Below are 241,932 nucleotides of genomic sequence, written 5' to 3'. Positions count from 1 at the left end.
CAGAAAAAGCTGATTCAGCTCCAGTTTCTATGGGATTATAACTTTATCTTTGACTATACTATACAGAAGTTGAGGTGGGGCCACAGCCAAGGCTTTCTCCCACTTGGAAAGAAGTTCCCTCCCTTGACTGTCTCCAAACCCTTTGAAAGTTTAGTGGAACCCAAGTGAGACCTGGAGGTGAGGAGGAGGGGGCCTCCAAGGGCTCCTAGTCCAGTGCTCCTTCTGGTCCCACGCAATCTGTCCACGTGGTGTACACTGAGGGTTGGGACTGAGACCTAAAAATAGTAAGAGTGTTCTTCTGCTTGATCTGTTTGATTTTAAGAAACACAGTGGAGTACACAGACTGTTGGAGACGGGACTCTTGTTCCCATGTCCCCTGGTCAGATAGCATTGCCATCATTCTTTCTCCAAAAAGACCAGGAGCAGGCTTTGTGCTAGATATGTGCACAGATATTTTTACTAACCATCGTAAGAACCTTGGATTGTAGTTAGTATTGGCTTTGCTTTAAAATGAGGAAACGGGGGCTCAGAGAGTTTAGGAGACCCAGCCATGTTTGGTTCCATGTTCACTGTTCCAGTATTGCCCTATGATGAGCAGCCAACAGAACTGGACTTTGGATGCTGGGTTATTTTGTCCATTGGAGCTGAAACAGGAAACTAGGGTTCATAGGTCAATGTAGATTTAGCAATGACTAATCCTCCGTAAGGCCCCAGGCACTATGACACTGATGTTCTCATTTAGCCGCATAACTTCCAAGTGGCTATGAGACCGTTGGAAAAAAAACAAATTTCAGATAACTTGCCCAACGTGTCAGTAACAAACGGACCTGTCAAAGATCTAAGCCCTTTTCCTCTTTTAATCAAATGAACTCGCCTCCCTACCCCCTACCCTGCTCCCTCAAAAAAGGAAAGACTTATGCTAAGAAATCTGAAAGGGGTGAGAAACATCCCGTGGGGGAAAACCGCCTCTTTTTAATACAAGTATTTGCTACTGCACAATGACAGATTTCCCAAATACCTCCATTGGAAGAGTCTCTAAAGTGGAATCAAATAATTTCTTCACTCTGTCTTTAATAAAATTAGGCAATGATGTGATCCACAATCTGCTTTATGAAACAAAAGCAAAACTGCACTATTTCACTAATCAATACATGTGAGCAAGATGAGAGGCTTCCATTAGCCAATTACCCAGTGACTATATATATATATATATATTTTAATGAAAACAGTATACTTTACAATCTTCACATTACTTAACACATTAACAAAAAGCAACACACCCACTTAACTTACACATCCTGCTTGAAGCGTCAGATTTCCTTAGCCAAAGTTTGTCTTTGGGACAGTTTCTTTAGGGCCAGCTGCAGGCCTCCCTTGAATGGGATAAAAAGATGTCATCCAACTGCCTGATGCTGATGTTAGAGGCTTTCAGGAGGTACCCTTGATTCTCAAATGGCCCAAATAACTAAGGAGAAGGAGGAGAGTGAAAATGGCCAGTTGGAAGCTAAGCATGGTGGCTCACACCAGTTCCAGTTACTGAGGAGGCTGAGGCATAAGGATCGCTTGAGCCCATTTCGAGGCTGCAGTGAGCCATGATTGCAACACTGACTTTAGCCTGGGCAACAGAGTGAGACCCCATTTCGAAATGAAAATGGCCTCCTTATAAAATCATAAACACTTCCCTGAATCTGAAGACTCTAACTCATCAATGTAGCTTTAAGAAAAAAAAAAAATCCTAAGCCTTTTATAATAAAGGGTAGGGAAACATATCATTTAATGAGATGAGTTCTCAAATGCATATGGCTTTAAATGATCAAGTAGTAAAAAGAATGGTTCGAAAATATATCATTTTAGCAAAACTTTTAGAAGTTGCAGTAGCTTACAGATGACTAGAAAAAAGCCAAGAATCACTGCATAAGATAATAGCACTTAGATCTTGACAGAGGAAGACACTTTATAGTATTTCTCAATGGGGATCTTAGAGCCAAAAGATTACCCAGATCTGTCAATTTAGTATTTAGGGCCCAAATTCTGTGCTGTTTTCAAGAAGCATGATTCTTATAAATCATATGAACACAGTGAAGCATTATTGCTTCTAAAAAACAAAGTACTAGAACACTTTTTTTTTCTTTTTTTTTTGAGATAGGGTTTCACTTTGTCACCCAGGCTGGAGTGCAGTGGCATAATTACAGCTCACTGCAGCCTTGACCTCCTGGGCTCAAGTGATTCTCCCACCTCAGCCTCCCAAGCAGCTGGGACTACAGGCACGCACCACCATGCCCAGCTAATTTGTTTTTATTTTTTGTAGAGCCTTGACTTCCCGGGCTCAAGCAATCCTCCTACCTCAGCCTCCCAAGTAGCTGAGACTATAGGCACGCAGCACTGTGCCTGGCTAATTTTTAAAATTTTTTTGTGGAATCAGGGTCAGGGTCTTACTCTGTCACCCAGGCTGGAGTACACGGCATGATCAGGGCTTACTGTTGCCTCTACCTCCTGGGCTTAGGCAATCCTCCTGCCTTGGCCTCCCAAAGTGCTGAGATTACAGGCTTGAGCCACAGCTCCTGGACAGAACACTTTCTTGGGGGTTAAAAATTGTAAGTTGTAAGCTCAGGACTAAACAGTGGTGCTAACTAATACAAGCCTGACTGCCCCTTTCCTCTCTCCAACTTGACCCACCACCAGCAGGGATTTTATGAAACACACTTTAAATACCAATTTCCTATTATTTCCTTTATGTGGTGGTTTTCCAACCTTGGTCTCGCATTGGAATAACATGGGAGGGACTTTAAAGAAATGTGGATGCCTGGATCTTACTCCCCACCCTTAGAAATTCTGATGTAATTGGTCTGGGAGTGGCCTCTCCCCAGGTGATATAAACATTCAACCATTTTAGAACCAGTTCCTATCCTTTTCATGTAAGTTATTAGATACCCCCTTTAACCTTTTTCTTTCTTTACCTGTCTAAATATCTGTGGGGAATGGGTAAAGAAACAGAACCTACGTACATTAAATGAATTGCTATCAGAAAATTGTCAGCCCAGATAGAAAAAAAAAAAAAAAAAGACAGAAGGGTGAAAAGAACCAAGTGGTTTGTAATTTTTCTTATTTCTGGGCAAAGATGACTCCAGGGCCCCACAGTGCAGGTTTAACCTAATAGGACCTGTAAGGAAACAAGCCAGAAAAATGCTAGGTGTGATGTGTCATGAAAGAGGCGTGGGTAAGGAAAAACTGCAAAGTTCAGTAATGATTTCATTAACATAAGGGCAATAACAAACTAAACACACAATAAACTTTAAAATACATTTCCATTTTTAATTTAAAAAATAAATAACAGCAAATCTGAACAAAATTTTCCTACTTCAATGCACATCTTCCTAACTGTCCGTGTTTGAAACCCAGATAGCAACAAAATCATGGCAAAGGCATTTTGACAAAGTTTAGATGAACAACTCACAAAATACGGCTAATAGTAGATGAGTTTGACCATCTGATACTGCAGACTAACCTTGGCTAGATCCTAGGTGTCAGAGTGAAATCATGAATTTCCTTTTGTAGATTAGAATTGATAGTCCAACTCTCAACCCACCCAAACAGAAACTTACCTTTTCCAATTTAATTGTAAAATCCAGACATATCATTGAATAAAGGTATCTAAGGAAGTGATATTTATCAACTTCCCAAATGATACAGAAAAGGAAAGCATAATTATTAAAATGAACCTAAAGTCTAGATACAGTGAGCCAGGCTGGTGAAACCTGAGACTACTATGGAAATGACATTGTTTATAAGATGTTGCACAAATTATGGTAATCTGTGTCAATATTTCAATGTGTGCTGGATTATTACTGGCATATTCATAATTTTAATGTCCACAAATCTTTTTATCTTAACAGCCAGGGTATGGCAGGGTCAAAGCACCACTTGGGATGATAAATGGGACAAGTATAGTCCATGGACCTCAAAGCCTTTGTACAGAAAACTAGTTTCCTTCAAATCCTCCCCCTCTTTTTGTTTACCGAGAATAAAACCAGCTAGGGCTGAAGGAATTCTAAACCTCAGGTAGCTTCCAAATTTAAAAAAAAAAAAAAAGAGAGAGAGGCCCAGGAGCTGACTACAAATTGACTCTTTAAAAAGTACACGATCTTTATAGCCTTGTTTTGTGGGTGAGGTTTTTCTCCCCTTTTTATTATACCTGAGAAGTATGAGAAAGGAAGCCACAAATTTGAAGGGCCTTCTAAATACCTTGCACAAAATGGCGCCATGGGCATGTGGGAACCTTCTGGGGTGCTGAAAACAGTGTATGTCTGTATCTTAGAGGCAGGGACATGGGCAGATCGCTATGTGAAAATTACCCATCTGCATGGCTAAGATTTGTACACTTAACTATATATGAGTTCCATCTAAATTTTAAAATAAGAAATTAGCCAGTGACCTAGGGGCAACTAGAGGAGAAGGACTCTTCCAGCTTGGAAAGAGTAAACAAAGGTAGATTGTTTTCCCAAAACCTGCTTTACATCTTGTTTTACATTATGAATTTGCAGTGTGGCTGCAGTTTTTAATGGGTTTCCCTGGCAGGAGGAAATGACTGCAATTCTGGAATCAGAGGATTAAGGTGGAGGAAGAGGAAGCAACCCATGGCCCAGCAGTCTTATTTAGGATTTCATTTTCATCTAGTACCACTCCCTTTCCAATGCTACAGCACACCACCGTGAACTGTCTTTGTATACTGGGGCTGTTTCCATCGAACACACGCAACCGCTACATCCCAAGGGACTAGTGCCATGACTGGCATTCCATAAGAACTTGATATATGTTGAATAAAACAATTCTTTTAAAAAAAAATCTTAGAGCAAGTCAAGTCACTAGAACAGAGAGAGAAAGAGAAGAAATAAAGATTTTAAAACACCTCCAACCATAAAGCAGTGTTCACAAAAGTTGTGACAGTTTTAGGGCTAATTTCAATGCCTTTCAATACTCCAGAATTCTTAGCAAGAAAAATAAGACCAATTCTTTCTCTTTTTTCCTCCTTGCTCCTTATCTCTTATATTTAATGTAATCATGAGGTGTTTCTTTACAGTCATCCTCTTTGACTTCAGGACAGACATCAACATTACTTATGAATTTTGTCAAATGTGACTCTTCCTACCCAACAGCTTCCCTAAAAAATGAACCTTCCATCATCTGCTGTAATCTCTTAGCCACAATACTACCTGGAATCCCTTTTGTTCAGGAAGGAGAGAGCTATTATTTCCATTAAGGTGGAAAGGAAATCATATGGAATATGTTCTATTAAAAAGAGAAGGTATCCAGACAGTGATGTATCCGATCTTCCCAGCCTCTGCTCAAAGACGAGGCTGTGGGACTCATTTCTACTGCTCTGGAAGGATAGCCTTGAGGTTTGGTTTTTTTGGTGATCCAGTTTATATCTTTCTATTTTAATGGCAGCCCAGAAAGTAGAGTGTGGCACACAAATCCCGTCTAGCCGGTCTGCTGGGTGACTTCTCAGAAGTCGTGCCAGGCTCTAGGTAAGCCCTACATATCTTTCTGTTGCCTCCTCCATTCTCTACAGCTTGAGTTCTTTCCATTTAAAATCCTCTTGAGTTCTTACTAAGTTTGTCTCTAGTCAAAAATACTCATGTAAAAGGCTTCAAAGGAAACCACCATTTGGAGAAGGGCTACATGTGCAGAACTAACTTGCACTCGCATTCCAAACTACTTTGGAAGAAAAAAAAAAGTACCAGTAATGCTCTTAGAGAGTTCCAGTTCCTACTCAGGCCTAGCAGAGAAAAGCAAGGACCATCACGTGAGTACCTCTTCCTTCCCATATTTCATCTCATTGAAACCTCACAACCACCCATGCAGGAGGCATTATCCCCGTTCTGGAAGGTGAGAAAATGAAAACTCAGATAATTTCAAATAATTTGTATGAGTTTGCAAAGTTAATAGATGTCATAACTGGGATTTGAAACCAAATGGATTTAATGCCACCAAATAGGTTTAATTCCAAAGCCCATGATTTTTCCATGCGAGCACACTGCAGGTTCTACTGGGTGGGGGTAAAGGCCTTTTCCACACCCGTTCTAGAATCTGCAATACGCATTTCTTAAGTAATGCCTTGGACACCTCTGAGAGCTTTTTGCTTCCTTGACCCTCATGATGAACTGGTAGTTCTCTCCTAAAAGGGTGGCGGTGAAACAGGAAACACAGACGATAGGCGGGCAGATGCCAGCTCTGGCAGCGGAAATGGAAATCTCTTTCTCTGTTCTCTTCTCCTCCTTAGTGGAAAGGACTCTGGGCAACGTTGTGGGAGAAACTGCTAGCAAGTTTCCCCCAGTATTGACCTTTGCATTCACAGTCAAAAAGCTTTCTGCTTTGCCACAAATATCTAAGTAGCATAGAAATACCTGGGACATTTCAAATATTGTTCCAATAGGGGGTAAATATTAAAGAGTTTGTCAGAGTTGTCTTCTAGAAGTTACCTGGGTATAGCCTAATTTAGCAAGCTGGGTTATTAGTAAGAATCTGTAGTACAATTTTCTATGTGTAGCCTCAATTTCCTCATTTACTAAATAAGGAGGCTGGTTGGTTGATCTTTGAGGCTTCCAGCTCCAAACGTCTAAAACTTCATGTGGCTATTTATGTATGCAATATTCGGTCACCTAAATCACTCCATTTTTTTCTTCTGAAAGGAGTACTATTAGTACCATTAGCAAGCAATCAAATTAATTCCACAATCAAGAGGAATAAATAATCAAAGAGAAATATTGCACTGTGTTCTCCAGGGTAAAATCAGGTAGCAGATGGGGCTGCTGAGTCATCCAAATGGGTTCTGGAAAAGAAGCTGCTGAATCCAGACTGGTAAGTCCCTTGTAGCCAGTGATTTGCGCTCAGAGGTGGTAATAGGACAAAAAAAAAAAAAAAAACGTATGTGCAAAAGGAAGAGCTTCAAAGAAGTCCGTAGGGAAGGAATGACTGCAGTGCCATGAGGGTCATTAGTCAGGAACGTGGTGAGATAGGGAGAGGGCAGCTTTCCTGTGCCACGAGAAGATGGGAGTTGGGTGGACACAAGAACTCAGGACTCACGTTTGAGTCCATGCTCTTTCAATGACAGCCACACATACCTGAAAGCAGCCAATCTCCATTAAAAATGTGTGTTCTTTTCCTCAAAGCAGACACGATAGACATCAGAAAGATACGATTATTTCAGCTACCAAAGTGTATTTGATATCCATCTCTTCCAGATGCGATATGGGATGGGATGGGTGTGTCCACGTGAGAAAAGTACCTAAGTCTCCAGCACAGCTTTTCATAAAGCAACAAATCCTTCCGAGGAGATTCCACCATCAATGTGGAAGAACTTGTCCAGGCTTGAGCAGACCACCATGGCTCTGTGGTACAGGCTGACATTTAACAATGCTGAATGTGATCTCTTCTTTGAGAAATTCAGAGGCTGTGACTGATTCTGGAATTTCATGTGGACTGGAAGGGAGGTGGCATGGCCTCAAACTTCTATCAAAGAGAAGCTTTTGGAAGAACATAACCGGTTTTGAGCTGGTAAACATCATCCCAGATCAGGAAACGCAGTCAGCAGGGAGCCCCGTGGAATGAGGACATCGGCTGGAGGCCAGTTCTCAGGCAGCAGCTGTCTAAGGCACTCGGTGTTGCAGAGAGGGCAAGATCCTTACTGGGATCCAGGCTCGGAAGTAGGGATGCCAGACTTCCGAGCCTTTGGAGGTGGAGGGGGTGGTGCTTTGGCTTCTCTTCGTGCAGGCAGTGGGGGAGCGAGCTGCAGAAGCAGAAACACAAAATTAGAAGCAGGTCTTAGCTTTCTTCCTAATTCTGCCTTCTCCGCCCATTTCTCATATTCTGCTTTAGCTTCTAATTGATCTGAGTTTATCTACACAGGCTTTGCAAAGTGAAATGGAAAACTACACTGATTTGTCCTCGTTTCCCGTGAGCTGATCAGAGACACACACACACACACACACACACACACACACACACACACACACACACACACACTCTCTCTCTCTCTCTCTCACTCTCTCTCTCTCTCTCTCTCTCTCTCTCTCTCTCTCTCTCCCTCTCTCTCTCGCTGCTGTATCCCCAACACTTGGGTTCCTGGCATATAGATAGGAGGCACTTAGAAGTCATTTGCTGAATGAATGAAGGAAACCCATCTAAAGTCATTTCAGAATGACTGTCCTTTACTCAGAAGTAAACTCTTCAAATGTGAAACAGAGGGCTGGGGGCAGGCAGTGGCTCACACCTGTAATCTCAGCACTTTGGAAGGCTGAGGTAGGGGGATCACTCGAGGCCAGGAGTTTGAGATCAGCCTGGGCAATACGGAGAGACTCCATTTCAACAAAAGATTAAAAAATTAGCTGGGCATGGTGGCACATGCCTGTAGTCCCAGCTAACTGAGGGGCCAAGGTGGGAGAATCACTTGAGCCCAGGAGTTCAAGGCTGCAATGAGCTATGATCGCATTATTGCACTCCAGCCTAGGTGACAGAGCCAGACCCTGCCCCTGCCCCCCTGAAGAGGTGAACTAGAACTCATGGCTTATTTCACAGGTACCCAGGACAAGGTACAGAGAACACCTGCTCTACCTTCATCATCTGCTTGAATGTCTGTCCTTCCCATTGAAAACTTCTCTATCTCCTGTGGTTTCAGGAACGAGCCAAGAATCGACTGCAGTGACAGGTCTATGAGCAAACCTGCCCACTAAAGAGCCTGGAAAACCTGATGCTGCCTTCCCAGAAGCGGCGCTCCCTGGCCACAGTTGCCAGCTGTGATTTCCATACCTCAGTGGAGTTCCTCTGGCTGCCCTCATAGGGCTTGCTTTTGGGGGGAGGTGGAGGTGGGACAGGAGTGGCCGCGATTCCATCTGTCTGCAACGATGGGGAGCCTAGAAATGACACAAAGTGCAGGCGGGCAGAGAGAGGCACTGAGCAAGAAAGCTCATGGAAATGTTGCTGGCACCGTAACACCTAAGCCAACCTGGTCAACCAACTTGTGGAAGCCACATTCTGTGGTTTCTGTGGATAGAATGAAGAAGACTTCCCACCCCACACCACACAGGTAATGCCCTCGCCAGAAGTTTCAAGAGCTCCACAAGATGTTCTGAAGCAAAAACTTTATTTTATTTTTATTTTTTTGAGACTCGCTCTGTCACCCAGGCTGGAGTGCAGTGGCACGATCTCCGCTCACTGCAAGCTCTGCCTGCCGGGTTCACACCATTCTCCTGCCTCAGCCTTCCGAGTAGCTGGGACTACAAGCACCCGCCACCACGCCCAGCTAATTTTTTGTATTTTTAGTAGAGACGGGGTTTCACTGTGTTAGCCAAGATGGTCTCGATCTCCTGACCTCGTGATCCGCCCACCTCAGCCTCCCAAAGTGCTGGGATTACAGGCGTGAGCCACCGTGCCCGACCAAAACTTTATTTTTTGTTCAGGGTTTTACTATTAAGCTGAAGATGAGAACATTTTCTGGAATGTATGGTATTATTCTGTTCTCTGATATAGCTCAAGTGCTTAGGAAAATATTCACTTCATCCCAACTGTAACTGATAATCTCTTAACTCTTGATTGACAACTGTCTCCCATCTGGCTCTGATAGATTTATCCCTCTCCCATGCCTCTGGACTATGGGTACCCGATTCTTCTCAAGTGTTGTGCACTGCTGGTTCCCCAAGCCAGACTATAAGCAGTAGATGGAATAGGTCTATTTCTTGTCCCTGTTCAGGTCTACCTAACCAATGGTTAGCTTGTAAGTTACTTGTTGCCTGTCTAGTCCTAGTGCAGATCTGCCTCATTTATACCTTCACAATTATAAAACAGACACTAATGCCCTTTGGATCACTATGCAGAAAGGTTTAATGAGTCCTAGTGGCCTCCTTGCCAAACTCCAGTCTAACTGTATAATACACGAATGCTGAATTGAACCAGTTTTACAATGGCTTTACATACATTGTGGCTGGTTTAGTTACAAAATGCCCAGACGCATAAACATGCTCCATTCCCTAGTATAAAGACTATAAGGAATACAGGAAAACTTACTTAGGGTCCTGGTGGCTTTGGGAGTGAGTGGAGGTGGGCTCAAGGGCGTTGACTGAGGAGGTGAAGAACCGTGAAATGGTGATAGCCGATTATCCATCAACTGGAGACTCTTTGGCCTTTGTGCTTTTCTGGTTGGGCTCTAGGACCAGAGAGAAAAAGCAAAACACTTTCACGGTGAGGAAGGCTGAGCTCAACAATGCTCTCAACAGCCTTGTCTTCTGAGAAGACACTTGGAAAAGGACTTAACTAAAGGAGCAATTTTTAAGCTTACTACATTGTCATATGATGGGCACCACCCAACAGGCACTGACTAGAACCACTGAACCATAGATTATTTTCTGACTGGCCACAGACTGGATTCTGATCACAGTTGGGCTGCGTCATTTATGTGGGACATAAGCCATCCTGATTCTCAGGAAAAGGTGCTCTTGCCACATTTAACAACTTGATGTGGTTTATAGAAAGGAAAGTACCTTTTAAAAAACTTAAAGAAGAGAAATGACAATGTTTGGATTGACTCAGGGGACAGAGTGGCGAGAACCACAGCTCTAAGCATCAACCCATATGTTTACATTGTAGGTACAAGATCTTCACCAATGTTGATTTATAGACTCGAACTTCTCAGTATGTGCTTTCCTTACCACAATCTGCCATCTGACACTAACCCAGGCTACTGAGTCCTAAGACAAGGCGCATGCCAGCTTCAATCTGGGAGGGGATGGTGATGTGCCTGGGTACAAGGGAGGTGGGGCAAGCCTCCAGAGATTTCTTTTTTTCTTTTTTGTTTTTTACCATCAAATCAGGTTCTGGTGCTTTCTCTGCAATGACCTGGGACTTGCTCAGACTCCAGTCTTTTCTCTTAAACTTGCTGATCCGGTTCTCGCTGTTCTCCTCTCTGAGGGACAGATCTTCAACTCTGGCACCTGACGAGGCCCTGCGCTCCAAAAGTGGCTCCAGAATTGAGCTACTGGCCAGGAACAAGGACAAACATCACAAACACTGATCACCTTGCAATCAAAATTCACTATGAAAGTACCAGCAGTTATAACTCTTTAGCCTACATTTTTTTTTTTTTTTTTTGAGATAGGGTCTTTCTCCCATCATTCAGGCTGGAGTGCAGTGGTGCAATCACAGCTCACTATAACCTTGACTTCTGAGTAGCTGGGGCTACAGGTGTGTACCACCATGCCTGGCTAAATTTTGTGGGTTTTTTTTTTAGTAGAGATGGGGTTTCACCATGTTGCCCAGGCTGATCTCAAACTCCTGGGCTCGAGTGATCCTTCTATCTCAGCCCTCCCAAAGTGCTAAGGCTAGAGGCATGAGCCACCATGCCTGGCCTCCTCAACCTACTCTTGACCTATGACTTCACACTCAGATTCTAAATCTAAATTTTCAATTACAACCGAACAAACATCTCAAGGTGTTAATGCACAGAAACGAGACCATCAGGTGACTGGACAAAAATATGAGTGAGTATGTTATCCCAGGAAGAGAAGGTATTAATTCAATGTATAGGCAAAGACAGAATGTTTAAGAGATTCAACAGGCAGTTTTATGTAGTGGGTAACAGCACAACTCTGGAGCCAGATGGCCAGTGTTCAAATCCTACCCATAAACTACATACTACTAGAATGTAGTAATCTAAATCCCAGCACTTCTAAGAATGCATGCTAATAGGAGAACTACATATACAAATATGTTTGCTACAGTTTTTAATAAAAATATATTTTATACTGATACAGTTACATATTTTTGTATTAAAATATACAATGAAGTTTTATGGTTAATTGTTTAGAAAGAAGGATGCAGCTTAAATATTCTATAGTAGGAGAAGAATTAATCATGGCACATTTGTATGATGCAATGTCTATTGCCATAAAAAATGATGGTAAAAGCTGACAATAAAGATGACACGGCCGGGCATGGTGGCTCACGCCTGTAATCCCACCACTTTGAGAGGCCAAGGTGGGCAGATCATGAGGTCAAGAGTTCGAGACCAGTCTGGCCAATATGGTGAAACTCCTTTTCTACCAAAAATACAAAAATTCACCAGGCATGGTGGTGGGTGCCTGTAGTCCCAGCTACTCGGGAGGCTGAGGCAGGAGAATTGCTTGAACCCAGGAGGCAGAGGTTGCAGTGAGCCGAGATTGCACCACTGCACTCCAGCGTGGGCAACAAAGGGAGACTCCGTCTCAAAAAAAATACATACATAAATAAAGATTACACAGCAACATGAAAAGTGCTTATAATAATAAGATGAGAAGGAACAGCAAAGTACCAAACTATATCTATGCTATAATTGGAGCTATGTAAAGATATCTATTTCAATGGAAAAGGATGTATAATTTAAGAAATACTACGTATTTGATTTCCAGGTAGGGTGGCATTCAGGAAGGTTATTTTTAAGATGTAATTATTGTAATATGGAATTAAACATTTGTGAAAAAATGGTGAGTCAACTGATAACTTACAGTCAACACTATTTTAAATACTTAATGATGTATAAATATTCATCACCTATATTAAATTAAGCAGTAGGCCACAAAATGACAGATGCAATGCTTTTCCACTTGTATGAAAAATAAACATACTTTTTTTAGTATTATATAACTGAACTTTAACAGTGGTTATCTTTGAGTGATAAAGTAATAAAGCATTGTTTTCTTTTAAAAGTTTCCAGTACTTGGCCAGGCGCTGTGGCTCACGCCTGTAATCCCAGCACTTTGGGAGGCCGAGATGGGTGGATCACAAGGTCAGGAGATTGAGACCATCCTGGCTAACTGGGTGAAACCCTGTCTTTACTAAAAATACAAAAAGTAGCCAGGTGTGGTGGCGGGCACTTGTAGTCCCAGCTACTTGGGAGCTGAGGCAGGAGTATGGCGTAAATAAACCTGGGAGGCGGAGCTTGCAGTGAGGGGAGATCGAGCCACTGCACTCCAGCCTGCGCGACAGAGCAAGACTCCGTCTCAAAATAAATAAATAAATAAATAAATAAAGTTTCCAGTACTTTAGCAATATATTATTTAACAATAGTAATCTTAGCAGAAAGAACATGACTATAAATTAACTCCTTTCAAATATTTTAAATTTGAACATACGGAAAGGCATTTTATGTTTTTGGCAAGGAAGCCTCAGCATCAAAAAGCCATCAGTCTTCCTAAAGTTAGTCCATACATGTAACATGATCCTAATAAAAATAGCAACAGGATTCTAGACAAGTTAATCCAACAGTGATCAATGAGCGACACTAGCCAGATTAAATTCTGAAAAGGAGTATTAGGAAATAAAAAATGTTTTATATCTATAATAATTAAGATTGCATAGTACTGATACATGAGTAGACAGGTAAATCCAAGAAATAGAAAAAAAGAAAGGACGTGTTCACTAAATGTTATAAGAACTGAGTAGCCATTTGGAAATAAAAATGTTGGCTCCATACCTAACATCTTATATTAGAATAAATTCTAAAGGATTACAGACAAAATTGTGAATAATGAAACCCTAAAAGTCAATGAAAAAAACAGTACCTTTTTTTGTTATCTTAGAGTGGGAAAGGCCTTTAACTGTGAAATAAAATCCAGAAGCCATAAAATAAAAGATTGATTATATGACTACATAAAAAAATCAGTGCAACTCAATAAAAAATTAGAAGCAACAAATTAGAAGTCAGAAGATAAAGGAGAAATTAGGAGAAAACATTTCAACTCATTTCACAGACAAAGGGCCAACAATTCAACAGAAAAAAGTATTTGACCACAGGTCACAGAAAATAAAACATAAACAAATAAAAAGATGTTCAACTTCAGGCAAAATGAGAAATAAACAAAAACCAAAAAACAAAACACTATACAAGAAAATATTTTTCACCTATCAGATTGGTAAAATTTAAAAAGACTAAGAGTACAGTTTGGTAGTTAGGGTATAAGTAACTAGGCATTCCTGTGTGTTGCTGGTGGGAGTGTAAACTGGTATAATCTTTATGGAAGTCAGTTTAGGAATAATTTTCAAAATTACAAATATACATCTTTGACAGAGCAATTTCACATATGGTATTTTTCCCATATTGATATAGTTGTATATGTACAAAATAACTTGTGTTTAGGGTTATTCATTGTCACACTGAAGGAAGAGTAGTAAGACTGAAAGCAACTGAATGACCACCAGTAAGCACTGGTAGAAATATACAGGTTGAATATCCCTAATCCCAAAATCCAAAATCCAAAATGCTCCAAAATGTGACACATTTGAATGCTGACATGACGCTCAAAGGAGATGCTTACTGGAAATTTTCAGATTTGGGGTTTTTGGATTAGGGATGCTGAGCTGGTATAACGCAAATATCCAAAAACACTAAAACCTTCCGAAATTCAAAACACTTCTGGCCCCAAGCATTCTGGATGAGGAATACGCAATCTGTATCATGCCACATACATACAATGAGATATATCTATAGCTACAGAAAGCATGAAGAGGGGACTTTTTATGTTCTGAAATGGAATGAGTTTCAAGATAAAATAGTAAATGAAAAAAGCAAAGTAAATTCTACCATTCATATAAAAAAAGTGTGGGGAAGAAGATATAATTAGGCAGTGTTTGTGAACCTATAAAGAGTGGCCATGGGGGTACCAAGAACCTGAATGTTAGTATCATTTGGCTCTGTGGGTGGGGGTACTGCAGGGATTCTACTGTAGTGGGAAGGCTGCGAATAAAGGGAGATTTTTTGTGATATATCGTTTGGTACTTTTGGAATTTCATGTCATGTGATTATAAAACCTATTCATGATATAAAAATTTATTTTTAAAAATGGAAATGAAAAAATAGGTAATGACTATAGGTATGTAATAGTGTGGTATTGTGGGTGATTTTTTTTGGTCATTTTTCATTTTTAGTAACTGTTGGTATTATTTTGCTAATCATGACATTCCTCATGAGGAAGACAATGAGAATGACCCAAAGGCTATTGTTCTCAAAGGAGTGATGCGTGGCTAAAGGCAAAATCATTAAGGCGTTACCCCACCCTTCCTGCAGATGAAAGATCAAACCCTTACCCATCAGATCCCGGTCTGGAAGGAGCATTGTCAGATGAGTTTGAAGAGGTGGAAACCACAGAGGACGTGACTGAGGTGATGGACAGCCTCCGCAGAGTGGAAGACATGATGTAGGGCAGCACAATAGACCCCGTGCGGCTTTGCTTCCTCTCCCTCAAGTTGGGTGGCTGAAAACATATGACTCCACATGGTTAGCGGGCCTGGAATCCAGCCCCTGTGAACTTGCCCAGCTGCCCTGTTTGCTTGTGGCTAACCAGTACCCATCCGTATTGGCTGGCACCCCATTCTGATTGGTTGGTGCCTGTGCTGCCTCTATTGTTAAATATTGCACATACTGATATTGTTAGCTATAGGTACAACTTAGATTAAACCTCCCTGATTCTAAGACTAGAGACAAAGTTGTCATAATTTTCTGCTACCTACATGAGAAAGGAAAAAATTAAGATGTGCCTCACACTCTCCAATAAATAGCAAAACCTTCCGTCTGCTTCCCCAGCTTAGCTTCTTTCAGTCTTTTAAAACATGGAATATTGGGGTAAGAGAAAATTTTTAGATTGACACTGTAGATGTACAGCTTAACCTGGTGAATCCTACATTCTCTAGAAACGTCACCAGTAGGATTACCCCCAGATGCCACCATATGAAACTGACTCACTAATGCTGGCCTAATTCTAACAATGACTAAGCTCATTAAATCCAAGACATAGTCTTTGCTGTCTAGGAATGTGTGTGCAAAAGACAAATGCTCCTAGAAAAACTCTTAAGTAGTAGCAGGTTAGGAGGCACAATCTTAGGAAGACGGCAGGACTGAACGCTTAATGGCTGAAAGACACGGTCAAAAAGATACCCTGGAGGAAACTGTACTGAGGGTGGGCAGACAGGAATGGGGGAGAAAAGAACATGAAAAGAAACTCAGAGCTTTGGTTTGAGGAAATAATGTGAAAATAAGGGGTTTAAGAATAAGACCATTAAAGGGCTGGGCATGCTGGCTCACACCTGTAATCCTGGCATGTTGGAAGGCTGAGGCAGGAGGATCGCTTGAGTCCAGGAGTTGGAGGCCAGCCTGGGCAACATAGCGAGACCTTATCTCTACAAAAAAGTTTTTAAAATTAGCTGGGTGTGGGCTGGGCACAGTGGCTCACACCTGTAATCCCAGCACTTTGGGAGGCCGAGGCATGCAGATCACGAGGTCAGGAGATCGAGACCATCCTGGCTAACACGGTGAAACCCCATCTCTACTAAAAATACAAAAAATTAGCCAGGCATGGGGACGGGCACCGGTAGTCTCAGCTACTCGGGAGGCTGAGGCAGGAGAATGGCGTGAACCTGGGAGGCGAAGCTTGCAGTGAGCTGAGATCGTGCCACTGCACTCCAGCCTAGGCGACAGAGCCAGACTCCGTCTCAAAATAAATAAATAAATAAATAAATAAATAAATAAATAAAAATAATTAGCTGGCTGTGGTGGAGCACACCTGTAGTTCCAGCTACTCAGGAGGCTGAGGTAGGAGGATGGCTTGAGCCTGGGAAGTCAAGGCTGCAGTGAGCTGTGATCATGCACTGCATTTCAGCCTGGGTGACAAAGAGAGATCCTGTCTCAAAAAGAAAAACAAAACAAAAAGAATAAGACCATTAAAGAGAACAGGATGAATTCAAAGAAAAAAATGCAGATAAGTACAGCTAGAATGTATTACACCATCACCTGCTGGAGAGAAAAGGTTAGTACATGCACTATCCACTGAACTGCTCTGGAGGAGAAAAGAAAATTGTAGCTGTGAGGAACTTGTCAAAAACAATTATGAAAGCAGCTACATACATATGAAATGTAATTCACAATTCTTTCTTCCCCTCAAAGGCGAGAAAACTGTACACTTTTCATCAAAATAGATACTATTTCTAAGATTAGGAAAAAATATAAGAATTTGGCCAGACAGGACAAGACTAACCAGTGTCTAGGATTCAGAAAACTTTGGGTTATTTTGGTTTTTTTTGTTTGTTTATTTTGAGATAGAGTCTCACTCTGTCGCCCAGGTTGGAGTGTACTACTGTGATCTCGGCTCACTGAAATCTCCACCTCCTGGGTACAAGCAATTATCTTGTGTCAGCCTCCTGAGTAGCTGGGACTACAGGCGCCCGCCATTACGCCCAGCTAATTTTTTTTTTTTTTTTTTTTTTTTTTTTTTTTTTAGTAGAGATGGGTTTTCACCATGTTGGCCAGGCTGGTCTCAAACTCCTGACCGCAAGTGATCAGCCCTCCTTGGCCTCCCAAAGTGCTGGGATTACAGCCGTGAGCCACTGCACCTGGCCTGATTTCTAGTACAGTGGTTCTCAAAGTGTTGTCCCCAGACCAGCGGCATCAATATCACCTGGGAACTTCTTAGAATTAGAAATACTTGGGCCCCACCCCCAGATCTATGGAATCAAAAACTCTGGGGTTATGATGGCTCAGCTATCTGCATTTTCACAATCCCTCTGGGTGGTTCTGATAGTTGTTCAAGTTGGAGAACCTCTGTCCAGCACAAGGACTGTTCAAGGTCACCAAGAGGGGAACACGCTCTCTCCCACCAGCCCCACTATTTCCATGTCATAGCTGAGGTATTACAACTCATTTGGCATCTGAAAAACAAATCAGTGTCATAAAAGGTCACGGAGCCTAGGAAAAGGCGTGAAGGACACTTAGATCCTGCTTACCAGTGTTATAACCCCATAGTGCTTTTCTACTTTCTCCTTGAGTTCCCGGAAGCAAGATGACAACCGCTCATGCAGCGGCTTCAGCTGCTCTGTCAGTTTCTCCCCATGGATGCGGATCCCTTCCGTTAGCAGAGGCATCTGGAGAAAAGGGCAAAAAAGGAGTGAAACGTGCCTCAGGAAGAGGGATCGTTTTGATTTGGTTGGGGAAGGCGGGGAAGGGAGGGATGGGGTGGAAAGGTAAACTGGTAGACATAGTACTGGACAACAGGAAGGCCACTTCTCAGTGTAGGCCTTGTGGACTGGATGGACTTTGGTCAATGATGTGAGAAAATGTGCACACCAAGAATACAGGTTAGCCCTAAACTGGGGAAGGGCTGTGGGATGAGGCAAATCTAACAGAGCCCTGGGGCACTTCCATGGATGAGCAACTGAGAGGTTTAAGTCTTAGACCGAATTTGGTAGTGATGTTTTCTACCGCTGCCCACTGAAGTCTTGAGAGAAAAAAAATGAGGGCTGCATCTCTTAGCTGGAAATGCATGCCAGGAAACCAACGGGTTTTTTTTTTTTTTTTTTTTTTTTTGAGATGGAGTCTCGCTCTGTTGCCCATGCTGGAGTGCTGTGGCGTGATCTCGGCTCACTGCCACCTCTGCCTCACAGGTTCAAATGATTCTCCTGCCTCAGCCTCCCGAGTAGCTGGGATTACAGGCATGTACCACCGTGCCTGGCTAATTTTGTATTTTTAGTAGAGATGGGGTTTCACCATGTTGGCCAGGTTGGTCTGAAATTCCTGACCTCAGGTGATCCACCCACTTCGGCCTCCCAAAGTGCTGAGATTACAGGCATGAGCCACTGTGCCCGACCCCAACTGATGAACTCTGATCTCAGCTTTAAGAGGGCTCCGTCAACCCTGGGCAGTTTAACTGCCGGCCAAGGAAACAAATACATAGATAGGTGGTGGTTCCATAAGGGTTAAAAAAGAAAGAAAAGTAACCCTGAGTGGGCTTGTAGACTTAAGCCCTGGAGAATAAAGGGTGTCCTACACTGTGCCCTCCCCAGGAGTGTAGAGGAAAGATGTCCTATACCTGTAATGCTATTAGTCGCTTTAGCAGCTCAACCTTCTCCTGGTCTTCAGGATGCTCCTGCAAGTACTTTTCTGTAAAGAAAGCCTAAAAGCAGAACATACACAAGTATTAATTAGAACACATTCCTGTCTGTGCAGGAAAGCCTGGAAGGGTGAAGCATGTGTCCTGTGCTGAAGAACCAGGTGTGTCTAACTAAAAATGCATCCCTTTCCTGGGATAGCGCTTACCCTATGTTGTGCAATGCAAAAAAGTATGTGCTATTGTGTGGTCTTTCCTTTATTAGCAAATTCTTAGCAAGACTACATTCTTGACAGTCACCAGCCCACCACACATACACACACACACACACACACCAAATAATCATCATCAACAAAGCAAAATGTCATTCATTAAAATAACTTTCCCAAAGAACAAAGCAAAGGAGAAATGGCAATATCTCAAGGCTAACCATTAAATTAAGTGCGCAGATAGTATAAGGGAAAGAGTAAAAAGTTTAAAAACAGGAGATGGAGGTGATAGGGTTTCTGCTCTTCCCGTGATATTGGCTGTATCACGCTTTTTTCCTATCTTAAGTGAAAGTTAGTATCTGCACTTTCTTACTAATCCCCTATCCTAAATGCTATTTTAAAAAGAAAGTGAGATATAGATGTGAAGATATTTCAAAAATATTAAATTCTGGTTGCCCTTATTATTACATACCAGCACCATGCTTATCAGTAAACACTCATGACCCCCCAGCTAAGTCCCTGTAACAGGTAAATAAGACCCAAACTTAAATTCCAAACACAGGCCTTATATAGGGTACTGTTTTAAAGATAGAATTCATCAGGAAAGAGAAACAGAAGTTCGCATCAAACGTTTCCGACAGGGTCGAAAATAGGAGTGACATCTTTTCTTCCCAGACCTTAACATTCATTTCTGAAAGTGCTTTCAAAGACCAGCCTTCAGATTCCCCTTCAGTCTTCCGCTTTAATGCCATGAAAGCCAAAGCCCCCATTACATAAAACCAAGAGCTCCTGGAACTACAGGACAGACTTACAAAAGTGAATGGCCCATTTTGGGCGCCAAACAAAGTATGTGCAAAGCCTACCTTGTGAGCAGACATCAAGGGTTGACTTATGTCCCCCCAAACTTCCTATGTTGAAGTCCTAATGCCTGGTACCTCAGAATGTGACCCTATTTGGAAGCAGGGCTGTTGCAGATTTAATGAGTTAAGAGGAGGTCATACATACTGGAGTAGGATGGGCCCTTAAGCCCGTATGACTGATGTCCTTATAAAAAGGGGAAATTCGGAGACAGAAGTGCAAACACTGGGAGAACACTATGTGAAGTGATGCAAGAAGATGGCCATCGACAAGCCACGGAGGAGCAGCCTCAAGTCACGGAGCACCAAGAAGACACCAGAAGCCAGGAAGAGAGACATGGAACGTTCTTTCACACATCCTTGCAAGGAACCAACACTGTGACACCTTGATTTCAGACTTCTTGCTCATGGAACAGTGAAACAAGAAGTTTTTGTTGTTTTAAGCCACCCAGTTGGGAGAACTTTGTTACAGCAGCCCTAGCAAACTAACACAACAGTGAATATGAATATATATGGAGCAATTACCACAAAAAGAAGCATGACAATATAATACATTAGCAAAACAGCTCGTTCTAGCCAGGATCGTATTTACAGGGACTGTCAGCATAAATGAAAAAGGAGTATTTTACTTAAGTTTTCACTGACTTTTACCTTTTAAATACAAGCACTTGAAATTTTTGAAAGTTATAACAATTTTTTTTTGGCTAAATGGTAGAACACATGGAAGTTCCCAAAGTATTGCTTAGATCGGGGAACACTGGAGCAGAGTGCCCTGAAATTCATTTTTCTAGCAGAGTTCTGCCTCAGAACAGAAAGGTGAGATAAATTACAGCACACAGCTCCTGTGCTCTTATCACTTTGGCAATGAATAAAGAGCTGGATTAGAATAGTTCACCTACATCAAACATGTAATGATGGGCTTCCCAACTGATTGCAATACATCATGGTGATTAACGAGTTTACTTTTTTCTTACTTTTAGAAATGTGCAGTCATACATATTAACTAAATGAATACATTAGTATTTTAAGCCAAAGGTCCTGAAATGTATGTACATATGTATGTATTTATCCTTGCTTTTTGTTCATTTTAATTAGAACACTGTTACACTGGAAAAACTTCATATGACATTACGTATCATTCACAGATATTGGCGTATATAAATCTGTGATTGGGGGTATTCTGTAAAAATTAATACTTGGAAAAAATACACGAAGATTAGTACCAATGAGTACATATGAAAAAGTACACACTGAAAGCATCAGAGTATTTAAAAAGTAGTGTATATTAGATCCTATTTTCATATGGACTGCCATTGTAACACTGGATATTATTACAGCTCCTAACATGGACAAACTAGAATTTGTCTCTGGTGTTGAGCCTTTCCCAGCTGCAGAATATAATAAGGCTAGAGAAGGCTGAGAGGCTGAGAAAAAGGACAAGAAAGATGATTATAGTGGCAGCCACAGAGCATAGACGTCACCATCCACGAAGAACATTCCAATTACACCGTCTGCTCCAAGTAGGCAGGAGGAGGCAGGAAGAAAACCAACACTGGTGAAGCCCCAACTCTATGCCAAGCACTGTCTGACGTTTCTTCTATACAGGAGGTCTCCCTTAATCTTCCCATCCATCCTGTGATCTATCTTGTAAGTCAGGTATTTTTCTTTTCTTTTCTTTTTTTTTTTTTTTTAAGATGGAGTGTTGTTCTGTCGCCCAGGCTTGGAGTTCAGCGGTGCAATCTTGGTTCACTGCAGCCTTTGCCTCCCGGGTTCAAGCAATTCTCATGCCTCAGCCTCTCCAGTACCTGAGATTACAGGCGCCCGCCATGATGCCCAGTTAATTTTTAAAAATATTTTTATTAGAGACAGGGTTTCGCCAAGTTTGCCAGGCTGGTCTTGATCTCCTGGCCTCAGGTGATTCTCCTGCCTCGGCTTCCCAAAGTGCTGGGATTACAGGCATGAGCCAATGTGCCTGGCCAAGTTAGGCATTCTTCTCACTTTGCAGATATACGGAGCTCAGAGAGGTGAAGCATGTTGCCAGGAGCACACAGTGGCCAATGGGAAGCCAGAATTGAGTCCTGGGAGCAACTAAGTGCAAAGTTCCTGCTCTTCCCAGGACACACACACACACACACGGACACACACACGGACACAAGAGTGCCACACAGTTAATGTCGCTCACCCTTCCCCTCTGGCTCCTTTAATTTCTACCCACTCTCCAGGCGGCTCCACAGGGGTGTCCTTGCCAAATGGTGATTTAGATCCAAATAGTTTATATTCAAAAAATATTTAGCCACTGAAAACATACCACAGCAATGAAAAATTCTGCCACCATTAATTATACTTAACATACACTGAATCCATGATGTGTATTTTAAATGCTGTTACATCCTAAACCTTTAATGCCATGGATTAAATTGTGCTGACTACTGCTTTCATGTCTCAACTAAGAATATTTAGTTGAACTAATTTAATTGTAGAGTCAGGGCCTTCAGTTGTCCATACAACCTCTGGCACACCAAGTCAGGCGGGGGTCCTAGAAGCTAATTCTGCCGCCCAGGCTGGAGTGCAATGGCCCAATCTCGGCTTACTGCAACCTTTGCCTCCAGGGTTAAAAGTGATTCTCGTGCCTCAGCCTCCTAAGTAGCTCGGACTACAGGCGTGCACCACCATGCCTGGCTAATTTTTGTATTTTTGGTAGAGACGGGGTTTCACCATGTTGGCCAAGATGGTCTTGAGCTCCTGACCTCAAGTGATCCACTCACCTCGGCCTCCCTAAGTCCTGGGATTACAGGTGTGAACCACTGGGTCCGGCCCCTAGAAGCTAATTCTAAAGAGAGTGTGGCTCTGCCATCCCCAGAGATGCTGCTCCATTTCCAGTGCATCCTGGGTTCCGGGGTCCACCCATTAGCGTGTAAACCCTCAGGGGAGACAGAATAACAGGTGCTTTGACCAGAGGCATGTTGGTTTTTTTTCTGTGACGCTTTACTAGGCAATGTACTATACCAGCTGGGTTGCAGACAGTCTCTAAGAAGTCAGGGACAATTGTTTCATTCACTTTACTTGCCAGAAGGGAAAGTGAACATTTCTTAGAGCAGCTGTAGGAAATGAATTTGTCGGTGGCAGATGGCACAGAGGAAGGCACACAGACACCCAGGTCTGTGAATCCCTAGGGGGTTCTGGGACCAAGCGAACCTTTTCATAGTTGGAGAAGCCCCCCATGACAGCCGGGTCCACGATGCCACTGAGCAGCATGGAGAGGGGGTGCACAGAGAGGGACCGGTCCCAGGCGTGCTGCTGAACGCAGTTGCCGATCCTCTCATTGGTCAGCTCCATGGTTTCGATGGCATTCTCCAGAGGACTGATCTCCTCCTGAGTGACAGAGCACATGGGAGAAAAAGGACACTTGTCAGCTCCAAGTAAAGAGTGAAAAAAGTTGAACTCTTCCCTTGAAGAGGTAAAAATGTCCACAAGCTACAGAAAAGGCAAGATTTGCTTGTCAAGGTTAGTCTTATAGCAGGGGTCCCAAAACCCCAGGCCAGTATCCGTCCGTGGCCTATTAGGAAACGGGCCACACAACCAGAGGTGAGCGGCAGGTAAGTGAGGGAAGCCTCATCTGTATTTACAGCCATTCCCCATCACTCGCATTACAACCTGAGCTCCGTCTGCTGTCAGATCAGTGGTGGTATTAGATTTTCATAGCAGTGCAAACTCTATCATGAACTGTACATGCGAGGGCTCTAACTAGGTTGCACCCATCTTATGAGAATCTAATGCCTGATGATCTGTCACTGTCTCCCATCACCTCTAGAAGGGACTCTCTAGTTGCGAGAAAACGAGTTCAGAGCTCCCACTGATTCTACATGATAATTATTTCATTATGTATTACAATATACTAGTAATACAAATACAGTGCACAATAAATGTAATGTGCTTGAATCATCCCCAAACCATCCCCTATCGCCCAATACCCCCGACCTTCCCACCCCAGGTCCACAGAAAAATTGTCTTCCAGGAAAGCAGTCCCTGTGTCAAAAAGATTGGGGACTGCTAGCTTATAAGGACACCACCATTTTTTGGAATAGTGGTAAGATACAAAATAAGCTTTTTAAAATCTCCTTACAAAGTAGAATGATGACTTAAACATGGGAGCCATGGTAATGATTATTCCATGGATGAAATGTCTACAGAAAATTTGAGAAGAAAAGAACTGGACCTGTAGTAAGAATCATTTCCTAGGCAACACTTCCTTGGAGACTTTTGAGAAGATCAATGACAAGAGAATAGCAGGATATCAGATCTGAGTCACTTCTGCACCACCAAGAATGTCCACTGGCAAAATGTTTGATGCTTCCTCCATGAAAGGAGGTAAGTGATCTTGAAGGCCATGCATTCAGACCATACATAGTATGAATTCTATGGTTATCAGACATCAGAAATAATCGGATGTATTAGAATATACAGGCTGAATTTTGAATGAAAAGAAAATGAGACACAGTACAGATTCAGAGAGCTCTTCCTATGGAAATGTCTACAAAATCAGGTTTCAAAAAAAAAATATCTCCTCTTCATTTTACCTATTATCAGTCAACATGACCTCCTATTCCAGACTTGATTCCAAAAGTCTCCATCCAGGAATCATAACCATAACTGAGGAATAATGTCTAAATTTTTTTTCTTTTAGAGACAGGGTGTCACTCAGTTGACCAGACTGGAGTGCAGCAGTGCAATTATTCATAGCTCACTGCAACCTCCAACTCCTGGGCTCAAGCCATCTTCTTGCCTCAGCCTCCCAAGTAGCTAGGATGACAGGCACATGACACCACACACAGCTATTCTTTTTGTAGAGGTGGGGGTCTTGCTATATTGCCCAGGGTGGTCTTGAACTCCTGAGTTCAAGTGATCCTCCCACCTTGGCCTCCCAAAGTTCAGGGATTACAGGCATGAGCCACTGTACCTAGCTATGACTTATAACACATTGAACTTCAGTTCAGATTTGTTCAAGGAACATTTCTTGAACACCTACTTTAGGTTAAGTGTCATGCTATGCACCACAGATACAAAAGTGATTAAGATGTATGTACTTCATGGCTCAGAGGAGCTGATGGTGTTAGTGGGGTCTCAGGACATGTAAACATGGTAGGTTAGAAACACGCCCAGGGTGCCACAGGGGACAGACAAAAGGCAGGTCACCCAATTTGGATGTTCCAGAGATGGATTCATTGAGAAGCTGGTGCCTAAACTGAACCTTGATGGGAGTTATTTAGGTGCAGAAATTGCAAGAGTGTGTTTCAGGCAGAGAAAACAATCCAATGTCACGGAGGACTGAAATTAGCACGGGATGAGCAGTACGGTTCCAATAGATTGCCTAGGAGATGAGGCAGAAGAGTTAGGCCATGTGTGTGTGTGCTAAGGAGGGCAGGCTTTATACTCCAGATACTTGGGGCCATGGAAGGGCTTTAAGCATGAGAATGGACAAAATGGTGAGATTTCCTTAATGGAATTCCCACTGAGGCAGTGAGGTAACTGGATCTGAGAAGGTCATGAATGGCAGGCAGGCCAATGAGGAGGTGGGAAATAAAACAGATTTAATCACTACTAAACAGGTAAAACAGCAGCTTTTGGGAGAGATGAAGAGGGAGGAGTCTAGAGTGATTGGGGATGTGATTAGCGGAGAATAAAAGAACAGGCTTTGGGAGGGAAGATGTAATTGACAGGAAACTCCAAGCGGCATTCCAAAAATGTTTCTGGGTGCTGGCAGGATCGCTGAGCAGACACCACTGCTCTGGACATAAAAGAGTCATTCACTGTGAGTGACCTTTAGGGCTGGTGTTGTCACATCAGTTTTACAAAGGAGCTCTATTATACAAGCATGCCTTTTATTTCTCTTTTGAAAAACAAAGTTGGCCAGAGGAGGCTGGCCAAGCTGGTGTGAACTGCAGAGGGAATTCAACAAAGCCTGTTATTATATTTGGAGACAGAAAGTTTTTTTCTAAGTGCCAATTTCAAATGACTCACTGTTGAAATCTGTTTGACTTCAAACCACTTGAGAATCCCAGGAAAGGTATATGCAGTCGTATACGTGGTCCGTTCAATCCACATCGTCTGGTGGCAAGAAGGAACACATGAAATGTTGGTCAATTCCCAGGAGGAAAACATGAAATGTTCTTCAATTCCCAGGGAAAATAGCAAAACTCCCTGGGGTTCAGTTAAGTGAGATTCTATTCTCAAATGCCTCATAGGGAATGAGCCAAATTTTCTCATAAAATTCAAGGATCCTGGATGTTTAAAGCTGAAAGGGATCATCTACTTGGGACTTCTCACCCTACAGAGGGAAATGTGAGGTCTAGAGAGGTACGACTAGCCCAAGGTTATTATGAGCAGCAGGCCCAGGAAGAGTCCAGATTCTGGACTCCTAGTCAAGCATTTTCCATGGAGATGACAGCTGGCTGTCTAGGTAATTAGCACTTCCTGTCTAGGTAATTAGCAGGTGAAGCCTCTATTCCCAGGGGTGCCATCGTTTCTCCTGTGGAAGCTGGTTAGGTAGGTGGAAGACCTCCACCTGGGATGCCAATTTTACCTTTTTTTTTTGAGACAGAGTTTCGCTGTCACCCATGCTGGAGTGCAGTGGTGCGATCTCGGCTCACTGCAACCTCCGCCTCCTGGGTTCAAGCAATTCCCCTGCCTCGGCCTCCTGAGTAGCTGGGACTACAGGTGTGTGCCACCATGCCTGGCTAATTTTTTGTATTTTTAGTAGAGATGGGGTTTCACTGTGTTAGCCAGAATGGTCTCGATCTCCTGACTTCGTGATCCGCTGGCCTCGGCCTCTCAAAATGCTGGGATTACAGGTGTGAGCCACTGTGCTCAGCCCATCAATTTTACCTCTTAAAGGACAAAAGGGGTGAACTCACAGCAAATTCGTTGTCTGGATCCTTTTCTCCTTTCCGGAACGGCCGGGAGTATCTGAACTGCTGCACTTCATTGGCTCTGTAGTAGCTGGAGAAGGACAAAGCAATGCTGTATTTTCTCTCTTAGAACAACCACTTCTCGACTTGACTTCAACAAAACCTATAACACATCTGCCTGGTCTGAGTTTTACCCACTAAGCTATCTCATAATCAATAATGCCTCCACATGAAGGCCTGAGAAAGTGCACAATTTGATTTTATTTCACACCTTACTTTTATATTACTTAGGAATTTATTTCACAGCACACAATTTATTTATTTTATCTATATTTATTTATTTATTTATTTATTTATTTACTTATTCATTTTGAGTCAGAGTCTCACTCTGTCACCCAGGCTGGAGTGCAGTGGCGCAATCTTGGCTCACTGCAGCCTGCACTTTCCAGGTTCAAGTGATTCTCCTACCTCAGCCTCCCGAGTAGCTGAGATTACAGGCATGCACCACCACGCCTGGCTAATTTTTTAGTATTTTTAGTACAGATGGGGTTTCACCATATTGGCCAGGCTAGTCTTAAACTCCTGACCTCAAGTGATCCACCCGCCTCAGCCTCCAAAAGTTACAGCACACAATTTTAAAAGTTACATGTGGCCAGGTGTGGTGGCTCACACTGTAATTCCACCAGTTTGGGAGGCAGAGGTGGGAAGATCACTTGAACTCAAGACCAGCCAACCTGGGCAGCACAGCAAGATCCCATCTACACACACACACACACACACACACACACACACACACACACACAGAGCCAGGTGTGGTGGTGTATGTCCCGGCTACTCAGGAGGCTGAGGTGGGAGGGAGGGTCTCTTGAGCCCAGGAGTTTAAAGTTGCAGTGAGCTATGATTGCGCCACTGCATGCCAGCCTAGTTGACAGCAAGACCCTGTCTCTTAGTGGGTGGACTGCCTGAGCTCAGGAATTTGAAACCAGCCTGGGAAACATGGTGAAACCCCATCTCTACTAAAATACAAAAAATTAGCCAGGTGTGGCGGCATGCGCCTGTAATCCCAGCTACTCAGGAGGCTGAGGCAGGAGAATTGCTTGAACAATCACGCCACTGTACTCCAGCCTGGGTGACAGAGCAAGACTCCGTCTCAAAAAAAAAGGTATATGCACTCACACATACGTTTGTGATCTCATTAGTCTAGTTTTATAACAGTTCTAGCAACACCATTAGCATTCGGCTCTTCAAGACAAGGAATGAGCCCCTCCATCACTGGGGACCAGCCACTCCTCTGTGATGCTTTTGGAAAAAGCTCAGGCATCTGAAACCCAGGCATGAAATTTCTGATTTTCCTCTGCCTAAAAAAAACAAAACCCCCACATCCCTTTGTATTAGTAAGCTTTTATCTTACACTCAAAGAAGAATAGACAGTAGGTCTTGCAAACTGTAATAAATGTAAGGCTTTGGTTTTAATGTACTCCAAACAAGTGTGAGGGAGAGACAACCTTCTCTTTTTTGTAGAGACAGAGTCCCACTTTGTTGCTCAGGCTGGTCTCAAATTCCTGGCTTCAAGCAATACTCCTCCCTTGGCCTCGGAAAATGTTGGGATTACAGATGTGAGCCACTGTGCCTAGACACAGATATTTTTTTTTAGATGAAAAACCACTTACTTTAGGATCTGCTCCGGAACTGGTTTATCCTTGTAGCTGGGCGGCAAGCTCATCACTGGCTTTACGGTGAAGCACTGCATGTCTGAGGAACTTGTTAAGGAAAAGAGAGGGGCTGGGGCTGCGAAGTTGTCAGACACCAAAGGCCTGTTCTTCCTGCTTCACAGCCGGAAATGCCACCAGCACCAATCACTCCCTTTGACCCAAATCCCAGGACCACATTGAAAATGAAGTTCCTTTGTGTATCACCGAAATGCCTTATTCAGTGATTACAATGAATCCTAGGGTCTTCTTTTTTTTTTTTTTTTTTTTTTTTTTGGTCAGACATCTGGCAAACAACCCTTGCCATAGGGAAATAGACGTCAATGCAATATCAGGAAACAGGTGCTTAGAAATGGATTCAAACAATTTCTTGGGACAAGCATCCCCTGAAATCACCAGACTCAGAGCCCAGGCAACAGGAATTGCTTGTATCTTTGGATCCCATCTGTTTATCCAGTGCCACAGTTGGGCACAGTGCTAGGTATTTTGAATATGTTATCTCTAACACACACAACAACTCTATGAGAGGGATATGATTATTCTCTTTTCACAGATGGAGAATCTGAGGATAAGAGAGGTTAAAATCCAACATCACACAGCTGGTAAGTGGTCAAGTTAGGCTTCAAAAGCAGCTCAAGGGTAAGTGCTCCTGCTCTGATTTAATGATCGTGTCTTAGAAAGTCTTAGCTCCCCAACCCACCAGGACAGAGATACCGTTTCAAAGTCTACAACAGAATCCAGAATTCAGAATAGGAAGTCTATGTTCCACTTAAGCACCCCATCTGGCTAGGAAGTATATTTCATATCCGTCACTTGTCTATTACCTCTCCTGTTTTGTTACATCATCACCACCAGCTAATGCTATGAGGGTCCCAAAGATTTTACGTGGAATGGGAAACTGTGTCAGAACGCTTCAGAGGATCGTCTGTCTGCAGAGAAGGGACTGTAGCTCCCATCTTCTCTGGCTTAGCAGGGGCTGTGCACAGCCATAAGAGCCTCGGGGCCATATTCCCCACGGGAAGGATACACTGCTTGGGGGAGGACTTGATGTCTTCCCCAGGAGGCGTGGTGCTGGTCATCTTCTCCGCATTGGGGAACTGGGTTAGCAACCTCAGGCTGAAGTCCTCTCGCCTCTCATACTCCTTTCCCCGGTAGATGAAGATTTTATTCTGCAGGTGAGAGACAGCAAGGGAAGTCATTACATAGGACGAGTGAAGAGGCAACTGGAGTTCCGGGTACTGAGGGAGCCATTGCGCTCCCCAGCCAAGGTTCAATCCACACCATCAAGTTCTCATTGAATATCTAGTCCGTGCCTGACAGCAACTGTCACATCTTATAAGAGCTGCGGTTTATTTGAGAAGTTAAATCACAGGCATAAAAAATACTTAGCCCGGTGCTGCTTCTGGTGTGGCCCAAGGACCATGGCCAGTCTGCAAACAGTCTGGACCCCCATCTGCAAGGAAATAAGGAACTTGTGCCCTCAAGTAAATCAATGACATCACCAAGCATGCTGATATTTTCATGGCAAGACATTCTTAAGGAAGGAAGGAAGTGCATTAATTTACATTGAGGTATAAACTCTGTCGATCTCATCATGATCCAGTAACAGTTTGTGGACCAGCATTTAAACAGCACAGCCTCAGAGAATGAGAAGGAACGTGCCTTCTGGCACAGAAACAGAGTCACAGAGAACAGAAGCAATGTACCGCAGTCCCCAGCCAATCCTGAAAGTCTGAGAGAAAATCACTGCATTAAATACTATTTTCTCCACTCTAGACTGCAAATATAATCTCTTTAATCAAATTTTTTTCCCCAAGAGATTTCCTAGGCCGCAGGCATGGGAGTAATTTGTCTCACAGGTGTGACTGCCTGGGCAAGTGCAAACATAGCCATGTTCGAAATGAGCAGTTTGCACAGGTAGCCCACACATGATTCATTTTTAACCAAGGCTTGGGCCCAGGTTGTCTTGTAAAATGTCTTTGAAACTCACTTGTCCATTCACATAACAAATATGTGTTGTGCAAACAGAAGATCAGTCAGACAACAGGAATACAATGGTGATCCTGCTCTCACAGAATTACCTTCTAGAGGAGAGAATAAAAAACAAGCAAGTAAATAAATAAGTAAACCTGATAGTGTAAGTACCGTGAAGGCAATTACACTTTTCAGGCAAATACTGAATGAAGGGAGTAAAAACTACTGGATCTTTTGGAATACATGATAAAACTTTTCCAAGCTAGGAAAAATCTATGGGACTCAAGCCTGTTGAAATTCCATCATTCAGGCGAAACAACGGTGGGCAAAGGATCAGAGTGTAATACAACGCTAGTTGTATGATGCAGACGATAACTATAAAAGGAATCAAAGCAGGTCAGGAAGAATTAGCTTGGCTGGAAACAGAAGGCTTCAAAGAAGACACGGGCCTTAGACAGGCATAGACAGATGAATGGGAAAAGGAAGTGTAAAGAGAAGGAGTGAGAAGGGCCAGGCGGGTACGTGGAAAGGGTCAGGCCCAGGGGTGGAAAGCACAGAGTCCTGGGAGAAGACATGAGCCTGGCCTGGAAGAATGAGCCAGAATATGAATGATCTTGCATGGCAGGTAGAGGTTTCAAAGACTCGGAATGTTCACTGGAGGTTCTGGAAGGCAGGAGCCGCATGATGAAAGAAGAAGTGTAGACAATGTAAGCCAACGGTGGCATCTATGTCCAACTGAAGGCTCATAGGCTGGACTGCGCAGGAGAAGGAAAAGGAACAGCAGGAGAAGGAGAAGGAAAAGGAACAGCAGGAGAGGGAGAAGTAAAAGCATTCAGTGTTTGTCTCTTTGGTGTTGGGAGAAGGGCGAGGAAGATAGGGGAGTTGATGCTGATTCAAAGATCACTGGTTTTGAGCCTGGGCAATACAGTGAGACCCCATATCTAAGAAAAAATAAAAACATTAGCTAGGCGTGGTGGTACACAGCTGTAACCCCACCTCCTCAGCAGGCTGAGGCAGGAGAACTGCCTGAGCCTGGGAGGTCAAGGCTGCAGGCAGCTGTGATTACGCCACTGCGTTTCAGCCTGGATGACAGAGCAAGACCCCATTTCTTAAAAAAAAAAAAAAAGTCAGTGGTCTTGGAGTAGGAAGAACAGTGGTACCCTTGACAGAAACAAGAGAGATAAAGAAATCTCACCGGGTTGGAAGGAGAGGATGATGTAATTTTATATATTCTGAGTTTGGGGAAATATCCCATAGAAAAGAATGGCACTGACGTTATATGCACTCACAAGGATTTTATATTCTACTGTAAGTACGCTCTGAGGTATGTTAACATCTATAAACTACCTTACAGTTTATAAAGCACTCCTATATGCTATTTACTTAATTCTCAAAACTTTCCTGTGATGTAGGCATTATTTTTCTAAATTACGGATCAGAAAACCAAGACTCGGTGATTACGTGATTTCACCAAAATCACACACTCGCTCAGCAGGTGATTTAGACTAGAATGCTTCTGACTTGAAGTCTGGTGTTCTTGATTTCACAGAATCACTGCTGTCTCTGTGGTCACATTTCTGATTTCATGCAACACACAGGCATATGTAACAGATGTGGCAGGGCTTGTTCTTTTATGTTGACCTGGATTAAAGCAGAGCTAACGCTAGACACTGATGCATTTTTACCCTACACTCTATTTTTTAATTTTTAATTTTTTCTTTTTTTGAGACAGGGTCTCACTCTGTCATCCAGGCTGGAGTGCAGTGGCTTGATCACAGCTCACTGCAGCTTCTAATTCCAATCCTCAAGCAATCCTCCTGCCTCAGCCTACTGAGCAGCCAGGACCACAGCACATGCTACCATGCCTGGCTAATTTTTAAAAAAATTTTTTGTAGAGACAGGGTCATGCTATGATGCCCAGGATGGCCTTGAATTGCTGGTCTCAAACTCCTGGGCTCAAGCAAGCCTCCTGCCTCGGCCTACCAGTGCTGGGATTATAGGCATGAGTCACCATGGTTGGTCCCAGACTTTCCACTCTTTATTCTCTTTCCTCTGCCTGGTCCATCTCATCCCCAACCACAGTTACTTTAACTCCATATAAGTAACTCACCAACTTTTATCTCTTGTCTGTAACTTCACTTGAGTTCCAGATCTATACAGCTAATGGTTGACTTGTGCCTTTTGGATGTTCCAAATCTACCTCCCCTTGAGTACGTGCAAAACCAAACTCCTGCAAACACTTTAGAAAACCCTGGGAGGTCCTCTGCTATCTGGTACCCACAGCCATCCGCCCCATTCTCCTATACACCCTCTTGTACACACTACTCCAGCCTCATAGCTTTTGGACCTGCTATTCTCAAGGTCTGGGACCCATGCTCATCCTCTTGATAGCTTCATGGCTTATTCTTTAACTTTTTTCTGGTTTTTGCAAAAATGTCATTTTCTTTATGAAGTCTTTCTTGTTTACTCTATTTAAAATTGCAACTCTATCCCCAACACGTGCCTCTCTAGTCCCCTTCCCTAAGTCCTTTTCTCCATGATACTTACTGAATAGCTACACTGTAGAAGGCAGTGTTCTAGGCCATCTGACATACTCAATAGTTTATTCATTTATCTCATTTTCTGATCTCTCCAAGCTGGAACATAAGCTTGATAAATTTCAAGATTCTGGTTTGTTTTGTCTCTGCTCCCATGCCTATATTAGAGCCAAGTACGTGGTAGGAGTTTAATAAATATTTACTCAAGGAATAAATTCATTCTCTCCTCCGTGACTCTGGCCTTTTCCGGTCCTGCTGTCCCAGTAAATAGTTCAACTACCCCCTCCAATGATGCAGGCCAGAAGCCCAGAAATCATTCTTGACAACTCTCGCTTCCTCACCCACACAGCCCATCAATCATCAGATGGCTGTGACCTCATCTCCACCACTCTAGTCTTTCCGCTTCCCTCTAAAGCCACCACCCCCACGTCCCGAGTCTAGCCTGTCATCTCTTTTCTGAACATCTGCAATGGTCTCTTAGTGGTTTATCTGCAGCACCTCCCGTCCATTCTCCATGGATGACCATGGAGACCAAAGCCAGATAACCTTCCCAACACGAAAAATCTGTAGCAGCTCCCACTGCTCTTAGGATGCAGAGAGAACACACCAGGAAACCCCAGGGCTGTGCAGGCTCTTCCAGGGCTCCCCTCCCCCCTGCCGGCACCCCAGCTCTCTCTGTGCCTGCCGCATCGGCCTTTCCTTCCCAGGCACTGCCCTGCTCTTGCCTGCCGCTTCCTCTGCCTGCAATGCTTATTCCTACTCCCTTCACCTGCTCCACTCCCAGCTTACCTTTCAGACTGCAGCTGAAATAGAGGTTCCCTGGAAAGACTTTATCTTATCTTGTCTTATTTGAGACAGTCTGGCTCTGTCGCCCAGGCTGGAGTGCAGGGGCACCATTTCAGCTCATTGCAACCTCTTGCCTCCTGGGCTCAAGTGATTTTCCTGCCTCAGCCTCCCAAGTAGCTGGGATTATAAGTGTGAACCACTGCACTAGACCCTGAATCTTTTTTTTTTTTTTTTTTTTTTTAATGAAGACATAAGCTGGGCATGGTGGCTCACGCCTATAATCCTAAAACTTTGGGAGGCCGAGGCGGGTGGAACATCTGAGGTCAGGAGTTCGAGATCAGCCTGGCCAACATGGTGAAACCCCATCTCTACCAAAATACAGAAATGAGCCGGGCCTGGTCATGCACGCCTGTAATCCCTGCTACTTGGGAGACTGAGGCACGAGAATGGCTCGAACCCCAGAAGGCGGAGGTTGCAGTGAGCCGAGATCGCACCACTGCATTTCAGCCTGGGTGACAGAGTGAGACTCTGTCTCAAAATAAGTAAATAAATAAATAAAAATAAAAAACAATATTAAGACATAATCTACATACAGTAAAATGGACCCCTTTTGGCGTAAAATTCTGTTACTTGCGACAAACATAACCAGGACCACAATCAAGATACAGAACAGTTTCACTGCCGCCAAACATTTCCCCAGGCCCTTCTGCAGCCAACCTCCCCCTGACCAGCAACCACTGATCTATTTTCTGTCCTGATAGGAAGTGTTGCCTTGGCAAGAATTTCATATAAATAAAACTACAAGGTATGTAGCCTTTTAAGTCTAACTTCTTTTACCTAGCAAGATGCATGTGGGAATTGTGCCCGCAGTTGTGTGTATCAGGAGCTCACTGCCTTTGGCTGCTGTAGTATTCTGTTGTGTGGAGACACTGAAGTTTGTTTATCACATCACCAGTTCAGGGACACTTGGATGGTGACTATGATTAAAGCTGCTATAAATATTCCTGTACATTTTTTGTAATAGGGTAAGTTTCTATTTCACTTGGGTAAATATTTCCTGGTTACAGATTCTTATAGCACAGGGTATCTTTCTTGGTTACAGTTTATTTATTTAGTTATTTATTTTTGAGATGGAGTCTCACTCTGCCACCCAGGCTGGAGTGCAGTGGTGTGATCTTGGCTCAATGCAACCTCCACCTCCTGAGTTCAAGCAATTCCCCTGCCTCAGCCTCCTGAGTAGCTGAGATTACAGGCATGCACCACCATGCCCAGCTAATTTTTGTACTTTTAGTAGGGACAGCTTTTCAGCATGTTGGTCACACTGGTCTCGAACCCCTGACCTCAAGTGATCCGCCTGCCTCAGCCTCCCAAAGCACTGGGATTACAGGCGTGAGCCACTGTGTCCGACATGCAGTTTAAATTTTACATTCGTGTGTGATTAAAATCTCCCCTCATGAATTTAGGTTGTAAAATCCATGAGGGTAGGGACTATGTTTGACTGTAATCAGCAAAATATTTCTAATGCCTTCTCTATACCTGGCACAGAGTAGATGCTCAATAAATATTTACTGACTGAATGAATAAACAGTGTCTCATCAGGCACTTTTAGGAATGTAAATTGCTTGCTTGATCACTTGTTTTAAAATTAGGAGAAAGTAGATGGAGAATAAATGTTTAAGCAAAGCTCAGCTCTAAAAGAAACTTTTCTTAAGAATTTTTGTTTATTAAACTATAAAATGAGTATCACATTATAGATGATTTTGAGATGGAAGAAAAATACCATCCTTGTCATTATTATTATAATAAAATGTTTTATTTTGGGAGACTCTTGCAGTCTAGTTTTTGGGATACTTACTTTCAAATTAGCTCTAGCTAGAAACACAACAAACAATGAAATACATCAGTCCATGCTCTTCCCCGGAGTGACCCACAGCAGCTGACCAGTGCGGGGCATGTTTTTCCCTTTTGCACTGCACCTGGGAAAAGTCATTTCACAAAAGACCTGCCAGAACACCAGGGGTGTCTGGGGGTGTGGGGTGAAGAGGCCAGCCGCTCAGGAAATGCTTTCCCTCCCCTACCTCCCACAGCGAGAGAACACGGGTCGGCAGCTGCTAACACACTGTTGCCCATCTGGAAAAGAAATGAGTTTCTTCCCTCCTCCTAATGGCCTGGGAGACCACCATCAGGTTTCTTACCCGTAGGAAAGAAGGGAAGCCCTGTCCATAGTATCCAACAGCAAAGTACTCAGGCTGAGGCCTCATTGCCTTAATGATGTTCTCATAAAACGAGGCCCTTTTTTTCTGGAAAACAAAACCAGACATTCCAAGGGGAGGTTATAAGGACACAGTTAGGGGGGAGAAAAAAGTCAGACCTTGTTTTGTTGTTTCCCATGTAACGCAGAGCAATGAAAGGTCTTTGAAAAACACCCTATTGGGCAGAAAAGGATTATCCTGTTCTCAGATCACAGGTTTTGGACCTGGGCTCCATGAATGGACACTGGAGGGCTGTGACTCCCTGAGGGTGTATGCAGAAGTGTGTGCACATTTGCATTTTTCTGCATAACGGGGCACTGTGCAACTTTTTCAGCAGTTTCTCAAAGTGGGCTCAGGACCTATAAAAGGTTAAAAAGTGCATTCTGAGATTCACAGAAGGTGGCTGCACTTAACCAGACACCCATGGGAGAAGATAAAGGACCTTCCAAGGCCAGGCGCAGAGGCTCATGCCTATAATCCTTGCACATTGGGAGGCGCAGGTGGGAGGATTGCCTGAGGCTAGGAGTTTGAGCCCAGCCTGGGCGAAGTAGTGAGACCCCATCTCTACAAAAAATTTAAAAATGAGCCAGCAGCTGAGGCAGGAAGATGTCTTGAGCCCAGGAGTTCGAGGCTGCAGTAAGCTATGACTGCACCATTGCACTCCAGCCTGGGTGACAGAGTGAGACCCTGTTGTGAAAAAATAATAAAAATAAAGAACATTTTTAAAAAGAAGGACTGTGCAGTTCATGCAGTGGTTTGGATGAAAGTGTCTGGTAAGTTATAAGTACCCAGAGGTGGTGGTGATGCTCTGTTTTTCAGTATCTGCTACCACCTCTATCTTTAATTCTTCACAAGATGAGAGGCTTCCCAGCTTTGGCTCACAAGGTCAGCCTTAAAGTAAGCAAAATAGCCAGCCAGATGTGGGCAGCTGTGAACAATGACCTGAACCCCCTTCCCCCACAATAGTTAGCGTGCCATTTATCTAGGTGACAGTCTCATCAAAATACTATTTTCTTAGACCAGTAGGTAACATGTTACATTACTAATATTTCAGCTCAGTTCAGTTGATGAAATTATTATTATTACTATTTTTTGAGACAGGGTCTCACTCTGTTGCTCAGGCTGGAGTGCAGTAGCATGATTACAGCTCACTGCAGCCTTGACCTCCCAGGCTCAGGTGATCCTCTCACTTCAGCCTCCCAAAAGTAGCTGAGACTAGAGGAACGTGCCACCACACCCAGCTAATTTTTTGTATTTTTTGTAGAGATGGTGTCTTACTATGTTGCTCAGACTGGTCTGGAAGTCCTGGGCTCAAACAATCCAACTACCTTGGCCTCCCAAAGTTCTGGGATTACAGGCATGAGCCACCGGGCTCAGTCCAGTTCATGAAATTAATACATGAGTTTTTTGCATGTGAAGCCAGGAGCTGGTATAGTACACCGGTAGACTTTTTACAAAGTGATCTTGACATCCAGCTCCTCAAATAATGATCATTTCATGACTATGGGTGACCTGATCTTTTCTAACTCCTCTACTAAAAATTATTAAATTTAATATTGTGGTTGCCTAGCATCGGGTATTCAGAATGGTGGCTGCCTACCATGGAGCATTCAGAATGGTGGCTGCCTTCTATCGGGCATTCAGAAGACTGGCTGTCTACCACTGGGCATTTGGAATGGTGGCTGCCTACTGCTGGGGCATTTAGAATGGTGGTTGCCTCCACTGGGCATTCGGAATGGTGGCTGCCTCCACTGGGCATTCGGAATGGTGGCTGCCTCCACTGGACATTCGGAATGGTGGCTGCCTAACACTGGGCATTTGGAATGGTGGCTGCCTCCACTGGACATTCGGAATGGTGGCTGCCTCCACTGGGCATTCGGAATGGTGGCTGCCTCCACTGGGCATTCGGAATGGTTGCTGCCTCCACTGGGCATTTGGAATGGTGCTGCCTCCCCTGGGCATTTGGAATGGTGCTGCCTCCCCTGGGCATTTAGAATGGTGGTTGCCTCCACTGGGCATTCGGAATGGTGGCTGCCTAACACTGGGCATTCGGAATGGTTGCTGCCTCCACTGGGCATTCGGAATGGTGGCTGCCTCCCCTGGGCATTTGGAATGGTGGCTGCCTCCACTGGGCATTCAGAATGGTGGTTGCCTCCACTGGGCATTCGGAATGGTGGCTGCCTAACACTGGGCATTTGGAATAGTGCTGCCTCCACTGGGCATTTGGAATGGTGGCTGCCTAACACTGGGCATTTGGAATGGTGGCTGCCTCCACTGGGCATTAGGAATGGGTGCTGCCTAACACTGGGCATTTAGAATGGTGCTGCCTCCACTGGGCATTTGGAATGGTGGCTGCCTAACACTGGGCATGTGGAATGGTGGCTGCCTCCACTGGGCATTAGGAATGGTGGCTGCCTAACACTGGGCATTTAGAATGGTGCTGCCTCCACTGGGCATTTGGAATGGTGGCTGCCTAACACTGGGCATTCATTTTTGTTTTGCTTTACTGATGTCTGGGAATATGGAGGGTCCACATAAAGAAAAATGGCTTCAGGAAGAATGAGAGAGCTGCACACAGAGATCTGGAGGGATGTGGAAGCCGAGTCACTATTATCTGAAACTCGATATTCCACCACACTGTCGAGGCAACCCCACTCCACTTCCAGAGGTGTCCTGAACCTTCTCTGAAGGATACTTTCTAGAAATATTGATGAGAACTTTTGGACTACATCTTTTTTCATTCTCATTTCAAGCAAAGCTGACTTTTCCATTGTAAAAAAAACACCATTCATCCTGACTTTCAACTTACAGAAACATTTTCATGAGCACTAATTTTAGCATCCCTGTCAGAGGCCTAACATATTTTGACCCAGACTCACCAGGAGGTTGCCAAGGCCCTCGTAGTCAAATACTTTGCTTTCGTAAGTCTCGGCCAACTCTTTGCTCAGTTTGATGGCCTTCTCCCACATCTTCAGAAAAAGGAAAGTAGGGTTAAAAGTGAAGAACAAGGCAGTCATTGATCTGGTGGCAAAAGCCACTGGCGAGTCACTGGGAATGAGCAGGTGGTCTGGGGCATTGAGTCTCGGTAGATATTCCTCACTCGCTTTATCCTTTGCATCAATGAAACCTTTATTTCCTGACATCATAGATAGTGTGTATTGGCAGCTTTGCCAGGGGCATCTACTGTAGTTCTGTTTGCAAGGACATTAAGAATAAGTACCATGTGTCCCCCAAAAAAGCAATAACGCGTTTAACAGGCAAAGCACCCACAGCACTTGAAAGTAGAGAGGAAGCAGTGCCAGCCTAGGTTTGGAGAGCATGCAAGTCTTGTTGAAAAGGGAAAGGAAGTTTCCATGGTACTTTGGTTCTGAAATGTGTTTGTGTGTGTGTGTGTGTGTGTGTGTGTAGGGGTATGTTTGTGTTTGCATGTGTGTATGGGTGTGTGTACGGGAGTGTGTGGGTGTAGTTATGTTGTTTGTGGAGATGGAAAAAGGCTAACAGTACTGTTGTGTGGAATTTGGCAAACTGTGTTTCCATGCAGGGCACTGATTTCCCTACTTAGTGGATGAGTTTTAGGAAATGCCTCCGAGCATGTATAAAGATGTAAGTTGCAGGCTAACGCATGTCCTCCGTGTCTGAGGCTAGCAGCCCAGATTGAGCCTCCTAATCCCTTTGGTATCTCATGAGCTGTCTCTTAGACGGATACTATTCAACTCGCAGCATCCGGTCGCCTCCTGCTTCATTCCTGTTCACAAGGTGCTACGTTCCATCGTTTCTGGCTGCTGAAGGAATGTGTGCAGAGCCCACAAGCCATTGTGAAACGCTTCAAAATTAAATCTTTTAAAATCACTGTTTGCAAAATGTGTCCCCCTCTGAAATCTCACAATTCATGCATACGCAGGGAAAGAATAAAGAGTAGCTGTGAGTTACTGTTGTATATTAAATCATGTACCTGGTCTTGGTCCTGAGTTCCAGCGAGGGAGCTCCTAAACCCTTAGAATTTCTCAAGTAATAAAAGTGTCTTTGTTGTTCCTGGTGTCCCCACCCCAGGATCACACCCAAATCTATGCTAATGAGGTGACTCAGGGCAGTCTCCTAGTCTCAGGATGGGGTCTGCCATGCCAGAAGTACTAACCATGTGACTAGAAGGTGAGGACCGTGAGCCACCTGATATCAGCCTGACCTCCAGGCAAAAAAAGGAGGCTAAAGGTCAAGTTCATCATGTAGTTAATGATTCATTCAATCCTGCCTGTATAATGAAACCCCACAGTGGCTCACGCCTGTAATCTCAGCACCTTGGGAGGCCAAGGCAGGAGGAACACTGGAGCCCAGGAGTTCTAGGTTCTAAACCAGGCTGGGCAACTGGTGAGACCCCATATCTACCAAGAAAAAAAAAAAAGAAAGAAACCCCAATAAAAACTCTGTACACCCATGGCTTGGGTGAGCTTCCTGATTGAGGAACACACTGATCTGCTGGGCAGGTGTCGCAGGTTCACAGGGGGAAGACACAGAAACCTCGTGCTTGGGACTCTCCCAGACTGTTCCCTATGGGTCCTCTCATTTGGCTGGCCTCAGTTTACATCCTTCCTGATGAAACTGGAATTGTTAAATACAGCACTTCACTGTGTTCTGTCGGTTGTTCTAGCAGACTATGAAACCCGAGGGGGCAGTGGAAGCCCCCCAGATGTAGAGCCAGTTGCCCAGAACTATGAATGGACTGGGGAACCCCAAACTTGCAGAAGGCATCTGAAGTGGGGGCAGTCTCGTTGGAGACGGTGCCCTGAACCTGGGTAGTCGGTGCTAACTCCAGGTGGTGAGCATCAGAATCGTACTGCGATACTGCGGTCATTTTCCTCATTCCCCTGGTAGAAAAACAATCCAATACTCACTTTGCCTTTGTCAAAATACGATATGATTTCTTGATACAGCTTCTCTTTAAGCTCTTGCTGGGTATAAACATAGTAACTGTCCCTCTGAAGTAAATGAGGCACACAGGGCTTGTCAGACCACTGAAAAGGAAGAAAAGCAACACACGGTTAATACAACAAATATTCAGCCCTCTAACATCAAGAAAATAGTGCATATATATTTGACTCATTGATTTTGTATTTTAGATTATGTATGAAACACAAAAGTTACATATACACACATGTACACATGCCAGCTCCAAAACAAGTATCATGCCAAATGGATGAGCACCCACAGCATTCCCCTAAAATGCCAGCGACAAAGCAAGGTCGCTAACCGACATGACTGTCGCAGTACTGGGGCACCATTAACTCAGTCAGATAGAAGGAACAAATTAGGAGTCTAAAAACGAATAGGAAGAGGTAAAACTATCACAATTTCCAAACATTATGGCTGTATTCCTCACAAGGCAAGGCAGTTGACTAAGAAACTGCGACACGCAGTAAGAGAATTAAGTTACGCAGCAGGAAAACCAATTAATATACTTGGAATAAAACAGATTTCAGATACATGGAGACTAAATATACAGAAGATAATAGAAGAATGGAACCAAACAAAAATAAGTCCAAAAAGAACATTTCTAAGAGTGAACATTACAAGGAATATGCAAGACTTATATGCAGAAAACTTTCACACACCATTGAAGGGCACAAACACAGACTCGAACAAACGGAAAGTCATACCATGCTTTTGGATAAGAAAATTCTATTTCATTAACATGTAAATTCTCACTAAATTAATTTTTAAATTTCATCTTTCCAAAGTCCATATGGAAAAATAAACAAAAAGGAATAGGTAGGAAAACTCTGAAAAAGAAGAGCAATCAAGAGTAACTACCAGGTCATAAAACATACTATCAAGAATTAATAATTAATACAGTATGGTATTGGTACATGAACAGACAGAGACCCACGTAAAAGCATATACAATCTAGAAAGAGATTCCCTGCCCCCAAAATAAGAATTTAGTAATAAAGATGGGGTCTTATATCAATAAGCAAAATGTGAACTATACTTAACAGCATCTCTATTGAATAGCAATCTGGGTGGAAAAAAGCTGCATTCATACCTCATACCTTATAGCAGGATAGGAGAGTTTAACTTACTGAGTTGCTCAAATGAAGAGACCTACAGTTACAGACACTCAGGATTTCTTTGTGATCATCCAATGGCAAAATCTACAGTCAACAAGCCTCACTTTCTCAGCTACATACAATAAGTTTTTTTTTTTTTTTTTTTTTTTTTTTTTGAGACAGAGTCTTGCTCTATCACCCAGGCTGGAATACAGTGGTGCCATCTCAGCATACTGGAAACCTCCGCCTTGCAGTTCAAGCAATTCTCCTGCCTCAGCCTCCTAAGTAGCTGGGACTACAGGCATACGCCACTACACCCTGCTAAGTTTTTGTATTTTTAGTAGAGACGGCGTTTCACCATGTTAGCCAGGCTGGTCTCGAACTCCTGACCTCAAGTGATCTGCTGCCCTCAGCTTCCCAAAGACCTGGGATTACAGGCGTGAGCCACCACACCTGGCCCATTATACAATAAGCTTTTTAATGCCCTAAACTTAAATATGAATTGTGAATTTCCTTTGGGAAGTGATGAAGCATAGGAATCCTGTTTTTAATTCATATCTTAGGACAATGCACTTATATTACTTTAGTATAAAATTAAAAGAATATTAATAACTGGGAACAAGACTGGAGACAGAGACACTATACTATGTCTCATAGAAGACAGAGTACTTCTATGGTACTATATTCACTTATAACTCATCTTTCTGTGGTTTTCTGCAGTTTTACAAATTCTTTTATGTATTCATCAATGTGTGTTTTATTGCTTTAATTAGAGTGTCAATTACCAAAGGTTCATAAGTCATGCTTTGCTTTCTAAAGATTTTTAAACAAAAGATAACTGACATTTTCCCATACTTGATGTCCAACAGGAGGCTGCTGTCGTGCTCAAGGTGTGACATGCTGATGGGATGGACCAAGGTGCTGGCCAGGGATATAAAGAAAAGTGGATTGGCCAGCATGGTGGCTCACACTTGTAATCCTAGTACTCTGGGAGGCTGAAGTGGGAGGATTGCTTGAGCCCAGGAGTTCAAGACCAGCCTGGGCAACATAGCAAGATCTCATCTCTTAAAAAAAAAAAAAAAAAAGAAAGAAAAAATAAAAAGAAAAGTGGATAGGTTAGGGGCATTTTCTGAACAGAGGGGCCACATCTCTTGCTTGTGGAGAACATGGGAGGTGGTGAGTAAAAGAGAAGAATCGAAGATGACTATGAGGTTGCCTGAGTAACTAAATGGATGGGAATGTTATTAGTAACATGGTAATAAAATGAGGTAGGATGGGTTGGGGAGGAGCAAAGAGTGAGAAATAAAGCTTCCTGTTACTGCCTTGTTCAGTTTGAGCTGCGTATTAGCCAATCAAAGTTTGTATGTAAATCCAAAGTTAGAGGAGCTGCTCAGGGCCAGAAATAATTACTTGGGACTCATAGCATATAGATGTATTTATATCTAAGCCACAACATACATTTATTTACGGAGAGAATAAAAATAGCAGAGTACTTCTATGGTACTATATTCACTTATAACTCATCTTTCTGTGGTTTTCTGCAGTTTTAAAAATTTTTTTAATGTATTCATCAATGTGTGTTTTATTGCTTTAATTAGAGTGTCAATTACCAAAGGTTCATAAGTCATGCTCTGCTTTCTAAAGACTTTTAAATAAAAGATAACTGACATTTTCCCATACTTGATGTACAAATTAGTTGTGCCTATTTAGAAAGAATTTTTAAAAACTTATATAAAAGGACATCCCTGGAATAAGGTTCTTTCCCATCAAAATCATAAAATGTATAGAATTTAGTCTGAAAGGACGGTATACTCCACCCTGTTGAAACAAGCTCTCTGAGCCATTCACCTGCAGAAGCTCAGCGTGCAAGAGAAGGGTGTAGGCAGCTTCTGTGTAGTTCTCACAGTCTCGGTGCAAATCTCGAAGCTTGTACAGATATCTGGCAAGAAGGGGAGAAAGGAAGCATCTTGTCACTCGAGAGTTTTGTAGGTTTTTTAAGTTTTGTTTTGAGACAGGGTCTTGCTGTGTTGGCCAGGCTGGAGTGTGCAGTGGTCCGATCATGGCTCACTGCAGCCTTGAGCTCCAGGGCTCAAGTGATCCACCCACCTCAGCCTCCTGAGTAGCTGGCATGTGCCACCAAGCCCGGCTAATTTTCATTGTGTTTTGTAGAGACAGGGTTTTTCTATGCTGCCCAGGCTCAAGTTGATATAGTGTTCAGATCATTCCATAACCAGACCCCAGCCTGCTTCCCTGCGTGACTCCCCCTTCCCCACTACTGTACAGAAGCTATTCCTTCCTCTTGAGCCAAGGAGTCGGTTCCTCCTCATTTCTTTAATACACTGCGCACCTCCTGCCTCCGTGTTTCTCCGACTCCATCTAGACTAGTTTCTCTTCCGTCTTTAAGGTAGTGCTGTTTAATGTTTTTAAATTTTAGGTCTTGGACCCCTCTGGGAAGCTAATGAAAGCTATAGAATCTCTCCCCAAGAACATGCATATTGGTTATGTACAAGTTTGTTTCATGTTCAGAGATTCGCTAAGACTCTTGCATGGGTTTTCCTGCCTCTCCCTATACAGCCTCTCTTGCCCACCCAGGATAGAAGTTGTCTATCCCTCCCCTGATCCCTGACATGACCTCACGTAGGCACTCCTTCCTGTCATACTTATTCATGTATCTGTCTAAAGAGTTTGTCAGTTCAGGGTGAATGGAGCATATCATGTACTTTTAGGGGTCTCTCAAAGCAGCAAACACGGTGTTGGGCATCGTATTTGTTTACTGAAGAAATCAATCACAAAGCCATGAAATAAATAGCAGAAGCAAGAAATTTCCTTCAGCTTACCTTATGTATATGTCCTCTCTCTTCTTTTCTTTATAAAAGTTCTGCCAGGAAAAAAAAAAAAAAAAAAGGATCACCGAATCCCAATATAAATCAAGAGCTATTGACAAGCTCACCACAAAAATAGCCAAACCACTGTTGCTGCTTTTCAACAGTTTCACTTTTCCACAGTGTTCACTGTTTCCCTTTAACAAATATCCCCATAAGAAAAGGCGATATTTATCCTCAGGACGCAAAGGCACAAGAATGATATAAAGGACTTTGGGAACTCAGCGGGGAAGGTTACAGGTGGGTGAGGGATAAAAGACTACATTTTGGGTACGGTGCTCGGGTGACGGGTGCTCTAAAATCTCAGAAATCACCACTAAAGAACTTCTCTGGCCGGGCACGGTGGCTCATGCCTGTAATCCTGACACTTTGGGAGGCTGAGGCGGGTGGATCACGAGGTCAGGAGATTGAGACCATCCCGGCCAACATGGTGAAAGTCCCGTCTCTACTAAAAATGCAAAAATTAGCTGGGCATGCTGGCACGTGCTTGTAATTCCAGCCTGTAATTCCTGACTCAGGTGGCTGAGTCAGGAGAATTGCTTGAACCCGGGAGGCGGAGGTTGCCAGTGAGCCGAGATCCTACCACTGCACTCCAGCCTGGCAACAGAGCGAGACTCCGTCTCAAAAACAAACAAACAAACAAACACACAAACAGAAACTTATCCATGTAACCAGAAACCCCCTGTACCCCCAAAACCTACTGAAACAAAAATTAAAACAATCAAAAGCACACCAAATTTATCCTCAGGGTCTGTGGCTGCTGGTACCTGGGAGCTGAGCCAGCCATTCCAATTAGACTCAGGAAGACACCAGCTCCACAAAGGTGCCCGGGGTGCCTCTGTGTGTGTGGGATCCACCTAGAGCTAAGCTGTAGGGTGCAGGGGCAGCCTGAGTCCCCTCCCATCACCCCAGGGGCATGTCACATACCAGCACATTCACAGTGCAGCTCATACGGTTCTCCTTGCTCTCATCGTGCATGATGATGGTTCTATAGTCCAGCAGGTTCTCTAAGAGGCTGCTGACCAGGAGGGCAAAGACCTCCCCAGAGCTGGAGAGGTATTTGTGTTTCCGGCAATGTTCTAGGAGCCTGGAGGGGCGGAGGGAGAGACAAAAGCCCAGGTTCCATGCTGTCATTCCAGCAGCACTGACCGGCACTGACCAGGGTCTCAGCAGTGGTTGGCATAGGATTTGACGACACAGAATGTCAGTGTTAGATATTAAGTGACAGAGTTAAGCCGACACACACACCTCATGCAACACCTTCCTATCCTGTGACCTTCATTTATGCTGCGCTTCTCTGTGGACTCAAGTTCCAGTTTTCTTTAGGACTCAGCTCAAGTCCTACCATCACTTAGAATCCCAGCCCGCAATGTCCTTCTTTCAATGTCTGTTTTTGTTTGTGTTTTATTCAGTCAACAAACCCTTGCTCAAAAGGTTTGTGCTGTGTGAGGACTGTAATCTAGTTGCATGAGACCATTTTTCCTATGTCTCTATTCTCCCTAAGGCCTGGCACTCAGGGCATCCTCTGAACATTCTGGAATGCCTCGTATGGATGCCCAGCCTAGAGGAACCTGGAAACCTAGTACACCTCCTGCAATGCGGCTCTTTAGATAAAAGTGCTAGCTTCAGATAAAAATGCAGAGTTGTAAAGAAGCAAACTGAGGCTAAACTTTCAGTCTAAATCCTGTCCCTTTGGACACACATAGAGCCAAGTTCTGGGGCTCATTAGATTAGAAAATTAAAAGAAAATCTGGGAAAAGAGAGAGAGGGAAAGAGAAAGAAATGGGTCCAAAACATTAGTCCAGATTTAGGGTTATTCTTGGGCACTGGAGACCTAGGTATCCATATTTTTTCTGAGTTAGTGAACTAGGAAGAATGAAGAAAACAAAGTAAGATCCTTATGTAAAAAAAATCAGCTGCAGGATTAAAAAAAAGTAGCATATCACGTGTAAATATTTTGTGTATATGTGCATAACTGGATTTAATTCCACAAAAGATCAGAATTGCAAAAGATATAAACTGGGAGGTTTGAAGTTCAAATGGAGAGACTTAATGGAAACAGGATAAAAATACCAACAAAAGGACCTATCGCCATTAAAAACAAAATAAGAAAGGCTTCTAGTCCTTTAAAATACAGACTATTTATCAACTCAATTCCATTTCTAAGTATTCAGAGTGCTGGTTCCTTAGGGAATCTTCAAAAAAGAAAACAGTTGGGAGCACTGTCCTCAAACACAGACTCTCATCCACAAAACTCCCACAAAACAGGTGAACAACAAAGTGACCCAGGCAAGCACTCAGCTGGAGACGCAGTTGGTCAATACTAGAAAAGTTCAGGGAACATGAGAAAGCAATGGTCTAGAGTAGTTACAACGTGAATGAAGGGCAGGTCTGCAAATAATAATAATAATAATAGGCCAGACGTGGTGACTCACGCCTGTAATCCCAGCCCATTAGGAAGCCAAGGCTGGAGGAATGCTTGAGGCCAAGAGTTCTAGACCAGCCTGGGCAACAAAGCAAGACCCCATCTCTACAAAAATAAAAATGAAAGCCAGCTGGGCATGGTGGTGCAAGCCTACAGTCCTAGCTACTAGGGAGGCTGAAGTGGGAGGATCACTTAAAGCAAAATTTTCAGACCAGCCTTGGCAACACGGCAAGACCCCATTTCTACACAAATAAAAATAAGAAACAGCTGGGCATGGCGACATATGCCTGTAGTCCTAGTACTTTGGAGTCTGAAGTGGGAGGACTGCTTGAGCCCAGGAGTTCCAGGCTTTAGTGAGCTATCATTGTACCACTGTACTCCAGCCTGGGCAACAGAGAGAGACCCTATCTCTTAAAAACAAACAAACACCAAAAACAAATTGTAATAACAACCACCACAAACACTAGAGCAGCCAATATTTATTAGGCTTGAACTCTGCAACAGATGCTATGTTAGCATATCATCTCCTGTAATCCTCATAATGATATCAAAAAATAGATGCTATTCTTGGAGAGGGAAAACAAATGAGGTGTTGGATAAGCAGAATTGCTGGAATAAAGCCAAACTCTTAATATGTGGTGAAAACAGGGTTTGACGCTCAATCTCTCACTGAGGCCAACACCTATGTGTTTTTTAAATAATCACTTTTCCATTCTCCATTACTCCACATGTGCCAAGGAGGATGACAAGGGCAAGAGGGTTATAGGTGAGTGTGGCGGTGGAGGAAGAAGGGACAGTGGTGATAATGGGAGCCCAGACAGAGGTACAGATGTGTTGAATGGGGTGGATGACAGGACAGGAAAAAGACCAACCTGGCTGGAGATAGAACTGCTTTGGTTTTATGTCCTTTATGGGGCATAAGGTATTTTTTACATACACAGCAGACCTTGAAATATTTTTTCCTTTAAATTGTTGCTTTGCAGTTATAATTAGAAGTGCTAACACTTTTGCTGAAGTTCAAAAATTCAAACACTGGGCAAAATGCCACTGCTCTGTGCACCTCCTCCTTGCCTCCATCTGCTGTGTTCTCTAGGGCCAGGCTGGCCAGGAAAATACCGGCATTTGACTCCCACCAGATAAACAATGTCAGCTGTGGACGGTATATACCCCATAACCACACTGAAGACCACAGTGGGGGTGGCCCTGGTGACTCTGAGACTACTCAATTGCTCTATCAGTGCAACAGGACCCCTGTTTTTCTCTATTACTAAATGACACCACTGACTTAAGGTTTTGCTCCTGAAATACTCACAGTTTTTCCAGAAGAACCTTGTATTGTTCGTCTCCTCTGCCGCCTTCTACCTCCTGGTCCAGCTTTGTGATCAGCTCGTTCTCAAACTGAAAGTAGACGTAGAATTTCACAGGAAAATGTTGCATCCTTAGAAGAAGACATGGCCAACCTTTCTAGACTTGGCCAACCCATTCATTGAGTTGTGAACTGTTTTCAGCACAGACAGGGAGGATCACAGAGGGTCACTCATAAACTGTGCACCAAGGCCCTATTAAAATGTTCTAACACAGTCTCATGTCACTTTGTCCTTTGCATTACATTTGATTAAAAAAATATTATCCCAAACATTGCTTTCTGTTACAACTATGCATATAAAAATAGAATAATAATTTTCGTTTTTCTATTTTACTTTAGTTTCATGTCCAAGTCTCCGCAGTGAGATTGCTTTTGCAGAGGTTCATAGCTGCAAAATCATCCTTTCAATATTAATACACTTTGTAGATAAGAAAACAGAGGCATAGAGAAGACACATCAGGAAAATGATGTTCTCAAAGCTATAGAGTAATGGATTAGAACTTAATCCATTACATTGCTTTCAGCTGTACTATAATAGATAGGTTTTAAAATTCAATTCACCACATTATTCTCTGGGCTATACTCAAACAGCCAGAATTAAAATGCATGAAGTTAACTTTCTTTAATTATCTACAGACAGGGTGTTGCCTTAGGAAAGACATGTAGCAAAAATATCTCTTTCAGGCTCTGGGTTGCAATGTCTGACTCTATCTCTAATTGCCTTATAAAATGAAATCTAAAGTGAACTTTCAGATCAACGTGGACTTGCATTATTTAGGTTACTGCTTCTCTACATAGAAAGAAATGACTAATGAGTTGACTATATGTCCATTTACTAATACTACATGGTCTACCACTTCTTACCATATGGAAATTGCCATTTCCACTGAAATTGAACTCACACTGCATCATATCAAAGAAAATGGGGATTGTGGCTTTCCGGAGCTCTACTTCGGGGGTCAGAGTGACCTCCAGAATGGGACCCACCATGGATGGGATGAATTTGATTTTATGGGGACCTGAAATGAAAGTGAATGAAGATATTAAAAAACTATTTCACTGAAAGTAAAGTGTTACAATCTTCCTCCACAAGGCCCATAAGAAAAGGTTTATGTGGGTAAATCAACTCAATTCAGAAGTGAGTGACTCAATATTATATTCTGATAACATGTGGATGCCAGAGTAAAAGACAGTTCATTGTCAATGAAACCCACAAATCAACTTTCACTTCCAGACACACAGACAAATACATCTCAGGGTTATGTGGATCAAAATAAAAAAAGAATTCATCACGGCATGCTTGTCACTCAGAAGTTGTGATCAGGCCTGTTCAAGGCTAGACACTCACCCAGGTTATACCACATGTCCCGGATTCTAAAGCCGATTTCCTTTCTCATGTCCCCATATCTAGGAAGAAGATCATAAACCAGAAGGAGGATTTGCAGTGGAAATGAATTGCATAAACACAATAAGAAGGAAAGTAAAAACAGTCTGTGCCCCTCTAGGTCACTCTTAAGGCCCAGCCTTAAGAGATGAGGTTCACACCTAAACGAGCCCCCAAAAGGAATGAGGCACACAGAGGCCAGGGGACCCTGACAGCATGAAAAGCCAAATGGAAACACTGAAAAATAACTAAGATGAGATTAACAAACTCACTTCAGGGAGAATAATGAGGCACAGACAAAGCCAAACAAAACACGGCAAACACTGATGAAAAGGAAGGTGAATGAAGTATGATTATACAGTACTGTGACTGATGTCTAACAGGCAGACTAAATACTTATATACTTTATAGACTGATATTTGGGTAATATACATCCATTCCAGTATGTTCTTCAAGTATTCACATTGGAAGGCTCTACACCATGTACTCTCAATGGGAGTGATATTGCCCACAAAGGGATAAAAATTGGTCCTTGGGAGCAAAAATTCCTTTGCTGTTTTTCTATATATAGAGGCAGTTTTTGAGGGAGGAACCAGAAGTAGAAGGACACTAAATAGTTTTCCTAGATATCACAGATATCCCAACAAAGGGAACAGAACTAAAATTTCGAAGTCTTCAAATAATACATTCCTCAAGTTATTTTTTAACAACACGGTCTTTGGATTTCTAGTCTCTCAATGAAATGCAATGCTTCCCTAAATCTCTTATCACTTCTGCACATAATTCCATTTTGAATTCCAGGCCAGGAATCTGGAGGGCATTTTAATGCAATGTTTGAGTCCTGGCTTTCTCTGCTGAAACGGCAGGGAAGGAGTGTGCTTTGTGAAGCACTATGAGTGACTCTTCATAGTGGTTCATGGTACTCATAGTACTTCACAAAGTACTATGCCTGCAATTTGGGGAAGCTGCCAGCAGAGGCGCAGCTGTTCTTGGGGATGGGCATGCTGATAGTCAAAGTCCGTCTCTAGGTACAGATTTGATAAAAAGCATGGGATGACTGATAGGGAGATGGTTGGGCCTTAAGAAAAGAGTGCTGAACCTGGGGGAATGCGAGGCCTATTAAGTAATTAGTTGAAGATCTACCTCACTAACAACATGGGCAGCCACTAAATAGTAATTTCTGTGATACCTAAAATACTGCTCTCAATATAAACAAATGGAAGAAGCCCCTTCCCGATCTTAACTTTAAAAGGACACTTACTTTTTAACAATTTTGTTGCGCTTGGCTTGTGAGAAGGTTTCAAGCTGAAGGAACTCATGGGTGAGAAATGCTACTGCCAAATGGAAGTAATTGTTCCAGAGCTGTTCAGAAGTAATTGTGTGGGTAAAAGGAAATGAAAAATAACATTAATAAGGGTCATAATAAAACAATGTCACATGGTAAAGTCATTAACCAGGGATTAATGAAAGAACAAAATACACTCTACAAGATTTCTTTTTCTTGGGTGTTGATTATTCAATTCTAAGTTTTGAGACCTAATGTTAAGCATTTTAAAAAAATTTAAACTATTATATTTTTCTTTACTCCTGGGATAAAGGAAAGCTGCTGCCAAGAAGTACATCTATTTATAGTACGTAGTTTGGCACTATGTTTCAAAAGCCCTACAAGTTTGCAAAACTTTTGAACTAGTAAACACTTTTAGGACTTTATCCTGATGAAATAACCACGAATTTCTTTTTCATTTTCTTTTTTTTTTTGTAGCTGGAGCCTCGCTCTGTCGCCCAGGCTGGAGTGCAGTGTGCAATCCCAGCTCACTGCAACCTCCACCTCCCAAGTGTTCTGCCTCAGCCTCCCGAGTATCTGGGATTACAGGTGTGCACCACCATGCCTGGCTAATTTTTGTATGGTTAGTAGAGATGAGGTTTTGCCATGTTGGCCAGACTGGTCTTCAACTCCTGACCTCAGGTGATCTGCCCGCCTTGGCCTCCCAAAGTGCTGGGACTATAGGCATGAGCCACTGTGCCTGACCAACCATGAATATTTTTAAAAATTTAAAGCAAGGAAGTCCATCACAGTGTTATTTAATATAATAGAAAATGGAAACAATCTAAATGTTCATAAGAAGAATTTGGTTAAATATATCATGGACCAGGCATAGAAAAGATGGTATTCAGTCATTAAAAATAAGAAAATATTCAACATTATTGAAAAAATCATAGATCATTGAAAAAGGAAAATAGATTAACAGGGTACCAAAGAACGGCACAGCTTAATTCCATTTTGGCAAATATACATATACATACATACAATATATATTCATCTATATGCATATGCATCTCTGTGTGTGTATGTGTGTATACTTTCCTCTACTTACGAGTTTCAACTTTTAAAGTTCTGAGGCAGGAAAATGGGGCCTGGAGGCAGGGCACTGAAGGCCAATTCACACTGATTTCCTAGAACTGAATCAAAAGGAAAACTCCACCTCTCCACACCCAAGTAACAAAAGGATCAGAGGCTACCCCTTTGCACTGTGTGGCAGAAGAAAAATTCAAAGTACCTCTGATTGGTCCCCTCCTGCAACTGGTGGGAGGGTCAAACTGGTCACAGGCTACTCCTTCATTTGCATAGGGTGTAACCAAGTAACCAATGGGAAACTTCTAGAGGGTATTTAAACGCCAGAAAATTCTGTAACCAGTGCTCTTGAGCCGCTTGCTTGAGCCCGCTCCCACTCTGTGGAGTGTACTTTCATTTCAATAAATCTGGCTTTTATTGCTTCATTCTTTCATTGCTTTGTTTGTGCATTTTGTTCAAAACACCAAGAACCCGGACAATTTGTAGTCAAGGACCTCCACTGATAACAGTTCCACAGATACACACAAAGACAAAGAACACAGAAAGCACATCACCCAAAAATGCAGAGTACCCTGGAAGGTGAGCTCCACGAGAGCAAGGAACTTATCTGCCTTCACCAGGGAAATATCCCTGTGCCCTGTACATATAAGAACTCTAACATTTGCTAAATGGATGAATGGACACATGAATGAATGAATGAATGAATGAATGAATGAAGATAGAATTAGTGATCATCCGTTTTGCAGTTCCTTTGGACTTTCAACAAACTGTGCATAAGAACCGTTCTTTAGAACCAAACTCATTTGTAGGTAGGAGAGTTACCTGTGTGCTTATTTGTAGCCATGTGTGTCTACGTGCATTTGTGTAAATATACAAAGGGTCAACTCCAAATGTTTACAGTGACAAGGAGGACTATTTGTATTTTTGATCTTCTACTATTACTCTTTAAGACTTTTTTTTTTTTTTTTTTTAACAGATGTTACCTTTATAGAAAAAAGAAACAACCCCTATTTTATTGTGTTTGGAGGACAGTGTGACAGGCATATGTGCTTTAGGAAATGAAAAAACACAGGAAAACCTTTTTCATGTGAAAATGGTGAAATCTGAGGAGACACTTTCCAAATTCATATAGTTCTCTTGCCATGGCCAAGAATTCCAGAAGCATGTAGGTGAGTCACATGCCTACCTGAAGTTCAAAGCTTGCCTGATCCATGAAGAATCTTGTGAGAACTTCAGCAAACTGATTTATAGCACGGAGAAAAACCCTGGGGAAGGAAAATACCAGGTAAAGAAGGCAACTGTATGTCCTTTGAAACTTTTCCCCAACTATGTTAAAAACTAAACCAAACCAAACCTGAACTTGGCATCTTAAGACCTCACAATCTAACAGTGTCCTTGTAGACCAACAGCACAATGCCATCCACAGACGGGGCACAGGAGCTCAGTTTACAGAACTAACAAGAAGAGCCACTCAAGGCCACATCCCAATTTAGGTAACTGAAGGTAGATCTGAGACTGCAAACCAGGACTCTTAAGCCTCAGAGCAGGGTAATATAGACTCTATTATGATGCTTCTGTTTAAGCTTAGGGTTTCTGGAGAAATTTTTTTAAATCTAATCTGTACATAGCAGGGAAGGCTTCTGCTAATCAGATATTAGGGTAGAATTACTCAGAATTGGATATCCTGTAGAGTTAACAATAATGCTTACAATAATGGGTTGCTTTATTTATCTCATTAAATTCTAACACTTTTAACATAATATATATTCAGTTCATTTCACTTTTGTTCAACAAGTATCTGTTGTGGGCCAGCAATTGCAAGGCACAGGCTCAGGTCTGTGTTGAAAGACACAGTGTCTGATCTTAAGAAATTTACAGCTTGGTAGGGGAAATTAACAACATGTACATCTATTATCTGATATAGAATCTGAAAACAATTCTATGAGGTTTGAATGGGGTATGGAAAATCAAGGAAGAAGAGAGGACATCCAGCTCAGAAAGGCTTTGTCTGGAGGTGACTCTTGAGAAGAACCTTACGGAACGGCTGGAACGCTGACAGCTGGAGGTTATGGGGAAGGCACTGCTGGTGGAAGACTGGTGTCAGGCAGAGCAGACCATGTATGCAGGGACTGGGCAGAGAGGCCAGTTTGGTTGGAGTACAGGTAGCATACACAGGGAAGTAGCAGAAGGGACTAGTTAGTTTGGCACTGTGTATCAAAAGTCCTGTAATTTCGCCAAACTTTTGAACTAGTAAATTATTTTAGGAGTGTATCCTGATAAAGCCGGGCGCGGTGGCTCAAGCCTGTAATCCCAGCACTTTAGGAGGCCGAGACGGGCGGATCACGAGGTCAGGAGATCGAGACCATACTGGCTAATATGGTGAAACCCCGTCTCTACTAAAAAATACAAAACACTAGCTGGGCGAGGTGGCGGGCACCTGTAGTCCCAGCTACTCAGGAGGCTGAGGCAGGAGAATGGCGTAAACCCGGGAGGCGGAGCTTGCAGTGAGCTGAGATCCGGCCACTTCACTCCAGCCTGGGCGACGGAGCGAGACTCCGTCAAAAAAAAAAAAAAAAAAAAAAAAAGGAGTGTATCCTGATAAAATAACCATGGATATCCGTAAATCTGTAAAGCAAGGAAGGCCATCACAGTGCTATTTCACATAATAGAAAATGGAAAGAATCTAAATGTTCATAAGAAGAATCTGGTTACACACGTCACGGACAGATCATAGAACAGACAGTATCAGGTGAACCCTGAATGTCAGGATGACACAGGCCATGTGGAGCCACGGAAAGGTGCAGCGGAGAGTTGAGGATGACAATTACCGTGACAGCACTGAAGACACGATGCTAGAGAAGGGAGCAGAGAGCCTGAGGTGGAGCAAAGGCAATTACCCTGGGAAAATCAACATCATGAGCACATAAATTAGGACCTCTGGAGCAGGAAGATTCTCACTTTACAGATGACGGATTTGAGGCAAAGGGATTGAAAGACACTTCCCAAAGTTCACACAGCAGCCTCAGGTATTCCGACAAATGCCTCAGGGCCAGCCATCGGCTGTCTCACCTGTTCTGAGTCATATTCATCACCATCCAATCTCTGGCATAGACATTTTTTCCAATCAGGTCCTTGAACATGATAAAAGTTTCCATGAGGAAGTCCTGCGGAGAACAGAGGAGTGGTTGGGGGAAAACTGGGTTACATTCATAGTCTTTATTCTGGCGTGTACACAAGCAGAACCACAACCTCAGAACAGGATGTTCCTAGTGCCACAGTAACAGCCCATCTTTCAATGGTTTTAGGAATAACAAAGCATTCTTGCAGCTAGCTATGATGTGATTTGATTTTTATATTGTAGGACCCTATAAGGAAGATGAGGACAAAAAGAATCATCCACATTTTACAAATGGTACAACTGAGACTGAGAAAAACTAAAGGACTCGCTTAAGCGCACTGAAAGTAGGAAGGAGGGTCGGGTGTGGTGGCTTACACCTGTAATCTCAGCACTTTGGGAGGCTGAGGTGGGCAGATCATGAGGTCAGGAGTTTGAGACCAGCCTGGCCAACTTGGCGAAATCCCATCTCTACTAAAAATACAAAAATTTGCCGGGCTTGGTGGCGTATGCCTGTAGTACCAGCTACTTGGGAGGCTGAGGCAGGAGTACTGCTTGAACCAGGGAGGCAGAGGTTGCAGTGAGCTGAGATTGTGCCATTGCACTCCAGCCTGCATAGGAGAGTGAGACTCCGTCTCAAAAAAAAAAAAAAAAAAGAAAAAGAAAAAAAGAAAATGGGAAGGAGAAGAGTTGGGTGAGAACTTGGGGCTTTGGACCCCAAGTTTGTAATCCTTATCTCTTTTGTCCTCCGCTACCACAGGTTGTCAGAATGTGTCTCATGCACTTAAACATAATTCACCAACAATTGTGGGGAAATGGATACTTTTAATAGAGTTCAGTTCAATTCTCCTTTATTATGGTCAGAACAGGACACAGTGATACACACGCAGAATCACGATTCTTCCTGTGCCAGGGACGTTATCATGTGCAGCCTGGAAGAAGGGTCCTAAACGGTCCTTGAAAAGGGACCATAGCAGTGGCTGGTGATGACTAATAACTAATCACTTAAGCATACAGAGCTCTTCTGCTCCAAAGGGGGCTGTGAGCAAAAACTAATTCAAAAATAGAACAATCAGAGTTGAAATCAAAGCTAAAATGTTTTGAAGGCATTTTTATTAGTTAGCTAAATTTAGACCTTTTCCACTGTGATTCCTGAAAGTCCTGTCCAGTTTCTCTGGCACTAACCTACACAGTCCCGCCTGGACACTTGTCTGTTGTGCAGTAGTAAGAACACAGTATGTGAGAGGCAGGAGGAGGTCCAGGTCCTATTGCTAACCATATTTTTCTGAGACGCTGGTCAAGCTGGGTAACTTCCTATACTTTGGATGCTGAACGGCATGGGGCATGACTCTCTCTGGCCAGCAAGTGTGTGTGTGCAACTGTGGATTTTCCCCTGGTTTTATGGCGAGTTAGACGTACCCACCCTCAATTCTGAAATCCTAGACGTAGTTAATGAATTCAAATTCGTTTCATCATATATTTATTTACTTATTTATTTTGAGATGGAGTCTTGCTTTGTCGCCTGGGCTGGAGTGCAGTGGCACAATCTCAACTCACTGCAACCTCCACCTCATGGTTTCAAGCGATTCTGCTGCCTCAGTCACCCCAATAGCTGAGATTACAGGTGTCTGCCACCACCCTTGGCTAATTTATTTTATTTTATTTTTAGTAGAGATGGGGTTTTACCACGTGGGCCAGGCTGGTCTCGAACTCCTGACTTCCAGCCAGTGATCCACCTGCCTCGGCCTCCCAAAGTGCTGAGACTACAGGCATGAGTCACCACATCCGGCCTCATAATATATTTTAAGCACTTCCACCAATTTATTAGCCATTCTGTTAACTTTTCTTTTAAATCCATAAGAATTCATGGTTTGTGAAGCAAGGATTCAATTTAGATACTTGTTATTTGCTTCAGATACAGACTTTCCATTTAACTCCTGGAAATCTAAATTAATGAGATAGCATGATAAAGGAACCTCACAAGGAATCCCAAAGCCTGGTTTTATCCACCACTTCCCAAGGGCCTTCATGCGGTTCACTCAGAAGGCAGCGTGAGGGACTGAAAGGCCACTGGGAAGCAAAGGCCTAGCTGTGCACCATAACTTGGCCCCTGGGGACTACATTCAGGCAAGTTCCCTCATTTCTCCAGGCCTTAGTTCCCTTGTGGGGATAATGATCCTCTTTTAATTACATAATATAGCTGGAGGAGCTCACCATCATGCTGGTAAACAGGAGGTATGCCCCTTTTTTTCTTACTTAACAAAGGAGCCAAATTGTCAGGGTTTGATTTTAAAACTTCCCTATTCCGCCTGCTTTCTAAAGGAAATTTGCAACAAAAATCCCTAAAATTTTTATTGTTAATTTAACTTTATATAGCAATAATAATACGATGATTGTCACAAACAGCTAGTCCTCATAGGCATTAGCTACATGCCAACCTGCACGAAGCTGGATATTTCCCACACATGGAGCCAAGCAACACTTAATTAACCCTCAAGGTGGGTACTATCTTGCAGATGAGGAAACTGAAGCTCAGTGAGGTTCAACAGCTTGCCCCAAATTGCATACAAGGAAGTGGAATGGTCAGAATTCAAACTCAGAGCTGGGTGTTCTAAAGCCAGTGCTAAAGCAGGTGCTATGCCACCTGCCTGTAGAGGACACATGTCTACCTTTGGCCTTCCCCCTCCCCTCCTCTCCTCTCATCCTGGTCCTCTTGTGCCTGGTCTCCACAGGCACATCTACGTATTGCTATGGTTCCTATGCCATGCTGCCTGCCACGATGTGGCCCAAGCAGAGGCTCATGGAGACCTTCAGCTCAAGCCATGTGGTCTAACATGGATTTGAGAGTCCACCATTGGGCCAACGAATAATAACAAACAGCACTTTCCCTCCAATTCCTTGTATGTTTGTCCATCATGTGGGCATGGCAGAAAGGTGGGTAGTGGGCATGGCAGAAGGGTGGGTAATGGGCAAGGAAGGAGCTGGGAATCCATGGGGGCAATGGCCTCCTACTCAGCATGACAGACGCAGAAAGTGGAAAATCTAGAACAAAGAGACTGGAATATGCACAGATGATGGGAAAGTATCCAAAGACTAGTGTCAACATGACACCAGTGTGCTAATCCAGCGGCACATCCTGTCCACTGCTCTGCAAAGTCTAACAACACCTTCATGGACATCTGAAAGGCCACTAACAATCCCCTGAAGGGAAGGTACAGTGAAGCCACAGGCAGAGGCCTAACTCAGCCTCTTAGGTGAGTGCTTCATAGCAACTATAAGAACAATTTTCCTGCTTAAAACAATAGAGAACAAAATATTTTCATCTGAAGATAACTTACAAATGCTGTAAAGCAGGAGTCCCCAACCTTTTTGGCACCAGGTTTCAGGAAAGACAATTTTCCCATGAATGGGGGCAGGAATGGTTTTGGGATGAAACTGTTCCACCTCAGATCATCAGGCACTGGTGAGATTCACATAAGGAGCGGGCAACCCAGATTCCTCACATGTGCAGTTCACAACAGGATTCAGCTCCTATGAGAATCTAATGCCTCTGCTGATCTGACAAGAGCTCAGGAGTTAAATGCTCACTGGCCCGCTGCTCACTTCCTGCTGTGCAGCCAGGTTCCTAAAAGGCCATGGACAGGTTGTAAAGGGCAGGGATTACCTCTTTTTGTTGCCCTCTCCAAAATGATGGTATCAACCACGTCTTAGGAGACTTTGCACACCCCTGCCTTCTAAAATCCTTGCCATGACATGAGTAGTTACTGTACCACGTATGAAATCCTGTTTTCAGAGCAAAAAACATCTCCCAAATATTGCTAAATAAGGACTCTCTCTAAATCCAAGAAAGATTAAGGTGTGCGATAACCTCTTGGTATATGTGTTGTACTCTTTTTCAAATCCTATCAAAGAGAGAAAGTAGGAATTAGCTCTCTCCTTTCTGTAACCACTGTGGACAGCCACACAGCACTGGAGGTGGGTGGGAAGAGAAGCCTGGACTCCTGATGTGCAGCTTCAGCCACTTTTTTAAACCAAATATAAGAAGTCTTCAGGTTACCAGGACCAGTAAAGGCAACTTACAATGATGTCTTGTCTGGTTTTGAAAGTGCTGATGTAGTGGCTATAGTGGCTGTCGTCCATTTGCTGCAGGATGGCAATCATGCAAGCCACAAAACTCCCCTGGAAGGAAAAGGAAAGCACAAATCCAAGACTCCTTAGACCACCAACTGACAAAAACACGATGTGAGCCCCATGAACTTGGCTTTTTCCACCCAACGAGCCATGCAGGTAACCCACCACACTGGAAATACGCTGCATTCTACAGGTCCAAAGGCCACGTGCTTTGCAGTTTCTGCTTCAAACCACCTCCTTCCAGGTATGAGTGAAGGACTCCCATTAATAGCTATGAAGTGTGGAATCCTATAGACGGGACACCTCAATGAGATTACCAGTGAAGATGTAATAACTTGTGGGGCTTTGGGTTTCTTGTTGAGACAGAGCTGTAGCATAGAATTCCATGGAGAAATGTCCGAAATACTTAGATTAGTTAAACAAATCTTAACGGGGAGGAAGGCTAGCAGGAAAAGCGGTGGCAACACCGAGCATGGAGGAAAGGAGGGCAAGGGATGATGATGAAAACTCCCTGCTAGAATACCTGTGATATGGTTTGGCTGTGTCCCCACCCAAATCTCATCTTGAATTGTAGTTCCCATTATCCCCATGTGTTGTGGGAGGTAATTTAATGGTGGGAACAGTTACACTCATGCTAGTCTCGTGATAGTGAGTTCTCACGAGATCTGATGGTTTTACAAGAGGGTTTTCCCCCTTTTGCTTGGTATTTCTGGCTGCTGCCTTGTGAAGAAGGATACGTTTGCTTCCTCTTCCGCCATGATTGTAAGTTTCCTGAGGTCTCCCCAGCCATGCTGAACTGTTAGTCAATTAAACCTCTTCCCTTGATAAACTACTCAGATTTATCAACTACCCAGTCTCAGGTATGTTTCTATTAGCAGCATGAGAACGGACTAATACCACCTGATACCACTTCTCCAACTCCAGAGCCCATCAGCCAGTTGTTCCAATATACTACCCACACGAATTGTGACCCTGACTTGAAGATAAAAAATTAGTAACTAGATGATTAATTAACATTGCTTCCATTTGTGAGTTCGGGAAGTACATATTCAAGGTGCTACCCCTAGACCAAAAAAATGTGAATTATAGACTTAGTTTTATAGACAGGGAGTAAAGATTGAGGGTGCTAACCTCCTGCATTCACGCAGTTAGGAAAATAACACAAAGGAATTTAGCACAGGAGAGATGAACATACAGCTGTTTCTAAAACAGAGAGAAAGTTTCCCCAAGCAGAACAACGAAAGACCGTCTGTCTCTCTCTCTTACTGAATGCATTCCTTAGACTGTTTCTTTTGTTTTAAAAAGTTTATATTTCAGGCCTGGTGGCATGGTTCACACCTGTAATCCCAGCACTTTGGGAGGCCAAGGCAGGCAGATCACTTAAGGTCAGGAGTTTGAGATCAGACTGGCCAACATGGTGAAACCCCACCTCTACTAAAAATACAAAAATCAGCCGGGCATGGCGGCAGGCACCTATAAGCCCAGCTACTTGGGAAGCAGAGGCAGGAAAATTGCTTGAACTTGGGAGGCAGAGATGCAGTGAGCCGAGATTGCACCACTGCACTCCAGCCTGGGTGACAGCCAGAGCCTGTCTCAAAAAAACAAAACAAAACAAAACAAAACAAAACAAAGGTTTATTTTTTTCAATTACAAAGCAGTGTAAATTTATTGTACTAAGGCCTTTGATATATATATTGCCAAATTATCATATAGCTTGTTTTCCCAACGGTGTCTAACACAATTTGTTTCTCCAAGACCTTGCCTATTCTGGGTATTAGAGGTTTACTTAATCTCACTTCGCATTTTCATTTCCTTTTCTCTAAATTAAACAGTCTGTCCATGAACTTTTTGGCCATTTAGCTTTCTCATGTTGTTGTTTGTACCCATTCTTTACTCATTTTTCTATTAAAACAATATCTTTGCTTCGTGGCTTATAATAGCTTTTGTATATTATTAGCCACCTGTCACCTATGTTACAAAAATTTTTAAAGTTTGGGGCTTAACTTTTAATTTGCATATACACACACACACACACACACACACACACACACACACACACATATCTTCATATATAGGGATTTAAAATTTTACCTAGTAAAATCGATTTTTTCTTGTATTTTAACTATAAAAATCCATGAATCCTGTTCCTCCTCAAATCAGTTACCTATTATTTTATTCTAGTGCTTTATAATGTAATTTTTTAAAATTGAATACTTCATTCTATCTGACATTTATTTTGTGGCTATAGTACGAAGTTGAACAAATTTTTCCCAAAATAACTAATTTTCTTTTTCTTTGTTTGAGACGGGGTTTCATTCTGTCACTCAGGCTACAGTGCAGTGGCGATCATGGCTGACTGTAGCCTCGACTTCCCTGGGGCTCAAGCAATCCTCACATCTCAGCCTCCTGAGTAGTTGGGATTACAGGCGCATGTCACCATGCCTGGCTAATTTTTGTGTATTTTTTTTTGAGACAGGCTCTTGCACTGTTTCTCAGGCTGGTCTCCAACTCCTGGACTCAAGTGATCTGCTAGCTTCAGCCTCCTGAAGTGCTGGGATCACAGGCATGAGCCACCACACCCAGCCCCAAATTGTTAACTAATGTTCTAAACAATGTTTACTAAAAACCTTCATTTTCTCTTTTGAAAGGTAACAAAATATTCATACGATCCAAAATCTCCTTTTCACTTATCATGGTTCTGTTCTGCTGATATGTATCCTCTAAGTCTGACAGGCGAGCTCTCCATTATTACGTTTATTTTTATTTTTTTTTTTACGAGACGGAGTGTTGCTCTGTCACCAGGCTGGAGCGCAGTGGCGCGATCTCAGCTCACTACAATCTCCGCCTCCCGGGTTCAAGTGATTCCCCCTGCCTCAGCCTCCCAAGTAGTTGGGACTACAGACATGCATCACCACAACTAGCTAATTTTTTTTTTTTTTTTTTTTTTTGTATTTTAGTAGAGATGGGGTTTCACCACATTGGCCAGGGTGGTCTTGATCTCCTGACCTCGTGATCTGCCCACCTCAGTCTCCCAAAGTGCTGGGATTAGAGGCATGAGCCACCATGCCAGGCCTCGTTATTATTTCTATTTGGCTATTTATTTGTAACTAGTACTTATTCTTACTCTGATATTTTTGTGACTAAATTAAACAGACTTTCTCATTTATAATCTCTAAATAGCTTCTGTTGTTAAAGAACAGGCATTAAATATCATTTATTTTAAAACAGGTTAGAGGCTGGGTGCAGTGGCTCATACCTGTAATCCCAGCACTTTAGGATGCTAAGGTGGGTGGATCATTTGAGGTCAGGTGTTCAAGACTAGTCCGGCCAACATGGCAAAACCTTGTCTCTACTAAAAATACAAAAATTAGCTGGGTGTCAGGGCACACACTTGTAACCCCAGCTACTTGGGAGGCTGAAGTAGGACAATCACTTGAACCTGGGAGGTGGAGGTTGCAGTGAACGACCTCTACAAAAAAACTAAAAGTTAGCCAGGCATGGCGGCATGTGCCTATAGTCCCAGCTGCTTAGGAGGATGAGGCAGGAGGCTTGCTTAGACTCAGGAGATTGAGGCTGCAGTGAGCTGTGAAGGTGCCACTATACTTCACCCTGGTGACAGAGTGAGAACCTGTCTCTATTTAGAAAAACAAAAGGTAATTAATTTCAACAAAAGGTATTCAATTCCTAATCATCTTATTTAAAGCTGTGACTCCCCCACCCTCACTTCCCTTAACCTGCTATTATTTTTTCCTCTATAGCACCTGTTGTCTCCTAACACTACATAGTTTATTTTGCTATAACTGCTGTCATTATTGTTGGTGTCAGCTCCTCAAAGGCAGTGATTTTTCTGTTGTGTTCATGGGTACATCTTCAGTGTCCAGAGCAGTGCCTGTTTTACGGCAGTTTTTCATACCTATTTGTGAAATAAATGAATTTTTTTAATCTGACAGGAATTTGGAATAATTCTTGTCCTATGTCCTCTAATTAAAATCTAACCGTAGCTTTTAATACATCAAGTAAAAGACGTTTCACTTTAATGACGACACCAATGAGTCTTTCCACAGCTACCCCTGGTCTCTATCATAGTTGTTACCTGGCGTCTATTTAGATAGAGTACACAGAAAGCAAGAGGCCAAAGCAACACTGGCCTTTCCACAAGCATGCTAACCACAGGTTCTTTAAAATGTCTGGTTTTGTTCCTTGAATCAAGGGGGCTGGGTGGTTCATACTGGATCATTTTCTTTCTTTCTTTCTTCCTTTTCAAGGCAGGCTATTGCTCTGTTGTCCAGGCTGGAGTGCAGTGACACAATCGTAGCTTACTGCAGCCTCGACATCCCACGTTCAAGTGATCCTCCCACCTTAGCCTCCTGAGATCAGGGTGCCAGTATGGTACCTGATCCACAGGCACAGGCACACACCACCACCACGCCCAGCTAATTTTTTAAATTTTTTGTAGAGATGGGGTCTCACTATATTGCCTAGGCTGGATTATTTTCTCTCAATAGAAAATCCATGTCAGAATAAAGATCTGCTCAAGGTTATAACCAATAACCCATGATGTGAGAGGCCCATGGGAAGAACAGCCTCAAGCCACTGGCCCCGAAGGCTTCCTGATAGGCCGTGGGGATAGAGAAGCAGCAGCAGCCGTGGGATCCACCAAAGAGATACTCACGATGTGGGGAGACTGCCGGCTCATCCCAATCACTGTCCGGTTGATCCTTCTCAGCAGCCGTTCCATTATAAGCTGAATGTGCATTGCAGTAGCGCCCTGTGGGAATACAGGATTTGATTCCATTCCTTCTGACTCAGTTTCGCTTTTCTTAAGGGAACTTCAGATAGATGAGTTTTGTCTTTAAATCTCTTTCTGGCTCTTCCCTACAAAGCAATCTCTTGTCCAAAAGTGGAAAATGGTCTCAGAATAGTACAAAACTTTATGACGAAAATAATTGAAAATGATCAGTCGTAACATTTAAAAGATGAATGTGGGTGTGCAGGGACGAGTGCCTTCCTACTAACTCAGATCGCTCAGGTTCACTGAGAGCTCACTGTGGCCACTGACTCAACAAATAGTTTTGGGGGACCCCCATTAGCATGATGTATTCTGTTCTGAGGTTGAGCAGATTAGAATTGCCCAGGTCAATTAGGCACATGTGTGGGACATTAAAGGCAAAAATACAAAGCACTTATCACCTTCTGTGTTGTAGGAAAAAAAAAATAAGAAATCCAAGTCAAGGGAATTGTGATGGAGTAAATGTTTGCGTCTCCTCCAAACTCATATGTGAAGCCCTAACCCCCATCGTGATGGTATCAGGAGATGGGGCTCTTGAGTTGTAATGAAGGTTAGATGAGGTCATGAGGGTGGGGCCCTGGACTGATGGGATGAACATGCTTTTAGTAAATGAGATATCACAGATATCAATCTCTCTCTTCACCGTGTAAGCACACAGCAAGAAGGAGGCTGTCTGCAAGCCGGGAAGAAAGACCTCACCAAAACTGAACCATGCTGGCACCCTGATCTCAGACACTCAGTATCCAGAACTGTGAGAAAATAAATGTCTGTTGTTTAAGCCACGCAGTCTGTGGTATTTCGTTATGGAAGGCTGACTGAGCAGACTAATGCAAGGATGATTTTGTATTCTGACTCTGTCATGTGTGACTTTGAGCAATTATTCAACTTTGCTGAACTTGCAGTTTTCATAGCTGCAAAAGGGAGATAGTAACAGTTTTCTTATAGGAATTAGTAGGGCTGATGTAGTCATCAAGTGTGCTGAATAAATGTGTATTCCTTCTTTTACCTTCTTTCCCTTTTTTGTAGCTAGATATTACACTCATTTGGCTCCGACTTACCCATATGCAACTTGACTTTTCATAGCCTCTATCTGTCCTTGCTTTATGATAGATATTTTGAAACTCCTGCTTAATGCTTCAAATAACTAAATCATTGCTCTCTCTCTCTCTCTCTCTCTCTCTCTATATATATATATATATATATATATATTTTGCTTAACATTTTTATTAATTTTTACAAATTTAACTGGCAAAAACAGTACTTATCCAGCATGTACAACATGAAGATTTGATACACGTAATCATGTAATGGTTTCCATGGTCAAATTAACACATCCATTGCCACCCCTGCCATACATTAGATTCCCAGAACTTGCTCATCCTATAACTGACACTTTCTACCCTTTGACCAACATCTCCCCATCCTGCCCCCTAATGCTCTGCAGCCCCTGGTAAAGAATGTTCTACTTTCTGCTTCTACGAGTCTAACTTTGTTAGATTTCACATAGAAGCCAGATCAGGATGGCTACAGGAATTTTTTTAATTTCAATAGTCTTTGGGGGTACAAGTGGTTTCTGGTTACATGGATGAGTTCTTTATTGGTGATTCCGAGATTTTCGTGCACCCATCACCCAAGCAGTGTACACTGTACCCAATGCGTAGTCTTTTATCCCTCACTCACCTCCTAGCTTTTCCCCAGAAAGTTCACCAAGTCCATTGTATCATTCTTTTTTTTTTTTTTTTTTTTTTGAGATGGAGTCTCGCTCTGTCACCCAGGCTGGAGTGCAGTGGCGCAATGTCAGCTCACTGCAAGCTCCGCCACCTGGGTTCATGCCATTCTCCTGCCTCAGCCTGGTGAGCAGCTGGGACTACAGGCTCCCACCACCACGCCTGGCTAATTTTTTGTATTTTTAGTAGAGACGGGGTTTCACCGTGTTAGTCAGGATAGTCTCTATCTCCTGACCTCGTGATCCGCCCGCCTCGGCCTCCCAAAGTGCTGGGATTACAGGCGTAAGCCTCTGCGCCCGGCTGCACTGTATCACTCTTAAGCCTTTGCAGTCTCATAGCTTAGCTCCCACTTGTAAGTGAGAACATGTAATATTTGATTTTCCATTGTTGAGTTACTTCACTTAGAATAATGGCCTCCATCTCCACCTAAGTTATTGCAAAAGACGTTGTTTTGTTCCTTTTTATGAGTGAGTAGTATTCCATGATGCATACATACCACACTTTATCCACTCATTGGTCAATGGGCACTTAGGTGGGTTTCATATCTTTGCTATTGCAAATTGTGCTGCTATAAACATGCACATGCATGTGTCTTTTTCATATAATGACTTACTTTCCTTTGGGTAGATGCCCAGGAGTGGGATTGCTGGATTGAATGGCAGTTCTACTCTTAGCTCTTTAAGGAATCTCTATACTGTTTTTCATAGTTGTTGTACTAATTTACAACTGTTACAGCAGTGTAACAGCGTTCCCTTTTCACCACACCCATGCCAACATCTATTGTTTTTTGATTTCTTAATTATGGTATGGCTATATGTATTTTCATTACAGTATCAAGTATTTCAGGTCCACCCTCCCTCTCTGCTTCCCTCTGTCCCTTCCTTCTTCTCTCCCTCCTTCACTTTTTATTAGTCATTTACTTGTTTCCCATTTCCCTGAATGAAAGTGATTCATAAAATCAGCCTCTCCAGGAGATGCTGCTTTCACTCCATTTACATAGCATTTCCTTAGTGTGGCCCTAAATAGTTGTGCAGGTCACATGCTGTGCCCTGTGGGGAGGTATGAAATGAATAAGGCTCCTCTGAGCCTTTAGAGATTTCTATTGTAGAGGTGGAGGTGAGTGGCACATAAATTTTTTTTTTTTTTTTGAGACTGAGTCTCACTCTGTCGCCCAGGCTGGAGGGCAGTGGCGCGATCTTGGCTCACTGCAACCTCTGTCTCCTGGGTTCAAGCAATTCTCCTGCCTCAGCCTCCTGAGTAGCTGGGGTTACAGGTGTGCACCACCAAGCCCAGCTAATTTTTGTATTTTTAGTAGAGATGGGGTTTTACCATGTTGGTCAGGCTGGTCTCGAACTCCTGATCTCGTGATCCACCCGTCTCGGCCTCCCAAAGTGCTGGGATTACAGGCGTGAGCCACTGCACCCGGCCAGGACATACATTTAAATAAGTATAACACAAGGATCCCCTAGAAGGTGGGCTCCTGGGGGTACGGTGCTTGCTTCTCTAGTTCACTGCCATAGTCCTAGCCGATCCCAGTGCCTGGAGCATAAGAGCAGCTTCCCAAGGATTTGTGAGCTGCATTCATAACTCAGTGTACAAAGTGATAAAATCCTCAAAAGAAACTCAAGGAGAGCATGGAAACAATGAGTAGAATTTGGCAGGACCACACCAGAGACAACTGCACAGAGGCGCTTCCTGCAGCTGGAGTTGAAAGAAAGAGGACAATTCCAAAACAGAGCTGTAGGGAGAGGAGGGAATCCTGCAATGTTTTAAAAAATAAAACAAAAGGCAGGAAGAACAAATGTCAGTAATTAGAGCTTTAAATTAACTAAGGAGATGAGAGGACAAGGGAAGAGATATTGAGCTAGTGCACATATTTCAAAATGTATATGGAGGAAAAAAAAGTACCACCATGATGGACAAAAATGATTGAACTTACTACTTTACCAGAGCTCCATGATCGATAATTTTGACTGTCTCTGCTCATTACAGGGAACATAATATTGGGAAGACCAAAATAAAAAGCTAATTTAAATATCCTTGCGCAGGATTTAAATACATTCAAGTCATTCCCAAAGAGTCTTTCTGGGTGGTGAGAAGGTTGGTAGAGATGTTACGTATTAAAAAATAGGGTCAGAAGTGGAAGAGACCTAAGAGGTCATCTAGAACAATTCCTACATACAACGGACTAGACTAGGAAACTGAGGCACTGAGATATTTGCCTGAGGACAAATAGCTACAGAGTGGTAATACTGGGACTAGAATCCAATGCTCCGATTCTTGTGTTTCACATTAACTGTGATCATAAACATATGATTTCCAGAACACTGGATCCCTGGCTAAACCAATGTGCCAGACACATTGTTGCCAAATTTATAGGGCGTGGAGCTTTACTGTATTATTTTAAGGAATTACTGAGTTATAAGAGTTCCTTTTTTAAAGTATTGTGTTTATGACATGATTGGTCACATTTATGATTTTGGTGCAAAGTCCTTGGTTAGGAACAAAATCTCCAGTTGCTTTGGGAAAACGTATTCCATTTTATAATGTGGTTTCTATAAACATACTTAATTTAAAAAGGGGGAATGATCATAATGAATACATATCAAGTGAGCAGTGCAAAGAGTAAGTGGGCTACAGGGGCTTAGGGAAGTGGAGGGACAGAGATTGGGGGAGTAGCTAGAGATGGCAATGGTACCCTCACATACTTCTGAGGCTGTAGCATGCACTCACAGAAATGTAGACTTCCCAGTGCAAACCATGAGCACGAGAAAAGGTGGGCTGTGTTCAAACGGTGGTAGACCCTGACAGGTGAACTAACAGTTTGGCTATGGGAAAAGGTGTAGTATTCTTATCCTTTGGTAGAACAGAATCCCAAGATACTGGAAAGATAAAGAGTTTAGGTGAAGACAAAGAGTGGTTTTCCTGTTCGGTGGGAACACCTGTGCCACGAAACCACCACAGACATGGTGAGTATAATTTGCGGCAAGATACCTTTTTTTTCTCAGCCCTCAACTGTTCGAGTGAACACATTCTGCAAAGTTCTCCAGCTTCCTGTGTGGGGGCTCTGCTAGGCCTATGGGCTGTACTATTTCTAAGACATGGTGAATCCAGACAGGTTCAGCCCTGTGTTTTCTTTTTCTTTTTTTTTTTTTTTTGAGATGGAGTCTCACTCTGTTGCCCAGGCTGGAGTGCAGTTGCACAATCTTGGCTCACTGCAACCTCTGCCTCCCAGGTTCAAGGGATTCTCCTGCCTTGGCCTCCCAAGTGGCAGGGATTACAGGTGCGGGTTACCATGCCCAGCTAATTTTGGTATCTTTAGTAGAGATGGGGTTTCATTTCATCGAAGCCAGGTTGGTTTCGATCTCCTGACCTTGTGATCCGCGCACCTTGGCCTCCCAAAGTGCTGGGATTACAGGCATGAGCCACTGCGCCTGGCCTTAGCCCTATGTTTTCAAGAGGGATGGGGGCCAGGTCACAGAGAAAACGCAAGATGAGAAAACATCATTTCCACTAGGTTCCAGAGAAAGCATCAATGTCCAAGAGGATATGGAAATGAGAACTTCTCAGCAGCTCAGAAATAACCGGTTGTTAGGCATCAGAGGATAAGAAGGAAGAGGTTTCCACATAAAAACAGAAAGGCCTTTGATTCTTTATTTATTATTATTATTATTATTATTATTTTTTTTTTTTTTTAGAGACAAAGTCTTACTAAGTTGCCCAGGCTGGTCGGTCTTGAACTCCTGGGCTCAAGTGATCCTCCTGACTTGGCCTCCCAAAGTGCTGGGATTACAGGCCTGAGCCACTATGCCCAGCCAGGTCTTTGATTCTTAAGAATAGTCACAGGGATCTCAATAGTGGGCACACTGGGCAAGCCAGGAAAATCAGCCCGCGGAAGGTCCCAGCAGTAATCTGACTTTGCACTGGAGGCTCTGGCCTCCCTAATTATCTCTAAAATGGGCACAGCCTGCCCTAATACCTGAGTTGGAAACTACCTGAGAATAGGAAGGCCATGGAGTCACTCCTGTCTGGTGCAAAGGGGCCGGTGTGAGCTCCGTGCAGCATCAGTGATGACTCAACTCACCACATCCTTCCTGTCCAGCACCTCCAGGATGTTGCTCAGAAGCTGCGAGCTTGCCTCGTGGTCAGGCTTGCTGGAGTTGTCATCTAACTGGCCACTGAGCTGGTCCGTCAGCAGCGGCAGCAGCACTTCTCTGCACTCTGAGAAGGAAAACACACACAGCTCACACGCAGCAGTGCCACCTCCTGAACTACCTGTCTCCTTCCTGCAACGCTCTCCAGTACCAGCAGCTCTAAGCTCTGCAATCAGTCCTGCAGGAAGGCAGCCCCTCCAGCTCACCCAGGAACACCTGGTTGTAGGTGTGGAACTCCACTCTTGTTCAGTCTGCAGATGAATGAATTAAAAAAAAAAAAAAAAAGAACTTCACCTTTGCAACTGGATTATACAAACTAAGAAAATGACCCTTCCCACAGGTAAAGGTGGGAACTTAGCAAAATGTTTAAATTATTTAACAATTTCTCTAGCTTTTAAAAATGCCAACCTAATACATGAAATTGAGGTCATATGAAACAAATAAAACCAAACAAGTTATAGATTTTTTTTTTCAAAATTTTTTTCACCTAATGGAGAAAATGTACTGAAAGAAGTTCCTATAAATACTAAGCTTCCCTAGTACATTTCAATGACATTCTGCTCATGTCTGTGCAGGTGTGTGGATTTCAGAAAGTAAGATATGACATATGTCTTCTGAGATCTTTGCTACTGTAACACATTTTATAATGAATTCAGGTACTCTGAATGCTACAGAAATGACTGTTAACAGTGATCACACTCTAATTAGAACTATCGAGTGCATGCTTGCTCTTCTGCTCAAACACCTTATCCTTACTATCTCAATTACCTTTTCTATATCCTTAAAAAGTTATCAAAGCATATTAAAATGTTTAGTAATAATTTACTTTGGTAATAAATGTTTTCTACTTAAGAGCATTCACTAGCTTTTGGCAGGCATTACCTCTACCTCCAATTGTGTCTTAGGAACATTTGCAATTTCTAAGTGCAAATTCATAGGGTCAGAAAATATCAGAGCCCAAGGAGGCTACTGATACGATCTAGCTCAAGTCCTTCCTTCCACAGAACTGGAAGCTGAGACTTGTAGAAGGCCACTCATTTGTCCAGTTACATAACTAGCCAGGGACAAGGCCAGGAAAGCTCTCCCCCCAATGATCCACTCAATTCCAACGTTGAGGAGTCCTGCTCGTCTTCGGATCTCCAGGCAATATACATACGTAACGTGAGGTCACCCTCTCTGAGCCCCTGACCACAGAGACCAAAAGAAGTCTCCGCAGCGACCTCACTCTAGCAAGTCTTGAGTTGATTGGGAAGGCCCAGGTGCTGGACCTCCTGTTTAATACCAGCGTTGGGACAGAACTACTTGGCTATTTCCTAGACTCTACTTACAAAGTGAAAAGTATTTTATCAGTGTAAGAGTTTTTTCCTTCCATGCCCCACTCCTCTCCCAGCAGAATACTAGTCATCTGGCTTCCACCAGCCTACCCCCTAAAGAAAAGGCTTGGCCAGGTGCGGTGGCTCACGCCTAAAATCCCAGCACTCTGGGAGGCCAAGGCAGGTGGATCGCCTGAGGTCAGGAGTTTGAGACCAGTTGGCCAACATGGTGAAACTCCAGCTGTACTAAAATTACAAAAAAAAATTAGCCGGGTATGGTGGCACACACCTGTAGTCCCAGCTACTTGGGAGGCTGAGGCAGGAGAATCGCTTGAACCAGGGAAGTAGAGGTTGCAGTGACTCAAGATTGTGCCACTGCACTCCAGCCAGGGCAACAGAGCGAGATTCCATCTCAAAAACAAAGGAAAGAAAACAAAAGAAAAGGCTTGCTTTATCATGTTTGCCAATTTCCCTGGTGTATCTGGTGTAAATCCTTCCACCATGGTCAATTTCCAGCTACTAATGTGATATCACTGAACGTGGGGTTGGGAAGGGATGCATGTAACCAGTTCTCCTGTGGGATCTAGCACATTGCTGCTTCCCTATCCCCTGGTTTTTAAGGTCATGCAATAAGTACAGGTTAAAGAAGAATTTCTTTTAAAAGGGTCATCTTTTTCCTACTTGCTTGTTACTTCCTGAGGTTCCTGTTTTAAAGACAAAATTCTCTAATTAATGAACCTCTTGCAGATTGCTCTAATTAAAGATTAAAGAACACATGATTTTGCTCTTTTAGGAACTGTTGGAAATGCTGAGCTTACTTTAGAATCTCCTTAAAACTGCTCTCTGAGGAGGTCCTTACATACCAGCAAACAACTGGCAAGGATACTAATGACATTTTTTTTTTTTCTTTTTTTTGAGTCGGAGTCTCGCTCTGTCGCCCAGGCTGGAGTGCAGTGGGCTGGATCTCAGTTCACTGCAAGCTCCGCCTCCCAGGTTTACGCCATTCTCCTACCTCAGCCTCCTGAGTAGCTGGGACTACAGGCGCCCGCCACCTCGCCCGGCTAGTTTTTTTTTTTGTATTTTTTAGTAGAGATGGGGTTTCACTGTGTTAGCCAGGATGGTCTCGATCTCCTGACCTTGTGATCCACCCGCCTCGGCCTCCCAAAGTGCTGGGATTACAGGCTTGAGCCACCGCGCCCTGCCAACATTTTTTAAAAAGACAAGTCAAGTGCTGACTGGCACGGTGGCTCACACCTGTCATCCCAGCACTCTGGGAGGCCGAGTTGGGCAGATCACTTGAGGTCAGGAGTTTGAGGCCAGCCTGGCCAACATGGTGAAACGCCATCTTTACCAAAAATATATATATAAAAAAAAAATTAGCTGGGTGTGGTGGTGTGCACCTGTAATCCCAGTTACTCAGGAGGCTGAGGCAGGAGAATCACTTGAACCTGGGAGGGGGAGGTTGCAGTGAGCCGAGATGGCGCCACTGCCCTCCAGTCTAGGCAAGAGAGCGAGACTCCATCTTAAAAGAAAAAAAAAAGCAAAGCTCAAGTGTTAGCTGCAGAAATGGGGCTGGCATTTCAGCACACAGCAGTTTGTTTAATCCTTTGAGATGGAGTCGTGCTCTGTCACCCAGGCTGGAGTGCAATGGTATGATCTCGGCTCACTGCGACCTTACGCAGGAATTTTTGAAAGAGACTTACCTGACTGTCGAAAAAGAGCACTCTCTACTATCTTGGTCATGCAGTTAAGTTTCTGCCGAACCAGCTGGTTGTCAGGAATGCTTTGAATGAATTTGCAGAAGAGCACACTGGAAGAGAAACCACAGGATTAGGAGTGTCTTCGTTCTGCCAAGCTGAAGGCATTGTTACAAACTTTTCTCCTCCACTCTGAGATACGGGCATGGAGACATTTACATGGAAACTACAACAAAATGACCTGAGAGTTTATGACATGGCAGCAAGGGAGACTTTATCCTCACTTACTGGAGGGCTCTGCCTTAGAGCTGAGGGTTTACATTGCCAAAGAACACCCTTGTCCATCATCGCTTTCCAGTCCCGCCTTTGTGAAAATGGCTTTCGTGGCTAACTCCACTCTCATGTTGACTGTAGTCTGACTTTGCACTGCTGGGATACTTAGGGGTAGGGCTGGAAGCACGTCATTATACACTATCTTTTGTAGTCGATTTCATGTCTGCATGTCTTGTTTTCCCAGAGAAAGTGCAAACCTCTCTCGGGGCAGGTTTTGGTTGTTCTTTTGCATCTTCCACAGAACTGAGCACCAAAAGGTATTCAGTTAATACTTCTTAGAAAAATAAAAGCCAGGTGTAGCAGCCCAGGCTCCAGCCAAGCAGGGGAGCTGTTTCTCTGTTAGAGCCAAGGAACAAAATTTTGTTTGGCTATTTACCTGAGCTCAACAGGATCAAATACAAGTTTGACGTCATTAATTATGCTAGGAAGGTACTTCAAAGCTGCCCCCTGTAAGAAAAACACCGAAGGCAAATTCAGTTGCCAGGCAAGACAAATACAGCATTTACTGCTTCATCCCAGGAAGAAAGGGCTGTGCTTGGAACTTAAATAGGGAACTGGATACAGATGCCCTTACAATAAAAAGGAAAGCTGGCATTGCTCTACACGATCTCCTAAAATGCTTTTCCTGAAGATGCAAGGGGATACAGCTTTCTGGTTTCTACTGCCAGTAGGCTCTGTCCACTTGGAGTTCATTTCTCTGCCTAAGGAGGTGGTTAAATTCTTTTTTTGTTTTTGAGACGGAGTCTCACTCTGTCCCCCAGGCTGGAGTACAGTGGTGCCATCTCGGCTCACTGCAAGCTCTGCCTCCCGGGTTCACGCCATTCTCCTGCCTCAACCTCCCGAGTAGCTGGGAATACAGACACCCGCCACCACGCCCAGCTAATTTTTTTGTATTTTTAGTAGAGCCGTGTTAGCCAGGATGATCTCGATCTCCTGACCTTGTGATCCGCCCGCCTCGGCCACCCAAAGTGCTGGGATTACAGGCGTGAGCAACCGCGCCTGGCCAGGAGGTGGTTAAATTCTTGAAGTCTCTCTCACAACATGGCCATAAAGAGCAAAGAATAAATATTAATAGTAAAGTTCACATTTGAGTCTTCAGGGATTATGTATTTCATATATTTTTTAAATTATGATAACAAAGATGGTGACTTTATACTTCCAGGTAAAATGAGGGACAAAAAATAAAAAAAATTGTCACCTATAGTAGCATTGGGATCAGTTTGCTGAAATCATGGGGTCAAACAGGGTTCACAATGGCCTTTCAAGGGATGTCTAATTGGGTAGCATATCCTTGGCAAACTGACATTTGAAAATACGAGCATCTGTAGAAGTTAAAATGGGCTGTTTCTTTCCCTTTATTTTCTGTAAATCATACTAAAATTCATAAGCTATCCAGGAACCATGATTCATTCTGTTTCTCCCCCATGATATGGCCAATTCGAAGTGGTCCCAAAACATCATCACCACAGCCTAAGAAGAGTTACCCATGATGACGCCAGGCTGACCTTGATCTTGACGGCTTCCTCCAGAGGCCTGTCCATCAGCATATTGAAAGCAAGAAATAACTGGCGGATTGAATCATTAAACTCATCTCCATCTTTGCTCTGGCCATAAAATCTTAACAGGAAAAAGAGAAAAGCAGTTGGACTTTCCATTGTTAAAAGAAATTTTAAAATAGATTTGTTGCCTCCCCGACTTCTCCTTCACTGTATCCCCCTAATCATTCTGACTCACCTAATCAAGCCCCAGTCATCTGAAGTTTCGGGCAATGGGTTAGAGAAGCTGCTCAACCCAGAAAGGCTCTGATCCCCAGCCCAGCCTACAAAACCATTTGTTCCAGTCTAGCCACTGAACTGCCCATGCTGATGCTGGCCTGCTCTACCACAAGGGCCTTCTAGGACAAGACCCCTTAGTCTTCACTGATACGTGCTTGCCTTCTTTGAAGTACTATACTTGTCTTCAAAAGATCTGTCTATCAACTCGAAAGTGGGTTCTTTCTCTTAAGTAGAAATCAAGAGATATTTGGGCACTTTCCAAGAAACACAAAAGTCCCAAATGAAAGTGCATATGCACATATAATAGGTGGCAATTTCACCATTAACTGGTCAAGAATAGGATGGTTTGAATTCAGAATTTCATGCACACACTCAGACACACACACGTATGTTTAAATTCGTCTCTTCCATTCACCTATACCCATAGTACCCAAAGAATATGAACTTCACTGCGATAGTTAATCAGACGGTTAATGGTAATTCTCAATTCATCCATTTTATAGAACTAGAAAAGAACTTTATTTGCAATTTAGTCCCCAAAGTATCTAAAAATTAACACACCTACAACAGAACTCACTTGATTTCCCTGCTCAACTCTAAGTATTCCAAATGTCAGCAAACAGCACCGCCTCGAACCTAGATCCACCCCAAACCTAGATGTTATCTATGCTTCTTCCCTTTCTCTCATTGCCCCATCAAACCCAACAGGAAATCCTACGAGCTCGAATCAGTCCATTCTCTCCCTCTGCCTCTGAGATGGGGCTGGAGTATCTCACACTTGAACCACAATGGCCTCTGAAAGTGGTCACTGGCTTCTACCTTTAGCCTTCAATAATCCATTGTCCATGTGGGAGATGAGATGATCATTTAAAATATAAGCCCGATTGTATTACTTCTCTAGTTGTCCCCCAGTGGCTTCCCACTACACCTGGAATAAAATCCAAGCTCCTCACTATGGCCTACAAGGCCCCACATCATTTATTATTTGCTGGCCACTCCCGCTCTCTCTCCTGACACTGGATTCTCGTTACTCCTCACGCATCCACACTTGGTGCCCCATAGGTCCCTGCCTGGGGCAGGTCCTGCTTCCACTAACCCTTTCCTGACATCTCTGGAGGCCGCTTCTTCATCTTTCCGTCTCAGCTCACATGATACCACCTCCTCCTCCACTCAGTTCAGCTCAGGCAGCCTTCCCTGTTGGCTCCACCACTCCAACATCGCCCTCATTTACAGGTTGATTTCTTTACTCCTTGCCTCCCTGAACTCCATGGAACCCACACACACCATCACAGTGGGAGCCTGGTCACATATGCCGCAAAAGCCCTGCACCAATGCAGAACACTTGGCACTCTATGTAGGTGACTTAATTTTTTTTTTTTTTAAGTACTAATAATAGGGAGCTGAGGGATTAAGATCAAGCTTCTCAACATCCTTTTTGGGGCAATTTACAATTTCTTCTTGGTGTTTTGCTGATTGAGGTGAACTCCAGCCAGGTAATGAGCTCATAAGAGAGATTTAAGCTCTGATGAAGGCAACAGGGGGACCAGGGACCAGGTGACATTCCACTGCAGCCTCCAGACATGGCCAGTGCACTGAAGTGATCATTAAATCTAAGCAACCAGAGGACGCACATTGCCAGTCTCTTCCCCAGCTCAGGTTCTTCTTTAATAACATATAAGGGAAAAGTAACCACACACAGGCCATCACAGATGAGGTGCAATGAAGCAACTCTCCTAGTCAATTTCACGGGTCCTCTGTCGCCCTAACCTTTCATTTTCCACACTCACCATCCTTTACTGTCCTATCTGGTGTCTAGAATGAGGACTCTGATGTGCTTTGACAAATGAGGAGGAAATGAACTAGTGAACCATCCATAAGAAAATACATCTGAATTTCACACTCAGGTTTTCTTTCTGTAGTTTAAAGGTGATACTAATTTTTGGACATCAGGGTTTACTATACAAACAAACTTTTGGGTAAGAGGATGTTCCCTTGGTAGAACGCTGCATGCCCCAACCATTCTCAATATATGGAAATGTACCGTAACTGGAAAATATAATGAACCAACTTTAAAAGAAGACCTTCTTTTTTTTTTTTTTGAGATGGAGTCTTGCTGTGTCACCCAGGCTGGAGTGCAATGGTGCAATCTCGGCTCACTACAACCTCTGCCTCTCGGGTTCAAATGATTCTCCTGTCTCAGCCTCCCAAGTAGCTGGGACTACAGGTGCCCACCACCACGCCTGGCTAATTTTTGTATTTTTAGTAGAGATGGGGTTTCACCATATTGGCCAGGCTGTCTCGAACTCCTGACCTTGTGATCCACCCACCTCAGCCTCCCAAAGTGCTAGGATTACAGGCATCAGCCACCACGCCCTGCCAAAAGAAGACCTTCTGAAAAGAAAGCAAATACAGAGACTGTGCATAAATTATGTGGGGGGAAAATACTGCTCACTTCCACCTGGGAAGGAGGAATGGTCATTCAGCCAGATGGGTTTTAAAGTCATTAAACATTTTTTAAAAGCAATTAGAAAAGTATATATTCATTTAAAAATCAAAAAGAATATAAAAAATAGCAAATAAAAATATAATAATATAACTAAAATGCTAAAAGAATAAAAATATAAAGAATGAAAAAAAAATTACAAGCCTGTCACCCAAAGTTTTTGTACTATTGACATTTCAGACTGGGCATGGTGGCTCACGCCTGTAATTCCAGCACTTTGGGAGGCGGAGATGGGCAGGTCCCTTGAGCCCAGGAGTTTGAGACCAGACTGGGTGACATAGACAGACCCTGTCTGTACATAAAATATAAAAATTAGCTGGGCATGGTGGTGCACACCTTTGGTCCCAGCTATTTGGGGGACTGAGGTGGAAGGATTGCTTGAGCCTGGGAAGCAGAGTGCAGTGACCTGAGATCGTGCCACTGCACTCTCGCCTGGGCGACAGAGCCAAACCCTGTTTCAAAAACAAAAACAAAAAACCCTAAAAAACTCTAAAGAAATAACAACAACAAAAAAACCACTTTAGCATGTTATCTATCCAGTCTTCTTCACTATACATATTTCAAATCCGTATTATTTTAAAAGGAAGATCATACTGTACTCATGCTTTACACGTTTGTTTTATCATTTAAGAATCTATCGGGCCAGGAGCAGTGGCTCACGTCTGTAATCCCAGCACTTTGGGAGGCCGAGGTGGGGGGATCACGAGGTCAGGAGATGGAGACCATTCTGGCTAACATGTGAAACCCCATCTCGAAAAAATTAGCTGGGCATGGTGGTATGCGCCTGTAGTCCCAGCTACTCGGGAGGCTGCAGCAGGAGAATCGCTTGAACCTGTGAAGTGGAGGTGGAGGTTGCAGTGAGCCGAGATCACACCACTGCACTCCAGCTTGGACGACAGAGCAAGACCCCGTCTCAAAAAAAAAAAAAAAAAAAGAGAATCTATCATGGTCCTCTTTCCTCATTAACATACCCTACATTTGAAATGACTGAATGTACATACTTGCACGTTCATTTTTGTCATACCTGATAGATTTTTTTTTTTCCATTAGATAACATTTCTAGATGAGGTATTGCTGGACAAATGTGACACTTTTTCCTTTCCTTAAAATTTTTCTTTTTTGTTTTTATTCATACTGTCTATTTTTATCCTGAAGAATTTATATCTCCATTAGCATCAAAATTGAAATACAGGGCCAATTTTTGCCCAATATCATCAAAGGACAAAGATTTTTAATCTTTTTCAAATGTATAGGTAAAAGATGGTATGTGTGCATGTGTGTGTGTGCATGTGTGTGTATCAAAATTCTTTTGATAGTATGAAATTTTTTTTAATGTATTGACCATTTAAATTTTTCTTTTGTAAATTACCATTTTTGTTTTCTATTTTGGCTATTTATCATTCTTTTATTGATTTATAAAAGCTTTAACTGAGAAAGCTATTAACCTTTCATCTGTACTAAATGTAACCTTTTTGCCCGTTGTTTGCCTTTTTTTATTTTTTTCAATAAACAAAGTTTCTTTTAAAAATACATATGCTTAAATCTACAAACCTTTTATTTCTTCCTTAGAAACACATTTTAACAGTTGGGAAATACAGCTATTTCTGAAGGGTAGGAAAGTCACTGGGGTTGTGAGTGTTCCCTGCAAAGGTACGTGCTCTTTTGTGGTTTCTTCTATTTTTGATGGAACTGTTACGCTAGAAATCCAAACAGGGAATAATCTTATCTTTAGTGCTTAGCTGCCCAGGTAGCTAAGCACAGTGTCAACAAGGAAACACTCATCTCAGGAAACATCTCCCCCGAGATGACTGCTTCTTCTGCTAGTGACAGCAGATCATGATCCTAGATTTGCACACTCAATATTGTCATGAAGTCATCTGCTGTATTAGGTACAATCTTGCCATAGGAACCTGCTTCCCCAAGTCCTGAGGTCATTACTGCCCCAGAATTTTGCTGAACTTCTCATGAGTCTTCTCCAACAGAGACACAGCCCACCTCCATCTTCAGCCCTGCAGCTCTGAAATAAGGCAATTCTAAGAGCTAACTGCTCACAGAGCTGAACACCAGTGTGCAGAGTCAGGGAAAAACTACACAGAGTGACGGCTCATAATCTAAACATCTTCACTGCAGTTAACATTACCTCAAGTAGAGCACTCGAGATTGGATGATGAATCTAAACAAGTACTTCAAGGCTTTCAATGCAGCAAAAAGCAATTCAGTCTTGCTGGAGTCATCCGCATTAGCCACATAGAAGTTCAGTACCTTGGAGAGTTTCCTTAGAAGAATGACAAAGAAAAATTAAGCCGATGAGCAACAGGATACTCTGAGGCTTGGGTAAGTTATCTAAGAGGGGAACGTGGCATACTGGAAGTAGAAGTCATAACTAATTATATCTTCTAGAATATGCCCTGAACAGCAAAATTAACTCTTTTCCAATTAAGTTTCCTCATCTGCCGTCTAGGTTTGGAACTACCCTTCTGCTGAGAAATACTAGAAAAGGTTTCTTTCCCTTTGTGGGATTAAACAGGAGGGTTATGAAATGAAATGGTCGAAGTGACCCAAATTGCTAGGATATTTTAATCTCTGGTATGCAATTCTGACATCTTCAGATGCTCCCATAAAGGAGGGATTATGCCTGCCTACAGGAGTTGACTTAAAAGAAGCCTAATTCCTTTTATTCTGCCTCAATCCCTTGGGATCCATCAATACGGAGTCAGATAGAAACTTCATGGAGTGAAGAAAGAGGAGCTCAGTCAGACTCTCTGGAACATTCATGGTTCTAAGTATTCAATAGATAAAACTGTTCTGGGGTTTTAGGTTGCTCTTTGCGTCTTTCTAGAGTTTTTGGGCTAGGAATGGTCTTCATTTTGTGCTATCCCTTAGACTTTGGAGGGCACTGATATTTTCATCTTAAACCTTCCTTCTGGGAATCTTTGAGCTTTCCTATAATAAGAACTATTATTATAGCTATAGTTATCTATATCACATATATAACTATAACAATTATTATTATTATTATTTAGACGGAGTCTCTCTGTCGCCCAGGCTGGAATGCAGTGGCATGATCTCTGCCTCCCAGGTTCAAGCACCTGGCCGAATTATTATTTTTAAAACAGGAAACATATAGCATTGATCGAATCTTGCAAGTAAACCCAGATTACTACCACCTGGAGTGCTGTATTTGGCTCGGTTTGATCCCAGTGATGGGATTTCCTCATCTGTAGCTACCGCCCACCTGGATGTGAGGCTCCTGGGTGGAACGGCCACCGTCACTGGTGTACTTGCTGACAGGTCACTGGGCAGCAATCTACATGATGTGGTCTAAGCCACTGTCATAAGAAGATCATCGACAAATCCAGCGACATTCCTATCACTATTTATCACATTCTGCACAATAACTGGAAGGCAACGGGGTGTGTGTGCCAGGTACATACAATGCCATGGTGAGTGCTCTGGGGAGGAATACGGAGTGGACTTTAGTTGCTTTCCTTAGTCAGGGGCCCATAAACCAATGATAGAAGGCAGGCTGCACTACAGAAAAGGTAGAGACCACTGCCTATTATGCAAAAGATGGGAAAAAGAAAACTTCTCATATCCTGTAAGTAATACATTTTACAAAGCATTTGTGGTACAGGGTTGAGGGCACGACCTTTTCTTCTATCAAACTTGGTCTTGTTTAATTCATGGTTTGATCTCCTTGATTCCCCACGCCAATCCCACTGACATCCAACCTCTAAGATCCTGAGTTGGGTCATTTGTCATTAATTTTGCTCTTTTTTTTTTAAATTTTCATTTTTAGATACAGGATCTTGCTCTGTCGCTCAGGCTGGAATGCAGTGGCATGATCACAGCTCACCGCAGCCTTGACCTCCATGGGCTTAAGCAATTATCTTGCCTAAGCCTCTCAAGTAGCTAGGACAACAGGTGTGCGCCACCACACCCGGGTAACTTTTTAATTTTTTGTAAAGACAGGTTCTCGTTATGTTGCCTAGGCTGGTCTTGAATTCCTGGCCTCAAGTAATCCTCCTGCCTTAGCCACACAAAGTGCTAGGATTGCAGGTATGAGCAACAATGCCTGGCCTATTCTGGATTCTTAAGGAGATTTCACCTTATCCAGAAGGAAGGCCCTGATCTTAGCCCCCTTTCCACAGTTTGAATATTTAGATGGTTCCCTTTTTCCACCAAGAAGCTTAGAATAGAGTTCTGCCTTACTAGGCACATTTACTGAACACAGGTCCCTCTCGTTTCTCAACAATCCAGCCCTAAAAGTACAAATCCAAAGATCCAACAACACGCAGTTCCCTCAGATCATACTTACACGTATGCCAAAGTGGCACTGAAGTGCTTGTAAATGTAGGTTTCAAGTACAGGATTAAAATGCTGGAACTTGATGTCTCCTATCAGTGAAATAATAAATACCTGCCAAAAGTGAAAAACAGAAATAGCAGCACTGCACAATCCCAAGTATTCTGTCAACAAGCTGGATTTTAACATCTCGGTGCCTTCTTTTCTCTCCGGATCTTTTCTGCAGCATTCCCCCTCTACCATTCCAGAGCTGATGTCAAGTCTTGAGGATTGTATTTATTTAACGTAAATAGAGAGACTATTACATGTCAGGCACTGTGCTAAATGCTGTGAAGAAACCAATTCAAGCCAGAATCCCCGGCCTCAGGGAGCTGACTAGGTATCTCAAAGACAGGAGAGTCGGTGCCCAGATAACCTAAGGGGCAGGAGGAAGGAGGCTATGGAAAGGGGTTTTCTCTAATCCAAGGATGCAGCTAATGAAACATTCCACGACATTTTTCTCCTGGGTACACTATGAGTGCCCCCAATAACAACTTCACCAGAGTTTCATCTCCCAATTACCCCTTGTATATTCCCGTGCACTGCCATCAGGCACATGACCTAAAATTAGCCACACTGCCCTGCTTAAGACAGAGGAGTCAAAAGCAAAGGGCATTTGGGATTTCCATCTATGCCCACTGCCAGCTGCTCTGTCCCTCAGGAATCTATTTCCTTGTCCCACAGCATCCATAACCACTGTCTCTCTTTCCCATAAACCCGAGTCCAACCAGTTGGATCTCAACTAGGTGGCGTTTTCTTTATCTTAAACCGTAGCTTTAATATTCTGATTATTTCTTAAACTGACTAGTTTCTTCAAGCTGGTGAATCCCCTAAAGCTGCAACTGACCTTCCTCCTCAGCTGTGGCATTCAGGAAAAATCCTGTCCTGAACTTTCACCCCACCAAGGTGAAAATGATGCTTGCTTTGGGCCTTTCAGCTTCTTCCCCTCCACCCTCACCTCTGGCCTTCCCAGATTCTGATATCGCTTATCCCTATTCTGATTTCAATTCTTGCAATGGGTTGAAGGTTTAAGTGCTTTGTGTGACAAACTCAATTGTCTGCTGGGTTGAATATTTTGCCTAATGAGGCTCAGATTCACCTCTGACTTGTGAATTCAGTCTCCCTTGCATAAACACACCAGTGCACACACACACACACAACATGTAACAATCCTCCAGACAATGGTAATGTGAGTTAAAATGATTCCTGATTTCTAATAAAAATAAAACACCTTATTTTCTCTAATAAGAAAGAGCATATCAAAAAGTGAGATCTAACAGGAAACAAACAAATAAAGGCCTGAAATATAAGTCATTGTTTCTAATTATAATTCTAGGAATTCAGCCTAACACAATAACCAGAGAGATGGAAACAAATATTTATGTGAGAAGATATTCACACAATCACTTATAATAGTGTAATATTGAAAACTATAAAGTTACAGCAATAAACACCAGGTAATATGTTTAACTGCTTACCAGTGCGTCAAACACAAGGAAGTCATAGGTTTCACTGTCTGACATTTCCATCATTATGTTAAAAAGTGCATCTAGTGTATCTTGCAAAAACTGAAGATAAGAAAAACAGAGAGGTTATTTTGATGCTTTCATAGATACCATAGCAATCTGGGGACAACTAGGTTTAAATCAAAGAGGTTTAAAATAGCATTTTTTAAAAAACTGGCACACTTGTTTAACAACGTAGATAAGTTTTATATTTACAATGAATGGTTTAATTTTAAATGTTGAACCAATTAAGTATAATAGGTATAATAGGTATATGTATGTATGTACGTATGTTTCTAACTATGAATATATAAACATACCTTAACAATCTCTCCTCCATCCACTTCCATTAACTTCTTTAGGTTGTGTTTAATGTTCTGGGAGTTGGAACGCCAATTTAACAAACCTAACAGGTCAACTAGGAAGAACATTAGACACAAACATTAGACACAAGTGAGACAGAACAACCCAGACCATTTCAGGACATAGCTAAAGAATTCTCTAGAACAGGTAATTGCTCTTAATAGTGGCTAATTCAAGATGCCTTATGTATTCTTTTACTATCTCCCATCCAAGTCGGGGAAAACCTTGTGGTCCTCTTTCATTCTTCAAAGAGAAAAAAATTAACTATTAATGCATAAGAACTTAAAAGAATATCTGACTGAAACTAACATTTCTCAAATAATAACATGGTCATAAGAAGTAAAGCTAAGAAGCATGCTTATGTAACCTTCCTACTTCTAATTTGCTGCCTTACTTAACTTGTCCCTTATGACTACCTATGTCTGGGTGGATTCAGAGGGAAGGAAGAAACAGGTATGTGTGCATCTCTCTCTCTCTCCATATATATATGTGTGTGTGTGTGTGTATATATATATATATATGCATTAATTTATTTCAACATCATGACCACACAGATTTTATTTTTCCCATCTTTTAGATGAGGAAACCGAGGCTTTGTGAAGTTAAATTACATGTCTTAGGAGAGGCAGAAATGGAATTTTATTACATATTTATCTGATTTGTAAAACCAACTCCTTGCTATTCTATCATACTGTTTTCCCCAGAGCTCTTTGAAGAAATAGACAAGCAAATCAGACAGGTGGCTACTTCAAAGAAAAGGTGGAACAGATTCATAGCCCTTAGGATAAGTCTGGGATAAAAATATTAAGGCATTTTTTGACTTACAATGGAGAATTTTGAAACTTTAAGCCACTTACAGCTTTAATAAATGTTGAGCTATTAAAAATGCCAAAGAGGCTGGGCGCAGTGGCTAATGCCTGTAATCCCAACACTTTAGGAAGCTAAGACGGGAGGATTACTTGAGTTCAGGAGTTCAAGACCAGCCTGAGTAACATGGAGAGACCCTGTCTCTATTAAGAAATATAAAAGTGTCACAGAGAAACTGCAGTTATCTGGACTGTGACTGTATTATCACCTAGTTTAGTACATCAAGCTACTATTTCTATTCAGAGCATTATCTAGTAAATGTAGCAATACATTTTTTTTTTTTTTTTGAGAGACAAGGTCTCGCTCTGACACCCAGGCTGGGGTGCAGTGGTACAATCTCACACAGTGGTGCAATCTCGCAATCTCGCAATCTCGGCTTATTGCAACCTCCGCCTCCCGGAATCAAGTATTCCTCCCACCTCAGCCTCCAGAGTAGTTGGGACTACAAGTGCACCACCACACCTGGCTAATTTTGTATTTTTTGTAGAGAAGGGCTTTCACCATGTTGCCCAGGTTGGTCTTGAACTCCCGAGCTTCAAGCAAGCCTCCTGCTTCGGCCTCCCAAAGTGCCTCCCAAAGGAATTACAGGTGGGAGCCAGGGCACCCGGTTGATATTTTTCAACCAATGAATTTGTAGAAATATATAAGTCATTACACGTGTATTTTTCACAAATAGTCAAAGTGTTTCATGAGGGTGTTTATCAGTTTGCCTATTGTTTAGGCCCAGGGAAACTGCCAAAACCTAATGCCGAAGGATTCCTTGTGTCTACAGAATAAACTTCCAATGAAACACAGAGAATGTAATAAGGCCCCAACTATGTCACTCCAGCACACCCCAACCACCACTATTCTCTTTTACCCTTTAGCAGTCAGAGAAATCTAATCACCACAGCCCATCCATGGCAGGTTCTGAAATATCTGTGTGTCTTTGTGTGTATTTTTCTCTTTGCCTGAAATACCCAGAAATACTATGTATTTGGTAAGATGTATTTGGTGTCTCCTTGACTCTTCCCATAGTTTTGAGCCATTTGAAGGCAGGAACCATATAGTGTTCATTCTTTTATCTCGCCATAGTACTAGATATCTATTAGGTGTTCAATACATGTCTGATGAAGGAATAAATGAATGAATGGAAAGGGAACCAGCAACTCTAAGGAAGCTGGTAATATGCTTAACCCAGTCATTAATGTATTCATTCATTCAGCAGGTAATTAACATAGGTGCAACGCTAGGCCTTCCACTAGGCACTGTCCACTTCCATATTCTCCAGCTCTGACTTCTGCCACAGGCTAGTCAAAGGTATTGCTCGTTCCATCACTTGACTCATAGCCGCTGGAGGAAAACAATTCAGTCGCTTCACCAGGGGTGAATATTCACCCAGCAGCTTCAGCCCCGACAAAGTACCCAAATATCATCCCAGAGGTTTATTTCCTAGTGATGCCCGCACGCCAGATCACGGCTCACATAGGAAAATATTTTGGCATCTGGTGAACTGTTAGGTCTTAGGACCAGGAAAGCAGTGACACAGGGTTACCGAAAGAGCCCCAGGCTCGCTGTGTTTCTAAGATGTACACAGGTTTACCCACGTAGCTCTAATTGTTTTTCTTGCTGTGCAGTGTCTATTCAATTGTACGGGTGTACACAGTTTGTTTATCCGCTCTGCTGCTGATAAACACTTGGGCTGTTTCTAGTTTTTTTCTACCATAAGCAATTCTGCTATGAACATTCTCATATGTCTCCTGGTATACAGGTAGAGCAGCTTCTCTAGGGTAGAAAACTAAGGTGGGATTTCTGGGGCATCAGGAAGAATATCTTCAGCCATATTAAGTATCATCCAAAGTCACTGTCCCCATTTTACATTCTCGTCAGAAATGTGTAAGAATTTGGGATACTTCAAATCTTCAGTAACGCTGAGTAAAAGCGAAAGTTACACAAGAATTCACACAGGACACAAGACTTCAATTAGTTCAATTATTAACTACATTAATACTGTAGGCTGTACAATACTGTATACATGAAAATTGCTAAGAGAATAGATTCAAGTGTTCTCACCACTGAAAAATAAGGTGGTACGCAAAAGTCACCAGCTGCAGGAGATTACTGAACACTTGAAATGTGGCTAGGGCAACTAAGGGACTGACTCATAATTTAATTTATTTATATAAAATAAAAACTATGCAAAATGAAACAATATACTTTAAGGGCTACAGATGTGGCAAAACTATAAAGAGAAGTGAGGGCATGAGAATCCCCAAATTTAGGGTAGTAATTGCCTTCTACCCTAGGAAGAGAATTTAAGAACATGTACTTTTAAAAAGGAAAGTACAACAAAGCTATTCAGACTCAAAAGGTTAAAAGTCACTGGAGTTTGTAACAAACCGATCTTGGAAACTCCAACTGCAAAACGACAAACTGTAAACTGTTTGGAGCTACAAAGAGCTGTTTTCAAAATCCAAGTCCACCACTTAAGAGCTTAAGAAAGATTTTTTGCCACTTTAAAACTCAATTTTCTGGTCAATGAGCTGGAAATGATCATGGCAAAGTTGGTGCTGGAGGGTGAAATGACCGACGAGTATGAATCTCCTGGCCCAAGGCCACACACCTCTGGGGACCTGCACATTCCTCTCTTTTTCCTGGAAAAACAAATCTATTCTTACCTCCCACTGGGCCCAGAAACCAATGATCCCACACAAACTGGTCTGTTTTAGTATCGAAAAAACAAATCAAGTAAACAAAAAAGAGTCTCCAAGATCTGTCTGTTAAAACTCCAGTGACTTTTAACCTTTTGAGTCTGAATAGCTCTCCTCAGGCGAAGGAGGAATGCCTTTGCTCGCCCTCTCAGCGAGAACACAGCTACCCTCTCTACTCAGTCAACGCCCTCAGAGTTAGCCGATGACTTACTAATGCTCTTCAGCGTTTTATTAAATCAAATTCATTCTTTATAATTTCCATCAAGTCAGAGAAAAGCAGATGCATGAATAATCTACAATCATTTGTCCCTGGAATACCCCATTTTCCCCGATGCTCACGATGCCTTTGCCAGGTCTCCATCTTTCCCTTTCTTGTCCCCTGGTCCCTCTCCCTGCTCCCAGTCCATTTGGATAGCAGGTCACTCCTCTCTGATTCAGACGAGGCTTGCCTTTTTAAACCTTCTTTGTAATAAGATATTACTTCTGACTTTTTTTGTATGTGTTATGATGAGTTTGTCTTTTTTTAAATCAAAACATCAGGAATAAGGATGACAAAGTAAAGCATACAGTGTCATCCAAAGGAGCATTCTGTGATGATGAAATGTACATCCGTCTGCCCAGCACAAAAGTTAGCAGCTGCAGGAGACCAGAGTGCTCGAAATGTGACTAGGGCGACTAGCGGACTGATTTATACTTTGTTTTTATTAATAAAATTTAATTAACAAATAAAAATTGTATATATTTACAGTGTACAACATGATGATTTGATACACACACACATTGTAGAAGGGTAAATCAAGGTAATTAACATACACATTACTTATTTTTTGGTGGTGAGAACACTTAAAATCTACTCTCTTAGCAATTTTCAAGTATACACTATATTATTAACTATAGCCACGAGGATATATGACAGATCTCTTGAACTTACCCTCTTGTCTAGTGGAACTTTTGTACCTTTTGTCCAACTTCTCCTGAATCGCCCCACCCTCCAATTTTAATTAATTTAAATTTTACAAGCTACATGTGTCTGGGGGCTACCGTATCAAGACAGTACAGGCTAGTTAAGAACATTCAGAAGCTGGGGTGAAGTAGGCATACCAGCAAATGAAAGGTCTACACTGAGAACTGCAACTTGTCAGGAAACCCTGCATTTTTGACATGGAGATAAGAAACAATGTAACAACAAGGTTATCGCTAACAGAAATCCCTTTTGCTTTTCATTACTAGTAATTTCACAAACTTTTATTCTTGTTTTCTTTATTCCTCTTTGATCTGTAGTCCAGAAAGGATTATCTACTAGATGTTCAGTAAGTGTTATCCCTTTTAAATATCCCTTGACAGTTTTAAAATAATATTAATGCTTTATATAGTATACTACCATACTTAGTTCAAAGAATAACATTTTGACATTTCATAGTTAAAAATTTGGAAAATACCAAAAAGAGTAAAGAAAACAAGAATTATCAAACTTTGAGTTGATCCTATTCGTCTTTTTCTGTGTACAAATAATGATGATCGTGATAGCTGACATTATAGTGTTCACTATATAGATCGAATGCTATTTTGTTTTTATTTTAATTTACTGCATTCTTTGAAATAGATACTATTATCACTCCCATTTTAAAGACAAGGAAACCAGTTCACAGAGATATCAAGTCACTTGCCCAAGATGAAACAGCTAATAAGTAGCAGAGCTGGGATTTGAAGCCAGGCAATCTGGCTGCAGATTGCTCACATATACCCAAATAAAACTGGGATCATACTGTGTACAGTGTTAAAAAGTTCACTGTGTCCTTCACTATGTTTTGAAATACCATATTTAGCAGCTGCATATATGTCGTCACTTAATTATAAAATGTGGTTAAACTGATCCCAACTATCAGACATTTGGGTGGTTTCCAGTACTTCCCTGTTACAAATAAGAGGGAAATAACATCTTTGTACATAAATCTTCATGCACATCTCTCATCGTTTACTTTGTACTACTTTAAGTTCTGCTTCCAGGAGTCAAATCACAGGCTCAAAGGGTCAGAAGACATTTAAAATCCTTGATATGCCTTCTAAATTATCCTCCATAAATATTGCACCCATTAACCTACCAGCAGTTAATTGTTAATAGATTCACTTTGTCCATAACAAGGGTATGTTGCTGATGGTTCTGTCACATCTTCTATGTTTCTGGCTTCATTTTTAGTGAGCATGCTTTTATTTGCACATACGGATTAGCCCTAAACTTCACTCTGTTGAGTCTAGCCACTCGTCCAAGTTGAAATAAAATCCTTATTGTTTTTTGTCAACCATGATTTGTCAAAACAAACCTAATACTGAGCCCTTCTAAAGATCAGGGATCTGATACCTGGGTTTACCCTGTAACTACACTGTTTTGTCTATCTTTGCACCCCTTAAGGCAGAGCTCTTGCCTGTACCTCACTCTAACTGTCTACAAGGCCAAAGGCACCAGTCTCTACACAGCATACGGGAGACAGAATTTCTAGCTCAAGTCCCCTAGGTAGCTCCTTCTTGGTTTACTACATCCAGTAGGGCTCCTTACACATCACTTAAGTTAAATAAATAAGAAGTTGATATTGGCTATGAAATGCCATAATCTACACAAGAGAGTTTAAAATTGATATTAGAGATTTGAAGGAAAAACCAAATGAAGCCCTCTTTGAACTCTTCAGCTGAATTTATGAAAATCCCTGACTGCTTGGGAAAAAATGGGGAAGAGAAGAATATACAACAGAAAGCGAGAACTCAAACAGGAAGCCCTGCTATACTTTTTGGACAGGAGACTGATTATATTCTTTGCCAGGCTCCTCTTGTTATTACCAACATCTCTTCCTGCATATACTATACAGAATGCACTATCAAGGAACATATGGCTTTTGAATTTTACAGTTGCTGTTAATAAATACACTTATAGGTTTTATGATATTAAAATACTACAATGTTTTCCATCCTGCTTTAAAGTGGACAATGAAACTTCCGAAGAAGCTGTGCAATGTGATCAGTTCTACCCAGAATACCACTTGAAAAGCAGAGAGCAGAATCCAACTGGCCAACATCCTACCTTATAAGACTCAGCCCCATATGGTCCAGCCCTGTGAGCCTAACCAAGGAGCCCAGGAAGGCTGAGTGGGAAGCTTATTTGTGTCAATGTATTCACCATCCTACCGTTCTGGGTGAGCTTTGTGGAGCAGATGAGGGTGGCAATCTGAAAACTGTCTTTAGTGTTATCCTTGCTTGGGGTGAAGGTGACCAGGTTTTTGGATGCTTGAAGTTCTTTTTCTTCCATCTCCATCTTGGTCCCAGGCAGGGTCAGGTAGAATTTAGCATCTTCCATTTTTTTGTTGTCACCCTAAAAAGGAAGCATGTTAGGAACACCCAATGATGGCCAACATCTCTTATTTGCAAATAAAAACAATTTCTATCATGCATTTCCAGCGTGGGAAGCGTGGCTTTATCAAATTATCCTGAAGATCCCTTCCAACTCTGAGATACTATGATATGTCTCCGCAAACACTGAGCCCAGAAATAATTTCATGATTGAATGGAAACAGAGTAAGTTGTGAATTCGAAACCAGAATATCCTAGTCTCTGTTAGAGTAAATAAATATATTGCAGAATAAGGTTAAATTTCATTTTCTTCAGTCTCTAAATGGGGACAATTATACTTTATTGGGTTGATGGTTGATGGAAGAAGAAATAGCTTGCCATCCCTTCCAAAATGATTCATAAACTAACAGGTTAAGAAAAATATTCATCAGGTAGATGTATCTCAAAAGAGCAGCCAACTGTGGGGAAACCCCCAGATATTGTTGGACAAATGAGATCTTCCAGCATCTACTTTAGACTGTAAAATCTCAGTAGAAGTGGGAGCTCAGTACCAGTTGGAAGAGAAGAACAAAAACTCTCAGGGAAGGAAGTAAGGCCCCCAGAGCAGAGAAATGGTATGTGGCTCATGGTGACGGGAAAACCACATCCACCACATGCTACTGAAGCCCAACGGTGCACCTGTCCATGTGCCATGCAGGACGCAAAGAGCAGATGATGAGAGGCCGACCCCTTACCATTCCCTGCTAGGGAACACCATTTGCAGGAGAGGGTGACAGCCTCCTTAGAAGACTCAGTAATAATGCAACTCACTCTCTCCAGAAAGGAGGTGGGAAACCACAAAGCTGGAGGGCCCAGAGCCTTCCGAGTTTCTAGATTTTAATGGGCAAGTACAGATAGCTCTAGAAGGGTTTCCGATGTTTGTACAAATAAATGTGAAAGGAGCCTTAAACGCCATTTGAAAGGGAGTAAATATTTTTCTCAGCCATTTTCTGTTAGCACCACCTTATAAACCACCAGATCGTGCCTCCCATCCTGCAGAGTGGTGCCATCCGGGTTCATCAGCTTCACGAAGGCCAACCCAAACGCTCGCTCTGATTTATCTCTGGCTGAAAAAGCAGAAAGACATGTCTGAGCAGTGCAGAAAGACACCAGGAGGCGATGGCTATGACAGATGATTTCACATTTTGCTTGGGGGTGTGGCGTTCAACCATATTCTAATAAGCACAATTCAGCAAATTGCAGTAAGACACGTACCGTGTGCCAATGAAACTGCCTGGCACCCCCAAGTAGGCTTTCCTCTTCCTACATCCCCTAATAAATGAGACCGGCATCTACCCAGTCATCCAAATCGGAAATGTGGGTGTTGACACCAACTCCACCCCATGTCAGCTCCATGTCCTAAATAGCTCTGGAGCCTGTCTCTTCTCTCTCTTGCTGTCTTGCTGTCCCTTCCTGACTTCAGGCCAACCTCACCTCTTCTCTTTATTTCTACAGGACCTTCCCAATGCACCTCTCTGTCTCCAGGCTCTCCCAGCCAACACATTCTCTACATTGGAATGAGGTTTCCCAAGTCCAATCCAATCATGTCAACCATCCTGCTTCAAAACACTTGAATGAGAGATCTCAATTTATGTTGCTCTAAAACAGGCTCTGCAAGATATTTATTCTACTCTAGGGTTTAAGGTGCTGCCCAAGGTTTCTTCCCCCTTCCTCCCCAGAATACCAGCTCCAGTGCTAGGAAAGAAGATCTGTGTGCCCTGTGGCGGCTGGGAGGAGGGTGCGGCTTCATGAGGAGGCAGAGCACCTCTCTCTTGGTCTTCGGGGCCAGTCTCTGAACTCACTGGGTCCCCTGCTTCAGTGGCTCTGACTGGGTAACCTGTGGCCTGTTCTCATCATAGGCACGGCTCTGTGGTCTGCTGTGACTCTCGGGTCCCCACACTGGTGGAGCAGTCATCCATTGTATGATTTTACCTCAGTTTGTTTATCCATTCTCCTACTGATGGGGATTTAGGCTATTCTAGTGTTGGAGTACTACGGGTAAAGCTGTTATGAACATAGACCAACTCCTCCCAAAATCTCAAAACCAGAAACCACCCTTGAATTGCACCTCCTTAACATGGTTGAAAAGCATCTTCAGCCTTTGTGACCTGGCTCCAGCCTAGCTAGAATCAGACTGCCTGGGTGCTAACCCAGCCTGGTCATATGCTAGCCTTGTGACCGCGGGCAAGTACCTAACCTCTCCGTGCCTTAGTTTCTTTATGTATAAACATAGATAAAAGTAGAATGTACCTTATTATATTATTGTGGATACTAAACAGGACCATGCACAAATATAGCTTCACATAATATTTCTTTCTTTTTTTTTTTTTTTTTTTTTGAGACAGAGTCTCGCTCTGTCGCCCAGGTTGGAGTGCAGTGGTGCGATCTCGGCTCACTGCAAGCTCCGCCTCCTGGGTTCACACCATTCTCCTGCCTCAGCCTCCCAAGTAGCTGGGACTGCAGGTGCCCGCCACCACGCCCAGCTAATTTTTTGTATTTTTAGTAGAGACGGGGTTTCACCATGTTAGCCAGGATGGTTTTGATTTCCTGACCTCATGATCCGCCTGCCTCAGCCTCCCAAAGTGCTGGGATTACATGCGTGAGCCACCGCGCCCAGCCTCACACATTATTTCATACAAACTTCATCTTTGTTCATTGTTAATTGATAATTGTTAGTTATGCAGAACCATATGAAATGGCTGATATTTGGCCATTTAGACCTAAAAAATGGCAATTTCACATGATTCAACCTGATACTATTATTGCTCCACTGGTCCTGCTTTAGCCTTACTGAGCTCATTGGGGTTCTCCAAACATGTTTTTCCCCCCACCCTTCACTGGGCTAATTTCTACTCTCCTTCAAGTCTCAGCTAAGATGTAGGAAGTTATATGCATAAATCCCCTAGACTGGGTAAGGTACTGTGCTACGTATCCATTACAAGTCTTTGCCCCTTGTAATATACACATCACACTATTCCATACATAACCACCCACTTTTTTCATTTATCTTCCTAACCAGACCACAAAGAATCTACGTGGCAGTGTCCAGCTGGCTGTCATAGACCAGGGCCTCGCCTGCAGCCTGCTGTGTAGATGGTGTTCAACACATGCATTTTTGGAAGGAGAGGTTACATTTTTATGCAGTGCTAAATGAGAATAAGAAGCTTCCAGAAATTTTGTGATCGGTCTGAAAACAATCAGTTTTCTTCTCTGCTCACACTTTAGTGCAGCCATTTCAAGAACTGTGACCTAAGACTTGAAATAGTTTTTTCACGAGAAAAATGACAATTTGGGGGGACAAGTGACTAAACAGTTTTCTTGCTACTGCAACATAGCAACATACATTGTGAATGTCTAGGAGGGGGATACAAGGTATATACAGCCTTTCCTATACCTATTTGATTGTGAAACACAACACTTTTTGTTACAGAACATCTAGTAGCAGCTTAGAGCAGGGGACCTCAAAGCCCAGGCCATGAACCCATACCAGTCTGTGGCCTGTTAGGAACTGGGCTACACAGCAGGAGGTAAGTGGCGGACCAGCAAGCAAAGCTCCATCTGTCTTTACAGCTGCTCCCCACTGCTCACATTACCACCTGAGCTCTGCCTCCTGTTGGATCAGCAGCACCATTAGATTCTCACAGGAGCCGAACCCTATTGTGACCTGTGCATGCAAGGGATCTAGGTTGCACACTCCTTGTGCAAATCTAACGCCTGATGATCGAACTGTCTAGTTGCAGGAAAACAAGCTCAGGGCTCCCACTGATTCTACACTACAGTGAGTTGTATAATTATTTCATTATATAGTACAATGTAATAAGAATAAAGAAAACAACAAATGTAATGTGCTTGAGTTACCCTGAAACCATCCCCGCTCCTGGTCCTTGGAAAAATTGGCTTTCACGAAACCAGTCTCTGGGTGCCAAAGATTGAGGACTGCTGTCTTTGAGAATATTAATGTTCACAAAACACATTTTGAGGAAATCCTAATATAGAGTGATAACACAGACCTTGCAAGCCCAGCAAAATTCATTATGCTGATTTCCTTAGCACCAGTGAGTTACAAAAGAAAGTTGCCAAGTCTCTAGTTTCCAAATATCTTGTTCTCCAGATTCACAAGAGGGTTGTCAAGCCAGAGCAAATTTTTTTTAAGTGGAAATATGTCATAGACCTCTTAATACTTACATTCCTGAGATGACCTGTGTCGGAAGGTAAATCTTATATGGCAGCGTGTGACCTCTTCTATAGCAATGGATACCTGTGTCATAGTAAGAAATTAATAGTTTACAGACACAAAGTACTTTGCATGCATGGTTTATTTCATGGAATTAGGCTCAATTTTGTACTCTCCACAGCACAAATTACTAGAGAGTGAGACTTGGTATAGGTTTCATTCAAAGGAGACTGAGCTATTTTCAAATCAAAAGAATCTCAGATCATCTTGCTGTTTATCACAGATTCTGAGCATAGAGATAATGTGAATTTCTAGCATTTTCTGAAGTAAGAAACAGTAATACTTCAGAGGGGAAATACTGGTACTTTGAGGTCTATACAGGACCTTTCAGACTGCAAGATGTGTATAAATACAGTAATAATTGGATCTATAAGACCTAATTATTCCATAAAGAGGGGGAAAGATAATAATTAGGGCTCATAAAGCAGCTTTCTGCTGCTTACATATCCAGAGGGGAGAGAAGAAACAGGGCCTTGGGGCACTCAAATGAGCAGAGATTTGTGGTGTGCAGTTAAATTACAGCATGATTATACAATGGAACCTCATGCAAGCATCTAAAATACATATCTGAAGAATTTATATGCATTGAGATAAGCGGTTTTAAAAAGCACAATATAAATTTCTATCAACAGCATCATTCAAAACATATGAACTATATAAAACTGTTGAAAATGGTTAATTCTAAATTGAGATATATGAATGCAATTAAAACAATTTTTTTTTTTTTTCTATGAAGCACTCGTGTGACTTCGACAACCAGAAAGAGCTGATGGAGCCTGGGATTCAGAAGAAGTGGACTCTAGTTCAGGCCCTGATACCAGTCAGCTCTAGGATCTTAGGAAGTCACCGAACTTTGAACCTCAGTACCTAATCAGAAAGACGCATTACAACACCTGCTTGTTCTAGTTGCAGAGCCCTTGTGGGGCTCAAAGGAGATGACTGATCTGAAAAGCACTTTGGAATGTGTAATACACATACTGAAGTTGAAAAGAGGCCCAGAACACTTGGTGAGAGGCCAAGAAGAAAAAAATGTTAGGAAACTGTTTGCACAGTGTGAAAATTTCTGTTTGGTTTTGTACCGTCTTGGCAGTCTATTATATCCATCACGTCAACCACCAGCTTTGCTATTCAAATTCCCATACATTTATGAATGAGAACATTATTGAAGAATATTGAGTTTCTTAATGATAAATGCTCTTAATACAGAATTATAATTACCGATTTGTTTCTTATTGCACACCATAGGCAACTTACCTAAAATTTTCAAAATAAAGTAGGAATAATCTGGGGGTAAACAGAAGATAGGAATCTAACTGAGGTTTAACAGATAACAGGGGTTGCAAATGACTCATTCTCACCTTGACAGTCTCATACCAACAGGGCTGCTTGACTTGGTAATAGACTACTGATTTGTATTCTGAAATGCCTTCATATCCAGCACCGGGGTGAATTGCTTTCTTCGGATGGAAGGAAAAAATTAGAAGGGAATAATTTTGTTTAGAAAAGGAAGAGGACCCCATATACCATGCACAAGCCCCTTACCCCAAAACACATTCACACATGCCCTACACTGGCACTGATTGGCTGATTAAGTTTGGGGGATGAAGAACAGAGAATGAATTTCTACCACTTTATTCAAGGGTCTATAATATCAATTTGGTAGCAGTTAAGGAATCCAGCACTGCCTAAATATTATTCTTTCCTGTAACTTGTATTTTCTTTTCTCTCGCCAGGCATGCACTCTCCTCTGATTCTTCCCTCTTTTATCTCTCAGGAAACATGATGATGATGATAAGTTAGGTGACAAATGCAGATGCGCCACTATTTGCAGAAAGAATTTCTCTTTCCTGTCTACATTCTGTTTTAGGGACTTGGGGTATTGGCACAGCATATTCACTCAAACTCAGGGCTGCATCTTTTCCTGGTCATGAACCACTTAGCTCAGTAGAACCAGCCCTTGGTGGGGCACTATCAAACGAAATGACCAACAGGAGAAGGTGTCTACTCGAAATGAGCTCATCTGCTCTTACCAACAGCACAAACAAAGCACTCTCATACAGTGGCTCACAGCATTCAGTTTCTCCCTTTCATGCAGAATACGACTTGACTTAGTGAACTGCCTGGCTATCTGTTTCCTTAATAGATATTAACATCCATGGGAAGTGATGAAATTGTATTTCACTGTAGCCTCAAACAACTCTGCAACAGGACACTCTGTGAGTCAAGTCAATCAAGTGCTTGGTCCTTGGTTATCAAAGCAGGTAACTATGGCTCATACGAGAAGAGCTGGAGTTCAGTAGAGGTCATGCAGCCTCCTGTGACCACCTCCTGCCTATCCTCTTTGATGTCAGAATCAGGACTCACTTCTTTATGTGGGCAGAAAGCTGGCAGATACCTGCTTTAGATCTTGTCTTAATGTTAAAAAAAAAAAAAAAAGGAAAGAAAATGGAAAAGAAAGGAAAATAGAAGAAGGGGAGGCAGAGGGGGAGAGAGAGGGGGAGGGGAAGGGAGGAGAGGGGAAGGGAGGAGAGGGGAAGGGAGGGGAAAGGAGGGGAAGGGAGGGGAGGGGAGGGGAGTGAAGGGAAGGGAAGGGAGAGGAAAGAAAGAAAAAAAAAGAAAAGAAAGAGGAAAGCAAAGCAAAACAACGCAGGCTGCACATGGTGGCTCATGCCTGTAATTCCAGCACTTTGGGAGGCTGAGGTGAGCAGATCACGAGGTCAGGAGTTTGAACCCAGCCTGGCTAACATAGTGAAACCCCGTCTCTACTAAAAATACAAAAAAATTAGCCGAGTGTGGTGGCGGGTACCTGTAATCTCAGCTACTTGGGAGGCTGAGGCAGGAGAATTGGTTGAACCTGGGAGGCAAAGGTTGCAGCAAGCAGAGATTGTGCCACTGCACTCCAGCCTGGGCGACAGTGTGAGAGTCCATCAAAAAAAAAAAAAAAAAAAAAAGAAGAAGAAAGAAAAGCTGCCAGAGCTGGAGGAACTCTGGACTTGAATTCAGGATACTTGGATACCCTCCCAGCTCTGCCACTAACGCCTGTGTTTCTAGAGAAAATAACTCTTCCTTTTAAAGTTTCTTACAGTTTCCTGTTCATTAAAACTAAATAGCAGGCTGGGTGCGGTGGCTCACGCCTGTAATCTCAACACTTTGGGAGGCTGAGGTGGGCAGATCACGAGGTCAGGAGATTGAGACTATCCTGGCTAACACGGTGAAACCCTGTCTCTCCTAAAAATACAAAAAAAATTAGCCAGGCATGTTGGCGGGCGCCTGTAGTCCCAGCTACTCAGGAGGCTGAGGCAGGAGAATGGCGTGAACCCGGGAGGCAGAGTTTGCAGTGAGCGGAGATCGCGCCACTGCACTCCAGCCTGGGCAACAGAGCGGGACTCTGTCTCAAAAAAAAAAAAAACAAAACAAACCAACAAAAAAACCACTAAAGAGCAGTGGTAGCAGATGCCTACCCAAGGGATCTTCCAGTTTCAGTCTCTGATGAGCGCATGTTCTTTGGTTCGGCTCACCCAGGGAAGGAAACGTGCTTTCTGATGCTATTCGAGCAACCAGGCCACTTAGCTGAAGCCTCAGAGTAACTGATCAAGCTTGAATGTGGCAAAATAAGTTGAAAATGATAAATAACCTCTGCATTGGAAGCTTACACATAAAATCATTAGGGGCTGGAGCTATTTCTTAGCACAGGAGAAATATAAAAATAAGAATCTAGATAGCTTCCTTAGTGAAACTGCTCATTGCTAATCATAAATTTAACAGACTGTATATTTATTTTCTCAGGAAAAACCAAACCCATCCTGATGCGAAGAAGAATTAAAATATGGCTAAAAGTCTACGGTGATTGTAAAGATGGATGTGATGGCAGCAGGATTTCCGGGCCACACCGCGCACCTCCAAGAGCTTGCCTTCCTCATCGTGCACAGACATCGTCACCTCCACATTCTTTGGCGTCTTCTTCTTCCCTTTGTCAAACTCGCCATGGATCAGGGTGACATAGATGTCATTCCGAACATCTCCTGCAATACGACAAGCACGCTGTGAGTGTTGCTGAGAGAAGTCATTCTAAGTTTCACAATGTCGTATGACGCAAAAGATAAAGACGATATGAAATGTTCTGGTTTTATACTGAACTCCTCATCTGACAAGAGGCTTTCATATGCATTTGCTGGCTTCAGCTTATCTCATTTCACCTTTCCATGCATAGCAAGATGTCTTTGCACTGTGGTTTTATAGAAAATTAAGTAGTAATTCTTTCTCTATTAAAAATTTCTGTCTAATAATAAACACATATTATATATTATTAGGTTACAGTGGCAGATCGTTTTTCAATAGTGCCTTGCAGAGTGTGATATTTTGAATACATCTGATAATAATGAAGGCAACTGTCTATTGAGTGCTTATTATATGCTGTGCCAGGCACTGGTCAAAATGTCTTATATGTATTAATGTAATCAATTACAGACTGACTTGTTCATCTATAGAACAACCTGATGAGATAGACACTCCTTCTGAAAGCCTATAGAGTGTGTTTTTCTTTTCTTTTTTGATACATGATCTTGCTCTGTTGCCCAGGCTGGAGTGCGGTGGTGCCATCTTGGCTCACTGCAACATCGGCCTGTTGGGCGGGCTCAGGTGATCCTCTCACCTTAGCCTCCCAAGTAGCTGGGATTACAGGCACGCACCACCACGCCTGGCTAATGTTTTGTATTTTTTGTAGAGAAGGGGTCTCACTACGTTGCCCAGACTGGTCTCAAACTCCTGGACTCAAGCAATCTGCCCACCTCAGCCTCCCAAACTGCTGGGATTACAGGTGTGAGCTACCATGCCCAGCCTAGAGTACTTTACATTTCTTTAAATCAGTTTACTTGATTTTATCAATGAAAGAATGCTTTCTGCTGGTTTTTTCTTCATTACCCAACAAAAAAAATTTAATTAATAAATGTGTGGCCCACATATTAAAGAAAAATATTAAGTGTTACTGAAATACATAAAGGAAACTTGGAATAAATGTAAAGTATATTAAACTCCTAGATGAAAAAAGTATTGAAAAACAGATTCCAACACCTGCACTATATTAAACTGGCTCCCAATGTAAAAAACAATACCTTTTAACACTATAAAAAAACAGGAGTGCATATTTAGAGCAGTGATCATTTTGATCATTTCCCCAACTGGAAAAAAATAAGATACTGCTTACACTTGCTGAGGATGAAGAAAAAGGGGCTTATTCACACAGCACAGTTTGAAATCTTACTTGACACACTCTTTGTCCATGGAGAAACTGAAAATGTGTCAAAAGTCTCAATACGGCAATTCCACTGGTAATATTTGTCTCAAAGTATTAAAAACGTGGGCAATAATTTATCTGTAAGGATATTCACTGTGGTGTTTATAAAAGTGGAAACGTGGCAACAGTCTCAATTTCCAAGCACAGGGAACTAGTGGAATAAATTATGGTATAATCACATGATGGCGGTAATACTCATTTTAAAAAGTGCTTGAGCTCCTACTCTGCAGCAGGCATGTGCTAGGTGTCTGGGTGGCGATGGTGAGCCACTCATCGTCCTTGCCCCAACTCAGGTTACAGTCTAGTGCAGGAGAGAAGCACCAGTCAAATAATCTGCACAAGTAAACCCACCATTACCAGCGGAGGAACATGCCAGGCTCTGTGAATGCACAATACCTGGTCCTGACCTCGTCTGCGGGGTATGCGAATCTTTCCCTTCAGGTGTTAGCACGGTCAGGGAGAGTGGCCTGTGCAAAGGCCCAGAGGTAGGAGACAACCTGACTGACATTCTTACAGTGAGGGGGTGTTCTGGTGTGAGATGAGGTTGTAGAGACAGAAATAAGCCAGATCCCCCTGAGGCCGGTGGGCAAATTAAGAATTTTTATACTTACCCTCCACATAAACGAAAGTCAGTACGATGTTTTCCGTGAGAGAGGAGTTGGGTGAGATCAGATGTGCTTATGAAACAGAACATTTGGATGCAGTACGAAGAAGAGAAAATGAGCAAAGAGAGAGCAGAAACATGAAAACCAGGTAGGAAGTTATGGCAGTCATCTAGGGAAGAGGCCATCGTAGCTCCAACTCAGGCGGTGGCAATGGAGATGGAGAGAAGGCAAAGAGTGATTTGAGAGTCCTTTCAAAGATAACGCTGACAGGTCTTTAATTTATGTGAGTTGTAAAGGAAAGGGAGGTATCGAGGGTAACTTTCTGGCTTCTTGCTTGTGCAGTGGATGGATAGGTGGGTGGGTGGCTGGCTGGATGGATGGATGGGTGGCTGGGCGGTAGATGGATGGATGGGTGGGTGGGTGGCTGGATGGATGGGTAGGTGGGTGGGTGGGTGGCTGGCTGGCTGGATGGATGGGTGGGTGGGTGGATGGATGGATGGATGGATGATGGGTGGGTAGGTGGATGGATAGAGGTTAGATAGGTGGATGAGTGGATGGATAGGTGGACAGCTGAACGGGTAGGTGGATGGGTGGGTGGATGGATGATAGACAGGTGGGTGGGTGGGTGGATGGACGGATGGATGAATGGATGGAGGTGTTATTTTCTTAGATAAAACACAAGAGAGGTGCCTCAGGCCTAGATGCACAGAATTATGAGGTCCAAATGGGGATGCTGAATAAGAATTAGCCAATTAAAGCAAGGAGGGGCTGGGTGTTGTGGCTCATGCCTGTAATCTCAGCACTTTGGGAGGCAGAGACAAGAGGACTGCTTGAGCCCAGGAGTTCAAGATTAGCCTGGGCAACATAATGAAACTTGGTCTCTACTACAACAACAACAACAACAACAAAAATTAGCCAGATGTGGTGGCTCATGCCTGTAGTCCAGGCTACCCAGGAGACTGAGGTGGGAGGACTGCTTGAGCCCAGGAGATCGAAGCTTACAGTGAGCTATGATCATACAACTGTACTCCAGCCTGGATGACAGAGCAAGACCTTGTCTCAAAAAAAAAAAAAAAAAAAAAAAAAAAAGAGGGGACTCCTAAGGCAGGAAATAGCTGGCTATATGTTCCTAGAGTTCATTAAAGAGGTCTTGGTGCTGGGGCTACAGATTTGAGGGTGACAGGCAGATGAAAGCCAAGTGAGTGGATGACGCCCCTAGGGAGAAAATACAGGTGAAACAGAAAGAGGGCTGTTCTGGGCTGAACTGTGTCCTCCCCAAATTCATATGCTGAAGCCGTAACCCCTAGTAACACAGAATATGACTGTATTTGGAGATAGGGCCTTTAAAAGAGTAAGTAAGGTAAAATGAGGTCATATAGGTGGGCCCTAATCCCATATGACTGGTGCCCTCATACGAAGAGATTAAGACACAGACATGCACAGAGAGACAACCAAGTGAAGACGCAGGGAGAAGATGGCTGTCTGCAAGCCAAGGAGAAAGGCCTCCCAAGAAGCCATCCCTGCTGTCACCTTGATGTTGAACTTCCAGTCTCCCATCCTTTGTTGTGAGAAAACTAATGCTGACGCCACCCAGTCCGTGGTATTTTGCTATGGCAGCCCAAGCACACTAATACAGGGTCTCAGAACCAAAAAGCAAGGAACTTCGACATTTAGAGGCGAAGCAGCATATGAGAAGGTGGCAAACGGGTTCTAGCAGAGGCCCCAGGGAAATGGAGAAACAGAGAAAAGTGAGGGGTCACCAATGAGAAGGGAAGGAAATATTTCAACAATGTCAGATGCTGCTGAGAGGTCACAGAGCTGATCACTAGGCTAGAAAACACCAATCAGAGGTAGAGATACCATGATCATGGGTGACTCTCATGAGAGCTACTCTTGAGAGGCTGGAGTGGGGCCGGCAGAGGTGAGAACACAGGGAGAGTGGACAGAATCACTCCTGTGAGGCTGAAGACAGAGAGTCAAAGCTCCTCGCTGGAGGGCAAGGAGGTACAGGGGAGAGTTAAGGAGGCAACCGGAACCAGTTCACATGGTGATGGGACAACAGGAAGGAGTTCCAAGCTCAGGGAGTTGGGTCTAGACCTGAATTTCTCAGAACTGACTCACCACCGGATCACCCTGGGAGCTCTTAATCAGCCTCTAGAAATCTGGGAATCTGTATTTTCATGGAGATCTTCAAGGAGATCTTGATTAGCTGATCCACAGACTAGCACTGGAAACCCTTGTTCTAGATGATCTTTTAATTTTTAAATTATACTTTAAGTTCTAGGGTACATGTGCACAATGTGCAGGCTTGTTACATACGTATACATGTGCCATGTTGGTGTGCTGCACCCATTAACTCGTCATTTACATTAGGTATATCTCCTAATGCTATCCCTCCCCACTCCCCCTATCCTACAACAGGCCCAAGTGTGTGATGTTCCCCTTCCTGTGTCCAAGTGTTCTCGTTGTTCAATTCCCACTTACGAGTGAGAACACGCAGTGTTTGGTTTTTTGTCCTTGCAATAGTTTGCTGAGAATGATGGTTTCCAGCTTCATCCATGTCCCTACAAAGGACATGAACTCATCCTTTTTTATGGCTGCATAGTATTCCATGGTGTATACATGCCACATTTTCTTAATCCAGTCTATCACTATAGGACATCTGGGTTGGTTCCAAGTCTTTGCTATTGTGAATAGTGCCGCAATAAACATACGTGTGCATGTGTCTTTACAGCAGTGTGATTTATAATCCTTTGGGTATATACCCAATAATGGGATGGCTGGGTCAAATGGTATTTCTAGTTCTAGATTCCTGAGGAATCGCCACACTGTCTTCCACAATGGTTGAACTAGTTTACACTCCCACCAACAGTGTAAAAATGTTCCTATTTCTCCACATCCTCTCCAACACCTGTTGTTTCCTGACTTTTTAATGATCACCATTCTAACTGGTGTGAGATGGTATCTCATTGTGGTTTTGATTTGCATTTCTCTGATGGCCAGTGATGATGAGCATTTTTTCATGTGTCTGTTGGCTGCATAAATGTCTTCTTTTGAGAAGTGTCTGTTCATATCCTTCGCCCACATGTTGATGGGGTTGTTTTTTTCTTGTAAATTTGTTTGTGCTCCTTGTAGATTCTGGATATTAGCCCTTTGTCAGATGAGTAGATTGCAAAAATTTTCTCCCATTCTGCAGGTTGCCTGTTCACTCTGATAGCAGTTTCTTTTGCTGTGCAGAAGCTTTTTAGTTTAATTAGATCCCGTTTGTCAACTTTGGCTTTTGTTGCCATTGCTTTGGTGTTTTAGACATGAAGTCCTTGCCCATGCCTATGTCCTGAATGGTATTGCCTAGGTTTTCTTCTACGGTTTTTATGGTTTTAGGTCTAACATTTAAGTCTTTAATCTACCTTGAATTAATTTTTGTATAAAGTATAAGGAAGGGATCCAGTTTTAGCTTTCTACATATGGCTAGCCAGTTTTCTAAGCACCATTTATTAAATAGGGAATCCTTTCCCCACTTCTTGTTTTCGTCAGGTTTGTCCAAGATCAGATGATTGTAGATGTGTGGTGTTATTTCTGAGGCCTCTGTTCTGTTTCATTGGTCTATATCTCTGTTTTGGTATCAGTACCATGCTGTTTTGGTTACTATAGCCTTGCAGTATAGTTTGAAGTCAGGTAGCATGATGCCTCCAACTTTGTTCCTTTGCCTTAGGATTGACTTGGCAATGCGGGCTTTTTTCTGGTTCCATATGAACTTTAAAGTAGTTTTTTCCAATTATGTGAAGTCACTGGTAGCTTGATAGGGATGGCACTGAATCTATAAATTACCTTGGGCAGTATGGCCATTTTCACGATACTGATTCTTCCTATCCATGAGCATGGAATGTTCTTCCATTTGTTTGTATCCTCTTTTATTTCATTTTATCTTATCAGTGGTTTGTAACTCTCCTTGAAGAGGTCCTTCATATCCCTTGTAAGTTGGATTCCTAGGTATTTTATTCTCTTTGAAGCAATTGTGAATGGGAGTTCACTCATGATTTGTTTTTTTCTTTTTCTTTTTTTTTTTTTTTTTTGAGACGGAGTCTCGCTCTGTCGCCCAGGCTGGAGTGCAGTGGCGCGATCTCGGCTCACTGCAAGCTCCGCCTCCCGGGTTCACGCCATTCTCCTGCCTCAGCCTCCCGAGTAGCTGGGACTACAGGCGCCCACAACCGCGCCCAGCTAATTTTTTTTTTTTTTTTTTTTTTTTTGTATTTTTAGTAGAGACGGGGTTTCACCGTGGTCTCGATCTCCTGACCTTGTGATCCGCCCACCTCGGCCTCCCAAAGTGCTGGGATTACAGGCGTGAGCCACCGTGCCCGGCCGATTTGTTTTTTTCAAAGAACATCTTTATTTCTGCCTTCATTTCATTATTTACCCAGTAGTCATACAGAAGCAGGTTGTTCAGTTTCCATGTAGTTGAGCAGTTTTGAGTGAGTTTCTTAATCCTGAGTTCTGGTTTGATTGCACTGTGGTCGGAGAGACAGTTTGTTATAATTTCTGTTCTTTTACATTTGCCGAGGAATGCTTTACTTCCAACTATGTGGTCAATTTTGGAATAAGTGCGATGTGGTGCTGAGAAGAATGTATATTCCGTTGATTTGGAGTGGAGAGTTCTGTAGATGTCTATTAGGTCTGCTTGGTGCAGCGCTGAGTTCAATTCCTGGATATCCTTGTTAACTTTCTGTCTCGTTGATCTGTCTAATGTTGACAGTGGGATGTTAAAGTCTCCCATTATTATTGTATGGGAGTCTAAGTCCCTTTGTAGGTCTCTAAGGACTTGCTGTATGAATCTGGGTGCTCCTGTATTGGGTGCATGTATATTTAGGATAGCTAGCTCTTCTTGTTGAATTGATCCCTTTACCATTATGTAATGGCCTTCTTTGTCCCTTTTGATCTTTGTTGGTTTAAAGTCTGTTTTATCAGAGACTAGGATTGCAACCCCTGCCTTTTTTTGTTTCCCATTTGCTTGGTAGATCTTCCTCCATCCCTTTATTTTGAGCCTATGTGTGTCTCTGCACGTGAGATGGGTCTCCTGAATACAGCAAACTAATGGGTCTTGACTCTTTATCCAATTTGCCAGTCTGTGTCTTTTAATTGGAGCATTAATCCCATTTACATTTAAGGTTAATATTGTTATGTGTGAATTTGATCCTGTCATTATGATGTTAGCTGGTTATTTTGCTCGTTAGTTGATGCAGTTTCTTCCTAGCATCGATGGTCTCTACAACTTGGCGTGTTTTTTGCAGTTGCTGGTACCATTTGTTCCTTTCCATGTTTAGTGCTTCCTTCAGGAGCTCTTGTAGGGCAAGCCTGGTGGTGACAAAATCTCTCAGCATTTGCTTGTCTGTAAAAGATTTTATTTCTCCTTTACTTATGAAGCTTAGTTTGGCTGGATATGAAATTTCAGGTTGAAAATTCTTTTCCTTAAGAATGTTGAATACTGGTCCCCACTCTCTTCTGGCTTGTAGAGTTTCTGCTGAGTGATCTGCTGTTAGTCTGTTGGGCTTCCTTCTGTGGGTAATCCGACCTTTCTGTCTGACTGCCCTTAACATTTTTTCCTTCATTTCAACCTTGGTGAATCTGACAATTATGTGTCTTGGAGTTGCTCTTCTCAAGAAGTATCCTTGTGGCATTCTCTGTATTTCCTGAATTTGAATGTTGGCCTGCCTTGCTAGGTTGGGGAAGTTCTCCTGGATAATATCCTGAAGAGTGTTTTCCAATTTGGTTCCATTGTCCCCATCACTTTCAGGTACACCAATCAGATGTAGATTTGGTCTTTCACATAGTCTCATACTTCTTGAAGGCTTTGTTCATTTCTTTTTATTCTTCTTTCTCTAAACTTCTCTTCTTGCTTCATTTCATTCATTTGCTCTTCCATCTCTGATACCCTTTCTTCCAGTTGATCGAATTGGCTACTGAAGCTTGTGCATTCATCACGTAGTTCTCGTGCCATGGTTTTCAGCTCCATCAGATCCTTTAAGGACTTCTCTGCATTGGTTATTCTAGTTAGCCATTTGTCTAATCTTTTTTCAGGTTTTTAACTTAATTGCTATGGGTTTGAACTTCCTCCTTTAGCTCGGAGAAGTTTGTTCGTCTGAAGCCTTCTTCTCTCAACTTGTCAAAGTCATTCTCTGTCCAGCTTTGTTCCATTGCCGGCGAGGAGCTGCATTTTTTGGAGGAGGAGAGGCACTCTGATTTTTAGAATTTTCAGTTTTTCTGTTCTGTTTTTTCCCCATCTTTGTGGTTTTATCTACCTTTGGTCTTTGATGATGGTGATGTACAGTTGGAGTTTTGGTGTGGATGTCCTTTCTGTTTGTTAGTTTTCCTTCTGACAGTCAGGACCATCAGCTGCAGGTCTGTTGGAGTTTGCAGGAGGTCCACTCCAGACCCTGTTTGCCTGGGAATCAGCAGTGGAGGCTGCAGAACAGCGAATATTACTGAACAGAAAATGTTGCTGCCTGATCATTCCTCTGGAAGTTTCGTGTCAGAGGGGTACCTGGCTGTGTGATGTGTTACTCGGCCCCTACTGGGGGATGTCTCCCAGTTAGGCTATTTGGGGGTCAGGGACCCATTTGAGGAGGCAGTCTGTCCGTTCTCAGATCTCAAGCTCTGTGCTGGGAAAACCACTACTCTCTTCAAAGCTGTCAGACAGGGACATTTAAGTCTGCAGAGGTTTCTGCTGCCTTTTGTTTGGCTATGCCCTGCCCCTAGAGGTGGAGTCTACAGAGGAAGGCAGGCCTCCTTGAACTGAGGTGGGCTCCACCAAGTTCGAGCTTCCTGGCAGCTTTGTTTACCTACTCAAGCCTCAGCAATGGCGGGCGCCCCTCCCCCAGTCTCGCTGCCAGCTTGCAGTTCGATCTCAGACTGCTGTGCCAGCAATGAGCGAGGCTCCATGGGCGTGGAATCCTCTGAGCCAGGCGTGGGATATAATCTCCTGGTGTGCCGTTTGCTAAGACCATTGGAAAAGCGCAGTATTAGGGTGGGAGTGACCTGATTTTCCAGGTGCCGTCTGTCACTGCTTTGTTTGGCTAGGAAAGGGAATTCCCTGACCCCTTGAGCTTCCCGTGTGAGGCGATGCCTCACCCTGCTTCGGCTCACGCTTGGTGGGCTGCACCCACTGTCCGACACGCCCCAGTGAGATGAACCTGGTACCTCAGTTGGAAATGCGGAAATCACCCGTCTTCTGTGTCGCTCACAATGGGAGCTGTAGACTGGAGCTGTTCCTATTCGGCCATCTTGGAACCGTCCCCCTAGATGATTTTTTTTTTGTCTTTCTTTCTTGAGACAGAGTCTTCTCTATTTCCCAGGCTGGAGTGCAGTGGCACGATCTAACGTCACTACAAACTCTGCCTCCTGAGTTCAAGTGATCCTCCCACTTCAGCCTTCCCAGTAGCTGGGATTACAGGCACGCACCACCACTCCCGGCTTTTTTTTCTTTTTGAGATAGAGTCTTGCTGTGTCACCCTGGAGTGCAGTGGTACAATCTCAGCTCACTGCAACCACCACCTCCCGGGTTCAAGCAATTCTCCTGCCTCAGCCTCCCAAGTAACTGGGATTACAGGTGCACATCAACTTGCCCAGCTAATTTTTGTGTTTGGAATAGAGATGGGGTTTTACCATGTTGGCCAGGCTGGTCTTAAACTCCTGACCTCAAGTGATCCACCCACCTCAGCCTCTCAAAGTGCGGGATTACAGATGTAAGCCATCTCGCCTGGCCATATTCTAGATGAATTTTAAAACCGATGTAGCCCTTGGCATTCTATGAACCAATCCTATTGACTTAAAAACAAAAAACAAACAAAAAAAATGTTATTTTACAAGCCAGATTTCAAAGGTAAACTCACCTTATTCAAAGGCCTCAGGAGAAGCCAACCCTGCTGTCACCTTGATCAAAGAATAAACTCCTCTACTTTATGTTTTCAGATTTGTGTCTTGTTGTAGCAGTAAAATTTTTCTTTAACAAGAAGACAAAACATTTTCCCAGAATGTTGATGAATGTATATCAGGGTAAAATGGCCATGTAATGGACAAAATAAGCAAAAAACTATCTTCTTTTATGAGAAAAAGAAAAAAAGAGTGATCTCCATTTTATTACTTTTTTATTCATTCATTCCACAAATATTCATTTAAGACTCACTACATGTAGAGAGTGTAGGCAGCAACAAGTTATCACTGCCCCTTAATTTCTCAAAGGAGAAATAAGATCTTGTATTACTTTAAAATACCTAATTTTTTATTTTTATTTTTTTTTGAGACAGAGTCTTGCTCTGTCACCCAGGCTGGAGTGCAGTGGCGCAATCATAGCTCACTGCAAGCTCTGCCTCTCGGGCTCAAGCGATTCTCATGCCTCGGCCTCCTGAGTAGCTGGGACTACAGGCACCTGCCATCATGTCCAGCTAATTTTTGTATTTTTGATAGAGACAAGTTTTACCATGTTGGCCAGGCTGGACTCAAAGTCCTGACCTCAAGTGATCTGCCTGCCTCGGCCTCCCAAAGTGCTGGGATTACAGACATGAGCCACCATGCCTGGCCTAAAATAACCTGGATTTTTGTGCAACAGATAAGTTGGTTTTCTAGAATTTTTCTAACATGGCATGGTTGTTTTTCTAGAATTTCTATTAATATCAGTTAGTTTATAGCAACATGTATAAAATTTGAGGGACTGATTCCCTTTTCTTAGTACGGAGATTAAAATTAAATGGGTGAAGTCAGCGAATTGAGAGAACACACACATATGCAGATCACTAGAAAGAAGATGAAACAGGAAAATGCTGACATTCTCGTCACAACAAGAACAGGGAGAGCCAGAGCACTTTTGGAGCTGCAGAGAATGGAGAGAGCAAGGCGCCCACATGCTGGGGACGTCATAACGAGAAAGGGACACACAAATGAGGCCAATCAGTCTCCTGAACGGAGCACCCTGTGCTATCTGAGAGAGTCTGTGTAAAAGAGAGAGTAAGAAAATTTGAGTTATGTTTTTTTTTTTTTTTTTTTTTTTTTTGAGACGGAGTCTCGCTCTGCCGCCCAGGCTGGAGTGCAGTGGCCGGATCTCAGCTCACTGCAAGCTCCGCCTCCTGGGTTCACACCATTCTCCTGCCTCAGCCTCCCGAGTAGTTGGGACTACAGGCGCCCGCCACCGCGCCCGGCTAGTTTTTTGTATTTTTTAGTAGAGACGGGGTTTCACCGTGTTAGCCAGGGTGGTCTCGATCTCCTGACCTCGTGATCCGCCCGTCTCGGCCTCCCAAAGTGCTGGGATTACAGGCTTGAGCCACTGCGCCTGGCCTGAGTTATGTTTAAAAGCATTATCTTGGGCTTGCACACTGGGTAGCTTCTTAAGTACTGCAGGTGTCTCTGTTTGTGTCCCAGTTGCCTCAGGACCAATGAATGTAAACAACCAAGTCTTCTGGATCCAAGCTGCCTCCACTGTCCAATAAGAAACAATCGCTGCACAGGAGGAAGCAAACAGGTGAGCCATGCAAAGTGCTTACCCGGCAGTATGATTTCAGGAAAGCCCATCTTCCGGGCTATTGCTGTTGATCTATCAACCAAGTGTGAAAAATTCTTCTGAACCTGGGTGAGGTCACCTGGCAAGAGCTTCAAGGATACCCAAAGTCCTTTAAACAAATAAAAGATAAATTTTTAGTTCTTTGTATGATCTGTATAACACATGCATAACTGTTGAGAAGAAGAACATTTAAATTGTATAGTCACAATCTTACTATAAAGATGTAAATTCTCCCCCAGTTGACCTATAATTTTAATGACACTTCCATTAAAATCACAACATGACCTCTTTGAGAATTCGACAGAGATGTGAACAGATGCTAACTTTGGGGGAAGAAAAGGGTAAAGATAGGCCCTACCAGATACCAGAATATATGGTAAAGCTACAATGATCTGTGATACTAGTGGTAAAAAAAAAAGACATATACATGAAACAATGAAATACTATAGTATATAGCAATTTCATATATGGCAAAAGAGGCATAACAAATCATGAAAAAAATCCAATAATTACATGAATATGCTGGGATTATTTTCTTGCTACCTAAAAAAATTTAATTTCTCATCTTGTATTTTCATTAAAATAAATTCCCAATAATGAATTACATAGAAAAAGAAGGCAGAATGTTAAAAGGAAAAAGAAGTGTATAGTTATTAAACCTCTGAGAACAAACCATTTTTCTTTTTTTTCTTTCTTTGAGACAGAGTCTCACTTTGTTGCCCAGGCGGAATGCGGTGGCATCATCTCAGCTCACTGCAACTTCTTTTTTTTTTTTTTTTTTGAGACGGAGTCTCGCTGTGTGGCCCAGGCTGGAGTGCAGTGGCCTGATCTCGGCTCACTGCAAGCTCCACCTCCCGGGTTCACGCCATTCTCCCACCTCAGCCTCCGAGTATCTGGGACTACAGGTGCCCACCACCATGCCCGGCTAGTTTTTTGTATTTTTAATAGAGTAATTTTTTTTTTTTTTTTTTTGAGACGGAGTCTTGCTCTGTGCCCCAGGCTAGAGTGCAGTGGCGCGATCTCGGCTCACTGCAAGCTCCGCCCCCCGGGTTCACGCCATTCTCCTGCCTCAGCCTCCCGAGTAGCTGGGACTACAGGCGCCTGCCACCTCGCCCGGCTAATTTTCTTGTATTTTTAGTAGAGACGGGGTTTCACCGTGTTAGCCAGGATGGTCTCGATCTCCTGACCTCGTGATCCACCCACCTCGGCCTCCCAAAGTGCTGGGATTACAGGCTTGAGCCACCACGCCTGGCCTCACTGCAACTTCTGACTCCTGAGTTCAAGCAATTCTCATGCCTTAGCCTTCCCAGTAGCTGGGATTACAGGTGTGCACCAATACACTGGCTAATCATTGTATTTTTTTTTTTAGTAGAGATGGGGTTTCACCATGTTAGCCAGGCTGGTCTTGAACTCCTAACCTCAACTAATCCACCAGCCTCAGCCTCCCAAAGTGCTGGGATTACAGGCATGAGACATCATGCCCAGCCGTAATGATTTTTAAATATCAGTTTGCAACATAACCAAGAGTGCAGTAAGATAAACACTCACACATGGTAGAAATCTATGGCAAGCGATTTGGCAATATTTATATCTCCAGGTGTAGGCTTGTTCCCAGCATGTGATCTAGAAATCCAACTTCTGGGAATTTTCTTGGGGAGACAGTCTTAAACATGGAAAAGACTTCATGTATAAAGATAGTCAGAGTACGGGTTTTTATATTTGTAATAACAACAAATTAGAAAGCACTTAAGTGTTTATCTAGGGGATTCCCTCTTCTTAAGTCTAAATGCTAGAATATTATGCAGCCATAAAAAAGTATTTGTGAAGAGCATAAAAACATTTGGAAAGTGCTTGTTTGGCATGAAGTATGGTATTTGGGAAAAAAAGAAAGAAAAAAAGAAAAGTGCTTGTTTTGCTGTTAGGTAGCAAGAATGGAAATGACTTTTTTTCAGTTTTGTTTAAAAAATTACACGTACATGGTAATCTATTTAGTATAAGGGTTTTCCACTCCAGCTGAAATTATACTTAGTTAAGAGCTCTAAAAAAAAACAGAAATAGGGCCAGGCACAGTGGCTTACACCTGTAATCCCAGCACTTTGGGAGACCGAGGTGGGAGGATCACTTGAGTTCAGGAGTTCGAGACCAGCCTGGCTAACATAGTAAAAGCCCGTCTCTACTAAAAATAGAAAAATTAGCCAGGTGTGATGACAGGTGTCTGTAATCCCAGCTACTTGGGAGGCTGAATCTGGAGAATCACTGGAACCCAGGTGACAGAAGTTGCAGTGAGCCGGGATTGCACCATTGCACTCCAGCCTGGGCGACAGAGTGAGACTCCATCTCAAAAAAACAAAAACAAAAACAGAAATATATTTAGTTATTTGTTTTCAGATTCTTTACTGATTCCTTGCATGTCTTTCCTATGCAGAATAATTGCAAGTACATAAGAAACTAAATATTATGAAAATAACATGTTTTCTGATTGCTTCTATTTTGGAAGACGGTTACAGGGTAGTGAAAAAAAGTCATTCAGTCTCTGTATTTTTGATATGTACAGACTAATTCAGTCTCTCTCTCTCTCTATATATATATATATATATTTTTTTTGAGACGGAGTCTCGCTCTGTTGCCATACTGGAGAGTAGTGGCAAAATCTTGGCTCACTGCAATCTCTGACTTTGTGGTTCAAACGATTCTCCTGCCTCAGCCTCCTGAGTAGCTGGGATTACAGCCATGCCACCATGCCCAGCTAATTTTTGTATTTTTAGTAGAGACAAGGTTTCACCATGTTGTTCAGGAGGGTCTCCAATTCCTGATCTTGTGATCCACCCACCTTGGCCTCCCAAAGTGCTGGGACTACAGGCGTGAGCCACCCCCGGGCCAGTCTCTACATATTTTTGAAATAGGAGTTAAGAAATTATTTAGACAGATAGTGACAGTAAGGAAATCCTCAGCAAGGTTTTCCTCTTAATGAAAAGCAGCCCCCAAATCATTTTCTTTTCCAACAAAGATTAGCCTGTAAAATTGAGCTGCAGACATAGACAAGCAAGCTGGAAGCTCACATGGGTGAATGCCAGCAGTTGTGCCAATAGGAAAGGGCTACCTGGAGCTAGGCATGTCTAACATGGCGTCTCCATCATCCCTTCTCTTTGAGAGCCACGTGTACAGTAAGAAGTAGACAACATGGCACCAGCCAGGTGGAAAGCCCATTTGCATAAGATTAGAATGGAGTGACCAGTCTTCCCTGCATGCGATGTAAATGTTACACCTGGTCCAACCAATCTGTAGGCCCTACAGAAATCAGACACCACCTCCTCAAGCCTGCCTATAAAATCTGGGAGCCCCTATCTCTCATGAGAGACAGAGAACTATTCTCCTTTCTCTTTCTTTTGCCTATTAAACCTCCACTCCTAAACTCCATCTTTGTGTGTGTCCATGTCCTTAATTTTCTTGGCATGGGACAACAAACCCTTGGGTATTACCCCAGACAACAATGCTGCTTCGTTTTTTTAAACTAATTTCATAAGCTCTGCAAACACAAGGTCTTAAAAAGTTGATTAAAGCTCAGAGTGGTTCCTCTCCATGGAAATCTTTAGTAAAAGGTGAAAGATTTATAAAATATTAAGGAAAATCAAAGTATTCATGTTTGAAATTTTACAAATATGGTCATCACCTTGGTATTTGCGTCTTTAAACTGCTTTTCCTTATTTGATTCAAAATGCAGTTTCAATAAGCAGAACTTCTCTTAGTTAAAACTCTATCAACAGAGCATGATATGGAGATACTGAAAACTAAAATTTTTACATTATTTTATATTAATACATATTCATCTGTATTACTTTGGTTTCCTTCCTCTCAGTTTTAAAAAATGTGATGGGATAAACTTATTCAGAATAGAGCATAATTATTATCTAGGGTCGGCATTGGGAATGAAGGGTAGACAAAAATGTGGAGGCCAGGAGTGGTGGCTCATGCCTATAGTTCCAGGGATTTGGGAGGCCAAGGTGGGAGGATCACTTGAGGCCAGAAGTTGAGACCAGCCTGGGCAATATAGTAAGATCCCATCTCTACAAAAAATTTAAAAATTAGCTGAGCATGGTGGTGCATGCCTGTAGTCCCAGCTACTTGGGAGGCTGAGGTAGGAGGATTGCTTGAGCCCAGGAAGTGGAGACTGCAGTGAGCCAAGACCATGCAACTGCACTCCAGCCTGGGTGACAACATGAGACCGTCTCAAAATAAATAAATAAATAAATGAATAAAGAGTAAAGACTCATGGGATAAAAATTTGTTCCACAGAATTTACAAAACACAACTGTGATCAAATCACTGCTGGGTCCATTTCAATGCAATTTAGTCTTAAAAGCCTGTGGTAGGAAGCCTGAGGTCCCCAGCAGAGGCTGTTTTGTATCAGAGAAAGATAATAAAGGGCAGGAGTCCAAGGACCCAGCTGTGAATGTCCCCCACCCTCAGCAGAGTCCCTCCCAGCTCTGGCACTGGACTGTACCTTGCCCTTTGTGATTCACTTCCTTTGCTGCAATCACTTTATTCAAGACTGAAGTGAGTGGCTCATTCTCCCCAGTCACATGTGATGTTATCAAAGGTGACATGATAAGCTGCCGCTGGCGGATGTAGGTTTCCATCGCAATTCTTGGAAAAGAGAAATAAGAGGTAAGTTGGGAGGGGGAGGAAGGAAGTCTGCAGCACAACCTCAGGTAATGGTGAGTCGTATGGGAATAATTTGGAAATATCAACACTAAATACCCCTATTCTATCTTTCCTTAGTTTTCCATTTTGTGTCTATCTTAAATACTAAATTCACCTTGGAAATGACTTGAGGCAAAGAGAGAGGGAAAAACCCCAAGAGTACACAAAACTGGTGACAAAAGGTTAGCAGCTAAAATCAGAGGCAATGCTCCATGCTCTGTCAGAGGCAGAAGAGGCTGCTGCAATAGAATTGAAGACAGAGCACCCACAGGAGGGGCAGGAGCCCCCAGGTCTACTTCTACTTGATAGTGAGCTCTGCAAGAGGCTCCCTTTGGGCCTCAGTTTCTCCACCTGTAAGAGATGGGCTGGGATCCCATGCCTGTTAAGGCTTCTGTCTAGTGTCAACCCCCTATGTACGAGCACGGTGTATATACCTGGTGTCTGGCAGATGTTCTCAGATTTCTATGTGATGACAAGCTAGATCTTGGCATGGGTGCTGCCAAACAAGCTCCACTTGAGTGACCTTATCAGGCTGTGGCTCGTAAAGGGCGATCAAAGAACCAAACACAGCCCCCATTCTACTGAAGGCAGAAGCACGATCAGCAACTGCACCTCGGCGGGCAGTACAATAGTCTCCTGTCTCCTCTGTCCGCTGCACGTAGGCCAGTTTTCTCCACAGGGTTCCCTGCACCCTGACAATAAAACACGCTGCAATATGTGACCGGCAAATGGGATTGCTATAGTCTTGAGTTCCTGTTTTTTACAAATGACTCTCTCTAAATGGACTTGCAAAATACACATACCACACTCTCCTACTGGAAAACACTGTAAAGTTTTTGAAGTAGGTTATGGCAGTGCTTGCCGTAAATCTTAGGCATTCAATGCCAGAGGCTGCAGTCTACATCGTAAATACTTCACTGTGGCTGTTGGCGGCACAGTGAGCAGTAATCAAATTAAGGCAGGGTTCGTCAGGGACTCAAAGTGTGGATTATGCAGCGGGGACAATCTCAGGTCTAAGTATTGTGATATGGTTGCTGGAGGAAAGCTGGTTCAGAAATTAAGCAGGAGGCACATCGCCACCAGCAAATATACAGATGACTGTTTCAGACATCTTTCATATCCATGAAGGCCACTCCTATTATGTACATATAATCTTAAATACAAATATAACACATTCAGAGTACCATAACATATATGGTACAGCATTTATATCTAGTAAGTATTATATGTATATTTATATTTATTCAATATACAGTCATATGCCTAACAATGTTTCAGTTAATGACAGACTGCATAGATGACCATGGTCCCATAAGATTATAAGGGAGCTGGCCAGGCATGATGGCTCACACCTGTAATCCCAGCACTTTGGAAGGCCGAGGCGGGTGGATCACCTGAGGTCAGGAGTTCGACATGAGCCTGACCAACATGGTGAAACCCCGTCTCTACTAAACATGGAAAAATTAGCCAGCTGTAATGGCATGCCCCTGTAATCTCAGCTACTCAGGAGGCTGAGGCAGGAGAATTGCTTGAACCCAGGAGGTGAGGTTGTAGTGAGCGGAGATCACGCCACTACACTCCAGCCTGGCCAACAAGAGCGAATCTCTATCTCAAAAAAAAAGATTATTAATGGAGCTGAAACATTCCTATTGCCTAGTGATGTTATAGCTGTTTTAACATCTCAGCACAACTCATTACCTTTTCTATGTTTAAATATGTTTAAAGATACAAATAGCACTGTGTTACAATTGCCTGCAGTATTCAGTACAGTAGCATGCTGGACAGGTTTACAGTCTAAGAGCAAAAGGTTATACCATACAGCCTAGGTGTGTAGTAGTCCATACATTCCAGGTGTGTGTAAGTGCACTCTGTGGTGTCTACACAATGACAAGAGAGCCTAGCGACATGTTTCTCAGAATGTATCCTTGCCATGAAGTGATGCATGATTGTATTTAACATATCTATAATGTAATTAACAAATTAACATTATATTAAATTCAACATATTTATTAAATATACTTAAACATATTTATATATTATACAATACATATTGATATAGGTGTGTGCATACAGTGTTTTATATTATACACAAAACAAGAGCAGCATTCATGGAGATGAAAGTTATCACATAATTAACTTTAGCACTGTGCTACATAAAATATTTGTCTCGTCTTGGAAGGTCAATATATAGGTGGTAGCATACCAGGTAAGTGCATTTGATTTTTTAATTATTTTATCTATTTTTACTTTATATTTTATTTTATCTGAGACAGGGTATGACTCTGTCACCCAGGATGGAGTGCAATGGCCATATTTTTAAAATAATTCCTAGCAGTCTCTGGATAAAAGAGACAAGTACTACTTAGCACGAGCTATTTGCACTATTATGTTTAGAAACTGGTCCAAAGGTGTGGACTTAACATTGAAAGATTAAAATTTTTATATTTTATTTATTACATATAATACATATTTTTTATATTAAAAAAAGACAACAGGAAAACAAAAACAGAGGCAAAATCACCAAGAGTTATATCAACAGAAATAATCACTGTTAATCATGGAATACATTTTTCGAAACATCTAAATTTTAAGGCTTTTAATGCATTGTAACAATTTATATTCCTATAAGTAATGTATGTCTCTTTATATCTACCCAAACACTAAAATGTGGTCAAGATAAAAACTAAACCTTGATGTTTCAATTTACATTTCACTCATCCTCAATAAATGTACAACGCCATTTCTCTGTGTGTGTGTGTGTATTCCCTTCATGTCCTTATTAATTTCTATTAATTCTTTATATATTACAAATACTCATCTTTCTCAAACACACTGCAAAGATTGTATTGATTTTTTTATATGTATAAGTTCTCTACAATTTTTGGGTGGTTAAATCTATCAATTTTTCTTTTTTTGGCTGAATCTTTAAAATGGCCTCCTTCTCATTACTACCATATAAAACTTCTATTTTCCTGTTAATATTTTAAGATTCTAGCTCTTACAGTTGTATGTTTAATCATCTAAAATTTACAATGGCATAAGTTGTGAGACTGCAATCTAACTTAGGGATCTTAAATGGCCAACTTTCTCCAAAAAAAATTTTTTTTTGCATCATGTATCTTTCTCCACTAATTTGTGATATCATCTGTAAACAAATGATATATTAACTCAAATATATGATTCTGGCTGGTTTGTGGAATTCTCAGTTTGTTCTACTTGTCTGCAGTGGCAGCCGCAAGTGAACTGAGATGATACCCTCTGACTGGCACGATGGCCCCTGGTGGGAGTTGGTCCCGGCAATGCTCTCGGCCTCCGCTAGGCCTACACTGTCTGAGCCGGTGCTGGAGCAGGTCACGACGTTCACACTTGCACTTCTTCAGAGTGACATGGCTTGAATCTGCTCCCAACAGCTCCTCAATGGCCTACCCATGGCTCCAGCTCCTGCAGCTCAATATGGAGGGCCTTAGTGAAGCTCTGCAGGGATCCTTTCACACACTCCCAGGATGGCTTTCCCCCGACATGCAGGAATGCCAGCCCATGGGTGGGTCAGCCCTTCACTCTCTCATCTCCTAATCCCTTGCTTCAGACAGTGTGGCCCTCAGACCAGCTACACCAGCATCACCTGGGAGCTTGTCAGAGGCAGAACTCCCCTGCAGCCTAACAAGCTCCCCTGATTCATATGCATGATGTAGTCTGAGAAGCCCTATGCTAGCCCACGTGATTCTGTGTCTTCCATGATGCCTGTTTCATGCAATAGACTGCACATATACTTTGGCACTGGTGACACAAGGACGGTACCACTCTCTGCATTCCAGGGCAGACGGATACTTGCCCTATTCTATTCCTTTGGTCCTTTCTATAGAATCAGGGAAGTTCAGTTTACCCTCTTCAAAGGGAGTCCAACATCAAGGACTTTGAACAAAGTCCTTTTCTGTTCAGCTCCTATCTGACAATCTTGCAGCTTAGAATCCTTCCTTCTCTGAGAAAATGGTTTCTAGCACCTGTTTCTGTGTTAACACACAACTGAATGGCTAATCCAGGTCTCAAGTCACCTGGGACACATGCCAAAGTACTTACTGCTGAAAGGGAATAAAATGCTGCTTTTCTTCATCATCCACCTTCCCATGTATGATATCAGTAATATCCATCACTAGGAAAAAGACAAACTTCATTAAAGAAACTAATTGCTTCATGCCTCAGTAAGTTACTATGGAAAAGGACAGGATCAGCAAACATAAAACACTGGAGGAAGAAAGGTACCAGGCAGGGACTTTTTTTTAGATTTCTTTGCCAATGGTGATTCCCAGTATAACCAGCCCAGCAAAACAGTGACTCATGAGGTGCTGAGGAAGGGGTCTGGGTTTTACTGGATCAATTTTGCAGACTACCCACTTTAAAAACTCTACAAGATCGAGTTGCTAGATTCTCCTCCTTTTTTTTTTAAAGATAAAGTCTTGCTCTTTTGCTTAGGTTGGAGTGCAATGGCACAATCTTGGCTCATTACAACCTCCACCTCCCCTGTTCAAGCAATTCTCCTGCCTCAGCCTCCCAAGTAGCTGGGACTACTACAGCGCATGCCACCACGCCTGGCTAACTTTTGTTTTTTTTCAGTATAGACAGGGTTTTACCATGTTGGCCAGGCTGGTCTTGAACTCCCGACCTCAGGTGATCCGCCCGCCTCAGCCTCCCAAAGTGCTGGGATTACAGGGATTAGCCATCGTGCCCTGCCCGAGTTGCTAAATTCTTGAGAAATTTAACATCAGGTTACTTTTTGGTAAGTCTGGAACCAAAGGTCCAGGAGCAGAATTGTGACATTTCCTTGATCGTTTTCGATCTATGAGTAACCAAAATGTCAATGTAAGGCCCAAACTGTATTTCCTCAATTGAACAAACTACAGAGGAAGATGCCGGGCCTTTTGGCAGGTTCTGGGGTTTGATGTAAGCCAAGGAGCCTCTCTGAAAGCATTTAGAAACAAACACAACATTGTCTTCGAAGAGTTAATTTCCTAGACAGGCAAACCACTTCCCAGCGAGTATTTTATTCCACTAAAATCAATATGCAGACCCAGACAGGGAGGATTCCAATAGTCACAACTTAGGTTCTACTGTGTATAAGACACAGTGTTGGGCACTAAGGGGGAAAGAAAGGAGCGTGGGCTAGGTGAGGACACAGAACCCATGCAAAGAAAACGGGCAGTGCCAGGCAGTAAATCCGCGTGTCTGATACTGACAATGACAACGTGATCCATCTCTTACTATCTCTGGGCCTTCTTCCCACCTTTCTTCCTCCTTTCCTCCTTCCTTCCCTCTCTCTATTTTCAAAATTGTGGTAAAACACACATAACATAAAATGTACCATCTTGCCCATTTTAAAGTATACAGTTCAGTGATATTAAGTGTATTCACATTATTGTGCAACCATCATCACCTTCCATCTCTAGAACTTTTTCATCTTTCCAAATGGAAACTCAATACCCATTAAACACTAACTCCCCATTCTCCCCCTCCAGCCCCTGGCACTCACCATTCTATGCTGTCTCTACGAATCTGACTACTCTAGGTGCCTCACATAGGTGGGATCATACAATATTTGTCTTTTGTGTCTGGCTTATTTACTTAGTGTAAAGTCCTCAAGGTTCATTTACGCTGTATGTAGCATGTGTCAGAATTCCCTTCCTGTTTGAGTAATATTCCATTGTGCGTACACACCACAGTTTCTTTGTCCATTTATGCACTGGTGGACACCTAGGTTACTTCCACCTTTTGCATATTGTGAATAATACTGCTACAAACATGGATGTACAAATATCTCCTCCAGACCTTGCTTTTGATTGTTTTGAAGTAGGGCAGCTGGATCATTTGCTAGTTCCATGTTTAATTTTTTGAGAAATTGCCATGCTATTTTCCATAGCACTGCACTATTTCACATTTGTCTCTGGGTCTCTCTTGTACCTGCCACTCCAAAAGGTCTTCGGAGTCCACAGGTGTGCTTCTTGCCTTCCTTCAGCTCCATGTGGCCCACGCGGACAATCTGGCACACGAGGCTGACACGGGGCCGGATGAGGTCCATGCTGCTGAGGTCCTAAAGGGGCAGAGAAAGTGCAAGAGGAGGTAGGGCTGGACCACTCTGTCCCCCGTGTCTCTTTTCTCTTTACCCTCTACAACAAAATCCTGTTCAGACCTTATTTCTCAATGCTGAAATACCAGAATGACTCTCTTCTTCCCCATCTCCATCCAAGAGCTATTATGGCATCAGAGAACATGACTTTGTGCTTGTAAACAAGTGCTTTTTTGTTCCCCGGTTCCTACTTCAAATTTACAAATCAGATCATAGTCCGTCGGAAGTCTCCAGTTCATCAGCTTAAGCAGGGTATTGAAAAAGCAGGGCCCTCATCATTGCGACTGTATAGCCTTCTTGAATGTATCTCAGTACAGGATGCATTTCAGCATCAAATGAAGTAAAAACTTGTGTAACATTGACATTTACTGGGTATCCACACAAGTCTGTGACGTTTCATTTCCTCTTCAAAACAAGCCCGTGAGGCAACTATAAGACAGGCATTGCTTTATGGGATTATTCACCTGATTTATGAGAGGTCTCCATTGAGAGCTTATCAGTGTATACTGAATCATGACAGAAGTGTCAATGAAATATCTATTTCTCTTGTAGCTAGGGTTCTACACTTGTCTGTTTTTTTTTTTTTTTTTTTTTTGATAAGGTCTCCCTATGTTATCAAAGCTGGCTTTGAACGTCTGGGCTCAAGGCATCCAGCTGCCTCAGCCTCCCAAAGTACTGGGATTACAGACATGAGCCACCACGCCCAGCCATTATTTGTATTCTTAAGGATGGGTGAGTAAACCCAGGAATGAGCTGATATCTCTCATTCAATTCAACTTCAGAAAAAAAATTAATCACATCTCAAATTGGTTATATGAAACAGCTGCCCAAGCTCTCTTTACCAAAGCAAGAATCACTTTTAACATAATCATTCCAAATCCAGCCTCTGTAATTTAGTTAACTCAGGTCTCCAAGATATCCATCAATGATAACGTCCACCCTGCATTTCTATTCTAGGTCTGCAAGGCTTCTGTTAATGGAAAAATAAAGACTCCAGGTGACTAGTTACATGTACTGTGGCGCATTGACAGAGTAGTCCCCCCTTGTCTGTGATGAATATGCTCCGAGACCCCCAGTGGATACTTGAAACCAAAGACAGTACCGAACTCTATATGTGCTGCTTTTTCCTATACATACATACTTATAAAGTTTTACCTTTTCACTTAAAGGAAGCACGCTTCTCTTTGGCATATCCGAATTGGCAGCATCACTCCTCTTCTACTTTGAGGTCATTTTTCCTTTTTCAAATTCTTTAGTAGTGACAGGGTTTTACCATGTTGCACAGACTGGTCTCAAACTCCTGAGCTCACATGATCCTCCCACCTCAGCCTCCCAAAGTGCTGGAATTACAGGCCTGGGTCCCTGTGCCTGGATTGATTATCGTTTATTATCTGTCTTATCCATCAGGACAAAAACTGCTTTTTCCCCCTGATTTTTCATGGATATATCTCAAGTGTCTAAATCAGTGCCTGGCATTGAAGTACATGTTGAATAAATTTGTGGGTTATTCCTGCTGGGGGATTGATGATTTTTCCTTTAACCTTTTCATTTTGTATGTTTCCCACATATTCATTATGTGAATATGTTCATATCATAAACAAAGAGAATGATTAAACAGAAGGGAGGACTTACAGTAAACACTGCTTGGAGGTTATTGAGCTTCTCTATTTCCTTAGGCATCCCGTTACTGCCCCAACGAATTAGATAGTTCTCACTGGCAAAGGAAAACAAATTACTCTTAATGAGAGGCTAACAGACTTACAAGGGAAGGAGGAAGGGCCAGAAATGCTCAGTGAAATTCAACAGGCCAGTGTGAAAAGAGCTGAGTTGGGAACTGGGACCACACAGATGGCCACCACCGGGTGTCCTGGCATTAGAGAAGCGTCCCTGCTGTGGCTCTGCAAGGCATGCCCCGCACAGATACAGGACACCCACTGCTCCTGATGGGCACACACATGGTACAGCTTATGGGATGCTGTAGTCCGGGTTGTCCTTCCATCTCAAAATCTTTGAATAGAAGTTTCAGCTTTGCTGAATTAATAATTTAATTTTAGGTGGGGCACAGTGGCTCATGCCTGTATTCCCAGCACTTTGGGAGGCCAAAGCGGGTGGATCGCCTGAGGTCAGGAGTTCGAGACCAGGCTGGCCAATATGGTGAAACCCTGTCTCTACTAAAAATACAAAAATTCGCGGGGCATGGTGGCAGGTGCCTGTAATCCCAGCTACTTGGGAGGCTGAGGCTGGAGAATCACTTGGACCTGGGAGGTGGAGGTTGCAATGAGCTGAGATCGTGCCATTGCACTCCAGCCTGGAAGACAAGAGCTAAACTCTGTCTCAAAAAATAAAAAATAAAAAAAGAATTTAATTTTATAACAGTCATTCCAAATCTATCCCCTGTAATTCACATTATGACATTAAAATATATATATATATATTTTAAAGAAACAATTGTAAGCAATTACTTTTAACTATCTTCTCAAAAATAAATTCTCCATTTTCTTAGCTGATAAACAGTAGTGCCACTGTAGAGCTGAACAACGCCCACTGCACTTCTTAGAGTCTTAAAAAAAGGGTTTTTTTAATAGACATTATTTTCTTAAAGCAGTTTTGGCTTTGCAGCAAAGTTGAGCTGAAAACAGAGTCCCATAACATATTCTCTCCCCTCAGACACAACTTCCTTTGCTATCAACATTCTCCCGACCAGAGTAGTAACATTAGTTAAAACTGATGAAGCTACATTGACACATCATTTACCCGAAGTCCACAGTTTACATAAGGGTTCCCTCTTCGTATCGAACGTCCTGTGCATTTACACAAATTCATAATGGCATGCATCCACCACCATAGCATCACACAGAATAGTGTTGTTGTTCTAAAAATCCTCTGTGCTCTGCCTATTTATCCCTCCCTCACCTTCCCATGCAGCATCTTGAATTCTTTGTTCCCATCTCCAAGTCCTAATGAGTTTTATGTGATCTCTAAATCCCAGGGAGTATACAAACTGGCCACATTGTTCCAGTAGTGACATATGAAGGCTTCACAGCCCATATGATTTTACATTCTACTGCTTAGAAATCTTCCCTGCTTCCCTATTTTCTCTTCTCAAATCTGGCAAAGAGCTGCCCGGGTAGGGGTCGGGGAAGGCTGGGTATCTTTGCTAGGTCAGCAGCAGGGGATCTGGGTCTCTGCTACCTGATAAAAGTGGACTGGTCTGGGTCATAGAGGGCCATAAACAACTCTGCATCTTCCCCGATGTTGCAGACAAAGTTCTTGAAGTTCACATAGAGGCCATAGGTGTGGATGGTACTGAAGATGGACTGGCCCCGCGAGTCAAGATTCTGCAGGATTGACTGAACAAAGATGGAACAGAGAAAAACATTTTGATTTTGGCAAATGGGAAATGTTGGCAAAAAAAAAAAAAATATATATATATATATATATATATATATATATATATATATTAGCCTGCAAATGGCAGATAGCCTGGGCACAGTGGCTCATTCCTGTAATCCCAGTGCTACTAGAGGAGTTTGAGACCAGCCTGGGCAACACAGCAAGTCTCTGTCCCTAAAAAATTTTTTTTTAAAAATTAGCTGTGCCTGTAGTCCCGGCCACGTGGGAACAGAAGAGGCTGCAGTGAGTGAGCTAGGATGGAGTCACTGAACTCCAGCCTGGGCAACCAAGTGAGACCCTGTCTCAATCAATCAGTTGATTAATCAATAAATAAAAAACAAAACACAGTCAGATAACATCCAAGAGGAAATGCATTTGCTAAGAAAAAGTGTATGTAAGCAGACAAATGCAGTGAGCAAAATATAATCATTATAATTTCAGTGATCAAGACTATCCTGTTCAGGACCTTGAACCCAAGACATTTTAAAAAATTGCTGTCTAAAAGGGATAATTCCAGGGTTTTGGTAGCTCCAAGAAGTGCTTGTCTTACACAGTAGCTTCTGAATGAAGCTCAAAAACATGAACATCATGATCCATTATCCTGGATAGATAAATAACTCATTAAAAACAAAATATTCCACTGAAAAGGCTTTACCTTCAGACATGGCTTGCCACTGGATTCACAACACAAGTATTATCATGACCACGCTAAAGAAGTAAACACTACAAACCAACAAACCAAAGAAAACTGACACAAATCAGAACAGAAAGACTGGAAGAAAAATATATAGCAAAATTTCAATATGTTTGGGTCTGAGAAATCAAAATATGAATAACTTTTTTTTTTTTTCTGAGACGGAGTCTCACTCTGTCACCCAGGCTGGAGTGCAGTGGCGTGATCTTGGCTCACTGCAAGCTCCGCCTCCCGGGTTCACACCATTCTCCTGCCTCAGCCTCCCGAACTTGTTTTTCTTTTTCAAGAGGCAGGGTCTTGCTTTGTTGCCCAGGCTGGAGTGCAGTGGTATGATCATAGTTCATTATAGCCTCAAATTCCCAGCCTCAAGTGATCCTCCTGCCTCAGCTTCCTGGGTAGCTGGGACTACAGTCATGCACTACTATGCCCAGCTAATTTTTTAAAAAAAATTTTTTAGATATGGGGTCTCACTATGTTGCTCTGTTGCCCAGTTGGTCTTGACTCCTGGCCTCAAATGATCCACCCACCTTGACCTCCCAAAGGGCTAGGATTACAGGCATGAGCCACCATGCACTGATTCTAATTTTTCTTTAATGTCCAATTATTACTTTCAAAGCCTTTCAAACACTTTATTTTAAAATATTATTTATTTTAGCCTAGGTGCAGTGGATCATGCCTGTAATCCAAGCACTTTGGGAGGTCGAGGAGGATGGATCACCTGAGGTCAGGAGTTTGAGACTGGCCTGACCAACATGGTGAAACCCCGTCTCTACTAAAAATACAAAAATTGGCCGGGCTCGGTGGCTCACACCTGTAATCCCAGCACTTTGGGAGGCGGAGGCGGGTGGATCACAAGGTCAGGAGTTTGAGACTAGCCTAGCCAACATGGTGAAACCCTGTCTCTACTAAAAAATACAAAAATTAGCTGAGCGTGGGCGTGGTGGTGGGTGCCTGTAATCCCAGTTACTCGGAAGGCTGATGCAGGAGAATAGCTTGAACCCGGGAGGCAGAGGTTGCAGTGAGCCAAGATCTGGCCACTGCACTCCAGCCTGGGTGACAGAGCAAGACTCCATAAAAAAAAAAAAAAAATACAAAGATTAGCTGGGCATGGTGGTGGGCGCCTGTAGTCCCAGCTTCTCGGGAGGCTGAGGCAGGAGAATCATTTGAACCCAGGAGGCGGAGGTTGTGGTGAGCCGAGATCGTGCCACTGCACTCCAGCCTGGGCAACAAGAGTGAAATTCTACCTCAAAAATAAATAAATAAATAAATAAAAATAAATAAATAAATACTATTTATTTATAATTGCAATATATGCAATGAATGCAAGAGATTACACATTTAAAAAGTCTCCCTCCCACCCAGTTTTCCTTCCCAGAGGACATCCATTAATAATTATTTCTTGTCTATTATTTCAGAGTTAGTCTATGTATATGCAAGCATAGATTTACATACAGTTTTTTGAAACACAAATAATAGCATTTTTATATATACCGTTATGGATCCTGATCTTTTCACTTAATACGTATCTTTGTGATCTTTCCATATCAGAACATATATATATATATATGTACCTGCCTCATCCTTTCTGCTGTTTCACTTTTAAAATGGGGACCAAACTACAGAAGTAGTTTTGTTCTCAATGATTTCCCTTTCTTTCTTTAAAAATCAAGGCAAAAATGGAAACTCAGTGGGCAGAATTTCACATTTGAGGAATTGTACCTTCTCTTCTTGGATCTTCTCCTCAATCCTTTTGGAGGCCACCTCATGGGCCTTGAAGAGGGCAACGGTGCTGGTTTCGTCGGGGTCTAGGATGTTCCCGTTATCATCTCGCACCACCAGATCTAACCCCAGCATTCTGGAGAGAAAGGAGTAGTCAGCTGGTTCTCCTCACCAGGGGCAGACTGTTTACTGAGGAGTCCTCATCAAGGAGCCCAGAGGATCCATAGTTAGAAAGGGAGATGCTGGACAAGCCAACGGAAGCACAGTTCACTGACTTTTCTCATTTCAGCTTCTGCCACCTTTCAACACTGTTACAAAACTCACAAGATGACGTGAGCCAAAGTCATAGAAGGATATGCAAATATGGTCCATAGATCCTCAAGAGAAAAGTAAAATTGGCACTGATTCTGACTAAATTCCTCTGGCCAATGCTTCTTGCCTGTAATCTTCTGTTATTATGAAGAGGAACTATGAAATGAAGAAAATATAGCATACAAAATTAAGATTCAACCTGTGTTTAATAAACACCTCCTTTGGCCAGGCACCGTGGAGGCACCTGTAATCCTGTAATCCTAGAACTTTGGGAGGCCGAGGCAGGTGGATTACTTGAGACCAGGAGGTCAAGACCAGCCTGGGCAACATGTTGAAACCCTATCTCTGCTAAAAATACAAAAATTAACAAGGTGTAGTGGCACATGCCTGTAGTCCCAACTACTTGGGGGGCTGAGGTGTGAGGATTGCTTGAGCCCAGGAAGTTGAGGCTGCAATGAGCCAACATTGCACCACTGCACTCTAGCCTGTGTGAGAAAGCAAGACCCTGTCTGAAACAATAAATACATACATACATACATACATACCTCCTATATACACTTCGCATACATTGATCATAACGCCATGAGGTAGGGTGGAGGTAATTGTTATTATTTCCATGATATGAGTAAAGAAACAGACCAAGTGGGCGTGGTCTCACTGTCTATTACATTGCTATGAAGGACCAATGAACAATTATTGGAGGGCTTGTCTTGATTTCCTTAATTCAAGATGGTCATAAAGGAGATGAGTGAAGTAAGTCCTGGCTTGCTGCTATCTCATACTCAGAGCATGGGCTCTGGTGTCATTTACACCAGGATCTGAATCTTGGCTTGAATACTTGCTACCATTATGACCCTGGAGAATTTACTCAACTCTGCAAAACTTTGGTTTCTTCATCTGTATATATTCCTCACCCTTCGAGGTTGTTGTGAGAATTTATTTATTTATTTTTATTTTTTTTAGAGACAGCCTTAAACTCCTGGCCTCAAGCAATCCCTGTCTCAGCCTCCCAAGTAGCTGAAACTACAGGTTTACATCACCATGCTTAGCTAATTAAAAAAAAAAAAAATTGTAGACATGGGGTCTCGCTATGTTACCCAGGTTAGTCATGAACTCCTGGCTTCAAGTAAGCCTCCCACTTCAGCCTCCCAAAGTGCTGGGATTATAGGCATAAGCCATTGCACCTGGCCCTGTTGTGAGAATTTAATAAGATAATGCACGTACGGCACCTAATATAATATGTAGCATACAGTAAGCTCTCAGCTTAAGCATAAATGTTAGCTCTTGATATGGTTTGGATTTATGTTCCCACCCAAATCTCACATTCGCCCCAGTGTTGGAAGTGGGGCCTGGTGGGAGGTGACTGGATCATGGGGGTGGATCCTTCATAAACGGTTTCACACCATCCCTTTGGTGCTGTTCTTGTGACAGAGTTCTCATGAGATCTGGCTGATCTCTCTTGCTCCTGCTCTGGCCATGTAAGATGTGCCTGCTTCCCCTTCTGCTATGATTGTAAGTTTCCTGAGGCCTCCCCAAAGGCAGAAGCTGGTATGCTGCCTGTGCAGCCAGCAGAACTATGAGTCAATTAAACCTCTTTTCTTATAAATTACCCAGTCTCAGGTATTTCTTTATAGCAGTGTGAGAATGGACTAATACAGCTCTTACTGCAGCAACTGGTAGAAACAAATACCTGGCTGTGAGTGAAGTTGTAGCTCTGCGTGTTCTTGGGAATACCAAGGGCCACATCGTGGGTGCAATCCCTCCCCTCAAGGCTTTTGTGCCCAAAGTGCACACAGAAGTAGAAAAAAAATTTTCTTAGGCTCAAGAAGTTGAGGACTGTGGTGGAATAGGATACTGCTATCCGAATACCCAGCATGCATTCCCGGCACCAAAGAGCAAGACTACTCAGGGATAACACTGAAATGTGCCAAGTCTTTGGGAAGAAAGCAAAAATGCCTCCTCTCCCTCCTCCCTGTTTTACAGCATCTCCATCAACTGATTTGATCTGGCAGGTTCCTTTCCATGGCAGCCAGACCCACAGGCCACCCAGACTCATGAACGATGGCCATGCTGGCTGCTCAGAGACTGCATCAGGGAGGCACTGACACAGCAGCTCCATTTCCTGAGCTACTTCCAAGAGCTGGAATGGGAAAGAAGTCATGTTCTGCTGTTTGTGGGGTGTGAACATCCTGTGCCAGAGATCACAGGACCTCCAGGCCAATGTCGTGGCAACACACCAAATGACAGAAGTGTCCTCTGTGCAATGGAGAGCTGCCTTATCCCACCAAATTGGTCATTTATTTATTTATTTATTTGAGAAGGAGTCTCACTGTCACCCAGGCTGGAGTGCAGTGCCGTGATCTTGGCTCACTGCAACCTCCATCTCCTGAGGTCCAGCGATTCTTGTGCCTCAGCCTCCTAAGTAGGTGGGATTACAGACATACGCCACCATGCCCAGCTAATTTTTAGACTTTCAGTAGAGATGGGTTTTCGTCATGTTGGCCAGGTTGGTCTCGAACTCCTGACCTCTGGTAATCTGCCCACCTCAGCCTCCCAAAGTGATGGGATTACAGGCATGAGTAACCTCACCTGGCCTAATTGGCCTTTTAATAAGTCCTCTGACACTGCAAGCCTGGCAGTGCAGCCGCTGTGGGTATGGTCTTCTGGGTGTTCAAGTCGTAGGGGAGGGTACTATTAATTCCTAACCCTAAGAAGGCAGCATTAGATATGGTGAAAAAAGTCTTGGATTCAAATTGAACCTTTCCCATTTATTATCTATGTGACTGGGAAGTAAATCACTTAAGCTCACTTGGTCTGTTTCTTTATCCATAAGATGTAAATAGTAACAGCTACCTCAACCCTATGTTTTAAGATTATAATCAAGTAATGGATATGAAATGTACATAGAAGGTGTTTCCTAAATACTGGTTGAATCTGAATCTTGCATGGCATGTTCACTTCAGCTACTTCAGGATATAGTTGTCACAGTCTATGACATTAAGTAAGTGGGATAATGATCTGTATTTTAATAGGTCTCTGAGGGATATCCAAGAATTCTGAGATTGGAAAAGCAGGGTAGAGGAGGAGGAAAAAAATCACATATGCATAAGTTGAAGAAATTTAGAATGAAACTAGATTCCAAAAGAGTCACCAATAACAACTAACCAAGGAACCACTTCTGCCTTTTAAAAAAGAGTTGGTCAGGAGGCAAAAATCCCAGGCCACCATCGATTTGGATATATGACTGAATTTCTCATTTTCCTGAAGGCAGTGATATCTGCAGCCTGCATATGTGCCTGAGTTAATCAGAAGATTAATGAAGTGATTAACTCTGTAGAGGTGATTGTAGACATGATCAGCAGGCTACAAACATGTTTTACTACTCCTGCAAGTCTGCTTTTCATACTCTGTAGACAATGGTCCCGGTTAGGGGGAGATGAACAGAAAGAAAGAGAATCAGTCTGGTATTGATTTAGAATCCACTGTTAAGAATAAAAATAGATACAGTCCCAAGTATCTGAAAATGACAACTTCAGAGGCTTGGTCATTTTCAGGGTATTTTTAGTTTAGTTTAGTTTGTGAGACAGGGACTCACTCTGTTGCCCAGGCTGGAGTGTAGGCATGCAATCATGGCTCACTGCAGCCTTGAACCTCCAGGCTCAAGTGATCCTTCTACCTTAGCCTCCCGAGTAGGTGGGATGACAGGTGTGCGCCACCACACCCAGCCAATTTTCAAATATTTACTGTAGAGATGCGGCCTCGCTATGTTGCCTGGGCTGGTCTCAAACTACCGGGCTCAAGCGTTCCTCAAACCTCATCCTCGCAAAGTACTGGGATGATAGGTGTGAGTCACTGTGCCTAGCCAGGTTTTTTTGTTTTTGTTTTCTTCATTTGGAGTGGAGCAGCCTCAATCCAAGCCTCATCTTTCCTGGTCATCTGTCACCTCCATGGGATCAGAGATCCCGGAGTCTGGCCATGGAGGGAATTGTAGCATTTTTTTCAACAAAATTAAATGTCTTCAAAGACAAAATGAGAGCAGTAAGCATTATTCTTTGGCAACTCTAAGATCAAAAGTCTGCTGCAAACAGTGTCATTAGCTTGAACGTGCCCACTGTTTGCCAGGTTTTCAGTGAAAAGTCATCCCTGGTTTACCTACCTGTTCCCATGATCAATTTTGGCTGTGACTTTCTTCTTGAGCTCTGCCAGTTCGTCCTTGGGGAGCGTACCAGACAGGATCTGGGACCGCCACTCAATCAGGCTGTACGTCATCTGCTGCAGCTGGCGGAAGAGGGTGAGCTTGTTGTTCTAAGATGAGAAATAAGATGGAGAAAAGATTCTTAAAAAAAGGTGTGACAGAGGATGGGAACATCCTTAATTTACTCGTTTGTTTTTAACAGGAATGTCAGACAGATGAGAGGGAACATCTTTTGGCCGATTCTTTTTATTTTATTTTTTTGAGATGGAATCTCACTCTGTCACCCAGGCTGGAGTGCAGTGGCACAATCTTGGCTCACTGCTATCTCTGCCTCTCGGGTTCAAGCGATTCTCCTGCCTCAGCCTCCCCAGTAGCTCGGATTATAGGTGTGTGCCACCACACCTGGCTATTTTTTGTATTTTTAGTAGAGATGGGGTCTCACCATGTTGGCCAGGCTGGTCTCAAACTCATGGTCTCAAGTGATGGCCACCCACCTCAGCCTCCAAAAGGGCTGGGATTATAGGCTTGAGCCACCATGCTGGCCTGGCCTTTTTTTTTTTTTTTTTTTTTGAGATGGAGTCTTGCTCTGTTGCCCAGGCTGTAGTGCAGTGGCACGATCCCAGGTCACTGCAACCTCCACCTCCTAGGTTCAAGCAAGTCTCCTGCCTCAGCCTCCCAAGTTGCTGGAACTATAGGCGCATGCCACCACACCCAGCTAATTTTTGCATTTTTAGTAGAGACGGGGTTTCATCACGTGGGCCAGGCTGGTCTCAAACTCTGACCTCAAGTGATCTGCCCGCCTTGGCCTCCCAAAGTACTGGGATTACAGGGATGAACCACCGTCCCTGGCCTGATTCTTTATAAGGTGTTATTTAATCAATCAAGTCATACAGTAACCTGCATGCCTCCAGGGATTTTAAGAAAATATATTAATAGGAATGGCTTTGTCCTGAGCCATTTCTATACCCTCCCCTCTTGCAACTGTGGAAACTGGTGATTGTAGGGTGGACAGTGGGTCATACATCATAAACATATCAAATCTTCCATGTACCCTAAAACTCTAGCCATGTCCCTCCTGGGATTAAAGCCCTCCAGTGAGTTTCAATGTCCTCCAGACACAGTGGATGACACAAGAGATCCTTCTATATCTTGAATCTTCTGCACATTCCCAGCTGCATTTCATACCAGTCTCCACCCCAACAATCTACATTCCCTTCCATGCAAAGCCACGTCCCTTTCTCTCCAAGGCTCCACATCCTCTCAATATGTTACTTCCTCTTTTGTCCTCTTTCTCCAAATCTACCCCCCACCCCCATCTTTTCTGACTCACACTACACCCTCTGCCAACTGGTAATTCTGACTTCTTCAGTCTCAACTTAGATGTCTCTACCTTGAAACTTCAACTTCAGGTTAGCAGTCCCACCCACAGTGCCAAGAATTTGCTCCCATGATAGCACGGAGAACCCTGGATTACACTGGCTCATCTGCCTCCCTGTTTAGCTGGTAGGCCCTTATAGGACAGAGAGCCTGTTCATTTGTGTGTCCCTAGTATACAGGTGGTACAAGTAGGCACTCTAGCAAATGTACTGAGTGAATTATGAATGGAGAAATAATTATAATTTCAGAGATAATACTAAAAAATATAATTTTAAATATTAAAGTCCCCATTTCCCCAGACAATTGTTAGACCATTCACATATTAAACTGTTAATCTTGGTTTAACTAGTAACTCACTGTAACCAAACTAAATTACCTTACAACTAACTAATCATTTGTTTTTCAATCATTTTCAAATCAAATACTTGACATCTAAGCCATCACAACCTTCTAAATCAAGCTTGTCCAACCTGCGGCCCAATACAACTTCATAAACGCTCTTAAAACATCATCATATTTTTTTGCAATTTTTGTTTTTTAGCTCATCAGCGATCATTCGTGTTAGTGTATCTCATATGTGGCTCAAGACAATTCTTCTTCCAATGTGGCCTAGGGAAGCCAAAAGATTGGATACCCCTGATCTAAATGATTGACTGCTTCATTTTAATTTTTTTTAAGTCAATGAGCATCTACTATGTGCTGGAAATAAATTTTCTGCCCTCAAGGATCTAACATTCTAGAGAAGGAAAGACAGCAATAAGAAAGTAAATATATACGCTACATATTATATCATAACATATATACACACATGAGATCATTTCTGATGATGAAAAACGCAAGAAGAAGAATAAATAGGACAATATGATCTTGTGTATTTAGGGGAAGGATGTTACTTTAGGTACAGTGTTCAGAGAAAAGTCTTCTGCGTATCACTTTTGAGATGTTAGTTAAACAAAACCCCATAGAACTCCACTCAATCCATATATACTATGAATCTTTCTTTCTTTCTTTTTTTGAAACGGAGTTTTGCTCTTGTTGCCCAGGCTGGAGTGCAATGGCACGATCACAGTTCACTGCAACCTCTGCCTCCCGGGTTCAAGCAATTCTCCTGCCTCAGTCTCCCAAGTAGCTGGGATTACAGGCATGCGCCACCACGCCCAGCTAATTTTGTATTTTTGGTAGAGATGGGGTTTCTCATGTTGGTCAGGCTGGTCTCGAACTCCCGACCTCAGGTGATCCACCCTCCTCAGCCTCCCAAAGTGTTGGGATTACAGGCGTGAGTCACTGCACCCGGCCCCATTTCTTTCTTCTTTATAGTTGAAAGTCATTATATAGTAATATAACCATATACTTCCGAAATTATAGGAAAACATTATTCTTATCTGCTATAAAAACAACGCACACGGGCTGGGCGTGGTGGCTCACGTCTGTAATCCCAGCACTTTGAGAGGCCGAGGCAAGAGGATCACTTGAGCCTCAGAGTTTGAGACCAGCCTGGGCAACACAGTGAGACCTTATTTCTGTAAAATAAACAAAAAACCCCCAAAAAACAATGCACACACAGAGAGAGATGTTGACACCTCTACAACAATCTTCTCTAGTGATGTCCTTCTATGACGATCCTAGGAACACAGATTCCTGGACCAGGTGTTGACTAGAAACAGGGCTGAAAACATCCAAAATCCTCATTAACAAAGAATAAACGAGGAGGAAAGAGGCCTCGGTGTAAAGTAGGGGGCAATGAACAAAACGGAGATTAGCAGAGTGTGAAGAAACCCTAACAGAAGTTCAAAGTTCTGTGGCAACACAAAGGAAAGAGACGAAGAACCCATTTATCTGTGATTGCAATATGCTCTGTTAACACCGCTGACCTTAAAACACACAGAAGGCAAACCCTGTTTAAAATTTTGAAAGTACCTACATTTACTGCTTTTAGAAGTTTCTGAATTGCCTCTTCCTCATCCCCCAGTCCTTAGCAAAACATAAAAATGAAGCTTTTAAAGATACTATTTTTAATGAGCAAAGGTAAAACCCTGCTTTCTTCCTTCAATCCTATGTAAAATGTTTCCATTTCATTTTCTTCAAAAGTGGAAAAAGAAGTGAGAAATTAAGCCGATCAGTTTTTGCCTTTCAAAATTGCTAGGCAGAAAGAGACTCTTTTTTTCTTTCTTGCAACGCATTTGTCCACTCTTAGCTGTTCAAAATGTTTTCTAATGTTAACATACTGCTTCTCATAATATGGTAAAGAAAGGGTTCAAAGGCTCCGGGGATCCTCTGTGTGAGACAGTGCTTTGTTTGGGGCACATGTGCACAAGTTCTTAGTCTCAATTATATTAGATGCTATTCGTGGCAATTTAATTATTGCCCATCCATACCAGCCTTGTCTGCCAAGTTCGTCCCCCAAGGAAGGATGAAGACAGTCATTCTTCTCTGATTCACTGTGCCAAGTGAATTCTAAATAGACAAGCTATAACACACCAAAGGAAGCAATTTCCCCATTTACTTCAAGGAGATGGACTGTGTTGCTACATTCCTAAGAGCATTCTAAGCAAGATATTTCACATAATAGCTGGTCCCTGACACTTCATGGGTTTTGGGGGAAGCATATGAGGACAGGTGAAGTGAAAACCAAACACTCACCAAAAGAGCATAGGCTGGCCGGGCGCAGTGGCTCACGCCTGTAATCCTAGCACTTTGGGAGGCGGAGGCAGGTGGATCACCTGAGGTCAGGAGTTCGAGACCAGCCTGGCCAACACGGTGAAACCCTGTCTCTACTGAAAATACAGAAATTAACTGCGTGTGGTGGCAGGTACCTATAATCCCAGCTACTCGAGAGGCTGAGGCAGGAGAGGCTGAGGCAGGAGAATTGCTTGAACCCGGGAGGCAGAGGTTGCCGCGAGCTGAGATCATGCCATTGCACTCTAGTCTGGGTGACAAGAGAGAAACTCCATCTCAAAAAAAAAAAAAAAAAAAAAAAAAAAAGAGCATGGGCTAAGCTCCTCTGAGGCTCTATTTTCTCCCCAGTTGCTCTCCTTCCAGATCTTTCTCTCCTGAATCCCATACTGCCTAGGCCCACCTATTCTAGAAGCCTTCTCGGTTATCTCTCGTCATCACTCACTTCAGCCTTTTCTGCATTATCAGCTACTGTCACACCATCCAAGAATTTCTGTGACCATCTCCACAAAAGACATCACAATCCTGGAACACAATAGGGACTCAAAAACAAACTTCAACAGCTTAAATTTAAAATAACACTCTGTAATACTCTGCCTTCAATTTGAGTGAAGAATGGCTCCACAAAATAAAGCAATCTATATTTTTTTCAAGATAGCAAAGATATTCCTGCATTTGCTTAGAATTTCTCCCTCTTCTACTTGGAGATACCTGAGGCCTCACTTTTTGTAGTTTTAGTCCAAATATTTATAACATTTTTTTTTAATGGAGTCTCGCTCTGTCACCCAAGCTGGAGTGCAGTAGTGCAATCGTGGCTCATAGCAACATCCACCTCCAGGATTCAAACGATTCTCCTGTCTCAGCCTCCCAAGTAGCTGGGATCACAGGCATACACCAATACAAGGAGATAATTTTTGTATTTTTAGTAGTGACAGGGTTTCGCCATGTTGGCCAGGTTGGTCTCAAACTCCTGACCTCAGGTGATCCTCCCGTCTCAGCCTCCTGAGGTTTATAACTTTTTTTTTCTTTTTTTAGAATGTCTAGAGATAAATACGAAGTCACAAGAAAAAACAGCTTTGCCTTCAATACTCACAGGAAAGCAGGAGTCATTCATTGAGTATTATAGAAATTTGAGGGGCCATTTAGATGATGGCCCACTGCACTGGGTGTCAGAAAGCCTGGACTCTATTCTTCATTTTCTCAAGGAATGCAGACCACAGGGCTGGGTAGAATGGTTCGTGCCTACAATCTTAGCACTTTGGGAGGCTGGGGTAGGAGGATTGCTTGAGCCTAGGAGTTTGAGACCCGCCTGGGCTAAAGACTCTGTCTCTACAAAAAATAAAAAATTAGCCAGATGTGGTGGTGCACACCTGTGGTCCCAGCTACCGGGAAGGCTGAGGTGGGAGGATCGCTTGAGCCTGGGAGTTTGAGGCACCAGTGAACTGTGACTGCACCACTGCCCTCCTGCCTGGGTGGCAGAGCGAGAACCTATCTCTGAAAACAAAAAACACAACACAGAAAAACAATGCAGACCACAGTCAAAAACCCTTTCTCTGGTCTTCCACCATTTCATGTATGAAAGAATCGACATTCACTCTGTTCACCAACCTTTCCTCTTCCATGCAGATTTTATGACTTAGAGGGAAACAGGCTTGGCTGAAAGTATGGGTGCCTGAAAGTATGGGCTGAAAGTATGGGCTACTCAAATTCTATCATTAACTTGCTATGTGGCTTTGGGCATGTTCCCTGTAGGGTAAACGCGCGTGTAAAATAAAGAGACTGGCACTAAAATCCATTCCCAAGGATAAGCCTCTTTGAGTCTGTGACTGAGACATTAAACTCAATTACTCCTCCCAGGCAGCTTCCTGATTAACTGCGTCTGACTCTGATCATCTCATTCGCTTGCACGCTCAGCTGGCGCTGAATCAAATTTTCCCAGTGCTGAGCTCTTTGCAATCAATCTCATGCCTTTTCCACGAAGCTATAACACCTGGGTCCAGATGGGGTTATAGCTTCGTGGTCCTTCTGTGTTGTTGAGCTACACTGACTCCAGGGACCCTGGAAAGAAGAGAATTCCCACCGCCCCAAACACGCTTCCTATCCATTCTAGTGCCTTTTCTCTCTGTCAGATAAAAGCGCAGTCTGACCAGCAAAGGTCTGATCTTTAAAGAAACCATTCAAGTTAAAGACCATTTTTTGCCTCCTGAAGGAAAAGAAATCCTGACAGCCAGGCAACCAGGTCAGAGGAAATAAAAACTGGAAAAATACCCAAAGCACCTCCCATGTCTGGTGCCTGTCAGTCAGTCCCACGCCACATCTTGGCTCTCTTGTTAGAGCCACACTGAAGCAGGGCGTGCAACTCCCAGATAAGATGCCCTGACAAGAGGACAAAGTTTGCTATGGGAATTTTCTGTTCTTGGTAATAAGAAATAAGATGCTGGTTTCAAACCATGAGACCAGCTTAATTATGCTTCAGAGCTTACGTTCCAGCAGCCAGTAATAACCACCGGTTCAAAGAGATTAGAATCAAGCAGCTTTAAACTGCCTAGATATGCGATGATGGGAAGAAAGGGCCATTCAGTGTGTTCTGCAAGTTCCCCTGCCCTCCTCCCCATTATAGGCACTTTTTCTGCTCCTGATTTTTCCAGAACTATAGACAGCCACAGGGTTGTTTATTGCTGGCAAATTTTAAGTGATGGGAGATCAAACTACATTTTAGCAATTAAATTCGCTTGATTGGCTCGGCATGGTGGCTCACACCTGTATCCCAGCACTTTGGGAGGCCAAGGCGGGCAGGTCACCTGAGATCAGGAGTTCAAGGCCAGCCTGGCCAACGTGGTGAAACCCCCTTCTCTGCTGAAAATACAAAAATTAGCCAGGTGTGGTGTAATTCGAGCTACTCTGGAGACTGAGGCATGAGAATCGCTTGAATCCAGGAGGCAGAGGTTGCAGTGAGCCAAGATCGCGCTACTGCACTCCAGCCTGGGTAAGAAGAGTGAAACTTCGTCTCAAAAAAAAAAAAAAAATAATAATAATAATAATAAATTCACTTGATTCAACACTATGCCTTAACTACCTTCTATCACCAAAAATGATCTTCTATCTCTTTTCCATAAGGAGTAGGATTAGAGTCAGTCTTCCAAAGTTAGCCTGACTTACAAACAGCCTGACTGATCACAATTCACTGAACCCTTCCTCCCATGGGAATATGAGGACTAGCACGAAACTAAATCTTAGGGTGAGATGGTGCACAGCGTGTTTATGGCATCCAAATAGCTTGGAATTTCCAGGACAGTCCTGTATCTGAAACCTCTTGCCCTACTGTGTCCACGAATACACTGCAACTTTTCAGTTTCAAGATCAGATTTTTAGTTGAGAGAGTATGATCCTTTGACTTGAGATGTAGAATTGTTTATATTCAAAAAGTATAACTGAGTTGTTACTGAAAAGATAAAGTTAAACATTACACGAATCCGACCGTGTCTAAGTCACTGCATGGGCATCTGCCCTGATTCCACCTCAGCCATGTGGAAGCAGGGAGAGGTGTTGACAGAAAGGAAAACAGGCCAAAGATCAGCTCGCTGGATCTGCTTTCCAAGGCTGGGAAAAACAGTGGAGAACAGTGGATAGAAAATCTGAAGCCCACTGACCTGGTTAAGTCACTGCAGGGCTGGAGGGTGGCTAGACATTATCTACCCACCCCTTCTGCCCGAAGCTGGAAGACGAGGAATAACCACAGTAGGTGGGCAACTGCACCCTTACATGACGTCAAGGCAAATGTCACTAAATCTTCTAGTGTGATCCAGCTCTTCTCTTACACTTCTCATTATCAATCAGCTCTTTCTAGGAGCAGAGTTGTGAGGGGTTAGCCAGAGGCTGTGAGGTATTGACAGTGTGACAGGTACTACCCTGGAGTTTTATACAGATTATCCCGCTGAATTCTTACAGTAAATTTGCAAGGCACATAGCACAAAAAATCCCCACTTTAGAGAAGAAAAGAAAACTTAAGGAGATCAAGAGACTTGTCTTAGGCGGCAGGATCAGCTAGTAGCCTTCTGCATCCAAGTTCTTTCTGTTTTGGTTTGTTTATTTTCAGTAACTATCACTGGGTTTGTTATTTTTTCTGAATATAACAGTACATACCCAGTAAGGGAGAAGCCAGAACGTCAGAACTAGTCGGCCTGTCTGACTCCAATGTCCAAGGTCTTGGCACGTCACCGGGAGGCCTCCTTGATCACAATGTTCCCTCCTTTCCTGAACAACCACTGAAAACACACCCAGTGACCAGTTCCAACTGAGGCACAGCAGTATAGGGAAAGTCCACCAGAAACTGCTATATATTTGCAGTTTCTCTGTATTTTGGAATGACCCGGGCCTCCCGGACTTGAATTTAAACCAAGCAGGTTCTCTATGTATGGTGACAAATTTAGCTTGGCTGCTGAGTGCTCAAGGCCACTCGTCCTAAGACGATTGTTTCAAAGGAAGCGGCCTTGAATAAGGGGCCATACAGAAGGGAGCTTCAGAGTCTCAGGCAGGCAGTCGGGTAAGAGGGAAGCTATGCCAAGGCTTCTCAGGAGGAGGGTGTCCAGATGGCTACTGTTTCCAGCTAAGATAACATCAAAAGCACATGCTCCCATTGGCGGAGTCCTTGACAGTCTGTCAGCAACATAGATCACAGCCACTCTCTCTTTCCATACTCTCACAGTTCTATGCGGTCAACAAGGCAGCTTTTACATCAACTTTTGCAGAGGAACAACATCCAGCAGACTTGAAGTGTTCAAGTGACTTGCCCAAGGCCACAGAACTGGTTAGAACAGGACCCGCACAGGATCTCCAGCTTCCCAATTCCTGGGCCAGTGTCTGTCTCCTAAAACCCACTTCCTCTCCTGAGCATAAGGCCAACACCCACTAGGGAAGATAATACAAGAGAAAACAGTAATAATATACCTAAGGAACAGAGGGGCCGTGGGAGGAGTCATCTCTTCTCTCCATTTTGGATAAGTGGGTTCACCTCTGTTTGGTGTACACACTCCCCTCCCCTTTAAGACATATTTATGATTATTCTACATGGTTACCGTATAACTGCTAAAAATAAATCACAGTTAGGCAAATATTTTTCCTTTCTAGAATAATCACCAGTGTCTACATGGCTGGGCTTAATCTGGTTAGTGGATTGCATTTTCCCCTCATATGAGACTGTGGATCCACAACGTACATTTCTGGTGAACTGAAACTGAAAAGAACAAGGACATGTACTATAGAAATGTGGGATTTCTAAGACATCACAGGTATCTTTTTTTTTTTGGAGAAAGGGTCTTACTCTGTCACGCAGGCTGGAAAGCAGTGGTACAATCATGGCTCACTGCAGCTTCTAACACCTGAGCTCAAGCAATCCTCCCACCTCAGCCTTCTGAGTAGCCTATAGATTACAGGTGTGGGCCACCGTGCCCAGCTAATTTTTGAATTTTTGTAGAGATAAGGTCTTGCTATGTCACCCAGGCTGGCTTCAAACTGCTGGAATCAAACAGTCTCCCAGGCTTGACCTCCCAGAGGGATGGGATTACAGGCGTGAGCCACTATGCTGGCCACAAGTGTCTTTAAAGACATCAAACAGAGTGCCTGGTGTGGTAATCTACAGGGCGAAATGCAAGAGAGAAATAATACAAGTATTGCTACATACTAGTAAAATCTATATTTATCTTTATATGGACTAAAGGAACTTACAGAATCAGAAAGCGAAAACATCGATAAAAGCGTACAGTGGGTAAAAGGAGACGGGACATGAAAACCAGAGATTTGCGTTTTTCCTTGTTTCCTAGTGAAACATAATATTGAGGTTTGCTACTTTGATACAGAAATGTTTCAGTAAGAAGTTCAGAAATTCTGCCTGAAATGAACTGTCAATGCTTTAGGAAGGGACAGGGAAAAAAAAAAAAAAAAAGAGAAAGTCACAATTAATACTAGGATGGTGCAAAAATAACTGTGGGTTTTGCCATTTAAAGTAATGGTGAAAGTCGCAATTACTTTTGCACTAACTATAACAAATCTTAGTAGATTGTTCCTTACTGGATGAGCATGTATCAAAAGCAGAAGCAGGTTTCTCAGTCCTATCAACCGATTGAGAATTTGTACAATGAATGTCTTTTAGTCAATCGACAGTAGCAACAAGACATTTTAAATTATTCACAATACCAAAATAATTATGTTATTAGATATCTAAATTAAAATAAGAAATGTGCTGCCCTCGAAGAGGGGATGGCTTTTTTTTTTTTTTTTTTTTTTTTTTTTTTTAAACAGAGTCTCCCTCTGTCTCCCAGGCTGGAGTGCAGTGGCACAATCTTGGCTCACTGCAACCTCCGCCTCTCGGGTTCAAGCGATTCTCCTGCCTCAGCCTCCTGAGTAGCTGGGACTACAGGCGCCCGCCACCTCACCCAGCTAATTTTTGTATTTTTAGTAGAGATGGGGTTTCACCATATTGGCCAGGCTGATCTTGAATTCCTGGCCTTGTGATCCGCCCATCTTGGCCTCCCAAAGTGCTGAGATTACAGGTGTGAGTCACCGCGCCCGGGCTTTTTTCCTTTTTTTAACCAAATTCTGCTACTACAACATGAAACTCTCCCATCAAGGAAATGCTCAACAAGACCTTATCACCTTTAACTACTAAGAGATTCTGGCAGCCAAAATATTTGAGTCTTAATTCTTCATCCCCACTCACTTCTTTTTTTCTCTTTTTTTTTTTTTTTGAGATGGAGTTTCACTCTTGTCCCCCAGGCTGAAGTGCGATCGTATGATCTTGGCTCACTGCAACCTCTGCCTCTCCAGTTCAAGCGATTCTCCTGCCTCAGCCTCCCAAGTAGCTGGGGTTACAGGCACGAGCCACTATGCCCAGCTAATTTTTGTATTTTTAGTAGAGAAGGGGTTTCACCATGTTGGGACAGGCTGGTTTCGAACCCATGAACTCAAGTGATCCACCCTCCTCAGCCTCCCAAAGTGCTGGGATTACAGGTGTGAGCCACCGTGCCCATTCACCTCTTTCTTCATTCTATTCAATGGTAGACCTGGCACAATTACTTGTGGATGTGTAGAGGACAGAGGTAGTAAACTGGGCACACCAGTTGTGTTTCAGCACGGAAAAAAACTCAGCCTCACTCATACTCTCCATTCTCATACATCTTAAAAAGAAAAAAAAAAAAAAACTCCTTTCCCAATACTGATTATCTAATGCATTTCAACACTCATCAATTTCCAGAAAGAACATGTTAAGGAACCAACCCATGTACATGCAATTCCTCATCCATCAACCTTGTTACATCCACCCAACTAACCAATCAATAAACCAGAACCAGAAAGTACTCTCAATATAAGTGCAAGAAGATCGATGAAGGCCACGGGGCTGACGGTAGCATCTCCATCCTCCTTGTGATTTAGGAACTTAACGTGCATTCTCTCTTCAACTAAACATAAAGAGATCAAAAGATCACCTTCATTATGAAGCAGTGTGCCCCAAGGGCCAGACGATGAGTTCAGCAGTAAGTGCTTCTACTGTCCAGAGGGAAACATTATAGTTGGCTATGTTTAGAATATACAATAGAAAGAAGAAAGTATCTAAACAAGGTCTTGAAGGATGACCAAGTAGAGAAATACCACGTGCTTTTCCACCAAAGGGGTTGGTGATTTCTACTGCTGATTAACCAAGGGAAACAACAGCCCTGAATGAAAATGAATCACCTTCCATGAACTCTTAGAAGTTACGCCAAAATGAGCTTTTGATTATTGCCTTCAGTATTTAAGATCTAGAGTGAGGTATTCCCAGTAACTTATTAGGATTGGCTTTTGAGAGTTAAAATGAATCAACACATGACTGAACAAAAATTGAGATAAACAAAGCCACATAAAGAAAAGAGGTAAGTTGCCAGGCCATCAAGTCTGGTCTACAACCTCCCTGAGCCTGTACACACATCTAACGAGAGAATAAACATTTGCCATAGGAATCTCTGGTCAGCCACAGAAGGCTGGAACCCACTAACAGAGGCAAGACCCAGTGATGCTGAACTACAAGGGCTGCAAGCAAAGAAGCAACTTTAGAATAAACAGTCTTTGTGAGCGGGGCGCAGTGGCTCACGCCCGTAATCCCAACACTTTGGGAGGCCAAGACAGGTGGATCACTTGAGGTCAGGAGTTCAAGACCAGCCTGCCCAACATGGTAAAACCCCGTCTCTACTAAAAACAAACACAAAAAATTAGCCGGCCATGGTGGCTCACACCTGTAATCTCAACACTTTGGGAGGCCAAGACAGGTAGATCACTTGAGGTCAGGAGTTCAAGACCAGCCTGGCCAACATGGTAAAACCTCATCTCTACTAAAAATACAAAAGAAAAAAAAAATTAGCCAAGCGTGGTGGCACACACCTATAGTTCCAGCTACTTGGGAGGCTGAGGCAGAATTGCTTGAACTTGGGAGGCAGAGGTTACAGTGAGCCGATATCATGGCACTGCACTCCAACCTGGGCAACAGAGCGAGACTCAGTCTCAAAAAAGAAATAAATACAATAAAAAAATAAAAAGTATTTGTGGATTCCAAAGTTAACATTAAGGAAAGAGCTTTCTACACGGGAGATGAGGCAGGCTTGCTGCGGATAGACTTTGAGCATCCTTGGTAGCTGTTCTCAGTTTGATCATGTTAAACGCTAGATTGACTTGGTTCCGATTCCTGTTTATCATGGAGGATGCACTGGCTCCTTGTAATTTCCCTGTGAACTGACACACTGTATTAGCATTCTGAGGTCAAACCAGTGTTGGGAGAAAGAATACTGTGAGTCTGCCAAAAAGGTGACTCTCAGACCACAACTTAACACTATTCAAGTTTCTAAGTCTGTAAGGTATGTGGGCCAAGGTAAAGAATGTCATCCTCACGCGGCTAAGCCCTGGGATATTGACAAATTTCAGTTCACTGGTATACATGAAGAGGCTAAGAGCATGACTCAGGTTCCTTATTAACAAATTAATAATAATTGCCCCTACTTTATAGGAATGTTGTGAGGAGTCATAGTTTCTGGCACTTAGGAAAGACTGCAGAAGTGTTTGTGGTGATCATTATCATTAGTACTTTCACAATCAGCATGTTTATCATTTGAGAAAAGACAGCTAGAACGATTACGCCCACTTACTCCACTACCCGCTATCTGTGACCCAGCTCTGGGGAAATGAGAATCTGCTGCTTATCAGCCTTTGTGTGATCCAGGGAGGATGCATCCCACTCCATGAAGTCAGCCAGTAAGGAGCTGACACCCTGTAAAGGACCTACAGGCTGAGGACCCAGAGTGAACCTGGGGCTCCAAGCCACAAGGGGAAACTCACCACGTAGAGCTTTCGCCAGATGACAGCCCATTCTCGCAGAGTGGACGTGAGCTCCTGCACCAGGGGGAGCTCGCCAGGAATCACGGTTTCATGCTGCCTGCAAAGAACCAAATGAGGGTCACTTTATTCCAGGCTGATCGGCACCGCTTTACTTGATGGGGATCAGACTCCCCAACGTGCAAGGATGAGAATGAAGCTGGTTGGGCATGAGGGCAGGAGTTGTGCGGGGGACTTTATCACATCCAAGCATCTGGGAGAAGAGAAGGAGAATAAGACAGCACAGTCCTCAAAATGGGCTCAGTTTCTGCAATTGAATGAGCCTGCAGCCCAGCCTCGATCTCCCTAATTTGGATTTCTCCAGGAGGCTCAATTACTGAGCCAGGCTGGCTTCAGTGATTCCCAAAGATGGAAGCAAAATATGCAGCATTTTAGCTGGTACCACCAAGCAGCTGTTTCATTTGGGAGGCTGGATGGAAAGGTGTGTGTGGCATGAGTGTCCTGGGGCTATGACTCCACCCAGAACCTGGTTGGGGCAGGGGCCAGGGTCAGGGTGCAGGGCACGGAGGCAGAATCCCTTTCTGGATAGTCCAGTGTTTTCTTATCATCTGCAGTTTCACAACATAGAAAATGTACACTTAACAAAATCCTTGCTTACTCACAGAAGACTCTCATAAAGGTAGGTACTATGTACTATGTTTATTCACATAAATCCTCTCTGGCATTTTTATGATTAGCAAAAAGAAAAAAGGAGAAAGCAAGAGCAAGCAAACAAATGGGAATTGGTGGTAGGACTGCCAGGCTTAACGAGGAAAAATACAGGAGGCCTAGTTAAGTTTGAACTTCTGGTAGAGTAAGAAGATTTTTTAGAATAAGTGTGACCCATGAAATATCTGGGAAATGCTCACTATGAAAAACTACTTACTATTTGAATTGCCAATGTAACTGGGCATCCTGTACAACCCTAATTGGTGTGAATGTGCCTCCCCACCTACGTTTCCATCAACATGGTGGGCAGCAGTGGAGGGAGCCCATGGCCGACCGGAAAGAGGACTTCTCCAGCAGGGCAGGAGACCTGGCTTTTGGTCCTGGTTCTGCCACCAAAGAGCTGCATGGCTTTGAGGACATCTTGACCATTGTCTGTGAAATGATGGTGCTGTCATTTCTTGTTCCCTGTGCTGTGTCTGGGAGTCTGGAGTGATGAAGACTGTGCTCTTAGGCGGGTCCTTCTTCTTTTTTTTTTTTTTTTACTGTCTTGGAATTCTTTTGGACTCGACCCAGCAACAGTTTCAACGTGTTCTGATGATTGGTTGTTAGTCAGAATGAAAATAGGCCCTTTGACAACAACACGGAAATTAGAATTGGTGACACACACCTAGGAGATAACTGTCCTGTAACAAGACTGTTCTCATTTAACTATGAGTTTTCTTATCCTGTCACTTCTTGTGGAATCAAGAAGATGATGTTCCAAAGAAATGATGTTGCCCAATTATCAGAGGTCAGTGACAGACCAATGTTGCAACTACCTACAAATTTCCAGTGGTTTGCTATGTGAAGAGGCTTAAATTCCCATCTGTGACGCATTTGGAATGAGCGGGTTTGAGGCCAACGCCTTGAAAGATACCACTCAAAAAATGAAAGGACAGGAGTCATCAGCTCCCACACAAAGTAAAACATGTGAACCTAATTTTAGCAGTGTTAATAAGGAGCAATTATCCACGAGTCACTGCAACAAAAACGCCTATGTTCTAACATTCTCTCCTCCCTGAGGCACGGGAGCAAGTGGCACATACTTGTCTGGGAACCAGTTTCATCAGTTCTGCTGTTGCATGGGTCCAAAAATGCGGAGCAATATCTGTTACCAATCTCACTACCTTTTGGAGTTTTGGATACCATTATCTATACCGTGATATTTACACTTTTCAATGAGTTAATTTTAAGTGGAACTGCCATTCTAATTTTGTGAAATCAAGTTCATACAAAATAAAGCTTGCCAATAATAATAATAATAATAATAATAATAAAGAAATGATGGTGCTGAACTACAACTGGGAACGCTCTTTCTAGCTGTGAGGCTGCATGGCTCTGTGACCCAGCTGTCCATTCTCTCCTCGGCCCCACTCTCCTCTCCATCAGCCCCAGGATTCCAGTCCTACCCCAGCCTCTCCTTACTGCCTCCAGAACTCTCCTGTCCAGAAACTCACCACCAAAGTGACATCTCTCTCCCACTTGAGTAAGTAGCTCACTCTTCTTAGCTGTCACAGAGGCAGTACTTCCCAGGACAAATGAGGTGGGCAAGATGAGGTGGGCAAGAAATACAAATACCCAAAACATAGCCAACAGATCTTATCTGCAGGGCACATTTGCATACATTACCTCATTCAAATCTCATGACAAGCTCATGATCAAAGTAGGGCCAGATCGTTTTCCCCTAATACGCTGTGAAAAACCCAGGATCCCCTTGAGGCTAAATGACTCATCCAAGGCTCAGAGCTGGTACATGCAGGCTGTCACTTAATCATCTATCTCTCAAGGATCCTAAACTGGGGGCTTCTCAGATCTTATCAGTCAGCATCCCAAATGTTCATGTGTGCAAATACACACACACACACACACACACACACACACACAATCAGTGAACAGGTAATAAAAATAATGTAGAGGCAAAAGCCCTCAGTTTGCTACTTCTGTGTTTAGTATTCTGGAGAAGTAATGCAAAGGAGGAATTATATCAGTGAAAAGTTTTTCTTCATTTCTCTCTCATAGGAGAAGTAGAACTGACGAGATGACAGAATTTTTTTTTTTTTTTGGGACAGTCTCGCTCTGTCACCCAGGTTAGAGTGTTGTGGTATGATCTCAGCTCACTGTGAGCTCTGCCTCCTGGGCTGGAGTGATTCTCCTGCCTTAGCATCCCCAGTAGCTGGGATTACAGGCACCCATCACCAAGCCTGGCTCTTTTGTATTTTTAGTAGAGATAAGGTTTCACCATGTTGGCCAGGCTGGTTTCGAACTCCTGACCTCAAATGATCCACCCACCTCAGCCTCCCAAAGTGCTGGGATTACAGGCGTTAGCCACCACGCCCGGCCTGAGATGACAGAGCTATTAACATATATAAGGCATTAATGCCCTAAGATTATCATTAATGATAATGTTACATCTTCATCATTTTGGAATCTTCCTAGCTTGGAACTTACCCCAGGTCTTCCACAGTTGCCTCTTTCAAATGGATATACGTTTCAGGGAAAATGCCCTACAGAGAAAAGAATTTTGGTTATATGGCCATGAAAACAAAACAAAAACAAGCGCCAAACAAAAACTACCTCAGAATAAACATGAACACCCAGGCAATAGCTAAACTCCTAAGATCGGGTTTGCAGGACATTACTTATACTGGCTGGCTACCTCAACAAAAGCATGGTGGAAACATCAAAAAGGCAGAAATTAAAATTTGGGTTCAGAGAGCATAGGATATTTTGTGAATGAAGAGGCAAACATGCTGTGTCAGCTCAGAGATAACATAATGGGAAGGAGTGTAATTGTGAGCTCCTAAACCCCTCAGATGTTACTTGCCATGAGATGCTTCCCATAAAGGGTTTCACATAAGGGGTGACATGGAAACTATGCAGTACTCAGTAGCCCATAAAATAAGTCATCCCTCAGAATATGCAAGGGATTGGTTCCAGAAACTCCCTTTCCACAAAGCATATACCCAAATCCGCACATACTCAAGTATGGCACGCAGCCCTGCACAACCTGCATGTACTTTTACACAGGTTTCATGTCCAAAGAATATTGTAATTTTGATTTGCATTTGGCTAAAAAAAAAAAAATCCATGTGTAAGTGGTGCGGAGTTCAAACCCATGTTTTTCACGGGTCAACCACATGGTGATTTTTCTAAAGTCGTTCCTCTCAGCACTCCCACTTAAACCAAATGCACTCAAAATCAATGGGTGTTAGTTACCCGGTTATTTTCAGCACCTTACAGTCTCAAACTGCTCTCCATTCTATATCCCTAAGAGGCAATTCCACATCAGCATTGTAACACTGTCCCTGGGGAACACTTAGGCCTGGAAAGACCTAAGAGAAAGAGGAGAAACTGGTGGACAGAAATCAGAGAATGGAGGACCAGATCTAACCAACAGGAAGCAAGTCCCAGATGTGAGGGTTCTTATGTGTACCAAAGCTTCTGCTGTTTACTGTGTGATATGCTCATGCACAGACAGAGGAGATGCCATCTGGAGACAGCAATGCTGATCTGTTTCATGGTCTCTTATATGGAGCTTATAGCTGGCACTGTTGGCTAATTGCTCCTAGCCCTATTCCTGGAAGAGTCGGTGTGAACTCCATGAACATGACACATCAGGGGTGGCTGATCATAAAGGAGGGAGGGGATGTCCCAGTGCCTGGAGGCATATATACCCACTGATCCTTACTCCACTCAGACAGGAAACCGGTGAACATTGACAGGGTTGTTTTTGTGTCCAGTTGCATGTGCTATATTTGTCTGTACAATACTCTGCTTTCTCTCTTTTAATCCATTGCCAATAAAACAGGAAACAGCAAGAACATTTGAGATCAAGCTGCTCCTAGCACTGGTGATGACAGAGTGGATCCTGCACATGCTATCCCACCAAACACAGAGCCCCAAAATAAAAAGGCATCCCTTCTCCTCGTTGCTTTGAGAAGCGGGCAGACGTTGGGAACATGAGTGAGAAAGCATGACTCTAATCCCATTACTGATGAGACCAAGAACACACATAGATGCAAGGTGACAACGACCTCTTTCATTACGGAGGTGGGATTCAGAACTATTTTGGAAAACTGATCAAATAATTGAAAATAAAAATTAAATGTGTGTCTACTGTGGGGCACAGTAGACAGGACATTTTCTCAATGTGCCACCTCTCAGGTCAGGTGAGCTTGGCCAGGGAATTCTATAAGTATAAAAGATACATGTGTAGGCACACCATCTAAGTGAAAAAGAAGGAGATAAGCCTTCTGACTTTATTCATTCATGCATTCATTCATTTATTCATTCTTTGAGACAGTCTCGCTCTGTCGCCCAGACTGAAGTACAGTGGCACAATTTTGGCTCACTGCACCTCCGCCCCCCGGGCTCAAGCAATTCTCCTGCCTCAGCATCCCAAGTAGCTAGGATTACAGGCATGCACCACCATGCCCAGCTAATTTTTGTATTTTCAGTAGAGACAGGATTTCACCATATTAGCCAGGTTGGTCTTGAACTCTTGACCTCAAGTGATCCGCTCACCTCAGCCTCCCAAAGTGCTGGGATAACAGGCGTGAGCCCCCATGTCTGGTCTATTTAACTTTTTTAATGATCAAAACAGGGAACTGTCCTTCGCAGTGCCTGGCATGCAGCAGGCACTGAGTAAACATCTGACGAATATAGCAGTGAGGAAGGTGGGTGTTCAGTTCACAAACTGTGTGCGATTCCTCTGGGGCCTGATTTCTGCAGTTTGGAAGCTCTAGGCCTGTCCCTAGGATGCCTAAGGAACTGTGGGTGTTTCTTCTGCCTGCTGTGCCGCTGCACCATGGTAAATGATTTGTTGACTATCATCTCTGTGGGGAACCAAACTGGGATGTTGGGAATTAACCTTGAAGACATTACACTAAGTGAAATAGGCCAGTCACAAAAGGACAAATACTGTATGGCTCCACTTACACCTGGAGTAGTTAAATTCATAAAGACGGAAAGTACAATGGGGGTTCTAAGGAGTTTGCAGGGGATGGGGGACAATGGGGAGTTAGTGTCTAAAAGGGACAGAATTTTAGTTTGGAAAGATGAAAGACTTCTGGCGATGGATGGTGTTGATGGTTGTACAACAATGAGAATGTACTTAGTGCCACTGAAATGTACACTTACAAATGGTTAAGATGGTAAGTTTTATGTTATATATATTTTTACCACAATAAAAAAAGTGCAAAACTCATAAAAAACCAGGAGTGGGGCGGGGGAGGCGCTGAGCAGGGATAAACTGTTTAGTTATAAGGATCCAATTCTGGAAGTCAAAAGTGAAATGTTACATTGCTACTACAAAAGAACATCCTTGCTGAAGGTTTTTGAAATCAGAAAGTAAAGGACCAATTAAAAGTTTCATGTATTCACAATCTGGTGACTAGTCCCTCCTAATAAACGGAGAACATTCAAGTTAGAAGTATTCAGAAACATAAATGCACAGTGATGAATTTTGTGACATCTAAGCAGATCATAAGCAGACAATTCATACTGGGTGTTCAGACATGATTGTTTTCATATTAAAAGAATATTTAAGGCAGGGCACACTGGATCATGCCTGTAATCCCAGCACTTCAGGAAGCTAAGACAAGAGGATCGCTTGAGCCCAGGAGTTCAAGACCAGCCTGGGCAACAAACTGAGACCACCGTCTCTACAAAAAATTAAAAAATTAGCACAGAATGGTGGCACATGCCAATGGTCCCAGCTACACAGAAGGTTGAGGCAGAAGAATTGCTTGAGCCCAGGAGGTCAAGGCTGCAGCGAACCACGATTACGCCACTGTACTCCAGTCTGAGCAACAGTCTGAGATCCTGTCTCAAATATATGTATGTATGTATGTGTTATATTACCACTCTGTCATCTGTAGGCTTCACCTTTCCATGATGACACTTGGCAATTTACAGTCATAGAATTGCTCTGGTAACTTTGATGCTTATAAAATGTCTCCTATGCCACGACGGCACACAGAAAGTCAGAGTAAACCTAGGTCATGTGTTTCTGATTTACAGCCTATCTCTCAGTTCTGCTTTTCCTTGCTCCTTGTAAGCCACTCACTTGAGTAGAAAAATAAACGAATGATTTTCTAGATGTTGCCCTTATCCACACTCCCACAATTCCGCCAGGATCAATAATCAGTTTCGGAAAAGCACTTGGCTTCTTCGATTTGTAAAACCACTGGCTCCTTTTATCATCACTCTAAATGACTGAGTCAGCTTACAAATGACACCAAGAATTTCCATTAAAACATTAGGGCTTGCAAGTAGGTCTGTCCCCTAAAGATGGAGAAATGAGGGACACAGCACAGGAGAGCACTTCTAATGAGCTGATCTCTTAATGAAGGGGTGTCAGAAGCAGAGCAGAATTCCCGGCAACTGAATTTGAATTCCCTGTATTTTCCCTGGATCTCTCCACACGAAGGATATTTCGACTTAAAACAACCATCAAATAAATGCATGGCCCTTGTCTGTGTCATCGTTTCATTGAATTAGAAAGTTTTTCTTTACTATCAAGAGAACAAAGAGAAATTCTCACTGAAAGATTTCCTCTAAAGGGTGAGATTTTAAGCTTAAAGGTTTTAAGCACTCTTTAATGAACACAAAAAAATTAAAAACATATCCAGAATTTATCATTTAGATCCTGGTGGGGCACCCTATGTATCTACTGTTCAAAGCCAACAACAATGGCACTATTAGCTAGACTGATTTTTATATACACAAGGCCCTCCATATCATGGGTTCAACCAACCGATGATTAAAAATATAGAAAAAAAAGTAAGCAGAGGTTTATTTCCTTGTCATTATTCCCTAAACAATACGGTATTATAACTATTTACATAGCATTTACATTGTATTAGGTATTATAAATAATCTAGACATGATTTAAAGTACACAGGAGGAAACGCAGAGGTTATATGCAAATACGATGCCATTTTATATCAGGGACTTGAGCATCCATGGATTTCAGTATTGTGGGGATCCTGGAACCAATCCCCTGTGGAAATAAGGAATGACTGTATTAAAAAATCATAGGATACTTTGGAAAGCAAGGTCTTCCATGTTCAAAAGGATCCTTACATACCGTAGTCTGCGAAAAGGAAGACCTGATCTAGGACCTTGGTTGAATGTAATTGAATTTCCCAGTGAAAAATCACAAGAGTTTCATTTGTTCCTTAAGTTCATCACATAATTTTGAGGATGGCTTTTTGTTTATTGTTTTTAAATTAACATTTTTTTTTTAAAAAAAAGACTGGGAATTAAGTGACGTAAGTATTCTTACTGTTGAACAAATTCGGAACATCAAAACTGTTAGCTCCAATTGTGCTTTGAAATAACTACCACTTCCATAACCGTGAGTAAAATTAACACCAATAGGGCTAAAAAAGCAGGAGTGGCCATCGTCAAGTACTCTGTGCCACTGAGGATCCCAAACAAAATGTGTATGTGCACACATACATGTGCAAATACTGAGTGTGATTTAAGCATCAATAATGCAGAAGCAGTCCTGGTTTCTAATGAACTATACCTTGTAGAAAGGTGTTTTCCTGGGCCCTATACTCTTTGGAGAGTTGGGTGTGTAACATCAGCCTATTTGTGCAGGATTACGTCTTTGTCATGCTGTCCGTGAAGAGTAAGAACCGTGGGTCTGGTTTTGTTTTTTCACTCCTCTTTTGATAAATTCTAAAACGTTTCTCTCATCCCTTTCCTAATTTGCTATTTGGCATGTGAACTAATTGTGAAATAATACGGCCCTATCAACTCTGCTCTTTCAAAAGGAAGTGCTGACATGTCATGCTGCCCCAGCGAGCAGTATCAAAGGAAAAGTGCTGACAAGACCTAAAAGAAACTGAGGTGGGTATTAACATAATTAATAGATTTTCTTTAGCCTGACGATTAGTAGTTTTGGCACCGGCAAAAGGATCCATTTAGGTCAGTATTTTTCAAACTGTGCCTTTGTTGCACAGTAAGAGATACATTGTTATGGCAACCAGTGTTACCTATGACATACATAAAATATAATAAAAACAATAAATTATATACCGAAAATAAAAGTTTCACGAAACAGTACTTACCATTGTATCTCATGTTCTCTACTTTTCGGTTTCATTTTTTGGAAAAAATTGGTTATAATCCACCATAATGATTTCATAATGTATTACTGGGGTGTGAGGCTCACAATATGAAAACCACTCTTGTTTATCCAATTTACAATGAAGGAAAGGATCAAGCGGAAATGGGGAGATCCTTTAGTCTGGAATTGTAGCATTGGAAGTAAAGGATAAAGGAAGAAGCGTGGGTCCACCCCTCCCTGAAAGAGAGATCCCACTAGAGCAATGAATGTGTTACCAACCTGCTTAACTTGAGAGACAGGAAGTAAAAATTCTTCCAGGACTCTCTCCTTGAATTGGCTGGTGGGAAATACAGTCAATGGGATTTACACTATTACATTTAGGCAGTGAGGTCAGAGAATTTGCTTTCAAATTCAAGGAAGAGCCATCAAAGAGAAAGCAAACTAGGTCTAGAGATAGCAGAGAGCAGAGGAGAGGGTCACACAGCACAATACAAAACTAGCAGACAGATTCCAAATGAAATAAAAAGTAGATGAGAAGTCATACCTTTTTAGATTTATTTTGGAGGGTATATCCTCTGTACCAACCTGTCAGAGCAAAAGAGAACACAAAATATTTTATGTTTTCTGGGATATCAGAAAGGTATTAGCAATATATACTCTCGTGTTCTATTATAAATACTGGGAAGTAACAATTGACAGAGACGATTAACAGATAGTACGTTAGAAGATGAATGTTTTAGTTTATTACACAATAAAAGTCTAACTGAATTTTAGAGCTGTATTCTCTTAATAATAATCGGATTTAAAATTCACATAGAACCTAGCCTCATCTCTACTCTTTTGGAGGAAGAATAGAACAGCTAAAAAAAAAAAAACAAAAAAAAACCAAAAAAAAAAACAAGACAGCCCGTTTCTTATCACCCTAATACCTTACAGTCATTTAATAAATGTTTTTGCATGAATAAGTATGGACTTTCATTGTATACATGCTTTCTACATGTCACCTTATACTATTAAAATTTTTTTTAAATAACTTATATTTGCTGTAACTCTTCTGAGTTCTCAGGTTAAGAACCACCATTCTGGGAAAATTTTAAATTGAACTAGCACATCTTATGGAGACAAATATTTGCACCTTAAAAATAATCCAAATAATGAATAAGAAAACGAAATTGTGTGCAATTCTTGGTAATGCTAAAAGCAACACCCCCCCACCCGAACCCCCATAAAAAGATCTTATGTGTTTGCTTGCTGAGGCTTTAGGTAGAGGCTTTAACTTCTTTTTAAAAATTCCGGCCAGGCACGGTGGCTCACACCTGTAATCCCAGCACTCTGGGAGGCTGAGGCAGGCGGATCGTGAGGTCAGGAGTTCAAGACCAGCCTGGCCAACATGGCGAAACCCCATCTCCACTAAAAATATAAAAATTAGCCAGGCATGGTGGTGCACGCCTGTAATCCCAGCTACTCAGGAGGCTGAGGCAGGAGAATCCCTTGCACCTGGGAGGCGGAGGCTGCAGTAAGCCGAGATTACACCACTGCACAACCTAGGTGACAGAGCGAGACTCCGTTTCCAAAAAAAATTAAAAAAATTCCAATAAAGGCACACACCCCTACAGATATTTTCCAACCCTCAATCTTGTAGAGAGTACACAATTTAATCTGTCCCTAAACAGATTTTTTATATTAACTATTTGCTGAACACCTACTATAGGAAATTCACTGTGATAATTTCCCTCATTCCCCATGCCCATCAACTAAAGCATCAGTGTGGTCATCTTACCCAGGTAAACCCTGTGGTATTAGGTTGGTGCAAAAGTAATTGTGGTTTTTGCCACTAAAAGTAATGGCACACATGTAGCCATACACACACAGTGAGTAGATGCAAACTGTAATTAAAACTCCAGGCATCTGCCAATAGGATCCTAGAACTCTCTTGTAATTTGCTCTACATGGAATCAACCAGAAAATAGACACATACTCTATTTTGTACATATTACAAGTAGCAAACTGAATTTACCTTCTTTGGGCATATATTCAATAATATTTTCGCAAATATTATTGTAAAAGTAATATTTCACAAATATTTTAAACTGTGGCATTCAGACATTGAAAGGATTTGCTGCGTTTTACAGGGAGGCGTGGGATACTATGCTGTGGAATTGTGGCTTGCATCGAGGCACATGGCTGAGAAAAAGATATCTAAACAGGAAACACTTCCCCCGATTTAGGATCCCAAGTTTAAGAGATTCAGGAATAAGAAGGATACTGAGCTAAGCATTGCTCCCCAGGTCTCAAGGTCTGTACCCATGTGTATATACTTGCTTGGTTGTGTGAAAACGTGAAAATGGGCTTTTGCATGACTAAATGGCTTCGAATTTGCCCTGGGACAAGAGTGGAGTGCGAGGGGAGCAGGCTGAGAAACAAGATATTCATCTTTTCCAAGTAGTTTTCGTAGTTCTGTGCCCTATAAAGCCAAGCTGTCACAATACAAACGTCATTCCACTTTCAAAGTAGAATTTTCTGTACTTTTGTAAACAGTATTTTGCACAGCCATTCATCACGGAGCTATGCTTCCTAAGCCTGTCACTGTTGAAAAAACTTTTTTTTTTTTAATCTCCTATGTCTTCTCTAAAATTGTGGTGTGTGTATAAGCCCTATCTAAAGGCACAAAATTATCACGCTGAATATGTAAACATGAACGTTCATTTTCCTTGTATCACGCATAAGAGAACAGATCTACCTCTGGAGCTTTAAGCATATACTGTCAGAACTCCATAAATTCTATTTTAATAACTGCACGGAATATGGTAACAGTTCACGAGTATGTTCGCTCATTTCCACATTACATACCTGAGTTGTCATACAAGCAAGAACCCAGTTTTCCAATTAATCCCGCGTATTTACAGTAAGACGATCATAATTAAATATAGTTTGCTATTAGGCTTAAGAAGACATAATGCAAAGAGGCAGCTGCAATCGGTGGGCGGTGTGAACTCTTCAGCAGGATCTCAGATGCTTTCTTAAGTTATTCCACTATTAAAATAAAGGGAGTGGTGAGGGCATAATGAGTCCAGAGGGCTACTCTTGTCTACATTTAGGGGAAGTAACAGTTGCAAAAGGCAAGTTCATGGCAACCATAGCGAACATCAACTTATTCTAGGCTGAGGGTTGCTCTTTCAGGAGGCTCACAAGTCATTTCTGCTTTCTTGGGATTGCTCTAATCCAGAATAAAAATCTGTCCTCTCCAATTGAAAATAACAGAGAGTTGCTAATTCCACTGTCAAAATTATTTACTTTATATCTGGCTTCTCAAGTAATCTCCATGAGGCAGGACTCTCATCTGCTCCATTTCACTTCACCGATCCAAATGTCTCTCTGGCTGCTGCATACTTTCTGTCCAACAGATCCCTTACCTGATTCTTCTCCTCATTACATGCAGTCATTCTACAAATCTTCATTAAGCACTAATCAAGAACCAGGATGTAGTGGAAAGCAAGAGTTCACATGAAGATTATTACACTCTAATGTTAAAAATATACACAAGTAGGATGAGCTGAGATAACGACAGTGCGAAGAGGAAGAAATGCTCAAGGAAAGTAACATGGCAGAGAATGGTTGGTAACACGGCACATTTATTTTAAATATGGTGACTGAGGACAGATTACTCTAAGAAGCTAAAAGGAATGAGCCATTAACAGATCTGGGCAAAAAAACTTCCAGACAGAAACAAATCAAGCGAGGAAGCTGTGAGGCAAGAGTAAGCCCGAAGTTCAAAGACAGAAGAAAAATGGCATGGCCTGAGTTCAGCGCAAGAGACTGAGATGGGGAGAGGCAGTAAGAAGGTAGTTAGAGGAGGCCTAGTTCTCAACCCTGGACACCAATGAGATCCACCAGGAACTTTTACAAATACTGATGCCTGGGCCACACCACCAAATACTCTGATTTAACTGGACTGGGGTGAGGCCCAGACTTAATGCTTCTAAACAGGTCCCCCGGTGATGCTAATGTGTAGCCAAGATTAATTACCAGACATAGGTATTATATGCCATGGAGAAATTCAAGTTTTATTCTAAGTACAGCAGGAAGCATTGGAGGGTTTCAAATGTCATCATGCCTTTTTTTGAGACAGTCCTGCTCTGTCGCCCAGGCTGGAGTGCAGTGGTGCAATCTTGGCTCACTGCAACCTCCTCCTCCCAGCTTCAAGCAATTCTCACACTTCATCCTCCCCAGTAGCTGGGATTACAGAGCTGTGCCGCCATGCCCAGCTAATTTCTTGTATTTTAAGTAGAGACAGGGTTCCACCATGTTGGCCAGACTGGTCTTAAACTCCTGACCTCCATTGATCCACCTGCCTCGGCCTCCCAAAGTGCTGGGATTACAGGCATGAGCCACTGTGCCTGGCTGCCTTAGGCTTTTAAAAGAGCATCCTTGCTGCTTTCTATATGGGAATGGATTGTGGGATGTGAGGTGTAGTAGAAAGAGGAACACCAAAGGGGAGTGGTGGGTGCAGCGGAGAGGAGGAGAGATGAAAAAAAAAGCAGGATATATATATTTGTGAGGTTTTTTTTTGTTTGTTTTTTTCTTGTGGCAGGATCTCACTCTGTCACCCAGACTGGAGTGCAGTGGCGCAATCACGGCTCACTGCAACCTTCGCCACCCTGGCTCAATGGATTCCACCTCATCACCCACCCCCGACCCCTGGTAGCTGGGACTACAGGCGCATGCCACCACGCCCGGCTATTTTTTATAGAGAGGGCATCTCCCCATGTTGCCAGGCTGGTCTCGGACTCCTGGACTCAAGCGGTTCGCCTGCCTAGACCTCCCAAAGTGCTAGGATTATAAGGGTGAGCCACCACACCCAGGCACATGATATATATGAATCAACAGGTGTTGCTCATGACTTTGCTGCGGGTGGCCATGAATGGGGGAGTAAAGGCAAATTCTCAAAGGTATTTGTATCTTGGGCTTAAGCAAATAGGAGGACAGTAGTCTTTGGTATACGAAGATTGAAGAAAGGAAAAACTTGCGGAATGGGAATCAGGACAGAATCAGGAGATGGATCCTGGCCCTTCTGCTCTCCCTCCTGGGCAGCTGAGTCCTGAGCCATGGGGAGGAGCAGAGTGACTTGGGCATTTGCCATGGGGGAGGGCTGCACATCCGCAGAGGGGTCCAGACTGGCTTGGCATGTCAGAGCCCCGGGGGAACGAGCTGGGCATCCATGTAAGGGAGCAAACGGGGTGTCAGAGCCTAAGTGAGGCGAGGGGGTATCCGCACACAGGACTTGGGGGTGGTGCACTGGCCTTGGATATCAGAGCAAAAACGGGGTGAGGGGGGTGTTCCCATGGGAGACAGCATGCTAATGAGGATGAGTGATCAGTTACATACAAGGAAATTGATCAAATAGCTAAATCTATTAAAAATATGGGAAGCTAGGTTTCTTACTATTATAGAATGGAGCTATAAGCCCCAGAAGGGAAAAATCTCGAATGACCCCTGTACTGCCGGATTGGGATTGAAGGCATCCATGTGAATTCATGACTTTTTATACACGTGGATCAGTCAAAATGAACAGGTATTAATCTGCAATTACACAAATGCATACTACCCCTAGCTGAATTACCTAGTTAGTTCCTACTTTTCTGTCCCCAGGACAGATGATAAAGGGAGCTCTCAGAAAAAGAGCTATGTCACTAGGAAAGTGCAACCAGTCCCAAACTAGGGAGGAGGACAGACGGTCCCATGAGGAACGAATCCGAGAAAAAAAAGGAACTGAGGAATGATCTTATCTGCCTGAACATATTAAAAGGCAGGCAACAATTCTGTCAGCAACCTTGAGTATGAAATAGAGGTACATTCACAGAGAATGAAGAAAAAAAGGAATTAGCTCTAGAAAAACATATTATTCAAGAAAGGAAATGCAATCAAGGTAAATCCCACAGCCTCTGCTGCTTACACTACATAGCTATGATAACCCAAATCCTAAGTGTTTAAAGAAAAAAACTCAGGAGGCAGAGGCAGGAGAATCGCTTGAACCTGGAGGTAGGGGTTGCAGTGAGCTGAGATCATGCCGCTGCACTCCAGCCTGGGAGATAGAGTGAGACTCGGTCTCAAAAAAAAAAAAAAAATTATATCTATATCTGCTTTTCTAAGAGGGATTAGTAGGTATCTGTATGGTGGGGTATACAGAAGAGTGAAATCCTTGTCTTCCACAGTAAGAAATGAATTTAGAAATGAAGAGATTCATGCCACAAAATTGGCTGAAAGAGTTGAAAGACTTCTGAAAAAGCTGAAACTCCTCAGAATTCGAGAGGAGTTAAAAAGGGTCTCCTGTTTTTCATTATAAACCTTGTAGAAATAGTTATGATGTTTAAATTTATAAACATATATGACTGATAAAATTTAAAAAATACACAGCTGATAAATCCTGGTAGGCCAGAACTAGGCAAAGGCAAAATTATAGGGATAGAAAACGGATGAGTAGTTGCCAAGTACTCAGGGTGGCATGGAGATGACTGAAAAGGGACACGGGAGAACTTCGGGTCTGACAGAATGGCTTTGTAGCTTGACCATGGTTGTGTTGCATGATTGCATGCATTTGTCAAAACCTGCAGAATTTTACACTAAAAAGGGTGAATTTTACTCCATGCAAATTATAACTCTAAAGAAAAGACACAGTGAGATACTATCCACCCACTGGAATGGCTAAAGGTAAAAAGATTGACTACACCAATCACTGGTAAGGAGATGGAGCAATTGGAACTCGCTTCCATTGCTGGTGGTTTCTTACAAAGTTAAACTTACACTTATCCTATGACCTGGCCACATCCTCACTCTGATGCTTTATAAGAATGTTTATGAATGCTTTATTTTTAACAGTCAAAAGCTGGAACCCATCGAAATGTACATCAATGGGAGTATCAACAAACAGTGTTATATGTACATACTATATTATTTACTATCATATATAATATGTAATATATTTATATTTGGCAATACACAGGAATAAACTATGGATGTGCAACATCATGGATGAACCTAAAAACCATTACAATAAGTGAAAGAGACCAAACACAAAAGACACATCTAATTCCACTGATATGACATTGACTCACAGGTAAAACTAACTCGCAGTGATCTAAACCAGATTGGCGGCTGTTTACTGAGGATGGGAACCGTGTGGATAAAGACACCAGGGAATTTTCTGGGGTGAGGGAAATGTGTTTTATCTTGATCGGAATGTTTAGGTATACAAGCTGCATTCATTTCATAAAACACACTGAACTGTAAACCTAAGATGAGTGCACTGTGTTGCATATAAATTTTACTGCAATTTTTTTAAATGTAAAAATTGACACTGTCAAGTGAATATTAGTCTATAAAGTAACCACCTCAAAGTAACACAGAATTGCATTGCTGAAATATGATTGAATATTTTTGTTTGGAAATGTCTCTGAAACAAGTTTGAGTCATGTGTGAAAAAGCACAGAACTATTTCTCCATTACTTTACGTGGTATTATGTCTTCCCAAAGACATTATTCATCTTAATTACTACTGCATGCTCCAAAATTCATTCTGAACAAGTTTTGCTATTTCCAGAAGTTCAACTGCAGATTGGAGATTCATTTCTCCAGTGAACAATTAGTTACAGATGTTAGGAAAGCAGGGTACTCAATGTCTCCATGTCCTAAATCTTACTTAATAATGGAAAGAAAAAAATATATGTGTAAACACACAAGCATATAAACAAGAAAAGTAATTTCATATAGGGCTAAAAGTTACGAAGGAATAAAAGAGGCTAACCTGGGAAAGGCCAACTCCTGAGAATGAAGCTACTTTAGAAAACATGGTTAGAAAATTCTCTCTGGGCGTGGTGGCTCACATCTATAATTCCAGCACTTTGGGAGGCTGAGGTGGGAGACCAGCCTGGGCAACATAGCCAAAACCCTGACTCTACAAAAAACTAAAAATAAAATAACTAGCCAGGTGAGGTGGCGCACACTCATAGTCCTAGCTACTAGGGAAGCCAAGGTCAGAGGATCCCTTGAGCCCAGAAGTTGGAGGCTGCAGTCAGCTATGATTGCACCACTGCACTCTAGCCTGGGCAACAGAGTGAGATCCTGTCAAGAAAGACAGACAGAAGGACAAAAAGAGAGAGAGAGAAAGGAAGGAAGGAACGAAGGAAGGAAGGAACGAAGCAAGGAAGGAAGGGAGGGAGGGAGGGAGGGATGGACCGGGGGAGGGAGGGAGGGAGGGAGGGAGGGAGGCAGGCAAGAAAATTGTCTCTCTCTGAGGATGTGCATTTAGGCTGAGGACTTACATTACTAAAGTGGTCCATTCATTCATTATACATGAAAACACTTATTGAACACCATTGTGCCAGACATTGTCTTCAAAGAGGAAGGAAACATATCTGTAAACAAATAACTAAATACAAAAGGACTTTTAATGGTAATGCTTGTAGACTCTGGCACACAAAAGAGAAAGTCATAAATATGCTGAAAACTCAGAAGCAATTACTGAGAGGTACTCATGATTTCCCAACAAGGAAAGCATCATTTAGATGCTGGAATTATGGAGTGATTTATAAAATCTCTCCCTACTTTCTGATCACAAGATAAATTAGTTTTATCCCACGTACACACATAAAAGATGAACAAATTATTTTTAACCTCTTAGGAATTAAAGGTAATTATGAAGGAGACAAGGAGCTATGTTTCTATACACCTGCATTGTGTGTGTGTGTGTGTGTGTTTGCCGGGGGTGGGGGCAAGGGGGGCGGCGGTCCCAGAGAAGGAGCAGGTGCTAAATCCTGTTGTTTTTCCCTTAAGTGTCGCTGGTCTGGTAGGTTGCTGGATAAAACACAGTTAATGGGGCCAAGGTCAAAGGCTCCATCCCCTGTAGGCCAGGTAAACTTGTCAGGTTTCCATGGGCATAGCCTGTCCTCCCATCCCCAGTGAGTTGTCCTTCCAATAAAAGCTGGCTGTCTCTTGGGAAGCCAGTGAGCAGAAACAGCTGGGTGCAAACTCGTCACAGGACGGACAAAGGGCTGGATCTAAAATCCTTCCTTACAGACAGATAGTGGCTGCACCTCTGCCTGTGAGCAGCACACTCACCGCCTTCCCGAGCCTCAGGTCTCACAATGTCCACACCCCACATGCATCTCACTGGGGCTTTTGAAAATAAGTTCAAAGGCAGAAAGTCAAGGGATGCAAAGATGGTAAAAGATGATTCTATTCTTTTATACTTCTTGGTGAGACAAATGAGTTTTCCAGGTTAATTATCTGAGCTCAATTTTGTGGATTTGAGATCGTCAGATATTGGAGGGAACTCAGAAATCACTGAAAAATAACAACCTTACTTAAAGCAAAGGAGGGCAGGTGCGGGGCTCACACCTGTAATCCCAACACTTTGGGAGGCCAAGGCAGGAGGATCGCTTGAAGGCAGGAGGATCGCTTGAAGTCAGGAGTTCAAGACCAGCCTGGGCAACACAGTGAGACCTTTTCTCTTAAAAAAAAAAAAAAATTTTAAATCAGCCAGGCATGGTGGTGCATGCCTGTAGTCCCAACTACTCAGCAGGCTGAGGCAGGAGGATCACTTGAGCTCAAGAGGTTGAGGCTGCAATAAGCCATGATGGTGCCACTGTGTTCCAGCCTAGGCAATAGAGCAAGACTGCCTCTTAAAAAATAAAGTAAAAAGTAAATAATTAAATTAAATAAAGAAAACATAGTTAAGGAACTGAAAAGGCTTGTCCCATATCTCCCAGGCACTTACCACCTAAGCTGGGGATACAAACACAGGCCTCCTACCTGCCAGCTCATTGCTTTCCCTTATACCAAGCTGGCCCATGGCCCTGCTGGGGCACAGTAGACAGGACACTTTCTCAATGCACCGCCACTCAGGTCAGGTGGGCTTCGCCATGGAATTCTATCAGTATAAAACACACATGCATAGGTACACCATCTAAGTGAAAAAGCAGGAGATAAGGCTTCTGACTTTATTTATTCATTCATGCATTCATTCATTTATTCATTCTTTGAGGCAGAGTCTTGCTCTGCTGCCCACACTGGAGTACAGTGGCACAATTTCGGCTCACTGCAACCTCCGCTCCCCAGGCTCAAGCAATTCTCCTGCCTCAGCATCCCAAGTAGCTGGGATTACAGGCATGCACCACCATGCCCAGTTAGTTTTTGTATTTTTAGTAGAGACAGGATTTCACCATATTGGCCAGGCTGGTCTTGAACTCTTGACCTCAAGTGATCCACTCACCTCAGCCTCCCAAAGTGCTGGGATTACAGGCATGAGCCATCGTGCCTAGTCTATTTAACTTTTTAAATGATCAAAACAAAGAACTGTCCTTCGTAGCGCCTGGCATGCAGCAGGCACTGAGTAAACATCTGATGAATATAATAATGAGAAAGGCGGGTGTTCTTGAGCCACTGGCTAGGTATAGAATAGACTGCTGTAAGGAATCTGAAATGAAACCTGCACCCACAAGACACACTTGGGCAGCAGGGTCTGAGTGACCCTTCTTTGTTCTCCTGGGATCCCATGCCCGGTGGGTAGAGACAGGCAGGGTTAAAGCACCCTGCCCATGAGGCCAGAATGTCCAGAATAGAAGAGCCACTGCTTCTTTATAAAGAGAACTTGTCTGACACCAAAAGGCCTGGTTCTCCATCCTAACTCCACAACAACCAGCTCCGGGGAACTCCATTTTTTCCATTGTCAATTTTAAGTTCTTATGGTTTCAATCTCTTAAGTTTCCTTCCACAAAAACATTACAATATTTTTAATCTTGTTACCCCATAATATCTGTAGCAAAGAATACCAAGAAAGTTTCTTCTGGTTGCCTATAATAGAGGGTGATGGCAGAGATTTCTATTTGCAACCAACAAATACCTTCTGAGACAAGCAGAGAGACCTGGTCCAGGCAGCGAGGGGCGAGGAGGAGGACCAAATCAAGGTCAGCAAAATAGAGAGATGATATATCCAAATTTCCACTGCAAAACAAGGAAACCTCCCTCTGTGCTTTCACAGAGCCCTGGAAGCTCAGTGAAAGGAAGGAAATGACACTTCCTGTATCCTGGACATCATCCACTTGTTGGCCAATTCCCTTTATATTTTCTGGACGTGGCTTTTCTTTGTTTCCTTTTTAAAGCAAAGTAATCTCACCAGCGGTTAGTCCCTCTTGCTAAAAGTCTGACTTTCCTCTTCTGTGATGCATTTTTCTAACTTATCCAACCAGTTAAGAAAGCTGAGATGATAGGAGGTAGCATGTGGTTTGATCAGGAGGAACCATGAATTTGCTGCAACTCACTCTTACATTGCTCTTGTTATCATCAGCATGAGTTTGAAAGATGAACAAGAGAGAGATACAATTAACCAACCAAGATGAGGTCCACTTTTTATAAAGAGTGATGCTAGAGGCGATGGGACCTCGAGGAGTTTGACAGTATAACCCCAATCCCTGATCCCTCTCCAGGACAGTGAGGAGAGCGCTGGGTAAAAGTGGCAGGTTTGTGTGCTAAGAGCCGCGGAGGGGAGCTAAGTTCAGGAAGAGCTCACTGCAATACAGACACATTTGGGATGCGGCTGAACTTTTCAGGTGGCTGTTTCAAAAGCAAAACAACCGTATCCCCTTTGGAAAACTTTATGCCATGTCCAAAGTGTAAACGTCATTTGCGGAAGGGCTGCATGTTGTGGAAAGAACAATATACTAGGATTACACAGGACCCCGGTGGGAATCACAGCTCTGCCATTTAATAGCTGTGTGGATTTCTTCAAGTTTCTTAACCTAAATCTCCACATTGATTAAAAGAGCATCAATAACTCTGGTCTCCCAGGATTGTAAGAACTGAGAGGCAGTACATGGAAGGCCTTAGCTTGATGTCTGGCATAGACGGGGATGTAAAATGTCAGACACGGAAGGCACCCAATGGCACAGTTCAGAGATCATCTGCAGTGCTTAGGGCTGTCTTCTGGTTCCCGTGCTGCTGACTGTGGGGGGCTCTATTTGGAGTTCTTTTTTACTTACTTTTTGAAGAATGTGTTTGTGCTCCTCAAAAAGAGCAGAACCTCTCTCAACTACTAAAATTACCGCCAACAACCAAAGCTGAGATACACAAAACAGCTAGGATACCATGCTAGGGGTATCCAGACTGTAGTACCTGATATGAAGACATAATTTTATTTTCCAACATGACTTCCCTACTCCAAGAAAATGGTAGAAAAGATGACTTTCAAAGAAAGAGGACCCCCCCCCCTCAAAAAAAAGCCAAGAAGAAACAATTTGAGTGATAGGAAAACCCTAAGACTGTGGCTAGAATCATCGAGAAACATGGCACTGAGTAGCCAGGGCCTTGGCAGAGACCAAATGGGGCCGAACTCAAAAGTTACCGAAATTGGTTATCTAAGGCCTGATTAAACACTTAGTGTCAGCAATGAAAGTGACACTAAGAAAAAAAAATTTCACCCTTTGTATCTTTCCATTCTAATTATAACAGATTCTTTGTTTGTTTGTTTGTTTTTGAGATGGAGATTCGCTCTGTGGACCAGGCTGTGGAGCAGTGGTGCGATATTGGCTCACTGCAACCTCTGCCTCCCGGGTTCAAGTGATTCTCTTGCCTCAGTCTCCCGAGTAGCTAGGATTACAGGCACATGTCACCACGCCTAGCTAATTTTTGTATTTTTAGTAGAGAGGATTTTTCGCCATGTTGGTCAGACTGGTCTTGAACTCCTAACCTCAAGTGATCCACTCGCCTCAGCCTCCCAAAGTGTTGGGATTACAGGCTTGAGCCATTGCGCCCAGCCTGTAACAGATTCTTAAACTGGCACTGGTGAAAACTAAACAAGTATTCAAGGTTAGTAACGCAATACTCATTGTTCCTGCCATTTAGAAGATTAACCAAATTGCTAGATGCAGTTGTTTAAAATCCTATATTCCTACACCAAAATTAAACACACACATACATATTTAACATTCTTGGTTGCCTGACAAACATTAGGAATAGATACACAGAATATAATTGTAAGACTAAGAATCTTTCTGTAACAAGAAACCTTCCTGTGTTGCCTTGTCCATTCTTGCTTGTAGCCTGAATTATACACGGAGATGAGGCAAGGAAGAGAAGTGAAGTTTTCATGGGTTTCTAAGACCCCTCAATAAAATACAAGTTTTTCAGGCAGTCTGTTTCCTGCTATTATGACCATTTCTGTTGAATCATTCAGCTCCATGGGTGAAACAGAATGGGTGTACTGAAGCACAGAGTTAGTATTTATGACACAAAAGTCTCCTTATATGCTTAAAATTTTTTAATAGCCTTTAATTTTAGGTCCACAGGAAAACTGAGCAGAAGGTACAGAAAGTTATCATATACCTCTTGTATCCTGACAAGACATCCCTGCTATCAACATACCCCACCGAGTGGTACATTTGTTGCAATCGAACCTACACTGACACATTATTATCACCCAAAGTCCACAGGTTACATTATGTTGGTGTTGTACATTCTGTGGGTATGGACAAATGTATAATGACATGATTCCACCATTACAGTATCATACAGAGTAGATTTACTGCCCTAAAAATTCTCTGTGCTCTACCTGTTCATCCCTCCTTCCCTCTTAACCCCTGGAAACCACAAATCTTTTTACCATCTCCATAGTTTTTCCTTATCCAGAATGTCATATAGTTGGAGTCATATGGATTGACTCTTTTTACTTAGTAACATGTATATCTATGTCTTTTCATGGCTTGATAACTCATTTCTTTTTAGTGCTGAATAATATTCCATTGTCTGGATGCACCGCTTTGTTTATCCATTCACCTACTGAAGGAAATCTTGTTTACTCCCACATTTTGGCAATTATGAAAAAGCTGCTGCAAACATCTATGTGCATGCTTTTGCATGGGTATAAGTTTTCAACTCCTTTGGGTAAATACTAAGGACAGAAAACGCTGCATCGTGTGATAAGAGTGTGTTTAGCTTTCTAAGACGCTAACAAACTGTCTCCCAAAGTGGCTGTACCATTTTACATTCCCATCAGCAATGAATGAGAGTTCCTGTTGCTCCACATCCTTATCAGCATCTGGTGCTATCAGTGTTCTGGAGTTTGGCCGTTTTAATAGGTGCACAGTAGTATCTCATTGCTTTAATTTTCAATTCGCTAATGATATATGATGCTGAATATCTTTTCACACACTTACATGTCATGTGGATATATATCTTCCTTGGTGAGGTTTCTCTGAAGGTCGTTGCCCATGTTTTAAGTGGGTTGTATTGTTGGGTTTTAAAGCTCTTTACATGTTTTAGATAATAGTCCTTTATCAAATGTCTTTTTTTTTTTTTTGAGACGGAGTCTCGCTTTGTTGCCAGGCTGGAATGCAGTGGCGCGATCTCGGCTCACTGCAACCTTCGCCTCCTGGGTTCAAGCAATTCTCCTGCCTCAGCCTCCTGAGTAGCTGGGACTATAGGCGCCTGCCACCACGCCTGGATAAGTTTTGGTATTTTTAGTAGATATGGGGTTTCACCATGCTGGCCAGGATGGTCTCTATCTCTTGACCTCATGATCCACCCACCTCGGCCTCCCAAAGTGCTGGGATTACAGGCGTGAGCCACTGTGCCCGGCCTCAAATTTCTCTTTTACAAAGATTTTCTCCCAAACTGTGGCTTAACTTCTCATTCTCTTGACATTATCTTTTGCAGAGCAGAAGTTTTAAATTTTAATAAAGTCCAGTTTATCACTTATTTCTTTCATATAACTGTGTCTTCAGTGTTATATCTAAAAGTTACCTCCATATCCAAAGTCACTTATATTTCTCCATGTTATTATATTCTAAGAGTTTTATACCTTTATATTTTACATTTAGGTCTAGAATACATTTTCACTTATTTTTTGTCAAGGGTGAAAGGTCTGTGTCTCAATTCTTATTTCAGCGTGTGGTTGTCAGGTTGTTCCAGCACGATTTGTTAAAAAGACTATCTTTTCTCTATTGTATTGCCTTTGTTCCTTTGTCAAAGGTCAGCTGACTATATTTGTGTGGGTCTATTTGTGAGCTCTCTATTCTGTTCAGAGATCTGTTTGTCTAGTGTTCTGCCAAAACCACAGTCTTGATTACTACAGCTTTATAGTAAGTTGTGAAATCAGGTAGTGTCAGTCCTGTCAGTCCTCCAAATTTGTTCTTCAACTTCATGTTGGTTGTTCTGAGTCCTTTGCCTTTCCACATAACTTTAGACTCCATCTGTCAACACCAACAAAATAACTGTCTGAGATTTTAATTGGGATTGCATTGAATCTATAAATCAACTTCAGAAGAACTGACACTTTGACATTGAGTCTCCCTACCCATGAACATGGAACAGCTTCCATTTATTTAGTATTCTGAATTCTTTCATCAATATATGCTTTTAAAGATATGACTCTTATATTACTATGGACAAAGCAGAGGCATATATTTAACATTTTTTTCCAGATATAAGCAAGGGGAGAAATATCTTATGATCATTTGCCCTCAATCAATTTTAAACCTTCCTCTAAGGCTTTCTCCTTACAGTAATCCTTAACTGAGGCTTAGCCAGCCCAACAGTGATGTTATGTGGAGATAACCTAACACATTTTTTAAAAAATAAAGGTTATGCACCAAATAATGTGAATGGTCCAGCAATCGGGGTGTGAAGTCAGCTGTGAGCGGGTATGTGTGTGCATGGGATGGAAGGACTCTGCTCCCATTTCAACCCCTTGATCCAACCAAGATCTGTTGCAGTCCAAAATCTATGCAATGCTAAAAGCTCCTGGGAACATTCCTCCAGAGTACTCCCAAAAGCATCTTTGCTTTCACTGTGTTTGCCTCCTTAGGTGCATGGGAGCTGCCCAAATAGGTAATTCCAAGTACTTAGTCATGACAGAATAACTGAATGAAGATACCACTCAGGAAACAGTTCTGAACTCTACAGTAGAAAATTCCATATATGCCTATACCTGAATCATGCATATTTTTAAAGATGGAATTTTAGGGTTGGACATGGTGGTTCATGCCTGCAATCCCAGCACTCTGGGAGGCCAAGGTGGGCAGATCACATGAGGCCAGGAGTTTGAGGCCAGCCTAGCCAATATGACAAAACCACGTCTCTACTAAAAATTAGCTGGGTGTGGTGACGTGTGCCTGTAATCCCAGCTACTCAGGTGGCTGAGGCATGAAAATCGCTTGAACCCAGGAGGCAGAGGTTGTAGTGAGCAAGATTGCATCACTGCACTCCAGCCTGGGAGACAGAGTGACACTCTGTCTCAATAAAATAAATAAAGATGGAATTTTAGAAGCGTATTGAAACATACCTGAAAAGGAAAAATAGGAGAAGGCATTCCCTTTTTTTAAAGATTAAGTCTGGATAAGACTTTTCACTGACACTCCTTTTAATTAATTTCTCTGGTAAACACCCTCCTGCTGCCACACATATCTTTTGAAAAACACATCTCAGGAACATATGTCACCAGCAGTAGTAGCTAACAAGCTGTACTTAAGGTAAAGGTCAAACAGATGTGGGAAGTGACCAAGCACACTCAACAAAATGCCACATGGCCTTATCTGCTTTCCAGGCTAATGCCAAAATGTGTGCACGCAGTGTCATAAAATCTAAGCTGTTAGGCTCACTGCCATTTACGTATGTGAAAGGCAGTGTATCTGTACCTAGATCATGGCGACTGTATAGATTTTGAATTACAATAAACTTTCAATTATTTTAATTAGTGGGTAACAAAAGTAAATGAAAGTCACAAATACCTTGGATGCCCCTATTGAAGCTTATATCCAGTAAACTTTTACACGTTCTATTAAGAATTGATTTTTAACAGCAATTTTGAATCTTCTGTCTCTCTCTTCACTTCTAACCACTGTGCATGGATGACCAAGTAGAGAAAGACCAAGTAGAAAGGAGGAACAATAAAGAGATTTCAGTGTTACAAAATTAATTGTCATAGAGCATAGCAGAATATGACAATCAGACATTCTCAAAATGTTAGATACCATACTGTCTCATAATCCAATGCAGGGTTCCTACTACCACATCTCTAAAGGATGATTATTAAGCCTCTGCTTGAAAAAATCTTTTAAAAGCACTCTTTTTTTTTTTTTTTTTTTTTTTTGAGGTAAGAGTCTTGCTGTGTCGCCCAGGTTGGAGTGCAATGGCATGATCTCAGCTCACTGCAACCTCTGCCCTCCGGGTTCAAGAAATTCTTGTGCCTCAGTCTCCTAAGTAGCTGGGATTACAGGTGTACATCACCACGCCCGGCTAATTTTTTTATCTTTTTCTTTTTTTTGCTATCCCTCCCCACTTCCCCCACCCCATGACAGGCCCCGGTGTGCGATGTTCCCCACCCTGTGTCTAAGTGTTCTCATTGTTCAATTCCCACCTATGAGTGAGAACATGCGGTGTTTGGTTTTCTATCCTTGCGATAGTTTCCTCAAAATGATGGTTTCTAACTTCATCCATGTACCTACAAAAGACATGAACTCATCCTTTTTTATGGCTGCACAGTATTCCACGGTGTATATGTGCCACACTTTCTTAATCCAGTCTATCATTGATGGACATTTGGGTTGGTTGCAAGTCTTTGCTATTGTGAATAGTGCCGCAATAAACCTACGTGTGCATGTGTCTTATAGCAGCATGATTTATAATCCTTTGGGTATATACCCAGTAAAGGGATGATTGGGTCAAATGGTATTTTTAGTTCTAGATCCTTGAGGAATTGCCACACTGTCTTCCACAATGGTTGAGCTAGTTTTCAGTCCCACCAACAGTGTAAAAGTGTTCCTATTTCTCCACATCCTCTCCAGCAACTGTTGTTTCCTGATTTTTTAATGATCGCCATTCTAACTGGTATGAGATGGTATCTCATTGTGGTTTTGATTTGCGTTTCTCTGATGGCCAGTGATGATGAGCATTTATTAGAGACAGGGTTCCGCCAAGTTGGCCAGACTGGTCTGAAACTCCTGGCCTCATGTGATCTGCCCGCCTCAGCCTCCTAAAGTACTGGGATTGCAGGCATGAGCCACCGCGCCTGGCCCACTCTCTTCTTTTTTATATCTCTGTTAGAAAGTTTTAGCAAACATGCGGACAAAATTCATTGACATGTTACTAACCTGTCGTAACTCTGCCCGCTGTCCCTCCTCACAAAGGTCTGCTTTACAAAGATGAGATTAAAACACATACAGCTCAAGTCTTAATCCATTTTTACTCCTTTTCATATTAGAGGGGAGTCGATTTTTGATTAGAATTCATTCAAAAACTGGCCTCCTTCTATACAGAAGAAATAACATGGGTATTCTGGGGAACTCCTGTACAGATACAAACACTTATTTTTGTTTCTTAACTTTTCAGGCTTGCCTATTTCCTCTGGTTCCAGTCCAAGCACTTGTGCTATCCTTTGAGTCTTTACAAATTGCCCTGAAATAATATAAAACTGTGTGCTGTGCCTGCTTCCGTACAGCTCAGCTCACCTTTGAGACATCCCATTGCGTTTGTTCCAACCGCAGTCAATTGTGTTGTATTTACCCCAGAAATTACTGCTAACACCAGCACACCAGCCACCCTTTCTCATGAGCTTGTGAGTGGTTTATGGAGCAGAAGAAGAGTTAATCGATGGATATGAATTAAACCCAGGAAAGCAGCACTAGAGGAACCTCAGACCCCAGGCCTAAAACCACTTGTGACTGGAGCAAGGTTAATCACAGGAGAGGGGAGCTCCATGGTAACAGGATGCTGAAACCTGACACGTACAAGGTACTACGCACTTTTCAAAGCACTTACATTTGATCACTTTCTATTCAAAAAGTGACTCCAATTTAGATGAAATGTCCTTGTCACAAAGACAGCTGCAATGTCTTGCCCAGGGACAGTCAACCTAGACAAGGACGAAAGCATCTAACCTACAGTAATCTTCCTTCTCCCTCTCCATCGCTGCCCTCCACCTCTGGCCTCTGCAGTATTGCCCTCTTCTCCCCATAGCATTTGTAAGCACATGTCTGAATTGTTTTGTTTCCTTACTTTGTTTGCTTGTTTTTGCCTATCCCTCCAATGTAAACCCTACGAGAGCAGGAACTTGCATTTTGTCACTCAAGAGACCACAGAGTACCCAGAACATCTCTCATGCTCAATACATGTACTTGTCACATACTTGGTGCTCAGCAAATAATGTTGAATGAATAAATGACCTCATGGCCGGGCATCTCCAGAAGTCAGTGCACTTTCTGCCATGGATCTGTGGTGGAAAGGAATGTTCACAGTAATAAACAGCTACCTTGCTGCCAAATACATTCCACAGTAAAAGAAGCAAAGACACAGAAATGACTGTGGGCAGGCCAGTGCCAAAGATGAAGAAAGGCAAGAACGCTTGCTTCAGTCCTTAAGGAACTCTGTTTCCTGATAAAGTATCTGAAGACAAATAATTCCTGGAGACCTGTAATGGATGAGCGGTAGATAGCTTCTCAGTCAGTTCTGCTTCTTTCCTTCATTTAGTAACAAAAGAAGTTCAGGGGCAAGGCCAGAGAGTCAAATGAGTGAGAAAAGATAATGGATAGAAGCTCGCTCATCTGGACTCTGGTCACTTGTTTTGGAGCCAAAGCTCAATCAGTCTGATAGTTCCTCAAAAGATTAAACATTGAGTTACCCTATGACCCAGCAATTCCACTCCTAGGTACCTACCCAAGACAGATGAAAACATATGTCCACATAAAAACTTGCATGCAAATGTTCGCAGCAGCATTATTCACAGTAGCTGAAACATCTAAACAACCCAAATGTCCATCAACTGATGAATGAATAAAATATAATGTACCTACACAATACGTTATTACTCAGCAATGAAAAGAGATAAAGTTGGGCCAGGTACAGTGGCTCATGCCTGTAATCCCAACACTTTGGGACACTTGGCCCTTGGGAGGCCAAGGCAGGAGAACCGCCTGAGCCCAGGATTTCGAGACCAACCTCAGCACATAGTGAGACCCTGTCTCTACAAAGAATAAAAATTTAGCTGGGTATAGCGGTGTGCACCTGTAGTCCCGGCTACCTGGGAGGCTGGAGTAGGAGGATTCCTTGAGACCAGGAGGTCAAGGCTACAGTGAGCTGTGATCATGCCACTGCACTCCAGTCTGAGCAACAGAGCAAGACCCTGTCTCTTTAAAAAAAAAAAAAAAAAAGAGAGAGCGAGCGAGAAAGAAGACGTCCTGATGCTAAATGAAGGCAGCCAGTCACAAAAGACCACATATTGTGTGATTCCACTTATATGAAATGAATTTGAAGCTGCCTAGAGCCAGGGGAGGCATGACTACCAGTGGGTACAGAGCTTCTTTACGGGATGATGAAAGTGTTCTGAAAGTAAATAGTGATATTTGCCCAACCCTCTGCACAGTGAACTTAGTAAATATCCATCGAATTGTATACTTTAAATAAGTAAATTGAGTGGTATTTGAATTACATTTCAAGAAAACTGTCGTTTAAAAACAAACGAAAAAACACACAAGGCCAGGCACGATGGCTCACGCCTGTAATCCCTACACTCTGGGAGGCTGAGGTGGAAGGCTCACTAAAGGCCAGGAGTTCCAGACCAGCTGGAGCAACACAGCAAGGCTTCATAAAAACATTAGCTGGGCATGGTGGCACGTACCAGTAGTCTCAGCTACTCAAGAGGCTGAAGCAGGAGCACCCCTTGAGCCCAAGAGTTCAAGGCTACAGTGAGCTATTATTATGCCACTGCATTCCAGCCTGGGGGACAGCAAGACCCTGTCTCTAAAAAAAAGATAAATAGATAAAATAAAAACAAAAACTTCAGCAATGACTAAATCCTCCTATAATTGCAGAGGACCGAAAAACATTAGCATCCCCTGTATTTCCCTCACAGAGAAGGAACAGCACCTCTGCCTTGTAATATTCAGGGTTTTGTGGAGGTGACCCCTGACCCCCTTACTCTCTACACCAGTCTGCCTTGGTCTCCTATTTTATCTTCATCATTCAATAGATAGTTGCTGAGCATCCGCCGTATACCAGGAGCTAGGGAGGCACAGGCTCTGCCGATGAAGGAGGAGCAAGCTTTGCCTTCAATGAGCCAATACTTTCTGAAATTTTTCATCCAACCACACAGCAGGAAAGAGAAAAAGGAGAATCAAAAATAGTATTCTGTCCTGGGCGGTGGGCAGAAAAAAATTTTCATGTCTGGGTGGATTCATGTCCACGCTGGAAAAACACACACAGATCTGGTATGCAGACATCTGGAGGGCAGGGTGGGGCAGGGTGCAGAGGGAGCGCCCCAAAGTCAGCTCCGACAGGAAGCTGGCAGACACAAATCCCAGGGCCACAATACAGTGCCAGTGTCACCCTTCAGTTCTGCCCGGCAGGACTGTTGATGTTTTCATTTTGTTTATTTTTCTAAAGTTAAGAGGGACGAGGAGAGGAGGGGTAGGAGACAAGTGATTACTCAGCATTCCCATTGCATTTCATGTTTGCAGAGTACTCCTGCCCTTGCCTCGAGCTGCCTTAAATAATAAAGGAATTTGAGAATCCAGCCAAGAACTCTAAGTGCTTAGCAGATACAAGGACCTATCACGGGGCATCTGGCAAGGTAGGCACGATTTTAAAAAGTAATCCCAGAAAATAAACATTACTGAAAAACATAATCCAATATAGTAATCTCTCTGTCAAGCTGACCTGCCACTTGGTGGTTAATGGACTTGGTAAGCTCACGATGCAGACTCGAGTGTTCTCAGTCTCCCTCCCCTTCACACCTTAACATGTGCTTACTTTTAAAAAACAGCACTGACGTCCTTTGAGATGAAAAAGTTCTATGGCTGATGCAGCAAAAATGTTATGGTAGCAATTAAGAAGAGCAGTTTCTTGCTGGCAGGACTACAGCATCCGGACCATCATAACTGAGGAAATTAACCATTTTTGTGACTGTCAAATGGGCCAGCACATCCTACAAGCATATCATAGTGTGAGCTGTAATATACTAGAAGCACTGTGGGTTTTGGACTGTTTGGACTCAAGTGCATGGTATTAGAAATGAATGTAAATGTGTTTATATTTATATTCAGCTAAGCTCAGTGACCCCCTTAGCTTGGTCCACACAGATGCTGTCTTGAGGAATGTTCATTGACCAACTGGAGAACTCTCGGTAAAGCATAAACAGTCAGCACGCTTAAAAATACTTTCTTTTTTTCTTTTTGAGACAGGGTCTCACTCTGTTGCCCAGGCTGGAGTGCAGTGGTATGGTCAGCTCACTGCAGCCTCTGCCTCCCAGGGTCAAGCAATCCTCCCACCTTAGCCTACCAAGTAGCTGAAACCATAGGTGCATGCCACCACGCTTGGCTAATTTTTAAATTTTTTGCAGAAACGGGGTCTCACTATTTTGCCCAGGTTGGTCTTGAACCCCAGGCCTCACGGGATCCTCCCATCTCAGCCTACCAAAGTGCTGCGATTACAGGAGTGAGCCACCACCTTCATCCTTAAAATTACTATTGATATGAACCCTAACAGGACAAAGTGCTTCAATTAACTATTTCTTAGAAATATGCTGAGGACATATAAAAGTGAAAAAAGAATTTGAAGAAATTCTGGGACAGGTGCTATGGCTCATGCCTATAATCCCAACACTTTGGAAGGCTGAGGCAGGAGGATCATTTGAGGCCAGGAGTTTGAGATCAGCCTGAGCAACTTGGTGAGACCTCATTAACTGGGCGTGGTGGCACATGCCTATAATCCCAGCTACTTGGGAGGCTGAGGCAAGAGGACAGCTTGGGTCCAGGAGCTCAAGGCTGCACTGAGTTTTGATCACACCACTGTACTCCAGCTAGGGTGACAGAGCAAGGCCCTGTGTCAAAGAAAAAAAAAACAAAAAACAAAAGACATTACCTACTTCATTTCAGACCAAGTCGCCATTCTTCCCTCCCACACTCTGTAGGACAATTAGAAAAGCATGACAAAACAACACACACAAATAAATTCATACACCGCCGCCCCGCCCCCGCCACACACACACACACACACACACACACACACACACACACACACACACACAAACTAACATGGCAGTGAAGAATTACCAGGTCAAAATCTGAAAAAGACCAAAACCTAAAAAGACCACCCCAGCATCTGGGCCTGCTTTCCGCTTGGGGCATCCATCTGTCGATTGAAGAAAGAATTCCTGGCCGGGTGCAGTGGCTCAAGCCTGTAATCCCAGCACTTTGGGAGGCCGAGACGGGCGGATCACGAGGTCAGGAGATCAAGACCATCCTGGCTAACATGGTGAAACCCCGTCTCTACTAAAAAATACAAAATATTGGCCGGTGAGGTGGCGGGCACCTGTAGTCCCAGCTACTCGGGAGGCTGAGGCAGAACGGCCTGAACCCGGGAGGCGGAGCTTGCAGTGAGCCGAGATCGCGCCACTGCACTCCAGCCTGGGCGACAGAGCGAGACTCCGCCTCAAAAAAAAAAGAAAGAAAGAATTCCTGACCAGGTGCGGTGGCTCACGCCTATAATCCCAACACTTTGGGAGGCGGAGGCGGGCGGATCACCTGAGGTCAGGAGCTGGCCAGGAGACCAGCCTGGCCAACATGGGGAAACCCCGTCTCTACTAAAAATACAAAACTTAGCCCTGTGTGGTGGTGGGTGCCTGTAATCCCAGCTACTCAGGAGGCTGAGGTAGGAGAATGACGTGAACTCAGGAGGCGGAGCTTGCAGTGAGCCAAGATTGAACCACTGCACTCCAGCCTGGGGGACAGAGCGGGACTCTGTCTCCAAAACACGTAACAAAACAATACAAAGAAAGAAAGGATTCCTGAGTGGCTGAGAAGCTGAGCAGCATTTTTAATGGCCTTGTGGAGCCAGGAGGACAAAAATTGAAGCCCTGGGACTTGCCAGTGAATTGGCTGCAATTTTACACAACACAGAGTAAGACATATGTTACTACTGATTAAGACAATGGTAAAGGTTTAATAAATAGGAATTAAAAGTTAGAACTGTTTAACACAACAATTCTAAAATAGCAGGCACCTAAAAACAAGTCTCAGAATACATAAAGCAAACAGCTGACATCACCGTAAAGACACACAAACTACAATCATGGTGGAAGAGTTAACACAGTTTTATCAATAACAGAAAAAGCAGAAAAAAAAGTTAGCATACAGCAAACCTGAAAAATGACTCAGAAATTAGAACCTAATTATCATATATAGAACTTTGCCGCCAGGCATGGTTACACCTGTAATCCCAGCACTTGGGGAGGTCAAGATGGGGCTATCACCTGAGCTTGGGAGTTCAAGACCAGCCTGGCCAACATGGTGAAACCCCGTCTCTACTAAAAATACAAAAATTAGCGAGGTGTGATGACGTACACCTGTAATCTCAGCTACTCAGGAAGCTGAGGCATGATAACCGCTTGAACCCCGGAGGCGGAGGTTGCAGTGAGCCGAGATCGTGCCACTGCACTCCAGCCTGGATGACAGAGTGAGACTCTGTCTCAAGAAAAAGAAAAAAAGAACTTTGCACCCAGTGATCCTTAAATATACGTTCTTTCCAAGCCCACATAGAAGAGTTAGAAAAACTGAACACACGCTTTTTACCCGCACAATAGGAAAATGTGCATCCATTGAGGCTAGACAAAGTGAATTAACCTGGCCTCCTGACAAAAGAGGTATGAGCTGATAAGATTGGAAGAGCTGTGGTTTCCATAAGCAAAGGATTCTGGAAAAGATAAGGTTACTGCCCTAGAGTCTTGGAGACTTTGAACTGATGCTTGGCTGGGCCTGAGACGGTGAGAATAAGCAGTAGAGAGAGAAGGGGAGGAGTTCACACAGCCCTCTCTGTCTTTTCTCTGCCCCTGGGAGCTACACGATTACACTGAGTTGTGTGGAAGGGAAAAGGATAATGTGAAACCCCAGCCCTCTGCCAAAAACTGAAGGGAGGCAGCAGTAATAGCAGAGTCTTCCATGCAACCAGGCAGATAATTTAGCTGTTTTATGGCCAAATCCTGCTTTCTTTCCTCCTGCCTTCCCATCTCCTCTTTCTCATCCTGTGTCATCCTGTTCCACCCTAGGAACCTGCATGGGGTCCTAGCAGACCATCTCTGCCATTTCACCATCACAGGGGTTTACATGGGGGCTAGACCCGGAAAATGCACGGTCCCTATAAAATCCACCTAACTTCTACCTCATTTGTACCCTAACCTTCTGAGAGAATAACTGGACCGTAAAAGTTGTTCTTGGTTTGGTCCTCAACTTCAGTGGCCTGGCTATGCTTTTGTTGTGCTCTGGAGGTTTGGATTAAAAATGTGGCCATATGGAGGAAGACTTCTTCTAGGATTTAGAGAACCTGAGCTGAAGTTGGAAGCCTGCAGTGGAGTGGGTACAGACATGACCAATGCTTTGCAGACAAACAGGCAGTCCTAAGTACTACCCCGCAGCCCTCTAACAGGTTAACAGAACCACGGCCCTAGTCTGACCTAGTTGAAGGAAATATACAATCAGGCTTTCTGGACCTGCTGCAGTCCTGACCTAATTTTCTAAAAGAATCTCAGCAACACCAGAAAGACTCTCCCTCATTTCTCCCCCAACCTGGGAACATTTAGTGCTGAATAGAAACAGACCCTTAATCAGCAGTGCTTCCTTTGAGCTACTGCCAGCCCAACGCCCCAAGTGTCTCCTCGCGAACCAGCTGTGTCGCTGATCCTTCTGTGCCCAAGTGGCCTGGCCACACCAGCGCCCTTCACATATGCATGAGCTTTCACTCTGGTGTCTGTGCAGGTTTGTGCTCATGTATTCAGCTGGCGGTTTTGAAATCACTCTGTTCAAAATTGTGTCACCCAACTACTTCCTGAATTTTTACTAGCACTGTTTCAGGAAGTCAAGCATGTTGATGTTTACTCAAAGTGCCTTTTTAATAAGTAACTCACATTGTTTTTCCCCTGCCCTCGTCTGGCAAAAGGCCAGCCAGACTTACCCTCGTACATCTCCAGGATGTGAACTGTGTCGCCAATCTGCAAGGAGAGCTCCACATCTTGAGAAGCGTTGTAGTTATAGATTGCTGGAAATGAGAAATAAAAAAGGCAAATTAGAATGCATGTCACTTGGCCGGGAGCAGTGGCTCACGCCTATAATCTCAGCATTTTGGGAGGGCGAGGTGGGTGGATCATGAGGTCAGGAGTTCAAGACCAGCCTGGCCAAGATGGTGAAACCCCATCTCTACTAAAAATACAAAAATCAGCTGGGCGTGGTGGCAGACGCCTATAATCCCAGCTACTTGGGAGACTGAGGCAGGAGAATTGCTTGAACCTGGGTAGCAGAGATTGCAGGGAGCCAAGATCATGCCACTGCACTCCAGCCTGGGCGATAAAATGAGACTCCATCACGAAAAAAAAAAAAAAAAAGAATACACGTCACTAAAGATACATGCAGGGGTTAGTGAACAATTTGGTCAACAAACAACTCTCTATTTAATAATTTCATGTGAATCAACCATTGTAAAGCAGAGAATGGATCCTCATTTCCCCCATCCAACAACTATTGATCAATTGCCTGCTATATATCACGAACTGTGTTAGAGACCAGTGATAGAGCAGCAAATCACATCAACATGGCCCCGTCCCCAAAGAACTTAACAGTCTAGTGGAAGGAAGAAAGACATCAAATATATAATCACAGAAATAACTAGTTAAAGTTGTGATAAGTGTTAGGAAAGAAACAATCAGGTTACAATGAGAATATATTGTGGGATTCTGTTGGTCAGTGCGCTTGTTCATCAGACAACAGCCAGCCTGCAAGAACACGGAACTAATGATCTCCAGGACACAGGCGAGCCATGTCCCGGCTTCCATAACACAGTATCTGATGGCGAAAGGCCACCTGTGAGGCCCATCCACCCTCCAGTGACAAACTGACACAGGGCACGGTGCAGGGACGGTGCCTGGCCCCAGCCCAAGGCACCCTGGGCAAGTGGGTTTACCGCAGCACTTCCTAGTCAAGGTGACCTCAGCCACCACAGTCCTTAGAACTGGCAACGGCTGGGCCAGGTTGTGAAAAACGACAGACTAACTCATAACTCAAAAAAAGAAGACAACCCAATTTTAAGACAGGCCAGAGCTTTGAACAGATATTTTGCCAAAAAGTATGTATGAATAGCTAACAGGCACATGAAGAGATGTTCGACACTATTAGTCATGGGGAAATACCAATTAAAACCACAGTGAAATACCACTCCACACCCACTAGAATGACTGTGATAAAGGAAAAAGAAAAGGCAGACAAATGGCAAGAATGTGGAGAAACTAGAACTCTCCTGCATTGCTGGTAGGAATGTAAAATGGTACAGCCCCTTCTGAAAACAGTTGGGCAACTTCTCAAAAGTTAAACATAAATTTACCATAGGTCCTAGCAATCCATTCCTAGGTACCTACAAAGAGAAATGAAGCCATGTGTCTACATAAGAACCTTATGTGAATGTTCAGAGCTGTGGTGGTGGGCTGTAAAGGTGCCCCCCGCAAAATAAATCCACATCAAATCCCTGGAACCTGTGTATGTTACCCTGTAAGGCAAAATAGTTGATTAAGTTAAGGATTTTTTTTTTTTTTTTTTTTTTTAATTAAGCTCTGGGATACACGTGCAGAACGTGCAGGTTTGTTACGTAGGTATACACGTGCCATGGTGGTTTACTGAACCTATCAACCCATCATCTACATTAGGTATTTCTCCTAATGCTATCCCTCCCCTAGCCCCCTACCCCTGACAGGCCCCGGTGTGTGATGTTCCCCTCCCTGTGTCCATGTGTTCTCATTGTTCAATTCCAACTTATGAGTGAGAACATGTGGTGTTTGATTTTCTGTTCCTGTGTTACTTTGCTGAGAATGATGGTTTCCAGCTTCATCCATGTCCCTGCAAAGGACATGAACTCATCCTTTTTTATGGCTGCATAGTATTCCATGGTGTATATGTGTCACATCTTCTTTATCCAGTCTATCATTGATGGGCAGTTGGGTTGGTTCCAAGTCTTTCCTATTGTGAATAGTGCTGCAATAAACATACATGTGCATGTGTCTTTATAGTAGCATGATTTATAATTCTTTGGGTATATACCCAATAATGGGATTGCTGGATCAAACGGTATTTCTGGTTCTAGATCCTTCAGGAATTGCCACACTGTCTTCCACAATAGTTGAACTAATTTACACTCCCACCAACAGTGTAAAAACATTTCTATTTCTCCACATCCTCTCCAGCATCTGTTGTTTCCTGACTTTTTTTTTTTTTTTTTTTTTTTTTTTGAGACAGAGTCTCTCTCTGTTGCCCAGGCTGGAGTGCAGTGGCACAATCTCGGCTCACTGCAACCTCCACCTCCCGGGTTCACACCATTCTCCTGCCTCAGCCTCCCCAGTAGCTGGTACTACAGGTGCCCACCACCACGCCTGGCTAATTTTTTTTTGTATTTTTAGTAGAGATGGGGGTCTCACGGTGTTAGCTAGGATGGTCTCAATCTCCTGACCTCGTGATCCACCTCAGCCTCCCAAAGTGCTGCGATTACAGGTGTGAGCCACCATGCCTGGCCTCCTGACTTTTTAATGATCATCATTCTAACTGAGATGGTATCTCACTGTGGTTTTTATTTGCATTTTTCTAATGGCCAGTGACAAGAATTTTGAGAGGAGTTGTCTTCCCTGAATTATCACGGTGGCCTTAAAAAATGCAATCACATATATCTTTACAAGAGAGAAAGAGAGAGAGCTGAGAGGACACACTGGAGAGACGCTGACGTGCAGATGGGGGTTGAGATTGAACTGACATGACCACAAGTCAGCAAAGGCCAGCATCCACCAGAAGCTGGAAGAAGCAAGGAATGGAATCTCCCTGAGGGCCTCCAGAGGGAGCACAGCCCTGTTTGCACCTTGACTCCCTAACTCCCATCTCCAGAACTGTGAGAGAATAAACCCCTACTGTCTTAAGACATCAAGTGTATAATTTGTCACAGCAGCCACTGAAATCCAGTACAGTAGCATTATTCACAATAGCCCAAAAAAATGGAAATAATTTATTAACTGATGGAAGGATACATGAAGTATGGTATATCCATGCAATGGAATACTATGCAGCAATGAAAAGAAATGGAATACAGACACATACTACAATGTGAATGAACCTCAAAACATTACACTAAAGGAAAGCAGCCAGATGCAAAAGACCACGTAGTTTATGATACCATTTATTCAAAATGTCCAGAATTAAGCAAATCTATCAAAGGCAGTATAGGAGATTATTGGTTGCCTGGGGCTGTGAGGAGGGAATGGTGATTGACCACAAAAGGCCCTAAGGAGCTTCTTGGGGAGGTGAAAACATCCTAAAACTGGGTTGTGGTGATATTTACACAACTCTGTAAATTTACTAAAAATCATTAAATTATATGCTTAAAATGGGTGGATTTTATGGTATGTAAATTACATTTGACGGAAGCTGGATTTTTTTTTAAGTAGATTTACTTCTTACTCTCACTCTACTGATGAGGGAACTACATCTTTCCAGGAAAAAAGAACCCCCTTAGAGATTCAGCTCTAGCCATGGTCTTGACAATTCAAGGAACCCATAAGGCTCCCATCTCTGCAGGCCTGATGAGTGACCATCCACACTGATGAATGGATAGTCACTCAATCCATCAGTATATCCCACAGGGAAGAAAGGTGTCCCTGACATTGCCCGTGGCGGGTCTTCCCGGCTCTTCCCAGCTCTTCCCTGAGCCTGCAGTGCACCGTGCACCTGCAGCTTGGCTGATATCACAGTCAACCTATCAGTGAGCAGGGAGGAGCACATGTCCAGCCATCCGTTTTCCAGTGGCCTCTCCTTGACGAAAGAAGTCATCCAAGTAGAGCTCTCCTGCACTCCTGGCACAGAAGCCTGGACAAAGTATGTTGGAGTTTATTTTACTATTGAGCTTATGGACTAGGCTATGAATTCACAACCAGGATTGGCTGGTGACACAGGTTAGGAGAAATCGCACATGATTCAGAAGTAGGAGTAATTCTCAATTCCTAGACCTGCTCATAGATCACTGGGCCACCGCTGCCATTCCACTGGAGTTCAACTCCTTCATTGGCCTGCTGGTTTACACGCATGCTCTGCCTGCTAGTCTGGTAGACCTCACATCCTTGATATCTCCTAGTCCCTATTCATGGCCTTGTACTGAAACGGTCCCTTCCATTGGCCCCCTTCTCAAATGAAAACAGGAAGTAGTGAGGTCACTGAGTCACAATGCATTGTGTAATGACCAAGCTTCACCTCTTCCTGGTTCCGGTCATTAGAAAAGTAAGCAGAAGCTCTCAAAGGCTGTACCTTGCTCTGGAAGCTCCAAACACAAACACCTACCAAGGACTGCTGGAAACACACACACACACACACACACACACACACACACACACACACACCCCAAAGACTGATTTGTTTGCTTAAAACCTAGATCTCTAAGCCTGACTCAAAACACCTCCAAAATTGTCCCAGCCCGTAATTATCCATCTTTGTCTCCATCTGCGAAATTCCAACCTACTCTCCAGTGAAGACTCACATGTTCTCCCCTAAATTCTGAGCTCAGTCCATGGTTTGTGTCTGCCCAGAACAAGGGCCTGTCTTGACTTCTTAACAAGCCAAATTTCGCATTCACAATTCAATTCAACAAATGGTTACTAGCTCCCGATTACCTGTGTGGATTGCCTTCTTCTCTGACATTCCACAACAATTTTCCCTTCCAGCGCAGCTTGGGTTTTTAATCGCAGACAATCTTGTGTAATTGTCTACCATCAATTAGAAGGAAACCCCTATAATTGGGGCCCTCATTACACATTACTTTTGTGTCTTTCTCATTACAAGGCACAGGCTTAGTCCCAGAGAAAGTACTCAAGGTGTAATAATGACTTCAGAAAATAATATATTTAAAAGGCACATATTTTTATTCTTTCTATAAAATCCATCAAAAAGTTCAGTTATTCACCACTTCTTCCCCAAACTCAAACACACTTCTGCTTTCTTCCAGAGCAGAGGCTGTGGTTTCCCATCACTCAAGAAAGGGTTACTAAAATCACTTCTCCACCCATTTGGTTTATCACAAGAGAGAATCTGCCTCTCCAACCTAAGCTTTCAAAGAGATTAATGTTAGAAACACATCCCTTCAACAACGCCTTTCACTGGAGTGAAAAGGCACCGCATAGAGGATGTTTGTACAATCTGTTTCATGTCTCTGGGCAAAAGCACAAACAAGATTTCCAATCACTTACAGCCATCATCTATTCATTCCAACTCTTGGCTTTGGTAGTATGCCCTCCATATCTTAACATACCTCATATTTCCAGTGTATTTTATAGTTCACTTTCATATATATCTTAGTAACTGTATAGAGTGGATGCCAGGTGTCACATTATTTAATGGGGAAGCTGAGACTCAGAAGGGTTAAACCCAGCTTGCAAGCAGCAAAGCTGTTATAAAGGTGGTCTGTTCATCGCATTTGACCAAGCCAGTCCATAATGGTGAAGATATGCCCTGGAATAGCCCAGAAACAAAGGGAAGAGCCTAGATTTCTCTCTTTAAATGACCGTCCTACTTCCCAAACCAAGCTTTCTCATACACATCAGTGACTGATGATCACATTGTCTACTAGTCTGATGCTATTTCAAGAATGAGAATACAACTAATGCACTTGGTGGGCCCATAGTTTCTTTCTAGAACATGAATAGCTGTTATAGAGAAAGCTACAGAGATGGGAAACCAAGGAAAACTTCAGGGTAAGCAAAACAGATTCAAGACGCAACTTTACCACTTACACAATGCATGACCTTGAATAAGCTACTAAGTCTGGGCCTCAGTTTCTTATCTGTAAAGCAGGATTGGCTTTAAAGATCCCTCTGGCTCTAATATCTTCTGATTCACGGGGTAATGAGAAGAGGCAAAAGAAACAAGTGCCATTTTTGAACCGGCAGGCACCACCACAAACTCTTGTTTTGACTGAGGAAATTAAACAAGAACCGGGAGTTGCTGTACATACGTTGCCTCGCTGGCAGCCATGAACAGCATTGGGAAAGAGAAATTGCTGGAATTCTTCCCTAAGCAGCTTACTGTTTATAACAGGAAAGTATAATTTTGCAGAGCCAAGTAGACAAGACAAAATAGTTTGCATTTTACTGAATCCTTGATTTGGCTCTTTCTTTTAAACCGGGCTTACAGAAGAGAAGAAAACTGAGTCCTGGGATTATGCAATAAGAAACCAACAGAACAGACTTACTGGCTGCAAACTGAGTGATCAGTTTTGACAATGAAAAGTCTGTAGCTAGTAAGTAAATTTATTTTTATTATTTTTTTGAGACAGGGACTCACTCTATCAACCAGGCCAGAGTACAGTGGCACAATCATGGGTCACTGTAGCCTTGACCTCCCCAGGCTCTGGTGATCCTCCTGCCTCATTCCCCCAAGCACCTAGGACTACAGGCATGTGCCACCACACTTGGCTAATTGTTTTATTTTTTTTGTAGAGATGAGGTTTCACCATGTTAGCCGGGCTGGTCTTGAACTCCTGGACTCATGTGATCCACCCACCTTGGCCTCCCAAAATGCTGAGATTACAGGCATGGGACACCCAGCCCTGCCAAGTAATGAATATTTCTAATGAATGAGATTATTTCATGAATCCTCAAATTACAATCCCCTGAAGAACAGCCACAACATTATATTTTTTATTGGTCACCTGATAGAATTTACAAAAGAAAGATCCAGCAAACACAAAATGAGATCCCAACTGGAGGCGTATATCATTCATAATATTCCAAAGAAGATTATGGCCAGGCACAGTGGCTAATGCCTGTAATCCCAGAATTTTGGGAAGCCGAGGCAGATGGATAACCGGAGGTCAAGAGTTCGAGACCAGCCTGGCCAACATGGTAAAACCCCATCTCTACTAAAAATACAAAAAAAAAAAAAAAAAAATTAGCTGGGCATGGTAGCGCATGCCTGTAATCCCACCTACTCAGAAGACTGAAGCAGGAGAATTGCTTGAACCTGGGAGGCAGAGCTTGCAGTGAGCCAGCATCGCACCACTGCACTCCAGCCCGGGCAACAGAGTGAGACTCTGTTTCAAAAAAAAAAAAAAAAAAAAAAAATGGTTACAATTCTTCTTTTCCATTATGATCTTGATGTGCCTAGCTTCAGATATGCATTCCATAAAAACTAAAGAGGCACAACTCATCTTTGATCTTCATCTTGGCTTTCCTGCAGTGATATCCTGGAAGGCCAGATTTCATTTTCTTGTGCTCTTTAATTACACTGTACTATAAGGACTAGAAAATCATATTCAATAATAGGTATAACACCAAGAAGTCAAATCTGTGGTTTCAGGCTGATAATTATAAGTAGGTTCCAAATCGGTCTTTCTACGATGAGACGACCATCACGCCATCTCTCTGTTCAGATCTATCCAGGACAGGGGCTATCAGGTTAGGACATCAGTTCTATTTCTCACCAACAGCACTCCATAAGAGCAAGCTCTCACAGGATTCTTAACTTCATTTTCTAGATAGTTTAGGAGAACAGAGAATTTCATAATCAATGCATTGATTACTATTTAGAAATCTCTATCTTGGCTGGGTGCAGTGGCTCATGTCTGTAATTCCAGCACTTTGGGAGGCTGAGGCAGGTGGATCACTTGAGGCCAGGAGTTCAAGACCAGCCTGGTCAACATGGTAAAACCCAGTCTCTACTAAAAATATAAAAATTAGACAGGCATGGCAGCACGCACCTGTAATCCAAGCTACTTGGGAGGCTGAGGCACAAGAATCGCTTGAACCCAGAAGGCAGAGGTTGCAGTGAGCTGAGATCACGCCACTGCCTTCCAGCCTGCATGACAGTGAGACTCTGTTTCAAAAAAAAAAAAAAAAGAAAAGAAAAAAAATCTCTATCTTGAAGATTATATATATTTGTGAAGGGAATAGGTAAATATCTTGAACTGGAGGGACATTTCTCAGATATGAACTCAAATATTGTTTCTTGATTGCCTCACTGGCAGCAAGTGATGACTTAGAAGCCACCTCATTTACATGAATATGGGATTAAATTTACATGAAATGGTTACAGCAGGAAAGCAGAAACAAGGCAATTCGAAATTACAGAACAAGGGCCCAGCATGGTGGCTCACGCCTGTCATCCCAGCATTTTGGGAGGCTAAGTAGGAAGACTGCTTGACCTCAGGAGTTCGAGCCCAGCCTGGGCAACATAGGGAGACCCTGTCTCAAAAAATAATAAAAATCAACCAGGCATAATGGTGTGTGCCTATGGTCCCAGCTACCCGAGAGGGTGAGGTGGGAGGATTGCTTGAGCCCGGGAGGTCCAGGCTACAGTGAGCTGAGATTGTACCACTGCACTACCTAGGTGACAGCAAGACCCAGTCTCAAACAAACAAACACAAAATTACAGAACAAAAAGTCTGAGGTGTATAATCATGAGTTTTTTCCCACAGCTTCCTCATCTGAAAAAGGGAGGCAACAGTACATTCTTCCCATGGTTTTGTGAAGCCCCAAAAGGAGAATTTGTGCAGGGCCAAAATGATGACTAACACCTGGCAGACAGTGAGTAAAGAGCAGTCTCCTCCCCTCCACTCCTTCCCCTTTCTTGCCCTGTCCAGCTTCCCATTCAGGACATGGAGACAGCTACATCCTCAAAGATGGACACTACCCTCTCATCAATAAACCAGTGGGAGTCGGTCAATGAAAACAGTTAATCAGGAAGGACTGGAGAGGAGAGGTCACAGAACAAATCAGCCTCAATGGTCCTTCCAAGGCAACAGTTGACGGACAATGAAATACAGTTGTCCTTGATTAGAGCAAAGCCATTGTATTGCAGGCAGCTAAATCCAGAGCTCCTCTAAGAAGCAGCACCAGGCGCAGGGAATATTTTAATGTATTCTCCATTGCTTGCTCTCCCTTCCAAGCATCTCTGCAACAATTCAATGAGGAACCAGGGTATTATTCAGAATACTAAAGATGGCCTTGGTCATGTACTCACTACAGGACCCTCAGGCTGTATATAGTATCAAAGGTACACATACTAATGTTATTCATGCCTATAGTTCTATTAGCCTCCATTTTTCTCAATAAGTGTCTTCCTTATTAAGCAAAATAGGAAAAAGTGAAACAGAAAAAAATCTGACAACAACTATTGCAGGGCTTTAAGGAAAATAGCTCACTACCCAGCCCAGAACATCTTTTCCAAAGCAAATAAAGTCTTCTGATCAGGTTCTTCTTGGTACACATCCTTATTAAACCAAAGGTGAACAGATCTAAATTAAGATGGTCACATCTAAGACTCTGTTGAGCTAAGACTCTGTTACAGACAGAAATCATCACTGAAGAATAGAGAATCTGAAGATAAATGCCAGAGGTTACCGTGGAATCTAGAAAAAGCACTTTTAAATGATAGTCGAGGATGTCACCAATTATTTTCACCATATCTACATGAATGAGACAAACACATTTCACTGAGAAAAGTAATGATCCCCAAACAGGCTACAAAAGTCTTTACTTTGACAATATCAACCTAAAAATGCAGGTACAATAGCAGCTTCCAGCCCTGGGCCAGTCTGAGGACAAGCTCTTACTTGACTCCTTTAACCTCTGGATCCTACTCAGGAGGATTTTAGAATTGAATCTCAACTTCTTGGGTATTTATACATGCCAGAATCACACCCTACTTAAATTGCAGTGAGGAAACAGAAGAATAGGACATGTGTCCGTACACATGTGTGTGAAGTTCAAAGTGACAGACCTGATGTGATTATTTCACATGTCTGCATCAAAACATCTCTTATGGCCGGGCGTGGTGGCTCACGCCTGTAATCCCAGCACTTTAGGAGGCCAAGACAGGCGGATCACGAGGTCAGGAGATCGAGACCATCCTGGCTAACATGGTGAAACCCCATCTCTACTAAACATACTAAAAAAAGAAAAAGTTGGCTGGGTGTGGGGGCGGATGCCTGTAGTCCCAGCTACTTGGGAGGCTGAGGCAGGAGAATGGCGTGAACCCGGGAGGTGGAGCTTGCAGTGAGCCAGCCATTGTACTCCAGCCTGGGCGACACAGCGAGACTCCATCTCAAAAAACAAAACCAAATAAACAAACAAACAAAACAAAAAAAAACACACCATCTTATGTACCCCATAAATATATACACCTACTATGTACTTATAAAAATTAAAAACAAAACAAAATTTTTTAAAAAGTGAAGCACTAAAAAATAACTACAATTTTAAAAAGGAAAGAAAAGTAATAGACCAAGGTGAACAAAATTATAGCTGTGCCATTGAAGATATTTTCCATGCTGTGGCCAAAAAAACTATCATCCTGAACTTTAGGGCAAGTGATTCAATCTTTGCAGGCTTCTGTTCCCCCATCAGTAAAGCGAGCTTGTGTTTGACTTAACTCTTCTGGTTAAGAATAAAACGAGAAGAAACAAAAACGAGCAATTATTGCTTATGTCTTTGGAACCAAGATCTTTCAAAAGCAAAGACAAGTACACAATCAAAAAAGTTAACTCATTCTGGGACGATGTGGGTTGGAAATATCAGTTTGAATTTGAGATTTTTTCTACCTAAAAAATACATATTTCAGCCGGCTGAGGTGGCTCAAGCCTGTGATCCCAGCACTTTGGGAGGACGAGACGGGCGGATCACAAGGTCAGGAGATCAAGGCCATCCTGGCTAACACGGTGAAACCCCGTCTCTACTAAAAATACAAAAAACTAGCCAGGAGTGGTGGCGGCACCTGTAGTCCCAGCTACTCGGGAGGCTGAGGCAGGAGACTGGCGTAAACCTGGGAGGCGGAGCTTGCAGTGAGCTGAGATCCGGCCACTGCACTCCAGCTTGGGAGACAGAGCGAGACTCCGTCTCAAAAACAAAACAAAACAAAACAAAAAAAAACCATATTTCAATTCTACTTGTTGCCCAGGTGGACCAGGGAACCAACCCATCAGGGACCAGATGAATTATCCTGCTTTAAGCATTAAAAACTGGGCAAAATGTATACGACACATTGGTTTTCAGACACTGAACAGCAGGCAATGTGGGGAGTGACACCTGAGAGGAGAGAAACAGATGAATGAAATCTACACCTGCCTGCACTTACTGCTGAAACAGGGTTTCCAGGCTATTGTGCAGGCAGCCAGTGGTCACTCTGAGACCAGGAAAGAGAGTGGAGAATTCAGGGGGGTCAAGGTGGCTATGAATGTGCAGAGCAGAGAACCAGAGAGAAGAGGGCTGCTCAGAGAGAGTGCTAGAGATGTGTAGAAGGTTCCCCGAGTCTTTCGCTGATTACTGGTAAGTGCATGCGTGTGAAAATACCCGAGGCTAAGAAAAACATCACTGGGAAAGAGCAAGAGGCATTGTTCCCAACCCACACACATGGATGAGAACAGCTTACAGATCTCACAACCAGAGTAGAGAAAGCTTGGAATATGAGGGTACTGGGCTGAGAGATCAGAAGGGTACTGAGTACTCAGCAGCACAATGTTACGGACTGAATGTTTGTCTCCTGTCCCCCTAAGTGTTTATGTTGAAATCTATGCCCATGGTATTAGGTATCAGGAGGTGGACTTTTGGGAGGTAATTAAGTCATGAGGGTGGAGCTCTCAGGAATGGGATTAGTGCCCTTACAAAAGACCCCAGAGAGCTCACTTGCCCTTTTTGCACCAGGCGAGGAGACAGTGATAAGTTGGCAGCCTGCAAACCAGAAGATGGTCCTCACCAGAACCTGACAATGCTGGAACCTTGACCTTGGACTTCCAGCTGCCAAAACTGTGAGAAATGTATTTCTGTTGTTTATTAGCCACCCAGTCTATGAGACTTTGTTATAGCACCCCAAATAGACTTAGACATGTAGCCAAACTGGCCCCAGAATAAAGGCTGTGTTGGTCCTGCATAACAAAGCTTAAATGCAAACCTTGAATAAATTTCCCAATAACTAGCTAAGCCTTGTTCTGCACTGCCTTGCATCTGCATTGAAGAACAAGATTCAAACTACCAAGAGGATTAAATTCATGTCTGACATCTGGTTCAAGATTACCAAGCAGCCAAAGAAGAAGAAAAATATTATTCATAGTTAGGAGAAAAGAGACTTTCAGAAAAAGACTCAGAAATGACATAGATCAGGCAACAGAACAAATCCCAAATAATTTAAAAGGATGAAAATCATACAAAGCATTTTCTTTGACTACAATGGAATTGAATTATCAATTAGTATCAGAAAGATACTTAGGAACTCTCAAAATATTTGAAAACTAAACACACACCTCTAAATAACCTGAGGAACATTCCAATATCAACATCACCCAACATATTATGATGAAAAAAGGAAAACAATATGATCATCTCAATAGACACAGAAAAGGCATTTGGTAAAATCTGATCTCTATTCATAATAAAAATCTGTCAGCAAAGTAGAAAAAAAACCCCATGATACACATATAGCAAACACCATAATGAACTGTTAAATATTAAATGTGCTCCCCTAATACCAGGTACAAGGCAAGGATATCTGCTTGAATCACTCTATTTCACATTTTAAGGGTGGGTCTAGCTAGTGCAATAAGGTAAGAAAAAGAAATAAAAGGCATGTTAATTAGAAAGGATAACACAAAATTGTGTTTATGAGCAAATACCATGATCATCTATATAGAAAATCTTCAGGCATTCGCAAAAAAAAAAGTTACTACAACTAATATGTGAGATTTTAGGGAGGTTTTAGGGTCCAATTTTTTTGCTCAATGTATAAGAATCCATTGCATCTCTCTATACTACAACAAACAATATGAAATTTCTTGGTTATGATAAAAAGTGCATTTCTTCCTATGAAGTGCAGGTGTAGTAATCTGAAGACTACTGCCCCAGAGAAACACTTGCACAAGTGTACCAGGAAATACGTATCAGAAAGTTCACGGAAACACTGTGTGTGACAGCCCTTTGAAAGGGGAATCACCCGCCATGTCCATGGAAAGAAAAACGGATAAATAAATTATGGCATATTCAGATAGAGAATTCTATATGGCAGGGAAAAGGAGTGCAGGCATGACACTAACAGAATGTAGAGCAAATTAAAATATTATATAAAAATATACACAGGATGATGCCTTTACATACAATACCAAATCTTACAAAACTAAGTGAACTGACTTTGCATATACATATGTGTATGGATGATAAAACTACAGAAAAAAAAGGAGGAAATGAAACACACTAATCTGAGGGTATGTTTACACCCAGGGTGGGGTCAAGCTGTCAGAAATTAGGGAAGAGCAAGAGTATAGGATTAACATACTGAGAATCATGTTTTTGCAATTCATTTGACAGAGATATGTAGGTACTTTTATTACTGTTTTTATTCATACTCTTCTCAAATGGCGTAAATTTTTTTTTTTTTTTTGAGACGGAGTCTCACACCATCGCCCAGGCTAGAGTGCAGTAGTGCCATCTTGGCTCAATGCAACCTCCCCTTCTCAGGTTCAAGTGATTCTCCTGCCTCAGCCTCCCAAGTAGCTGGGATTACAGGTGTGTACCACCACGCCTGGCTAATTTTTGCATTTTTAGTAGAGACAGGGTTTCACCATGTTGGCCAGGCTGGTCTCAAACTCCTGGTCTCAAGCAATCCTCCCAGTTTGGCCTCCCAAAGTGCTGGGGTTACAGGCATGAGCCACCATGCCCAGCCTGGTATAAATATTCTTTATGCATTCAGTGTTTAATTAAAACAACAAAAACCAGTTAGATATTTATATATGTATGCAGGGGAGGATCACAATGACAAAAGAAAACCTGTTTACATAACTGATGGCACAAACCTACCTACGGGTATTATTCCAGTGGTTCGCAACATTTAGCACACATCAGAATTACGTGAGAGGCTTGCTCCAACACAGGCTGCGAGGTCCCAAACCTAGTTTCTGACTCAGTAGGTTGGAAATAAGGCCCAACAATGTGTGTTTGCAGCACATTCCCAGATATCACTGGTGCTCCTGCTTCAGAGATGACATTGTAAAACCCCTGCATTACTATATGTGAGCCCCATGCAAAGCAGCAGAGAAGAAAGAGCTCATGGTCCTCATTTTACAAATAAAGAAACATAATCTCTGGGAGATTAAGAGGTCTGCAGTATTACATAATATTTAATCACACCAGCTCTGGACTCAAACTGTTTATATCCAACCCTGGCTCTATCCTTGCTGATTCTTACTGAAGGTAATTATAGATCCAATTGCAGTTTTCACTTATAAGAAAACTATGACCCGAATAAAGTAGCTTGCTTAAAATCATACAGAGAATCAGAAGTAGTCTAGGATGAGCAAGCTGGAACCATTTTTTTCAAGGGCCACATTAGTGATCTTTATAATAAATTTTACCCTGTATTAAAGTATACTTTTAAAGTAAACAATAAAAACAGTTTACCTTCTTCATTTATATATATAAGCGACCAAATAAAATTTTCGTTTTGAGATACAATTGGTTGCAATCAATTCAAAGCAAAGACAGGAAAAATTCTTTTCAATCTCATTTCTTCTTCCAGTCTGAAGAAAGGTAAATCAGTATTTCTATTAATTAATTTTAGAAGAAATGAAAACTTAAATTCACCTGAACTGCACGTTTTTGTTTTTGTTTTTTTTTGATACGGAGTCTAGCTTTGTTGACCAGGCTGGAGTGCAGTGGCACGATCTCAGTTCACTGTAATCTCCGCCTCCCAGGTTCAAGAGGTTCTCCTGCCTCAGCTCCTGAGTATCTGGAATTATAGGTGACCACCACCATGCCCAGCTAATTTTTGTATTTTTAGTAGAGATGGGGTTTCACTATGCTGGTCAGGCTGGTTTCAAACTCCTGACCTCAGGTGATCTGCCTGCCTCGGCCTCCCAAAATGCTGCGATTACAGACTTGAGCCACTGCACCTGGCTCCTAGTAATTTAATTCAAGAAATGTATGTGTGGCATTCTTTCTGGTTCTTACATCTGTGACTTTTTGTTGCCTTCAAGTTCAACTGAGTTTAAAATTCTTGCATCAAAATTTTTTTTGTTGTTTGATTTTTTTGGTAGACAGGAGGTCCTACTACATTGCCCAGACTGGTCCTGAACTCCTGGGCTCAAGTGATCCTCCCATCTTGGCCTCCCCAAGTGCTGGGATTACAGGTGTGGAGACACTGTGCCCAGCTCACAATTTGTTGTTGTTGTTGTTTAAAAGATTGAAAGAAGAACCAAGAAAACAGACACACATCATGTTCTTGTAAGAAAAAAAGTAATCTTACAAAGAGTTCAAGTCTCTAAATAAAACATAGACCAAATTAAATTCTAATTGAAATAAAAAAGGTTTTTAGAAAATGATACAAAAAAAAAGTAATAAAATGTATCTGGAAGAATAAACATGTGAAAAAAGTTAAAAAATAGTTTAAAATAGCTTGAAAATGAAAAATTAAAGGGAGACTTGCCTCAGCATATTTATGTCAGGTTACCACCGCCATGGCAACACCTGGAAGTTACTGCCCGTTTCCATGGCAACAACCCAATGACCCAGAAGCTGCAACCCTTTTTCTAGAAATTACTGCATACTCTGCCCCTTAATTTGTCTACTCCTCAAAGTGGTATAAATATGACTGTAGAACCAGAGCTGCCACTGTGGGCACACGGCCTGTGGGGTAGCCACAAGTAACAGTCCCTCTGCCACAGCTGTACACTGCCACTTCAATCAGTTACTGTTTAACACCACTGGCTTGCCCTTGAATTCCATCCTGAGTGAAGCCAAGAACCCTCCCAGGTTAAGCCCCAATTTGGGGACACACTTGCCCTGCATCACGTATGGGTATTAAATTGGACAGTTACTGATAAAATTGCCATAATTTTTCCTAAGTGGAGCAAAACTATGCTGAAATATTTTAGTATATTATGTTCTATTTTTATTAAATAATTAAATGTGTGTTTCAAAAACACAGAAAATGGCCAGGCATGGTGGCACACATTTGTAATCCCAGCACTTTGGGAGGCCAAGGCAGGCGGAGCACTTGAGCCCAGGAGTTTGAGACCAGCCTGAGCAACACGGCAAAAGCCCATCTCTACAAAAAATTAGCCAGGTGTGGTGGTGCGTGTCTGTGGTCCCAACTACTCAGGAGGCCGAGGTAGGAGGATCACTGGAGCCTGGCGGGTGGAGGCTGCAGTGAGCCATGACCCTGCTACTGCACTCCAGCCTGGGCGACAGAGTGAGACCCTGTCTCAAAAAACAAACAACAACAACAACAACAAAGCACAGAAAAACATCTTCATGTCCATACTATAAATTATTAATGGATGCTTAGAAAACTGGAGAAAGTATTATCTAATACTTTATAGTTTGCTTGATTTGTCATAAAACACAATGAAACATACATACACACACCAGATTATATGTAGTAGATTTAAATAGGATTAGAACCTTACTTGGACTTTTTAAAATAACTAACAAATGATTTAAAAGTTCATAAGAAGGAAAAAGTATCTGAGACTTGACAACATTTTGAGAAAGGAAAAATGGCAAGGGATTTTGCTCCGAAGACATTAGAACTTTCTATAAGGTTTACATACCCAAAGCAATCTAGCACTGACACAGAAATTAAAAAAAAAAAAATCACTGGAATCAAATTAGAAAATATCCAAAATGCATATAATTATGTATTTTAATTTAGTGGAAAAAATGATTTAATAAACACCATGGGTATAACTGGCTACTCACTTGAAAAAACAAAAATCAGACTCCATATCTTCTGTCACATCCAAAAAAAATGCAAGTAATAAATTTATAAAAGCTACTCAACTTCCTAACTTCATGTATGAAAGATCACAGCAAGGCATTTTCCACCTGCAGATTACAGCATATGGCCCTCGTGGGAGGTCAGCAGTCAGGCTTCTCACCAAGTGTGATGTGACCCTGAGCTGCTCTGGTCTTTTTGGAAAATAATCTGGCACTACTCTTGACCTACCAATACTTTTTGAAATTCGGCCGAAGTCAGAACAACCACAATAAAAAGGTAATATGAATAAGGCTGTTTATTGCAACACTGTTTGTAGTGGCAACAAAACTGGAAATAACCTGAAGGTTCAGAAAAAGGAAACATAAAATAAATCATGGTACACACATCCCATAGATAGCTAACTAGTCACCTTCTAAAGGAAAGTGAGTCAGATCTGTATTTGCTGACCTGGAAAGATGTCCATGGTATGGATTTAAAACTTGGGGGCGCTGGGCACGGTGGCTCACGCCTGTAATCCCAGCACTTTGGAAGGCCGAGGCGGGCGGGCCACGACGTCAGGAGACGGAGACCATCCTGGCTAACACAGTGAAACCCCATCTCTACTAAAAATACCAAAAATTAGCTGGGTGTGTTGGCGGGCGCCTGCAGTCCCAGCTACTCCGGAGGCTGAGGCAGGAGAATGGCGCGAACCCGAGAGGCGGAGCTTGCAGTGAGCCGAGATCGCGCCACTGCACTCCAGCCTGGGAGGCAGAGCGAGACTCTGTCTCAAAAAATAAAAAATAAAAATAAAAAAATGGGGGGGAAGGTCAGGCATGGTAGCTTGCGCCTGTAATCCCAGGCCTAGGCGGGCAGATCACCTGAGGTCAGGATTTTGAGACCAGCCTGGCCAACATGGTGAAACCCTGTTTCTACTAAAAATAGAAAAAATTAGCCGGGCGTGGTGGCACAAGCCTATAATCCCAGCTACTCAGGAGGCTGAGGCAAGAAAAATCACTTGAGGCTGGGCGCGGTGGCTCAAGCCTGTAATCCCAGCACTTTGGGAGGCCGAGACGGGCGGATCACAAGGTCAGGAGATCGAGACCATCCTGGCTGACACGGTGAAACCCCGTCTCTACTAAAAAATACAAAAACTTAGCCGGGCGAGGTGGCGGGCGCCTGTAGTCCCAGCTACTTGGGAGGCTGAGGCGGGAGAATGGCGTAAACCCGGGAGGCGGAGCTTGCAGTGAGCTGAGATCTGGCCACTACACTCCAGCCTGGGCGACAGAGCGAGACTCCGTCTCAAAAAAAAAAAAAAAAAAAAAAAAAAAAAAAAAAAAAAAATCACTTGAACCTGGGAGACGGAAGCTGCAGTGAGCCAAGATCATGCCACCTGCACTCCAGCCTGGGTGACAGAGTAAGACTCTGTCCAAAAACAAAAAAATGGTGGGAGAGAAGGAAGTTGCTGACTAATGTATGTAATATGATCCTTTAAAAAATTATTTTAAAAATAAACAAGAAGCAAAAAGCAGCCTATACACACATTTGGCAGGTATAAGCATTAAGACTAGTGTGGAGGATACATACTACCCTCTTTTTAAATTTTATTTTACTTTTTTCTTAATTTATTTGTATGTTTATCTCTGTTTTGTTTTAACTGATAAAGATTCAGTTTTTCTTGATTTTACCTGCTAAATGACTTCAGTATTTTTTCTTAATTTTTAATTGTTGTAAAATAAACATAGCATAACATTTAGCATCTTAAAGCATTTTCAATTGTACAGTTCAGTAGTGTTAAGTATAATCATACTGTAGTGCAACCAACCTCCAGAACTCTTTCATCTTGCAAAACTGTAACTTATACTCATTCAGCAATAACTCCCCATTCACTCTCCAGAATCCCACCTCCTGGTAACTCCCTTTTTACTTTCGGTCTCTATAAATCTGACTACTCTAGGGACCTCATATAAGTAGAATCACACAGTATCTTTTTGTCTGGTTTATTTCACTTAGCATAATGTCCTCAAGGTTCATCCATGTTGTACATTTGTCAGAATTCCCTCTTTTTTTTTTTTTTGAGATGGAGTCTCGCTCTATCGCCCAGGCTGGAGTGCAGTGACGAGATCTCGGCTCACTGCAACCTCCGCCTCCTGGGTTCAAGTGATTCTCCTACCTCAGCCTCCTGAGTAGCTGGGACTACAGGCGCAGGTCACAACGCCCAGCTAATTTTTGTAATTTTAGTAGAGACGGGTTTTCTTTTGAGGCGGAGTCTCGCTCTGCCTCCCAGTATAGAGTGCAGGGGTGCAATCTCATCTTACTGCAAGCTCTGCCTCCCAGGTTCACGCAATTCTCCTGCCTCAGCCTCCCGAGTAGCTGGGACTACAGGCACCCGCCACCACGTCCAGCTAATTTTTTGTCTTTTTAGTAGAGACAGGGGTTTCACTGTGTTAGCCAGGATAGCCTCGATCTCCTGACCTTATGATTCACCCGCCTCGGCCTCCCAAAGTGCTGGGATTACAGGCGTGAGCCACCACGGCCGAATTTCCTTCCTTTTTAAGGCTGAATAATATTCCTTTGTATGTTCAGACCACATTTTATTTCTCCATTCATCTGTACACGGACAATTTTGTTGCTTCCATGTTTTGCTATTGTGAATGGTGCTGCTATGAACATGGGTACACAAATATCTCCTCCAGACCCTGCTTTCAGTTCTTTTGGATATACCTAGAAGTGGAATTGCCGGATCACATGGTAATTCTATCTTTAATTTTGTGAGGAACTACCACAATGTTTTCCATAGGGCCTGCACCATTTTACATTCCCACCAGCAGAGCACAAGATTTCCAATTTCTCCACATCCTGGATGACCATTTATTTTGTTTTTTGTTTTTTGTTTTTGATAACAGCCATTCTAATGAATGTGAGGTGATATTTCATTGTGGTTTTGATGTGCATTTCCAGACTGCTTAGTGGTGCTGAGAATCTTTTCATATGCTCATGGCCATTTACATATCTTCTTTGGAGTAACATCTTATCAAGTTTTTTGCCCATTTGTTAATTGAGTTATGAGGTTTTTTGATGGTTAAGCTGTAGGGCAGATGAGTTTCTTAACATCAGTCTCCTGAGAAGGGTGCCAGGGTGGCCCAGAGAAGAGGTGGGGCCAATGAACACAGTAACTTTTTCTTTATACATTTCTGTATTATTTGATTTGTTATAAAACACATGGGGGTTGCCCTTCTGGCTGTTTTTATATCTAATGCGTTATAGGAAGAAAATATGATGCCACGTCTTTCAATGCAGAGAAGAGCCTCAGGCCAACCCCTACAATTTCCAGTCCATCTTCCCTCAACCGTATCTATTTTTAAAAAAAGTTTCTCTCTCCTAGTTGAAGTGTTCTTACTTCATTTGTACCTTTTCCAGCTACAGGTTAGTAAGATTCAGAGTGACACACTTCCTTGCACTTTTTCTCATGGATATAAGAATGTCCATAATATGTGCCACATAGTGAAAAGGAGGTATTTGTTTACATACAGAAAAGACAAAGAAGATTAGGGCCAGGCGCTGTGGCTCACGCCTGTAATCCCAGCACTTTGGGAGGCCAAGGTGGGTGGATCACTTGAGGCCTGGAGTTTAAGACCAGCCTGGCCAACATTTATATTCTCTACTAAAAATATAAAAATCAGCTGGGCGTGGTGGTGCCTGCCTGTAGTCTCAGCTATTCGGGAGGTTGAGGCAGAAGAATTGCTTGAACTCAGGAGGCAGAGGTTGCAGTGAGCTGAGATCACGCCACTGTGTTCCAGACTGGGCAAGACAGCAAGACTCTGTCTCAGAAAAAGAAAACAAAAAACAAAAACAAAGATTTGGAACTCAAGGATAGTATTTAAATGTGGAAAGCATGAAAAAAGGATAAAGTTAAAAATGCCTCATTCATCCATTCAACAAATATTAACTGAGTGCAACTTAGCCTTGTTCTCCTTGCTGGAGATACAGCAGTAAGTAAAACAGAAATTGGAGGTGACAAGTGCTGTACAAAATAGTACAAAGGGTGGTCAGGGAAACTGTGTTATGATAAGCCTCAGTTTTGACAGGTCATGAATTCAATGCTTCATCCATAAAGTACAGGGTCTCGCTGTTCAACAGAAATTTAATCTTAGAGAGATTTTAATAAAACTAAATAATCGTCTACCCAAAAGGGCCCAAATCCATCTTAACAAGTAAATGTGTACTCAACATATTTTTTTTACAAAAGAAAGTTATTTCTCTTGACAATAATAGCAAACCGTTCTTATCACTCCTCATTTCATTTTTTATGCCCATTGTTGGTTGTATTAAAAATCCTGGCCAGTGCCAGAAGCAGTGGCTCACACCTATAATTCTAGCATATTAGGAGGCCAAAGCAGGAGGATCACTTGAGGACAGGAGTTGGAGACCAGGCTGAGCAGCAGTGCGAGACCTCATCTCTACAAATCATTAAAAAATTAGCTGAGCGCGGTGGCACACGCCTATAGTCCCAGATACTCAAGAGGCTGAGGTGGAAGGATCACTCAACCCGGGGCAGCCAAGGCTGCAGTGAGCCGTGACTGTGCCACTTTATGCCAGCCTGGACGGTGGGGTGGGGTGGGGAGGGGAGGGAAGGGAAGGGAAGGGAAGGGAAGGGAAGGGAAGGGAAGGGAAGGGAGGGGAGGGGAGGGGAGCGGAAGGGAGGGGAGGGGAAGGGAGGGGAGGGGAGGGGAGGGGAGGGGAGGGGAGGGAGGGGGGAAGGGAGGGAGGGAGGAAGGAGGAAAGAGAGAGAAAAAACAAGCAAGCAAGCATTCTGGTTGGATGTGGTAGCTTGTTTCTATAATCCCAGCACTTTGGGAGGCCAAGGTGGGAGGATTACTTGAGGCCAGGAGTTCAAGACCAGCCTGGGCAATGTAGTGAGACCTTGTCTTTATATTTAAAATAAGGTTTCATATTTAAAAAAAAATAACCTTCACATATTACTATTCCCAGTCATAAAACATTCCAGCACATGTACTTTATTTATGGACTGAGACCCTGAATTACATATTCCCAATCTTAGCTCCCAGGTAAGCCACTGGGCTTGAGCAAGGATGGATTAATTAGCTCCTCAGTTCCAGAACTTTCCATGGAAGCACTTCATGGGCACCTGGGCGAGCCGTACTCCAGGTAGCGTGAGAAGCCCCTTAGGAAGGGGGTTACTTGGGGTGTCATCTGCTGGGCAGGTAGCTGACAAGGGCACCAAGCATGCCAGACACTTTGGGCAAATTTCACACACTTTGTCCTCACTGGACGATGAGAATCTGCTTGCAGGCAGGGAAATGCTGAGGACCCACAGCCTCTATGAAGGTCTCACTGAGCTGCCATGGGCCTGGTACTGGCTGAAGATGAGGACACACAGCCCAGAGCTGCCAGGAGCCTCTGCTGGCGTCAAGGAACAGGTAGAAGAAAGGGAGATTAGAAAGGAAGGAAGGATTTCTAACGTGCTCTACCTAAGTGTGTTAATGTGGCAATAATTATGATTCCTGGTCTTCATCCTATCAGATTAGAGGGTAAAAGAATGAATTTAGAGATCTTCTTACTTATTCTCATGGAACTCCTGTGAAACAGCTAGAGACGGGGCATATCATGCTTTTACTCACAGCTCAGAAAATAAAGGACCATCTGAGTCAGGGGCCGGTTCAGGCCACCTGACTCCTAGGAGAGCTCTCATATCCCCCCAGCCTAGAAGTGAACATAATATGGCCCGCTGAATTATATTTCCATTTACTTTAAAGGCAGGCTTTGGGAACAATTCATAAGTGATAAGGCACGGCCCTCAAGAGTATGGTCTGCCTCTCAGATCCCGTTTGAAATAATATTGGAATTATTCAAAGAAAGACAAATCCACAGGCACCTTAGAAAGCAAACCAAAGCATTAACCGTATGCCAGGACCTCGAGGAGAGTATGGTTCTATCTAATAACCGTGCAGAGTGGACCAGCAGGAAGAAAGCGAGATCGCCAACTCATCCTCTTTCCTTCAGAGAAAACAGCGTCCTAAACAGCAAAAACCCCTCACAAAAAGCAATGCTCTCTGTTAACTCGCAGGGCTGAGAGCAGGAGAGAAGGTAAGATTCAGTGCACATTTCTTCACTCCCAAAGGCCCTGAAGGTGAGTCTTGGTTGGCACGGGTCAGCACAGGCCTGGCAGTGGGGAGCTGACACAATCAGCGTTACTATGTCATCCAGTAAGCCTGGACATGAACCCCAGCTCCAAGCACCCACTAACCATGGGACCCTGGACAGGCTATTACACTTCGTTAAGCCTTCATTTTCTCCTCTGCCAACGTGGGGAATAACTGTACACTTTATGCATGATTGCTGTGAGGATTAAATGAGATGAGAACGAAAAGTGCTCAGCATGGTCCCTGTAAGTACTCAACTAATGATGATGATGATGATGATGATGATGATGATGATGGGATGGTGATGGAGATGATGGTAGGTAGCAAAAGTGGAATTTAAGATTTGGCAGAATGGGCCGGGCACAGTAGCTCACGCCTATAATCCCAGCACTTTGGGAGGACGAGGCAGGCGGATCACAAGGTCAAGAGATCAAGACCATCTTGACCAACTTGGCGAAAGCCCATCTCTACTAAAAATACAAAAATTAGCCGGGTGTGGTGGCAGGCGCCTGTAATCCCAGCTACTCAGGAGGCTGAGGCAGGAGAATCGCTTGAACCCGGGAGGCGGAGGTTGCAGTGAGATGAGATTGTGCCACTGCACTCCAGCCTGACAACACAGCGAGATTCCATCTTAAAAAAACACACAAAAAAGATTTGGTAGAATGTAGCTGAAGCTTCTAAAAAGCTTCAAGTATTTTAAATATTTTAATTCTTTGATCTAATAATTTCACGTATCGGATATATTCCTTTGGAAAGAGAAAGACAAGACAAATTAAACATAAAGTTTAGTAATAATTGGGAGAATCAGCAAACAAGCTAAATACCCAACAATGGGGAGGCTGAAAAATGAACTGTAGAAATAAAGTGATATAGGTAGCTTGGCCCCAATTAGGGACAGACTGGAGAGGCAGACTGCTAAGAAACAGGGAAATCTGAGAGATGGGACAAATGACCGCCATCCCTACCCACCCCCTCCACACATCCGGATAACAATCCCTTCTCCACTCCCACAGGAGACAGGAAAGTTCATCCTCTGTAAAAACTGAATGAGAGGCCAGGAGCAGTGGCTCATGCCTGTAATCCCAGCACTTTGGGAGGCCAAGGCGGGTGGATCACCTGAAGTCAGGAGTTCAAAACCAGCCTGGCCAACATGGCGAAACCCCAACTCTACAAAAATACAAAAATTAGCCAGGCATGATGGCGGACACCTGTAATCCCAGGAGGCTGAGGTGGGAGCATCACTTGAACCCCAAAGGTAGAGGTTACAGTGAGCTGAGATTGCGCCACTATATTCCAACCTGGGCAACAAAGCAAGGCTCTGTCTCAAACAAACAAAACAAAACTGAATGAGAGATGTTCCAGCCCCAGGGACACCCATTACCTGTGGAGAGCTGCAGAGTAACAAGACACATGAAATGTGCTGAGACCCCAGCCCCTCCTGCTGCAGACAAACAGCCCTAGCAGCAGGTGTGTCCTGCCTCAGTATGAAATTAGAAAATCTTTTCCTGGAGAATCTGAATTGCCACAGAGAAATGTCTACGGATAAAAGCATTTGAAAGTCTTAGAGAGAGAACAAAAAAGGCAGTTAAATGTGAAGTCCCCCCGTCAACACCCCTAGCCATACACAGAGCATCGAATCAACTTTCAGTTTCTCACCTTTATATAGGAATAAGCGGCCAAGGACCAGGAAACCATTGGGGAAATTCTCTAACAGGAAGTACACACACACACACACACACACACACACACACACACACACACGAAAAGAAAAAAAAATTAAACAAAACAAAACAAAACCTGGCAGAAAAAGAGGTAGTGTACATATTAGAGGAAAAATTAAAATAATAATAATAATATCAACGTGATCATTGATACCTGCAGAGAAAATGAAATATCATGTCTGTAAAACAAAGAGAAGGACAATAGAAAAAAAAAAAGAAGAAAACTAAAGGGTCAATCCCCAAAGACCATCATCTGTTAGAAATTTCACAAAGAATATACAAAACGAGTAAGAAGAAAATATTATTTTAAATGATACAAGACAGTTTCCAGGTAAAAAGCATAACTTTCTGGAATCAGTGAATATCTAGCACAAATAACGGAAAGAAGATTCCTACCAAGGCATGCCAACACAGAAATAAAGAGAAGATTCTAGAACCTTCCAGAAAGAAAAACCAGGTCACAGTTGAAGGGGACAGAAAGTCAAGGGTGGTTGTGAACATCTCAAAAAACAAAAGAAAAAAATGGGACCTAGAAGACAACAGACTACTACATATGCATTATTCCCATGGGAAAATCATTTTCAAGTTCTATGTGCAAACTATCAAAGAAGTGGAAGAATAGAATAGAGATATTTTCAGACATTTAAGCATGGAACCTTTATTTTCAGACATTTAAGCTCTCAAAAGTTACCATGGAACCTTTCCTCAAAGAGTTACTACAGGATGCAATCCAGAAAAACAAATAAGTAAACCAAGAAGGGGAAAGACAAAAGCCAACAATGCAGGGAGGAAAAGGAAGGTCCCAAAATGAGGAGGACAGGAGGTCTCGGATGATAGCCATGGACAGAGATATAAAGAGCAACCATGCCAAATTGGAATTAACAGGAAAAGTGCTCCAGGGATGAGGTCTTTAATAAAAAAAACATGCCACTGACAGATTATCAGAGGGGATATATTGGAGGACATAGAAATGAAGCAATTATTAATTCCAGAAAAAGAAAATTGTACAAGGGCGGGCTCAGGGTCATAATATGTATTTTATTCAGCCAAGAATATCTGCATAGTCATAATATCATAAACACGGAATGTGAATTTAACAAAAAAACTCTGACTCAGAGGGGAGGGGAAGTAGCCAGGTAGAACAGTGGATACTCATCTGCCAACAGATAACGGAAGTCAGTAAATAATGCCTAAAACTGATCAATCAGAAGAGAGCAAAATAAGCATGTTTAGAGTCATCCATATGAATACCAAAAGAATCCTCTTTAAAAACGAGTATCAGTGAGATTTGGGTGAGGAGAGGAAGAAAAGTGTTACTTGATACATTATAAGCCTGTTAGTGCGCCTTGGATTTTTAAAAACTACATGCATGCATTATTTTGATTACAATTATTATTATTTCAGTTACCCAGCCTTCAAGGACCTGCCACCTAAGCTCTCTTCCTGGAAACTTGTCTTCCTGCTCTAGCCTTCAAGCCTCTCCCTAGAAGAGTCACAGCACTGCCACAGAAGCTCCACACAAGACAGTCCTTAATTGTGACAAATCAGTTAGTGTTTCCTTCTATGTTAGATGTATCCCTACAACGGGAAAGTGAACAATGCTATCACCTTCTCCTGCATTGCCCATTGCCCCCAGCGTATAGCTGAATGTGTCATAAACACCACAGGAGGGACTTAAAAGATCCTACTAGTCAGGGACTAGGAACATCTCCTAGTCACTACTAAGGTGACATTGGTGATGCCCCCTTGTAACAATCCAGCTGTCCCTGGCCCATGGCAAGGTCCAGACACGACACAGAGGCACTACGGAGGCGAGCAGCATGAATTAGAACTGTAAGGGCACAGTGGCCATGGAGGCATGTGTGTGGTAACCAGGGCAGAAGCTGAGCTCTGCGGCCACCCCCGGCCCTGGAAGGATGCTCTATGATAATCAGAGCCTGTGTGACCAACCTGAAGGCACCCTGGGATTCCACACTCCATTCCTGTCCACGGAGGCAGGAGAGTCCCTGTCACTTAATCACGTCATAACCATTCTGAAAAAAACTAAAAAAGTATCACTTTCATAGAAGAAAAGATTCACGAAACCCACTTGAAAACAAATTCCAGAGATGCCAATGACCTAGGTCAGGATTTCCCAGGCTCTGTTTGTTCATGTACCTGCCTCCATGATTTCAGTTCCATCAGCACGCCACCTGTGATACTTATTTGCTTACTATTTGTTTAAACGAATTCACTGTTTTTCTCATAGGTACATCATTTAGATTTATTTGAAATCAATTTATTTAAATTGATTTCTTTACAGTAATTGGAAAACCAGCACCACTCTCCTTGAATAAAAGGTAATAAAGAACAATCTTAGTAGGTGCAGTGGCCTGCAAGACTGGGATTGCCAACGTTAGAGAGCCATTACTAACATGTCCCATTCTATTTGGTGAAACTAGAAATACTGAAAGATAATTTTTAAAGAATCATTTCCTCACTACATGATTCAATGTTAGATTAATGTCATGCATACTGTCATATGGCTCCTTGAAATCACAGACATGGTCCCCTTCTTGCAGGTGCTGGTCTGGGCAATAATATTCTCCCATCGACCTTGACACATTGTTCTCCACCAACATAACCCACCCAAGAAGCACCAGACCTTGACTGCTGACTTCTGGGTCACTGGAACTAAACGCATTAGAACAACTCTATTTGCCTGATGTCTGGCACATGCGTTGCTGGTATCAGCTGGCACAGAAAGAAGAATCTCAAACTCTCCAACAAGTGAATGCTACTGGTCAGGGCAAGTCCCATGAGTAGTAACTTCAGTAAACTCATGGTGACTCAAACCCCTAACTTCAGTTCCCCGTTTTTAAGTTGTTCATTACTAAGGTGTCCAGAGATCATCAATATAATTAATTGTTTAAGTACAAACTAGTGTTAAAAATCTCCCACTAATATGAAATTGTATGTGTAATGTGTATATTTATGTATATATACACATCTATATGTCTATGTATATGCATGTGTATGTATGTATTTTAAATTTATTATGCATATATATCCATAAATTTAAAATATGTATATATAAGCATGTGTGTGTATATACATATATGCTTATATATACATATTGTATACATATATACATATTGTATGTATACGTGTGTTTTTATATATATATCCCTACAGCAGGAAAGTGAACAATCCTATCACCTTCTCCTGCATTCGTATCTATATGCAAATATGTATATAGGTATATATACACATTTTGTATACACATATATACATATTGTATACACATATATACGTATTGTATATACATATACATATTATATACACGTGTATACGTATTGTATACATATATACATATTGTATACACATGTATACATATTGTACATACTGTATACACATATACATACATATTGTATACGTGTGTGTGTGTGTATACATGTATATATTTCCAGGGTTTGAAAAGATTAAGAAAAAATATGAAGTGTTACTTTTAATTGTCTAATATAGAAATGACAATAACCTTTTTTTCTATCCAAACTGGGGGAAGTAATATCAAAGTTAATAGCTATCACTTTCTGTTATTATTGTAATAGGAATTATTATATATTCATTAAAAACAGAACAACACTGCTTTAATAAAGTTTTTTTAATATTTAAAGGTGAAAAAAAGAGATGTGTTTTAATCATACATACTGTTGTCAGAAATGTTGCTAGAAATTGAAATAACACGACGTCCAAGGGATTGAGTAGGTTGCAAACTGCTCTCCTGCCCTGCTTGAGAAGAATTCCTTTCTCCTTATCTGTGCCCTCCTGAGAGTCACTGTCCTACCTTCACAGTAAATGGCAACTGTCACATAGTGGACAAGTTGCCCCAGTGACCTTACTCGGCCTCTGATGATGGCCACGGTGCTGGGGATCAGGGTGTAGGAGAAACACTTCCTGTGCTTGAAGCACTGCAAGCTCTGTGCCTCTCTCTCTCCCCCCAGCCTCTAGGGATCCAGGACAGAGAAAAGACATGTCCCCACCCCCATCCTACCCTCACCCAGGCACACTGCCTTGTTCAAAAGCCCTCTGTTCCCACGGAATATGCTGATGGTAGTGTCACCCTAGCCTATCCACGTTCTAAAGCTGAAATCAAACTGGTCACCCAATTCCCCTGTTTTTCAAACAGACACAAAGAGTCCAGCTGAGCCATTGTTATGGCCTTCCCTGGCCTGAAGAACCATATCCCATCGGGGGCTGGATGACTCCCTCTCCAAAATGGAGTCCAGGATTCCCCCAGCTCCAGGACAGACATGTTTTCCCACAGCCTCTAGTCACAGATCATGTCTCACCCTTCCAGAGGCTCATCTGCTGATGCATGGGAGAAATATGTCCAGTCAGGAGTATAGGAAGTCTTTCATTCCAGGCCCTAGCCTCTGCTGGCAAGAGCAAATTTGCAGCTGGCCAGTGGGGGATAAAAACAAAGTGAGGGTAGGACACAGATTCTACCCATCCCATCTGGTCCTCCGTGCTGTGCCATGACCTCAGCGGAGCAGCCAGGGACAGATGGGGCTCCCTCGCGTGTCACAACCCAATATCCTGATCCTCTCTGTCCCCTTTCTCGATGACAAAGTGCATGGTTTGTGGAAGATTAATGACCAACCGATGGCTGCTGAATCAATAAGACTCTATTCCCACAGGATAAAAGAGATGCCGGGGGATGGTGTTTAAGGCACACTTTAAGAGAAGCGGCAGTGGGGCTTGGGGGTCAGGGGGCTGAGGGTTGGCAGCTGGCAGAATCTTACAGTGAAGGTACAGGAATCACCGTGTATACTTACAGATACTGACGGCGTGTGTCACCCGCCTGGATGTTGAAGAGGTAAACAGGAGATTGAAATTGGGAACTACCAGATTAGACACAACCTATTATTTGGTGGGAAAATGCCACTTCCTCCTTATCAGAGGTGCTCAGAAATGGCTTCCCCACTCACGTGCCCAGGATCCCTTGACCCCAAGACACACCCCACACGGGGTCCTGGCTCACCTCTCTGTGCCCTCCTGGATACCAGACATCCAGGAGAAAGAGGAAAATATCCAAGGTTACGATCAAAGAGGAACAGGCAAAGCAGAGAATTCGTTCTCTAAAAGCAGAGGGGTCAGTGGGGGAGAAAACAGAACCTGCTACGGGCTGAGCATCCCTAATCCAGAAACCTGAACCTCCAAAATGCTCCAAAATCTGAAACCGTTAGAGCATTGCCATGAGAGAGCGACGCCTTTGCTCTCTGATGGTTCAATGTACACAAACTTTGCTTCACGGACAAAATTATTGAACATAATTATAGAAAATTACCTTCAGGCTACATGCATAAGGTGTATATGAAACCAGTGAATTTTGTGTTTAGACTTGGGTCGCATCCCCAAGATGTCTCAGTATGTATACACAAATACTCTAAAATCCGAAAAAATACAAAATCCAAAACACTTCCGGTCTCAAGCACTTTCGATAAGGGATACACAACCTGTAACAGGTTTACTAATCAAAGTATCAACCTCTCCCCCGTCGCTTATTGCCACTAAAGAGGCCACTCTGCGACAGCCACAGTAAGAAGCATAAAATTATCTGGCTCCACCGCCGTCATTTCCAAGAACAAACGTGTTTATGATGTCAGGATTAGAGTGACTACAATTCCGGCTACACATTTAATTTGCATTACTGCTTTTCTTTGGGGATTGAGGAGGTATTCACAAAGCAAGTTTATTCCTCCCTGAAGGCTACTTCAAAGACAGTTGCTAATTAAACCCTGATGTAGCATGAGGAAAATGAAAACGCCAGACCCTAAACAAGAGTAAAAACTAGGAAAAAAAAACCAAAAAACAGGTCTCCAGTTTCTCAAATGCTAAAAGCCTTCAAAAAGGGGACACTACCAGATGCACACGAAGGAAAAGTTACAAATAGCTACACCAGTCAGAAGGGGGCTGAAACCTAGAGATTATCAGCTTTTTTTTTTTTTTTTTTTAATTGCTACATTTCATGTCTGTTTTCAGGAGGCTCTTGACTTTCCTGTGAAACAAAAATGTCTGGGTGGGGAGAGCTTTGGACATCAGAGAGACCCCAGGGAAGCCACTGTGGCCCATCCTGGTGCCCATTCATTTGAGGTTGAGGCTGGAAACACCGGGACCTTCCCCGTTTCCTAGGTCTGGGCCTGATGCACAGGAAACTTCTCTCTCGATTAGACGCCCACTGAGACGAAGGTTTAACTTTCCATCTTCCATTCCAACACACACGCCCTGCCACTCTACCGAGAGCCCAGAGGGGCTTTTCCAACAAACTTGCCCACCCACGACCCTTGTGGGCAACCTCCAAGACCCCACTTACAGTGAACCTTGCCTTTTTCTGGGAACCCAGAAACTAGCCTTTAAATCGCTCAGGGAATATTCTCCAAACAGCAGATTCATCCTTATTCAGGGTTTTGGTAGTCAAAACTCGGGTCAATTAAGCCGTGTGAAGCCCTCATGCCTTAATCTATTTCCTGAGCATTTCCCCGCAATGGCTGGGGAGGGTAGAGGATGGCGTCAGTCCCATCTAGAATCACGCTGGCCTGACACAGACCTCCCTTGACGAGGTTTTTCTCTAGTCCAGCATAAAGGGGTTTTCGACCCTTTCTCTTACAAGCATCGAAATAAAATTATTCAGACACTCTCTAGCTACTTCAGATGAATTGGTCACAGTCACGTGACACATCTGGATATTTCCTTTCAAAACAGACTTTGCAAGTGAAATGGGATCCAGATGTTGTGAGCAGAGGTACATCCAGTCCCCTTCCTAGGTGGTACCACATAATAAAGACTCAACATAATTTGACTTTTGTGTATACTTATTTCCCCGACTAGAATGTAAGCTCTTTCAGGACCCCACATAAAACTCGCCCATGGCCCTTAGCACTATGTTGGCCCACAGTTGGTCCTTAAAAGCTGCTCTAATTAATGAAGCAATAAATAACGCAGACAGTTCAAATGTATCAAACACAAGCCAAAGTCAAGAACAAAATGTTTCCTGAACAAGGCTATACAGATGGATTTAGACTTGGAAAAATCCTGATCCTCTTGTTAATTAATACTATTCATAAAGCTAACAGCCAGATTTTTAAAAAATAGCTGGCTATTTTGACCTGAACAGTTCTTTACATGGAAGCTTTTTTTTTTTTTTTTTTTTGGACAGAGTCTCACTCTGTCGCCCAGGCTGGAGAACGGTGGTGCAATCTCAGCTCACTGCAAGCTCTGCCTCCCGGGTTCACGCCATTCTCCTGCCTCAGCCTCCCGAGTAGCTGGGACTATAGGCACCCACCACCACGCCCGGTTAATTTTTTTTGTATTTTCAGTAGAGACGGGGTCTCACCGTGTTAGCCAGGATGGTGTCGATCTCCTGACCTTATGACCCACCTGTCTCAGCCTCCCAAAGTGCTGGGATTACAGGTATGAGCCACCGTGCCCAGCAGAAGCTGCATTTCTAAAAAATCTGGATGATAAATTAGGTAGATAGCATTTATTTATTTATTTATTTATTTATTTATTTAGAAGCTCTTGCTCTGTTGCCTAGGCTGGAGTGCAGTGGCGTGACCGTAGCTCACTGTAGCCTTGACCTGGGCTCAAGCGATCCTCCTGCCTCAGCCTCCAGAGTAGCTGGGACTACAGGCATGCACCACTGCACCAGACTAATTTTTTAATTTTTTTTGCAGAGATGCAGTCTCGCTATGTTGCCTAGGCTGCTCTCAAACTCCTGGGCTCAAGTGATTCTTCCGCCTCAGCCTCCCAAAGTGTTGGGATTACAAGCATGAGCCACTGTGCCTGGCCATAGACAGCATTTTATATTTCAGAAATCTTAACCCTTCTTTAAGACCCAAGTCAAATGCTTGCCCAAATTTTATTGAGCACTTACTAGGTGTGTGCCAGGCCCTACATGGAAGGCTTTCTAGGCACTCATATACTTTGTGCATACAATGCTGTGGGAGGTTCTAATACCATCCCCAGTGCATGGGTGATAAAACTGGTGTAGTTGTTCCCTGGGGCCTTCCTGACCTCTCCAATAGAAAGTACTCACTTCCTCTCCTGAAACTCTATGTGGCACTTTCTGTGCTTCTCTTACGAGACACAGTAATTCTCCCATGTGCACAAAATAATTGAGAGATCATCCTATCCCCTCTGCTATACTCTAAGCTCCCTAAAGACGGGGATATCTGATTCCAATGGTACCCTGGAAAGCAGGCTATCCAGGTGCTGTTGATAGAACCAGGTTTGAGGACCACTGTCTTATTAAAGCAGACTATTGCTGGTAATGAACCAAGCCTATGAAATGAATGGATGGCTTATGAATAACCATTATTATTAGATGTCATTTGAGTACAGATAATTGTGTTTCCAGTAGACAAAGAACTACCCCCACCTCAGCTCTGCCAATCTCTCAACCTGTCTCCCACTTCTCCCTCCCTCTCTTCCCCTCCCCTCATTCAGCTCCGGGAACACTGGCACTTTCCACTGCTCCTTAACTGTGTCACACCTTCTGCCCAGAATGTTCTTACTTAGATTCGCATGGCTCAGTCCCTCTTTTTTGTTGTTGTTGTTGTTGTTGTTGTTGTTTTGTTTTTTTTCTTGGAGACAGTCTTGCTCTGTCGCCCAGGCTGGAGTGCAGTGGCGCCATCTCAGCTCACTGCAACCTCCACCTCCCAGGCTCAAGCGATTCTCCTGCCTCAGCCTCCCAAGTAGCTGGGATTACAGGCGTGTGCCACCATACCTGGCTAATGTTTGTATTTTTCAGTAGAGATGGGGTTTCTCCATGTTGGCCAGGCTGGTCTTGAACTCTTGGCCTCAACTGATCCACCCACCTCGGCCTCCCAAAATGTGAGCCACAGCGCCCGGCCTCAATCCCTTTTATTCACATCTTTTCCCACACATCCCCTCCACAGAGCCCTTATCTGACCACCCCAACTTGACAACAGCACTTCACTCCATCACTGTCTATGGCGTCACTGTGCTTCGTCAATATTTTCAAAGCCCTGATCGCTGACGTCATGCTATAGGTACTGTGCATTTACTATCTGTTTCTTCTCACTTAGAATGCACACATCAAGAGGTTATAGAGGGCCAGATGCAGTGTCTCATGCCTGTAATCTCAGCACTTTGAGAGTCCAAGACAGGAGGATTGCTTGAGGCCAAGAGTTCAAGACTAGCCTGGGCAAAATAGCAAGGCCCCATCTCTACTCAGATGGATGGATGGATGGATGGATGGATGGATGGATGGATGGATGGGTGGATAGGTGGATGGATGGATAGACAGACAGACAGATAGATACATACATACATACACACACATATATGTAATTAGTTGGGCATGGTGGCATGTGCCTGTAGTCCCAGCAGCTCAAGAGGCTGAGTGGGGAGGATCATGGCGCCACCGCACTCTAGGCAACAGAGCGAGGCTGAGACCCCGTCTCTAATGGAAAAGAAGTATGGTGCCTTTTGAGGAAAACACAGGAGGCTCCCATGTTGCTTGCGTCTTCTGCACGAAATGCTGGCAGGGCAGGCTTGCCTCTTGTTGAGAGCAGAAGTGAGAGCCCAGCTGACATTCTAGGTTCCTTCCAAGATCCAAAGTCTCAGAAAAATGCAATTGTAGAGAAACAAAAAAAGTTCAGACATCATCTCATGTAAGACTTCTTCTTAAACTGGGATCCTTGAGTCCCCAAAGATTCGTAAACTTCTAGAGTTGTATGTGAAATGTCATCGACACACATATGCACCATTTTCTGTGGAAAGAATCCACAGCTTTCAGGACAGTCTCAAAGGAGCTTTATTTCTCAAAAAGTTAAAATCCTCTTGGCAACAGCCTTATTATAGATGAAGAAGCAACTTCTGGAAGGTCAAATAGCTGGTTAGTGGCAGAGTTTGAAACAGAATTCACATGTGCTGATCTCTAAGCAGTCTCTTGCCTCCTCCCCACTCCCTCACAATGTTCGCTTATTGAAAGGAAGGCTCCTTCCCTGGCACTGCCAGACTGGCATCCTGGACCACTGGCCTCCCAGAGTAGCGACATCATTGTGTGTCTGCCTAAGCCTCGGGCAAGACCCACCACGCATGACTTTCCCCTTCCTAACAATTTAATTATTCACGAACTTGCGTGCAGTGAGAACATCAGACAGGGATGAAAGCGCTAATGTGCTCTGAACCTCCTTCAAATGGCATTTCATACTAAAGCAGTGCACCCCCGGCATCTTCACAGACCCTCCCTCACCAGATGCCCTCAGCAGATAAAGAACTCATTTTCCTTTCCCTGCTGCTAATGGCTCCAATTTTCTTGTGATTTTCTGTAATGGTAAATGCCAACAAAACATCACCCCACCACATGTTCCTACTGGCTATTCTTTCAACATCATGAATTCCAAACTAGCTCTGCTGGAATGAAAAAGAATGAAAAAATAATATTCACAAGCCACTTGGGAGGAGTGGAGGTAGGGAGCGAAGGCAAAGAAATGAAGGTCAGGGGCATATTTTGTTTGTTTGTTTTGAGACGAAGTCTCGCTCTGTCACCCCGGCTGCAATGCGGTGGTGTGATCTCCGCTCACTGCAAGCTCCGCCTCCCGGGTTCATGCCATTCTCCTGCCTCAGCCTCCCAAGTAGCTGGGACTACAGGTGCCTGCTACCACACCCAGCTAATTTTTTCTATTTTTAGTAGAGACAGGGTTTCACTGTGTTAGTCAGGATGGTCTCGATCTCCTGACCTCGTGATCCACCCGCCTCGGTCTCCCAAAGTGCTGGGATTACAGGCATGAGCCACCACGCCCAGCCGGTCAGGGGCATATTTTAACCTCAATCAGAAGCACGTGATTTGTCCTCTATTCTTAAGAAATTTGCTATACAGGCATACCTAGGAGATACTGTGGGTTTAGTTCCAGACTGCAATAAAGCAAATATTGCAGTAAAGCCAATCACACAATTTTTTTGGTTCCCCTGTGCCTATAAAAATCATGTTTACACTACAGTCAATTAAGTGTGTAATAGCATTATGTCTAAAAAATGTACAGACCTTCATTTGAAAATATTTTATTGCTAAAAAAATGCATATAATCATCTGGGCCTTCAAGGACTCTTAATTTTCTGGCGGGTGAAGGGTCTTGCTTTGATGTTGATAGCAGCTCATGGATCAGGGTGGCAGTTGATGAAGGCTGGGGCAGCTGTGGCAATTTCTTAAAATAAGACAGCAATTAAGTTTGCCAGATCAATTGTTACTTCCTTTCACGAAATATTTCCCTATAGCATGTGATGCTATTTGATGGCATTTCGCCCATAGTATAACTTCTTTCAAATTTGGAATCAGTCCTCTCAAACCTTGCCACTGCTTTGCCAACTAAGTTTATGGATTATTCTAAATCCTTGATTGTCACTTCAACAATGTTCACAGCATCTTCACCAAGATAGAGTCCATCTCAAGAAACCACTTTCTTTGCTCATTCGTAAGAAGCAACTCTTATCTGCTCAAGTTTTATCATGAGACTGCAGCAACTCAGTCACATCTTCAGGCTCCACTTCTAATTCTAGTGCTCTTGCTATTTCCACAACATCCGCAGGGACATCCCCCACCGAAGTTTTGAACCCCTCAAAGTCATCCCTGGGAATTGGAATCAATTTCTTCCATACTCCTACTAATACTGACATTTTGACCTCCTCCCATGAAACACCAATATTCTTAGTGGCATCCAGAACAAGGAATCCTTTCCAGACGGTTTTTAATGTACTACACCTAGAACCATCAGCGTAATCACTATTTATGGCAGCCACCATTTCACGAAATGTACTCTTTTAAATGATAAGACTTGAAAGTCAAAATTATCCCTTGATCCATGGGCTGCAGTATTCATGTTGTGCCACAGCCATGAAAACATTAATCTCCTTGTACATCTCCATCTAAGCTCTTGGGTGATCTGGTGCATTGTCAATGGGCAGTAATATTTTGAATCAAGGAATCTTTTTTTTTTTTTCTCAGCTGTAGGTCTCAACAGTAGGCTTAAAATATTCAGTAAACCATGCTGTGAACAGATGTACCGTCATCCAGACTTTGCTGTTCCATTTATAGAGCACAGGTAGAGTAGATTTATCATAATTCTTAAGGGTCCTCAGATTTTCAGAATGGTGAAAGAACACTGGTTTCAATTAGAAGTCACCAGCCTGCATTAGCCCCTAACAAGGGGGTCAGCCTATCCTTTGATGCCTGTCATTGACTTCTCCTCTCTAGCTATGAAAGTACTAGACAGCATCTTCTTACAATAGAAGGCTATTTCATCTACACTTAAAATATGTTGTTAGTGTACCCACTCTCATCAATATCTTCACTAGATCTTCTGGATAACTTGCTACAGCTTCCATATCAGCACTTGCTGCCTCACCTTGCACTTCTATGCTATGGTGATGGCTTCTTTTATTAAACTTCTTTCATCAAACTTCATGAACCATTGCTTTATTGATGGACCATGAATCCTATGTCTGCATTCATAGAAAGCTCTGCAAAGTACCCTGAGTTGCCACAGAAACTTTTTCAGTGATGCCACTGTATTGCAAGGAACAGAGATTCACTCAAGTTGCCTCAGAAAAGGGATGTTTTAGACCTGGACTTGGAAAGCTGCTAAGAACAGGGGCCACTCTAGGGCTATAGGGTCTCTCCACATCTGCTCCTCTCTATTAATCAGCTTTTTCAGTTTCCTTGTGGTTTCCATTCGCAACACTGGCTTCCACATGACTTCAGGTTGGCACCGACTCAACTCCCAAATGACATCCTTTTAGCTTTTGCCCCTGTGGCAAAACATATTGGTATTCCTTCATTCAAATTCCCAAGAGAAGGAACCTGATTGAGTACTTATTTCTTTGTGTCAAACCATATGTCATTATCCAGGCTACGGAATGGCTTCTAGGTAGTGTGTCCATCCATGGACAATCACTGATGGCCATAGGAATCTTAGATGGTGTAAAACAAGGCTACCTAGGCCCTCCCTGGGTCTTCTATCCAGGCTGTGGGCAGGCAGGCCCTGTAACTATTGGTCATGTAGGAACTAGCCCAGGTCTTTCACAGAATACTGGAGCAAACTTGCACTAGTTTGTGAGGGCCAACTGTTACATTTTCAGGAATTCTATGAGCTATCTGCTAATCCACTACTGGTCTGAAATTGGCCACTGTGGGAGTATTTACACCATAGATATTGGCAAATGCTACAAACTCAGTTTTTTTCCCCCACTCTAGAGAGCCAGTTTACCAGCACACTATTGCAGCATGAATGGTTAAAGAGGAAGAAACAAAATCAAGGTAAACAAGTCTCCCCATAATCTGACACAATCTATATCATTTCCCTCTTTTCCACTTCACCCACCCTTTGCTTCAGCCAGAATGGACAACTTCCTCATTATCCACTTGCCACAAATACCTGCGTTCGGGCCAGGGCTCACGCTGTGCCAGGTACCCAGCCTTCCCAAACCTGATGTCCATCTCTGTAAAGTTCAACTTCTTCCCTGAAGCTTCCCCAGCTCCCTCAATTAGAATAATCTTTGCTTCTCTAAACTCCCATAACCCCAACTGGACTCTTTTGCAACTTTTTTCCTGTTCAGCCTTCCTTTCCCTGGAGTTATTTATGGTTTTTATACTTTGTGGTCTTTTAATTCATTATAAACTTCCCAAAAACAGAATCTATGTCCACTTAAGTGTTAGCAGAAGTATCAATTAAGTGTGCAATGGCATTATCTCTGAGTATTCCAAGTACTAAGTGGATACCTGCTACTCAGGTACCTGGTGAATAGGTGAAGATGAACACAGAGCATTTATTTGCACAAGCCTTCAGTAACCCACGTCTCTCTCCCACTTTCCCACACCTAGAATTCTAGACCTGCATACTCATGAGTTCCCCAACTGATTTGGGCCCTGACAACTGAATCAGCAACAGCAGGATTTTCAAGGCCAGAAGGCTGCTAAAGGCATGATCTGATGTGCATGTGAATTACTTTTACTAGATTCAAATCCCTGTAAAAGAGGAGGGAAAATCAAGGATTAAATTACAGAGATTAAACTTTGATCTGGCAACAGTGGGCTCGTATTTCAAATAACACTCAACTCCCTGTGTCTTAGTCAGCTTAGGCTGCCATAACAAAATACCACAGACCATGTAGCTTAAATAACAGAAATGTGTTTGCTAACAGCTCTGGGGGCTGGAAGTCCAAGATCAAGTTACCATCATGGTCAGTTTCTGGTGAGGGCTCTCTTCCTGGCTTGTAGATGGCCACCCTCTCATTGTGTCCTCACATGGCATAGAGAGAGAAAGAGAAAGAGAAAGAGAGAGAGAGAAAGCGAAAGAGAGGGAGAGCATTCTCCTTATAAAAGAAGAGACCAGGCACAGTGGCTCACACCTGTAATCCAAGCATTTTGGGAGGCTGAGGCGGGAGGATTGCTTGAGGCCAGAGTTCAAGACCAACCTGGCCAACATAATAAGACCCTCTCTCTACTTTAACTTTTTAATAATTTTTTTAAAATAATTTTTTTTAAAAAAAGCACTAATCCCCTCATGAGGGCCCCACCATGATATCATCTAAACCTAATCATCTCCCAGGACCCATCTCCAAATACCATCACACTGGGGACTGAGGCTTCAACACAGGAATTTGTGAGGGACATAATTCAGTCCATAGCACCCTGTTAAAACCAATCTTCCTTTAAATACTTTGGGAAAGACGACTGAGAGATTTGGGGAAATCTGAGAACTGGAAACCAGATGAAAAAGATCACAAGTTCAGCCTCAGGGGGAGAAAATTAGTTCTTCCTATTGCGTATAACTTAGCCAGTCTGAAGAGTATATGAAAGCCACCCAGAAGTTAGAAGGAAAACTACTGGATTACCATTGGCACGTAAAGAAAATTTGGCCATAAAGTAATGGGGTTCTTTGCACCAAAGCTTTTGTAGACAAAGTTTCCTGAATAAGTCTTCAGACAGAAAGTTCAATGGCATGTCAACGTTAGATCCTAGCAGCTTTTAGTCCATTAATGTGGCCTAACAGGCATTGCTTATTTCATTTGCAGAAATTTTCAACAACTGAAAATTCATCACATTCTGAGAATCTAGAAGGTAATAGAAAATATTATCTCTGTTTTGCAGATGGAAAAACTAAGCTAAAGAGAGTCAAACCACTTGGTCGGTCCTGTAACAGAGATTGAAATACAAACCCAACTTCCTAATCCTGGTATCAATACTTCTCTATTAGTTTCACTCCATGCACTATCTCCCAAAAACCTAAATGCCCCTAAAATTTTTTAAAATTTCTTTTATTAAAAAGTTAATTAAAGTACAGACAAGGTCTCATCACGTTGTATTGACTATGAAGTCGACAACTCCTGAAGTTACTTCTATGAAGTCTATAATTCATCCAAACACATGCTATTAAAAAAATTGGCAAAGAATTCTCAGAACTGAAGCAGACAAATGAACATGGTATAAGTAACTATTTCTGCAAGAAAAACAAACAAACCCTCTAATCTTCCAAAAGTATAAAACCCTGTCACTTAAGGCTGTTGATAAAAGCAAGAAGATAAAGACATCTAAGATGAAGGAACACATGTTTCATTTTAGATATTTCTATTTCCTCCATCTGTATGTCTTGATAGGAGCAATTTTAGGAAGGCAGGACCACTGAGATGCTGTACTTTTCCTAAGGTTTTACAACTGTTAGCTAATGCCTCCACGACATGGAATTTTGTACCTTGAGTCCTAAAAGAAATTAAACCAAAAGTAAAGAGAGGGGGGAAAAAAGCAAATAAAAGAAAAAATCAGTATGTCCATATGTCCTCCCTGACAGACTCCAAACTGATCTTTAAAACTGAGTCTTTTGGGCAACAAATGACAGGCTCTCTGTTTTCCTGGTCTAAAATCTATCCCCCACGCCACCGCATTATATCAGAATCGAAAGGCCCCCAGAGGAGAGTGATACAGGGTTTGCTTCACAGAGTGAGCTATTTGTTTTTGAAATAAGTCATGTTGCCAAAATCGGAACTGAGCAAAGATACCCATTTCTCATTCAGGAAAGAAAATATAAGACAGATTCAAAATCTCCAAGGCTCTTGGCTTAATCACAGGTCAAACATGAAAAGAATTCTTCTGTAGCCTCAAACTATTTCTGAATTTGTGAGCTTACCAGTAGACCTCCCTGAAGCTATCAAACAATTTGAAAACATTCTTGAGCAGCAATTCTAATTCCGCCAAAGATAAACTGGATGCCACCCTCTGCCAAGCCATGTAAGGATCTTCTGAAAAATGACTCCAGTATATTCTATATGCAAGCAACTCTTTAATTCAAGAAGATATCAGCCTTCTTTGTGTCAGGCTTTCAAGCACATAAGACAGTCATTCAGGATTCTGTCCTCAATGGATTCCTATCCTCAGATTCTATGATAATCTGGATGTTAAGACCAGAAATGGCTGGTAAAGAGCTACTGGGTCACACGTCCATGAATTCATGACACTGGAGATGTATTTTGTGGCACTCTTATCAAGCCAAAGAAAAGGAAAGCAGTCATTATGAATCCCTTCCTACTGCTTCTGTGTTTCTATAGACTCTTTATCTTACACAGTAGTCTCCTAGTGTCCCCTTCTGTGGCTTCAGGTACCCAAGGTCCAAAAATATTAAATAAAAATTCTCAAAAATAAACTGCCATGGTACTGCAGTGCTGGTGTTCAAGTCACCCTTATTTTACTTAATCATAGCCCCAAAATGCAAGGATGGTAATACTGGCATATTGTGTTTATTGTTCTTTTTTATTATTATTGTTGATAACCTCTTACTGTGCCTAATTTAGAAATTCAGCTTTATCATAGATATATTTGTATAGAAGAAACATCATATATACAAGCTTAGGTACCATGCCCAGTTTCAGGCATCCCCTGAGGATAAGGGGGACCACTGTGTGATCCTCACCACCATGCAGCCCAGCAAGCCCCTGGAACATAGAAGGTGCTGAGTGAACATGGGCTTCCTCAGAGCAGTGAGGTGGGTTAGCCGCAGTGAGTGGGGATTCACACGCAAGGTGGCGTGACTCAAAACATTCACATTAGTTTGTTGTGTGTGAATTCATTCATTCATTCCTCTTAGGATTCCAGGCTGTTCTAAGCCAGCGAGTGAGTACCACCCTAAAAGCACAGGATCAGAAGAAAGCAACAGTCCCATCACCCAGAGATCCCTTGGAATTCAAATATTTTCCAGGGGTGAGCACAGCGGCTCACACCTGTAATGCCAACACTTTCGGAGGCCGAGGCAGGTGGATTGCTTGAGGACAAGAGTTCAAGACCAGCCTGGCCAACATGGCGAAACCCTGTCTCTTCTAAATATACAAAAATTAGCTGGGGGGTGGGGGGTGCATGCCTGCAGTCACAGCTACTTGGGGAGGCTGAGGCAGGAGAATCACTTGAACCCGGGAGGCGGAGGTTGCAGTGAGCCAAGATCGCGCCACTGCGCTACAGCCTGGATGACAGAGTGAGACTCTGTCTCAAAGAGAAAAAAATATGTATATGTGTGTGTGTGTGTGTGTGTGTGTGTGTGTGTGTGTATATATATATATATATACACATTTTTTTTTCCAGGAAGATTCTTGCAAGATAAGGCCATTTCTGGCCATAAGGCTCTAAAATCAAAAATATACTCAAATCTATTCTGAACTCTGAGGACAGGCTCTGAGCCAGCCAATATTAACTACTTGGTAATCAGTCCCACTCTGCAAACAAAGGCACCTGATTGCCAGGCAAGGGTACTGTCAGGGAGGCTGCGACTGAGCAAACTTTCAGATTGCGATCACGTACTGCCCACTGGACCAGGAAGTGTGCTAATCTTATTCCTTCCTTCTTACTTGGCTTAGAGCCTTATATGACTTCACAAGGTAAAGAGTAATAAAAGTTAGGAGACTTGGACTTCAAAAATCCCAGGCACAAGCAACTACTCTCCAAAACTCCACTCTGCAGCCGATAGCTCTTGCATCTACCTTGACGATTCTGATTTCAAGCATGGCTTGACTGCCCAGCTCCACAGCCTGCAGGACTAAAGGTAGTAAGCAGCGTTCTAATGTTAGCTTAACCTGTTGCCCTAAACAAGTCAACATCTGTATCTCAATCTTCTTTGGTAACTCAAACATATTTTTTTAAAGGCATGTATTAGTGAAACTGTTAGACTATAGAAATAATTATATATAAATGTTCTCTTTCATTATTGAAATACTTTGTTTTATGTAATGCTACACCCAGTGTTTTGTATGTCACGGGACTAAGTATTACCTTATCAAAATAATACAATTACATCATACTTTATTGTCTTTAAACACAGAGATTAGACGAAGCCTGAGGCTAATGGTTTATTCACCATGAAATAGCCATTTAGGCCGGGCACAGTGGCTCACGCCTGTAATCCCAGCATCTTGGGAGGCCGAGGTGGACGGATCACCAGAGGTCAGGAGTTCCAGACCAGCCTGACAAAAATGATGAATCCCTGTCTCTACTAAAAATTCAAAAATCAGCCGGGCATGGTGGCATGCACCTGTAATCCCTGCTACTCAGGAGGCTGAGGCAGGAGAATCATTTGAACCCGGGAGGCGGGGGCTTCTGTGAGCCGAGATTGCGCCACTGGACTCCAGACTAGGCAACAAAGCAAGACTCTATCTCAAAAAAAAAAAAAGAAGAAGAAGTAGGCATTTAGATCCTTAAACAACCAACAAATTAACATTACAATTAATAAGATGTAATTATACGAGTTTTAAAAATTAGGATTATAAAGAGGTCAGACCAGCACAGGCATGTTTTATTTTGCCCTTTATTCAAGTAAAAATCTTGGATTTGGTTTTTGTTGATTAACAAAGAGATGGTCATAAGTAACTAACTGAATGGCAGAAAGCTAAATGTATTAAATTATAGAAGGTCTATTCTAAGGTCATGAAGATGTGCTCTTATGTTTTCTTCTAAGAGTTTTCACTGTTTTATCTTTCATACAGCTGGAATCAATTTTTTTATATGGTATTAGGAAGGGGTCCTGATACATTTTGTTCAGTATAAACAAACGACTCAGTACCATTTTTTGAAAAGATCATCCTTCAACCACTACATGCCACTGCCACCTTTGTCAACTTTGTCTGTCACTGCGCCAGATTCTTTTTAATGGCTGTATAGTTTTCCATTGTACGCATGTGCTATAAATTACTAAATCCATCCCCAATCAGTCAACACTTGAGAGTTTCCATGTTTTTGGTATCAATAATGCTGTAATGAATAACCTTGTCCATGTATTATTCCCCACATGTGGAGTATATTTGTAACATAAACTCAGAGAAATGGAGTTGCTAAGTCAAAGGGTATGTGCATTTTTAATCAATACATGATAGAGATTATACCAATTTTAACTGGAATTTTCAAGTCACAATGAACTCCAAAGTATTATAAGCTACAGCACATTGCCATTTCAGTTACACCAAAGTTCCCAACATTTTTGGTCCTTAGGATTCTTTTCCAAAAGAATGTCATTTTATAAAAGACATCAAATGTTTAACAATGCTTCCGGTATCCACTGATTGAAAGTATATATAACCATATCAGTTCACAAAAATGTGCCTCAGTATTCTGCAAAATGTACATTAACAATCTAAAACAAGTCACGCAGTCACAAATGGATAGACAGGCCTTCTCTGCTTATGGTAAAGAACAAGGGCAACTTGCTGTTTACTTCTGTTCTGAAGGAAGCTCAAAGCTCAGCACCAGCACCAGCACCTCTGGTCCCACATGGATAGATATTGCCCCATTTCAGGAGTTTGCTCCTGATGGAGAACGACAGTGGTTGTCTCTGCATGAGAAGAGGCTGCATCTCCTCCTCTAGGGTAAAGCTGTCCACTCCCAGCAAAGAGAATAGAGCAGAAGTTGGCGGGCATGGTGGCTCATGCCTGTAATCCCAACACTTTGGGAAGCCAAGGCGGGAGGATCACCTGAGGTCAGGAACTCAAGACCAGCTTGGCCAACATGGTGAAACCCCGTCTCTACTAAAACACAAAAATTAGCCAGGTGTGGTGGCAAATGCTTATAATCCCATCTACTCCGGAGGCTGAGGCAGGAGAATTGCTTGAACACAGGAGGTGGAGGTTGCAGTGAGCTGAGATGGTGTCACTGCACTCCAGCCTGGACAACAAAGCAAGACTCCGTCTCAAAAAAAAAAAAAAAAAAAAAAAAAAAGAATACAGCAGAAATGGAAGCTGAGGGAGAAGGTACTTACTCAAACTTTTCCTAAGTCTTCAGAAGATGGCATCACATTTTATTTGAAATACAGGTCTGAAAAAGTAGAAATGTTCTCTCACATCCAGGTTACTAATATAATAATCCTTTATTAGCAATACACGACCCTTTCTTCACTCCTTAAACTTTGCAAAACACAGTGATGTTCATTCTCAAATATGCCTGTGATATAGTGACAAAGCCACATTACTTATTAATTTTGCAACTGATATCACGTCAATACCACAGTGCTAAGGGCTGAAACCTTAGTGAGAAGTCAGTGGCCAAACCGTGGAACCCACAGTGTCACTTCCACTTTGCAGGCTCAAACCTCCCCAAACATACTTCCTTCCCAGAACTCTTAAAAAGGGGAAGGTATTTAACAGCTGAACCTTACTTATAACAAAACCTCCACCTGGAAAAAACCCAGGAGACACAGGAATCTTCCCCTTCAGATGGAGAGGGGAGAATTTACTCTTCGAACCTTTAAGGAGATCTGATTAACAAACCTCTCTCCAGAGCTGTAAATAAAGAGAAAGAGAGCAGCTAGAAGACAGCAAGTTGAAACAAAAATTTGCTACTAGCGGTGTGACTTTCAGATAAGTCATCTGATGTCTCTGGGGCTTTTTTTCTTCTGATAAAACAAGGGTGTTAACCAAGAGGTAATACTTACAAACTCTGGCTCTTAGTATCTTCTGATTCTACATACAAGAGGGCAAAACTTAGATTTTGACAACTGAGTCTTACCTATGACTTAGTTTTTTGTTTGTTTGTTTGTTTGTTTTTGAGATGGAGTCTCACTCTGTTGTCCAGGCTGGAATGCAGTGGCACAATCTCAACTCACTGCAACCTCTGCCTCCCGGGTTCAAGTGATTTTTGTGCCTCAGCCTCCTGCGTAGCTGAGATTACGGACACACATCACCGTGCCCAGCTAATTTTTGTATTTTTAGTAAAGATGGGGGTTTCACCATGTTGGCCAGGCTGGTCTCGAACTCCTGATCTCAGGTGATCCACCCACCTCAACTTCCCAAAGTGCTGGGATCACAGGTGTGAACCACCATGTCTGGCCGTGACTTAGTCTTATACCTGGTCTCTGGCAGGGAAGACTGGGTCATGAGAGCCACATTGTTCCAGGCTCACAGAAAGTACAAACCAAATACGATGCAACTTGTTGCAGGTACACAGGTAACAAACCCATCAGGAGGGTGCATTTTAATGCACCTCGGCTGAGTCAGCAAAGAGTTATTTTCAAGAGGGAATCAGTCTCCACTGCATTTTCCTTCCCTCAAGCAGCTTTAAAAGACAAAGACACGGCGCGGTGGCTCACGCCTGTAATCCCAGCACTTTGGGAGGCTGAGGTGGGCAGATCACGAGGTCAGGAGATCGAGACCATCCTGGCTAACACAGTGAAACCCCATCTCTACTGAAAACACAAAAAATTAGCTGGGTGTGGTGGCAGGCGCCTGTAGTCCCAGCTACTCAGGAGGCTGAGGTGGGAGAATGGAGTGAACCCGAGAGGTCAAGCTTGCAGTGAGCCAAGATTACGCCACTGCACTCCAGCCTGGGCAACAGATCGAGACTCTGTCTCAGGGAAAAGAAAAAAAAAAGATTAGCTGGGCATGGTTGCACATGCATGTAGTCCCAGCTACTTGGGAGGCTGAGGCAGGAGAATCTCTTGAACTCAGGAGGTGGAGGTTGCAGTGAGCCGAAATCATCCCATTGTACTCCACCCTGGCAACAGAGCGAGACTCCCTCTCAAAACAATAATAACAATAATAATAAAAGACAAAGACATTCATGATCATTAGAGAGAGGGCATCTTTGGGGTCCAACTATCATCTGATGTGGACAGTGACAGGGTTTAATCAGCTATGGAAATATGAGAGCAAATGGCACATTTGGGAAAAGGTGGATAATGACCATGAACCCGTTCGAACAACAGTGGCTTTGCAATGGCACAGAGCTTTGTGAAAGACAAAGCCCACTTCTGTCTCTTGCTTGGGAAGTGGCTGCCAGCATTCACACAATCGTTTGAGTGAGCCCAGGCTCTGAGAGGACATGGCCCAAACATTACTTGGAAAAATACAATCAACATGCTCATCCGCATCTCTGCCTCAAAATAATTTCTCAAAAAACACTTTTATAAAGCTTGACAATAAAAAATCCATTATTCCTGAGGTATGCTGGTGTAGCTATAAATCAGTCAAAGGACTCCCAAAGGGCTTATTATGTCCTGTAATGTCCTCGGAGAGTAGGCATATTCTGGGTGTTTTTACCTGTTTGAGGAAGGGGAAAACGATTTTTCCTTCTACTAATTTTTTTTTTTTTTTAAATAATAGACAGGGTCTCACTATGTAGCCCAGGCTGGTCTCAAACTCCTGGGCTCAAGCAATCCTCCAGCCTCAGTCTCCTAAAGTGCTGGGATTACAGGTATGAGCCACTGTGCCCAGCCAAAATATTTAGTGAAGAACAAACTATGTGGTTCAATTCCACTCCAACTCATTCCAAAGAACTGGATTGTTCCTTTTTAAAAAATTCTTTTGAAAGTACCAAAATCTTTTATATGCATTGCATTATAATTATAATGTCATTGCATTGAATACAGCTGGAAATAGGCTAGAAGTTAGAAAACTTTGATTTATGGTAAAATTAAGTACAATGAGATTTGATTCCTTACATTCAAGCTCCACTGATGTGTCTCTTGAAATTTAGATGAAGAGAAAAACACAAATTAATTTATATTTTCAGCTAACATGATGGCTATATGACAGACAGACTAATGTTTGAATAACCATGGCTTCAAACAGTATTCTAAATTACTTTTTCTTCTTCTCCAAATTACTTGTGATTTCTCAGACCTTTTCTTTAATTACTGAGTGTACAGTACATATGCTCTTTTTATAAGGAATCTCAACTCCTTGTATTGGAAATGGGAAATAACAGATAAATCTCAATGTCTTGTTTCTTCCATGAGATCGCACCTTCTTTCCTTTCCAATTTACGTGCTCAACACAGCACCAACCCAATGACTCAGAACCTCCTAAACCCTGTGCACCACATGGTCAAGCATTTTCTTTCCTGGTAGCCAAGTCTGCAATGCCCCTTCCTCCATAAAGCCTCCGTAAATAATAACCAAAAAATAAAAAAGCAAATCCCATCACTTCCATCTAATAATGCAGCATTTATGATTCTAGGTCCTCGCCCACCCCACAGGATTCACATAATCTCTTGCTTATGCAGTCTATTAAATCTATTTTCTCTATTACTTGAACATCCCTTTCTCTATGCCTTCGAATCTTCTCTCATGGGCAACACACATAGGGTGGTATTTTCCAAAGTGTAGGCAAAATCCTGCTGCTGGTAAGCAAGATGAATTTAAATAGATGATGGGGTCAGCATTCCTTTATTCACATAGCATATATTTACTGAGGACTTATTATGAGCCAGGTGCTATTCCAAGGGCTGGGGCATACCGATGAAAAAGAGTTCGTGTCCTCATAACTTTACATTCTAGTATGGGAGACAGACAGTAAACACTAACAAGTAAATAAAGGAAAAGGGCTAGACATTCTGAGGTGTCGGCAAGGAGGCGGGATCATGCAGCTAGGGTTCTTCTCAGAGAAGGCTCTCTCTAAGCAGGGATTATTTGAAGGAAGATCTGAATACGACCAGAGAACCGGACATCTAAAGATCTAGGGAAACACATTCCACAAGAGGGAGGAGCAAGTGCCAAGGTCCTGAGTCAAACTGAGCTTGGCAAGTTCAAAAACCAGAAATAAAGCTGGTGTGGCTGGAATGCAGAAGGGAAAGAGGTAGGCAGCAGGTCTGATCCCACAGGGCCTGGAGGGCATGACCAGGAACTTCAGTGTCATCCCAACTGCAATGGGAAAGTGGAAGCAGGGAGGTGGCAACGTCAAGTTCTTGCCTTTAAAAAGTTCCTCTTGGCTGGGCTTGGTGGTTCATGCCTGTAATTCCAGCACTTGTGAGGCTAAGGCGGGAGAATCACTTGAGACCAGGAGTTCAAGACCAGCCTGGGCGACAAAGCAAGACGCCCATCTTAAAAAAAAAAAAAAAAAAAAAGGTAAGGAGTCCAGTTAGAAGACCACTGCAGCTGGGCGTGGTGACTCATGCATGTAATCCCAGTACTTTGGGAGACCAAGGCAGGTGGATCACTTCAGGTCAAGAGTTCAAGATCAGATTGGTCAACATGGTGAAATGCCGTGTCTACTAAAAATACAAAAATTAGCCAGGTGTGGTGATGCACACCTGTAGTCCCCGCTACTCGGGAGGCTGAGGCAGGAGAATCACTTGAACCCAGGAGGTGGAGGTTGCAGTGAGCCAAGAATGTGCCACTACACTCCAGTCTGGGTGACAGAGCGAGACTCTGTCTCCAAAAGAAAATAAATAAATAAATACCATTGCAGTAGCCCTGCAGAAGCTAATGCAGGCTTGCGTTGAAATGGAAACATCAGGAGCGATAATCTGAGCACGTATTTTGGAGGAAGGGCTGAACTTGATGACAGATGGAATGTGGGGTGACTTAGTGTTCTGCCTGGGCCACTGGACAGATAGCAAAGAACTGGGGAAAGTGCAGTTCTGAGGTTAGAGAGGATCCAAACTTCCGTCCTGGAAGCAGGGACTGCCTGTTAAAGCCACTGGGAGATGCCCAGTGAACAGCTGGATGTGATTCCAAAGCACAGGGAAGGGGTCTGGGGCTATCAATGTGGAAGGCTGCAGCAAATGAATGGGAGTGAGCCAGGGCGGGGGATGAGATCACTTGGTAGCAGGTAGATAAAGGAGACAGAAAAGCCAGCCAGGCTATGGCAAGACTTAAAGTTCTGGCAAAGCGGAAGGAAGGCAGGGAGGAGGGATGGTGGGTATATAGGAGGAAAACCATGGAGAAATGGGATCAAAAGTCTAGAGAAAGTCTAGAGAAGAAAATGTTTCCAGAAGTAAAATCAACTGCATCCAATCTGTGAACAAAAACACCCATAGGGAATGGAAGTGATTCCATTTTCAATGATCTTTCACTTTTTTGAGATGAAATTGCTCTGTTACCCAGGCTGGAGTGTAGGGGTATGATCTTGGCTCACTGCATCCTCCGCCTCCTGCACTCAAGCGATTCTCCTACCTCAGCCTCCCTAGTAGCTGCAATGACAGGTGTGCACCACCACACCTGGCTAATTTTTTTTGCATTTTTAGTAGAGATGGGGTTTTGCCGTGTTGGCCAGGCTGGTCTCGAACTCCTGACCTCAGGTGATCCACCCACCTCAGCCTCCCAAAGTGCTGGGATTACAGGCATGAGCCACCGCGCCCAGCTTCAATTATCGTTTTGCGGAACTACAGTAGATCCTCATTGTTGACAGGCTCCATATTTGTGAATTCACCTACTCACTAAAATGCATATGAAACCTTAAAACCAATACTCCTACACAAGTTCCTAGCTGAGAGTGAGCAAGGTGACGCTCTGCATTCTTGTTTCAGCTCGCATATTGTAAAGAAGTGTCTTTTTTGTGGTCTATTTACTGCCATATTTTACTTATTTTTGTGTTTTTTTTTGTTGTTGTTGGTTTGTTTGTTTTTTTTGAGCAGGGTCTCACTCGCTCACTCAGGCTGGACTGCAGTGGCACAATCACAGCAAACTGCAGCCTTGACCTCCCCAGGCTCAGATGATCCTCCCACCTCAGTCTCCCAAGTAGCTGGGCCCACAACCACATGCCACCATGCCCAGCTATGTTTTGTATTTTTTTGTAGAGACGGGGTTGCACAATGTTGCCCAGGCTGGTCTCAAACTCCTGGGTTTACGGGAGCCTCTCGTTTCAGCCTCCCAAAATGCTGGGATTACAGGTGTGAACCACCACATTGGCCTCATGTTTGTGCTTTTTGCTGGTGATTTTGCTATTTAAAATGATCCCAAGCATAGTGCTACAGTGCTAAGTTCCTAAATGCAAAAAAAGCTGTAATGTGCCTTAAAAAAAAAAACACGTTAGGTAAGTTTCTTCATTCAGGCATGAGTTACAGTGCTTTTTGCCATGAGCTCAATGTTAGTGAACCAACTATATATGTTAAATAAGATACCTTTAAACATGAACACACATAAAATAAGGTTATGTGTTGATCGGCTGATGAAAAGTTTGTGACCAGAGGCTCACAGGAACCCTGCCTCTCCCCGAGGAGCAACGGGTCAGTATTCACTAACTCAGTGTTCACTGTGACTAAACAGAACATAATTACCATGAAAAATGAGAATGGACACTATACCAAAGAGAAAGATTCCACTGGGCATCAGCTTCCTCCTTTTTTAATGAAGAAAAAGCAGGTCTGAGGCTCTAGGCTTGACAGCAGCAGTATCTAACCAGAATCTAATACACCGCTCTTATTTTTGTTGCTTTCACTTTTACAATTGTTTCTTTCCTACAGCAAGTAGTGGTAGAAATGTAAGGCTTTCTTTTTCAGTAACTGCTAAAATTAAAAAAAGAAAACAAGCAGACAATATGAAGAAAATATAACATAGCAAATAGTATAGGTTGAGCGTGGTGGCTGACGCCTGTAATCCCAACACTTTGGGAGGCCAAGGTGGGAGGATTGCTTCAGCCCAGGAGTCCAAGACCAGCCTGGGCAACATAGTGAGACCCCATGTCTACAAAAACAACAACAACAAAAATTAGCCAGGTATGGTAGTGTGTGTCTGCAGTTCCAGCTACTCCAGAGGCTGAGGTGGGAGGATCACTTGAGCTCAGGAGGTCCAGGCAGCGGTGAGCTGAGATTGCACCACTGCACTCCAGCCTGGGTAACAGAGCAAGACCCTGTCTCCTAAAACAGAAAGAAAAAATACAGATGGAAATGGGTATGGCAATAGCCCTGAAGCTGCTACACAGTGGTACCTGGACATGACAAAACCAAGATGACGATGAACAAGTGGAACTTGGGAAATACAACATGGGATAAAGATTTTGTTTTTGGAGTGAGATTACATGGCCATGGATGAGAAACTCATCTTCTGCAAACCTTGTTTCCTTTATTCAGAAACAGGGGACAACAGCATCTCATAACACTGCCACCATGATTTAATGAAATATCAGGTAAAGCAGCTCAAATGTTTGTCTCAGAACCCTTTACTTGCTTAAAGTTACTGAGAACCCCCAAAGAGCTTCTGTCTATGTGGGTGACATCTATCACGACTTATCATATCAGAAGTTCAAACTGAAACATTAAAAAAGTATTTGGTACTTAATTTAAAATAACTATGATAAATCCAATACATGTTTATAAAAATACATATTTTCAATGAACAGAACTATTTTCTCAAACAAAAACACTTAGAAGTGTGGCTTTGTTTTGCATATTTGGAAGTCTCTTTAATGTCTGACTTCACTATAGGCAGCTGGGTCTTCATAGCTGCCTCTGCATTCCATCGGTGGCCATATCGCACTTTGCAAAGCCTCTGGAAAACTCCACAAGACACTAACAAGAGAATGAGAATGTAAACAGGCCGATAATGTCTTAGTATTATGGCAAAAAGAAAGTTTTAATTTCATGGACCACTCCCCCCGCCCCCCACACACACGCACACATTCCGAAAGTGTCTCCAAGACTCCACATGTCCCTGGAACATACTAAAATAAAGGGTTCAGAATGGTACCTCACAAGGGAAGTTCTCAGTGAATACTAATTCTCTTTTCCTTTTGTTCCTAGCCTCAATGTTGTTAAATCATGACCAAGTTAAGGCCAGGCCTTCTTCAGGTCATTATAATTACATAATATCCAGCACAGTGTTATGTGTAAAGAGGTGGTCAGCAAGTATCACTGTGTTGCTCAGATGGTACTGTAACTAATTAGCTATGTGATCCTCAGCCAAGGATACTTAATCTGTCAAATCCAGAGGATACACAGACTTGAATAAGAAAAAAAGTTACATCTCTATTTTCTGACATTCAGCACTTACTTTACGACTGTAACCAACAAACCATGATTGCACTAGTAGCGCCTGTGATACTGTCACCAATAAAAATCACAGGGATTTTTATATCATATTATGGTTACTGCAGATATCTTGAAAAATCATATGTGCTCATAACTAATTCAAAATTATGGTAGTTATTACACCTGTCACTAGATCTTGGTACTTCATGCATTAATAAAGAAGTACACATATTGCAATATCACGAACTTTGAAAAACATCTTCATAGCTGTATTTCAATACAGCTGTTTTCATTTTCAATCCTTTGTATTTTACTTAATTTTTATTTCTGCAGTGACTTGGAACTTTGTATCGTACCTTACGCAGTTAAAAACATTCTAAGAAAGGGGTCTGCTGGCTTAACCAGATTGCCAAGGATTCATGTGACCAAAAAGGCAAGAATCCTTGGTGTTAAGCAATTCACTTAATCTCTTCAGGCACCAAGTTCCTCTCTTTTAAAGGAAAGGATGCTTACTCCCTGAGGTCGCTCCCAGTTCTGCCACCCCAGCTATAGTCTGTGGAATATGATATCCATAGTGGAGAAGAATCAGGTGGGAAACCACATACCTGAGGACGTTAGCAAAAAGCACGATTCTGGGCCAGGCATGGTGGCTCACACCCATAATCCCAGCACTATGGGAGGCCAAGGTGGGCGGATCACATGAGGTCAGGAGTTCCAGACCAGCCTGGCCAACATGGTGAAACTCCGTCTCTACTAAAAATATAAAAATTAGCCGGGCATGGTGGTGGGCGCCTGTAATCCCAGCTACTCAGGAGGCTGAGGCAGGAGAATTGCTTGAACCCAGGAGGTGGAGGCTGCAGTGAGCCAAGATTGAGCCACTGCACTCCAGCCTGGGTGACAGAGCGAGACCCCGTCTCAGAAGAAAAGAAAAAAAATCAGCCAGGCTCATGGCTCACTCCTGCAATCCCAGCAACTTGGGAGGCTAAAGGCTGGAGGATCACATGAGGCCAGGAGTTCCAGACCAGCCTGGACAATAGAGAGAGACCCCATCTTTAAAATAATTTTTTTAAAACTTAAAAAATCAAAAAACTTAAGCCAGGCATGGTGGTGCACACCTGCAGTTCCAGCAACTTGGAAGGCTGAGGTGGGAGGCTGCAGTGAGCCATGATCATGCTGTACTCTAGTCTGGGCTGTGGAGTGAGGCCCTGTCTCAAAAAAAAAAAAAAGAAAAGAAAAGAAAAACAAAAGCTTTGCAAAGAATCCATAGTCAATCTAATCGGGGGCTGTTCTTTACATAAACAGCTTGTGTGGAAGCAAACTTGAAAATAAATGTTTTTATAATCAGACTATTCTGGATATTTATCACTAATGTTTGCTTAAAAGTGTTTTATATCTTCATATGCTCAGACAGAAAAAAAAAAAAAAAACAGAGAGAGAGAAAACAGAAACAAAGAAAGAAAAAAGATGAGAAAAAAGCACATTTTCCACATCTCCAGGGAAGAACACTTAGCCACTGAGCACTTCACACAGGGGTACTAGAGCACCATCAGTTTAAAGAATCAAATGGATCAGTCACCTCACTTGATAACACACACAAACCATTGAGACCCACTTAATGCTAAAAGCCGGAGCCAACACTGCTGTTTAAGAACTAAGAAAGCCCAGACAGGCTGCATTTCAGTCCCTGTAGAAACGTCTAGGATACGTCGGGAACAGCCAAGAGTGGCACCAAGATAAAATATGACAGTAGCGACTGCCAGCTTCAGCAGGCACAATTCAAACTGAGCCCAAAGCTCTATCCTCACACAGAGAAGCTCTGCAGAGGCACACTTCTCTTACAGCACAACAGGCAAAGTCATAGCTAGCACGGAATAGTCATCCAAATGCTTCAACATGACTATTCTACGGTTTCTTCACCCAGAAACCAAATCTGTCCAGTAGACACTTAGAAAAGTCCAAAAAGCCAGTTTTCCCAACTATATTTAAGCAAGTCTGTCTGCTCCATGCTTCCTTGTTTTCTCAGCAGAATATCTCATTCTCTTACTTGCAGAGATAAAGACAGAGTGGAGGCTCTCCCTTCCTCCATCTAACCAAACAAAATTAAACTCATATTGGGGTGAATGAGATGTTATGCCTAATGGGAAGAAAAAGAAGAGAAAAAAACCACATTCAATCACCAGAGAAGCTAGGTTACTGTGCTTTAGAACAGCACCCCAACATCAAGGACAAGCAGACTGAAGGTACCAATACCTGGTACACCCGTTGAGTGCTAGGTATACAAAACCATAATGGTCTGATTCACCGAACCCAAGGATGGCACAGTCCAGGAACTGTAAAGAAGCAGCATGAAGGTTTGGGACAGTCTGACAAATAGAAAATTTGAAGGAGAGAGTAGGAATGGATTTGAGCCCTCAAGGAAAGGTGAGCTGTCTGAGGCAGAGTCGGGAGGGCACTCCTGGCAGGGACAAGCACAATGGGAGCAAAGTCCCAAAGGAGGGACTCTGCAGGGTATATTGCACAACAGTGGGAAGGGCAGTTGGTCTGCATTGGAGAGCTAGTGAAAGAAGCCTTGAGAGATAATGCTGAAGATAGGCTGAACCAGATTGTAGGAACCTTGGAAGTCAGGCTCAGACTTTATCCTGTTGACCATGAGAGGCTTCCAAGCAGAGAGGTGACAGAAATGTAAGCAAGAAGGTGACAAAAAACAATGATGAGTTTTAGGAATAAGCAATGGACACTACTCTCTTCAGTTAATTTATCCTAACTGTGGGTCCTTTTGCCAAACCCAGACCAACCAGAATCTATGTCTGGTGAAATAAGTGTTCAGAATTATATCCTGGAGCAATTTTCCTAACACCTAGGCCCTGGAAATGCAATCCAAATATTTTACACACACACACACACAATTTCCACACATATTTCCATATACATATGTATATATACACACACACACACATAGTTCTTTTTGTTTTGTTTTGTTTTTGCTGTTTTTAGATCAGGTCTCACAGTATCACCCAGGCTGGAGTGCAGTGCTGTGATGGGGGCTTACTGCACCCTCAACCTCCCAGGCTCAAGCAATCCTCCCACCTCAGCCTCCTCAGTAGCTAGAACCACAGACTCAGGCAACCATGCCCGGCTACATTTTTTTCGTATTTATTGTAAAGACCCGTTTGCTATGTTGCTATGCTAGTTTCGAACTGTTGGGCTCAAGCAATCCTCCTGCCTCTGCCATTCAAATTGTTGGGATTATAGATGTGAGCCACCGCACCTGGCCCAAATATTTTTCTTGACCTGTAAGTGACACAGTAAACTGACTCCAGAACATGCAAATGAAAAATTAAAAACATATTATACTTGCTCCTAGGACTATGGCAATAAAAACCACATTTGTGAAACATGTTTACTTTACCCTCAACTCAACAGTTTTGAAAAGGGCTTTTAATCCTGTTAAAATTAGATTTGATAACATTGCCATAGTTATTAGGCATTGTTAAATATGCTTTCATCTAGGGGCCGGGTGAGGTGTCTCACGCCTGTAATCCCAACACTTTGGGAGGCCGAGGCAGGCGGATCACCTGAGGTCAGGAGTTTGAGATCAGCCTGGCCCACAGAGCTAAACCCGGTTTCTACTAAAAATACAAAATTAGCCAGGTGTGGTGATGCAAGCCTGTAATCCCAGCTACTCGGGGCGGGGGGCGGGGGCTGAGACAGGAGAATTGCTGGAACCCAGAGGCGGAGGCTGCAGTGAGCCGAGATTGCGCCACTACACTCCAGCCTGGGCAATAGAGTATGACCACCTCGTCAGTCAGTCCTTCTCAAAAACAAACCAACCAAAAAAAAAAGAAGAGCCCTTTCCCGAGGTGCAGCTAAGGGAGAGACTAAGATTCTAAAAGCAACTTAAGAGCAAAAAAGAATACTTTTTGAACTGAGGGAAAACAAAGAATAATAAATATATAAAGGATCGCAACCTAAGAATAATGTAGTAATCATGAGACTGTTAAAAAACAAAACAAACAACAACAAAAAACCCTGACTCCTGGCCACAGAGTTGAAAAGCCCCTAGGCACGTAGAGTAGCTCTTAATTGAGACTGCACTTCACTAACCAGTGAGGTGAGGAAAAACAGGACTTCAGTAAGGGAGTAAAGTCAAAGATTAAATTACAAACAGGCCAAATGGACCTGAGAGGAAGTGATAAAATTCGCAACACACTCAGCTGTGTTTATTGTAGGGAATCACCCCAGGTCTAACGGCCACTGTAATCACCCCGCTCAGGGCAGAAGTCTTCCCACAGGCCCTCAATAACCTCAATCCTTGATAAAAAGCCAAAGGAGCCTGACTTTCCACCTGGGTCAAAACCCCCGCACATTCATTATTTCGGAATCAAAGCACCACCACCAGCAACCCCCTGCGCACAACCCGGGGCTCTCCAGCACCGCTGTTCGTGATGCCAAGTGCCCAGCACGGGGTCTGGCACCGTTTCCTTAATAAAAATGTCCTCTTCTCGTCTCCAGGATAAAACTCAGGATCCGGAAGGCAGCGTTACACCCTCTCCAGCCAGGCTCCGTTAGGAGATGAGTGCGCACAAACAGCCCCAGGGGCCAGCCACCCCCTTCCCGTGCCACAACTTCCTGTCCCTTCCATCACTTCCACACCACGACTCTAGTTTCCATCCAGTTCACAACTGTCATCAAGATCCCAGGGTCTGGAGGAAAGGGGGCAGGGCGGCTCTCCACCCTCAACTCCTCACTTAAGGGGCGTCTGAGAAGAACCTACGAAAGTGGGGCCAGAAAGCACTGGGACCACGAGCACCAGCCCATGTGCCGACCCCGGGGGCCACCTACTCTCGGGTGAAACCCACGCTGGGCGCACGGGGGCGAGCCACACAGGCGCGCCCCCTCGCATTGACATTTCTCCGGTGTGAAGTGCCGGAGCTTGGGATGCAAGAGCGGGATTACTGTCCCGAAGCTCAACTGCACTTGGAAGCACTCGGCGTCCCCAAACCCTGGGCGACTTCCCCATCGGCGCTCCCTGGTCAGGGATCCGACCGCCCCCGAATCCCAGAGCTGCGCAGCCGGGCCGAGCCCCCGGCCGGGGTCCTCCGCCGGGCTCTGGGCAAACCTGGCAGGGCCGCTGTCCGCGAACTTGGCCGCGTGGGCCGGGCAGGGACCAGGTGGGGCGCGCACTCACCAACCCCGTACTTCTGCCTCTTGGTCGGGATCCAGCGGGCCATGGCGGCGACCTCGCCCCGCGGCGGCGGCGACTAAGGCTGCTACAGCTCCTCCGGCTCCGGTCGCCGCAGCGCCGCGCTCCTGCGTGCCCCGGGCGCTTCCGCCATGTTCCGCCAAACTTCGCTGGACTGCGCTGGCCGCCTCCCCTCCGCGCCGCCCGCGCCAGTGCCCGCGCCGCCCGCGGTCACCTGCTGGGCCGGGCTGCAGCGCAGCCTTGCGCGCCCCTCCCGGCGCCGCCCCGGCCCCTCCTGCCGGCCGCGCCCTCCGCCCGCCGGGGCCGCCTCCGAGCCGCGGGCGCCCGGCCTCTCCCGCCCGCGCCGCTTTCTGAGCTCTGCCGGGCGGGGACCGACTGCGGCTCCGCCTCGCGCGCTTCCCGGGAGCGGCTTCCCGGGCCGGCGGGACTTTGGCGCTGGCGGCGCTTTGCCTTTCCCCTGCCCTCCCCACCCGGCTGATACCCCGGAGGCGGGGTCCCTGCGGTCGGGCTCCCGACCGAGGATTGCGCTGGAGGCGCCGGGCACACCCAGGCCGGGCGGCCGGTGGGCGAGGGATGCGGGCTGCGCTCCCACGGCGCGCGCCGGACGCTTGGGGAGCGGAAAGGGATCAGCAAGAGCGGTTTCTTGCCCCGGGGCGCCTCCGGTGCCTGGCACTAAGCGGGCGCGCAATAAATATTTGTTGAATGAATGAGCAGTTGACTTCTGCCTTTACCCCCTGGAGCTTGAACCCTCGCCGCAAGCGCGGGAAGCCGTACCCGGGACATACTGGATCTCCTGGGGCCACCAATTAGAGCCTGGAAAGCAGAACTTCTATCACCAGAGAGCTGGTGCAAGGGAGGCGGGCTCCTCAGAAGTATCAGATCGTTTGCTAGGGGATCCTCTGCAGGGAAATTGTTTAGAAAGCCCTAATTTGAAAGTCCTGTATCCCCAAACTCCGGGGACCCCCCAACCCTAAGCTGAAGAAACTTAGACCCTCATGCACAGGGGAAAAGTCCACCCCCAGACCTCCCTTTCTCAACCAGCCAGCAGCCCAGAGAGCATCCCCGCGGAAAGGGGACAAGGCGCATCCCCGTCTTTTCTCCGTCAACGACTGCATTTTCTTGACGAAGATCCCAAAGGGGCTGCGCATTTGAACCGCCTTGGGCTCCAGGTGGCGCCCTCTCTGGAGCTCCCTCTTGAAATTCATTTCTTCCTGGAGAGACCTGGAGAATGAAGATCCAGGGGTTTCTCGCTACCTTGTACTGAGAAGTAACATTGCAAGCGGAGTAAATGACCAGCTTAATTACGTTCACCGTCGAAGAAGACGCCTCTAGAGAGAAATTATATCCTCTTTGCAGTCTGTGAAGGTTTTCAGGCTTTTTAGGAACGTAAAAGAAAGGAAGATTAACATGTAGTAAAGACAGGTAGTTGACCAGGCGCGGTGGCTCACGCCTGTAATCTCAGCACTTTGGGAGGCCGAGGCGAGCGGATCACCTGAAGTCAGGAGTTCCAGACCAGCCTGGCCAACATGGTGAAACCCCTTCTCTACTAAAATACAAAAGTTAGCCGGACGTGGTGGTGTGCTCCTGTAATCCCAGCTACCCAGGAGGCTGAGGCAGGAGAATCGCTGGAACCCGGGAGGCAGAGACTACAAGTGAGCCAAGATCGGGCCACTGCACTCCAGCCTGGGCAACAGGGCAAAACTCCGTCTAAAAAAAAAAAGAAAGAAAGAAAAGAAGAAGAAGAAGAAGAAAAAAGACAGTAAAGATAGGTAGGCAAACGAGATAACAAGATAGTAAAGTTTCATTGGAGAATTGGTGCATTTTAACTTTGGTGGTTTTTTGCAAAACCAGGTTTGAATTTTTTTTTTTAAGTCCTATTCACGGTGGGTAACTACTAGAGCTGGCTTTTTTTTTCTCCATCAACCAATAGGTATTTATTCACCATGTTTAACAATAATTTAAGAAATTCCTCTGTCACTTTAGACTTGACATCCAGAAAGAGTTCCACCATCTTCCCCAAAATAATTTATCTTCCTCCATTAGTATATCATGATTCTAATTTCCCAGGTTAGATAATTTCTTCTTCCTTCTTCACACACATATTAAATGCCTACACATTAATGTGTAATTAAATGCCAGGCATCTCTCTAAGAATGAGGGTGCAGCGGTGAATACGGTAAAATGTGTCCCTTCACAGAGCTTCTAGTCTAGACAGGGAGAGTAAGACAATAAAGAAATGTACAGCAAATGAGGGTAAACATTGGAGACAATTCCAAAGCAAGGAGGATAGGGCATGTAGGGTGATGCTGTTTGTATGGAGTGCTCTGGCAGTGCAGCTCTGCTAAGCTGAGGTTGAGGTGTAGACCTGAAGGAAGCGAAGATTCCAGGAGAAAGTGTTCTGGAAAAGAGGAGCAGCAAAGGCAAAGAACACCAAGCTGGTTTGGCAGGTTCCCAAGTCAGCCAGGGATCCTGGGTAGTGAGAGCTGAGTAAGAGGTGAGAGGAAACTTGGTCTAAGAGGCAGAGGGGTGCCAGATAGAACAGAACCCTGACAGGAATATGAACTTTATGTATTACTGCTACAAGAGAGGTTTGGAGGGCTTTGAGCCAACCTGGGACATATTGCACTTACTTGCTGTGGTATGAATCCATTGTAAAGGGGCAAGGGAGGCCCACATGGATGGACGTGGGTGGCTATTTCAGTCATTCAGGCAAGACATGAAGGTAGTTGGGACCAGGAGGTTTGGGGTGGAGGTGAAAAAGAAGTTGGGTTCTTAATATATGTGAAAATAGAACCTAGCCAGATGTGGTGGCTCACACCTGTAATCCCAGCATTTGGGGAGGCTGAGGTGGGAGGATTGCTTAAGGTCAGGAGTTGAAAATCAGCCTGGACAACATAGTGAGACATTCCTCTACTATATATATATCCTGGGCATGGTGGCTGTGCCTGTGGCCCTATCTACTTAGGAGACTGAGGTGGGAGGATTGCTTGAGCCCAGGAGGTCAAGGCTAGCAGTGAGCTATGATTGCATCACAGCATGAAAAAGAACCAATAGAAGGGCCACATGAATGGCGGGGGGATTTTCTACGGTGAGGCTTCTGATGTTCTTGGTGTGCTTCAATCTTTTTTGGGAAGTTTTCCACCAGAAAGAGATAAGCTTGTATTTTTCTTTTTTTTTTTTTTTAAGAGCCCTACCCCTATCATACACACTTCAGGCCCCACACACCTTGGTTCTTGTCCCTGCATGTGAGATACATCCTGGGTCAAGAATGACGCTAAAGCCAGCTAGGTCGCATGTGCCTGTAGTCCCAGCTGCTCGGGAGGCTGAGGCAAGAGGATTGCTTGAGCCCAGGAGTTCCAGGCTGTAGTGAGCAATGCTGATCAGGTGTCTGCACTAAGTTCCACATCAATATAGGGACATCCTGGGAGCAGGTGACCACCAGGTTGCCTAAGGAGGGGTGAACTGGTCCAAGTCAATTATTTGGAAAGCCCTGTATCCCAAAACTTCGGTACTCTTCCTTAGCTGAAGAAATTCAGGCCCACATATCCAGGGGGAAAATCCATCCC

General features: G+C 43.0%; 1 protein-coding gene and 1 non-coding gene across 8 annotated transcripts; both read right to left on the bottom strand.

Annotated features, from left to right (window-relative positions):
* Window positions 1–3,291: 3,291 nt before the first annotated feature.
* Window positions 3,292–238,582, bottom strand: DOCK5 (dedicator of cytokinesis 5). 7 transcript variants are annotated; one of them, XM_005562863.5, is made up of 52 exons: window positions 238,352–238,582; window positions 180,282–180,365; window positions 154,843–154,883; window positions 148,667–148,722; window positions 145,475–145,571; window positions 132,029–132,177; window positions 127,561–127,696; window positions 124,947–125,104; window positions 123,387–123,468; window positions 121,589–121,718; window positions 119,714–119,786; window positions 115,437–115,579; window positions 110,919–111,044; window positions 99,391–99,515; window positions 96,852–96,950; window positions 95,445–95,517; window positions 92,223–92,326; window positions 91,059–91,242; window positions 84,282–84,379; window positions 83,935–84,024; window positions 82,431–82,531; window positions 80,253–80,387; window positions 75,340–75,451; window positions 74,211–74,281; window positions 73,508–73,614; window positions 70,422–70,558; window positions 64,494–64,589; window positions 59,771–59,869; window positions 55,645–55,739; window positions 53,762–53,840; window positions 51,484–51,584; window positions 50,187–50,245; window positions 49,703–49,857; window positions 48,785–48,870; window positions 45,975–46,134; window positions 45,003–45,043; window positions 44,014–44,104; window positions 41,015–41,134; window positions 39,005–39,094; window positions 36,069–36,173; window positions 29,604–29,745; window positions 28,538–28,619; window positions 26,874–26,958; window positions 25,981–26,067; window positions 23,158–23,334; window positions 18,879–18,962; window positions 17,797–17,934; window positions 15,109–15,275; window positions 10,852–11,026; window positions 10,060–10,198; window positions 8,806–8,909; window positions 3,292–7,786 (listed from the first exon to the last, which is right to left on the bottom strand). In XM_005562863.5, exons 1-52 carry the CDS (start codon window positions 238,392–238,394, stop codon window positions 7,682–7,684), a joined length of 5,616 nt encoding a protein of 1,871 aa, XP_005562920.2. In that variant the 5' UTR covers window positions 238,395–238,582; the 3' UTR covers window positions 3,292–7,681. The 7 variants fall into 7 exon arrangements, 6 of the variants coding, with proteins under 6 accessions (XP_005562920.2, XP_005562921.2, XP_045253983.2 ...); XM_005562864.5 differs by having other exon boundaries at window positions 10,852–11,023; XR_012417160.1 differs by having other exon boundaries at window positions 5,962–7,786; window positions 8,611–8,909.
* LOC123575448 (U5 spliceosomal RNA) lies at window positions 114,459–114,572 on the bottom strand. The gene has a single exon (XR_006700722.1). It is a non-coding gene; the product is annotated as a U5 spliceosomal RNA (small nuclear RNA).
* Window positions 238,583–241,932: the final 3,350 nt, after the last annotated feature.

This window comes from Macaca fascicularis, chromosome 8 (genome assembly GCF_037993035.2).
Source record: "Macaca fascicularis isolate 582-1 chromosome 8, T2T-MFA8v1.1".
Taxonomy (NCBI): domain Eukaryota; kingdom Metazoa; phylum Chordata; class Mammalia; order Primates; family Cercopithecidae; genus Macaca; species Macaca fascicularis.
Note: the sequence above shows the minus strand (reverse complement) of the source record. Positions and strands in the feature narration are given on the sequence as shown.

Bases quoted from the DNA above. Each gene is read 5' to 3' on its own strand.
- DOCK5 (XM_005562863.5), bottom strand. From the start codon at position 238,394: ATGGCCCGCTGGATCCCGACCAAGAGGCAGAAGTACGGGGTTG. The intron at 59,870-64,493 runs GTGAGTATCTCT...TTTTCCTTCCAG, and splicing joins GCCGGCAGTCTCCCCACATC to GGGAGTTTTGTGGCTTGCAT. The intron at 39,095-41,014 runs GTGAGTATTGGA...CTTTTTCTGAAG, and splicing joins CGTATTTTGACAAAGGCAAA to ATGTGGGAGAAGGCCATCAA.